Source organism: Carassius auratus, chromosome 6 (assembly GCF_003368295.1).
Source record: "Carassius auratus strain Wakin chromosome 6, ASM336829v1, whole genome shotgun sequence".
NCBI classification, from domain to species: domain Eukaryota; kingdom Metazoa; phylum Chordata; class Actinopteri; order Cypriniformes; family Cyprinidae; genus Carassius; species Carassius auratus.
The window spans coordinates 10,621,490-10,909,847 of record NC_039248.1 but is presented as its reverse complement, the minus strand read 5'-3'; the positions used below and the strand labels follow the sequence as shown (position 1 = coordinate 10,909,847).

At 37.4% G+C, this 288,358-nt stretch overlaps 3 protein-coding genes across 21 annotated transcripts; 2 read left to right on the top strand and 1 right to left on the bottom strand.

Annotated features, from left to right (window-relative positions):
• Positions 1-4,402: 4,402 nt before the first annotated feature.
• LOC113096288 (RING1 and YY1-binding protein B-like) lies at positions 4,403-31,030 on the top strand. Its single transcript, XM_026261654.1, has 5 exons — positions 4,403-4,765; positions 5,400-5,525; positions 23,171-23,437; positions 23,521-23,616; positions 27,841-31,030. The coding sequence occupies exons 1-5, from the start codon at positions 4,740-4,742 to the stop codon at positions 28,088-28,090; spliced, it is 765 nt and encodes a 254-aa protein (XP_026117439.1). The 5' UTR covers positions 4,403-4,739; the 3' UTR covers positions 28,091-31,030.
• A 45,365-nt stretch (positions 31,031-76,395) lies between these two features.
• LOC113096281 (probable G-protein coupled receptor 173) lies at positions 76,396-80,585 on the bottom strand. The gene has a single exon (XM_026261645.1). The coding sequence runs from the start codon at positions 78,746-78,748 to the stop codon at positions 77,633-77,635; it is 1,116 nt and encodes a 371-aa protein (XP_026117430.1). The 5' UTR covers positions 78,749-80,585; the 3' UTR covers positions 76,396-77,632.
• A 5,727-nt stretch (positions 80,586-86,312) lies between these two features.
• LOC113096129 (forkhead box protein P1-B) lies at positions 86,313-262,142 on the top strand. 19 transcript variants are annotated; one of them, XM_026261586.1, is made up of 23 exons: positions 86,315-86,579; positions 92,490-92,542; positions 102,369-102,472; positions 114,806-114,840; positions 121,147-121,186; positions 144,379-144,443; positions 149,758-149,909; positions 165,645-165,811; positions 200,143-200,238; positions 223,065-223,202; positions 224,019-224,111; positions 228,136-228,277; positions 234,727-234,919; positions 239,673-239,780; positions 244,692-244,779; positions 246,155-246,238; positions 249,404-249,608; positions 250,254-250,330; positions 251,058-251,159; positions 253,887-254,056; positions 254,649-254,718; positions 255,254-255,420; positions 259,153-259,297. In XM_026261586.1, the coding sequence occupies exons 8-23, from the start codon at positions 165,656-165,658 to the stop codon at positions 259,295-259,297; spliced, it is 2,034 nt and encodes a 677-aa protein (XP_026117371.1). In that variant the 5' UTR covers positions 86,315-86,579; positions 92,490-92,542; positions 102,369-102,472; positions 114,806-114,840; positions 121,147-121,186; positions 144,379-144,443; positions 149,758-149,909; positions 165,645-165,655. The 19 variants fall into 19 exon arrangements, with proteins under 19 accessions (XP_026117395.1, XP_026117371.1, XP_026117386.1 ...); XM_026261610.1 differs by lacking the exon at positions 149,758-149,909 and having other exon boundaries at positions 86,313-86,579; positions 224,022-224,111; XM_026261601.1 differs by lacking the exon at positions 114,806-114,840.
• Positions 262,143-288,358: the final 26,216 nt, after the last annotated feature.

Genomic DNA, 288,358 nt, shown 5'->3' with positions numbered 1-288,358 from the left:
GTTGGCCTAAATGTCAGTCAGACAGTTTAATGTCTAGCTCTGTGAGACTCAGGTCTCCTTGACCACATCGGGTGATTTATAGTCTTCTGGGTAAACTGCTCTTGTCAGAAGTACCACATAAAAGCATTACAAAGTCTCTAAACCCCTGATTCCTTCTTCTAAAGGTGACCTATGCTCAAAGAGCTTGATTTGAGTTTTTTCCTGATCAAAAATGTGCCACAATTCTTGGTCTGTCATGCCTGATTGTTTTCAAGTGACTTTGGTTTTGAAAACCATTTAGGAAGGCCTTTAACGGTGAAGAGTGACAATTTGAAAGATAAACAAGTGCTCTCCTTTTCATAGAGAGAAACGGCATCTGAAAGTGAGAGCGGCGGAGCTGGCAGCTGAAGCAAAGCGTCTCGTTTTCTTGTTTAAAGTTACAGTGCGCCTCTGAGTTAACAAACCATGGGATTGAGCCTTCCCACCATGCTGCTTGCGTGCATATGCATACTCCCCTGCACGTACACTTAGCTCGCAGGCCTTTGTTCTGTAACCTTTTGTGAAGCTTGCCCTGAATTCAGCAAAGCTCTACGCTGTAGAGTGAGACTAAAGGAGTCTCTCTCTCTCACTCTTATTCTCTCCCCCTTTGCCCCCCCAACGCTCAGTCTGGCTCTCTTTGTCATCATTTTTTCAGTCTCTTCACCTGACTTTAGCAGTCTGTCTCTTTCCTTCGTTCTCTAACAAATAATATACTCACACTCAGTGTGTTTGCCAGCATTTGGTAGGATAATCTACCTTCCTCAAGATTTGGCTGCGCTTCTCCTTATCACTATGGGCTCATCAGGGCTTTAGCAGCTCTTGGATCTCTACCAGAGTGAGAGAACCACTTTCCAAACAGGAACTCTTATGGAGACATTCCTTGTGTGGAAAAGGAAATCATGTCCTCCTTTCCCCCCTCATTCTCCCAGAGCACATATGCACACACATACGAAAAAATGTCTCGCTATTTAATCTCTTGAGAATTTCTTTGAGTGTGTATATCAAAACATATGTGCACTTTAAAAACAGTCCATAAAAATATGTTTTATCTGCATTTCGACTTATGCATTGCATTTTGCTGTGTAAACGCAATGTCCATAAACTGTTTTACTGTTTTGTTTTGGATTTTATTTCAGTGCATATTACTGCACTATATGATAAACAAGTTAGGTCAAAAGTAATCTAAAAGTAATCAGAAAGTAGTCTGATTATAATATGCAATGGATTACATTGCTATCTACAGTTTTTGGCATGTAATTTGAAATCAGTATTGGACAACAATTTGTAAGTATGCTGTAAAAATCAGTTTTTCAAAGTTGTAAACAAAACAAAAATGATTTGTAGTATGCCATACAGGAAAATTCTATCTTATTTTAATTCAGAGTTTTATTTTACTTATTACTTTGTAATTATTATTGAGATTTAATAACAATTTCTGAGTCAAAATTCCTACAATATATAAAAACTGAAAAAAATAAATAAAAAGATTTTGCTTCACTAAACTCTTGCCACAAAAGTCATGGGTGATAATGTGGGATCCTAAAGGAATGTGTATTTCAAGTACGCCTATCGATGAAGCCCTTCGTTTGGTAGCGTGCCAAATGAGAGCTCAGGCCAGATTTTGTTTTCAATCAGTCAGTGCTCTAGAAAAAAAAAAAACTTAAAATTCCCAGTGTCAGTGCCAGATATGCATATATATGGTCAACCACATTTGTCTCAAGAGAGAACAGGGATTGTAAGTAGCTCAAATGTGTCACCGAACATTGTGTTTACTGATCAGTGGAAATGAATTTGAAGTCCAGCACAAGCGTATGCACACACAATGAGTTTAGCCAACAAGAAGCAGCCCTAGGGGAGGCAGCCAGATGTGTTCTATCTGTAAGGTTAAAGGTCAAGTAGAACAAATTATATAAACGCATTCCCAGTAGCAAGAAAACGATCCAAAGGGCTGCAGATATGCTTCTGATTCTTTCTTCTGGCTTCAACAACATTAAATACTGAAATAACAGGCCGATCTTTTCTTCTTTATCATGTCTCCTTAGCTTATACCAAAAGAAAAAAGAAAAAGCAATGCAAAGTGTTAAGTGAAACGGGCTTGAGAATGGCAGCAAAGGTCAGAGTTGTGCATCAGAGGTAACTGTCAAATTGCTGGTTCGAAACTAATCCGGAAACATTAACCAAACACAAACAAAATGATAGAAATCCAGAGGTCACCCCGATTTTGTCCTTGAGCCAGGCATATAGTGCGCTTTTATTTTTAGGATACACTGGCCCCCTCTGATTAAATTGATTCATAATGTGTTTTATTTACCCTGGAAACAAACATTTTAAATTAATTTAAATGTCCTAGTAAAAGCAAGCAGGTCAAATAAAAATGGCTTTTATGCTATGCAGCACTTTTCAAAGCCCTGTTTTTATAGGAAACGTTTTTTCTTTTTTTTTTCTTTTTTGTGATTATGGCATCAATATATGAATACTTGAAAATTCACTAATAAGCATTTATTTATTTATTATATGCCCAAATAAGATTAGAAAGTTGAATAATCTTTAGTTCTCACTTTTCTTTCTTTGTTAAAACTTCCTCTTTGTTAAAACTCATGTATCCAAACACTGTGGGCTTTGAGAATGCATCATCAAATAAAGGTTGACCGGCCACACTGAGAACAGAAAGAAACCATGTTCTCAGTTTCGGTCGATTCCATCTGTTTGCTAGATTCTCAGTTCTGATTGCTGTGTTCATCTGAGTCATCTTTACTCCCACATCACAGCTCATCATTCGTGAGACAGCACGTAAAAGCTAAAATCTGTGACATCAATCTGGTACCAAAGGTGACAGCCAAATGTACTGTTCTTATTTTAATCACAGGATTGCTCATCTAAATTAAGGACCTGACAGGTTCTTACAACTTTTTTCCAAGTTCTTTGCATTCAGTTATGAAGACAGAGCGTCAACTTGGTTTGTAAGCTCAGGTAATCAGTGCTGTGCAATATTTCATATTCGTCTAATGGGACTAAAAACACTTTGACAGCATCTGTGTTGTATTTTGTATTTACAATTGTGTGATTCTTGTATAATTTTCATGTCCATACTTCACTGGCCTTTGAAGTTCTTGGATTTTCCGAACCTTAGATGTTTGTTTTCTTAACAGTCCTGGATTTTGTAAGGAACCATCTGCAAAGAGTTCCAGATCAAACATCCAATCAACATCAGCCGGTAATAAACTTACGAGTCTGTCAAGAAGTTGCAACAGAGACCCAGCAGCACATGGAGAGAAAAGGGGGCACAAAGGGGCTGGAACCCCGGAGAGCAGCTAATGATTCACATTTCATATCCCCCCATACAGGGGCCCTCGTGTCTGCCATGAGGGGCCTCTTCGAGGGTTTGTTTTCACTGTGAAATCCAAAATAAATGGAAGCCGCAGATGAGGACTGGACACTTGAGAAATTGAAATCATGAAGTCCATGAGAAAAACACTAAAAACACTCATATCATTGTCTCTTGCTCGTTATGTGTGTTCCCTTCATGATCTCTTTGGGTGTGCGTGTTTCACACCCAGAGAAACAGGTGAGGTAAATTGTGTTTATACTCAGGACGTCTTGTATCCTCCGTACGACCACCGTTTATTTTGGCACAATTTAGATTCTGGTCATGCTTGTCAAAGTAGATAAAAAGCCATGATTTACAAAATGTCAGTATGCTTATGTCAGTGACAACAAAACTCCATTGGCTCTCATTCATTAACAAGTGCAGCATTTTAAGCTGTCACACTAAATTTAAAATATTTTTTCTAAATCCATCTTATGAATAACTGATCCATACATGTTTCTTTTTTTATGTTTTTGAGACTATCATTTTTTTAATCAAAATGTCATAAATTGGTGACATATAACAATTTCCCCCCCACATAATTAGTTTCATATGTCACGATTACTGGAAAAACTGTTGTCATTTCCATTAACTCGTGACTTTACTAAAGAGCCAAATATGAAAATATTACTTTCTGATCATTTAGATAGCCTACGAAAAACAGCTTTTCATAAGAAATTAGATAATTAAGTTTCTTCATACCAGTTGTAAGACACTCAAAAATAAAAAAATAAAATCTGTGCTACCAAATTTCTTGCACTGAGATGCTTCAAGACTGGTAGGTCATCATTTGATCCCTCCATTTCCATTTTATGTTTTTTTTTTTATATGGTTAAATGATTACATTGTCTGAGATGGTACACCATAAGACAAAGTAAACGCCTTGGGTCATTTCAGTATTGAGGTGTCCCAAGTTGAACTTGACATTTCTTCCCAAACAGCCCAATCCAACGCACACTCCCCGGTGCTGCCACTGATATATAGCAGAGTCATTCAGTCATCGAGTCAGTCTTTCACTACTGCTTTCTTTCACCTCGACAGGCACACAGTCTAATTACGTTTGGCAATCGGGGAGAAGTGTAGTACTATTTCTCTATCCGTGCTGATTATTTCTGAGCTGGCGAGACTTTTAAACCGACGACAGCGGTGATTGGGCAGCGCAGTCACGGGATCCGCAGTCTCTTCGCCCTGCCTAGAGTCAGTCAGTCAGTCAGGAGAAGGCGAGTCTGCCTGCAAGCGCTTCTCTCAGTGTGGATCCACCAGACGCAGACATACACGCTCACACGGACCTTCACACACAATTATTGTTAATTGCTGAACCCTTTTCGTTCTTTCGAGAGTCCGTTTTTCCACCATGGGCGACAAAAAGAGCCCGACCAGGTAAGAAAGCGTCAACAGTCGGTAGTTTTCGAGGCGATTTTAGTGTCCGCGCGGCTGTGTTATTCGCTCGGTGGATACCCCGATGCTTTTCTCGAAGAGCGTTTCTCCTTTCTCTCAGAAACAAACGCAGCTATGGCGGCTTTCTCTTCTTCACAGATAACTCTAAACACGACTCGGTGCCTCTCAGACAAAGAGATTTTCTTCCTACGGGATACGCCTGGCCTCTTCGGACGCGGTTTTTAATCGAAGTTCGCCGTTAAATGGACGGTTTTTGACATTCAATTTCACGCCGTTCACCGACGCGATATCTTTAGCTCGCTGGCTAACGCTAGCAGCCATGCCTGCGGACACCAATCTAGACCCTTTAAGTGTGTTATAGATGTGTTAAGCCCGGTGACTAGGAGCTACGGAGAATAACCGTGGCTAGTTAACTTAGCTGGTTAGCGTGTATTTCCAGTATTTTCCGGTTCTAATAAACCGTCCTCGCACGTCATGGCTCGGATTTTCTGTCACTTTTCTTTGCCACTTCGGTTACGTTAAACGCATTCGACACAGTGTATGACAAGATGTAGAATGTTAGGGGCCAAACGTGGGAGCTGACCTTAATAATTTGGACTTCTTTTTGTTGTTTAAGGCCAAAAAGACAAGCCAAACCGACAGCGGACGACGGATTTTGGGACTGTAGTGTGTGCACTTTCAGAAACAGTGCCGAAGCCTTCAAATGCAGCATCTGTGATGTACGGAAGGGCACGTCTACCAGGTATGGGCATTTACGCTGGACCTCTGCAGCATTGCGATCCTGATCTCATCATTAATGTAGCTGATTTCGATGCTTTACTTGTTGATTTGCTCTTTAAGATTCATAGAAACGCCAGTCCTCTCATGCAAGTTAATTGTCATTTATTCAGTATGATGACTGGCACTAGATTGAGTTTGGCAGCCAGCCTGTGCAGTCATTGCAGTGGCAGGCAAACTTTCTTTGTCTTGCATTAGCTCGAACACAATTTATTGCTTTGGATTTGCGTGCAAATGCTTTGACTGCAGCTCCGTGGTCTTGCATGCTTGCTGCAGTGTTTGCATGTGTGGCTCCAGTCAGATTTGCCATTGAACGTTGTGGCTGGCATTTGTTGGGTTTGATCCAGACATGGGGACTTGTGACTTGGTGACTTGGACTCGAGTCGACTCGAGTCGCTATTTTTAGGACTTGAGACTTGACTCGGACTTGGAAGTTAAAGACTCGGGACTTGACTTGACTTGAGACACGATGACTTGAATGACTTGAGTGTTAATCACATCATGTTTTCAGTTTGAATATAAAATATATAAATTATTTTTTTAAATAAAGTTGATTACTCAGCTGGAGCGCAGGCTGAGAATAGCGTCGTGACTGGATCAGGACACTATCATCAGTCATGCCCTCTCTACCTTACACACACCACGCCCACTTAAATCAGATATCACATCACATCAACATGTCAGCCTGAGAGGTACCGAGGGTCATCGCTTTTGTCTTCAATAGTTCGCGCCTAAAAACGCGTGGAAAACGCTAGTCGCGCCGCTTTCTCCTTCTTTCCACAGCACTCGGACAGAAGTGCTCCTGGGGCGTCTGTCGTTGCTAAGCATCCATGACACGCTCTCTCTCAATGAATTTTCAGCAAAGTATAAATGGATTTGCAGCACTAAAAATCGCTCGCAGTAGCTCTGCTACTAAATTCGTTTCAAAATGGCAATCCATATACAGCTATGAACAGCTGTTCCTTCATCTTAGCTGAGCTTTCAACGTTGATACGGGAAAGGATGAAGCTGATTGGTTAGTTATTGTCATATGACCTGCGGTGCGCTTGCGGCATTCTGAAAAGTTTAGATTGTTTTTAACTCGATGCGGTGCGACGCGCGCGCGTTGCTTCCATTATGAGCGCGCATACCGCGCGCCTACATTGGAAATAACGAACTTGCGCGCGCAAAAGACGTGATGTGAACGGCCCCTAATGATCCGCTAGCAGGCCGTCAAAAAAACGCATTGAAAGGGCTGGGCTAAGGGGGCATAAGCCCCGAACATTTTGTTACCTTGTCTTTCTCATAGAGCAAAACAATTAATCAGAAAAACTAATGTAGCTGCCGCGATTACCCAATCATGAGAAGTGCACATATATATATATACAGTACAGAATAGAAATATGACGTATTTTAAGTTTTTTGTTATGTACTGTTTTTTGTTATGTACAGTACAGACCAAAAGTTTGGACACACCTTCTCATTCAAAGAGTTTTCTTTATTTTCATGACTATTGACTATTGTAGAGTCACACTGAAAGCATCAAGGGCTATTTGAGCAAGAAGGAGAGTGATGGGGTGCTGCGCCAGATGACCTGGCCTCCACAGTCACCGGACCTGAACCCAATCGAGATGGTTTAGGGGTGATCTGGACCACAGACAGAAGGCAAAAGGGCCAACAAGTGCTAAGCATCTCTCGGTGAACTCCTTCAAGACTGTTGGAAGACCATTTCAGGTGACTACCTCTTGAAGCTCATCAAGAGAATGCCAAGAGTGTGCAAAGCAGTAATCAAAGCAAAAAGTGGCTACTTTAAAGAACCTAGAATATGACATATTTTCAGTTGTTTCACACTTTTTTGTTATGTATATAATTCCATATATAATTCCACATGTGTTAATTCATAGTTTTGATGCCTTCAGTGTGAATCTACAATTTTCATAGTCATGAAAATAAAGAAAACTCTTTGAATGAGAAGGTGTGTCCAAACTTTTGGTCTGTACTGTACATAACAAAAAAGTATGAAACAACTGAAAATACGTCATATTTATATTCTATACTCTGAGAGAGAGAGAGAGAGAGTGTGTGTTTGTGTGTGTGTGTGAGAGAGAGAGAGAGAGAGAGAGAGAGGAGAAATGTAACAGTTTAATGTTGTATGTAAACTGTGTTTGAGAGAGAGAGAGAGAGAGAGAGAGAGAGAGGTGTTCAGAGAGGAGTCTGTTGGATGTTTAGTTTTATGGACTCAATGTTAAAAATGTAAAACATTTCAAACACTGTTGGCAGAAGTGAAAAATAAATAATTTTAGGAAGTTACAATTTTGTTTGATTCCATGATGTATTTTACTGAACATGAGTATTTACAATGCAAATCCAAATTATTTTAATTTACTGACAGTTACTTATATCTTGTCTTTTAACTTTATTAAGATCAGATTCTGCAGGTAAAATAACAATATTAAGGTGACTTGACTTGGACTTGACTTGACATAGCTTGTGACTTGACTTGACTTGACTTGCCCAAGAAAAAAATACTTGGGACTTACTTGAGACTTGAAGGTTAAGACTTGAGACTTACTTGAGACTTGCACATGTGTGACTTGGTCCCATCTCTGGTTTGATCAAAAGTGTTTGATGTCTGGGTGTGTTTATATGCTGTCAAGCTATTATAGAGATGTTTGCTGTTTAAGATCCAGAGCAGGAAATACATTTACTTGGGTTTTTCTTGTCTTTTTAATGTGGTTTAAAGGTCAATCAGGTGTCAGAAATTCTTGTTCTGTCTTCAGGATGTGACGCTTGTGTTGTAACAGGTTTGTAAGTGAAACAGTTTCTGCTTGATTTAAGAATAAGCGTAACCTGCTACTCATTTGTAATAACAGTTTAGCTAAGAGCAAAGAATCAGACGTTAATGTTGTCTTTCTGGTTTGTCTAATTGAGTGACTGCTTTAATATCTGTGCCGTTCGGTTGGAAGCTGTCACTAACAGGTCTAGGTGTGCTCATGAAGGTCATTTAATCAAGTGCTTCTCATTCTTTAAACTGGAAGACTGAACGTTTTGGAAGTTACCCTTATTTGACGCCTAGTTCAGGATGTCTGGTTGGTTTATGATAGCAGCATGGATGCATCCTTGCGCTACCCAAGATATACCTAAAAAATGTACTACTGTTAAACAGTTTAACCATGTGGATCAACTTTATTTCTATCTAAAGCACACAATACCTGGCTCACAGTTGTCTGCCATTTTTTTTTACAAATATATTTTTATTTATTTATTTTTGCTGTTCATCAGAGTGCCTCCTGGCTGGACACTTTACTATTTCATGACGGAACTTTAACATCCATAGAAGCTTTCCATAGCAGGTTTTTATTTTTATATATTTATACAATGTTCATCACATTCTTAACATCACTGTTCACCAAAAGGTTTTTTGGGAACCCTAAATCTAATCTTTAATTTCATTTCTGTGAAAACTCCCTTTTTTTTATGAGTGACTGTGTTTTGCATGCTGTATCGCGGGGGAAGTATGTTGAAAATATTTTAAGTACGGTAAATGGGGAGACATCCAAAATGTGCAGTGCTGGGGTACTCCAAAACCAGGATTGAGAACCGTTGATTAAATCAACAAATGAATGTTCAGTTTGCCTGAAATGCCATCGTGGTCATATTCCTGTAAGCGAATGTAGCTTTCTACCCTCAGTTACGTTTGTTCTACGTCTGTCTGTGATGCGCTGTGTTTGTTATGATGTGTGAACCCGCCAACACTTCTCATCAGCTGACTGATGTGGTGTCTTCAGCAATGAGTAATATGCAGCCGCACGCAGTAATCCCCGTGCTCTAACCTTTTCATTTGCTCTTTTACACCCAGTGCTTTCCTGACATTTGGGGGAAAGAGGAGGTGTTGGGAGAAGTCAGACACTCCAAAACAGCGTATTTGTCAATAGCGATTAGTTCGTTAATTCCCTTTCGAAACCGAGCACAGCTCATGGATCTGTTTGCAGAAAGCAGGCATGTACATTTGTGGTAATGACAGGAAATTATGCCATGCATGTTGGAAACCCCTTGTCTCACTTTTGCTGGCAGAAGCCCAGCTCCTATCAGTCTGCTAAATAGAAATCGCACAGTATTGCTGATGAGAGCCGCTCTGTCTGTTTGATCTGTGCTGTCAAGCTTTGATGGATGCGATTGTTTGCTGATGTAAGAAGCCTGGCTCCCTTTGTAATGAGGACTAATTAGCCATCTTGTCCACGTTTGATGTATTCCAGTGGTGCACGGAAGGGAGCATGGGGCGCTTGCAGAGAAACGATGCGCTCTTTTACAAGTGTGTAGCCGTTTATGCTCCCATCTCAGCACCTTTTATCTCTGTTCCTCCCTCAATGAATGGGTCTTTGTGGTGTTGATAACGCATTCCACTCACCAATTATTTTATCTTTGTTGGTCTTTGGAGTTCAAAGAATGCAGAGACCCCCTGTGCAAGGATGCTTGTAGATTAGCAGCGCATGTTTTTTTGTCATGTAAAGAAGGGGTGTTTAAAGCACCAAGATTGTTGCGGAGCATTATCTGATTCCTGAGCACTTTGGATTCGAGCTGATTGATTTTTTTTAATACAGCGTGAACTTGGCTGATGTGGACTTAGGATGTTTATTAAAGGCAAATTTTAGGGAAAATGTTAACTGAGCATAACAGAGTCTCTTTTGCCCAACTGACTCCCTAACGGACCTCATAAAGGTTTGGATGTCCACTTGCGTACTGGGCAATTTGACGCTCGACAGCGTGCAAATTAAGTGTTGAATGAATTATATGCATGGCTTTCATGCTCGTGTATTCGCAACTTGCAGGATTGTATGAGTTGGATGACATCTTTGCTGGAGGGCATGTCTCTGTTTTTCCCATACAGCAGCTGCACACTTCATGGACTCATTCACTTTGTGTTTCCATGGCAGTAGAGGTTATCTAGGGTCATGCTACTGTCAACCTTGCAGAAATTTGTACTGCATCACTGTGGGCTTGTTGCATGATATGCAAGTAGTTGTTTGGTCTGTATGTTATTGGTGAAGTTGCACTTTTTGGATTTAAGCTAATCAGAATAAAAAAAATCACTCTCAAGCCCAAAGGAAAGCCTAGAACCATCTCCTTTCCTCTTAGCCCATCAAAATCAAATGCCTTCAAGCAGCATTCCTTGTAGATCATGTTTTAATATTACATTGGAATCCTGAGAACAGAAGTGAAGAATGTGACACCTTGCTTCAGTATCAGGTTCTGTGGTCGTTGTGTTCCAAGATGCATATCAGTCACCCACAGGTTTGAGGGCAGAATCCATTAGGAGATTTCTTAAGTTGATTGATGTGCCGGATCGGGGGAAGTGTCATTTGGCCTTCGCGGTTACCTTGATCTTCAATTCTGGGGTACTTTTTACTTCCCCTGAAGCTCCTTGCCAGGTCCCAGCCAAAGTTTTTCCTCCTTTACACAAGTGTCCAAGTAATTTTTTTCCCCTTCTTTTTTTCAAATTAAGCTAATCAAATGCAAAACCACAAGAAATATTTTACCAAATTTTGTGAAGTGAATCTGATTTTGAATGTCAATTTGAGTCCTTTTAAAGCTCACACATGACAAGAATGATTAGACTGTTAACATTAGCAAATCTGAATAATTAATTTTTTTTACAACATTTATTAATGTAGGCTAAGTGATACTTTTGGTCATTATTAATTCATGTTAATGTTAATTTATACAACTAATGTATTAGCATATGGAGAAATTAACATTAACCGAGACTACTAAAGGCTGTGAAAGTGTTGTTCATTGTTCATGAAACCTAATGCATTTACTTAATGTTCTTAAATTTTTTCTAGGCTTGATTGTGTTTATGGGGTGCACTCTAACGTGTGTGTTAATGCTTTGTTAAAAAAATAAAATAAATTCCCCATAATTTACCTTTATTTCAACCCGCTCTGTTCCTTCTCCTTAACATGCTGATTATTTCCTGCTTTTATGAAGCCTCTTCCTAAGAAATAGACGACTGGCTACGATTGGTTAGCTACTCCTGTGTGTTGTGATTGGCTAAACCACCTCTAGTGTGTGTCTAAACATCCCGCCCCTCACCTCAGGGGCATGTGCTCTAGTTGTATTGTAAACAATGGTGTTGTCTATTTTGCTTATCAACGTGAGTCTGATTGAGAAGCAGAGGAAATCAGTGAAGAGGATCATGTAGAACCTGTGCAAGCACAGCTCTTAATGGTATGTTTCTTTGTATGTTGTTGTCTCATACTTTTAGATATGCTGTTATTTGTAAATGCTACTGCTTCTGTTAGCTTTTAATATACGGTTTTATCTTGATTAAAGCTCTAATACAGCACGGCAACCACATGCGTGGTTTAATGCTTCTCATAGTTATGTGAAAATAGGTGTATAAATGTAACGGTTTATTCTTGGAGCTTAGCTGCTGAGCTGGTGATCTGAATGAGAGAGTGAGAGAGATGCAGAGCGACGCGAGAAAGAGAACTGCTGCTTTAGAACATTGATTTTGAATCCATTAGAATCGTTAGAAAACAGAACCGCGATTGATATATGAATAGATTTTTACATCCACCCCTAGTTTTCTTCCTTTTCTCTAAAGCAATGCAGCATGGCCTCACCCCCTTTGTTGCATGGTGTTGCAACCATGCCTTAAAAAAGTTCATTGATAAAGCTTACACAAGACAAAATGTTACATATATAGATGGTGTGCAGTGTGCAACCTCACAGAATTGGTTCTTCCAGTGCTTCTACAGCAGCAAGCATACATACTTTTATATTTAAACTTTTTTTTGCATTACATGCTCAGTAGTTGTTCAGTCTCATACATATTTACAGAAAACATTCTGATATGTTATTTAATTTACACTGAATGAGAGTTGTAGAGTTGCCACTTATTGTATTTCTGTTGATTGGCCAGACTAGATCTTTTATTATGGATTTTTACAGAATCCTTGCATTAAATTTGCAGAGAGATACTTTGTTGAAACGTTTGAGTCATCGAAACTGAATAAAAATTGAGTTGTTTTCAATATTCCATGTTCAATGAGTTTCAGTGTTGACAGTCTCTCTCGTGTGTCATGAAGGTAGGTACATAGAGCAAGCAAGTGGAATAATAAGTATGTCACAGCGCACAAATTCAAAGATCTGTTCAGCTGATGTTTTTTTTTTCTGATTTAATGGGAAATTGATGTTTTAAGTGCCTCGTTCCACTAGGAATAACATAATATTGTCTTGACACTATTGATTTGTGAAATCAACAAGGATGGCTTAGATTCGGTGTGTGTAATTGATGAAGCTGAGATTTACAATCCAGTAATTTTCTTCGCCATTGTTTGAGTGCAGATTGTTGAGGATAATGAAATTACATAATCAGGTGGTGCCAACACTGTGTCAAATTCTCCCATATATCTACAAACACACTGTGATGCACTCTTGCTTATCCACAGTTATCAGCATTTAGACCTGCTTTAAACCACATGCGTAAGCTTTTAATCTATACCAGTGTGTTAATTGAGGGTGTAAAACTTCTCAATGAGATTGTAGACATTTAAGCAAATCAGCACAATAGTCCTCTTTCACTGAAAATAAGAACAATATCTGGAATACACAGATGGGATTTTAGTCTTATAGAGTTCAGATAGAGGTGAAGAGTAGTGATCACACATTTTCTGGCAATTTTGTCACTTGGGATTGGAAGAATCTACCAACAGGTACTAAACATGTTGTTTTAAAATGTTGTAGTCTGGAATTAATTTAGATATTGAATTTCTGCAGTTCTATGTACATCTCATTTGTTGTCATTAAGTTTTAAGTTGTGTTGTATTAAGTGAGATCCAAAAGTCTGAGACTACCAGTTAAAATGCATCTATTTTTAATAGGTCTATCTAGGTAATAAAATATGATCTATTTCGATTTTAATCGATTCTCATTTTTCTGAAACAATATTGATTCTTATATCCCAAGAATCGATTAGTCTAGGCGGTTTTCAGTATATTACAATAAGCATTGTGCTTTTACTTTTAATCTGAAACAAAGTCGCAAATTTCAAATTCTGTCAATTGTATTGCAATATTCAAACAATCAATGCCGTTTTGGTGCCGTTTAATGTGGAGTGACAGAATGCTGTAGCGCCTTAGTTCAACAGATGTGAACTAATCATCTTCTCCACATTATTACCAGTTTCAGCACAAAATAAACATTATTAAACATCCGAAGGTAAGTCTAAATTGTAAACAACTTTTTGAATAGAAATATTACCAAATGTTAGAATTAGACGCTTTGACAGGATGCCGGTGATAACAGTAAAGAGAAGTTGCATGTTGGCTCATGTGATTAAGCACTCACATGTAACTTCCTCTGTGAAGGACCATAAATTTAGCGCTAGGCATCAATCACACAGTGCTTTTGTTTTGACATGCAGATACACTAGGGCTGGACGATTAATCGAAAAGTAATCGGAACCGAAATTAAGAACCTCTAACCGACGTAATTGTCCCATGTCGGTTATTTCCTGTTAGTACTTCCCCCTTAAAAGTGTGTGTAGCCACAGGATTCTGCCAGTCAGTGGCATAAAAGCAAAACACGGAGGAGAACGATGCTTCAACACATAGTGTTGAATATGGTGTGTGAGCCTTGAGTCTTTACTAAACTTTGTCAGTTGTATTTGTTTTATGGTTTGGACATTTCAAGCGATTAGACGATTTGATGTGTATTATTATATTGAGCTACCATGTTCGTGCACAAGACGTGGAAAACCTGAACTGAGTAGCTGGTTACTCGCGCGCTGTATATTATAGTAATGTAACTGACTCTCATGTAGCCTGTGTTTTTACAGCATTAGTTAGGATAATTTTTCCCTTGATTATTTGACGTATAGGCCTATTATCAGCCTAATGATCTACAATCTACAATATTGTCAAATAAAATGTTATTATATTCTTTACAGTGGGATCCAAAAGTCATAAGAGAATATATTTTTACAATTATTTTATGCTTTCTGCATAATAATTTGAGTGGAAAGTTGATTAAATTTTTTTTCTTATTATTTGGGTGTTTTTGATGACAGCAGCACTTCACAAACTTTCACTGAACCTGATGATCGAATTCTCATTTGTTTTACATATTACTTGATTTATACTTTTAAATGGGTTTGAAGATTCCCAGCATTTCAGTGTATTTAGACTTTTTCGATCACACTGAACTCCTCCCTGCCCTGGAGATAGGTTAACGCTTAGTATTGAGTTTGAACCGTGTGTGTGTGTGTGTCTGTCTGGGTGGGCTGAAATTGGCTGAAAGTGATTTAGCAACAGAGAAATTGCTGGCCGTGTGATTCTGAAGGGAGGCAGATGACAAGGCACCAGGGAGGAGATAAAAAAAGAGACCAAAAGAATAGAGAGAGTGAATGAATGCAAGAGCGCGAGCGAGCAAGTGTGCGTGTTGTACGTGTGTGCGCTGTGAGGAGGGGGTTGTGGGCCACTGCATGCTGAGTTTGATGGACGGCTCTGTTGGGATGTGCTCACTCAGCCAAGAGCCTCTCAGAGGGAAGGCAGAATGGAGCACATCATTACCCAGCGCAGGGAAGCACTGGGCTCACCCTCCTTCAACTCTCGCCGTCCTCCTCCTCCTCACCCGCCGCATGTCATTCAGTCAGTGGAGCAGAGGAGGCTGCCGTTCGCCTGACTCATGAATATATCACATAACCACAGTCAGTGACGTTCGGTGACCACACTTACTCCGCTAACTGAGTAGGAACTGAAGCCGTTTCGATTGAGGGACTCTGCCTCGCTGTAGTCTGCAGCATCCAGCGCTGATGAAGATGGTAAGGCAGACAATGAAAGACGATGTGACTGACAGCTAGTCTCGATATGAGCTGGAGTTTTTGCCGGAGGAAATATAAAGCCATTACTATCTGCAGCTCTGCTTGTATATAGATGTTAGCGCTAAGAGGATTAGTCATCTTACTTTATTGCTTGCTGATGTGTTTTTCTATGACATATTGAAATTCTTCAGAGCAGTAAGTGCATGGATTCGCAGATAACGTATGAAGGTGATGGGCAAGGGAAACATCTTTTCAGTGAACTCTTCATGTGAATGTTTTATTTTACACAAGCAGGCCTATTGGAAAACGCAAGCAATATACCAAATCAAGCAACATCAACAAATGCTGCTAGAACCACTTTTTAAATGAATTGTAAACGCTTATAGAGTACACTTTAATATTTTATTCAAATTAATTCAGAAAGGTCTTTAAATTACACTATTTATAATCTCTCTCTAATGCAGTCACTTTTTTAAGTGTGACTTCAGTGTTCAAATTCTTTGTAGGCCCACAGCCTCCAGAAAGCTAAGTGTGGGAATAAATCTGTATTGAAACCTTTTTTTTTTCTCAGTGCAAACACTACACCTGGTTTGCTGTCTGAGTGATGAGGGGAATAGAGCGGGTTCCTTTGGTGAAAGGTCAGACAACACGGGAAGCCTTCTCTTGGATGGATCAAAAAGAGAAAGGGATGTTAAGAAAAAAATAAAAAAAATCGCTTCCTCTTTGCTAATTATAGACAGGCCCATACAGAGTTTGTGCTTGATTTCCAAGTCCAAAATATATTATTTATTTTTTATTTTTTTGATACTTGAGGAACAAATCCATTGTTTGTGTTGTTACTTGCAAACATATATTTTATGAATTTGAATCTTTTTGTCCAATTTATTTGCTACTTAAAAAAAAAAGCAGAACAAAAAGTCAGGAAAGAAATTATTTATTATTCTACACTGTCAGCTGAAGTACTGCGTTTTCACATTGCAGCTCACATCCATGACTAGAGAGCAGTTATATCACAGTTAGATTTTTCCCCACAGCTGAGATCTCCCCAGAGAGCAATTTCCTCCGGGAAGCGAGAGGGCCGAGTCCCTCCAGGGGAGATGAATGTTTAATGTCCTCCACCCAGTCGAGAGCAACAGCACAAGAACCCAGGACCTGTTCTCTAGGTGCTCTCTTCGCTAACTTCCTTCTGTACAGCAGGCACAAAGCCACTAATCTTCGTAGAATGGCTTATGGGAGCCCGGTCTCATAGCTTGTTCAACACGCACACTCATGGCAGCTTCATCATCCCCCACCAGTCAAACGCTTAATGCTGCTACACCAGAGGATCAAGGCGCTCCGCGTACTGCCACTGCACATAACTGTCGTGTTTGCCGTGATGTAAGAGGCGAGCGATGTTAAATCTAGTGGAGAATCTCACGAATGCTGTCAGGAAATGTCTAAAAAAATATAAAAATCTAGCGTATTTTTAGGACAAATTTGAGTGCTTTGCATTGCTTTTTTTTATGTTCAGAGTCCTCCATCTGAGCTTAATTAAATCTGTAGGCTCAGTAGAAAGTCTGGATTCAGTTTAACTAGCCTTGTCCTTTAAATGACAACAGATTGCTTTTTAGATTGCAGTCTGCCTATAAAGGTGCAGCCTTGTAGTCCAGTACCATGCATAAGTAGCAGATATGTATCCCATTGACCTGATTGTCCTCTCTCCAGGCCACTTTGTGTCCCCAAAGCATGCAAGAGTCAATGACCATGATTGCCTGTTTATGCTGCACTTGAAATGGAGAGCTGTGTTAATTGAGCTCTTTTTTTTTTTTTTAAATCTTCTCTTCACTGAAGCATTATCGCATTCTGTCTTTGCCTCTACAAGCAGTCTGTTTCATTTAACGGTGCCGTAATTTACTGCACCGCTAACATTTGTGTAACTGAAGCCTAGACTGGAGTCTTGCGGAAATGCCAACTGCTCCAGGAATTAAAGAGCCTCCATGTGCGGTGTCATTAATTACAGCGCATCAGTTTAAAGTGACACATGTAACTGTGGGGGTCTTTTCAGACCAAGGCTTGTTTTCAGGCATTCTTACGTTTAGAAAATGACTAGTTGTTTATATATATATATATATATGTATATGAGTTTAGTTTAATTCGTATAATGTAATGGAAAAATAATATGATTACATCAGAATAACTTTCTTTAATATACAGCAGAAAAAGTGCAATAGCCGATTGCAACAAAGCCCTTTAAGCTAAGAAAAGCCTTTGTTATAACCATTAGTTTTTAGCCTAAGGGGTGGGTTGCAGCTGAGCTCAGATCTTTGCATTGTGACTTTTAGATCTTGAAGTTTGTGAAGGGTTTCTTATTTTTAATGATCCATGCATTTTCAATTGGTTTAATCTGAGGTTTTCCTTTTGCTCATGTTGGTTTCTGTCCAGCAAGGACTTGAGAGCACTAGGACTATGTTTGGAATGGAATACTAGCGTCATACTTGCTGTTTACAGCACAGTAAAAGTTAGTATGCTGGAACACATTGCATATTTAATTCATCAAGTGGCATTCATTTAGCTTTTGGAAGTAAATATGAATATTTCACATTTTTTATCAATTATTTCATAAATTACTAGATTTAGAGCCAGATTAAATGAATGTTGTAGAGTAAATCATGATTTATGTTTCTTCCAGTTTATTGATGAAACCATAATTGGAAGGACAATTCAAGTGCTTTGCATTGCATTGTGGGATACAGTGTTCTATATTGTACTGCAGATTTTGTCAAATGTAGGTCAACTGGATGTTCTATGCATAAAGGAAATGTAATATGCACAGTAAGTATACTATGTACTGCAGAAGCATAACTTAATTTGATGCAACTGAAATAAGCCTGTGAGGAAGAGAGATACAGTCCATTGAGTAGTTTGGAATATTTGTCTTCATGTCATTTTTCCAGCAAGCGTTTTCTATGTTTTCTAAACGATGGACACTGAAGCATACAAGAGTGCATTGTCCCTTACAGCCTCATTTTAATTTAAGCCAAATTAAATGTGGCATATGCCCTGATTAATCCATAGTAAGAGTAGTATGGTTTTCCAAAACAACCACAATGACCTCTCTCATCCAGCTTCATTCAGGTTTCCCTCGACTTGGCAACGTCTATTCGCTAATGTGAGTTTGGTCAGTGTCCATCTCAAACTGCATGCCCGTTCCACTTCTCCCACTGGAGTGATGCCACCTGTGTTCATACATGAGTCCTAGTCAACAGGGAGAGTTTATGATGAGGCGGTCATGTGTCAGTCATTAAATAATGCATTGTGTGGTTTTTATTGTGCTCTGGGAGTGTTGACAGCAGTCCTGACATGCCAGTGAGCTCTTGTGGCTGAGTTACAGCTGGCACTGATTCATAGCTCAAATGTACGGCCTGTTTCTGTCTTGCTGTACTGCCCCTGATACAAATCACACCGCGTGGCAAGAGATCCTCTGAGGGGAGGTTAATCAAATAAATCACAGGCCTGTCCGGCGCTAGACTCCTGGGCTAACCTCAAGTTGGAAGGGATTTCTGGATCCCCCTCAAGAGAGGTGAAATGAGCCAAGTACCTGTTAAGTGGAGGATTGTGCACTTTTGACTTTTCCCTGGTCTGGATTAGAGCAAATTCCCCAGTGTTCAGGGTACTACAGGTGATGGACTGAACGAGGCATCTGTCCTTGGCTTTCAGTACTTGTGTGTGATGATTGTTCTCATAAACCTTAGTCAGGGTAACGCCATATTTATTTTTGACAGGAATGAAAATGAGACTGTGAAGGATCGAAGTACATTGCATACAGTGGATTGTACTGTTGTTTAACAACATACCGACAGTTCAGCTGACGAAACGTATTTCTATAAAATTTTCAAGAGACAAAAGCTCCATAAAACAGCTTTAAAAGTCTTGAATATTACACTATTTAGAACCTTTTATACAGTAAATGCTATTGTAAAGATTGTAGGTCGCAAACTCATTTTCATTTGCGTTAAATTTAATTCTGGTATCTATCCTGATTAGGATCTATACAGTTGTTGTTAACTAGCTAATAAATACTTAAAACCTGTAACAATGTTGCCAAAATACTTTGCCATTATAATCCATACATACTGGCAGATGTCCCTGACATCCATCAGATGCCTAATTACTAAATAGTAAGACTAGAAGATTACTTTTTAAGTTGTGCAAAATAGCTATTTTAAATATAATAAAACTTATATACTTTATTATATTAACTAAATATTTATATATTTGTGTTGCCAGAAGTACAGACCATGTTGCCATTCAGTACTGAAATTAAAACAATTTCAATTTTCAAAAATCTGCTGAACACTGCTCATGATAGCGGGAAATGGACTGTCATAAAATTTCAGTACCGGGTGGTATCGCAGTTGGTACTTTTAACAATACTATTGCATATCACTCTTTTTACCTTTTAATGAAGGCAATAAGCCATAAGAAGCTGTGCATTACAGTAATTTTTATCATGGTAAAGACTTTTTTAAACACTAAAGCCATGGAAAAATCACTTTAATGCATGACCTCTCACGAATTAATCCTCTAGTACCTCACATGGCATGGTGTTTCTTTTTCTTCCTCTGGACTTGAAATGTTACCTGTATAACATTAACTTTTGTATATTTTCACTTTTTCAATTGTTTAGTTTTCTTCCGTTATTCTGCAGTGTGTTAGTTCCTGATCTTTGTTTTTCTTGCCTTGACCAGCACAGACCCAATGCACACTATTCCCACATGCTTTAAATGATGCGCTCCAGTATCCTTTGCCAGCGGGCTCTGAAGCTCATCTAGATTCCTCGCAGAGGTTGTATTGATTGGAGTTGTGCTGGCCTCTTGAACATGATTCCCTATTATGAGGAATTGATTGGCTTCTCATTGGCGGGTCTCTGTGAGAAAGCGTCTGTATCCTGTCAGTCTCAGGGAGTGAAAGAACCATTGCTATCTAAATGCCACAGGTTTTCTTAAAATCTCAGATAGACAGCTGTTTTATTTTATCTAATGGTTTGAAGGACATCAACAGGATCATACAATACTTCAATATTGTATTCTGACTTGTTTATTATTCTATGACCACTTACACTTCTAAGCAGGCACAGCATGACATGATTCTAGTGACAACCTGTTTGACAAAGTCTGTGCAGACTCCTTTTCCTGTTGTTGCTTTCCAAAATTTGACTGAAGTCTTAAGTGGTAAAGTCCATACAACAGCACAAAGCATTGGCTGAGCATGTTTGTGCACTTACGTAGAGTGTGTATCTGACCTTAATTTTTCCATTCATAAGTTTTAGAAATCTAACCACAAAGTAAACAGCTAAACATTCACAACTGTGATTGATCTAAAATATTGAGGTGAAGAGGATTTCCAAGTCTAAATGTTTAGACAAAGCAAAAAACACTCATGAGCTTCGGCTCATCCCCCATGCTCAGTCGAAATCCTCTGTTACCCCCAGCTGCTGCCAGATGTTGGCCATTATGCTTGAGGAACGTGAGCTGGCTCAGGCTGCATGGTGCTCTGCCTCAGATCTCAGACACAGCCCCTAGGCTTTTAATTAACTCAACACCGTGCAGAGGAGAGAGAGTCTGCAGCGTGCAGCCGCTGCCTGTCTTTCCACCATTGCAGAATGTGTGTGTGTGTGTGTGTGTATGAGTATAGAAGAAAGAAAGGTTTCCCCAGCTACATAGATGCTGTGCATTAGTAAAGAATAGTGGTTACCATGGATCACAAAACTCACTGATCAAGTCATATTGTGGGTCTTGATCATTTTTTCTGGTCAGCAAGTTAAAAACATATATAGGTGTTACTTTCTAGTGTAACTGCTTTAAATTTATTACTTAAAGCACACTTTAAGTGCTTCTTAACTGCACAATGCATGAAAACTAGTAGGCTAACTAAGAAAGTTCAAACAAAATTAAAGGCAAGTGGACAGACAGTGTAAAAAAAAAGTACATCAAATTACCACTATAGATAAACGAAGTAAAAAATTAAATAATGTCTCAGACACAGACAGCAGCAGGTATTTATATGCTGCTGTCCCTTTAAGACCTTATGCATGAATCCAATATAATGATACACATCCAAATTCGTTCTGAGCTACTATTGTTCACTTATTACATAACCGTCTGCGTTTATAAGAATGATTGCCGAGACGAGTATTTTGGCAAATTTTTAAGTGTGTAAACACAAACATGTTTATCTGAAATGCACCTCTGTGTGCATAGAAATTAAATGTGTAATGTGTCAATTGGCAAGATAGAACGAATGCAAATAATAAACTATAACTATGATGTTATTTTGCAATAAATCTGCAAATCACATGTATGCCGAACAGTGGGTCTAGGTCCGGACAGATCAGCTTTCTTTTATCCTTGGTTTCAGGTTTGCATTTTTTGTGATCACTGTTCTCACACAGGAAAAAAAAATGGGTGAAACAATTTACGCTCATAAATTGTTAGCAAAAGAATTACAAAGAAAGGGCAAGTAACACATTCAATTAAATATGATATTTTGAAGTAGAAAGCCTGAAATAGTATTTTCTTCTAAAACTTTTGCTTTTTTTTACAACTTAAATACGATGTGTGTTATGAAAACAGCAAGTTTGAACTTAAAAAAGGCACAAAGGAGATCTGAGAGTAAGAAAATACCTTATAAATATGTGATTTCAGCACATAGCTTTTAGTTGGGACTTTTCCTCACGTAAAACCATTATATTGTTTCATAATACTTGAAATTAAGCCGTATTTGTTTGGACAGCCCTTGATTGTAAAGAGCTAATATACTGTATGTAAAAAATAATAAATGTTGTTATCATTTTTGAGGAAGCTTTTCCCTCTTTGTGCAAGTATTGATGCAGGGGACTACCAGATTAAAAACCGCTTTCTATCCAGTTTGTGGCAAATGAGGCCAAACCTTCTAGCTAATCTGATTAGTCCTTATGACAATGACATGCTGCAAATGTCCCACCCTATGATCCTCACAGTCATTTATTAAAGGAGTAGAGTATAATGAGATTACACATTCAGCAGACCCACACAGCTGGCGATGGGCCGTCATCACATTCAGGAGACCAGTGAAAGGGTTTTAGTCACTGAAATGCCTGCAGAGGGCTTTATCTGGCTAGGTATGTCTTAATGTCTTCACCACAATCCACAGAATCTGTGCTTGAAAATGGTTTTGTGTAAACACTGGCTGAGGTGGATTACTGCGGACGGCTATGGGAAGCAGACGTGTTTTGGTAGTGTACATTATTATCCATTGAGCAGTGCTTGATATAACAGTTATGCATACTTAAAATTTGATTTTTTTTAACCAAGTAAGTTGGTCTGACAGTTTTTGCTAGTTTTTGCTACATGAATGGTAGCATCAGTGAACCTGATGGTAGTTTTTCAAAAATGAAAATGCATGTTGTGCAAGCTGTAGATGTCTAACCTTTTCCAGTTGTTTAGTAATTATACATCTTTTCTAGATGAATACTTTTGCTCTCATACTTTTGACAATAGATAATTTGAAGTGACGTAGCTATATTTTTAAAAAAGTGTGTATTTTAATTTGAATATCCTGGTTGACTGCATTTCACCATAGAGTTCTGCTGAAGCTGTATTTTACCGTAAATGCAATGGTTTGTTAAACCTGAAACGTTCATTAAAAAGCATACATTACATTACTTCAGGCTTTAGATATTAAACTTGTACATATCTATAACCTCCAGGCTCAGCAGTTAAGTGAAGAGTTTTCAGCAGAGCTAGTGACACTCTAATACTCCTTATCAACTCTGTTCGGCCCCACAGGAAACCCCGGATAAACTCCCAGCTGGTGGCACAGCAGGTGGCCCAGCAGTACGCCATTCCTCCTCCCCCAAAGAAAGAGAAGAAGGAAAAGCCTGAGAGGCCTGAGAAAGATCGAACTGAGGGGGAGCGTCCCGACACAAATCCTCATGACACCGAAGACACGGACAAGGACAAGAGTGAGAAGGAGCAGCCTGACAAAGAGAAGAAGGACCGAGAGAAGGAAATAACCCCAGCCATCATCAAGAAACCCAACAGCAAAAAGAGCAAGTATGTTAGTCACCAATAAGAATGTGAGAAACTTGTGACTTTCTGCTTTATGGAGCGACTAACCAGAAAATGTCTCTTAACAGACCCAAGTTAGACAGCCATCAAAGCCCACCCAGTGAACGAAACAGCATTCAATCTGGCAAATCCACAACCAAGACCAAGAACTCCCACATCTCCAGGTATCTCACCATTATCTTTGCATTTCATCTATTTTTTTTTTTCTTCTAAGTGTTGACAGGATCATATAGCATCAAAGCATGGGTGGAATGAAGCAACAGCAGCTCACTGCATTTTGTAATGACACATGAAAGAACAAGTGAGCCAAAGAAAAATTGAGTGAAAAGGAAAAAACAAAAGAATATTAATTTACCATACCAGCCTTTTTAAAGCATTTTTTAAATCATAAGAAATATGATTCCACAGATTATTGGCTAATGCTGTAAAAAGGCTGGTATGATTAATGAATATTTTCTGTTTTCTTTTTCCTTTTTTACTCTGTTTTTTTTTTTCTTTTGCTCACTTGTTCTTTCACTCTCCCCTCTCTCTCTTCTTAATACCTACATATCTCACAATCCACCTAAATTCCATTACTATTTACACATTCCTGCTGTCTACTAATAGTATATAAATTTAGTTGAAGACATATATACAGTATTGTTCAAAATAATAGCAGTACAATGTGACTAACCAGAATAATCAAGGTTTTTCGTATATTTTTTTATTGCTACGTGGCAAACAAGTTACCAGTAGGTTCAGTAGATTGTCAGAAAACAAATGAGACCCAGCATTCATGATATGCACGCTCTTAAGGCTGTGCAATTGGGCAATTAGTTGAATTAGTTGAAAGGGGTGTGTTCAAAAAAATAGCAGTGTGGCATTCAATCACTGAGGTCATCAATTTTGTGAAGAAACAGGTGTGAATCAGGTGGCCCCTATTTAAGGATGAAGCCAACACTTGTTGAACATGCATTTGAAAGCTGAGGAAAATGGGTCGTTCAAGACATTGTTCAGAAGAACAGCGTACTTTGATTAAAAAGTTGATTAGAGAGGGGAAAACCTATAAAGAGGTGCAAAAAATGATAGGCTGTTCAGCTAAAATTATCTCCAATGCCTTAAAATGGAGAGCAAAACCAGAGAGACGTGGAAGAAAACGGAAGACAACCATCAAAATGGATAGAAGAATAACCAGAATGGCAAAGGCTCAGCCAATGATCACCTCCATGATGATCAAAGACAGTCTGGAGTTACCTGTAAGTACTGTGACAGTTAGAAGACGTCTGTGTGAAGCTAATCTATTTTCAAGAATCCCCCGCAAAGTCCCTCTGTTAAAAAAAAGGCATGTGCAGAAGAGGTTACAATTTGCCAAAGAACACATCAACTGGCCTAAAGAGAAATGGAGGAACATTTTGTGGACTGATGAGAGTAAAATTGTTCTTTTTGGGTCCAAGGGCCACAGGCAGTTTGTGAGACGACCCCCAAACTCTGAATTCAAGCCACAGTACACAGTGAAGACAGTGAAGCATGGAGGTGCAAGCATCATGATATGGGCATGTTTCTCCTACTATGGTGTTGGGCCTATTTATCGCATACCAGGGATCATGGATCAGTTTGCATATGTTAAAATACTTGAAGAGGTCATGTTGCCCTATGCTGAAGAGGACATGCCCTTGATATGGTTGTTTCAACAAGACAATGACCCAAAACACACTAGTAAACGGGCAAAGTCTTGGTTCCAAACCAACAAAATTAATGTTATGGAGTGGCCAGCCCAATCTCCAGACCTTAATCCAATTGAGAACTTGTGGGGTGATATCAAAAATGCTGTTTCTGAAGCAAAACCAAGAAATGTGAATGAATTGTGGAATGTTGTCAAAGAATCATGGAGTGGAATAACAGCTGAGAGGTGCCACAAGTTGGTTGACTCCATGCCACACAGATGTCAAGCAGTTTTAAAAAACTGTGGTCATACAACTAAATATTAGTTTAGTGATTCACAGGATTGCTAAATCCCAGAAAAAAAAAATGTTTGTACAAAATAGTTTTGAGTTTGTACAGTCAAAGGTAGACACTGCTATTTTTTTTTAACACACCCCTTTCAACTAATTGCCCAATTGCACAGCCTTAAGAGCGTGCATATCATGAATGCTGGGTCTTGTTTGTTTTCTGACAATCTACTGAACCTACTGGTAACTTGTTTGCCACGTAGCAATAAAAAATATACTAAAAACCTTGATTATTCTGGTTAGTCACATTGTACTGCTATTATTTTGAACAATACTGTGTATATATATATATATATATATATATATATATATATATATATATATATATATATATATATATATATATATATATATATATATATATATAATTAATAATAACAACCTTTTAATTAATAACCTTAATTTGATCATAAGTGACAGTAAAGGCATGTATTTTACAAAAAAAATTTGAATCTTTTGAATTTTCTGTTCATCAAAGAATACTGACAAAATATTAAGCGGCATAACTGTTTTAATTATTGATAATAATATTAATACATGTTCACTGAGCACCAAATCAACATATTAGAATGATTTCTGAAGGATCATGTGATGAAATTTACCAATCCAAAACTCTTGAATGGTGGTGTGTTAATATTGACCTGTTGGACTTTTCATTGTTCATTCCGGCTCCCCTGCTCAACAGGGCTCCAGAATCCAATTGAATGATCGCATTTTGCCCAAGTTTGCCAGTATGGATTTTGTAAGAGAAAATCAGTGAGTGTTTGTTTCTGTGGTTTAGTTTGTCATTTTGAGGGTGCTGATCAGATGCTAGTTCCCAGCTCTCATACTCTGAAAACACTTATTTTAGCACTAGTCACTTTCACACAGTGCCATAAAGATGCTTAATGCTGTCATTTAAAAGCCAAAATAATGGTAGTGTAATAATAATAACTGCAGTTGAAGGTCTGGCTTGAGAATGTGTTGTAAGTCACACTGACAGTGAACAAAGCTGGCAGACAGCAGTGACGAACGTCACTGCAGAAAGTGCTCTGATTCACAAATGCCTCTCTCTCTGTCTGTGTCTGTCTCTTTCTCTCTGAATGAGCGAGTCGTGGGCTGATCTCAATTGAGCAGCTCCGTTTTACTCCCACTCACGCCCTGTTGGCCGCCGTCCCACCATTCTGTTTCTGTCTGATTCTGCCAGCAGAGCTCATTGTGTCACATTGTCTTGGAGGCATACTAACAACTGAGGCTAATGCCAATCAATGAGATTTAGCTTTGTGCTTTTGCCATGCACACAACCCTGGAAACAGGTCTCAATTTTTAGTGGGCTTTTTGTGTAAATGTAAGTTTTGGTGATGTTAAGCTTTTGAAATGTGTGCTGTTGAGTATTAAAGGGTTAGTTCACCCAAAAATGAAAATTCTGTCATTAATTAACCAATCCCCCCCCCCCCCCCCATGTCATTTCAAATCCGTAAGACCTTTGTATATCTTCGGAAAGCAAATTAAGATAGTTTATCCCTTTAGATCTATACCTTTAATCTGTCTGATCTCTGTTAGTCTTTGCATGCTTTTTTGGTTTCTGATGTTTAGGAAATGTGAACCTGACCATATTTTCTCAAAATCATCTTTTCATCTCAAATTTCTGAATACCAAGCAGTGTTTAGGGAATGTTATTCCTAAGTGTTGGCACTAATAGTTAACTGATTTTGTTTTTACTTACTGTTGGTTAGTTACTTAAGTCTTTTGTGTTAAAGGCTGTGTGGGTGTGGTTAAGTGTTTGACCTAAACATGGTTTGCATGCAACGCCCATATCCCTGTCCTTTTCTGCATTTAAATCCAAATCATGCAAATACTGTGGAAGGTGAAATGCAGGACTTGCCCCCATTGTCTAACCATTGAAACAACATTGTTTGTAATGGATGGGCCCAGAGAGAATCTGTAGTGGGGGGTTTTCCCCGCCATTTTTTTCACTGGTTAATGTATTCTTATAAAATAATTTATTTGATTTCTAATACTTTTTTTTAATTAATTAACTTTTACATTTTTTTAAATATACATGTCATTTTTACAAATATTCAAATACTTGCCCTGTTAAAAATTTATTAAAAATATTTTTTATATATTTTTTTATATTTTGTGATTGCAATACTGAGATTTCAGCATGTTACTTAAGTCTTTTATTAATTAGGAAACATTCTAATATGTTGATTTGATATATATTGTGATTATCATTTGTAAACAGTTGTGCTGCTTAATACTTTTATGGAACCCATGATAAAGGGAATTTTGCATGTATTTTGTATCTTCATTTGAAAAATTTAAGTCATGAATCTACAGTTATGTCACTTCACTATCTTTACATCCAAAAAGTGATCGATTGCGTTTTTTGACACACTGTCCTCCTCCAATCTGCAGGCCCAAGCTGAAGAACATTGACAGGAGCACAGCTCAACAGCTGGCCATCACAGTAGGGAACGTCACCGTGATCATAACAGACTTTAAGGAGAAGACCCGCACCTCCTCCACCTCGTCCTCCACAGTGACCTCGAGCACTGGCTCTGAAAAGCAACACCAGAGCTCTGGCTCCGAGAGCATGGACAAAGGCTCATCCCGTGCATCGACACCAAAGGGAGACCTCTCGGTCGGGCATGATGAGTCATTCTGAACACCACGGACGCTGTCGAGACAGCAGGGATGTACTTTGCCTCCATTTCCCCTCACCTTGCCCTGAGCCAACTCATATTCATTTCTGTCACTGAAAGAGGAACATACTGTCCTCTTACCCACACACACTCAACATACCTACACATACATCTGTGTAAATGGTGCAACCATGGTGGACCGTGGATTTGGTCCGCTGGACAAACTGTCCCTAATTTCCCTTCCTGGAGACATCCCACTCTTGTATGTATTGTTTTATATTTGTATGTGGATGTGCAGCTGAATCAACATTTTTGTTTTGTTTAAAAAATATATATATATATGTAAATGTCCGCTGTGCACAGTAACCACCGACATTTTAACTATTCCGGACCATTAATGCTCTTATTTATGTTGCGTCTATCTACTTTTAGAGAATTATTTTTTTTGGTCAAAAGTTTCTTCAGATAAAGTAGCTCAAGCCGATGGCTCCCCTTTAGTGTTGAAACGAGTTTTCCGGAGATTCCTGAGAAACTTCTCACAATGGTGCTAGCTACACTGTGAAATGGTTTCAGTCCTCAGAATGACGTTCACACCATAGAAACGGATCCCCCTGCTCCTGAAGACAGGCTGGTGTCAGGCTGCTTTCTTCTGTTGCTTTGTTTTGGGATTTTTTTCCATTTTGCGAGACTAATCTGAATTTGTGCACTGGGGGGGGGTCCCAAGATCTGGTTTCGTCAACATACTAAACAGACAATGTTTTACACCCGTTATGGAGAAGACAGCTGAGATTCACAAACTGCAAGAAGACATTGCAAGCATGATGTGTGAGCTTTGGATTAGATCATTTTAAGATGAACTGAGCTTTCTTAACGCTCACTTGGCTTAACGTCTGGTTTTGCAATTGTATTCAGAACATTTAGTTTGACAGCTTTTGTTGTCCTTCATGGTCTACATATGATGTATTGTAAAAACACTAAAAGGGTTTGATGTCTCAAAGGTCCGTAGGCCTTTAAAGTTGAAGAACTGCTTCTGCGTTTTCTAGTTATTTTTGATCGAAAGAAACCGATTTTAATCTTAGGGTTTTACTCCACCTTGTTTTAATCTGAAAACAGACTTGTGACATTTTCCCATTATTTTCAAAAACCTAGATGATGGTGAGCAGTGCAGTATTTACTAAAACAGTCCCAGCGCTAGGAATAAGAGACATTGTGCTGAACATGAACTGTCGCTGAATGCATGGGAACTCAAGCAAGCATTCAGCACTAACATTTTTCAATTAGTTTACTTCAGTGTCACGAAAAATTGACGCGAGCATGATTTCCCACAATATTCCTGCTCCCCATTAACTCGAGATGTCTAGCTGGCGGTCCCACAATTCTCAAAGTCAGCATATCTTCCCTTTGAACTGTATTAAACCTGTACAAAGTATGTGTATATGATATGAGTTTTATTTATTGAAGGACCAAAGGAATTTGATATTGATGACATGCTAGGCAAATGAATAATTCAAAATGTAATTACCATATGTGTGATATAACATTTTAATAAAGTCTAATATAATCCATTTCAAATGTGTAATTCTTGTCCTCTTGATATATGCAGAAGATTTGTATAAATGTAAATTCATAGACATTCAATCTGTAAAGGCAACACTGACTTTTGTCACTGTACTACGTGTTCATTCTGGAATGGCTACAGTGAACTCCCATCGAGCTGTGTTTCCATCTGCAAATACTTTGTATGTTTTGAAATGAATAGATAAATGGACATTTTGATCCACTGGCAACTTTGATGCTTTGAATTGGTTACTGCTTTTGTTAACAACCTTTGATTTCCACTTCGTTAGCAGGAGTAGACAGACTAAAGCATCATGTATAAATGAAGACTTCACTGGGTTGTTTGCAAGGGGGACCATGTCTTGACTAAATATATATATTTGTGAGGTTAACCAACCAAACCGGTATTGATTGTTGGATATAAAGCATTTAAGTTGTTTTGATATTAATTTTGTTTTCTGACCCAGTGCAATTCAAGATAGACACTAACTATTCTTAAAATCTGTTTTTCACAAGTATGCAAAGTAATAACCAGAAAAGGGGTTGTTTGTAAATCACAAATCAGTGGGGGGTTTTATTATTCTGCATTATTCAGATTGAGATTTTACTACATTTTAACCCCAAAAGTCATCGAATTTGCAATGTATAGCTTAACAGAGCATTTCGTGAAATGTATGAAAATAGCCATTTTTCCACTTGCCTTATCCGCTGTCAAAAACAGTTACCTGAATTTTGTAAAACTGTAAAAACAAAAAAAGAACAAACAATGAATTGTATCTTCTAAGTTATTTAAATTTGAGAAGAAAAACAATTGCTGAATTTAAAGTGTGCTTATGTATAACAAAAAATGGTGCAGCCAATGTAATAGGCTATGAATGGCAATGGAGTCTTTCCTTCTTTTTACGCGCAAGCAGTTCTGTTCTTGTGTACGACCAGTAACCTTAATTTACTGTGTAAAGATGGTTACTTTTTTTTTTTTAGCTTTGTTTGTCAGAAACCCAAATATAGAATGCTTGTTTATGCTATAGCGTTAACCTTGTGAAATGACAGTGTACCTGTATAGTCCTGGCTCCCTTGATTTTGTAAGTGTCTAGTAAAAATGCTTTTACAGTTTCCTTTTGCATAATAAGGTTTAATTTTGTTAGAAGGAATCTTCTTTTTTTTTCTGTTTCGTTTTCTTGCTAATTGCTGTTATTGGTAAATTTTGTGTGGAGCGCATTCATTTGTAAATGTACATTTTACTTGCCTTTCTTGATTTTTCTTTTATTGATCACTGCTCCTTGTCTATAGCTTATACAATGCTAACATTCAACAGACTTCTGGCATGTGCACGACTTTGCTTTTAGATGCTTCTTCGTCATTTCCCTCGCTTCCGTAAAAATGTCTATTGATGCATTTTGCTTGTGTTTTTTTTCCACAAATAAAATGTTCAATTTATCAGTGTTGTTGTGTATCTTGGTCTTTTTCATACAACTCAACTTCAGCACACACAGACAAATGATCTGATAAATACAGTCACCCTAAAATGCATTTACAAACTTGAGATTAATTTTAACCAATTGATCTCAAGGTCTTTAGACAAAAAAATGTCCATTGGCCATTAACATAAATCTTTAGAAATGTTTTCACTGCATACTACTTTTTAAAATAAATGCTGTTTGTTTTGATATTTTATCTAATGCATTGAGAATCATACATGTTAAGTGCAGTTTAAGCACAGCACATTCTGTTTACCAGCAATCTCAAAACATCATTTTATGTTATGCTATTTGCATACGCTTTAATATGGATGTCAAAATGGCATGTGACACTGGTCTTGAGGTCTGCGTTGAAGCCCTGACACTTGAAAGGGGTTTAATGCTGGTCTTTGGCTCTTCCCATCTGATAATAAGCCTGAATAAGCTTGTAAAAGTGGTCAAGGTTGACTTTGCGTGTGATTACTCACGGTCTCAAAACCACTTGTCTCCATCATCACCCGAAATCTGCCATAATCCTTCAGCTGCATTCACTAAGCCTGTCTGTTGCAGCACTCATCCAGTCTCCAGTGTCCTGTAGCTTCTTTCATTAAACTGCAGAACCAATTGTAGTTTTAACTCCTCTCCCTGGGCTATCCTGTGACAGGCTCTGGATCGTCCCGCTGTGTCTGTCCCGACTGATGCGTTTCCAGACAAGCCCAAGGCTTCTCCAGAGAGCCAGTCGGAGAGTGGGGGCATCATCTCTACCGTTACCCACCTTGTTCCCACTCCAGATGGGTCTCTTCCACAGCATTCCCTCCCTCCAGACCACAGAGTGAGGAATTCCATATGTCTGGGGAGGGAAGAACATCTGCAGATAAGGGAAGAGCGTTTTATATGAAGGAAAGCAATAAGCCCACTGTGGTAAAAGGTTATGTTTAACAGAGATTCAGTGGAAAGAAATCGAAAATGTGTTTAATAGGAAAATATTTTTTTGTCTGTTTTTATTTTTTTTATTTTTTTATCTGTGGATGGGTAAAAGATACTTAGTTAATAAAAAGCGTGTTTAGGCATGTGCAAATGTTTTCTTGCAACTTTATCTTTAGTTTGTATGTTGTTTGCATGCTATTTGATGTATGGGTGAAAGAATACTAATAGAATATAATAATGTTGTCTCATGATTGTTTTAAATGAAATTAAATTTATGCATTTAGCCAACGCTTTAACCAAAGCGACTTACAGTGCATTCAGGCAATCAATTTTTACCTATCATGTGTTCCCGTGGAATCGAACCCCCAACCTTGATGCTTGACAACACAATGCTCTACCACTTGAGCTACAGGAACACTGTTTTAGCAATGTCCTTCATAATAATTAGGTAAATCTGGCCTTTTTTTTTTTTTTGCACTTTTAATTTGCAGTCATCCCAATAAATGAGATTCACACACAGCGACCCAACTTGAATATAGTAATATCAACCTAAAATGTAATGATGATGCAAGAAATCAGAATGCATGCATCTCACATTACTCAATGTTTATTAGATTACCCTAACTGGCTCTTATTACAAAATTACCATACAAGTAGATTCATGCTGTTACAGAGCGTGACTGTTGTCTTTCTGTAACCCCTGACATCTATGATATGTATTTGGATAGGTAACCTATGACCAAGAATATTCGATTGTTTACATCCACAGAAATGCACTCACAGATCTTACCATAACAGCATAACTCCTCTGGCTTCCGCATGTCAGTCTTCCAGCAGAATCAATAGGAAAAATCATTTACTCTGATGAGTGCGAGTCAATATAGCATTGATCTCCATTTTGTGGGAAGGAATTGTTGTCTGCTTAGAATCTGAGCCTCTCTTTTTTCAGTCCGGCGTGACTTGCATGGTTTGATGAATGTAAGACGATAGTGTTTTCGAAGGTTTGAAAGGATAGAGAAGCAGTGGAGATTCAGACAGCTGCGGTGGTGTGTTTACATCAGTTTTTTGTTGCTAAGAAGCTTTTTTTTCTCTTGTCATCCAGCCCCCATCCTCTACTAACATCCCTTGAAGTTTGTTATGAATCTGACACAGATCTCATAGTATGCCTGGGTGTTTCTTACATTTTAAAGTAACTAGTATTTAATGTACTTGTGATGCCCAGTTAGGAATACAGATAGACAGGTTTTGACCAGATTGTACATGCCTATGATGCCGTCTACACAGGTGACTCACTATTGACTAGGTTTGAATGCACAAAATCTTGTCCAAAATGCAGCCTAGATAGGAGTGTCTCTAGCTTTTAACTAGGTTTGAATGCTTTGAATGAATGTTTTTGATGCCCAAAAATGTTGCCTAGTTAGGTGCCCAAAATGCTATTTTCTGTAAATAACTAGTTTGATTGTGCCTATCAATAAAGGTTCTAAAAATAAAGGTTCTTTTTGTATCCAGTGGTTCCATGAACAAACTTTCCATTGCACAAAAGTTTCCTCATGTTGGAAATAAATGTTCTCTAGATTATTTGAAAACCCTATTTTGGAACCTTCATTTTTAAGAGTCTACTAGGTTTTGACTAGTTTGAGCATGTCTAGGATGTCAAAAAAATGCAGTGTATGTAGGTGACTCAGTATTGACTAGGTTTGAAATTGAATCCCAAAATTGTACACTGGTATTGGCATCTCACTAGAATTCACTAAGTGGAATGTGTCTGATGCCATTCTAGATAGACAGCTCTCTTTTTTTTTTTACTAGGTTCAAAGGTGCCTATGATGCCCCCTAAATGCTGGCTTTACAGTAACTAGGTTTTGATATGGTTGAAATGTTACAATGATACTCAGAAAAAGTGTTTTGATCGTGTCTATAATGGACAAATATGCTCTCCAGGCAGGTGCCTCTCTAGGTTCACAAACCTGTGGTGCCCAAAAACGCAGTCTAGGTCTACCATTAGGTTTCGCCATGAATACAACATGACTCCAAAAAATGCTCTTGGGGTCTTTGAGACGTCAGCAACAGATAATACCAGGCCACAACCAAAAACAACAAATTTAACATCAATTCTTCGGCGGAAGCATAGTACGTGTTTACATTAACAGCAGAGAAGTCAACACTGTGCGCTTAGATAATGTGAGCCATTGTTATCATGCCGAGCAGTCAAGTGTGCTCTCTATGAACTTTGTTTGCCTCTAACTGGGTGCTTCAATGAGCTGTGATGGAAAATGATGACTAGAAAATGTGCGCGAGTGAAAAAAGGGCCCATGGAGAGTCAAAATTTGCATGACCGCAGTCATTATGTTTGAACAAGATAGTGACAAACAAGGGAATTCTCTGACAGAAAGAGGAAACATAGCATGAATTAAAACGCATAGTTAGGAGTTGCTCAAGTACCAGCCTGAATACTGAACTAAAACCCCATTTTTAATTATTGATAACCCGGGTGCCTTTGTGTCGTGTGAGATAGACATATCTGCCGGTCTTGAGTAATAATTCGACTGCTGGTCATATCTTCATTTGTCTCACTTTGCTACAGCTCCTGTGGGCTTGTCTTTGTGTCTGCTTCAAAAGAAGACATTCTGCCTGGCTATTACGACTCTGGAGGCTTGCAAACTGAACAGCTATCTTTAAAGCATTCCGAGTGACATCATCCACATAGGTAGTGATAAGGTTGTGAATATTAAAGGATTCCTGCCTGTCACAAGATGTGTAAATGAAGATTTAGAGACGAGTCCTATGCATTTTTTACCTTGGTTTCCTTCATTATGCCAGTATTTTTTAATATTCCAAACTCTCTCTGTGCCTCATTTGCCAGTGTATGCAGAGTTTGAAAGATTAATGAGAGGTTTATATTAGTCTGAGATGAAAAAAAAAAGGGAAATCAAAGGAAACAATCTTGTTCTAAAACAACCCCAGAAACATCCACTCCGGTCAATTAGTGTATGTATGTGACTGTAGTGTACTGAAGTCCGATCTGACCTAAGCAATGTGAACTCCTCACATGACTGGCTCGCGGAATTGTTGCTAATTCTCTTAATTTTGCAATAAGTGACTTTGCATCGGAACCCTCTCTTTATCATGTTTAATGCAAGCGCTTTATCATTTCAAGTAATTACCACTCAGCAAATGCTTTCACATTGCCAGCCAGTGCAATGTGTAATCATTCCTGACCCACTCGGTGATCTGCTCCTATTAAGTATCTGAACTGCATAATGTGAGGGCCTGGCCGCTAAATAATTAATGAGAATAAATTGCACCAAATGCAACCTCCATTTATCTGAGAGCTAATAACTTAGCTTTTAACTGCCTGGCTCTAATGTCATGGCTGGGCAGCTAGTGTTGCGTATAAGTCCAAAGCAAACACACTACATATTAGTTTCTCTCTTCATTAATTGTGCAAATATGAATTCAACAATAAGAGTATTAAGAGCCAATGAAAATGTATAACAGTTTATGAAGCTGAATTAGACTATTTCAGATGGGCATTTTATTGCACCTCAAAAATGAGCAGGAGGTATATATGAAGTTTTCATATTTGTTACTGTAACCACGTTTTCTTCTGTTTTTCTTTTTAAAACACATTAATAATGTGAAAGTAACTTGATAGAGTTGCATCAATCATCAACAGAGTTAATGCATTATATTATGTGTTATGCAATTTATTACTTCTTTTGCATAGTTTCTGTGTTCTGCTTTATTTAGTCATTCATTTATCATTAATTTCAATTTAAGAAGTCACCAGGCACCCATATAGCACCATTTCCTAGAATGAGCCAGAAACCTTTTTGTTCTTGCGATGGAGGATTTACTCCTCATTTATGAACAGTTTCTCTCTGCATCATTAACATTGTGCTCTGCTGTATAAAGCAGTGCAGGGGCTGAATCAGGGCTGTTCTGGCATTAAACAACCAATATTCTCACTATATCACCGACTATAGGAAGAGGCAGAGCAGCCTGGCAGCCCACTCTGTATGAGTTTCCATGTGAGTCATATCCAAACTTCTCCGAACCTCAGCCAAGAAGGTCTTTTGAGTTAGGAAAGGAGATGGAGAAAGAGAGAAAGGATGAGGTAAAGCAGCATAAACTCATGCACTCCTTCCTCAGGGAGATGGGGGTTGTTTGTGTAGCGGTTTGCTCCTGTGAGGGTGGCCTGGGCTTTGAGGACTGATTCTGTCATCTTCAAACGTTTTCAACAAGCCAAGAAGAAAATGTTATCTTTTTTGAGCCTTGTTATGTGATGAAAAAGAAGATAAGAAAAGCTGATGCATAATGCAGATTAACATGCAGCATCACAGTGACTAACTGTGAATAAGAATAAAAATATACAAATCTTAGGAAATGTTGTTTCTGAATCCATATAGAAGGTTGAGTTCACAAACATTGTCATGCCAGGACACTGCAAGTTTCCATAAAACCTTTAACATCCATGAAAACTTTTCATTTCACAAAATGTTCTTTATAGAGGAAAATGGTTCTTTAGATTATTAAAATGTTGTTTACATAAAAAAAGGAAAGTTTGGTGAAAAGTTCTTTGGGAAGACTTTCTTTTTGGAAGAATGGTATATTTTTATGTTCCACATCATTTTCTTTCATTTGGTAGACCTGCTTTTAAATTTCTTTGCCTGACTCATAAGGTTAAAAGTATTTTGGTTATAAAATGGATTAAGCTTAATACACTAGCATACTGATGGCAAACTGACACTTCCTAACATCTAAAAAACTATACCATTGTACATTTTTAAGCACACATTGCAAATTTTCAGGTGAGGGTCCCTTATTTCCTCTGGTCTCTTTTGTAATTTTTATAAATTTTCTTCAACAATGCACTTGAACTTTTTCTCACTGACAATATCTGCAAGCTCTCAGGAATATTCTTATAAGCAAATGTGATGTGATTTCGCCCTATGCTTACCACATTATTCTTCGGCCAGCTCTGACCTTTGATGGGAATGGATCTTATCATCTCCAGGCGCCACCTCTTTTGGGAGCCTTTAGGATTTCACAAGCATACCAATCATCTGCTGTCCAAGGGAGGGAAGCTTAAGGAGACAGTTATGCTTACAATATTGGTGGAGAGTTATTGCTCCACTTTGTATTTCAGCTCTCTGAGTCACATTTCTTTCATATCACAGTTTTATATTTGGTTCTTTATTCTCATGGGTTGGAGAGTCGCTCTTGATAGAACCCACTTTTATCCTCTTCAAATAACAAATGAAACACTTATTTGAAGATGTTGGCTATATTTGCTTTTTACTTGATTAAATATGTTGATTACTACAGATGGTCATTTCAGTTCACCCCTCAGATTATAAAAAGTTTATGTTAGAATTCTTTGCATTGCAAGATATCACAAGCAATGTGTGAACATTGCATTAATAATTGTCCCTGTTATGCTCCTCTGAAATGAAAGGGGCATTTACAGGGTTGGTGTGAAATTATATACAGAATAGCACACTCATTTCGAGCTCTGTTGAGGTCCGTCGGGCCTCTCAATCATTTGCATGAGGATTTGCAGGAACTGTTGGCATGGAAGATGGCTGTCTGAAATATCAGAACCTTCAAGAGCAATGCGTTATGCCAAGCTGCCAGCTGGCATGCCTACTGTAGAAGCAACGTAAAAGGTTCACTACCATCGAAGGATAAAATGTGAATGCTAATGTTTTGGAACAATATTTCATTTCATTTGATGTGAGAGCGAGCTTAAATTTCATTTACAGGCCTATGCTGATCACAGATGTGCAAATCAGTACAACATCACTCTTTCTTAATTTTTACCGAACGTAAAAAAGAAAATGTATTTTAAAGAAAAAATTCCTGGCTTGGATTGTGAAAGTCTGTTAGTGTTTCTCTGACTGGTGGTACTCCAGGTTAGAATTGTGTTTTCACTCTGGAGTTGCTTGAATTTTTCACATTTTTCACTTCACTTATTGTTTTTTTTTTCTCTCACCATCTATTTCAATATCCAAGAGAATGGTATTATTCCATAACAGAGCTGATGGAAGGCAGACAGAGAAATGACCCACCTCAGGCAGTTTTTTCTTTCTCACTCTCTCTCCCTCTGCTGATCATGATGCATAAGTCCACGTTGTAGAAAAAAAATCATCCCCATTCCCCTCCCCAAAACAGCATTAAGTGAATGAGATGTCTGTTGGCTTTCAGATATAAATTGGCAGGGCTTCTGGCATATATTTCATCAGTGGTCCAGCCTTGCCTCCATCCCAGGGAATTAATGGCGGGGATTTTCATGAATGTGAAAGCAGCACAGCTTGGTAACCTCACACAATAGCTGAAGATGCATGAGCACACTTTGTGAGTCTGTAGATGCTACTGCTGAGCAGGGAGGTGTAATCTTCTGGAAATATGTGTGTGTGGTCCTAGTATTCCCTGTTATGGTGATCAAATGTCCGCACAAGTATAGCAATACCAATAAATTTTGACCTTATGGGTTCCCCATGAGGAAAACTGCTTATAAATATAAATAACTTTTTGAAAATGTAAAAATGCAGAAAGTTTTGTGTGAGGTTGGTTTAGGGTTAGGGTTAGGGTTAGGGGATAGAAAACATGTCAATGGAATTTCCCCATAAAACATGGAAACCTAACCTTTGTGTGTGTGTGTGGTATCCTTAAATGTGAGGGCAATAGTGTGAGATGTTCCCATTATAAACAAAATTGTTTCATATTTAAACATGCTTACCAAATTGCCATAACCTAATTAAGCTAGTGGTATCTTTTAGATATAATAATCAGAATGTTTGTCATGTAAATATCTTACAGTATTAATTACTTGTTTATACCTGCTCATTTTCAAGTGGAAGTATTTGAGACACACAAAAAGGCAAGCTATTAAACAAACACATTTTCAGAGATTCTTTTTTGATAAACATTAAAATTAAAATAAATCAATATACAAATAGATGAAAGTCCTGACCTACATTTTGCAGTTTCTTACTCTCTATTGCCAAGGAGAATTAGAGAATTAATGAAATTATTTTGCTGCATTATTATAAATAAATTGAAATAAATGGCAGGGGTATGTACACTCCTGCAATTTATTTAAATTTATTTGTGGTTAATTACAGTATTTCCACCAGAGAATAGCACATGCAGAATGCTGTCTACAGGGATACAGGACATTTCAAAAAGCTGTGATTTTTTAAAATGTATTTATGATTTTCAACTTAAAATGATATGCATGAAAATTATACTACAGAAAACCATACTTTTATTTAGTAAGGATGCATTAAATTGTCATAATGCTACAAAATATTTCTTTTTCAGATAAATGCTGTTCTTCTGAACTTTCATAAAATAAAAACCTGAAACACAGCTGTTGTCAACATAATAATAAAATGTTTTTTTGAGCAGCAGATGAGACTATTAGAGTGATTTCTGAAGGATCACGTGACTGGGGTAATGATCCTAAAAATTCAGCTTTAAAAAATCACAGGAATAAATTAGACCTACATTTAAAAATAGTATATTAAAATAGCAGTTATTTTAAATAATAATAAAAAAAATATTACTATTAATATTACTGCTTTTGCTGTATTTTGGATCAAATAAATTCAGGCTTGGTGAGCAGAAGATGATTCTTAAAAAAAAAAAAAAAAAGGCATTAAAAACCTTATACTGTTCAAAATCTTTTGACTGGAACAAGTATATCATCGCCAGGGCTCCGTGAGTGTTAGCCAATCCCAAAACTGAAAAGCGATTCGTTTTGTGAAGAGCTAGTCTACCTGTAAGCAGTCATGAAGGAGTGTTTGGGAAACCTGCTTGGAAACGATTTAGTGGCACAGTACAGTCTTGTAGGTGCAGAGACCAACACGTCTTGATGGCCTTGCTGCTTAGGACTGACAAAAACAGGTATTAACCGTCTTTATTAACGAGTAACCAAGTCAATCCCTTCTCTGACGCGTAATTCCTGATATCGAAAGTTAAGATTTTAATTCAAAGGACTAATGATAATTTTAAACCGTTTAGGACTCTCCCTTCTCGTCCAGTTTGATAGTAGATGCAGCGTAGCACGAACAAGGTAAAACTGTATCAATACTCGTACTTTAGGTTATTAGAATTAGCAAATAGGCCTAACGTTATGCATTTTATAGCTCATGTTACTTCCCAGATGTTTGCAAATTTAGTGAAGACTAGAACAACAACAAGTGTGTTTTAGTGTGAGATCTTTGTGTTTCGATACTGTTGTTTATCATTTGATATTTCATAATTTTTATTTTTTTTTATTTTTTTTTTTTATTCCAATTAAGCGGCTGAGAGACAACAATATTTGAAAGGACCTTTACAGACGACGTAGCTTTTTTTCAGTGGTATTACTCTGCCATCTAGTGGTCACAATCCGTCAGTTTGATGTCTGTTTTTGTCTTATTCCTTGTGGTCTTGCGGTCAGGTTTGGCATACATTGTAGGGTTGGACTAAACGTCCCTATAAAAATAGTAAGACCTGAATTAAACTTTTTTTGTGGCTTATGGTACCCACCGGCAAATCAGCTTAATATAAAGACGGAGTCACTGCAGGTTAGAACGAAGTTTTTTCATGCACCTGTCCATTTTTCGATTTTTGGGCTTTTTGGCTTTTCATAAAATGTTTTTTCAGACTAATGGAAAGACAACATCCAAAAGAAAGTATTATAGTATATAAAATATTTATTTTATAGCACTTTATCTATTTGTGTCAATAGATTTAAATTACAATACATATTTTTAAAGGACGTTTTCTCAAAATGGGTTTCTTCAGCACTGAGCCATAAATCTCCACTTCAGTAGCACATACAAACTTGTGTGGTGTTTATAAGTTTTTTTTTTAAGTCTATAAGTATTTTCTGAATTATGGAGTGACAAAAAGAGATTCCCTCTGTAAAACAGTTGACTCTAATATGTCAATGACTCTAATATGTCATATGGAATACGAAGAGGATATCTTGTTAAAAAAAATTAAACAAGACTTTTGAAATGGACTTGTACTAGACATTTATGCAAATTAGCGCTTAGTTCACTAAATAATGCCTCATTTGCATATTTAAACATAACATTTTAGAAAACTTTTAATAATTTTTTTTTCCCCAATTAATCAACTTAGTAAGTAAGGTGATAGTTATTAGTTTTTTTTTTTTTTTTTTTTTTTTTTTTGACCCCATTCACCTGCAGTGTCTCGCCTTATTAAAGAAAAGGCGGAAATGTAAAAAGGTATGAGAGGTTAGATTTCTGAGTAGGTTAGGAGATAGATAGATAGATAGATAGATAGATAGATAGATAGATAGATAGATAGATAGATAGATAGATAGATAGATAGATAGATAGATAGGACACATCCTTAGCTCAGTATAAAAACAATAGATGTTACTGTGAAGTCCCCACCATTATAGATGAAAAAATGAGTCTGCAGCAACAATCTTGATACATCAACTCATTGATTTTGTCATTCGTTGAAGCATAGTGTATGGTGACTGGATTGCTTGACACTTAGCGGTAGCATGCCAATTTGTGACACTTAGAGCTCAATTTCATTCATTTTCATCCTCATCATCATATCTAACAGTCTAGCTACTGTATTAATGATATCGCAGACTGCTTTTCTGTCACTTCTCGCCCAGCCTCAGTACAGACAGTTTCATAAGCCATAAAGGCCAGTGTTGTCTATCCTCACTGGAGCTTACATTTACATTTATATTAATTTTTTAGACCGACTCCATCATGCTAAGGAGATTTAAAAGACTTTGAGGCTTAGCTGGAAAGATGTTGCACTCAAGAGATCGTTAGGAGCATGGCAGCTGTTTAGCCACATGTTAATTAACATCTCATGCATGCATTTGAGTGTCAGTTATATGCACATAGATGGCAATCAGTGATTTTGGCAGTGCTCTGAATTTGCTCTAATTGTGGCAAGTCTGTAGGTGGCGGCACTGTTTTAAAGACATGGAGTCTATGTAAACTTTTTTTTTTTCTCCTTCTATACAAAGTGACTACTCCCATGTCAACTGTAGTTACAGTATACCTACTATCAGGGCCATCGCAAGTGGGGTGAAAGGTGGTGGCGATTATAGGGGCCCACGGATGAGTGGGGGCCCCCAGCGATCTCAACCGTCTGGCTGAGGCTAGCCTAAAAAGATGATCAGGACAGTTGACATGCCACTGCTGCGTTTCGTCACGAAAGCTTATCATTTGCATATGTTTTTAAGCCTGGCCACTTTCCAATTTAAACATTCAAAAGAGTTTAAATCATTCAAGCACAAGACGCGGAAAAGCTGAACTGGTTTCCTGCGCGCTGTGTTCGGTGCGCACGCATCTCACAGTCTCAGAGCCGCTTCTCACAGACACTGAACCGAGCTCTCCTTTGCGAAGTTCTCCTCGAATTTCTCAAGCAGAGAAAGGCATCTCAAAACACTTGAACACAGAATTTGCCTCATTTTGCTCTTGTGCCGACAAATACATACAAAATATGTCAAAATACCCGTCTTGGAAAGTATGTTCGAAAGAACTGTTGGTTATGTCTTAAGTGAAAGTAAACAGTTGAGAAAAAAATCGGATGTGTATTATATTGTATGCGATCATTGTCTCTTAAAGTGACCGCACCTTATTTAGCTTCTGACTGCTGTAATATTAATCCAAGAAAATTAAATTAAGAAAATCACTCACTGCTCTTGACTGAATTACTCCGTAGTTTTAACAAGAATGAGTGCACAGTCAAACCAAAAATTATTCAGACACTTTATATTATATATAAAAAAAAAAAGTTTTATTAGGTGCAGGACGGTAAGTGAGTATAGCAAAATAAAGCAAACTGTGGCATAATATACCCCAAAAAACTGCATACAGTGGACAACTAGTGAAATTGATATAAAAACAAAGGGACCAAAAATTACTTTGACACTTTGACTTCATGGTTTGCTTATTTGTTTTTTTCTTTAATTGCTAATGCAACCTTTTCACACCACAGACTGAAAATAATTAAGCATTGCTTGGTAATTGTTCAACAAATTATTGATAGTTGTGTAAATATTGCCATACTAACAGTTGTCTGAAGTTTGGTTCGATTGTTATCCATTACATATCTTTCTATCAAAGTTATCTTACATTATCAAGATGTATTTGTTCTGACAGTTCAACTCTGATTTCTTATCATATTTTATTACCATTTTATAAACTAGAGCAAATAAAATGTGATAATGTAAGAAATGTTGAAGGTGTCTGAATACATTTTGGTTTGACAGTTAATTACATTTTTACAGTGAAGACTTTGCAGTGCTATTTTATATTTAATTATTTGTTTTCTGTACCTGTACACCTACAAACATGAAGCAACTTAAACATTGTGCAATTAGCACAAATAAATAAATAGAATGAACATATAAATTAAACAATTTCAAACAGGGCCCACTTTATAGCCCTGTGAAATCACCATAAAGGTAACATAGAAATAGTTTATTAAGCCTTAATTTTTTATTATTATTATTATTATTATTATTATTATTATTATTATTATTTTTGTCACCATTCAAAACTTTGTAGTTCGTAAGAATTTAAAGTTTTTTATATATATTTTTTTTATTTTAATTCTCACCAAGGTTGCATTTATTTGCTCAAAAATACAGCAAAACAATAATGTTGTTAAATAGTATTACAAATTCAAAATAACTGTTTTAAATTTTAATGTATTTTAAAATATAATTTATTCTTGTGATGGCAAAGCTGAATTTTCAGCAGCTTTTACTTCAGTTTCCAGTGTCACACAATCCTTCAGAAATCATTCTAATAATATGCAGAAACATTTCTTATCATCATTTAGTGAAAACATTGAAACTTTGTGCTCTTTAATATTTTTGTGATACATGTTTTGTCAGCATTCTTTAATGAATAGAAAGTAATAATAAAAAAACACACAAAAAAGAACAAAACAATGGTATTTATTTGAAATATAAATATTTGTAGGAATATACATTTAATGCATCCTTGCTGAATAAATGCATTAAACTTACTTAGCCCAAACTTTTAAAGGGAAACGTATGAGTCAGCGAGTATTTGTGATGAGATGAAAGATGTGATAATCAAATGTTTCCTGTAAGGTCTTTTGTTCTGAGACTTTTAAATTGATGGACATGGAAGTCAGCAAGACTGCGTTTGCTACATCATACTGCGGGTGCCTTGCCAGGATATTTCATTAAAACAGAACTGTATTTATAGGCTATCCGTCTGAATAATTTATCTGAAAGTTGAAAAGGCTCAGGCCGAGAGCTAGCTAGGGCCGCGCAAAGCCTGTGAACAGCAGGCCTGTAGACGAAGTTATTAGAGCAGAAGCTGTCTTCAAAGGGGAAGCACAAAGCAACATATTTTACAGTGGGGAAAATTCCAGAGAGGCTTGTGTCTCATTCATTTTATCCTCTGATTACTTTCAGTAAGAGTTTTCGGTGCTTCAAGTTCGCCCCATGCATATTTCTCAGATGATATTGGTTATTTATGTTACGAGCAATCATTCAGTGTTATGTGCGCTGGACGTTTTCACCATGCATAATTCAGCAAGAAAAAGATTTGAAATTGAAAGCTGTGTTTTCCTGTTCAAAACTTGCCGGAATGATCCTAGCGTGTTCCTAGATGGGCCAAAGTCATAAGAGGCCACCCCAATCTCTAGATATAGATATAATGAAATGGTTTATTACAAAATGGAATTGATGGAGATAAATTGCGTTATCTAATTGTCTGCAAACATTCTCCAAAACATTTTCCATTCTCGCATATTATATCGCCATCAAACATTGGTGCAGATGGTAATCAAGCCTGTGCAATGGGTCTCCACTGTGTTTGACTGTGATAAGCACCATGCAATTGAAATATCATGAAATGTCACATAAATATTCAGCCTGCTCCTCTGCTGAGCTACGCCTGAGCTGGACAACAACAGCTGTGCTCTTACAACTTCATTCGGATCCAACCGCATCACCATAATTATGTAAATATGGTAATTGGGCATCTGTTGCCTGGAGTCATCTCACGCTCTGACAGCTTCTCACATGTCCTTTCTCTATCTCTGTGGTATTTCTCTTGGGTCTGCGATATGCCCGATGAACTCAACATATGGCTCCGAGATGAAAGAATACAGAGACGCTTCGTATATGATCATGATTCATATATGAAGCTGTTGCTTGAAGCGAATGTGAATCATCTGGTGGGTGATTCGGTTCATTTAGAGTTGAAGTGTTTGTGTTCTGACATGTATGGACTGGATGAGTAAAAGTCTAGTGACGGTTTTAAAGCTGGTCTAATTAGTAGATTGAATTTTTCTCTGTACCGTGTTTGAGTATGGTTTGTTTTGTAAGGCGAAGCAGGAAGGTTGATATCAGGTGAGCTTTCGAGGGGAATATCCTCCTGTGGTTCTTTGCGATAAATCTTTAAATCCCTTTTAAGCTAGTCAGAGTCCCATCTCTCCCTTTGAAAAGCTTCTCATCTCTCTCTTATGGGAGATCCATCAGCCTCCAGGCAAACTGGCTGTCTGATCTCCCTATCTGTTGGTCTAGTAGTGCATCTAAGTCAGTAAAAGCCACACCGCATGTTCTTTACATATTTGAAATAGTCATTAAGTTATTTTTTATAAAGAATTTTAAGCCTGTGAAAAGGGTAAGTACAAATCTGAACAACTAATTCAAATTGGGCAGCAGATAAAATCTTTATTATTGAGCTCTATACTGTAAAAAAAGACAACATATGCTCATCTACATTATTTGTAACAGAATATATTCTCGCCGCTCTTGTTAGAAGCTGGTGCTTGATCTGCTGTGATGTCACGGTCATTCAAGTGAAAACCTTTCATTAACGCCTCACGAGGAGGAATTCTCCACTCAATTAAGTGCGTGCGCCAGCAGCTTCAGTTAGACGTCATGCGGACGTGTGTGGTTAATGAGCGGGCCCCACTGCCCACATGCAGGTGTGGGCAATAGTGATAGAGCAGCTTAAGGATCAAAGATTCATCCGTGCCGAAAAGAAGGACAGGCTGCCTTTGAAATGTGCAACATGGTTCCTTTGGAATGTGTCCTCAAAGAGAGCAATTTTGTAGCTTTTATTGTTCTAAATTAAATGGGAAACCAGGGCTAGCTTTTGACGCAATATATATTTTTCAGTTTATTTTTGGAAGTCAATTTCTGTATCCATTCTTTATAAGAAAAAAAGATTAATTTAAGACATTCACAGGAATATGTTATCACACTGAATGAAGTAAGATGTAAAAAAGTGAGTCTGATGTTTATTGAACTTACTGAAACAACATATTTTTTTATTTAAAAATAAAATAAAAACTTCTTTGAAATTATATTTTAGTGCTTCTGCGTACACTCCCAGAAGTTTTTCCCCAAGAAACATATCTTGCATAAGCATTGAAATATAGTTTTTCCATCCATCTCCTATTTTTCCATCACCAGTTTAATGTGTCCAAAAGTTTTGCAAAGCTTTTTGGGGAATGCAAAACATTTGCAAATTAATGCAAAGCCAATCACACTGTACTGTTTTTGTGAATACCAACATTAATTATAGTAAAAGCCACATTCCAACATATCTGTGTATAATACGCTGTTTTAGGGCTTTTTGAATTTTTTTAAGTATTACGGTAAAACAGCAAATGGCAAAAAAGACAAGACATTTTTGTTAGGGAAGCTACTTTGAGCTCTACTTTTTTGAAACGGTCATTAGCAACACTTCTGATAAAAATTAATTTAAATTAACCAAGTGAACAGATTTATGGTGAATCAGTATGTGTTGTGTTCCTTGCTTTAGAAACAAACTGGTGTGATTGCTCTTTTATTATCGACTGAATAAGTGCAAACTCTGCTCTGGGCATTGGTGCACACCAATCAAGCTGCCAATACCCCTGAAAAGGAGAACTGAACTAACTAAGCGTAAACACACCCTTATTGTTACCCAGTGTAGTGAATTGATTTCACTTATTTGCCCAAGAGCTTTTCCAACCATAAACTTGGCGATTAAACTTGACATAACAAGCACTGCTTGAAAAAATAAAATATTTGTGTAACTGAGCTTTTGACTTTAAACCCTGAAGTTGCAGAGATTTATCCCTTGTGCCCTGAACTCTTTTATAACAATTAATTAAAATTCTTTCAAATGCCTCGCTTAAAGAGCTACTGTTATTGTGAGTTTTAAAATATTTGAATTGACGAAAAAGTAGACTGGAAGGCCTGTAAACATCATTAGTATTTGCTTTTAAATAAAAGATAATAGCATCGACATTTGGACATTTGGGAATCGTATGGCTCTTCTATCACATGTCTCCAACAAAGCAGCGTGAGCAGCACATCACAAAATATCACAACATATAATATTCATATCCCCCAACTACACAGCTATTCAAGTCCATCTGAGGACTTCTGTTTGTCATCAAACACGCCTGCCAACCTTGTTACAATACATAAAAACAGCACGACTGTGCTGTTCAAGCACCTCTAACCCACAAGTGCTATGATTCAGCTCAAGATGTGCACATTTGAACTCTGATGAAGAGAGATGTTGGACAAGTTTTAAAGATGCTCGATAAACAGCAATAACTGATGCCACTCACAAAATATTAGCATGCTCTGGAAGCATACAGTTGTAAATTTAGGTTGAGTGTGGCTGTTTCATGAGAATATAAGGCTTGAAGAACTGAGAATAGTGCTGACAATTCACTTAAGCAAAGAGCACTGATAAAATATTTATATGTGTGTTTTTGGTTCCGGAGGCAATGGGAAATTTAACAGTAAAAACTCAACTCTGCCTGAGAAAGTAAAAGATAAATTACAAAACTGGATATGGCTTGTCTTGCAACTAAATATTAGTCACAATGTTTAAATATGTGCAAATAAATTAAAGGTGACTGTGAAAATTTGTTAAAATTGAAGAATTTAAATGTAAACTACTATTCATTATTTTTCAAGGATTCATGAAGCTAATAAAAATTGCAAGGTAAAGACTTGTTAATAAAAAGAAAAAGTAATATATGTACTGTAGTCACACATGACATCAACAATACCAAACGAGGGACAACAGAACAGGCTAGAACAAAAGTAAGGGTGCTAATGAGGGGCAGACAGGTGAGGAGGTGAAGGTCTGGAATTCATGGCAACTTTCATTGGCCTAGGCCCGTCTACATGTCAAACAACCATTCACAGTTCATTTTGTTCATCCTCATGTTTTGGGGCTTGGAAATGTCGCCACAATGACACCAGTGTGTAAAACTCTCATATTTTAACGATTCTATGCCGCAAATTTTCAATATTTCTCATGCTTTTGAAAATCCAGCGTTTAGTTGATCCTGATAAGCGATTGTCGTCACAGTTGTAAACACAATGGCTTCCTTCTTTCGTGAGGGGGTTTGTTGTCATGGCATTTTTGCTTCCAGGCAGAACATTGAAGAACACATCACACATGTCTACCGGAAATCCTGTATAATTCAACCAATCTACCAACAATTTCGAAAATATACAGAGCCCCTTTCACACTCTCATTCCGGCAAATACACAGGTAAAGTGTTCCGGCAATTGTTCCCGGGTTTGCTAGATTTTGCACTTTCACACTGCCAGTGATTACCCGGGATATGTGCGTGCTTTCACACACAACGCATAAAGATCCCGTAACAACACGCGACATCAGGGCGTGACGTGTTATGTAAGAGTCGAAAATGTTATACTTTCACTGAAGCAAGCAAACGATCTCTGCGTCAGCGCGGAAAGTGAGGAACAAACTGATCTCTGCTTCATTACAGTTTGCACATTTTTTTTTGTCGTAAACATTGATCTTCCTTCAAAACAGCCAGTAAAAGGGTCACGTGATAACGCGCGTCATCACTTCGGCACGGCATTAGATCTGGCACACAACGCTCGTCCCGGGTTGAACCCGGCAAAGTTACTAGGTCCCGACCCGGGTTCAAAGCCGGAATCAATCCCGGGACGTCTTTGCTTTCACACAGAAGGCACCCGGCAATGTTCCGGTAATATGCCTGGTCCGACGTGCAGTGTGAAAGGGGCTCAGGTGAATTGACTAGGGAGGGAGGAGCCATGGTGGATGAAGGGCTAACGGCTCCAGAGGGTGGCAGAGAAGGTGGTGCTGGAGCCTGAGGCGGAGACGGAGAACTGAAGAGCCAGGGTGATGCTGAGGACCCGGAAAGGCTGTGGTGGAATTGGAGCTAAAGAGGACCAATGTGGATCTGGAGGGATGGAGGGATGAGGTGTAGCTGGAGCTGTGGAGTCCCGTGCCGGTGAATGATTAACGACAGATCAAGGCGGAGCCAGAGAGACTAGGGAGTGCGGGACTCAGAAACTGGAGGCAGAGACGAGGGATCCTCCAGACAAGAAGCCGACGGAGACTGGAGGACCCGCAGCGATCCCACCACACAGATGGTGGGCTGAAAGGAGACAGTGGTGTAGATGGTGAGGACTGGTGCAGAGGTGGTGGGAGAGGGAGGCTAGGCGGGAGTTCAGGATGATCAGAGAGCTTAGGAACAGTGTGTGCTGCCCACACACACCATAAGGCCACTCCCAAGACTGTAAGTGCCAAGGACAAGGGAACAACATATAGTTCAGGGCAGATTTACAGTTTTTATGATGGTGGGAGAAGAATGGGCATGTCCACATGTTAATCTGAATTGGAATAAATAAAGTCTTCAGGGTCCAGTGTCTACTCACCCTCAGCGGTGGTGCAGTGGGCGTAGCTTTATTCCAAGCCCTCGCACTCCCGTACTTCTTCCACTGGCTCGCCCTCAGTAGCCAGCTCTCGCACCTGGTCTGACGATTCAGGCTCTGGCTCTGGGGTGATCCTAAGTTCTGTCGCTCCATTTTGTGATGGCTCGACGGTTGCGGCAGTCTCTGGCTCTTGCTCCATGCAGCAGGGTGATTTTGGGCTGGGCTCTGGGTCAATTGGCGTTCTAGATTGGGGCCGGACACTCTCTAGACAAAGGATGATAACCTTCCTCCAGTTCAGTCCCGTGGTATCTGGAAGGTTGACGGGGCAGTGGGTGTTTGCCCCGATCCTGAACAGGGACTTGCGATGACTCTTGTCATCGATGGTGGTGATGATGGCGAATCAGCCGAAGTCCCTTGTGAGCCAGATCGGTGAATCTTGTTGCGAATCTTGCGGCGAGCTCCGTAAAAAAAAAAAAAAAAAAACCAAGCCACATTCAAAACATGCCGCGCACTTTCAATTTCTTGTTCCGGTATGCTACGGTGAGATAAACCCATGAAGAAAATGAAGATAAATACAAATAGTAAATCCACACAAGGACAGAATGAAGGACAGAACAGGCAGGAGACACACATAGGGACATAGTCACACATGACATCAACAATACCAGATGAGGGACAACAGAATATTGTCATATATATGTTTATAAATGCTTCAAATAAATGCTCATTAACTTCCTATTCATTAAAAAATCCTGCGGGAAAAAAAGTAACAGAAAATGGTATGGTAAACAAAAATATATTATGCAGAAATAATGTTAATGTTTTTAACATTAATAATAAAAATTAATCTGTCTTTACTTTCATTTTATTGTGCACCAAATCAGCATTTTAGAATAATTTCTGACAGATCATGTGAAACACTAGAGTAATGGCTACTGATAATTCAGCTTTGATATTACACACATAAATTACATTTTAATATTAAAAAAGAAAACGGATGTTTGACTTTCCAAAAAAAAAAAATTATATATATATATATATATATATATATATATATATATATATATATATATATATATATATATATATATATATAAAGCAATGGTACTTTCAAAGGTATGCTTCTCACACAAAGCTATTGTAGCTTTAGATTTAAAATATAGTATACACAAGACATATTAACTACTTTTATTATTTATTTATTTATTTTTGCAGCTTTACAACCGTGGTCACTATAGGCATTCACTGTATGTAAAAGAGCAACTTGAACATTCTGCCTAACATCTCTTTTTGAATTCCACGGAAGAAACAAAAGTCATACATGTTTGGAGCAACATGAAGGTGAGTAAAAGCAGGAGGTAAAGTAAAAAATTCAGAGTAAGGGGGTGGGGGTGCAATTTTTTTATGGTTTGCTGGATCATTGTTTGTACACAAATATGATTACTCAAAAACCCTTACAACAGCAAAAGTGTGCTACAGCTCAGCTTGCTCTCATCATTCATTCAAAAACATGCTGCATGTGTTTAACTGATATAAATGCTTTAGGCACCACTAACATTAAACACTGGACTGATACCAGCTCCTCTCTCCCAAATGATGTAGGCTATTTAAACATTAAAATGCAGAGAGCACATCTGACCAAGGCTCTCTTGTGTGAGGAGCATTTCACACAGGACACATTCTTGCGTTTAAAAGCAGCTTTGGCACAGTGGAGAGGAATCGAGCCGAACACAAAGATCCCAAAGCACGCTTTTAAAAGTTAAACTTATTTTTACTTAACAGAGACTTTAAAACTCTGCACTAATGCTGGAAGACTCTAAAAGCAGTGTCACTGCAGTCAAAGCTGTTAATCTAGTGCATGTTTACATAGATAATAATGTGATAGACACAATTGTGCACTCTGTGGGAATGGCCTCTAACAATAATTTATTTGCAGATATCTAAAAACGTGTTTCAAATACCAAGTATTTGTAGCCTGTCACATTGTAAACCGTATTAACATTCTTATAAAAAATATATGGTTCTTTTTTCATTTATATATACTGTTTAAATATTGGAGGTTTTCTATTCTGATACTTAATCATTTATATTTCAATATATTAAAGTGGCAGTTTTTTCTTTACGTCTTTGCAGTTTATTTTCCATGTGATTTCGGTCTACTGTATTTACCTAGTCATAAAAGAGCACTTTCTGCAGTATAAAAGGAGTAGTTTTGGTAGATGTGCACTCTGTCCCCTCAGGCTGTCAGCTGGGTCTCTATTTTTAGCGAAACGCCTTTGCAATTTAGTTGAACAGTGTGCATTAATGTACTCCGTGTTTCTATGGACTTTGGGCACGCGTGCTCCATGAGTTTGACTTTAGGCCTCACATGTGTACACATGTGTTTTCACCTCTATATTTAAAGAACATGTCCATTAGGACCGCTCTTCCTACTACTTTCACATATTCTCTGCTGTCCTGACTTTACACAACAGAAAATCCTGCTGGACTTCATAAATCTTCCAGAAAGAATACAAAGGCATTTAATAATAGCTACACATTTTTCCTTCCATTTTTTCTCTCCTGCTTTTTTCCTATTGCTAAGTCACTGAAAGACTCTCTCTCTCTCAATCTCTCACTCTAACTCTCTCTCTCTATCTCTCTCTCTCTCCCTTTCTCTTTCTCACTTCCACTTTATTTAACAGCATTAATAACTGAGCGTCCTTGGGAGGTTAATTAGAGGGAACTTCTGCTGGCATCCATATTTCAACAGATGCATGTGTAATTATCTTTTTAATTAGTACCCCATTACAAATCATCAGCCTTCACCTTGTGTTTAAAGACTTCTTTGTGGCTAGTGTAATGTCTTAATTAAGTGTTGCATATAAGAAGCGGATGAGATAAATGTGTTTACTTCATTCACATTGCATTGTTTAAGATAGACTGCTGTTTAGGTCACATTTTGGTTGTTTATTTCATAATTAGGTGGTCCGAAGGACTATCAATTCATCAAGAAAAATTAATAATGCCTCTCGATGTGGATATAAATGGCATTGTAAGTAAACCCACAATATAGCATAAGTCAGTGCAGTAAATCCTTAAAGAGCCATTTATGCTGGCATTTTTAGAGTAAAGGACAGATTGAAGATATTTCTCCAGAAGCCCACAAAGGCTACATTGACAAATGAGATGAAGCCCAATAGGGTGACATTGACTAAGAACCAGGAAGTAAGGTTATCAGCTACAGAACAGGAAAGCTATCAGAGGTAATAAAGAAGTCGAGCCTCTGGCAGGTGAAATATCACTAAGGGACAAGGATGAAAAACTAGTCTTTCTAGGAGGTTGATGTGTGTGTGTGTGTGTGTGTGTGTGTGCATGTGCGTCCCTGTGAGTATGTGTAAATGTGTTTGAGATCGAGTGTGGGGCACCGTTCTTTCTTTTACCTGAGGTGCTTGGCCATCGAGGAGAATAGATTGTGTTATGCTTCATTGCCTGGCTCAAGCAAACATCCATCATTACTGCCCCATACAGGCACCCACAGGATTCCCTGGTAATATAGGTTACGCACACTGTGGCTGTGACAAATCAGGCCATATATTTCCCACACCTATCATACTGTATGTTCATCACCCAGATAGCTATAATAGCCATTGATTCAACATAGAGTCAGTCAGTGTCTGGTGATAAAACAACCTTAAAGGGACAGTTAACCCAAAAATGAAAACTCTGACAAGGTCACTTGCGCAAATCATTTAAAGAGATAGTTTACCCAATAGTTAAAATAAACCGACTTAGTAACCAAACCGTTTTAGTGACCAATCACTTTCATTGTATGGACCAAAATCACAGAGAAATTTCTCAAAATATCTTCTTTTGTGTTCCACAGAAAAAATAAAGTAATAAAGATTTGGAATGAAAAAAGGGTGAATAATTATGACAGAATTTTCAATTTTGGGTGAACTATCCCTTTAAATGCTATACCTTTCATAGATGTAAGATGGAAATGTTAAGTGAATACTCTTGAAACGGATGCATTTGGATGCAGCGACAGTTCCATGAGTTCTTCTAAACTGTCTCTCTTTCTGGCTTGGAAGCCTGGGATGTGTCATGGAAGGACAAAGATTTGTTCGCAAAAAATCTCAGCTCACGTTGCACTGATTTAACTTCTCTCTCTTTCTCCCTTCCTTCCGATTTCTCTCCCTCTTTCTCTCCCTCAGTATGGTGTTATTCTGCATCAGCTGTCAGGAGTTGGAGAGAGAGTGCTTCATTTTGCCTCACTCAAAAGAAGTAGAAAAGGAAGTGCAGTTTTACCTTCCAGCTCCAAAAAAAAAAATACTGTGTAAATATCAGAGTTTCTGCTTCAGCAGCATTTTCTAAATTAGAGAAAAGCGCAGAGACCTCTCCAAAACACTAAGGTAATTTAATAATGTAACATGGAATACATTATTCTTTCACATTACTGCATCTCCGTTAAGTAATTGTCGTTATAAATCATGGCATTGTGAAATATGGCATATGCAAAATAGCTGAATCTCTTTATTTAGCCTTAAATTAGGGCTTGTGTGGTTCATTTTTTTTCACTCTCTGTGAGAATGATCTTAAAAGCATGAAGTAGGTTACCAGATGTTATTGAGATTCAAATGAATGCAGATGCCCTGGAGCATAATATATGTTTAACCCAGTAAACATCATAAAAGGTCAGACTGCCTTTCTTGGATTTCAGGCTTATGTTGCAGTTGTAATATTATGAGAATGATTTAAAAAAAAAAAGGTTTTACTCACAGCAAGAGCTGGAGATGTTAGGTTTACTGTACATATATGATTAATATTTTCTAATTAATTATGTATTTTTCACACTGCCGCTACAATGTTAACACACTGATTAATCAAAAAACAACAAATAATTGGAAAAAATTTTACTTAACTTAATTTTTGCCATTTTTACAGTGTTTTTAAAAAAAGAAGAGCAAATATTTTATGAAGGAGTTCCTGGAAGTTGGTATTTCTGTGGCTGTTCAAACAATAATTATGAACATTCCTGACATTTAAAAATGCAAGACTTCCCAGAATTTCCCAGACATTTTAGAAAGAGTTCCCAGAATTCTTTTTCAAGTTGTTAAACTACTATTAGATGCTTTGTTTCCAGAGCTTCAGTGAATTTGAAGGTATTCATATTCTCTTCAAAGACATTGATGTGGCCAGTTTGACCAGTGTCACTCGTAGGGAATCAGTGTGTATATGTGTATATCTGTATGTTTAGAGGGCAGTAATGTCATAGTGCCTCCAGCTAACCTCTTTAATGAGGGAAGCTCCTTATTACTGCCGCATGCTGTGCATCTGCCAACAGGGCTTGTGTCAGGGGTAAACAGGCTACAGAGGAAGGGGAAGGCACATCAAAGTGAGAAATGCAGGAGGGAAAGGGAGAAAATGGATAAATCAGTTGAGTTTGATGGCAGCTTTCCATTGGAAGGATTACGAATGGTGCTGCGTGTTAGCAGCAGAGGCAGAGAGGTTTGTTGTCCCTTATAAGCCTCAGTGTTTTCCCCATTGAGCATGATGTAATGCCTTTTTCCCTCTGGCCTCAAACTATCAGTGCAGTGTTTTCTTTGATTAAGGGATTATATCAAATAAATAACATTTTTGTTGACCTTTTGAAATGAAAGAGTTGTTTTAGTTCTAAAAACACTACTGTAAGTCTCTGATCTTAAAATTTAAAAAGATTGTCTATTGAAACCAAATGTCAAATTGTCTTGTTTGAAGTATGTTAACACAAGACTGCCCACATTAAATTGACCAGATGTTGTGATAAACGCAGGACAGTACCACTTTTTTTTAAAGCCATGTCATTTATGAGGTAGTTATAGTATGAAAATCGCATACTTGGAAAAAAATGTCTTTCATTTGTTTTATTGGTAATGAAAATTTCTACATAAACTAATGCATTTTTAACTAGGCAGATGTAAGAATAAGTAGTATGTATTGTCACGGGAGGAGCACAAGACAGACACAGTGGGCGTGGCGTCAGGCCTCGGAGAGGCTTTTATTAACAGAAATCATAAAACAAAGGGAATAAAAGTGGCCAAAGGGGGAAAGTGTCCAAAATAACAGGGAATCTGGTGTCCTCGTCGTGCTGCGGGATTTGTGTAGGTCGGGCAGTGTTCATCGAGGAAGGGTCCAGGTAAGGGGCGGAGTCCGGCGGCCGCACGCGCTCCCCTCCTTGGTCCGGGGCGCGAGGGGCGGCGGCTTCATCTAGCGGCCACATCTCTCTCGTCGGCCGCGGCGCTGGTAGGGGATGGACGGCCCGGCATCCTGGCCCGTCGGCCGTGTATACGGGTGCGGTTCCCATCCGGATCGCGGGTCCGGCAGCTCACGTCTTGGTGGCGCGGGAGTCCCTCAACGCACCCTTCCTGGACCCACGAGGACACCAGTGTGCATGCACGGGGAAGAGACCGGTCTCCTGAGGAGAGGCGCGTTGGGCTTTTAAACAGCGGCGGTAATGAGGCTCCACTTCCTTCAGGTGTGCCCCATCACACGCCGCCAGCCCTGACTCGTCCAGCGCCCCTCCTCTCACACACCCACTCCAGTCGGGAGCCTGGTGAAGGGCGGTGATTTAGGACGGGGTGCCGGTGACAATCAGGGAGGAGGCAGCTGACTCGTCACATTCCCCCTCCCAAGCGACATCCCCGTCCCCAGGGCGCCACCCACACGGGAGTGCTACCATCCTCAACCAGGCTCCAAACGGTCGGAGTGGGCGGGGCTTCCTCTCCGGGCGGTCCTCCCTCTCGCAGCGCACCAGAACAGGGACAGAGAAACCGGGTTTTAGTGACAGCCTCAACCAACCACCGGGCAAAATGACAATGGAAAAGTCACTTACCCCTTGTGTGGCTGGGAGGCTGTCCCCAGTTTTCCTCCGTCCCAGTCTGGGTTCTCACGAACGTTTGCAAGCGAGAGGGAGTGACGTCACCAGACGTTTCCCAACTGCGCTGTCTAGGCTCCGCCTGCCCGCATTCTCCACCAGTGTCACGGGAGGAGCACAAGACAGACACAGTGGGCGTGGCGTCAGGCCTCGGAGAGGCTTTTATTAACAGAAATCATAAAACAAAGGGAATAAAAGTGGCCAAAGGGGGAAAGTGTCCAAAATAACAGGGAATCTGGTGTCCTCGTCGTGCTGCGGGATTTGTGTAGGTCGGGCAGTGTTCATCGAGGAAGGGTGCAGGTAAGGGGCGGAGTCCGGCGGCCGCACGCGCTCCCCTCCTTGGTCCAGGGCGCGAGGGGCGGCGGCTTCATCTAGCGGCCACATCTCTCTCGTCGGCCGCGGCGCTGGTAGGGGATGGACGGCCCGGCATCCTGGCCCGTCGGCCGTGTATACGGGTGCGGTTCCCTTCCGGATCGCGGGTCCGGCAGCTCACGTCTTGGTGGCGCGGGAGTCCCTCAACGCACCCTTCCTGGACCCACGAGGACACCAGTGTGCATGCACGGGGAAGAGACCGGTCTCCTGAGGAGAGGCGCGTTGGGCTTTTAAACAGCGGCGGTAATGAGGCTCCACTTCCTTCAGGTGTGCCCCATCACACGCCGCCAGCCCTGACTCGTCCAGCGCCCCTCCTCTCACACACCCACTCCAGTCGGGAGCCTGGTGAAGGGCGGCGATTTAGGACGGGGTGCCGGTGACAATCAGGGAGGAGGCAGCTGACTCGTCACAGTATACATTAAAATAAATGTATTATGAACAAATATGAATTACCAGTGATCAACTGTATAATTATAAATTAACATTAAGGTGATAATTAATATACAGCACAAACGTTTTTGGTGGTAAGAATTTTTTTTTGTACTTATAAGTAAAATAATATAAATATTATACTCACCAAGTGTACATTTATTTGAAAAAACAAACAAACAGAATTGTCAAAAATGCAGCAAATAAATGTAATATTTAAAACTTTTCAGCAGTAACATAATTTTCATACGTTGATTTGGTGTTTTATTATTATTATTATTATTATTATTATTATTATTATTATCATCATCATCATCATCATCAAAGTTGAAAACAGATGCTCTCCTTAATATTTTTGTGAAAGCCTTGATAAATAAAAACCACCATTAATTTGAAAATAGAAATAGAAAATACAAATACATTTTGTTTCACTTTTGAATAATTTTAATGGGTGATAGATAGATAGATAGATAGATAGATAGATAGATAGATAGATAGATAGATAGATAGATAGATAGATAGATAGATAGATAGATAGATTTGTATTAAATAAATAGATATCTTGTTGACCTCAAGCTTGTGATATACTGTGGTACTATGTTTTAAAAGTACTTTAGTATACAGTTGTGTATATTAACTAAATTTGTATTGAACCTTATCTTACCAGATGCTTTTACAGTAAAGATTAAAACTAATTCCAAGGATGATAAATAAACATGATGTGATCATACTGCTGTTTGAAATGTTTTTCATACAATATTGATATATATATATATATATATATATATATAGCATACAGTATATATACTGTGCAGGATGCTGTAAGTGTCATGTTCCATTTCATTAATATTCCATTAGATCTCAGCATCTGCTCTCTAAACACATTTGCAATGCATCCTGTGAATCTACCATAAAGTTACATTATACCTGAACATCATAAATACCTCCAGGATTCAGGAGGAGCTGGTCAGTGTGAAGGTGCAGGAACAGAAGTAAATGTAATCATTAGTGACTCTTCCCTGGCTCAGGCTGTCACATGATCACCACCATGTGACTGCCGCGGGTTCTGCTGGCCCTCCTTGTCGGCCCAATTTACCATCATGCCAGCGCACTCTTGGCCCGTGACAGCAGTGTGTGTATAAATACATGTTTCAGTGCCAGGGTTCTGTTTACAGGAGGTTAAAAGATAGAAAACCTTCGCCCTCGGGGACTGCGGGAGTCAATATGTTTTGATCCCACCATAATAGAATGAGCAGATAAACATAAAAAAAATAGTTTAATAAAATAGGTTCTAAAATAAAAACCTTAACCATCTATATTAGAATTTCAGACCAGAATGTCATGAGGACTTAATACTAAACAGCTGCCAGTTACCAGCCCTAATCTTTATTAACTATTGCACACATGAAATGCAAATAATATATTTTTGATACTTGGGTCATTTTGCCACAGAAACTATGCTTAAGGTTATAACTTTATTTATTACATTAAGCCATTGCAAAGAACAAATCAAATTTTTGGTAGCTCTTTAAATTCCCTGAGCCTCTGATTTTCAGATTATTTCAATCAGTTTTTGGGGACAGATGCTTCAAGGTCTTTCTGTTTATGAAAACTGATGGATTCCTGACCTTGTGGGGGTGTTGAAGACATTAGCATCGCATTGACTATCTTGGCAGCATAAGGATAAACGTTAAACATCTCAAGGCCATTTTATTTCTCTATGAGAGACTCGCATGTTTGTTCAAGGACTTTTTCAATTTTAAAAGACCGCCACAAAACGGCCTGACATTATTTCTACTAGGATAGTACAAGTTGCTTCACTTTTATAAGCTTGGTCTTATAACATTAAGAGCATCATCATGACATTTGACCTCCAGGTTCAAGTAATTTGCACACCACAATTTCTTTTCTTAAACTTAGATTAAATTACAGAGTATAATTTAGTTATCAAGATATAGATCTACGTAAAAGATTCTGTTGCAGGGCACTTGACTAACTTCAGCATCTAGTTTTCAGTTTTTGACCATGATTAATGAGAAAAAGTGTGGCATTAGGCATTAGGTGCATGGCGTACATTACTGTTCACTAAAACTCTGATGTTGCAGCTCTTTTGGAGACCTTCATGATCTCTTGTACATATTGTTCCTCTGTTATTGACAGCAGGAGCCAAAGCTGTCAGGATCTCAGCCAAGAGAACATAAGCTGCTACCCTAGCAGAACCAACCGTAATATCCATGGGGGATCCTTCATATTTATGGACCTTTAAGGTTAAGAATTTGGTCTTTTAAGGACCGTGGCATGTCAATGCAGGGTATGGTCTAAATTGCATTATTTCCCAACCTGAAAATGATATTGGTTTATTATCAGTCTCATAAAGGATATTCAACATAAAACCAAAATAGTATTTTAAGTTTAGGGGGTGAATTAGATTTCAAAGAAATATCTGCTCTGCAATGCACTGTAACATACATGCACAGAAAAGACTGGTATTGTGCACATTGTGCTTATTGAGTAATGAGAAGCAAATTTTCTCCAGTCTCCATTGGGTATTCCACAACCCTTCGGTTAATTTCTCTTTAGAACAAATCTTGCTGACACTGGGTTTGTTGCCCAACTTACACAAGAGTTAGAAGAAATATGCTTTACGATGCTTTATATATATGTGTGTGTGTACTTGCATATTAATGTAATAAATAATAATAATAATAATAATAATAAATAACGATTCCTCTTGTTGTATTCTTACCTAAAAATCTGCTTTGTTTTGGAGTGTTTATGCTTGTAAACAGTGCTTGATCTGTACATATTTCTCACCTGATTCTGATGAGACTACTTTTTCACTGTAGCCTTTTTTTGCAGTTCGCTTGAATAGTCCTGCAGTCTATAAATCAATTTTAAAATGATAAATGTTTAATGTAGTCTCTCAATTAATAGTTGTTGTTTTTGGCCTGAAATGATATATTTGGCCTGACTGCAAATTGTCAAATGAAAATGACAAAATGAAATGCATGCAATATAATCACAAATACTAGACATAAATAATAGTTTGTGCGAGAATCAAAAATTAGTTAGAATATCCATAGCATTTTACAGTGGTTTTAATCAGACCAATACTAATTGCACTAATGTCTTCTGCCAAAGCACGGTCCCAGTCCCACAGCTGTGGCAAAATCCAGTTCATTGGTTATGGCCTGATTGAAACTTCAGCCTAAATTAATCAAGTAGATTGAAGTTGCAGTCCAAACAAAGCAAAAACAATCAATGACACTCTAAAATAAATGGGCGATGAAACATTCTTAAATGAGAAGAGTCTCAGAGGCAAGCTAAAATGTAATTAAAGTCGAACATTAATTTAGGTTATTGGAATTTTAACTGAATTACAAGACAAGTAATTTACTGAACCTCAGAACCATTTATAGAAAGAAGAAACTGCACAAAATATGATGCAGGGATCCAACCGTAGAACTTGATACGAGGGAAATAATTAGACTAGGCTGCTTTTTTCATGAAGAATAGGCTGGGATAGAGTAAACTTCCATTTTAATTAAATTGTGCTCATGTTCATATTTTATCAATATTTGAATGTACAGTAGTAGAGTGTTTTAACATTTTATTGTTTTATTTATAATATTAATTTGAATATTAATTTCCTGCTTTTGGAGGCCAAGCATACTATGCCTATTGACTTCCTATAGGTAGTTTTATACATTGACAATTCACTGACATATGTATATTTTTAATCTAAAATTATTTGCTTATGACATATAATCCATTTTATTTGCAGTGCAGAATATTTAGTTTGACATGCAAAAACTTTTAGGCATAAAAAAACATACAAGGACATCAGAGGGCAAAGTCTGCCATCCACATTTAAAACACCAAGGAGTGGGTGGAATAATTGGTGTTGGATGTAAACACATCCCTGCTGGTCTTTATTGTATCAACCATTTCTGTATTCATGAGGTTTTACAATGTAATGGGGCACTCGGTAATCTGTTATGACACCACAAGACACTTCTGCACTTTCTCTGCATGCCGAACACCCACACAAAACCATTCTGATAGCATGGGGAACACAGCACGAAATAATTGATATGCTCTGCATGCGTATTTTTTTCACCCTCAGTTTGACACCTGCTGAGGGTAGCAAACCAGAACGTGATGGCATAAAATCCAAATGCATCCAGACAAAGATGTTTCTGTCAGAGAACATGAGGTAGGATAAGGTTACTGATTTCACCAGAGTTCCTATTTTAGTTTTAGATAAACAAAATAGTTTAAATATTTAATAAAGCTGTGTTCTTGAGTCAGTCGGTGTTCTTGAAGTCAACTTGATGTTGTGTTATGTCCCTTTTGTTCTACTTCTGTGTTTGTGTGTGTCTTCTGTCCAGGAAGAAGCTGATTGGTTCCTGCAGTCTAATTGGTGCCACGCCCTGCTGGTCAGCTGACTTCTGTCTGCCTGTAAGAGACTCCGTCATCACTTCCTGCATCAGTGTGATGGGAAGTAGGATCATTTTACTGACTCGGACCTTTGAGTCTCGTTCAGCAAAATGAACTAATCTTTTTTCGAGTCATTTAGTTCATTTTTATCAAAATATAATTAAAATGTTAATTGTTAGTTCCCTAACATGTCTACTTGTACTAACGCAAACGTTGATCACGCTACAAACAATACAAAACTATAATGCTATAAGAAACAGAAAAGATAAATTAATTGTCTACCTGGGTCTTCAGTCTACACTGTTAGAAAAAGAGGTACAATACAGGTTCATTTTTGTTCCCTAAGGTACAAACTTTGCATATGTACCCTTAAAGGGTTAGTTCGCCCAAAAATGAAAATTATGTCATTAATAACTCACTCTTATGCAGTTCCAAACATGTAAGGCCTCCTAAATCTAAAATATCTTAAACTGTGTTCCGAAGATAAAAGGAGGTCTTACATGTTTGGAACAGCATAAGGGCGAGTTATTAATGACATAATTTTCATATTTGTGCGAACTAACCCTTTAAAAGTACAAAAATGTATCTTCAAGGATTTGTTCACCTCACCTCTTATCTGACAAGTCTTCGGGTTTGAGTGGTTCTTTCATCACGTGACAGCCCCATAAGCTTTACCCAATGCAGTCTGAGCTGGAAAGAGAATTGATTAGTTAATCTTTTTAGTTAGTTTTTTTTTCGAGTCGTTCTTTCATCATGTGACAGACTCATATGCTTTGGCCATAGACATTCATATACATAGACACCCCTTTAAAATACTGTTAATTAGTTTTTCCAAAACTCCTCTGTGTCCTCATAATCTTTCATGTTGTGCCTTCACCCTACATGGAGCATAACAATTGTAAGAAAGAAAATGTATGCAACCTAAATTAAATGTTTATTCACATCTATCCATCCATATGTTGTTCTATTGTTCCATTTATGTGTATGTTGTTTTATATCTATATCTGTCCATCCATCTATCTGCATATTGTTCTGTTGTTCCATCCATAAATTGTCCTATCATTCTATCCATCCATCTATCCATCTGCATATTGTTCTGTTGTTCCATCCATCCATCCATCTATCCATCCATCCATCCAGCTGAATATTGTTCTATAGTTCCATCCATCTGTATATTAGCCTATCATTCCAGTCATCCATCCATACAGCCATCCATCCATCCATCTGTATATTGTTCTGTTGTTCTATCATCCATCCGTCCACCCATTCATCCATTATTATCCTTCCATCTATTTTAAATTGTTCTGTTGTTCCATCCATCCATCCGTAGATTGTCCTATCATTCTATCATAGTTCTGTTGTTCCATCTATTCATTCATCCATTCATCCATCAGCAGTAATTATTTATTGTTCCATCCATCTGTATATTGTCCTATCATTCTAGTCATCCATATATCCATGAATCATCCATCTGTACATTCTTCTGTTGTTCTATCATCCATCCATCCATCCTTATATTGCCCTATCATTCTATCCATTAATCCGTCGATCAGGCCATTAACTTTTGGAACTTACCCGTCTGATTATTTCAACGAGAAATGAATGATCAATAAATCTGAACGTAATGTTACTCATCAGATATCCTCTTACAAAATGGATGAGTCAGAAAAACTCTCTTTCTCGTTAGAGACCTTGGCAAATCTGTTTAACATTATGTTTCTGTTTAGCATTAAACATTTATGCTCCCCACTAATTCTTTGTAAGTCCTTCATAGGCTACAAAAGAGCTGCTATGTAATCATCTCTACTGCAGTTTGCTTAAATCCCGTCTCTAAACCATCTGCTCTGCTTACTCAAGCATAGTAAAGGATTATGGCACTGGATTATGGGGGTCTTGTTAAAAACCATGATACTACAGAGAAAGCTTAGATAAACATGTATAGCTGAATTTTTACGATGCAAGGCTGCAGTTCTGGACCTCTGCTCATATGGTCCTCTTTAACCATTCACATCACTCTTGGTCTGAAGTCAAAAAATGTCAGCATTAATAACTCCGAGATGGTGCAGAAGAGAAGCAGTGTAGGGGAAGAAGGCCAAACACCTGACACACAGAGAGAAATGGAGAGAGAGAGGCACTAATGGGATATTAATAAGCCCTTTATGAGGCTGAAACTACATTACTGGGCTGGCAACAAAGTCCTCTATTGTTATGAAAGCAGAGCTGAGGTGTTTAAAATGACTTTTGAAAAATAATCTTTGAACTAAATTGTGCAAACCACAAAGAAGCAGAATGATGTGCTTGAACATTTACGAATTCCATTGCGCTTGTTGTAGAACAAATTGCTCCTATCATTACTTGCCAGGTCAAATGTAGTGGGTCAGTGGCCATGGGCAAGTCAGGTATGAAGCATATATTTAGAGTTTGCTTTACTCTTCAGGCAGATCGATGTACAATCTAATGTATGGACACATAACTGGCAAGGCTCCACAATGAAATGAAGGGGTCCATTAACACATTCCATGTACAGAGGCCCTAAATGCTGTTTGGACAATTAAGACAATGTCTTATGTTCTTATATCCGATGATTATTTTAAACAGATTAGATTACATGACAGTTTTATCAGACCTTTTATTTTTTCTACTTTTCAAATGCATGTGTATAGATTTGTTTTTTTTCTACCAATGTCCCAGATCCAGACTTAAAATCTTTAAATAGTAAAAACCTCATAAACATCATAAAAATTAATTATTGCAATTAAACTATGCTAATTTAAACAAAGAGTGAAATACAGCATATTTATTGACAAAATAAATGTAGTATTATTCATTATTAATATAGTTTATTTACTCATTTAACTAGAAGACAGCAGTGAAATATGAGACGTGATGTGCAAAAAAAGAAAGAAAATCAAGGTAAAAATCATAAATGAACAACATATTGTGCATCATTTTAAATGGAAATTTTGTCAAATTACACAAAAAGTGTTCTCTTATTTAACTGTGTGTATTTAAAATTTGTAAAATACTAACTGTAGCCTTGACAAAAATCTAATTAATTTATTATTCATTTAAGCATTATTTCCTCCACGGTAATTTTCATCACAAAATTCTGTCAAACTTATACATACATAATTTGAGATGTTGTGTAAAAGGACACTGTGGTGAGAGTTTTCATGATTTTCAGAATATATTCCAAAATTAGAGATTGTTCTATTGAATCATCTTGTGAGAGTGGGAAAAGTGATGTTTTAAGAGAGTTTTTAAAGTGAAAGTGACATGACATTCAGCAAAGTATGGTGACCCATACTCAGAATTTGTGCTCTGCATTTAACCCATCCAAAGTGCACACACACAGAGCAGTGAACACACACACACACTGTGAACACACACCCGGAGCAGTGGGCAGCCATTTATGCTGCGGCGTCCGGGGAGCAGTTGGGGGTTCGGTGCCTTGCTCAAGGGCACCTAAGTCATGGTATTGAAGGTGGAGAGAGAAATGTACATGCAGTCCCCCCAACTACAATTCCTGCCAGCCCGAGACTCAAACTCACAACCTTTCGATTGCCAATCCGATTCTCTAACCATTTGGCCACGACTTGCCCTTTTGAAAGCCCATAGGGTCAAAAGTGTTCGTAGCGGAGCATAAATGTATAAATACAATTTTGCATTAGATAACACAATATTTAAAAAATAAATAAATAAAATAAAATGTTATTAGAAGACACAATGTAACAGAAGGGTTTTTTCTGTATCATGATGAAAAGAATGTAATGTATATTACCACATCCCAACACTGCACATTTTGTATGTCTCCATATAGCTGACACACCCACTTCAGCTCTTGCAGTCTCCACTAATGAGCTGATGAGTTAAATCAGGTGTGATAGATTCGGGGGACATACAAAATATGGAAAGCAGGGGGTACTCCAGGACAGGTTTGAGAACCACTGGTCTACAGCAATAATTCCAGTTGGTTTGATATTTCATTTTTCTGTTACAGAGACTTTCATACATGGGTGCCCAAATACTTTTTTAACACCTGAATACCTAAAACAAATCAAGGTGTAACATTCTTAAAGTGAAGTGAAAGAAATGTGTATTTTTATCTGTTGTTTGCAGCACCCTCTGAGTTTCTTACCCAAATTCTGCCAATTAAAAACTGTAGTTTATGTATTTGGGCAGCTCTGCATCACAATGTTTACAGGCAGCTCATTCACATTCCTTGCTGTGCGTAATGGATTTTTTCAATTTCTTCTTCACCTTGAACCACCATTGTTAATGCTCAAGGACATTTGCATCTGACGTTGCCATCCCTGGCCTGGTGAACCAACACCATTCATAGTTTCCCTTCTTCAGTTTTTTTTTTCCCTCACCATTTTTTTTGCATTTCATTAGAGCAAATACTGTATAAATAAAAAAGATACCGGGAGTGAATTTTTTTTAAAATCATTTTGTGTGGTACACATCAGTTTTGACTGATTCGTGATTTGGGTCCAAACAGATTTGGAATCTTTGGGAAATTTTGTAGGTTGTGCAAGTCAAATTATTATATTTTAACGTAACAATAATTAGCAAATTATGTGCACAAGGACTTTGCAATTAATCAAGATTTTCTAATTGCATATTATTGTTTTAAATGCATATAATATATTCATTTAAATGGCAATGAACCAGGACAATAGAAAATATATTATTAGGTATAAGGGAATGTTATAATTTGGAATTGAGGTGCGGGTGTGGGTTCAACTGCATTGCCTTGAATTTCTTTGTTCCTCTCTTTCGTACTCCATCTCTTTCACGTATGAAGACGTGACTCACTGATAACTCTGAATGAAGGACAGTGCTTATAAATCATCCGTCCCTCATCAGAACAACTGACAAGCTGCCTCTCTTCACATTTTGGAGAACACAATATATATACACTCACATATTACGTGAAAGCCCTTTGTACCTGTGGGACATTGGCATCTGAAGAAAAACTATACTTTAGTTTTAAGTCTGTTTTTGGTGTGTCTGAGCAGAAGGCAGTTTGTAGTACTTGGAACTCCCTCTTCAGGGGAGAGAAACCTGTGGCACTAGCATTTGAAGACCATGACATCCAACATTTCTGTTTTTCTCTGCCTGGTGCTGGTGTCTTGTGGTTCGACTGCAGTCATCACTGGGGTGAGTAACCCTTACAACTTCAAGAGCCAGTCTAGTGAAGTGGATTGTATACATAACAATACATTATTATTATTTTTATTATTATTATTATTATTATTATTGACGGTGTTTTATTTTATTGAATTATTGAAATTCTTTTCAGTTATTTACTGCATCTGTCTTTGTGGCATTTGTGTAAGTTTTCTATAGACCTTTTTTCCCACTTATGGCATTATGTTGAAAAAATTACAGTGTATTTATCAGCAATTTGCAATTTTATCTGCTCATGTGTTTACATACTCTTTGCAGAATATGCTAGATGTTAACAATTGTAAAAAAAAAAAAAAAAAGGGCATGCATAAAATTATCCATGTTATTTTTTTTATTTAGCATTCTCCTGAATAAGCGGTTTCACATAACAACAATCATATTAATAATACATCACTCTCAACGTCACAACAGTGACCGACGAATTGGGATCTCGCTTAAAGAGACCAATCTACTTCACGTGTAAACGAAATGAGCCAATGCATCATTATATCAGATCCATGCATCAGGTCTTAAAGGCTGAGGGGGCCATACTGCTGTTGTCATTAATGATCATCAAACAACATAAATATATGTATTTAATTCATACAGTGAACACTCTGTAGTGTTATTTTCCCTAATTATTACATTTCTGTATTTGATACTACCAAACCTTATTTTTTTGTAACATATTCTGTTTATTCTATTTATCTATGCTTGTTATTTGTTCTTATTTTTACTGGCTGTTCTCTTGCCTCTTTAACCATGTTTAAACTTAGTTAATTTAGTAGTATTTGCTGTGGTATCAAAGAAGTACTTTGCTAAGTAATAAATGGAAAGCAAGTTAAATTTAATTATTTTTATTTTCTTGCTGATCCAAAATATTATCCGATCCATGGATCAAAAACTATATTGTGATCTGAACTATGAGAGTTGTGATCCATTTAACCACTAGTACAGAGCAGTTTTAGCAAGCCCACATTAAACTGGCGCCTACTTGTGCCTCTGCCCATTTGAGGTGAGAAAACAGGAGGATACCAGCTCCACTCGAAGGCTATATAATCTAGCGAACGTGTTGGGGGTCTCCGAGCCCGCAGCTCTACAAATATCTGTCAGCAAGGTGCCACGAGCCAGCACCCAGGAGGATGAAACACTTCTAGTGAAGTGAGCTCGCAACAAGAGCAGGGAGGGCACACTCTGTGCCTGATAAGCCAGGTTGATGGCATCCACAATCCAGTGGGCCATCCTCTGCTTAGAGATGGCCTTCCCCTTCTGCTAGTCTCTGTAACAGACACAGGTCTGAGGTCCTAAAGCTTTGTGTTCGATCTGTGTACCATCTCAAGGCTCAGACACGGACAAGGCAAGGCTATGGCTTGGTCTGCCTCCTTTTCTGGGGCAGCACTTGCAGGTTCACTAGCCAATTCCTGAAGGTGGTAATAGGAACCTTGGGCACATAGCTGGGCTGGGGCCTCAGGATTACCTGGGAGTCAGCCGAAACCAAACTCTAGGCATGAATTGTCAACTGAAAATGCATGCAGGTCCCCTACCCTCTTGATGGACGCCAATGCAGGCTGGAGCAGAGTTTTTATTGAAAGAAACATAAGCTCGACTGACTGCAAAGGCTCAAATGGGCATTACTGTAGTGCTTTGAGCACTAGAATCAGGTCCCTAACAGGGTATAGAGGGGGTCGGGGAGGATTTCGCTTTCTCGCCCCCCTTAAGAACCCTGATGACCAGGTCATGCTTCCCTACCAACTTGCCTTCCATTGGGGTCATGGTTAGCAGCAATCGCAGCAACATAGACTTTAAAGGTGGAGAGAGACAGCCTTTTCTCCAACCCTTGCAGCAAAAAGGAAAGTACGACCCTGATCAGGCATATCCAGGGGTCTTCCTAGTGAGAAAAACACTGCACACTGAACAAGATGCTACTATTTCTCATAGATGGTGCTCTCACCGAAGTGATGGTGTCAACTACCTCCTGGGGTAGGTCACCTAGAGCCTCCACGTCCCATCAACGGACCAGACGTGAAGTTTCCAGAAGTCTGGATGGAGGTGCCACAGGGTGCACTGTCTCTGAGTCAGTAGATCCTTCCTCAGAGGAATCTTCCAAGGAGGGGCTGTCAAGAGGATGATTAGTTCCGGGAACCAGGTCCGAGTGGACCTATAAGGCACCGTGAGCATGACCTGCTCCTCATCCTTCCTGATCTTGCACAGTGTCTGTGCGAGATGGCTCCCTGGGGGAAACACATACTTGTGAAGGCCCCGCAGCGAGCTGTGTGCCATTGTGTCCATGCCGAGTGTTCCATCAGTCAGAAAGTAAAACAACTGGCAGTGACAAGTCTATGAAGATGCAAACAGGTCTACCTGTGTGGCTCTGAAATGTCTCTAAATCAGCTGGACTGTCTGGGGATATAGTCTCCATTCTACTGGGAGCATAGCTCATGACAGATCATCGGCCATACAGTTGTGCAGACCCGGAATCTGAATGACACAATGTGACCTCACAACCTTCCGATTCCAAAGGAGGTGGAGGCTGGTGAGTTGTGACATGCAATGGGAATGCAGACCACCTTGTCGTTCGATGTACACAACGGTCGCCGTGTTGTCCGTTCAGACCAGCTTGTGCTTGCCTCGTAAGCAGTGTTGCCACAGTTACTTTGAAAAAGTAACTTAGTTACTTTACAGATTACTTGATTTAAAAAGTAACTTAGTTACTTTACAGATTACTTGATTTTAAAAGTAACTAAGTTACTTTACAAGTTACCTTATTAGTTACATTCAGCAGCTGCCGACAACATAAAAATAACAACCGGTTTTGCCAACGCTGACTTTATTGGAAGTGTATTTTTAACAGTAACATCCACAATCTATCTCCTGACAAAGTTGAACTTAAAAATTATTTTCTGAAAAAATACATGTTTTTACAAAAAATAAAGGCAGTCTTTCTTGACTTAACATAAATACTATTAAAATATTAAATATTAAAATATTAGATTTCTCTCTATCACTGAATACTCCTCCTTCATGTAAGAAAAAAAAAGCTGTTCTGTGAGGCAGCGCGGCATTGACAGTGGTAGGGATCTTGTTTATTATGGCATGAAATGAGGGCGAGTCAACCGTATTTAATGGCATTTCCTCCACAACAAACTGCCCGACTAACTTCTTCAACTGTCCCCCACTTACTGATTTTGCACCGAAGTCCAGCTTTTGTTGTTTAGGTGGTCGGGTACCTCCTGCTCCCTGCTTCTCATCACCTGGTGTGACTTTGACTGTGCAGTGCTGCGACTCCAAATGTTTTTTTCAAATTCGACATAGTTTTTTTGTAGCTAGATAACACTTTATCGCCGCCAGCACAGAGTGTACAACGGACCTTAATGTTGTCATCTTTAGCTGACACAAACTCAAAATAGCGACTATCTCCATCTAGAAAACGCACATCTCTCGCCTCCCTCCATTGTTTACGTTTGTGTCGCTGCGTGGCACGTACACATGACGTGAACTTCATGCATGCTGAAAACGTGACTTGTCGCATACGTGACTTCACTCCCCGAGATGCAAGAAGAAATAAATATTTTTATTAAGGAAAATGACAAAAATAGTAACGCACAGTGACTTGGTTAAGTAACTTTAATCTGATTACTGGTTTGGAAATAGTAATGCGTTAGATTACTCGTTACTGAAAAAAGTGGTCAGATTAGAATAACGCGTTACTAAGTAATGCGTTACCGGCATCACTGCTCATAAGTGCTCTTTGAGACGGTTCAAGACCAGTTCTGAAGTAGTCTCATATGAAGCAGCTCTAGTGGTGTAACTGCTGCTGCAGCTACCATATGCCCCAGGAGCTGAACTCTGAAACTGTTTCAGTGGGACCTCTGTCCTACCCTTGATTGAATTCAAGCAGTTCAGCACTGGCCGTGCACGTTCCTTTGTGAGGCGTGCTGTCTGTGCCACTGAATCCAACTCCAAACCAAGAAAATAGATCCTCTGCATCGGGTAGAGTTTGCTCTTTTCTCAGTTGACCCGAAGACCCAACTGGCTAAAGTGCCGGAGCACCAGGTCTCTGTGCACACACAACTGAACCTGAGACTGTGCTAGTATAAGCCAATCATCAAGAAAGTTGAGGATGTGAACACCCTGCTATCTGAGGGGAACAAGAGTCTACTCCACATCTTTTGTGAAGACACGGGGAGACAGGGCAGGACCTTGTACTGATATGCACGTCCTTCGAACGTGAACTGCAGAAATGGTCTGTGGCGCGGAAGAATCGACACATGAAAGTACGCATCCTTCAGGTCGATAGCTGCAAACCAATCTCGGGGACAGAACTGAAGATGCGTGTCTGGGTCAATATCTAGAATGGTATCTGGTAAAGGGCCCAGTTCAAGACACCCAGATCCAAGATTGGTTGTAACCCACAACCTTTCTTGGGTACAGTGAAGTAAAGGCTGTAAAACCCGTCCCCATATCGGCTGGAGGGACCGGCTCTATCACATCCATCGCTAGTAGGACTGCGATCTCAGCACACAAGATGGGAGCATCGGTCACTTTCACTGCCGTGAAGTGGATGCAACTGAACTTGGGGCGACACCGGGTGAACTGAATTGCATAGTCGTGGCTAATGGCAAGCAAGTGTACGCGAGACCACCACCGTACCAGCAGTGGGGCAGCAAGGTGGAATCCAAGGACCCAACTCGGGCAGCTTGTGGGCGGACCGAAGAGAGGTCTGAGTGTGTGGTGCAACACTTAACTGGTTCCACAGTTTGGCAGAGGGTGGATGAGTAGGGCCTTTGTTGATGCTCTCTGACCACCCTCTGCTGCCTGCTGACACTGAAGGAGGATGAGGGGGATCTGGTGTCCACCTGCCTACGCCCAGATACACATCTGCAGCACAATTGAACGCTCTACCAGGGGGATCGCGGTATACCCCCTAACTGCACCTCCATCAAGGGTGGTGAGGGAGGAGGAACCAGTTTCCACCAGTAAATGTGCTGTCCGTGACATGGTGAGCTCCCAATGCACCCCCAAGAAGAAAGGCACCGAGGTGGGGTGCTGAGAACCAGCGCGAGCTACCCCGAGAAGCCAGTTGTCCAACCTTGAGGGCTTGGGACACGGTGGAGGTTTCCACTCGAGCCGTGCCCTCTTGGTGGACCGGGAAAGCATAGCCGACATCTCCTGATCTGATTCAGGCATTGCCACCATCCTGGTGGGTGGCCATAGAGCAGCCTGAAGTGCCGGAATGACCACAGCTGAAGCACCGTCCGGCAACACAAGAAGCTTGATAGAGTGTGCTAGACTTGTCACACATGAAGCAGAACGTGGATGTCGCTCGGCTCCGAAGCAGAAGTGACCGACTAAAAGGAAAATCGTGTTATTTTAATTCTCTTAATTTTTTCTCTTAAGTTTGGTTATTGTTTTTAATCTATGAGAATAGTTAAGCCATTCATTGCTGTCAAGCCTCAACAAAAGTTTTAACGTGTTAATTGCATGGCAGATTAATTTATAAAATGCACAAAACAATCTTTTTTAAATCTTGAATGCTTCAATAAACCTGTCTTAATTTAAATTTTTCCAAAAATATGTTGGCCATTATAGGGAAAGGTCACCAAGAAATGAAAATTCTTTCAAATTTACTTGCCCTCATGTGATTCAAATCTGGATGCATTTTCTGCAGAGCACAAAAGCAGATACTTTGGTAATTAAGTAGTTATGATTCCATTGATTTTCATTGTATTTTTATCCAAATTCAAAATACCTTCTTTTATGTTCCATTGAAGAAAAAAAAATCAAAGGTTTGGGACAACATGAGGTGAGTAAATGATGACAGATTTTTTCATTTTTGACAATTTTTCCCTTTAACTAATACATTACCATTAAGGGTGTAATTGATATATTAGGCACACTGTTAATTCTGAATTATTACACAACAAATCAAAGCTCTGTGTTTTTTATTTTTTAAAATGACACGTCTACAGATTTTAGCACACACAAATAATGTGATGGAATAAAATGACAAGTGTAATGTTTTAAAGATTCAAGCATGCATAGATTTGTTCTTTAACATGGTAACGCTCTCTCAGAGCATTTCTTAGGGTCAGCAGAGATGCTGTGCTGTTTGACATGAATGTGTTGGGATGCTCAAATGCATTTCCTTCACACCTGACAGGACAGTAAAGCCTACAGCACTGACAAAATATGTGAGTGCTGTCAGAACACCCCAGGCCTAATGGAGACGGAGGCATGGTGTTTTCAAACACATCGAGTCCGTCATCCTACATGGTCTGTCAGGGCAAATCAGTAGTCTGGATCTACAAGAGAAAATCCTATGCCACTTTTGGGGTCCAACTCGATATACATAGCTTTCAAAAATGCTTCAGGGTGGTTGTGTGATGCTATTTTATTGCATGAGGTGGATGCACTGAACATTTCATCACCGATGTTTTCTCACTAGAGGTGAATGTGGACGTTGATGTATTTATAATGAGAAAGAGCCCTAAGATGTGTGTGTGTGTGTGTGTGTGTGTGTGTGTGCAGGCATGTGAGAAGGACTCTCAGTGTGGAGGTGGCATGTGTTGTGCAGTCAGCCTGTGGATCCGGAGCCTGCGAATGTGCATCCCAATGGGTCATGTGGGCGAAGAATGTCATCCAATGAGCCACAAGGTTTATTTTCTCACTTACCTCCTCGTATTCATTCTGATTTTTTCGTGTCTTCTTGTTTTTTAATCTTTCATTTCTACTTAGGTGCCGTTCTTTGGCAAGAGACTTCATCATACATGCCCTTGTCTGCCTAACCTCGCCTGCATTGCCATAGCTGATGCCAAGTCCAAATGCCTCCCACCATTTCCATTCCAGGATCAGTACCTCTGATGAAGATATTTGCCTGTGTGTACCTTGCAAAATGTCTGTATAAAGTGTATAGATGTAAAAGTGTTTTCTTGACTGTTTTTCAGATTTATTTTATTTATTTAATCTCTATGGACAATATCAAATAAATGATAAGTTATATATGGGAATGAGGTCATAAAATGTTAACGCTAAATGCAAAATGTCAGAATATGACCAAAATGAATATTAAAATTATTCTTAAGCTTGTTTAAAATATTATACACTAAAGTAGGTACTGTAAGTATATTAGCCATTACCAAAAAATGTTTATTATTATTGTTTTTTTTTGCAGTGTTGAGTAATACAGGAAAAGCATTTTATCAATGTTTTTATTTTATTTTATTTCCTGACTGTCTTGAATTCTGCTACTTTACTGTATTTTTAAAGGGAAAAATGAGAATGAAGAGATGTAGGCCTCGGAAGATTTGATTTAGAGGTGGTAATAGCTATTTGAACCTGAAATGCTACTTAAAGTATACAAGCATGGTCAGCGTGTTGTGGTTGTTATCAGAGCGGTGTGTGACAACTATTTGACAGTTCATTAGTCAAGAACTATAGCACAATCATTCCTTGATCAAACTCACCTACCTGTGATATTCTAATGATCTAGAAGACATTGATTAGAATGCTCAGGTATGTTTGATTAGATTTAGAGCTCTCTTTGCATCTCTTTGATTTGAGATTTGAGGATCCCTGATTTAAAGTCATAGTTCACCCCCCAAAAATTTAAATTATTTCATTTATAACTCACCCTTGTGTCCTCCATTCATCTTTGGAACACAAGTTAAGATATTTTTGATAAAAAAGATACCAAGATCAAGATAGCTTTAATAATTATGATTTCATGCCAAAACATGGAATTTAATTTCACTCAAGAATATGCTTTTAAAAGCTATGTTATAATTTAGAAGCAGTTTTAGCTCTGCTGTTTACTTGGGGTTCTGAAATCCTGCTGCAGAGCAGGATTAGCAATGATTCTGTGGTATATTGGTATGAAACATATGCAAAAATATGCATGTAAAAAAAAAAAGAAATAGCCTGATATATAAAAGGCTACTTTATTTTGTTGGTGCGCTTGAATGTATTAAATACAAATAAATATCTACTGTATTATTTATTTCCTGCTATCACAAAGAAGCCTAAAAAAAGCTTTTTTATAAAAAAAAAATGTGTATTCAACTGGTCCAATATCCAAAAAGGCACTGGCATATAGATTATTGTGTGGGTCTATGTAGAGGACAGGTCAAAGTACACTGACAGAACTATTCTTAAAATCTTACTACAGTATTCTTTTCACACTTCACTATGTCACAGTGAAGAAACTGTCCTGGGAAAAGGGCCACTATCACTTTATTTAACCTCCATTGCAGTACCGAAGAACATTGAGAATGCTGGAGCTGGAACACTGTGCAGAGAGCTATTTTGTCACTGTTAAATAAAAGACGTGTTTCTAGAGCAATTATACAAATTCTTCTAAAAGGTTTAAATAGGCTTTCTCTTTTGAAAAAACATCTGAGTCTGTGAAAATACAAGTAATCTATCTATAGTATTGCTTTGTGCAGTAAAAAATAAGTAATCTCTGAATCATAAGAAAATATGCACAGATCATCCACGGTTTAAATCTTTCTAAACAGATACATTGGGTTTTTATGTGAGAAGACAACAGGGGATTTGATTATTTCAAATGAGGTAGTGTTATTATGGATTATGGACTTGATTCTGGCTGAAAGCAACAGTTTAAAGTTAAAACAACTTAATGTTAATAGATGGACAGCTATTTTATGGATTATGTATTATGTTTTTATCAGCTGTTTGAACCATGGGACCCATTCACTTCAATGGTGAGCAAACAATGTACTTTCATGCTTAATTTCTCCAAATCTGTTTCAATGAAGAAACAAACTCATCTGCATTTCATCTGGGAGTGAGTACATTTTCAGCAAATATTTTATTTTTCGGTGAATTCTTCCTTTAAATATATATATTTTAAATATCTTACAATTCTTTATTAGCATTTAAGGAACTAAAACCCAAGATTGGAGGATTTAGATAATTTTTGATAATTTCAGAACTGTAAACAGAAAAGTTTTGGTTGATTGCTAGACTAAAGGTGATGATGCACAGGGCAAATTTTTTGAGCAATGTTGCTTGTGCAATTTCCCATTGAGAATGGGCAACACATTTCTGTCTGGATACTTCAGATTGGGCGTGGGCCCTGTTTCACCTTTTTTCTCCCCTGTTGCTCAAAAAGTTGCCTTAATGATACAAAATGATGATACAAAAAGTATCATCACCTTAAATATTATGACACCATGTCACCTTCAGCTATGGTGGCTACTGTCTTTTCTCTTGTCAGGGTTAACCAGAAATATTTTCTATCTTTAGGTTTGTCCTGTTTTTACATAGAAAGCAGCTAAACAGTATGTCCTGTCCACATTTATTGAAGACAAATAATTTTATTCCACATCTCTAGTGGCCTGCATTCATTCTGTCAGTGCAACGCACCAGATCACATTAATGTAGTGCTGGAGTTGTGCTGAAAAAAGGGCTCTGTGTTATATAATTGTCTGTAGGAAGGGTGGGGGGATGGAAAAGCAGCCAAAAGCCAAAAATTCCTCCCTGGATGAGTGTGTCTGAAACATCACATTATGTCTCATGCCCCCCCACAACATCTAACAGCAAGTAATGAGATGGAGGCTTAACAAAATATGCACAAAAGCCTGATGTTTTACATCAGTTTAGTCTGACACGACAACAAAATCCCCTATTTTAATGCCTTGTTGGCCTTTTGCTAACATTTGTCCTAACATTTGATTTTTGTATTGCTGTAGCACACCAACAGTGAATTCATAATCATTTATTTTAATTTAACAAATCATAGTCTTCTCAACACTGACCCATCAAATTTGCTTGTGTCCATTGAAAACTGATTTCCATTAACAATTTAAAGGGACTGTGAGAGGGACTTGGTTTATTCACATTTAGCCCATGTGATAGTAAAAAAAGCCACTTGCCATTTAATTCACACAAAAAGTCATAGCAAATATATTACATATCAGTTACAAAGAGGCTCCAGAATATAAATAAATCATCTTTTTACATTATTAACATTGATATGTGGATTGCATAAATGTGGATATGGATCTTCTGATATGCAACATTGGAACAGGTCTGAGATTTCACCTCTGAATGAAGGAAAATATCACATGCTACAGTGGCTCCAAAAAGTCAGGACACAGAAAAATAAAAAAATCAGGATACAGAAATAAAAATGAACACTATTGCATTAGATATCAAAATATGAAGTGGCATTCGTTTAAAATGTAATTGATTTACAAATCTTTTAATATATACACAAATAAAAGATTTATTAGGGAAAAACAATTTTGACATGAGAAAGTTTTGAACAAATTAATAGATGCTAAATGATAGAACAGTTGTCAATTTTTTATGTAATGTGTGTGTGTGTGTGTGTGTGTGTGTGTGTGTGTGTGTGTTATTTTTTTATTTCAATTAAATTGGCATTTTCTGAATATGGTTGCTTGTTACAGCAGCACTTTTTGTGAAATATGTTGTTTAGTAAACCGAATTATAAATGGCTTTATTTTGAAGCAGACAAATATAAGATACGTTTGAACACTCCCAGGTCTTTTCTTTACTTTTTAGGGCCACTGTATGCTATGACAAGCAGGCAGAGCAGGTGAAAACAAGTGAGCAAAACACTTCAAATCACGCAGTAGGGCTCCATGGGTGTTTGTGTAGTCAGGCAACACGGCAAACAGGCTCTGAACCTCATCCTCAGCTCCTTATTGAATATGAAACATATGATAGGATTGGCCCCCGCCTGGGCGAACGTCAGCCACACGGCCGCGGTCAGGTACACCTGAGGAAGAGTGTTTCCCTTCACAAACACCCGGATGTAGCACGAGACGATGTATGGCGCCCAGAACAGCAGAAACGCCAGCGTGATCATGTAATACATCTTCCCTATCCGTTTCTCCATCTTGAACTCGTCCAGCACGAGCAGCCTCCGGCTGGCGTTGTGTGACGCCTGTCTGATGCCCACTAACGTCGGCGGCGTCGGACCGCGTCCAAACCCCGCGATCCAGTTGGCAGCGGCCTGGCCCGTCGCGCCCGGTCCGTGGAAGGTCCAGTTTTGGCTGATAGCCGGAACCAGCTGCGCGGGCTTCATTTTGCGGTGGTCGTAAACAAAGCACAGCATTTTGACATACACGACATGCGTCGTGGCCACAATCACGACCAGCATGAGCATGAAGCCTAGCGTGTCGTTGGCTTTCACGTATCTGTGCTCGAATATGCATTGCTCTTCCTCGCGGATAAATTTGTAGGTCCCGACGTCGAAGACCGGGGGAAACGCCATGGCGACCGAGAGCGTCCACACCATACATATGACCGCGACGCATGTCCAAAGCGTCATGCGTTTGGAGTAGAACCGGTGGTGCGCGATGGCCATGTAGCGCGTTACGCTGACGCAGAAAAGGAGGAAGGCAATATGGAAGCAGAACAAGACGGCCATGAACGCGATGATCTTGCAGCTGATGATGCCGTAGCTCCATACGGAGCCGCTGTTGATGGAGATCATCACGAACGGGAAGCACACGGCCGAGCGGATGATGTCTGCCAAGCACAGGTCGAGAAGAAAGTAATACGGAGCCTTGTGGAGAGAGCTGTCTTTCAGCACCAGCACCGAGAGCACAGTATTTCCGAGCAGGCTGATGCAGGTGATGAGACCCAAAGACGCCAGTTTGACCGCAGACGCAGTGATGGCATAATTCTGGAGCGAGGGGTTGCTTCCCCCTGGATCACTTGTGTTCGCCATCTGTGCAAGCGCAACCCAGCCTGGGCTTTGTAATCCGACATTAAGCAGTCCTGGTCCCCCAGTTTGATGTACAAAATATCAGCCTTTAATAATTAGTTGAGTCTTTTATATAACGATACCTCGAGCCTTTTTGAGATCCAAGACATCGTGATCGCGCGTCGTTTTGACCATAACGGCTTCGTACGGTTGGTTCTTCATGCTTCAAACCAGATGCTGGGTAATCCATTATTTGTCGAAGAAGAACGACGTGTATTACACACTAATAAACACGTATCTGTCTCCATTGATCCGATCGCGTATAGGCCGAAAACAACCCAAGACGCTTAATCTAAACATATATTTTTTTATAAATACCAGCCTATATAGGAACGCATCCAGTCAGTCTATTGAGGAGAACGCGTCGGAGCACGTAGCCGTCTTGTCTAGTGCATTCTTGTTTTGGGGGGGGGGGGGTGAAGGGGGAGTATAATGGGAACCTCCGGTGACAGCAACGGTGGGTCCGTCTAAAGGAAAGCGGTGCGATTCTGACACCGAGTCTGCACTGGAAACGAACGATGACGCCTCGCGACGCGTCGCAACGCGGCTTGAGGCTGTCTACACTGAAGCTGCCCGTCATCTTAAAACGTTTGCTAACGCAGACCAATCAGCTGTAAACGCGATGACTTTAGCAACGCTTAATGGGTGAATATCTATATCTACAACTGCATATGTATATGAATAAGCTATATGTAGCTCATAAAAAAAGCCATTTGAGAAGGTTTGTGGTTTTAATATTTCGACCGCCATATATATATATATATGGAGACTTAAATTACACGTGGTAGCTTAGAGCTTTTCTCAGAACTAACTTCACTTTTAAAATTACGTTTAACAAACTGGTTCCAAAATAAAATTTTAGTGGATGTACACCTATTAGTGTATTTACATCGACATTTACTACATAGTCCGTGGTGGCCGTCCATGAGTTCCGCTCTGGTGTGTCATTTAAGGTAAGCGAAGCGCTGTCCGTGGTGCTGAAGTGACTAATCATGACTGATAGCATGACTGATGTCAATCTATGTTGATCTGATAAAATCACCCAGCCTGAGAAACAGCATTGAAAGAAAGTAACACGGTTATATGAGGCTTTGTATTGTAACACATATCAACTGCAGTGTGCGTGCCTGAATCAATGGTACTTTCATTTCCTGTCGATAAGCAGCACCAGTCAATTTTGTGATGAATAGCGTCCTCTAGTGTTCAGTTATGGTCATGTAATTAAGCAAAATACCAACTACTTGTGTATTTGCTGATAGTGTACAAACACTGTAGTGGCATAAAGGCATATTAGATTAACTATATCTAATGCATAGCAATCCTGTTACTATAAAGTGACACAAAATATTAAATAATTGACAATAAAGATATGTATTTAATGAGAATGACAATATTTAGACACTTTCTGTATTTAGACACTTCATACTGTAATGCATGTAAAAGTAGGCTAAATGAAAGATACATTCTGGGGTAATCAGACATGAAAAAAGGGGGAAATAACCTTGGATTCAAACAAAACATAAATCCTGGCCTTGGAAGAGTAAAGGCAAAAAAAAAAAAAAAAAAAAAAGCATAAATAAATACAAAAACACACACCAATGACCAGATGACCAAGGAAAGATAATTATATGATCAATACAAAAGTGAAACATAACTATTTAAATTCTGTATGCAAGCAGTTGAACGAGAGCCCCTTATTCCTGACCAAAAATGGTAAATGGAGTGACATAAATGTGAAAGGCCAAGTTTTTCTTTGAATAGCTGGTCCTTCAACACAGGTTTGGACTCTTATGAAGCAATTCAACAGGTATCTCACAAGAAATTCTTAATAAACGATGGTTAAACTTGTTTTGTCTGTGTGCTTATTTGAAACAGTTTAAAACCATTATAAAGTATATAGATTGTGTAGCACTACATTTAGCAGAATAAATCAAACAGTTGGTGGTTCCATTCAGTGGAATGTTAATTATGAATTAAATGTGCAGTGCATTTTTATGTTATGCATTCATTTAAATTCACCATTCTTTAAAAAAATCTAACAAAACAAATACATAAACAAATGTTGGAAAGTTAGATCTGAGAAAATCTTGCTCGCAGATGCCTCTTGGTTTAAAGTGTTATCTAATGCAATAAAAAGATATTCATACAATAATTGTGTCTAAAGTGTGCTTTTAGGCCACTGTGATAACAGATTTATAATGTGCTTTATTTTTATGAATGTGTTTATTAATTACAAATATTGAATTAATTTATATTGCAGCAACGATAACCTAATACACTATGCTTTCTGATTCACATAACTTTTTATGTAGTATGTATGTATGCATTTTGCATTGAATTAAAACTTTGTAATTTTAATTTAGGTCAAATTAGTTCACTGTAAACTCTTTGCATTAGCACTTATATTTTGTTTGAGATTTAAAAGACTCCCAAGAACAATGTAATAGCTCAAAAACATACATAAGGTACATTTTCAGTGGATTCTTTATGGCATTTCCTAGTCTGTGTAAAACGTATTATAAATAAATAAATAACTTTATAAAATGACTGAATGATTGCATATTATAAAAGTTGCATAAACCATGAAAAAATGCTGAAAAGTTTTGACCAGAAATAGCTTATATGCTATCTACCTATTTAGATTAGTTCAAAGCAACATTATAGATAGATAGATAGATAGATAGATAGATAGATAGATAGATAGATAGATAGATAGATAGATAGATAGTCACTGCTGCTTTCACAGGTTTGCTTTTTGTATTGATATTTGGCTCCACCTGGTGGTTAATGTCGGAAAGAGCGTAACCGCTATTTAAGGTAGTTCACATAAATATCATATGTATATTTACTCACCCACTCACTCACTCAAAAATAAATAAATAAACAGGTAGATGACTGGCTACAGTATAACTACACACTTTCCCTTACATATGCATATACATCATAAACTAAAATGTTGGTTGTTTCTGGTGTTCTCTTCAGTGTTACATGATAATTATCATATTGAGGTATGGTATTAAATAACTATTCTTTTAAATGGCAAAATGTTTATACGTTAATACTTTCCATTAATTTTTTTAGAGTAGATTAGGTGTATTGTTGGTTCTGTTTGTTGTTATATTGCGTTGTAATTAGTATGCTAACAGGGATGCCCTTTTGTACACTGCATTCTTATTAGGTATAGATAATTTAAAAATTCATCTTATTTTTTTAAAGGTCAGTAGTGAAAATATATGAAATTGTTCTACCTGGGTCATAACAGAATGAGATAGAGAGCTCTTTGTTTTTTATACAATAGGCAAATATCAGCTATTGTTCCTTTGTGTCTCAATTGTGATTTGAGCTGCAGGGACGGATATCGCTTACCAGCCTTAAAAAGAACAGAGTTGTCTCGTTTCATTTGCTTAATTACCTAATTAACACAACTCTAATTACTCCCTTTTTGAGCATGAGTGCATATTGAGAAGATGTTACATAACGAATAGTAATCCTCAATTAATTTTTTTGAGTGCCACTTTATCACAACAAGACCAAATCCATAGAGCATCAGTCAAGCCACATCTACGTGATGTTAACACAATCCACATTTTATTTGACAAACAAACCACATGTCAGTCTTGTGCAAATGGCTCAGATTTTCCTGGAGAAGGAATTTGTATTAAAGTTCTTCAGCCAATTACTGATGAATGTAAGGTTTTTTTTTTTTCTTCTTCTTCTTTTTACATTGGGGAGGTTTTGACCTCAAAGGAAATATTATATAATCTAATATTATCATCTTAAAAAGACCAAATTCACAAAGAAAATGTCTGAATGTGAAAATGTTTAAAACCTGACATTAAAATGACACAGATGATAAAAGTGTTATACAGTATAGTATCACAATAAATATTTAATGTAAATTATTAATGACAGACTGTACTTATATACAGGTCATAATTTTTTTATAAACAAAATACTGATGTTATTGACCAAAATTACCAAGATTGTTTGGATGTTAAATGTTGCTTTTACGTAGTTCAGTAGATGTCCATCTCTTTGTTAAAAGTATTCTTGGTTAACGGCAGTGGACACAAAGTAGAAAAATAAGTCAAAATTGGAGTATATCTCCATGAAGGGTGTGTCTGTGATTGATGTATCCGTCTCATGCCTGCAGGCGTGTAGTTTTTCCGGATAAGAATATAGGCCAGTGACGCCCCTTGACATTAGATTTCATACTGTTAGCAATATATCCAGGGACAAAAGCATTGCAATGCCCCTCCTTGTGCCCTGCAAATGTCAAAACAGTGTTTATGGAGGTACAAGGATGTTTTTTTTTTTTTTTTTTTTTTTTTTGAAGATCTCTAAGATGATCAAAAATGTTATTGCAACAATTAATTAAACAAATAAAGATTCTATAACATATCTGGGAATGACTAGTGTAAATTCAGCAGGGCCAGCTTGGCTGCACATATGTGCATATTTTGTTATTTTAAGTCTATGTTAACATTACTGTATTCTAGTTGGCATGTCAGGTGGTTGAAGTGTTTTATGCATTTATTTGGTCTGGTCTATAATGCACTGGATGATTAAATTTTTTTTACCTTTTTTATTCTTTTATACAAATATTTTGATAATTAAAATATTTTTAAACTTGTAATAAGCTTAAATAAACTGTTGTTACTTTCACTATAACTATTAATATTTGCTGTTAATAATGTTAATCGTCTGGTTGACTACGTCTTGTATGCATTTTTCTGAAAAATCCTGTCATATGTACACAAACTGACAGTCACCACTTAGAAGCATCTACTAAACATTGTAGAAACGTAATTTTCTGTAAAGTTGTTTTGTAATGATTTGTATCGTAAAAAGCGCTATGCAAATGAACTTGAATTGAACTTGAATTTTATTTGTTTATCTTTAGCAACAATTTTTAGTCGACTTTTTTTAATGCGTAGAATTTATTTCATGACTTTTTTTTTAATCAGCTCCACATGTCTGCAGGAGACACAATAGTCCAGAGGGTGGCGCTCTATATCCGTGAAACACATCTACTTGGGCCCATAAAGATGCACCGTCTTTTACTGTTACTTCGGTGTATTGTCCCTTACTGTCCCTTCCTCCAAAATCTGAGATTAATACTTTTCACACCCAGCAGTAATCATCTTATTGACCCGAACAAAAATTATGCTCTTTTTTCTTTTCTTTTCTTATTATTGTTTAGTCTTTTTTATAATCTAATTATATTTGCAGTTAGAGTTAGAGTACAGTACAGTTCACTACATACAGATTTAACTGAAAATTACCTTTTGGCTTTTGGGATTCTTCTTGAAATATATTGTGACTAGCTGATATGACATATTTTTGGGAAGCTGGTTGGAACATGCTGTTTTAAACAGCATTCTTAAAAATATAATTGCTGCTTTTATGACCTATTTTTTAACTGAGACATTTATCACATCAGTTAATTTAATGAGAAACAGCTCATTTAGATCTATCTATCTATCTATCTATCTATCTATCTATCTATCTATCTATCTATCTATCTATCTATCTATCTATCTATCTATCTATCTATCTATCTATCTATCTGTTTGTCTCTCTGCCTATGAGAAATGTTTTTAAATATATATATTTATATTTATAAACATACACACAAACAAACACACACACACACACACACACACACACACACACACACACACACACACACACACACACACACACACACACACACACACACACACACACACACACAGGTATGTGTGGTTTATAGGGACTCTCCATAGGCGTAATGGGTTTTATTCTGTACAAACTGTATTTTCTATTGCCCTACCCCAACCCTACACCTAAACCTAACCCTCACAGGAAACTTTGTGCATTTTTTGATTTTCAAAATAACTAATTCTGTATGATTTATAAGCGTTTTGAATTACGGGGACACTAATATGTATATATATATATATATATATATATATATATATATATATATATATATATATATATATATATATATATATATATATATATATACATATATATATATATGAACAAAATATTTTTCTTAAATATATACATGCATGTGTGTGTATTTTTATATACATAATAAATACACTCATATATTGTGTAAACAAAAACGTTTATTTTGGATGCAATTAATTGTGAATAATCACGATTAATTGTTTGACAGCACTAGTTTCTAGCAACAGTAATTAAGTACACTACTAGTTCAATTACTTTTTCTTTACGCCCCACAGAAGTTGTAACTGTGTATCTTCCACATAAAATTCTTCTAGACTGTTGCTAACAACATATTTATGCCTCATCATTTGAGCAAAATCCACATTGGTTCCCAGTGAGTAGTTATTACAAACACTCAATAGTGATCAATAGTGACATTCAAGTCATCAATTGTCATGCTTGTAGCTTGAAGCTAATTGTAATTTCTCCGTTACCCATATATGATTATTTTTCATTATGTATTTTATCAAATCACATAAGTTTGTCAGAAACTGTTTAATTTTCCAAAAAATTTTTTAATTATAGTAATATAATGTACTAGATGATGATGAGAGGGATGTGGGTGGGATGTAATGCTAGAGTAAAGTAAAGCCGCATTTACACAATAATCAGATCATCTTTTTTTCCTGACAAAATCAATATAATGCAATATTTCTATCTGCTGAATGTAAGCTTTTCCATATTCCAAGCTTGCCTGCTGCACTGGGGACATCACATGCATGTGCGAGTTGTGAAAATTATGAAAATAAAGCTAGAAATGATTTGATTGTTGGATTTTAAATCAGCAGTCTTGAGGCATCAAAAGTAACTAACTGTGGGCTAATATAATTACTGAAATCTCATTAGCAATTAGTTACACAACTAGTTACTGTAAAAAATAATATTATTATAGTAACTAAGTTACTAGTAACTAATTACTGCCCAACACTGACACACACACACACACACACACAAGCACACATTACCATATATTATACATAATACAAGATTTTACATTTAATGTTAAAACTTGATATTTATTTATGTCAACTACACTTATTTATTTGGCCAGAGAAAGTTAAGTGAATATGGAAGTACACTATAGTATTAAGTGAGTTTAGTTAAGACTAAATCTAGTTATAGATAGAGTTATAGATAGGCAGTGAGTGGTTACTGGACTCTCGACTTCTATCAGAATTTTCACTCTAACTGCACTTCCTTTCTTATGGGATGTTCTTTTCCTTAACTGTCACTGCCACCTTGTCTTGCTACATTGGACATTTTTTGGAAAAAATAAATAAATAAATTCTGTACTAAGCCTTCATTAGTTGCAATTACCATACTAGCAAAGAAATTATTCATAATTACGTCGTCTGGCAAAAAGAGAATCTCCTATCTCTAAGCCAACTTATGTATCCGTGACTTTTTGACACTTTTGTTTTGCAGCGCAAAGATCTGCATGAATGTTGTTTACCCAGCAGGTGGATGTGACGTCACGGGCGTAGAACACTAAAAAATAACAACATCCAAATCCGCGATTCTCTCTCTTTTTTTGTGTGCAAGGGGCAATAAAGTGAAATTTCATCCGAAGCAGCTCCGTGGAGAAAGGCGGCGTAAACCGGGCTCGAAACGGCGGCGTTGCTGCTCCCAGTACAGTGTTTGCAGCTGAAGTTAGTACCGGTGGCGGAGTGATATATTTGTTGGTTATTTACAGTACGTTTTATAGCACGCGTTCGTGGTATACAAGATCGCGTGAAGAGTTGAATTTGTTATCGCTCACAAATTTCCGCGTTTATCTCGTCTCTGTCAAACCCCGGTAAGTTCATTCTCTTCCAGCATTCTGTAACATTTTAGGGCATATGGACAGTTTTTCTTTGTTATCTAAGGTTAATTGTTGCCTTGTTGTTTTTAACGGCGTAATAAGCAAATTAACAAACAGTATTATTGCTCGCGCGTCTAATAACTGCTGTCTGGGGGATTAATTCTATTTTCAGTCTTCAAGTACTTTTTCATAAGTTAGCTCTGTGGCTAGCAAGTTGTTACACTGTTCATGTTTGTTTGTGGAAACAACATTGTATCGCTACATGTGTGTGACAGTTCTAGTGTGACGTGATGCGTAAAAACGATGTATTGAAATCTCTGTGCGTTCGATATCGATGGCGTAAAAGTTTGCAAGCCGAGATTTCTTTCGGTGATACAGTATTGTATAGGGGACTTTTCCCCACGTGTTCCCTCAACCACAAAAAACTTCTACTGGTGCATCTCTTCACAATTAACGTGTACGAAAACCCGTTCCGAATATCGCAACAATTTTTCAGTGCATTTAAAAAAAAAGTTCAGTGCAGTCTATCATCCGGTTGGGCTATGGAGTTGAGAACAGAAGCTTTCAGAATTAAGCTTTACTTCAGCAAGAACAGGCTGTGTTTCAAAACCTAGTGAGCTGCCTAACTAGACAGCATTTTTGAGCATCATGTGGATATCGAACGTTCGAACGCGCCTGTCAATTCTATAAATGCTGTCACATCTGAGGGTTTGAGACACAGCCCAAGTGTAGTTCGAGTGAAATTGCTTTTTCAACATGATTCTGTTGTAACAAGTGTCAAGAGTTAAATTGACCTTAACTGCTTGTACTTTCGGAGTTTGGTACACGTAACAAGTGGACACATACATTTACTACAAATACAATAATAAAAGTCGAGAAAAGTTAGCTTACAAAAAGTGGAAAAAAAGGAACTCTTAAACTGCATGCAGTTCTTGTGCACTTAATCAGAATAAAAGTAGCACTGTTCTTTTTCTCTTAAAATGTCAGTTGAAGTTTTACAGTATACATTTATTTATAAAATAATAGATTATAGTCCTCTTAACAATGCCATGTTTGGTCCCACTATTGTTCATCTCTCTTTTGAAATATATATTTGGTTGTTTTTTAACATTTACAAATTAAACAGAAAAAATATACCATATATAGAATATACATAATTTTTTTTTAGATACATTACAATGTTGTACTTCATGTCCTTTATATTTAATCAAAATTTGTATACACACACAAAATGGATCCGTGTTTTTTTTTTTTTTTTTTTTTTTTGGAAAATGGCTAGGTACAAGAAATGTTGCTTTTTCCGTGTGTGTGTGTGTGTGAGTGTTTATTAGTATTATGGGTGTAATAAAAAGAGTACAAGCTGAAATTACTAATCAATAATTGTAATATTTACCATTAACATTATTATTTTTTTCTTATTGATTCACATAAGTGTAACTTTTTTTAAAAAATCACACTTTAAAATGAGAGCAGCAGCAGTTTTAACACCCAGTGTTGGTGCGGCTCAGTTCTTTGGATTAGTCATTGTCTGAGGGAAGGAGAAGACAAAAAAAAAAAAAAAAAAAAAAGAATGCTTTTTTTGGGGGGTAGGAGAAGTAAAGTAAACAGCCTCCAACAAGTGAACCTTGACAACCCAGATTAAGGAAAACATTGGAGATCAAACAGTGCTGCTGCTGGGCCGTTGTCATGAGCTGCCTGAGAGGGAGAGACAAAGAGAAGGAGGGAGGGAGAGAGAAAGAGACTGTTTGAACAGGCACTGGAGTTTGTGTGCTCATTTATGCAGAAATGGACCTCTGCAAATGCAGACTGACCCAGGATTAAAAGCACTGGCTGAACTTTTCTTTGCAACTTTTTGGCCTTGGCGTTCAGTAGCAGGAGAGCCTGGGTTATTTCTCACGTTACTTCACTACTGTGCTCACCAACTACCTGTATGTAGTGAGAAATCAACTCTTGCGCCTCCATTTTGTATTTTTTCAAATAAAGTTTCCAAAAATAGATTTGGGCAAAATATAACTTCGTCAGGCTATTACAGGAAAAGCGTGCAAATTTTGCATTCTAGAAGTGGTATTTTCAGATTTACTCGCAATCGTGCAAAAGAGCTTGATGACTCAGATGTGTGCGGTGGTTATAGCACAGAAAGGTTATAAACATGTTAATTTGCTGAGGTAAAGTTCACTTAAATGAACTGTAATCTGAGAATCGTAGAGGTTATAGACAGCCTGCCGAATAATGCATGAAGTTGTGATGTCTGGAACATAACGTGGGAGAGAGGTTGCTGCGTCCCGTTTCTTGCTGTGTGTTCGGGCAGCTGTTGTCCCTCTTTACTGAGTGGCTTTCATGATGGGTTTCCTGGCTTGAAAGGAAGGCCCCTGGCCAGACGCTGGTTGGCTCAGGTTGAGGATGCAGCCAGCTTCTTGTTTCTATGGCAACACTGGACGCTGTCAGTTTGCGGCAGTACATTGCTTAGAGTTAATTATAGCTTGTTGTTTGTCACACCAACCCAAGTACTTTAGCATTTGCGTACTTGAAGGCAGTTGAAAATTATACAAGTTGACTGGAAATTGACACTTTTTCTTTTTAAATATCTCTCACCCAGATAATTTAAACAGAATGTTGTTTTTCTCATTTTTTGCTACAAATGTGTAGATGGATGTAAACTGAAATGAAATTGATAAGGAACATGCCATTTTAGTATTATACAGTACAAGTTATAAGTTTGGACACATCGATTTGTGATTTATTTATACACTACTAGTCAAAAGTTCAGGCACATCTATTTATGAATTATTTAATTAATTATTTATTTATGCACTACTAGTCAAAGTTTTGGCCACCTGTTTAGGAATTATTTATTTATTTTTACACTTCCAATCAAAAGTTTTTACGTATTTATTTATTTATTTATTTATCTATATATCTATGACATTTTAGAATAAAAGTGAAATCTTACTATTTAACTATTAAAAACACTAATGGAAGTATTGGATTGTACAGTGTCCAAAAATGTTAACTTATATTTAAGAATCTTCAAAGTTACTACTCTTTGTTTTTCCTCCACTGCCTGCTAATTTATAAAAAATGCACATACTTTTTTTGTGTAACATAATTTCAGTCATTTAACTGTGAGCCTTTAGATCAAATATTTTTAAGATCATGAGAAATTAAAATTAATTCAAGTGTGTTTGACTGGTGGTGTATGTCTATTCAAAACAGTGTACTAAAATTAAATGTAAAGAGTTTGAATCAATGTCAAGACTTTCTGTACAGTAAGAGTTCACGGATTTGTTACCATTGAAATTGTTGATTTATAGCCAGTCATCTTGGATGTCATCTTTTTATTGGATTGTAAATTCAAATGGATTGGATTAGATGCTGGATTAAATGTTGAAATGGTGTGATTCTCACAAGTCCCTTTATGCCAGCTGTGAAGTTGACAGCTGAGCTGGGATCAGCTCGTTGGATCAGTTTCTCACTGATCTAGCCCCGAAGAGCTGAAGAGCAGCAGCCAATGCCTGGATTCCTGAATTCTACAGCAAATCCTTAAGCAATAGTACTTTCCAGAAATTTGAATCACTGCATTTGTAGACCTTTATGTCATGTATAATGTGCAAAGATTCTTCCCAGCCTTTTTTTATCTTTGTAAAAAATGGCATTGGTATTGTTCATTCAGTTAAAAAGAAATGAACAGAAAAACATGCAAGAACTCCATGCAGTAGTTTTCTTTTCTTTTGTGATTTCTCGTGTGCTGCAGTATGCAAAAGGTAGGGCTCAATCATATCATTTATTTTCTGCTGGACCAGTTGATCCAGTAACTCAAACTTTGACCTAAATCAATCAATTAATAATAATAATAATAATAATAATAATAAAATTTATACCATTTTTAATTTTTTTACTTTTATTTTTTTTTACTTATATTGATATCTGGAAATATTATAATAGTCCATTAAATAAAATGTATTCATATTTTCCATGTTTAAAATATTTTGTACTATTTTATGTGATATTTTTAAGACTGTCACTGAAGATTTTGATAAAACTACTTCAGTTTGATAACATCACCTTGGCATTTAAATTATGAACTCAGCTGGCTATGGGGACCTTCACACTAGTGTTTTTCTCAGAGTCAGTTCAGAATTTAGTCATTGTAACCTCTTTGGTACTCAGTCTTGTCCTTCTGAAATTAAAGCAGTGTTGCTAGTTAGTGTTGCTGAAACTATTGCTGGCTGCTTAAAATTTAGCTTAGACATTTTCATTTCTAACATATTACCGTTCATATAGTATATTTGACCAAATAAATGCAACATAGGTGAGCATAAGAAACTTTTTTTTTTTTTTACTTTTTATTTATTTATTCTTCAACACTTAACATTAGAGTAACAAGTTTTGAACAAGTTCTGAGTTGAACATATTCATTAAGAAGGATTGTTTATAGTGGAGAAACGTGTACAAATAAGGATAGAGTAGTTGCCGATATTGTTGACTGGTAATTAATGTGCATTTTGTCCCAGCCTTTGAGTCGTTTTGTCTCTGCTTATTTGTTTGTGAAAGGGACATCGTTTAAGTGCCCTCTGAGGGAATAGAGTTTTTCCTCCCTCTCAATAGCAGCATGCTCTCAATTAGAGTATGTTTAATCAGGAAACCAGCTCGAGTACTAATTACCTTATCTTAGCATGCATGTTAATTAGTTTTGCGAGAAGGTTTCTTTTTTCCAATTGAATGTTCAAATGAATTCAAAGGCGAAAAAACGATGGAACTTTTCTTTGATCTTCTGTTTACATCTGTATGTGTGTTTATACCAAAATGTGGCCTATTTGCCAGTTTGAACTTCGAAGCAATTTGGGTGGTCTTAATTGACGTGTTGTTGCTTGTTTACTTGATATATGTAAGGTCTTATCGGATGGATCATTATGAAAGCACGGTAATTATCTTAAAACGCTCAACTCAGTAGCAAACCTGCCTCATTCACATGAAAGCTCACACGTACAGCCTTTTTTGCTTGCCTGTTTGATAAAGCAACTGAAAGTGAATCGGTTTGAGTCATTGTCACCTCACTTCAAGAAGCTGTTTAAAAGATGCTCCTCGCAAGCTCTTGGACGCAGCCCAGTCTGAGCTTGATGCACTCTCAAGGCTGGGAAACGTAGAGTTTTGTGCTTCTGAAGAGCTGTTATATCCAGGAGTTGCTATACAGGTGGTTTTGCTCTTTGTGCGCCAGTTTACACAAGCAAATTGAAATGTTTATTGAAATGCCATGACAACATTATTTTAGGTCCAGAAAGTTCCTGACAAAAATCCAAGCTCTGTACTTAGTCAAACAGGTGGTGATATCCAAGCTCTGTAACAATAAAGCACCATTTGTTGGGTCTTTGTTTTTCCTAGTGCAGAGAAAAGCTTTGTGAGTGTTGAGAAAGGCCTGAGAAGTGTACTTGGGGATTACTGGATATTTCTCTAAAAGCATTTTGATGTTATGAATAAACTTAAAGTAGGATCTTCTGAGGTGTGGATTGATCAACTTGCCATTGCCGAGTGAATTTCTAAGTTTGAAAATGAGAGAATCAATCTTTTGATTTAATATTATAGAGCGGTGAGATGGGAATTTTGAGTGCATTTCTGTGTACTTGATATGCAGTTGTTTACATTGATTGAATGGATACTTTCTGGAGGGTTTATCGCTTGCAGTTTATTGGTATAATACACTTTTGTGTTTTCTTTGATGTATTGCAACGGGTACCGCAAATTAAACTTTGATTCATGAAAAATAGATACACATTTAAATGAAAATGTCATGAAACCAGTTGCATGAAAGCTATTTATTTGTTCTTAATTTATAGTAAAGTAACAAAATGTTTGTCTCCATAACACCTGCCACACTGACTGTTGACATATGTATATTTGTGATTTCAGGCACTTCAACAAGACTAGAGTGATTCATGCTTACAGGTTTACCTCCTGATACAGTAAGGAACTTCATACATTTACCTTTTGCACCCTCTTTTTTCATTGAAAAGGGATCACAATGCTAATTGTTTTTGGTTGGTTTTTTTTTTGGTAACGACTGATATATCAGCCCATACTAGATGATAATCTTTGATACTTTTCTATAACATACAAGACTTGTATTGTTATTATATGGGCAGTCGGTTACAGCACTCTTTAGTTACCCATATCTGTCATTAAAAACTCATTTTCTTACACTCAATCAGCATTACTTTTAAAAGTTAAATGTGGAGGAAGCAGCAAAAATGGAGGAGAATTTCAACAGTCAAATACAAATGCAACCAAGTGAATTCAGAAGCATCTAAAGAGTCAACATCTAAGTTATAAAGCGTAAGAATTACTGTTCCATTCTGTTCATTGTTTATTCTGGGTGAAGTTTGGTACTCCAATCACAATTTCTGAACCGCTTTCTTGGATAAACATGAGTTAGTTGTCATAATTGTAATGGGACCATTCTGGAAGGAGTCTTTAGTTAAAATAGACTGATGGTTGTAAATATGCTTACAGTGATGCGTTTTCGCTTGCTTAAACATCAGAGGCTTGTCCTTTATCAGTGCGTTTGACAGTCTTGCCGTGTGTCGCCTGCATCGCACAATTTGGATGACAGTGGTAACTGGCAGTCGAATAACCAAATTATTTAGTCATGGGTTTTAAATGGGCACGACGGCAAATGGATGTCAAGTAAATGATGCAATTTATTCCCCCTTTCCTCCTCCTCGCCAGGCGGGCTGCCACGGGACTTCTGCCAGCCTTAAATAAGTGTTACCCAGATGGCACTCACATGACGCCCACTTGGTTACAGAATTGTTCCGTGGGAATAACTCGGCTTGCCACAACAAGCAATAGGTCAAATGAGCAGCGAGTGCCTGTTGCTTGACCTGTTTTGCATATGCAAATCTGCTAATGTTGTGTCATTTCGGTAAATTCCAGGGGAAGGGAGGCTCTCGGGGCTTCCTAAATGAATTGGAAAGGAGCCCAGTTAATGAGGGCGGAGGGGAGAGAGGTAAAAAAGAGGAGATGCTCTCTTCCTCCACTCACTTCCTTTTGTGAGTACACCACTTCCAAGTGCCTCTGCTCGTGGTAAAGGGAAATGTCTGTAGTTGGTCTTTCGTGGTAATGGGATAGTCCAGCAGGTACTAGGATAAGTGGTTTTTCACCCCTCTCTCTCGCTCTATGGTCTTTTAGGAAGTGTTGAAGACAGCTGTGATGTTTTCTATGTCTTTTCACTCCCTCAAGATCTCTGCATCTTTTGATATATATTTATTCCGCTCTCTTTTTCTTTCCCTCTCTTTCTGTCCATCCTTTTCTCACTTTCACCTTTCAACCCAACCTCTTTTATTTTCTGCCACACTTCATGGCATGTAAGTGGTCCGCACTATGGCTGTGCAGCTTGTGAGATGGTATGAAATGAACTTCGTGAAATCTTTCATAATGGCCTTGGCTTTTCAATGTATATCTTTGCAGACATTGGTCACACTTGCCATTCTACATAACGTTTTGACATCCTTGTTGACAAAGTTGAAACAGTTCAGGAATATTATTGGCAATGTCAGAAAAGTGTTGTATATTATCAAAACTTTTGCTCAGTGACTTCATAAGCGATCTCTTATGATTCTTGAAATTTGTTTCAACAGCAAAATTGTGGCAAAACTCTTACAAGCGTGCGCCCTGGCTTAAGTGAACTGTGTCCTCTGCATTTCCGTAACGTGCTACAGCTGCAATCGATGCTGCCCAGGGCTGACAGCAGGAGCAGGACAATGTGGAGATGATTTTCTGCTGCCAAGACTTAAGTAAACAATCCAACAATCCATAGCCCTCCCAACCTTCCCAATTCAAGCTCAGCTTACAACAATCCAAAGACCTTGTTTTAATTTTGCATGCTTTTTACTAAACATATGCTCACCCCATAAGAAGCGGCAAGTCACAGTTTTTTTTTTTTTTTTTTTTTGGCAATCTGTTACATTTTGTAATGTTATAGCATAACAAACAGAACATTTTTGGTTGCTTTTTTGGTTGCCAAAATTATGTACAATTCATAATGGAATCGAGAAATTCGTCTGTTTCGTCTGTCTGATTTGAATGCTTATTAACTTAAAAGGAATTTGGAATTACAATTTTTACAAAGATAGATTAGTTTATATATTTCAACATATTTAATAATTGGACCATGATGGAGTAATGCTTCATTTTGCACAATGCATTGCATGTGTTGATATTCGTTAAATTTTAAGTAAATTACTTTTTCATTTAAGTAAATTGAATTTCATTCAAATTCCAACTCATGAAGTGAAAGAGAGACAACTTTTCAATTCTTAATTTTCTATCTTGTTTTTAATAGGCTACTTTATCAAAAGTGTGTTTTCTCAAAAAACTAAGAGAGTATGCGGGTGGAGATATTTTTGTTGGTTAAGATGTCTTCTTGTCATTGGTGTTATATTAAAAATCGATTAGAAATGGAAGAATAATAAAGCTGACTCTGAATTTGTCTAGAATATTTTAAAAATATTTGGTAAGCGTAAAAGTCGAGGGAGGTTTGAATCGGAGTCCTCTGTACTGGAAGATGCCAGTGTGTAAAATCAAGCCAGATATGTTTTTTTTATTTATATATATATATTTTTAAACAGGCAGTAAAAATGATTGTTTAGCACCTTACAAATAACAGGTATAATTGGATGTGCATATAACCTCAATCATCAAAATGTAAATGCTACGGATTCTCCTTTGGAATTTAATTATATCGCAGCTTGTAATCGACTATAAACCCAAACAAAACAATCAAAATACATATTAACAGGCTCAGCGTGATGAGGAAACAATCTTCTAAACTGAGATAAACCATCTCACGGATTCCTCCAGCAACCCCCTCACCTTGTATTTGCTCTTGTGTGATCTCTTTGAAAGCATCAAAAGATGCAAGCACTCTCTAATGTTTCTCTTCCTCATGCCCAGAGAATAACCCCTCGATCACACTGCCAACATTCTTTTTTTAAAAGCGCAAAGAAAGATGAATTTGGGCCATAAAGGCGCGTATCACAAGGGCTTTTTATCCTAAATGGTCCTTAGAATTGTTATCTATAGGGATGGTGCATTCCCAGCACTGTCGTGTTCAATCAAGTGTCCACTTAGCTGCGGCCAGGAGTAATTGTCCCCAAGTGGGCCACACACTGACCTGTTAATGTCTGTGTTGACCCTCTAACCTTGTCAGCACGTCTAAGAGAAGAGCTCTAAATCATCTCGATCTCCTCCAGCTCTTCTCGTGCTGCCAGGTCAAATGGGAGAATGCCGCAAGCAGACCACTCCCTTAAATTGTCCCTTCTTGGGTAGGTCATTGTCTTCAGGATGAGGTCCAGCTTCAGGATTCACTCTTCTTTATTGCTGCACAATCATGGTGGTGGCACATGTGTTCAATGCTGGGGAGTGCAATAGCAGCTGAAACACATACAAACAGCACAGTAAGGAATTGTATAACAATGTGCAGCAAAGCAGCACATTATAGAGAGTATAACATATTATAAAGAGTATTTACTGTGAGCAGAAGACTTATAATTTCATTATTAGTGTGACTGGCACTTGCTTGTGCAAAACTTGCCGTGACATTGGTAGTTTTTGTGGTTGAATGCAATAGCATTGCTGTGTGGTTGCTAAGGTGTGGCTAATGTTTACGCACTGATATTTAATATTTAAGGGTTAGGGGTTTTGAAAAACCACTGGCACCACTAATAAACATTCTCCTGTGGTTCTTTTCAAAACATGAGTAATTGTCTTTTTAATCACAAAATATTGTTCACCTTATAGGCCAGAGGATTTATAAGATGAGGAGATGGTCCAATATATATATATATATATATTTTTTTTTTAAATAATTTAAAAATAATATTGTGCATTATCGGAGTATAAGAAGCACCGCTTACACCATTATTTTTAGATTATATTTTATTTTAGATTATTATTAGATTTAAATTTCGAAGTGTGCATACAATAGACACTTCACTATCCCATGAGAACACGGTAGAGGACGCATTTGACGCTGGTAGGTCTTTTTAAGTGAGTCTTTGAATTGTTCATTCAAATGAGTCATTGAATAATTCAAGCAAATTAATTCAGAAATGCTGATTTATTCAGAAATCAAACTCAACCACTGTGTGTTTGTTCAGAGAAGCACAACATTATTTTGCCGTGACTTTATTTGAAACTCATTTGTTGGCAGAAAATAAGTAACAGGGCAGGCAGGAATGTACCTAAAATGAAAGTTTCTATGTATTCTCTTTTTGTTTACTGCGTAAAAGCAATATTATATGTGCAATCATGCTGAGACTCAGGACACAGCATATTGGTTGGCATTCTAAGATAAAATAATTCCTCTTTTGCAGGTTTATGCAAATATATGCAGAGGAATAAGCAATTTCTAGGTTAATTTCCTAGAAGTTTAACATTTCTGTGACTTTGCTGATTCCTGATTGGCCTAGCATAGCAACAGCATCAGCCAGTTTGGGTTGGGACTATATGTTGTTGTAATGGCAGCCGAGGAGGATTATTTTGAAAGATTTATGTGAAAATAGTAATTTATTTGATATGTTGCTGAATGATCTGAATTAGAATGGAGAGGTTTTTGTTATTGTGTTGTGTGAAATATAAGGTTGCTGGTATAAATTGCTCTGAATTATCTTTTTTTTTTTTTTAGATTAGGTGTTTCATTGTGATGGATGGTAGACCACATCTTTGATATAAAGCAGAAACAATACCATGAGTTATAGTGTTTTTTATCACAGTGTGATTTTTCACTAGTCTTTTCACGGTTATGTGAAACTTGACACACAAATAAGTGGCAATTATCTAACTACTCTAAAGTGGCTTGTAACTTGTTTCTGTCTGAGACTGACAGGGACGGCAATTTGAGTGAAATGTGTGGATTAAAACCACATGTTGGAGATGCCGAGGGGTGTTGTATTGAGCAGCTGGTATGCCACCAAAATGAAATAGCTGAGTCAAACCTGTGTGAGTTCTTGCATGCCCCGAGGAAGACATTATTGCTTTAAGGTTTCTCGTTCATACACTGAAAATACATTTATCAACATTTGTCCTTTGTGTTCCTTTTAAAATCCCTTTGGAATTTTACAGTTGCTTCTTTGCTTATTGTCTGTATACTGTCAGGATTGGACCTGTTGTCATGTGTGTCAGTTCCTGTTTTTCCTTATTTGGTCTGTTTCCTGTCCTTGATTAGTTTGATTATAATTGATTCCCTGCACCTGTCTGTTCCTTGTTATCCTGCCTTTTTAAGCCCATGTCCTTTCTGTTCAGTTTTGATGGGTCTACAAGTTACGTACGTGTGTCTTCCTTCTGTTCTCCCTGTTGGCTTTACCCCTGTGTTGGATTAATAAAGACTCTTTTGATTATTCTCGGCTCTCTGTTCCTCCTGGCAGCGTAGTGTGGCAAAAGACTGGACTGAAACAGTGTAAATTGCATGTTTGTTTTCCATGTTTTTTCCTCAGTCCTTTTTCTTTCTGCTGTGTTGTATGGTTCCCCTCCTTCTCCCAGAATACCTCCTCCTCATGCTGGAGCAGGGGGAGAATTTGCTCAGGGCACACACCAGAAGTACTGCACCATAGCATGTATCACCAACTACACGGACAACATGTACAGAGCACCATCGTCTGAGGACGGTCCCCGAGTGAATTTCTTGGCCTTTGTGGAGTGGACACTGGCGTTCCCCACCTGTTCCCAGAGGCCAGCCCACCATGTCCCCATGGTACGTCGCATAAGCCCGAGCCTGCTGATGATGGAGAGCCTGAGCCCAACCCGTCAGACCAGGTGTGAGAGCCTGCTACAGTGCTCACTGAAAGGGAGAGCCGCGGACGGTGTGAGTGAGGAGTGGAGCTCCGCCCCCTGCATCACGGCTGAGGGTGAGCATACTTTGGTACACCAAAAGGGCCAAAATGAGGAGGAGGAGGATCTTATCGATTGGGAATCGGAACTGGAAGTTGTATTGCCCCCTCTCCTCTCTCCATCGTTTACGCTTGTCCTGTCCAGCCCTCCTTCATCCTTGGTTTCCTCATCCAGCCCTGACTTCCGATTCTCCGGTGCCAGCTCCTAGAATGTGTCCTCCAGTACCAGCTCCTAGAATGTGCCCTCCAGTGGCTGCTCCTGACTCCTCCTCCACTGTCATCTAGCAGCCCCTCTGCTCGCACTCTGTCCATCATCTGTGTGGTGCAAGCCATCTGCTCCAGCTTTGCCTTGCACTGCCATCCTCCAGAATTGCCTTGGTTGGAGTCTCTCTCACCTCTGCCTCCAGCCTCTGAGGCCCGGACTCCACCTCGGCTCATAGCTCCTTTTGCCTCCACCGTCAACCATCGATCCATCAGCTCCACCAGGGTCCCTTGTTCCTCCTGCTCTGCCTTGGTCGGGCATTGAACCATCACCGCCTCTGGACTCTTCTCCACTGGATGCTCCTATTTGTTCTGTCCCACCAGCTCCGTTAAGCTCCTTCCTCCCGCCAGCTCCACCTTGGTCCTCAGTCACTCTGTGGATCTCCGCCACGGTTGCCAGAGCCCTCAGCCCCACCCTGGCCCCCTGGATCCTCTGCATCCCCCTAGCTTGTTGACTCACCATCTCTGTCACCTGCTCCGCTGCCCTTGGTCGGCCTCCTGGAGTCTACCTTGGGCCGTCATTATAGCTGTGGCCTGGGTGAAATGTCACGATTGGACCTGTTGTCATGTTTTCCTGTTCTTGTTATTCCTTATTTGGTCTTTTTCCTGTACTTGTTTAGTTTGATTATAATTGATTCCCTGCATCTGTCTGTTCCTCTTTACCCTACCTTATAAGCCCACATCCTTTCTGTTCAGTTTACAAGTCTACAAGTTACATACATGTGTCTTCCTTCTGTTCTCCATGTTGGATTTACCCCTGTGATGGATTAATAAAGACTCTTAGATTATTCTAGATTATTAGATTATTCTCTGCTCCATGTTCCTTCCAGCAGTATAGTGTGACCCCTTAGTTTTAGAATTTTATGTTACAGAAACTAAATGCTTTAAAAAAATTCCTGCACTCTATACCCTATAATGACGAACCAAAATCCAGATTTGTGAGAACTGCAAATTTATAAATGTTTTTATTGTATAGGAGACTAGAAGTTCCCTGCATGATTTTAGATCTGATTTTCACTCACCGGCAGGTTTTGCGCAATCACAGACAAATACCTGAAATCGGAGGCGAATCGGTGCTCATTTACGCAAGTGACAATGCATTGTGAATTATCAAAGACTTGATCTGAGAGAATTGCCGACACATTACGGACACCCGAGAAATATTTGGCATGCTAAATATCTGGACCTATTCAAAATTCTGTTGTGTGAAATGAGTTTTCAAACTGGCATAAGATGAAAGAAACAGCTGAGACAAACTGGATACTTGCTTGAAATGTAAGTTAGGAATCTATTAAATGTCATTTGTTGCTACAGTAGGAAGGAAAATACATTGTAAAATTATATACAATAAGAGTTTAGAACTATACAGTTAATGTATATTTACACTGGTTGACTAGTCATTCAGAAATTCGATTAGTGAGTGAGACTAATTTATATAGGTTTTTTAAATGTTCTTGACAGCCATACACATTCAGATGGATGTCTTTAGTTGTGTTTTGCAGCATCTTCCTGCCACAAGATCACATTTGTTTTTCTTTTATTCTCCTTCCTGTTGGTAAAGATGACATTTTAAAGGTTAATGTAAATGTGGCTGTTTCTTATTCTTATTTTGTCACTTTCTCTTTTTCAAAGAAGATCAGATCATCCATCTCTATCATGGAGTAGTTTCCACCTCTCTTTCACTTTCATGTGCCCTAGCTGCTCTTTAAATACTACAGTAATTCTCTCACTCTCTCTCTTTCTCTCTGCCTCTTTTTACCTGTAGCTATTTCCTCTCGCCCCTTTTATACTTCCTATTTTTGGAGTTCAGTGATGTGAGAGTCATAAATACCAGCGAGGGTGCAGAGGGGTCTTTTGGGATTGTGTATTTTTTGCAGCAATGACAAGAACGCGGGCAGCTAATCAGAGCGGCTCTTATCTGAAGCTGCTCAGCGCCGACGTGGAACAGAGGAATGCTAAGGGGGTTAGCGCTAGCTGAATTCCACACTGAGGAATTACATGGAGATGAGCTGTAATGCAAGGGTTGATTTTATTGGGTCTGTTGGGGATATACTGTGAATATTTGGCCTCTAGGAGGGGACAGGTCTGAGCTTGTATGTACTTGACAGATTTGGAATATTGAATTTGTACCATTTTGTTCTGATGTGAGAGATATAGCTAAATATTTTTGAAACTTAATATATATTGAACATTTGAATATTTATGTGGTAGTTTGTAAAAAGCATATTTTTTAACCATCAGACATTGTTGTAAAGTTGATTAAAAATGTTTAAGGTTTGGAATAAAATACAGAAAATGTGTATAAACGTAATCAGGGTGAGCTGTTTTTCAGTGAATGAGAAGAGGTAAATATTTGTAAATAATTTATATACAAATGATCAAAATAACTATTTTTATATTATTATTTATATAATTTTTGCATTTAATATAATTAAAAATATATATTATAATTTTTATTTATGCACTAATATAAAATGCAGACCAAAACAGATATAAATAATAAATAAACAGTAATATTAATAAACAAATATATAAAATAGCATCATTAATAAACACCATGTATTTTACTAAACATTTTATAAGCATTTGAAATCTTATCCAGGGACATCTGTAAACATTTTTGGAATGAGTCAATGAACTGATTTATAAAAATGAACAGAAGAAATAATTAGCAGAAATTACCCGACTGGCTACTCATGTTTAAGCACTATTAAGATATCTCTCATTGTGACACACACAAGTAGCCGGTATGCTGCCATCGTTTGAAAAGTTAATAGGCAAATAAAAAGTAAATTAATATCTTTGCAATATTCATGATGTTGGTTCAGTTTTTAAACTGGCATTAAAATACTTCCAATACATTGTAAATATTCAGTCTATCGGCCAACCTTCTGTTGAATAATATGGAGCTAAGCGATTTACCATCGTACTATTAAAACTCCATCCAGACCTGTGGCGGGTCAGTGAATGATAGACACTCCTCACTGTCTTTATCACTTTCTGTTTCTGTCTTCATCTCACCTTCTTTAACCTTCCGGATTCTTTTAGCTCCTCCTTTTTCTGTCACTCTCTCTTTTTGTCTCCCTTTCACCTTAATGAGAACACACTCAAGTAAATGCTGACCTCTGTAATAAGCATTTTACTACGCAAATCACCACCACCGATGCTGATTGATCACAGTCACATGTCACAGACTTACGGGATCTGACTAAATGTTCCAGAGAATTCTGTCACAAGTAGTGTGTGGCCGCAGCATTTCCTTAGATGAGTCGTCCCTCGAGTCACTACCATTCATCAGAACAGCAATGCAGATTTGTGCTGATTATTATCTGATGCTCTGTGTAAATATCACATGTGTCAGAAATGCTTGCTGTTGAAAATCTGAAAATGTGTTAAGATGCATTTAGGTCAGTTCTGGAATTAATTTGTCACCAAATTAAGCATTTGTGGTCGGATTTCATCACGTTTTTGCCTTTTTCCTTTCTCATTTGAGTCATCATCCAGGTTTATGTGGGTTGAGTGAATTTAAGGGACTTCCCCCACCTTTAGAGAACGGTATCAATTCCTGTTTGGTATCAATTTTGCTGATGTTAATATGCACTTGTCTCTCTCTCTTGTCTTTTTTACTCATTTTGTATTTCAGATTGAGGTGGCTCCACCGTATCCAGTAGCTCCGCCCCTTTGTTCCCTTTTCTGAATTCTGATTGGAACAATGGAACGTCAATCCTGTCCAAACAAGTGACTGTGGTATGTTGTCTTCAGAATTTTTCCTTGAAACCACACAAATGTACGCTTTCTACTGTGCTACTTTTGCATAGTAGTAAAAATGGTCTACAGTATGTATTGTACGTACATGTATTTGACTACAATTTTTTTTTTTTTTATCTCTCAGAGGTTGGTCTTTCCTACCTCTGACGATTGGATTATTTTGTCGTGTATTTCATTGATGTATGAACTTTGTCTTGGAACTTTCTCATAAAATTCCCTAGCAGAAATGTGATAGAAATAAAGCTGGTGTTTACACGTAGTAATGTGTTTTGGTAGAATTTGTTAAGAAATGTCCTGAATTCATACTGAGACCTTGTTGAGATGTTTTCTGAAACTGTAGACGTCAACAGAGTCTCTGTTTGATCTCCTTAAATGATTATCTGTGAAACAAATCATATCCAGCAAATCCGAGTGCAGTTTGAGGCATTGCTGAGCTCTATTCCTGAAACTCTAGAGGCTATTTAGGGTCTTTTTTTCTCTGGAGATTTTTAGTCTCCATTTGCACAGCCTTTAACCTTGTGAGAATTTACTATCTGCCCACTTTGAAACATTGAGCTCTTTTATACTTCAGACATGCTAGATAATTTTTTTTTTTTAAGAAATGTCAGAGAAGACAGAAGCAAGACCTCTGTTTATCTGACCCTTTTTCAATTGTTTTTCTCCTAGACGGCAAAGAGATCTGCTTTTTCTTGTCTACGAGAACACTCATCCTGAAACCCCAAACTTGCTAAAGATCTTTTTTATCTGGGTTGGGTTTGTTCTCTTTACCCAATGGTTGATACTTCTGCCCATTTGCCTTTGACCCATTTTTAGTGTCACTGTCCCTTCACACTTATGTATAGCAGACATTGACTAGTCTTCCTGTCATCACTTTGCAGCTTTGCGTGAGCGTGCTTGTATATTTGCAACTGGCAGAACACTTTTCTGTGCCATAGATCTGGCACAGTGCCAGTCCACGCCTTTCCCCCCGATCAGAAGCAAACGTGACATTTGTGCCGAGGTAATGGAATCCTTGCGCAATTAAATCCCCGACTGGGAAGTGAAGCTGCTCTTTCCATCCCTCCATCCCTCTGCTTTCCTTTCATCCGCAGGAGGGAAGGCCATGATGATGAGACCATCTCAGCACGTTGCCCCTTTATTCTGCTCTCCGTGCCACTTTTTGTTTTTAACTTCTCCACATAAACATCTCTCCGCCTGGCAATTAATTACCACAAATGCCAATTAACCCCCTCCTTTTAAAAAATAATATTGTAGGAGAATTAAATATCAATTATAAAAATTATGTTGGAAGGCGGCAACATTAAATTGCTTTAATGAGTTGTGCTGAAGGTGACAGTTGTTATTTTGTAGCCCGTCATGGCAGGGGACCTTCTGCCTGCTCTGATACAATGTGAAGTGGAGGATGAATCATTGTTCTGTGCTACTGCCAGCCAAAGAGAAGCACTTAGGGGTCTCTTTTTCTCTCTATATATATTCTCTCTTCCTTATTTGACTTGCACAACTGCTGATGGTGCGTTTGCCCACCGGTTGTGCTCCAGGACCATTCTTCCATACATTATCATATTTAAAGAAATAGTTCATGCAAAAATGAAAATTTGGTCATAATTTACTCGTCTTTATGTCATTCCAAAGCAGTTTGGTTTTGTTTCTTCATTGTACTAGTTTTTTTCCATGCAAATAGTTCACATGGGGGCTGACACTTTCGAGTTTCAAAAAGGTTGCAAAGAAAGGTGAAAGTATCAAAAACATGGTCCTTATGACTCAAGCACTTTAATTCAAGCCTTTTGAATTCATACGATTGGTTTATGTGAGGAACAGGCCAAAATATACGTCATTAAAAAAACTTCCTGTGCAGTGAGTGTTCATCTAATTGCGTTGAGTTTGAGAACTGAACGAGCAAAGTCTTTCAGACCAGTTCTGAGAACTAGATAAACCGATTCTGATTCAAAAGACTGAATCCTTCACAAAAGGAGGAGATTTTATGGTCTCCCAGAGTATAAAATGGCTGAAAAAGTATCTCATAGACTTTCATTGTGACTTGGTGGTGGGCTCTTTTGACTTGGACCATATTTTATCAGAAATTGTGTGTTCAGAAGCTTTACTCTTACATACATTCAACATTTATTTATTCATTTAGCAGACACTTTTAGCCAAAGTGACTTAAAAAAGAGGAATACAACAAATTATCAAAAAGAGGCGATAAACAAAAGAAGTGACAGTAAATGCCGCTAGGGTCACTCAAGTCTTTTTACAGTGTGACGTTTTATATGTGTTATTGCACCCTTTGTATCTCTGAAAGGTCACTTAACAAAATTATATGCATATCTGTGTGTATGTGGGGAGGCATAAATAACAGCTCACAAAATAGAGAGGTCACCCAACGTTTTTTTTTCTCTCTTGAGTTGAACGTTAATTTGAAGCAACAATAAAACGGATGTAACCATTTCCTAATCAACTTTTGTGGGTAATAAACTTTGGTCTGCATACCCCTGCACTGGAGTTGGACTAGTCTAAGACATCTCCATCTATTCTCACCTTCAGTGATTAACATCTCACTTTGCTGACGATGATGTTCCTTGTTCAGCTGATTGTAAGGTGATAGAGAAAATGTTAAATTGGACCTTGATGCTCATCTGAAGCCAATTTTAACATATAGGAAGAAGAAATCGCAAATGAGATCTCTATAACATCTCTCTTTTTTTTTTTTTTTTTTTATTGCAATGGAAATGGAAAGGGTCGTTTGACTCCTGATTGTCAGGCTTTTCTCTGAATAAACACCCCAGAAGTCTCACATGTTCAGTTTCTATTCTATAGCATTGGCTTTTAACCTTTTGAACATAATATTTTTAGGCACCCCGAATCAGACAATATATTTCTTCTCATATTTCATTCTGCAATTATGACAATAATGCTTGTTTTCAAACTTTTTATTAACATAAAATTTATTTTGTGAGTTTTTCCAATAAAAATAATATTTATTGAGAGTGAAATATGTATAAAATTGAAAATATATATATATTTTTACATCCATTTATTAAATTTTTTATGTTTTAAGCATTTAGGTGTGAAGTCATTTATACATTTGAGGCCCTGTCCCCTGTTTGAGAACCGCTGTTCTAGAGTTTCCAAATAGTGTCTCAAACTTTTGCCCGGATTTATTAACATACCAACATTTGCAATTAAAAATCCATCTCATAAAACCCTCCCTAAACTAAGTATCTGCTCCTTTCTATTAACATTCATGTTTTAGCTTTCTACATTTACTGCATGATGACAAATTGTGTCTATTTTCCTTCTAAGAGGAAAATTTGAAACTTTGAAGTTGAACTTTGATTGAAGCAAACTCCTGAGCTAAAAAAGATCAACCCTTGAGCAATAAAATTATCCTCTGGGACTGGTTTGACAGATAGATGAAGCAAATTATTGTAATTATACCACTGCCTATCAGTCAGCTGGGCAGAAAAATGCTGTTTAGTGAATTGAGAGTAGATTGAATCATGTTTTGGCCATTTGCTTATTTGTGGCAGTGCAATTAACAACAGCCTAGCAGATTTGCACATAGGTCGAGACCACCCCAACAGGCATGGAAATTCAAGTACTGTGTGATGTTTTCCTTTTTCCAAGCATCTGCTCAATGACTGCCATCCACAGGGCCTGACACACACGCATGCATTTAGAATGGGCCTGCAGCCCTCTGACCGGGAGACTGAAACTCAACACTCATTTAGCAGTGGCTCAACATACGGCCCACTTCACAACTTCACACAGCACACACACAAACGCTTAAAAGTTCATTAGATCAGTATCCTGTCTAAATTGCCTCTGTGTAACACACACCACAGGCTAATGCAGGGGGTCTCAATGCTGGATATGTCCACCTTTCTCAGGGCTGCTTTTGTGCGCCCTTGTTTTTACAGCAAGTTTGTTTCCCATTCTGTCATATTACACTTTATCATTTAATTTCACTTTTCATTTTAGTAAGACTTCAGATGATTGATAAACAAATCTGCTTATGCTCATTTTTAAATATGTGTCATTTCTTAGAAAAGGTCAGCGCTGAGTCATTTAATTATCCTTCGCATTTTCATAGATTAACAATAATTTCATGGAAAATGACATTGCTCAGAAGGTAGTCTTGAATATCTCAGGAGACTTAAAACATTGAGAACTTAATTTAACTTTGTTGGCATCTTTTCCATGAAAAATATTTAACATCCATGGAACTTCTCCATTCTATTTTTTTTTTAACAGGAAAAGGATTTGATCATTAAATGTTCTTCACACTAAACAAAAAAAAAAAAATGGTTCTGCTTACTATTTGCTGAAAGGATTTGGGGAACCAATACCAGTTCTTCTATGGCATCACTGTGAAAACCCCCTTAAGGTTTGAGCATCTTTATTCGCTCTCATTTTAACCTCACAAATGAGAAATCATTTGTGACTTTTCTTTTCTTTGGGTGTGTTTAGAGCAGGTCTGTATTATAACGCAATACAGACCTACTTTAGTGGAGTTTATTCAGTCTTATTCACTGTCCCTTTTCCGTTTTCACAAAAGCTTTCAGTTACACCTAGCTTCCTAACTTCCTGTTTCGCTGGGTGTCTGGCCGGCGGTGGGCTGATGTCGTAACTGCGATCAGGAAAGGAACACAAGTCCAGGATGGAGTCCCAGGCAGCTGGCCCAGTGTGTGTGTAGGAAACAGCAGAGCAACTTGCAGCGAGCAGCAAATTACAGTCCGTATCTCCTATCTCTCTCCTCTCTTTTCACTTTCCTGTTTGGACTCTAAGGTGATTGGAGGCACAGGCTGTGACATTTGACGGAAGGAGAGAGAGAGAGAGAGAGAGAGAGAGAGAGAGCAAATAAAAGAGAAAGTATTTATTTACAGTGTGATGATGCTAGTTAAGGATGCGGTTTCACACAGGATGTGCCCCCCTGCTTCGATCTGATAGGGGGCAGGCTGGAGCTCGAGGTGGTGGCCTGTATTGTGGAGCCGGTCTGGATTTTGGGCTGGACCCACTAGCACACCCTCAACGCTGTTTCCTGTCTAGGCGCAGAGAGATGAGAGCAGGTCAGCACAGGTCACTGGGAAAGAGAGCGGAGGGGAAGGACAGTCGAGGGTGTGTGATTGTGGGAGGTGTGTAATTGTCTGAGATATGTAGAAAGGTCATGTGTTGTGTTTTTTGAGGCCCTTTACCTCTGTCATCACCGCAGTGAACCAAATGCAGTCCCACAAGCAGAATCAAACATCCTACCGCTGCTGTATAGCGTTGAATCAGCGATTAACATATACCGCCCATAGTCATTTGAGGTGTTTGTAATTTACAAACTATAAAATATATCAAAAGGCTGATGTAAATCAAATAGGCCTTTTTTTTCCCCCTAAAAGCTTCTTCATTTCATATTTCTGTTTAGGACACAAATTTTAACATTATTTTACATGTCAGATATATGTGTTTGTTCTTAAAAATGTGAATAGTGAGTGTAACTGTTAAAAGTGTGTGTGTGTGTGTGTGTGTGTATATATATATATATATATATATATATATATATATATATGTATGTATGTATATATATATATATATGTATGTATATATATATATATATATATGTATGTATGTATGTATGTATGTATGTATATATATATATATATATATGTATATGTATATATATGTATATGTATATGTATATATATGTATATGTATATATATGTATGTGTGTGTATATGTATGTGTATGTGTGACTTTGACATTAACATCCTCCATCTAATAATATAAGGTTAATGGCCTTAATGAGGCCTAAAAACGCAATGAGACATTGGATCTACTTTTTATTCACGGATCGCTTGTCTAAATAGGGGAAGTGGCGCACTGACCGTTTAGCCTTGCGCTAATGACGAATGCTGAGAAGTTTGAGCTGAGAGAGCAGACTATGGGTAATGATGAAAGCTTTAGTATGGAGATATGCTACTTTGATTCAAGGTGTTATGATTTGTCCTTGTTAAACAACATTCTGTTTGCTTGCAGTGGATGATGTTCTGTGTTTGATGTAACCACTAATTTGACATTTACATCTACAGAATAGTGTTTTTCATAGTTATGAAATTTAAAAATGTATGGTTAGTAACATTTTATGATTTTAAAAAGTCTCTTATGCAAAAACTTTGAATTTGTTTGACTAAAATAAAAAAATAAAAAAATATAATTACAGTTTGACAATAATTGTTTCATATTTTTATGTTTTAAATAATTACTTTTGGGAGGTCCTTTGATGTATAGAAAATGTAAAAGAACAGCATTTATTTGAAATATAAATATTTGTAAGATTATAAATGTCTATACTGTCTTTTTAAAAAACTATTTTAGGTGTCCTTGCTAAATAAAAACATCAGTTTCTTGAAAAAAATATCACTGACCCTGAACTTTAGTGTATGTGCATATATTACAAAAAAAAATACTTTGTTGCAAATGTGTATCCTTAAATACTAATCTGCATCTTAACTATACAATGAATCCAGTCAGTATGGTTTAAGTTTAAACAAGTTCAGTTACTCTATCAGATTTTGATTCAGAAATGCTCTGACTGGTTTAGTGAGTTCATAAAGTGAAGGATTTGTCAAACTGATTCAACCAGTAACTTTGTAAGTATTTCTGAATGATACATGTAGAGAAGCGGTTTGCTCGTGAATCGGTAAACACTGGTCATACTGTATTCACAGTTTGTGTAATTTTTTTTTTTTGCCTATATATTTATAACGATCTGTTTTATACTATTATATATATATATGAATTAATAATTTTATTCAGCAAGGATGCATAAAATTGATCAAAAGTGAAGTTAAGACTTTTATATTGTTATAAAAATATATTTCAAACTGTTTTACAAGTTTTATTTAATTATTCTTTTTTAGAGACTTCTTTAAAAAAAAAAAAAAAAAAAATCATACCCAAATTTTAAAAGGTGTTGTAATTTTATTTAATAAAATATAAGTGCTTTATGTAATTAAAATATTATTTTATCTAATTTTAAGGTATCATTACATCAGGTATCATTACATGTTCATTTTTGACATTTAATTTTGAAAGGTTCACTAGGAAGTTCACTAGGTTCACTAGGCTCAAACGTACAGTGCCCCAATGTGTGAGAACAAGCGGACTAACCTCTATGCTATGGCTCCACTAGAGCTTCATGTAGCTGACGTGTTCATGCCTGTCCCCTGGAGAGCAGGAACAGGAATCTGTCCATTAAAGCAGTCTCTGAAAACACTAGTGTACACTAGGCCAGGGGGGACAGGAGCAGTAAATCTGTGAAAGTGGATCTAGACCTGACAAACATGTGCAGAGCTGAGAAATACAAACAAACAACAGGCCTGTTTGTCTCCCTGTTGGGTTACAGAAATACACACTAACGTACACCCACCCACACACACAAAACACTACAGCTTATGCTTCCTGAGTAGAGTCGTAGCAGTCTTGTGGCTCTTTAGTTTCTTCTTTTGTAAACACAATTCACGCCTCTGTGTTTTTGAGTCCATTATCTAACAGACAAGTCAGTCAATACAGTCTTGCGGTCGCACCATTCTGCATTGATGTATGTATTTATGTGCTATATGCAGAAAAGAGCTTCTCTTTTGTGAACATGGTGTAAACAGGCATGTCAATAAACCCATAAGCCGTATCAAGCTACAGTAGCTATTAAAAAAGGCTTATATCTGCTGTGGATTTTTTTTTCTCCCTCTTTTTTAAAAATAATGTTAACGTGGCATTGTAAAAGAGATGGATGATCTATGTGGCAGATTGATCAGCGGGTAGAGACCCCATTATCTCTTTCCGTGTTAATTACAGTGTGCTCAGCTTGTGTGTCAAAAGACGGATAACTGACGAAGGTAAAAGACCTTATTTATGCTTTTGTACTCAGCTGGCGGCAGCTTTCCCCTCTCTTTCTTTTTTTTCGCCTTCTCAGCGCTGAATATTTATCGTCCAGTAATATTACTCTGTCAAAGATGATCATCTCTGCGGAGATATTATTCACTATCGTCACCTTCACAGGCATCCATTTGGACCTGCTCCTTCTCAAGTTACAGACTCTTCCTCTACACGCGGAGTGGCTGAGCAAATTTGCGCAGAGATTTTTGGTCGTCCCCCGGGATGCCAGAAAGGTAATTCGGGTTGGGTAAATCAATATGTGGACAGCCCAGTCATACCACAACGCAGAGACATGGCACCAATCTCAGAATGCCCTGACATTTTGTGGCTTTTAGTGGGGTCACATTTTGCTAACGGAATAACAAAAGAAGAAAAAAGCAGGGAAAAATTTCAGTCGCAAGCATCCAGATGAAGTCGATGCTCATCTGAATAGTTTTAAACTAAAATATCATTTTGAACTAGTTCTGAATTGAATCATCATCCGTTCATATATATTTGGGCCATTGTTATGAAAAAAAAAGCAGAATGTGTAAATTTTTGCGATGAATAAAATAAATCAATTTAGCCAACGTCATTCTGCTCAGGTTTGCCCACTTTAAAAAATTTGTAATGTCTACAGAAAAAAGACTAAAATATGACCGTAAAGTTACCTTACTGTATGTGGGGTGAAAAACTATTAATGGTTTAACATTTAATGTACCTAAATTTAAGCTTTATAAAAGTGAAAAAAATTATTTACTATATGATTTATGGTAAAAAAAAAAAAAAAATCTTACCAGGACATTCCAAGAGGTAAAATAGGTTTTAGTTTCTGTCGTTTTTCTTATTAATGATGTACATTGATCGTTTTTATTTAAAATTTTATCTGATTTAGTTAACGTTTATTGCATTTTGTAGTGTTGTGTTACCCTGATGGTGTTTTGTCTTTGTGTGTATGACTCAATCTAAATAAGGCCTATATAAGCTTCCAGAAGAGGTAAGTTCTTGTGCGTTATTCAGGTTCGGTTGAGCTGCTGCTTCTGTCCACTGATCAATGTTAACATCTGAGTAAAAGCCTAAATTAAATCTGAAAAATTGAACTAAACCGTTTGATTCATATGGATTAGTTTTCCGATCTCTTTATGAAGATTTTGAATTGTCAAAGTGGTAGTTACAAAGACAGTCAATGGAAGGAAATCTGACTGCACCCTGTCATCAAAAATATCTTAATTTGTGTTCCGAAGATGAACAAAGGTCTTATGGGTGCGGATCGACATGAGGGAGAGCAATTGATGACAGAATTTTCATATTGGGGTGAACTAACCCTTTAATACAGTTACTTTTACATACAGTATGGTTATTTACGGGTGTGACAACCGCATTCTGTAACCGAACTCACACCTGTACATTTTCAGGACTAACAACCACATTCTCGGAAAGCAAGTGCTGTGTGAATGGAACACGACTGGACAACTCTGTCACATCATACAGTGCGAGAGAGCTGTTCTGCGGTGTCTTTTTTTTATTTTATTTTTTTTATTACATTTTATTTTTATTAGAATTTTGTATACAAGTAACAAAAGAAAAACAGACAGGAAAAAATATACAGAATATAAACCACAAGCAAAACAGAACACAGACACCAAAAAAAAAAAAAAAAAAAAAAACCGCATATTTAAAAACAACTAATTAAGTACACTGCTGCACCACTGACATTAGAATCTCAACACAAATACTAAACGGAGATGGTAAAGGTGGTTGGCACTCTATGAACTCCCTTGCTGGTCCAACTCAGTGTTATATTTGTCAAGGTGAGCCAAAAATGGCTCCCAAATATCTGAAAATTTATTAAGATTGCTGTTCTGCGGTGTCTAAAGTGTGCTGCATGTTTTAATTTGTGGTTTCGGTAACTTACAGTGACGGAGAAGTGAGCTGTATCATCAGAAAGTTTTCGATTCAGATTCAGTTTTTCTCCAACGGAGCCGCTCCTGTCAGTTTTGTGTTCTGAGTGTGACTCAGATGCACCGCTCTCCACCCAAATAAAAGCTGCTGTCATTTAATGAAGGTTTGGTGGATGAACTCGTGGCTCAGCTGGACTCTTGTTGTGTCTGTAAGTGATAAGACTTTTTTCGGTTTTATGGACGTCGCCATCTTTGATATTACTTCAGTCACTGTTGCCATGGTTACTGGTAAAGAAAATGTGCTTGACTCCTGTTGCGTGTTCATACAGACAGTATTCCAAATACAACTATAAGTTGCTGTGTGAACGGAACATTTCAAAACTCACACCTGTGTGTAAATGACAGTGTGAATGTATTGCCATTTTTATGGATGGGCCACATGCAGCGAACTCTGATTCATCATGTGGCTTTCTGTGTTACCACCTATTATTATAGTGGTTATTAGTCAGTTTTACAGTAAAAAGCAGATTTTAGTAGTTCAGATGGATTATTTTAACAATCATATAGTTTTATACAGCCACCAATATGTCATTCTGTAATACTAGGAACATTGTATTTTTAATGTAGAATTCTGCCAGTTTTAGCAGGTAATTTAACAGGATGTTGTTTTGCTCTTTGAAATTAACCCAGGTACATCAAAACAAAGCTTAGTCTAAAAATAATGCTAAAAATAACAATTAAAAAACATCCGTGGAGGATTTTATGTAGCTAGCGTTTAATTTGCTGACTAGATAGCATTTAATGTTTAATGCGCTAATGTTTTTAGATTTTATTTCTCAAGTACATTAGATACAGTATGTTAGATGTCAACAAGCAAAAAACGAGATGTGTGATGTTGAGATTTGACAAAATCACCTTACACTACTTACACTAGGGTAGACCTTACACCGAGATCATGCAGCGTGTTTATTGTTTGCGCTGTGTGCCGAAGGGCCCCTTCTTCTGAAACACACAGCAGTGAAACCCCCATGAAGGGACTTTTCAACTGTGTTACAGATCTTTTTTTTCCTTTTTTCTTTCTTCTTATCACTGAGCGTGTGGTGTGAGAGGTAACATCACAGCAGTCTTTCCTGTGGTTTCATCTGTCAGACCTGATCCTCAGGCCTGTGTTTTTACCTCGCACCAGAAACAACACACTGTTATGAACCCTCACATACACGCGCATTCTCTCGCTCTCCCTTTCAAAACCATTTATTCTTTTCATCACTTCCTGTCTGTTGACCAGACTGAAACAGCTTTCTGAAAGGCTGTCTGGAGTCAAGCTTGAGAAACTGAATTGGGTAAACAACAAAAAAATGTAGATTCATTTGGTTTTCTTTGTGCAAACAGGTTGTTCTGCCCAGGATTGTTTGCAATTTAATATTGTGCAAGGTGAATGTTATGTTATTGTTTTGTCATTCCTGCGTTGATAACGTTATCTCTCATCGCTACACCAAGTCTGAATGAGAGATATTATGTGTGTTTTGCAAAGGAATTTTTTTTTTTTTTTTTGTGTGTATCTGTGTGTGCGAGTGCATTGAGTGTTATAATGGCTATCATGTCAGGAGTCAGACGTTACGGTAAGATGTCAGAGCATCACCTGGTGGACTAGCACAGAAAATAGGCTCTCGTGCAAATAGCAGACACCCACATACAGTATAACTATGAGAAATCCTTTCACGCCACATATTGACACATCTCTGAATTGATTCCAGCTCAGTTTGTCTCCTTAATTATTATTATTTTATTTTTTTTATTTACAGCTGATTTTAGTTGTATCACATAAAAGCTTGTTTTTGCCCTAGAGGAAAAAATGACTTTTTATGTCATTGTGACTTTGTATCTCATAAAAAAATAATAATAATGCAACTTTTTAGATTCTTAATATATTTTATTTCTGTCAAATGTATCTTATAATGTGTAAAAAAAATTCAACTTTATTTTACCATTACCTTCTTTACTTGTGAACTTTAAAGCAAAACAATGATTATTTCCAAACAGATTGGCAGACCACTCCCCCTCATCTTCTATTGGTCAGCCAAATGGGTAGTCCTGCTCCCAAATCCAAGCTATTGTTTGAAAGCAAAGTTGACTTAACTCAGTGTTTTGAAATGGCTATGAGTGAATGTGTTTAAAATTTTAGAAAAAACTTCTACTTAACTTTCTAGTATACAATAAAGACTCTTGTCTGTGTTGTAAAACTATATTTAGATATATGTACATTGTTTTAAATTAATGTTGTTGTGTATTTACAAATTTTATTAATAATTACACATCAAGTTTAACTATAATCAGTTTTTTTTTAAATAGCAACCCCATATATACATCTCCAACATTAAAGGGATAGTTCACTCAAATATATATATATATATATATATATATATATATATATATATATATAAACATTAATATTGATTGGACAAAAAATATCACTTGAAACACTTCTCAAAATTTCTTCTTTTATGTTCCACAGAAGACAAAGTCGCTCGGGTCTGGAATGACACGAGGGTGAGTAAAAGATGACAGAATTTTTATATTTGGATGAACTTTCTCTTTAATAGGAGCATTCTAATATCTTCTCAATCTGTATTTTTGCAAACTAATCACTCTTCATAAGTGTCTCTCTAATAATATTGAGGTAGTTCAAGCTTAGAAAGAGAGTATGTGACAGAGAGTAGGTTTGGTGGGGCCAAGAAGGGTCGTGATCTTAACAGATGTCACCTCACATGTCACCTCACCATCTACACGGTTGCCACAAACCACCATCCAAGTGTACTCAAGCGCAGCACACTATAAAAACACTCACAGTCACCTCTTATCAGATTACCATGCCTTATGATTGGCCTTCCATTGGCCTCTTTATTTAATAGAAGGTTCCTTTCTTCTTTGAGATGCCATAGAGTGTTACATCACTGCGCTTGAGCCCTGTTATCTATGTTGAGGCCTGTTCTTGTAATGGGCTTTATTGATCTAAACAACATCAGGCTGGCCGTGATGTTATTAAGGTGAAGATAACTTCACTGTAACTTCCACTCAAACAATGTATTAGTGTTTTATTGGGTTTAAATAACTTTGGCTTTTAGACGCTAATGTAGCCGGTTAGTCACCCTGCTCTTTTATGGCTGCAGGATCTTAATAAAGCTTTCCTCTTTACATCCTGCTGTGTGTGAGTGTGTTTGTGTGTGAGAGAGGACAGGAGATGCCAAGTGCTTGCTGGGAAGTTTCTGCATCTTTAGTAAACAGCAGGAACTCTAAATAATCGGAGTAATAATATGTTGGCGGTATCCGTATTAAGCAACGCATTATCTAGCAGTGGTTCATTCCGACCCGGACCTTTAAACTCGATCCACAATGCTGCCTTTTTTCTTTGTCAAATTAACATATGTGGTAAGAATTATTTGTGGGTTTAGAGTCATTTGTTAACTGCATTTTGCAGTGAACTGTTAAAATGGATGTTCGGATGTGTTTTTTTTGTCTTCCAAGGGCACACTGAATCCAATATTTATGAAATAATGATCTCATTCATCTACAGGCATATTTTCTGTGGGAAATTTAATTTGCAGCTATTTAAAGCCATGCGTTTGGTAATGAATTATTTTGTCATCCTGCCTCTGATGAGATTCATCTTTAATAACTGTAACAATTATTTTATTAAAAAAGAGGAGCCATGCATTATGGCTATCTCAGCAAGGTCTAGAGCGTGCAAGGATTCTCATTAGGAGGGTATTATTACCCCTGCTGGGCTTTCATTCACACTACCCAACTTAAATTACATTATGTGTCAACAATGTTTGCATTAAATTTAAGCAGTCATATTTACCAATTTTTCCCTCTCTCTCGCTCCCTACTACTGACACATTTAGATGTATTAAAAAGATAAAACACAGTTCTAGATCTGATAGGATGGCTTATTGAACGTTTACCTCAGTGCTGACTTTTAATAACGCAATGAAATTGAATTTGTATGCCAGTTGTTTTTTATTAAAATGTTTTTGAAAGCTATAGCCGGCCATATTGTTGTCTGAGAAGTTGAAAACTGTCTTTAAAACAACTTTTGTGTTACACAGAATGAAGAAAGTTGTGAAAGTTTGTAGGTTTGTAGATTTTGTCTAGCAGCAAATGAGCTAAATATCAAATAAACATTAGACCAATGCAGCATCACCTTCTTTTTTAAGAAGGGGCTTTTTGATGGAAAATTATCTAAAGGTGCATCATGACAAAAATCACAGCTGTACTAAAAAAAGAAATATGTTTTGCATATTAAAGGCATGACCAGCAATACTCTATGACAAATGTTGCAATTTCTGTTCATCAGCCTCTCAAGGAAGTTAGAACGTTCCAATCGGAAACAAATACTGTGTAATACCTATTTTAATGCTTCCCCAGTTTTTTTGCTGATGCCTATAAAAAGTTCCACAGCACATGGAACCATCTGCCAACATGGAAACCAAATGTTGTAGCCTCTGTTCCGCATTTTACCTCGACGCACTGTACACAAACAAAATGTTTATGGCTCACTGAGCTGAACCTATCCTGGCCCAAGACAGAAGCGAAATTGCTGAATGTGAGGTAATCGTTATTTCAGTTTGACCACTTCCTTAAACTCCTGCTATTACTCATAGTGATACTTTTCCAAAGAAAACCTCTGACTCTCCTGTAGGCATAACGGTTTGGTCGATTTATGTAAATCAAATATTTAGCTGGACTTTAGAAGTAAAGTGGAGACTATGATTATCTGTACCTGGAAATTGCAGTGTCTGGGAGAGGGCACTGTGATGGAGTGGCAGAGCAGTTTGTCTTTAATGTCAGCCATTCTTCAGTGTCTTGTTTAGTTCTTTTGCAACATTGAGAGACTTGAATATTAAAGAACGGTGTTTGCCTGAGTTTTACAATGTTTGAGCTTTTGATTATGAGAGCACCAAGATGCTTCAACAGTGTCTTTGCTTTATTTACTGTATATTCCAAATTCTGTCATGAAACTCTAGAGGGCGCAGGCTGATGGGTCTTTAATGCAAACTGATGATATTCACAGAGTTTAACTACTTGGCACATGCTGACCGATTCATGTTCAATACATAGCCAATGCTTACTGCTTAACATAAGTGGCTGGCTAGCATTCACTAAAGCAGTTTGCGGCATGCTTTCAGAGTTCCTCTGAAACCCTCCACCTTCCCCAGCTCCACCTGTTTAGTTCTGCTATGGGTTATTATATATGCTATTTGTGCTGCAGCAGTATGTCTTAAATACTCACAGCACCGTATCATTGTATGATTCAGCACTAGCAAGCTGTTGTACTTGCCTTGCAGCAGTAGGAATAATCTAAGACAGCAGCAGATCTATTCCACCAAGACCAAATACATTAACATTGTCATATCCATCACCATGCAAAAATCTTTAGAGAATTGCAATGATGGAACTATTGTAATGAATTAAATCATTTCTTAAAAATGGTTTATTAGTAAAATGTATAATACTTTATTCTTTATTTTAAAAGGGATAATGCACATGAATTAAGATAAGCACTCAAAGTTTGTTATATAAATGTGCCAGATTTAGCCATACAGGCTGTTTTTCATCTGAAGTCCCTGACAGGTTGATGGTAAAGCCCACGAGTACATAAACAACAAACATTCCAGCAAACATTGCCACAAACATAAAATACTTTACCTATAAAACCCAGAAGCAAGAAATAAACCACTACTTCAAAACACATGTTTGATTATCCAATAACCAACCTTTTTATAGATTTAAAAAGAAATGAGCAAAAATGTAATATTATTTTTACTTCTATAGGTATAGTATTCCAGGCATTAAACATTTTGAATCTACTTGACTGTAATTTATGGTAGAGCCTATAATTTAATGTTCTGCAGAAGACAATTGTGAATAAAATCACAATTTTATTTTATTTATTTTTTTTTTTTTAGCAAAAACATAAATATTAAGATTATTGAATACTAGCAAAAGGCTTTCAGCTACATAATCTAATACCCAATTTTTTTTTCAATGTCATTTATTTTACCCCATTGGAAAAGTGTCTTGTTTTAAGCATAAACCATTTATATTTTAACAGAAAATCAAAACAAAAATACTGATTAAAAAAAATAGTGTTGTCACATGTCATGTATCTACACTTTTATTAACTCTCGACACAGGTTGTCAAATGATCTTCATTATCATCACTCCATCAGAGTGACGTAATCTGCTAGATGTAGCCACCTCTTCCAGCATATTACTTGGATTTTTAACCCTTGTTTTCCTTCAAGGACAAACAGTGTACGTGATGGCAGATCTCTTTGCGAAAGTCCCTGAGCTCTCCTGAAGAAGCAGATCCCTTTTCAGTGCCAGCTGTTCTTCCAGATAAACTCTGCTGTGTGCTCGCAGATTCTCTTAATATGATTCCGCAGGGTTGGGCTCAGGAGAATAGACGCAAAACAAGCGTGCCAGGAGAAAGAGCGTTGAATTTTTAATCAGCAGGCCCTCGTAGTGCACCAGCACTTTTTTAGTAGGCAGCCGGCTCATTCATGAGCAGATGTTCAGCGCAGGTCCAAGCTGCAGTTAGCATGAACTCTGCTGCCCTCTCAGCCGTTGGCTGCAAGGACGTTGGCAGTGACCCCGGCATCTGAGAATTCATTCCCGGCAAAAAGCACCGAGCGCCGCTTCGCCCAGACCCTTTTTTTAGCCACGTTGCCCAGCCCAGGAGCTGGCCAGAAATGGAGGAGGGCTTTTCATTTGACAGGCCATCAGTCTTCGCTCTGACACTGATGAAAGACTCGCCCGGGTCAACTCAGGGGACCGGCCCCAAAAATTCCTGAAGACAATTTTGCTCAAGTTTATCATTAATTTTTATGACGTCCTCTGTATGAAAATAAGCCACCTGGCACGAAAACCAAAACAGAATCTTGGAAAACAAAAGCGACCTTTTTTGCGTCATTTGGTTGAAGGTACCCTTGAAATGGGGAATTGCTATATCAGATTAACGTAGGTGGTTTAAGAGAACACGCTGGTCAGGTTGGTCGCTATGCTCGAGCCCAGCTGCTGCTGTGGTTAGCCAGGTGGTTCGGTTAGCGTGGTGACCTCAATACACCTCAAGAGACTCGAATAACAACCAATACAGATGAAGCATTATCGTGTTTCATTTACATAACACCGTTATGTTGCAGTACGTCCATGTAGCCCTTTCCCATCAAACGACAAATATGCCAAACTGGCATATGTTCTGCACGGAAAGTGTGAAATGTTATTCTTTTTCGTTGCGGTGCATGTGAGGCTGTAATTGAAGGATGATGAGGTTTTAAGTTCTTTTTTTTTTTTCTCCCTTCAAGCACTTGTTTCTTCAGCACGTCTCCTACTTCACACTATCTAATTGGCCGTTTTCAGGTTGGGTTTATGAGAGCAAAACTAATTAGTGTTTCTAAATTCAGAGAGCAAGAAAGAAGGAGAAAAAAAAAAGGAAAACATGGTTGAATGGATTGTTCTGGTTTCCTCTCTGGTGTCAGGCTCATAACAATGAAATAAAGAGTCTAATCACTTTCAAACTGCTTGTTTTTTTTTTTTTTTAAACCAGCACTGAATGTCACTTTCTCTCCTGGCATTTTGTTTGGCACCATCACAGGCCCGGGAATAAAGCGAGTGCTTGCCCTCTTTACAAACTTTTTCCTTTGTAATTCGTGGGAAGGTTTTGCAGGGCAAAAACAATGCACGTGTTGTTAGGTGGGGTTGTTTCTTCTTTTGATTTGGAACGTCCTGGTGAAAGACGGGTGGAGGGTGGAGAGTTTACAGTAGCGTTGACTTTTCGCCTGTTACCTTTATTCAGAGCTCCAGCTGCAGCGCGCCCTCAGGAAGGCCACCACGGGAGCACACACACACACACACGCCATCCCCCGTGTGAAAGCAAGCACTGTTTGAGTTGGCATGCATAACTTTTGCTGCCTATGCAAGAAAGACACCAGCGGCGGCCACGCTAGCCAGACGGGCTGTCGTTCTTCTAATCAGGATGTACCTTTTCCACCTCTCTCAGGAAACACATTTCTGCCTCTCCCTCCCCTCAGCGGCAAAAAAGCGTGGGTTGGACGGGAGGGAGAAAGTCGGTGAAGATGAGTGACAGGATCAGAGTCCGGAGGGGATTGGGCTAATCTGAGTTTAGTAGCACTCCCTCAACACCTCACCCTCCCTACCTCCACTGGGCCTTCATTTATATTGAATAAAAAAGTTTATAGGTCAGTTTAACAATGTGCCGTAAAACTCGCACTATTTTTATTTTTCCACCTCTCCGCCGGAGGGATTCGCATGGAGAGGGCCAGTAATTAAGAAGCTGTGAATCCAGGGTTAGGGAGGAAGAGTGTTTAAATGCAATTAGAGCATCTGCTCGAATCAATTTGAACCCAATTACAGTTTTCTTGAATGTGCTATTATTTGTTTAATCAAGGGAATTTTGCCCTTTTAAGATGCTAAAAATGTATTGTGAGATTATTTAAACGCGGAGAGACAATAAACTCGGCGGAAGCGGGTAATGAACAATTGTTTCAAAGTGACCTCTCTCGTTGTGCCCTCCCTCGTTACCTTGTTCTTCTCTGAAAGGAAAACTCCATTTGATTTGTCTGGAGATAAAGCTATCACAATATCGGCTGGATAATTAGCCCAAAATCCGCATCAGTTTTTTTTTGGGAACTGGATGTGGAACAGCAGTCTCTGATGATTCGAAGTTTCAGTAGATTTCCTCATTTCTCACTGATGTTTTTTCTTGTCTGTCCTTCTCTCCTTTCTGTCTTCCTTCTCTTCCACCAATCTTTCTACCTGCTGTCTGTCCTGCAGGAAGGAGAGTGCAGTGGTCCAGCCCTGTGGATGCTGAAGGGTATGCCTCGTTTTTAACAGTGTATGTGTGTGCCTAGCCACACTTTTGAATGAATTTCATTGCAACAGATAACGAAATATTAAACCAAGTGGAATTTGCAAGCAAATGATGCTAGGCCTTCTCAAAACTGCACTTTGTAATTACGTTTAACCAACTGGTCCCAAAACCATTTTTAGTAGATATGTGAAGTCAGTTCAGCTCTAGTTACCTTCTTTGTTATCCGTTCACGTCAGTTCATAAAAATGCAAATTTAGGAGATGTGTGGTAGTTTACTCTTTTTAGTCTTAACAGTAATTCTATAAAGCCCAACAAACATTTTTATTTATTTATTTATTTGAAATAAATGTTACTTGGTTTAACATTGAATACATACCTAATGCAGTTTTTATTCATTCATTCATTTATATTTTATTTTAATGCAGTTTTTTTTTTTGTATGTTTACTTATATATATATATTTTAATTACCACAAATTTTACATGGCTTGATATTTATTTTGAATAGATTCTATGTTGAATATTTATTTATTTATTTTTAGAATAAATTCCACATGGTTTACTTTTTTATGCAGTATAAATGTTTAGTTTAATAATGAATGAACGAATTTGGTTTAACACTTGGTTTAATATTTTATTTGTGTGTAATGCAGTAACATTCCTATATTTGTGTAGAAGTGTGAATTGATTGACCCATTCAGACACTTTCAAAACACATCTGTTAGAATTTGCTCACAGTTTAGATGGCTTGATCAGCACGTACACAAGGTCCGTTCCAGATATTCTGAATTCTAAGATTTTACACAGTTTGACTAATATACCTCCAAAGTCCTTTTTGATCCATATCTCTTGTGGCCTTCACTTCCTATGTGATGTGTAAACACAACAAACAAACCATGAGACTGCCCACATGTCACAGTGCCAGTCTGTGTTCAAATTCTGTTGTTTACAGTAAACATTAATATATATTCATGACCTTGAGTTATATAAGCATCCTTTTGCGGCATATGCCATGCCATATTAGTGCTTATTATCATATTGTCTCTAAAACAGGTGCTCAACAAACATTAACCTATATATATAAAGATATATATATATATATATATATATATATATATATATATATATATATATATATATATGGAGTGTTTCTAAATGTCTCAACTCTGTCATCAGTGTTTGATTTTAATTATGTATTTTATAAAAAGAATTGCATTGTGAGATTAATGGAGCTTTGCAATGTCTGTATTCCTACCAGCCTGGCCAGGCGACGTTTTAGAGAAGTGCCTCTAACAGTTACGCCCGCTTGCAAAACTGTGTACGTTACAGATTGATAGTAAATGGAAAACATGAATGTAAATTGTGTCATTTGATAATGTAAATGGAGAGCCTAGCTATTTTCCCCCACCCCCATAAAGAAATCAGCCCTATTTACATAGTCAGTTGTGCTTATGAGACTTATGGAAATCAATCTCTTGTCATTTTCCAACTACACAATTTCACGTTAGTTCAGAGATCACATATTTGAAAGTCAATATTGTGACATTGGCTCAGCTCCATGTTGGCAACATGAATTAAACATAACAAACAAAACAACACACTCTTCTGACAAACTTTTAGATGAGCTTTAATGCATTAATAAAATGCATGATTATTTCCTCTTGAATATTGATTTTTCAGCGGGTTTTACGGAAATGTTGCACTTATGAAAGTCCAAACTTTTGGCGATCCGAGTTGAAAAGCACTCCAAATACGTTTAAGTGCAGGTTATTATTTAGTTATTCAGATTTATGACCATAACAGAAAGTAAAAGCAGGTGGATTCGAGTCTCTCCATTAAAGTGTACTTTCCAGGGTCCGGTTTTAAAGTGGCCAGCAAGGTGGCTGTGACAAGAGTTATTGAGGAGGGTCTTCGCTTAAACGTCTTGCACATGGTTTACCACTTTCTTTAAAAGCACTTTTAGGACTCATAATTGCTACTTAAATGTTGCAGATGGGTTATGACTAATGAGAGGACTACATTTATGAATCTGCATGAGTACATGAAAGCTCTCCTTGCTGTTGAATTTAACCTTTTCAATATTGACTAATTATTTAGGTTGGAAAAGATCTTAAGACACACCGCAGTACTTTAATACATTCCATTAGTTACATTAGTCGACACCTTTCAGAGCTTTCTACCTCATTTTTTAAATATCTTGATTGTGAAGCCTTTGACTGAGGCTTTGCACTCTTGTGCAGAGTATGACATTTAATAATTGAACCGTGCAGGTCGGTTGGCTGTTTAACAAGACCTTTGAGCTTCGTTTACACCGTTGCTGAATGTGGCACAAATCTTTTTTTGTTTCCTTAGTGATATGTGAACATTGTAATATTAAACTAATACCTGATTTTTATTTGTATTTTTTTGGACAGAACTACGATGTTAGGTGTGATGCCTGTTGCCTGATTAGTTTTTGTGTTTTAGCTTTTCGTCCACGCTTGTTGGCTTTGAGGTCATATATATACATATATACAGTACAGACCAAAAGTTTGGACACACCTTCTCATTCAAAGAGTTTTCTTTATTTTCATGACTATGAAAATTGTAGATTCACGCTGAAGGCATCAAAACTATGAATTAACACATGTGGAATTATATATGGAATTATATACATAACAAAAAAGTGTGAAACAACTGAAAATATGTCATATTGTAGGTTCTTCAAAGTAGCCACCTTCTGCTTTGATTACTGCTTTGCACACTCTTGGCTTCTCTTGATGAGCTTCAAGAGGTAGTCACCTGAAATGGTCTTCCAACAGTCTTGAAGGAGTTCCCCGAGAGATGCTTAGCACTTGTTGACCCTTTTGCCTTCTGTCTGCGATCCAGCTCACCCCTAAACTATCTCGATTGGGTTCAGGTCTGGTGACTGTGGAGGCCAGGTCATCTGGCGCAGCCCCCCATCACTCTCCTTCTTGGTCAAATAGCCCTCGATGCCTTCAGTGTGACTCTACAATTTTCATAGTCATGGAAATAAAGAAAACTCTTTGAATGAGAAGGTGTGTCCAAACTTTTGGTCTGTACTGTATATATGTATGTATGTATGTATATTCAGATGTATGAGTGTATGAGTTCAGAATGCAAAAGATGACATTTTCATCTAAAATTAGGATTTTTATCAGGCTCCTATATTTATGTTCAGTTATTTCACTTTAATAGCCTGGAAAAGGACCTGCACATTGTCATTAAAGTAAAATGACTCAATGACTAGGAATGACTAGGAGCTTGATAAAAATCCTAATTTTAGATGAAAATTTCAGATGGCACTCAGAGGCTTTTGCATCTGAACTCTTCATATGTATACATATATATATACTCCTAAAAGCAGACAATACAGTCTTTTAAAATCTATTGGCCGTAAAAAAAAAAAAAAAGGTTTGCTTCGTTATGTTCCACCCCAACTTCCTGTGTAAATAGGAAATACCTCAGCACAGGAAAGAAAACTTTGCTCGGCAAGCTATTTCTTTAAAAGATCATGTGAACAACCTTACAAAAAAGAAACTGAGCAGATAATTGGACTTGCACACTGTGGTTTGTGTTACCAACATAACTTTGGTTTCACATATACAGAGTATTATTTTTCAGTTTTTGTTGTAGTCATTTACACTACCGTCCAAAAGTTTGGAGTAGGTAAGGTTTTTTTTTTTTTTTTTATGTTTTTTGAAATATTGCTCAACAAGGCTGCATTTATTTGATCAAAAATACAGTAAAACAGCAATATTGTGCAATATTACAATTCAGAATAACTGTTTTCTTTTAATATATTTTTAAGTTGTAATTATGTGACTTTACTCCAGTCTTCAGTGTCACATGATCCTTCTGAAATCAGTTTAATATGCTGATTTGGTGTTAAAGAAACATTTCTTATTGTTATTATCAATGTTGAAAAATTTGTGCTGCTTAATATTTTTGTGGAAACCGCAATATTTTTTTTTTTTCAGGATTTTTTTTTGAAAGTGCAAAGATTTATTTGAAATGGAAATGTTTTGTAGCATTCTAAATGTATTTACTGTCACTTTTAATCAGTTGACTGTATCCTTAAAGGTGTCCTATTATGATTTTTCACTTTTTCAACTTTAGTCAGTCTGCGATGTTGCTGTTTGAGCATAAAAAAAGATCTGTAAAGTTACAAAGCTCAAAGTCCACTTCAAAACGAGAAATGACTTTTCAAAAACTACAATGAATGACTCGTTTGGACTACAACGCATATTTTCCGGGATTTTTGACATCACAAATACTGATGAATGGGACGAGACCTGGTTGAGCTGCACTAGAGAAGTCAACGAGTGTTATCCCTGTGTCGGAGACATGCTAGGTTTCCCAAGGCAGATGAACTTAGAGTGGTTACAATCATCCGGGTTTATATCGTGCTCAAATTGATTTGATTTACACTGAAGCTCACAGCTCACTATGAAGCTCATTATGGTAAGGGACATGACATTTCCCGACCAGGCACCAAGTGCTGCCAATCACAACACACATTGGCCTGGCTAACCAATCACAGCACATTTTGTGTTTCAGAAGGAGGGCCTTCATTTGATACAGGAAGTATTCGAGCCGTTCATGCCAGACTAGGGAAAGAGGTGTTTTTCGAGCAAACTAGTATGAGAGCCTGTTCTAGTACATCCCCAAAACAAAATCAAGACTTTGTAAAAGAGCATAATAGGACCCCTTTAATGAAAAAAATCTTACTGACCTTTTAAACTTTTGAACGGTGAATATGTTTGCTATATGAATGTGTGTGTTTAAGGGAGCTGTGTAATTAAGTAATTCTAACTGGAATTACTTTTTTTGTATGTCTTATAGTGTATTGTTTTTTAAAAACATTTTGGTTTAACACACTGCCTTTTAATTAACAATTAATAATTTAATTTAATTATAAGGCGTATTGCCTTATCTTTTAATAATTTTGTGCTTTAAAACTCCAGATCCAGTCTGTTTTATGCACACACACACATTGGCAATGTCATATTGTTCAGAATGGTGACATAAGGGTCAATCCCATCTGTCCTCCCCCTCTCTCCCTCTGCTCGGTGGTGTTATACGCTCCTGCTTCACACAGATCTGCCAAAGCGACTCACCCCAGCCTGTTTGTGCCCTGTCTCTGTTTGTAAATACACAGACGGAGGACACGGGTGCCGCTCGGGGTCATGGCTGCCTCGCGGACGCTCCAAACCCAATGTGACAAGCAACAGATGAGTCACAGCACCCCGAATCTAAAGAAGCCGACAGTTTCTCTCTCTGTCTCGCACTCTCTCCCCTTGGGTCACATGAAGATTAGTGACACCTTCGCTGGCATCCTATAGGCCTCTGCCGAACCCTGCCATATCATCCTGCCTCAGTGCCATTACCCTCCCCCTTCCCTTTCTTCTGTTTATCTTTTTCTTTTCTCGCCCCGTCATATTCAGTGCTGTGTTCTCTTTTAAAGGTCTGGCTCCTTCTCTCCATGCCAGCTAAACACAAGGCATGTTTCTTTGGATCAGTTTATATAAATGGTGATGGCTTTTCTTTGAATATTTGTATATTATTTTATTTATATTTGAATTATAAAAAAATGAGCAATACATGCACACAGTACATACACAGATACAAAAATATAAATATAAAATTGTAATTAGAGTTCTACTTAATTATATATATGAAATTAACCTTGTCTGTGTGTATAATTAAAACATTTGAAGAATTTCTAAAGATGCTTTTTTTGTCACTTTAAATACACAGTATGGTAGAACATGAGAAATAAATCTTTCTTTCTTTATTATGGCACATTTGAAGAGCCGTATCTTTTCACTGCTTGTTCCTAAAAAATACGTTCATCATGTTCACACACTTATACTTGACATTTTTGTAAGATATTCAGACATATTTTTTCTTTAGAGAGATAGACAGCACCGAGTCAGCATCTCCCTCTCAAAGTCAAAAGATCAAAGCATCTCTCATCTTGTCCTTCTCAAAAGCTGAAAATCCAGCTTGTCTTTTTTTTTTTTTCAGCCACACAAAGTAACAAACGCTAGCCGGTGTGCTCGGCCCCATGATTACCATCCTTCCACCGTAATCTGTCCATCTTTTTAAGCAAATAGCATGACCTTGCATAACCGAGGAGAACAACCTAGTTCTCTGACCCGATGAGGGTGTTTAAATGCTAAGCTGGATGGGATGATGAGCCCGGAAACTATTTGCCAACTTTAAACGGTAGTTTGACCCTGCAGTGATGACCCACGTGTTAGATTTCTTTCCCATGTGCTCTTGCAAGCAACCTGTGATTTTAAGTTCATGTGTGTCTCTAGGCTGGTTTTTGACTACAGTCGCTCAGAGCTGTGCAGTTATGTTATATGTAAATGTAATATTATCAACACATCCAATTTGGTTAAATGCTGTAGTGTAGGCGGCTGTTTTGATCTTTGTACCCACAACACTTAATTCAGACTTTGGGCACTTATTGCGGTAGTTCGGTGACTCTGTGTTTCTAAAAAATAATGCTGCAGTGATAGGAATGTGAGTGTTTAGTATGTATCTGATTGATCTTTGTCAGGCAGGAAAAAAAAAGACAAACCGCTATCATGTAGTTTGTGTGTGTGTGTACCTGTTTCAGACTCGTATGAAAATTGCTGCCATATATCAAGATCTAAAGTGAAGCATTTCAATATTCAAATACAGATCCAAAACAATTTGCAGGCATTACTTTGCATAGAGTGTTATTTGTTGACTCGGAGAGTGTTGGAACAAAGAGCGAACGCTGGCCGATGGGAAGCAGAAAAAGATACAGCCTTTTTTCAGAATAGCGGGAGATAAAGGTGTGGAAGCGTTGAGTCTACAAGTACATAAACATACTGGTAAGTTATTTAAAGAAAAAAATACATTGACTTGTGCTTTGATAGTTTATTTTTTTAAATAACATTTTATTTTTATTGCTGGGCATTAATTAATCGCATCCAAAATAAACGTTTTTGTGTAGATAATATGTTTGTGTGTACTGTGTATATGTATAATGTATATATAAATACACACACATGCTTGTATACATTTAAGAAAAATTTTATGTTTAGATATAAAATATATTTATATATAATATAAATGATATGATTATAAATATATACATGTAAATATTTTGAAAATATATACTGTGTGTGTGTGTCTTTATGTATAAATAATAAATATACACAGCACACACACATGTATTATATAAACAAAAACTTTTATTATGGATGCAATTAATCACGATTAATCATTGCCCAGCACTAGTTATTTAAAAAGAAAAAAAGTTTTGTGGGATTTCGCTTCTGTTGCATGTCTTCCTCAAAACATAAAGACATTTTGAGGACTGTTTCCATGCACATTATGGTATAAATGTTCAGTTTCTCACACTAATAATACAGCTCATTGATCATACTCTGTAGGCAACTTTTGTGATGCTCATGGTGCTTTTGCATTCTTTTCAAAGCTCGAATGTCCTTGCACTGTAATTGCATTGACAAGTCTGACCAGCACAGACTTCCGAATATCTCCTATCCTGTTCTGTAGAAAAAAAGAACTACATACAGGTTTGCAGCGACATGAGGGTGACTAAATGAAGGTGGAATTATCATTTTTGAGTGAACAAACCTGTTTGAGAGTTCTCATGTTGAGTCCACGCCGTTGCCGAGCTGAAAATGGCCCTTAAAACATCATAATTTCTCTCCACATTTCAACACAAAAGACTCTATTGTGACCATGCTGTGCAGATGTTTATTTAAAGTCTCCTCTCTCACACAGTAACGTACATTTCACCCAAAGAAAACACACCACCCCCCTTCTAGCTGTGTATGTGAGAGTGTGTGTCCATGAGTGGGAGGCAAGGAGAGGGAGAGAAAGAGTGGAATAAATTAAGAAACAAGTGGTGATTTAGTGGGAGAGATAGAGACAAGACCGAATGTGGCGGGGATGGGACAGATAGACAAGCGGGAGAAATAGATGGGGTTAAGAGGCGCGAGATGGAGAGACTGGAAAAAAATAGACCGCCTGAATGTTTGACAGGGTTAAACACAGTGAAAGATTACCAGAGAAATCTAAGACATCTGTAGCGAGTATCAGCAAGAGCATTAATTAGGAGGAATCAGCGGTTTTTAATTCTTTTCTATGTGCTCGGCAGTAATGAAAGAGATGAATAATTGAAGGGAAGAAGCAGCCTTAGAACACTGTTTAAATGTAGCTAATGTCACTTGATTTATTCATTTATCGTATCAACATAATTTCAATAAAATACTTGTTTACATTTTTTTTTTTTTTGTTCTGCAGATGGAATCTCTTACGAGGAAAAAAGCAAAACATTTCATTGCGACACCTCAATGCCACAACGTGGTACACTGCTAATATATATTCACATACTTATATATTTATGCATGTATATGAATTAGGTAGTATAAGAATTAGAAAGAAAAAGCAGAAATTACAGACAGTTTATTGCCTTGTTTTAGTCTGATCATTTTGTGAGAATAGCTTCATGGTTTGAGATTGATACATAGTCATAGCACATCATTCACTCAGAATGAGTTATGAATTGAAGATTAGTATATAGATTTAGGGGTTTAGAATATCCCTAGCCCACACTATGAGCAATAATCATAGTGATTTAGCCTGTTAAAGACAGTAGAAGGAGATGAATCTACCCTAAAGACAGTGTCCAGTGGGGAGGAGACTGTTATTCAAATTAGGGTCTCATTTATTCATGTAATCCATGATAAACCTCAATAGAGGTGCAGCATGTCAGAGTGTGTCAACAAATTGCATTTGATGGTGCTGATCATGTGACCTTAGTGTAACCAGTTTTACTATAGTTTCCATGGGGGTTCAATTATGATTCATGATTTAAGCATGCTGTTATTGTTTTGTTAACCTAATAAACTAATAGCGAGGTACGAGGCTGCTTTAAAAATCCCCTATAAGCTCCACTGATCATTCCTTTTGTTGAATAATTGATTTTTACTCGCATTTTAAGTAAAATTAATATCTGATCAAATTAATATTAACACTGCCTGAAATATTTATGATGAGTGATAAAACTATGAACTATCTGCAAGATGATAAATGGCAAGAAAATTCCAAATTAAGATAGAGCCATTAGTCTGTTTTTCATTTCGAGTTTAAGAAATAAATGAGAGAATTATTTTTTCAGCTACATGCAAATTAGACAAATTGTGCTTGTTGGACAGAATAAGGACTAAATGTTTTCTTAAGTCCACAATAAGGACTAAAGTTTGTAAGGAGACTGCAACTCAAGGGGAGATTAATAATGTTTTCATAAGTGTGTGTTTTTAGCAGTTTATAGCAACTAGGTGTTTCCAATAGAGTATGATGCGACCAAATTAGACTTTTGCAGCATGTTCACAGTTTTGAGAGGTTATGTTCAAATGTAAACGTTTTATAATGCTGGCTTCCCCATCTCCAACCTGTGATTTATGTTTTTGAAATGACTGCAGGCACGAATCATTAGAAAGCTTAATTTATACATAATGACAACCAAAAGAGTTAATGTGCATTCAACAGTATTTCTTTACATCTCAATGTTAGATGTTGTTCTGTATGTCACCCATATGATGCATAGTGGGGTATATGGAAATAAATGAAACCGATAATGTCCTGGGGAAGCGTATTCAAAGCAAGCAGTCAGCCTAAAGCAATGCACAGTTAACATTGAGTTGTTATGAGCAGGGATGCAACGATATCAAAATCCCATGATATGATAATATCTCAATATGAAGTTCACAATACAAAAACCCATGGTCTCAGTCTAAATCACATTCACACTGGTGTTTTAGAAAGCCAAATTAATTAGAATTGAATAATAATAATGATAACAACTAGGGGTCGACCGATTATCAGCGCCGATATTAAGCATTTTTATTGTTATCGTCATCGGCCATTATCAAAACCGATTTGCCGATAAAACCATTTTATTTTGAAATGCGCAATCTGGCACTGATCTAGCCACCTCAGTCAGATCGCACCGCTCTGTGGCCTAGACTAAGCCCCGCCCATCGTCCGTCTGATTTGTTGGGAGTCACGAGCCTGGCCAATCAATACGGCTGGCACGGCTGGAAAATGTTCCGCTCTCACACCGAAAGCACAGGAGCTGCTTTAGTGATCATCATCACACATCAATAAGTTCTCTCTAAAATCTCTCGAAGGTAAGAATGCAGTAAACGTTTCTGAAGTTTTAATAAATCACTACACTGGAGTTGCAAAACACCTAAAATAATCGATTTATGATGACAAGCCCCTTTCAGTTATTATACTGTGAATTCCCGGTCAATGTCCGTCATTGCATTGATATGCTTTAATGGATCATCACATCAGTGCTGAGATAGTGAAACTAAAACCTACTTCTCTCACCATTCGGCCAACTTAACGTTATATTGTGAATAGATTATCAACACGAATTAATTCACTCACGTCTGCCGCGTTTTTTTTTTTTTGTGTGTGTGTTGTTCACATAGCTTCACTGAACAGCGTCCGTTCCGCTAGGGCTCTTAGTCAAAAAAATTGCGCATATTTGGAGAAATATTGCTTTATTCTAACATGATTGCAAAATAATTTATCATACAGATTCAGAATTACCATTATGCAATTTTGAAGAGCTGAAAGGGCATCAAGCGCGAGCTCTGACGCCCTGACGCGACGCGAGCTCCCTATTCCTGATTTAGTTATCTCCGCGGCCGCACTCTCTCATTTGACTAATAACCCTATGCTAATAACGTAAATTGTCAATCTCACATTGCACGTTTCTGGATGACACTGTCCTGTATACTTCCTAGTTTGTATCGCCGTGATAAACAGTCAAACAAACATTTAACACATCAAAAAAACAAAACAAAAAAAAACACTATTACAATATGGGTTGTGTGTAGGGCTGCACGATATTGGGAAAAAATGACATTGTGATATTTTATTTTTCTGTGATATATATTGCAATATTTTTTCTTACAAACAAAAATGGGGTGAGCACACTTACATTCTCATTTTAAATGATTTAAACATCGACACCATCGTGCCAATTGATTAAAATGCGCGAGGGAGAGAGAACAAGACAGCGCTCGTGTTTGAAGACGGATCGCTCTCTCTCTGTATCTCTCACGCGCGCTCTCTATCTGTCTCACTCACGCGCACGCTCTCTCTGTCTCTCTCGCGCACGCTCTCTCTCTGTCTCTCTCGCGCGCGCTCTCTCTCTGCCCTGTTAAACTTGCATGTGTTTTTCAGTCCTGTCAATGATAAACTTTCACTCTATGATGGTTAAGCTGTGCAATTAATCCGCAAATCGCATTCGGATTAACTAAAAAAGCACACACACACGTGTGTGTATGCTTTTTTTAGTTAATCCATTGATGTGCATTAGACTATTAATTGAGTAGTCACCTCTATTATTTTAGACCATGTTTTAGTCATCAGAAAATAATTATGAGAGGTTAAGCTATTGCACATTTCTAACATGTAAATTATTGAAGCCAATACTTCACTTTCCCTAAACTGTTTAGCTGTAGTAAAATATCCGTAGGCTTAATCATGAAACATACTGTGGTCCCACTTTTATTAATATTAATGTTGTTATTATGAACAGTTCTCAGAATTAAAGATGTGTTAAAATAATTTAAAGAGAGTCTTTGTCAGAGGCTTTTTTATTCTTAATTTTTACACTAGACACATATCGGTTCAAAATATCGGTTATCGGTCTCCTTGATCTGTAATAATCGGTATCGGCATCGGCCCTGAAAAAATGCATATCGGTCGATCCCTAATAACAACAATAACAATTTTATATTATTGCTGTTCCTATTACAGTAATAGCCACATATTTGAAAACAGTTGCACTAAAATAAATGAAAATGAATATTTCATAGGTACAGTATTATTGTTTTGAACTACAGTAGGGAAATTACAATACTTTTTTCATAATTTCCACACTTGGAAGAGATATTTTGATTTGGACTGCATTTAAAAGTTTTAAACTTAAGCCCTATTTTGACGAAATCGGCATTAGAGCTTTTATTTTGAAGGACAACTCCTGCTTCATTGAAAACAGTCTCACTACAAATTTCATCAAATGTTGTAATCATCTGCCATGAAAATAAAGCATAATTAGTGCTGTTGCATTCCCAAATGTGCTCTAAACTCACAGCGCATTCGATAACGAGTTAATTGTTTTTAGTTCATTTGACTCAGACTATGTCAAAGCATAATGGCCCAAAACACAACTTTAAAGACCTTTTATGCTAGAACAAGACATTTAAATGTATTTTAAAAACTACACTACATGAGACCTTTCGTTTTATATCATCATGTGACCACAATAATATTGCGATACTACGATATTTATAAAACCGTTATATCGCCAGTTATGAGATCTAGTTAGGCAGCGTGTGATACAGGATGTTCAGCTGTTTGAAGTTTTTGCCTTTGCTTTTCACATTTACTATGTGAACCATAACCAAATCAGAATTCAGTGGGATTTTCAATTGTTGTACACTGTTAAAAATGATATGGTTGATTAGTCATTGCGACGTATGCTTTTCCGTTACTTTAACCTATTTCAACTTCATTTTTATGCTATGAGAGACAAGATTTAAAAAAATTTGAATCCATTTTGATTATGCGCAAAAACTGAAGACTGAACCTTAATTTTTAATTTGACTTTTTTGACAGTGTACGATGTAAATTCAGCTTCCTGTTTCTGTGACTGTTTTGGACACTATTTATGCATTTATGGTGCGGAAACCCTCATTGTGGATATTTTTACATAACAATGTCTTGTCAGAATTAAATATTCATAGTTATCTGAAAACAATCCATGGTTCGGACTGAAATGATAGCTGCTGTAATAAATATAGTCACTTGTAATGATAGTTCTGAATTTTAATGCCGGTTTATGAACATAATAAAGGCAACATGAAAGACTTGCCATTCAATATCAGATAGCCAGGGAGAAGCAAATGATTTCAAATATTTGATATTTAAATTATTTTCAAATGAACAGAGAAGTGAGCAGAGAGAAGGGCGAGGAGTTTCCCCCAGTGGTCCTTCGGGGGCTTTGTTTCTGTGGCGTTGCTCATTAGCGAAGCGAGTCCATAGAACCGGCACACACACACCAAACAGAGACCCTGAGTGTAGCATTGACATATGCACGCTCGCTCACTCTTTGAGGGAAGGCTGACCGAGAAGCTGTCCTGATTAAAATGACAATAGTCTAATTAACTCGACCTCTGTGTCAGTGCACAAAACAGTCGCTTGGCCTGCCAATTTCCTTTTTTCGCACTATTTCTTTGTCTTCTCCGTTCTAGAAGTGAGAGATTTTTCTCTCTCCGTCATGGCGTGGTGCTCCAAACCGTTTCCGAGTTGTGCTAATGGCAATTATTTTCATAAGCTAATTAAATCCAGGGCCTGCTCTGTGTTTCTAGCTGCAAATCCTTGAGGGACTTATCTTAAGGCTAGCGCTGCAAGCACCTTTGAGTAGCAGCCTGTTAGTAATTGAGAAAAAGGGATATACTTAAAAAATGTTTGCGATTTATCTAAATCCAAATCTCAAATTTGAATTTGAGAAATAGCTAGTTTTAGGCAGAACCAGGGCGACTTAGCGGCTAACCTCCCTCACCCTGTTTTTCCTCCAGCCCGTTCCAAAGTCAGCGAAAGAGAGAGAGATAAAGAGGGAAAGAGATGCCAGACGAAAGGAAAGGAAACCATTTCGCTGACAAGTAGAAGAACACTAAGCCAGATAACGTCGAATCTTTAAAGCTCTTAAACAGACACCATTCTGAAAGTTGTATTTTCCTCTTGCCCCCGCAATCTGTTGCCATTATTCGATTGGTTAATCTCATCTGAGGGCGGAGAAGAAAAAACAAGTGGAAAAAAAAGAGAGAGAAGAAAAGAACCGCTTAGATGAGTGGAGTGGAAAGTGCTTTCAGTTCTATTATCCTTCTTTTGGTGATTGCGGCCCATAGGGAGATAATTACGCTTTAGTCTTGAGTTAATGAAACGAAAACTTTCTTTCTTTTCTCTCGACTGAAAAGGAACGGTTGATCTTTTGTGCCACTATCTGAAGACATCTCCCACCCTTGACAGGGGCACATTGAGGATGCGTTTTGTTTTAGGGTGAAAAGGCCCCCCCTCTCCCCGTACGCACACACTTGGGCTGTCAGTTGAGCAGCGATATGACACATCCTTCAGCATATTGAGTTGCCAGTTCCTCTCGCTTCAGATGCTCTTCCCTGTAGCTCCACTGCTAATAAAATACACCCAGAGAAACAAAACAGAGAAATGCTCTCAATATAACACATGGCCTTTACTCAAAGCAAAAGCTCAAAGCAAAAGCAACTAACTTTTTGAAGCAATACAATAATTATACAATAATACAATAATTTCGAGTGAACAAAATACCTCCTATATTGTGAGCAGTTTGGTTTGTGTAATGAGCAAATTACAATTAGTGTAATTCCAGTAACTATGCTTTCAAACTGGAGCCTGTGGCTTACTAGTTAGTACATGCTGTTTATATTTAGCCTGGTTGCTTATGGAGTCCCAATTCTGTTTCTAAATAATAATAATAATAATTATTATTATTATTATTATTTTATAGGTATAATAGCAAACATATAAAATTATTATTAATGTTGGTTATTATGAATTGTTAATGTAGTTTTTTTATATAATAAGATTTTGTTTTTGTGTGAAGCTGAATGTGTCTAGTGCTACTACTACTATTAAAACTAAATATTTGTACACTAATAATAAAATAAATTATTATTGTTGTTGTTATTATTAGTAGTAGTTGTTTTGAAGCTAGGTGTCTGCTGCATATTATATTATATTATATTATATTATATTATATTATATTATATTATATTATATTATATTATATTATATTATATTAATATTTAAACATGTAGCATAATAATTCATTATGTGTATTATTTTTATAAATTTTAATTTTTAGGTGAAACAATACTTTGTTTCTTGTGCCAACAATAGTAATAACAATAATGTGTTGTTTTTGCACTTGACAATTATATCTTGAAGTCATCATCTCATCATGATGTTTGTTAGGTGGTTTTGTTTATTGGTGTTAGTGTTTATTGGTGCTTACAGTATGTGAGAAATGCAGGTTTTAATTCTGATCTTGACCTGATTCCATTCTTGGCCTCTGTTGTTGTCTCTGAACCAAAAAAAAAAAAAAGGTTGTGATGAAAGTTTATGTTTGTGCACTGTCCCTGTAGAAGTCCACATCTGGTGTGTGGTGCTTTAGGACCGGGTTATTCTGACCCCTCCTCCTTTTCCTCCTCTCTCACATTTCATCATCTGTTCTGCAGCTCTCCACTTCTCACTCACTCATTCTTTGGCCTTGCTGGATCCATCTGCTGTTATTATTTGCCTCTGATAATTGGCTTGAACAATGGAATGCCTGTGTGTCCCCCTCGCCTTTGAAACAAGACACCCTGTTTATTTTCTGGAGGTTCTGTCTGTGCTCCCTCTTTCTTTTCCTTTCTCACTCACCTCATCCGTCAATCCTCATCCCTTCCCCTTTTTCTCTCCCCATCTTTCTCCATCTCTCTCTTTCTAAGTTTCTCACTCTCTCCTCCTTTTTTAAGTGAGTTGTTAAAGTCATACATGTTAGTGCGTTTCTGTATGAGTGTCATGCTTGGGATTCTTTGCAGGAATGGGTCGTGATAGCTCAGTTTACCATCGATCATGTGACTTTACATCTCTCTACAGCCACTTTAAGGTCGAAAGAGAGTGAGAGAGATAGGGAGAGTTGCAAGAAATAAAGCACCATATTATTGGACTGCACTGTCCTTTTTACCTCCACCTACATCCTGTTTTTCAAGTTGTTTTCATTCCTAAGTTTTATTAAAGGGGTGGTTCACTGTTTTTGTTTTTTTCTAGACTTGATCATGTTTATGGGGTGCAGTTTAACATGTCTTAATGCTCACGCTTCTCTGAGAAATGTGCTGATCATTTCCTGCTTTTATGAAGCCCCTCCCTCAGAAATAGGCGATGGGATCTGATTGGTTAGCTAGCCCAGTGTGTTGTGATTGGCTAATCAGACTCTAGTGCATGTCTAAAAGTTCCTCCCCTCACCTCAGCGTTATGTGTTCTGGTTTTATTGTAAACAACAGTTTCGTTAATATCGCTTATCAGTTTGAGCCTGATTGAGAAGCACAGAATATTATTGAAAAGGATCACGCAGAAACTGTGCATGAACAGCTTTTATGTTAGGCCTATGTTTTTTGTTTGTTGTTGTCACATACTTTTAGATACGCTTTTAATTGTAGATTCTACTGCTTCTGATAGCTCTTAATATACAGTTTTATTCTCATTAAAGCTTTGAAGGGGTCATATGATGCGATTAAAATGTTTGCTTTTCTTTGGAGTGTTACAAGCTCTTGGTGCATAAAGAAGATCTGTAAAGGCACAAATCCAAAGAGATATTATTTATAAAAGTAAAGACACTGCCATGCCCCCCTAAAACGTCTCATTCAAACACGCCCCCACACGTTTACATCACTATGTGGAAATATCTGCGTAATGCCGCCCAAATGTTCACACAAAGAAAGAAGGCGTGGTTTCAGTAACTGCAGTTAGTGTTGAAGCAGCCATGTCCGAGAGATGCCGTGTGTATCTTGACGAAAGCTAAAGCACTTTATTTCGCCTTCTGAAAGTAGGCCAAATAAACATTTTATGCACACATTTTATGGATGACCGTTTCGTGAACCTAGGAGAGGAGGTAATTCTGACTTTGCTATGACAATATGGTGCTTCTGAGTCAGCTACTGTAAGTATGTTTTGTTATTAGTTTAAGTATTTGCTATTGAAATGCAGAGTTTTGCGTGTTGCGTGTGTGTGTGTGCGCACGTGTGTGTGTGTGTGTGTGTGTGTGTGTGTGTGAGAGAGAGAGAGAGACGTCACAAAGTGCAGTCAACTGTCTTAACCGTCCTTGACTTGTGTACTGCAAACACATACAAGCTTCATCACTGTGTCTGTCACGCAACTCTGTTCCCCTTTCAGGCATGAACTGATGGTAAAACTAAAGACAATATTTTGAAAGATGAATCTCGCTATTATGGAAAGAAGCGTTACATTTCCGACGGGTGCTTGTGGTGATCAGCCTATCACAATGAACTGGGTCAGTTTCCAATCAGAGCAGACTGCTCTTGTTGATGATGTGTAAAGTTAAATGTGCCTAGATAGCATAAACCAAAACAGCCAAAACAAATGAGTATACTTTAATAATATAATATTAAATTATTGTACATGTTGCACTTACTCATTTCTAGTTTATCTCCAGAGTAGTCCGTTTCTCCTCAGCCGTTGTTTGATTCAAGTATTTCAGGGACAGAACAAGACAGGTATGCGTTTCCCAGCAAGCAGTGGTGCGATCGGTGCCAGCCCTTCATTTGCTGAGTGTTTGTGTTTATGCAAACGGAGGCCCTCTTCCTGCATATTCAATCTTCAACTCAGGCTTTTGTTGTGTTTAGACCGCATACCTCCAGCCCCCGAGACGAGAGTGCGTGTGTGTGTGAGCCAGAGAGCGCGAACGGGGCAAGACTGCTGGTTGCATACTGTTCGCACCTCACTTACAACTTTATATAGACGCAGCTGGTGAAGAGAGGACTTTCGTTAAACTGCAGATCAAAGTGTGGGACGCAGAATTTATTTGGAGTTGGCTTGTGGAGCTCTGGGTTATGTTCATGGGTAAGTGTTCACAGACTTTAAGCGATGCATTTACTCTCCCTCTTGCTTGCTGGGCTAAAAATACTGTCTAAACGCTTACGTTTCTGACTGTGCACTTCGGACCCCCTCGCTCTCACTATCTCACTCTCTTTCTGAGGAAACCACACGGTGTCTGCCTCCACTCACTCCTGTCCAATTAGATCTTTGCCTCAAAAGGAGAAGTGAATCTGTATTGAGATATTTTGCACTTTCCTCAGTCACTGCGCTTACTCTCACTCTGTCTCAGTACAAGGAAATGGAATTTGTGGGTTATTGATATTAATAGTTGTGCACAGGATCTGTGGTCAAAGGAGAGAAGTGAACACATGAGAAAAAAAGAGAGAGCCAGAGAAAAAGAAGCCGATTGGTGAGGAGAATGAGGAAACGTGATGTCAGAGGAGACGTTAAAGCATGGTTTAGATCATGCAAAGAAATTAACCATAATTATTAATGATATGTTAAAAAAGAAGTATGTATAATAGTTAGGAAATCTTTAAATGACTTTATTTAGCTCTTCTGCGTCTATCTCTCTATCTATCAGCCACTCTTCTGTCTTCAGTGTCACATGATACTTCCAAAATCATTCTCATATGCCAATTTGCTGAAACATTTTTTATTATTATTGATGTTGAAAGCTGGTTAATGTTTTGTCAGAACAGTGCTATATTATTTTCAGTAATTTTTTTTAATAATTGGAAAAGTTCATAAGAACAGCATTTATTTAAAAAAAAAAATTGAAATACTAGTTTCTCTCAATATTTGAATGGTAACCTATTTGAATGGCCATTTCTTCTGAAATATTTGTAAATGTATAATGCACATTTTATAGTAATAATAATAATTATTATTATTATTATTTTGTAGGTTTTATTTTATTTTTTATTTTTGTTTACAATTTTGTCTTATTATTTTTTTCTTATTTGCTGTGTGTACTGTAAAATTTAACAGCCATATTCTCTAGATATCGGTATTGGCAGCAGCCATAAAAAATGGTCAATGTATAATGCACATGTATAATTTTCTGTTTTTGAGTAGTTTTTGAGTTAATATCTAAATATCATGAAATCATATTTGCTATAATTACATTATATTACATTGCTAACCATAGTCTCAAGATATCTATATTGGTGTTGGACATTAATAAAACTATACTATTTCACTGCTCGTAAAGATAGCATTGCATAACTGGGTTAAACTCCTCTGTTTCAGGGTAAAACGAGTGTTAACCCTCATATCCTTAGTCCTTAGCTGTGTAAATGTCATGTCAGAGAGTAAGAGAAATCACTCTACAGTAGTTCCATACTCTCATGGCACTGGTTTGTACAAAAAAAAAAAAGTGTAATCCAATTACAGAAAAAAGGAAAAGAAAGAAGAGGGGGAGGTGAGTTCAGAAAAGAAAACAAGTGCAGCTTTTTATTTGTCTTTTGCATGATTTCATTAGAACATGTTTTGAAAGTCTGTCTGGACCGTTTCTGGTATCCAGAGTAAAAGAATGTTCTATTCAGCCTGCACTCTTGCCTGTTAACATTTAAATAGTGTAAAGAAATGCACTGCCTTATTTGTTTTGGGATAGGAACAAAATACCGCTGCCTTGGTATTAAGACTGTAAAAGCTATGTGTGTGTGTTGTGTGTGTGTGTGTTTACTCTGTGTACTTTGTTGTTAGCTCAGCAAAACGTGAGGGCAGGTCTGAAAAAAAAAATATCTAGATCAGACAGCCTGACATTCAGCAGACTATGTACCGACTCGCTTGGCCTCCAGAAGCTCAAGTGACCCACGTACAAGCCTAGATAAATTAGGTTTCGCATCTGTTTGCATGTCGGAAACCGCCGTTGTTTACACGAACATGGACGTGCAAAACAATGGGCGAAGCCTGCTTGTAAGCGAATTACAAAAATGACTTTCAGGGTTTTTGGGAATAGTTGAAATGAATCAGGCTCTGGTGAGAGAGTGAGTAGGAGAGAAAGAGAGAGAGACCTCAGTTCAGTCACCTTTTTGTCAGGCCTTTGTAAACAGCTGCATTTGTCTCAAAGTGAGTCATGCAATTTTCCTGTATTTCAGAGCACAGACAGTGACTTGGAAAATCATGTGCACACACCCTAAAAACAAACACAAATGGACTCGATATAGATATCACAGCCTGTCCTCTGCTCGGTCTCTCATTCACGGTCTCTCTTTTTCAGTTTTCTCCTTTTCTGATTGTCCTCTTTTGGTTTAGCATTTAAGGTTTGAAAGTTTAATAGAAATTTATTCGAAAAAAAAACAGACATTTTAAAGAATGTTCACTCTGTTCTTTTCCCTTTTTTGACAGCAGGTCCATACGACTTGCTTGCAATATTCCAAGGGCCAGATTTACTATCAGCTTGCACCAGCGCAAACTCTCCTTTGGCGTGAAAAACTACTGTCAGGATTTACGAAATACACGAAGTGGAAAATTGGCGTTGAAAGGCATAGACACATTTATTTTTGCAACTCACCTTATTAAATATGCATTTGCAGGAGTTTCCTTTTCGATCTGTAAATTTATGAGAGGAGAATATTTAAATGAATAACGCAACGCAATTCACTAAGGTTTATTTACTAAAATACAAAAATTATGTTCGTTTTTGTTTTACAAAGGAACAAAAGGAAACTAATAGTTTTACACAACACCATTCTACAATATTTTTCTGCAGTGCTTGTCAGAGGACACTGGATAGATTTGCTTCCTTGACCAATAGGGGAGAAGAGGAGCTGGTCACAGCCTATGAGCTGCACTCAATCCCTGCATAAATTAATATGCTAATGAAGCATATTCGTAAGCATAAATGTTCATTTATGACCCCACTGCAGAAGAAGCCACAGATATGCTATTTAAGCATTCGCAAACCGATTAATGGAATGGCTTTGCTTGGTGGTAAATATTCATGTGCTCTTGTGTTTTTGGTGAAGTGAGGAAAGAGATGGTCCATTAGACGGACTGAAGAGGCGTTCATAATGACAACCAGGGCCTTTTCCGTTAGGATTGGCTTGGTTTTAGCCAGGAATTGGTTGGAGTGTGTGATTCGACAGCCTGTATGATGTAAATGTGGTCAAATAAGAACAACATTTTGTAGAAGTCCTCTTCAGGTCTGGTTTTATTAATGAGATTGTTGATATTCGTGTGCATGATATCATTTTTAGCCATCATTGTCATGTATGACCAAAGTTTTTACCAGATTCTAGGTAAAACACAATTAGCTTAATATTTTATTAAAATCTAGGTTATTTATCAAAACTTTCTTGTACCATAAGTTTTTCTTTTTTTTCTTTTAAGAAATTAATACTTTTGAGACATTCTTACTGTTTTAGAAATAATTCTTGTTTTGTTGTAATGGCTGCTAAAAATTTATAAAAATATTTATTAAACTATATTAAGAGTATAAATATAATGTCAATAATAATGTCACTTAATGTTACTAAAAGTAGTATAAATGATCTGTAATGAAAACAGAAGCAATTATAAAAAAGTGCCAAAATATTTAATTATGTGTATTTAGGATATATCAACAACATAATCAGGTCCAAAGGTCCAAAATTGTCTGTAGTAGAAGAAACACCTTTACACAAGAACTTGAAGTTGTTGTTTTTCCCCTGTTCTGTCTGTTTCTTCACTATTATCTTCAGACAGTATTTAGCCCATGTGCTCATTTAGTTGTCTCTCTTGCCGTGTTTCCTTCATAACACTCCCATGAAGTCGATCATCTCAGCAAGTTCCCCGAGCACCAGAATGCTGGTTCTTTTCCTTCTCCAGCTGGGTCTAACAGTATGAGCGTATTTATTCACTCCCCAGGCCTCCACCACCCCGCTGCACAAAACACCAGCCTTACCTCCAACTTCATGCATTCAGTCTGCACTGTTATCGATTTAGCAACACATTACGGTGCTAAAAACTGAAAGGTAACTGCTGCTGTGCCCCCTCCCCCCCCCTTCTTCTGTTCTCAATGCAAAACGTTCTCGTCATTAGGATGAGAGAACATTTGTCTAAATGAGCGTTAGGCATTTCAGTAAACTCATTTAGCACCTGAGACCTTAGCAGGTGATTTGAATAAATGATGTTTAGCTTTTTAAGCTGAAAAATTCATCACCTGTCACCAAGAGCCATTGATTCATAACAGCAGGGATGACGTGTTAATTGAAGTCTAATGAATTAGAATGAGACAAAAATGGAATCAGCACAAGATACGTGCAAAAGGCACATGGTTCTTGTGGCGGCTTGTGTTTTTAGTCACTGAAAATGCTGACCACCCACCTTAACAAGGGCATCGAACAGATAATTGATGCAGGAACATGGACCTGCTGTACCAATGTGTTTTATCTGTGCTCACTTTACCTGAGATAAACAGAATCACTCTGCTCAAACGGCCAGCCACTGTTTTGACTGCCAAATGTAAACTGCATATTTTTTCACGTTCGGCTAAGCTTTCATGCTTTTATTCAAATGCCCAAGGGATGCAGGCCTATAGTATCTTTCTCAATAGTCTAGCATGAGAATATGCTCTTAGAGTATATTGAGACTGTAAATGTGAGCTTGTTTGCCTCACTGGCTTTTAGGAGGAAGTACTTTATAAAAAAGCATTGTGGCAGATAATACTATGACACTTTGATATTGAAATTCGTGCATAATGATTTTTATGTTGTATTTCATGATACTTCCAATAATCCCATGGTAATATATATTGGTAGTAGTGTGACACCATGCCCCCCAAAAATCATACTTTTTCAAAAGATTTCTATTTAAAATAAATGCTGTTTTTTTTATGTTTTTCTTATTCATAAAATAATTCAGAAAAAAAAAATGTATCATGGTTTTCCAATAAAATATTAAGCAGCACAACTGTTTTCAATGTTGATAATAATAATAAATGTTTCTTCAGCACCAAATCCGCATATTAAAATGATTTCTGAGGACCATGTTTCCCTGAAGACTGGAGTAATGATGACAATTTCTTGAAGAAATACATTATAATTTCAAATGTATTAAAAATAGAAAATGGACGTACAAAAAAAACAACACCTTTCTTTTTAATTAAATAAATGCAACATTTTGTTCATAAGAGACTTCTTTTAAAAAGTAAACTCTACTGTAAAACATTTGCTAAAGTTAAAGTTTAACCCTGAAAATGAAATGGATTAATAAGGGCGATGAATCACACATTTCCATACTGTAGTTAACAGTTAAAAGATAAAAGTGTGTTTTTCTGTTCTCTCAAGTTCTGTTTAGTAGATGATGTGCTTATTCGGTATGTCCACGATTGAGTCCTCATTAGTTTGTCTGCACCATCAAAATAGCTTAACAAAAATAGCTTACTTTTAATGTAATTTTGTACGCGCAGAGAAGACTGATGGTTTGTGACAGCTGCAGTAATTTTACATCTACAGCTTTTCCTCTGTGCTTGTTGTCTCTGCAGGGCAGGGAGGTTAAACGCAGCGCTGGAACTGAAGACGGCCGCAAATAAGCAAATCCTTAGAGAAGGTAAACAAATGATTAGTTATTAGACTCCAGTGGAGCTGTGTATGAGAGTGGATGCACATGTGCCTGTGTGTTTGTTAACTACAGAGGGCAGGTCTTGTGCTATAATTCTATATCTAGTTTAATGAATCACTTGATTTTTTTTTTTTTTTTTTTTGCAGCTCTTGTGTTTGTATGCTTTTCTCAAGGTTAAGAGAAAATGAGAGGTCGTTTATTTTTGTCAAAGTTTATCGCTAAACAGGACGGCTTATTTGCCTAACTGCACAGGTCTTTTATTCCCTTTGTTTCTCATGTTTCTTGTTTTTGAGAAACGATTTGGTTTTTATCAGTCCCTGTTGAGTTGCTGAGAAATCAACATATTTAAAACAGTCAGTGTTATTAAGAAGACTTTTGGAATTATCCGGATACTATGATGAGGATAATTTAGAGAATAGTGGCACCAAACAATTTGTGAAATGATTCTTGGCTTCCAAACAGGTTTCCCAACCTGTCTACTCCAGAATGGAACAGCCCTATAGCAGCTGACATGGAGACCGGAGCAAACCATAGAACTGAATTAGGGGTGTTCATGTACAGTATTAAGGCACAGAGTGTGAGAGGGATTGAGTTTGTGTGTCTGTTCTGTCTCTAACATAGTGGACAAGGAAGGGACTTCCCAACCTTTCCCATGAGCTCATGCTCACAGACACATTCACACACACCCAAATACACAAACCTAGTTCACTAAGTCTGTTTGTTTTCTCTCGCTGTTTTTCTTACCATATACACCTTCTTAAAAAGCTACCCCTGCCGTCTTTCTGCATCATTAGTCTGTTGACCTCACTCGTTTGTCATTACAAACACCGTAAAAACTATATAGCAACCAGTATCTTTGTCCTTTGTCTTCTTTTTCAGTAAAAGTAATTGGGAGATTGTGATAAGAATGATGCTATGGAATACATTCAACTGATTTTGGATTTTGATACATTTACAAACTTTTTAAACTTTTGATTTATCATACACTTTGTTCTAATGCAAAAAGACTTACTAATATATTTAATTCAGTCCACTTCTCGGCAGAAATACACGTGTTTATTTCTGTATGGATGACTGTTACAGTCCTATCCCCACTCAACCACACTTCTTAAAGTAAGTTTATATCCACTTAAACTCTGAGTACATTTTCAGAGAGCTAAACAGCAGGGGAAAATATTATATTTGCATGCTGTGTGGCGCCTGCCAAGGGCTAAATTGGAATGCCTCTGAAGATCATACACTTGATTATTTACTTTATTTGCCTCATCCTCTCATTTTACGGCAACCACAAAGATGGAAATTCTGAAGTAACACCAAATGAAAAGTTGTATATTGATGCATTTTAGGGCGCAGGGGTGGATTAGGGTCCATGTAATAGCTCTTCCGAGTACATTTTATTGCTTACTACAAAAAAAAAAAAAAGTAATTCTGTGTATCAGCATCAGGTTGAAAATTGCTTTGTATTAGCATTAGCATTTGGTAAGCTCCTAATTCCCCTGTTTCTACAGCTGAGTGTGTTTCTATGCATTTACAAGTGCTTCCGATTCGTAGGAGTTCACTTAAATCTCTTTTTCTGCCAAAGCTATGAACATAATAAACAAGCCAGCATGGCTAAAGCGCCACACGGGAGAGATTGCTAACGAGAAAGTTAAATGCTTACGCTAGTCACACAGTTGTTTATGCGCGTGTGTGCGTAACTCCAGAGAGGTTTATAACTCTGCTGTAATAAAAATAATTTTTAGAGCAGTCACATCTGAAACGAAAGAATCAGCTCCAGCTTCTCTCTCTTTTTTTTAATCATGAAAGTGTCAGCATTTTTCTATATTGTGAAAGTGTGTAATGATCATACCATATAAATACAGTATGGACGCTTACAATAATGACATTGTCATGGTGCTTATTATTTTGGTAATGTTACTGTTAAACAACTGTTGGCTAAATTATGCCAAAATTATGACGTATGATTGGAAACAGTTAAAAAGGACAAAACCTCAGAAGTGGAACATGTCCAAAATATTTTTCCTTCTAGGTTATTTTTATGTTAGATAATATTTTATCCAACATGTCTGTGTGCAGCTAACATAATGCATACTTCTTTGTTTGGACAGTAGCTGATTTCACAATGGCATACTGTATATCAAAGATATTGCTTTGGCTTTTGATTCATGCAAAGGTCTTAATTTTGGACAACTTTTATGGTGCTCGAAGCTAAAAATGTCTGATTCCAAATTCATTGATATTTAGTGAACTGAAAATCTTAAAAAGGAAAAAGTGCTAGGATATTTTATCAAATATATCTAACAGATTTATGTCTCTACTGACTTAATAAAAGTTAGATGCTGTTTATTTAGTAGAAAGTGTGGAATGAGGCTCTTCTCTAAATGCTTATAAGAAAATGACAATTACAAATCCATTATATTTGTCTTGGTATTGATAACTGAATGAATTCTGTTCTCTTAGAGGAGGAAAGGCTTTGATATAGTTGGTCTGCCACTGCGTCGGAGCGAGTCTTCGTGACAGAATCTTTGTACTGAATGGAAGTGATGGCAGTCAGGCAGGCAGAAGTCTCGGCTTCTGTCAGAGGAGTTGTCTTCAGAGAGATGAAAGGGAAATCTGTCCAAAAAAAACGCTCTGCGAGAAGTGTGTGCGAGAGTGTTTGTCACATATATCACAAAGCTCAGTTTGTCTTCTTTTCATCTGAAGACATATTCTGTATGTTCTTTCTTTTTTCGCATCACTTTTCAACTCCTTCATCCAACAGAAAAAAGATGACCGTATTTTAAATGGGTCAAATTGAACAATAGAATGATTATAGACGGTGCTTCCAACATCAAATGAATGCATTTGCTTCTTTTTTTTTCTTAAGGAAGGTTGTGTTTTTTTTCCTCTTTAGTCATTTTGTTTTCTTTGTACTAGCAATGCAAATACACCACATGGTTGAACTCTTTTTGGTAAGACGAAAGTGAAATCATTAGCACATTGTTGAAAATAAGTAGGTAAGCCATACAATATGGGCTTAGTCTTAGCTTGCCTTCCTTAAAAATACACCTTACAATGATCAGATTATGTTCATAAATCATCATAAGCTCCAAGCATTCACTGAAATATAAAGTATATGCCCTTAATGACTCACATAGGTTGATGTTGATTGTTCTCTATCCAACATTTGTTATATTCATGGTCAATATCATTTTGGCAGTGCCTTGCCTTGGTATTTATTTTGAGGAAGCAAAATCCCTTTTAGGGATGAAGCACCTGGGCCTGGCTGCTTAATGGAATAGCTTTAACATTAAGTAAATAAACAGCTTGAATTTGAAAGGTATGAGTGTGTGTGTTTGTGTCTGTGTGTGTGTGTGTGTGTGTGTGAGTGATTGAGAGAGACAAAGAGAGAGGGGGAGTGTATTTGTGCTGTGGGTAGGAAAGGAGATACGCCTACACTGGTTAGCAGAAGTTTTGTTGTGGCTTTTAAACTCCGTAATAAGAGTTTGACTTTGGACTTTGTTAAAGGTGGAGTGTGTCATTTCTGCGCCGCTTTTGGCACCAAATGGAATTACACAAAAATATTGTGTATGCAATAAATTTAATGCACTATGTTCCTTTGTATGGAAAGGTAACAGATTTTTATATATATATATATATATAAACATTGATTTGTTTGATGATTTATTCAAAGGTTTTACTTAAGTACTAATTTAATGGTGCTTTACGCTTTAATCAAACTGAGTCTTAATTTCTGAACTGATTCAAAATTAATTAATTAATTTGGCTCAAAATAAACTGAAAATTGTAAAAAGGTAACCCGTTCATTACAGTAGTGATGCTATAATATTAAACTACTCAGCATAAATAAGTATACAATATAATATACTAGAGTTTTTAATGAAATATTCAAATAATTATAAATATATCTTGTTGAGAATGTATTGAGATATTGAGATTGTATAAGGATTTTGATTGTATAGGTCTGGATCAGTTTGCATCCTTGGATCAAAAAAAGAAAAAAAAAAAAGAAAGAAAAACCCTGCATTAAATGATGCATTATCTAATCTTTTGGGCTAAAATATTGTATAATATGGAAATAACGTCAATTAATGTTATTACATGGACAAAATAGAATGCACTTTACTTATTTATTTATTTTTTTTATTTTCTCACATTAGATTGAAAGCTAATTCAACATATCAAACAAATAAAGTGAACAGGCACGTTAAAGCAGATCTGTTTTACTGTGTGTTTTGCACCAGGTCGTGGACCGGTCGCTTTAGTGGTTATTCATAAACACAGTCCTCCCAAGCTCGGGGGAGGGAGGGGAAAAAAGAAAGAAGATGTGGAAAAAAGAAAAAGAAGCAAAGAGCTTAAGTCCAGGACTGAAAACAGGAATGACAAACACCATTAGCTGAAAAATGTCCATCTCATTGCAACTATGTTATTGTTTACTTTAGCATACACGGCCTAATATGGTTTCATCTCTGTTAAAACAGTGCAGAAGGAAGGCCAGGGGCCTGGTCCAGGGTACAGGCCTTTAAACTGACACTTAGACTGCCTTGCCTCTCATTATTACATTATTCAACCTTACCCACATCTTGGCGTGTGTTTGCTAATGATATTTAGGCTTTTTGCCTTGCTGGGTTCTACAGCCGCTCATATTTCATCCTTCCTTATGAAATGCCTAATATATATACAGTCTAAATTATATTTATATATTTTTTTGCATTTATTTTTATTTTAGTGTTATTATTTAAATTATTCATTAGTCATTATCAATGTTATGGGCAGGTTGACCAGATACTTTAATTTACTTACTTTACTTTTTTTATGTATGTATGTATTTAGTTATTTATTTGCATTATGGAATTTGAGAAGAAATTGTATTAACTGTAATTAAAATATGATTATAAATGTCTTACTAAACTATTGCCTTGTTTATTAAAAATTATTATTCATACTCCGATATTTTTGTCAAATAAAAAAAATATATATATATTTGTTGTATTATAGTTTTATTTTATTTTGCCGTTAGAATTAGGAAGAAATTAGCTTAATTGTCATGACATCATGAACATAAAATTTGGTTTAAAAAAAGTTTTATCTGAAAATTTCTTTAATATCTTTAGTTTTTTGGGGGGAAGCTTAAGGTGCTTTTTAAATTGAGTTTTGTACATTTTACTTTTGTCTTTTTCAACTAAATGCATTTTATAGTACTTCTCTCTTGCGTCTTGTATCTCTCTTTCTCTTTCAGTCTTTGACTCTTTTGTTTGTTGTAGTTGCCTGTTCACTGGTTGCCTGTGTTTGTCTTGTTTAGGTATATATCAGCAGGGGATAAGGGTTGGTGTGTTTCAGAACAGATTAGTGCAGTCACAGGTTGTGTCCCTCCTCTCTCCGCTGCACCCTCATACACGAGACTCCTCGAGCGCTAGCCGACCAATCAAGCTCTTTTATTTTCTTCTCTGATTGGTGAGTATCTTTAGGACTTCATTATGCTCGTGTCTGTAACGCATGTAAGAATCCTTGCGATTTAATGCAGGTTTTCAGAACACATGGCTTATATCGTTAGGTGAAGGAGCCTTCATCAAAGGGACGATGAAGAACGCTAATGCCAAGAGAAATGACAGGACATGGATATGGCTTACAGCAGAGGAAAGGGCCCTTAAAGGGTAGATCTCTCTTCGCCCTCTTCCTTGTAGGTTAAGGATGTGGCCGGCCTCACCTCAATCCTAAAATCCTCATGCTTATGATATTTGCTCAGCGCTATCTGCAGCTGTAGATGAATGGGATTCTGGGACATTGAGGAATGTTGAAGGTCAGCCACTGTAACCTTAGATCTGGATCAGGCAGACACTTCAGTGCAGACTACACCTTATCTATGGGTATATTGTCATAACATGGCTTTAAATCGAGATTAGAATTTTGTGGTGTTATTCCCTGCATTTTACTTACTTTTTTTTAATTACTTTTTTGTCGTTCTTTTTTTTTTTGCAAGTTTGACATGTTGACATTTCTTTATATGGGTGCATCTTCTGGAACAAAGTTATATGAATGTACTTTATAACGAAAAGTAATATTATTTTAAAATAATAAAAACAAATAGCATGTACAATATATTTGATACTATATAAAACATTATAAAAACATGCAAATATTTGAAAATGTATTTTAATGGGAGTTTAATACATTTAAACATTAATAATTGGCTTAGTATCCATCCATACATTAAATAAATAAATAATTACATAAATGAATAAATGAATCTGAAAGACATAAATAGAGAAAAATACAGACTTATGGAGAGATGGATACATTTTTATTTTATCCATCTCTCCATAAGTCTGTGTTTTTTCTCTATCTCTGTCTTTCACATTCATTTATTCATTTGTGTAATTATTTATTTATGAGAACTGGTAAAGAAAGGTGTTTAATTGCCATGAAAATATAAATATAAATTTGTAAGTCATCCAAAAACAGATATGATTTTCTTTAAGAAAATTATAATATATTGTGACATTATAAATTAATATAACTATTTTTTCTTTTTCTTTTTTAGGATTTTATGTTTTTTTTTGTTTGTTTAATTATTTATTTATTTATTTTTTTTGTGACAGTTTTCACTTAAGGATGAGATTTACTCAAACAGCTGCCTTTCTCATGTTCCACAAATGAGTAGTGAAATCAGTGACTATACTTTGCTGTGAAGTGTTTTGCTACTTTCAGGCTAAAATAAATTGCATTGATTAGGTTCGGTTGTGTGGGTAATACCATATGAACAGGGACGCATAGATTGAGTTTTGGTTCTTTATTCCAAACACTGTCTGGCTCAGTCCTTCCTAATAAGTGCAAAGACAGATAAACTATTGTCACCTCGTGGAATGGAGGCGGATAGGACATAAGTAATCCGTATTGATTTTGACATTACAATGTTGTAAGTGATAACTACGTTAACAGCCGCTATAAAACCAAAGCCCTAATTAGGCTGTATTTCACACGAACCATTAGGTAGGCTTTTTAATTCAACGGTGATACCAAAGTGATCAATTTTCCTTGCATTTTGTTCTTTAGAAAAAGCAATGCATAAAGCCAGCTTTGTCTTTCATGCAAAAGGGAACAGCATTGTTTTTAACCTTCTCTTTATGAACTTTGTGTGGCTGTTGTTTGCAGACTTCAAGGTCGAATTCGTAGAACGGCAGCATGCGTTTTGTAAACATGTTTACGTGCAGACATTTGTAAATACAGTAAATGTGCACGGGCTCAGAGAAGCCATACCGGTTTACTCAGTGTTGTTTTTTTTCTGATAGATAGTTTTAGCTCTTCATGTGTGCATTAGTTTGTTTGTGCAAATGTCTGTGTGGCCAGAGGCTCGTGCACCTGCAAAAAACTATAGTTTCACAACCCCATAATGATGCTTCTGCTCACAATGAGCATCTGTTTTGTAATCGTGGGCCACAAGTGATCAAAAAAAGAAGAAAAGAAATAAATAAAAAGGGCAATGAAAGCAAAAAAGAGAAGAATGCTTAAAGAGCCATGGTATTAAATATGAATTAATGGAATGAAGCCTATGCACGGCTGCAACAGCGAGAAGAAAAGAAAAAAAAAACATTAATAAAATTTATGTTACTGGTGCGTAGGTACATTTGGACTTAGTATCCTTTAATTAGAAGTGAGATATTAGCATTTCATAGGGATTTACACAGGGAAGATGCTTCTGCAGACAGGAGCACTTTCATTCCGCTCTGTTCTGCATGTAATGAGCGGTGTCATTAGTTGATGGAGAGGATTCTGCCCCGACTCTACCTTGAAAGGCACGTCATTTACATACTTCTTAGCAATACGTCCTATAATGGATTCCTCAATGAATAAAATAAAATCGCACTTCTTTAAATTTTCAAGAGTAATGTTCACAGGCTCCGATTCGTTTGTTGGTTTGTTTCGGCGAAGTCAATCGAGACCAAGTCCTGGGGGGTTGGTGAGGAGAGATTGACTTATGTCTGAGAGTTAAGACCTCAGATTTTGCTCCAGGAATGGAGAAGTGCGTCATAAATTCGGAATGAGATCAATAATGTGGCGACATGAAAGTCTTAAAGCTTCGGATCAAAAAAAAAAGGGGGAATGCATGACACAAACTGTGTTTTTGTGATCTGTTGAGTCCGAGTTTGAGGGTTTTTTGTGGGATGAATTTGGGTTGCAGTGCTGTAATTTCTGGTGCAGTTGCTTTCGGTAAATGGCAGTATTTAAATATGTCATCATTCATGATAATTCGGCTGGAAAGTGGAGGTGTTTTCCTTCCCCTTTCAAATGTAAGTTTATAAGCCCTCAGATGTCATCCCTCACCCATCTCTCTCACATATTTCTTTCACTCCCCCTCTCCCACCCATCGGATCAGCGGTGAACTGATTTAGTATTTTATTGATGAGCTTGAAAGTGGCAAGTGTAGGAAATGGTACCTTTGATCAGAGCGTCTCAGGGAAATGGAACCTGAGGGTGTGAAGTCCGCCAGGTAAGAAACATCCAGCCTCTGTCAGGTTTGAGCGAGACAAAAGCCCTCCCCTCAGCTTCCCGCCACTCGAAAACACATATTTGTTTTGGCTGTTTTCATTCCGATTTACATGAGCACCGATTACAGCTTTTCATTAGCGAAATTGGGTATTTGTTTTAAACTTTAACCAATCACTTTGATATGCTAATTACGCTGTAATTTAATTTGAGTTCCATAATGATGATGCCGTTATTATGGACATAAATGATGCAGTTAAGCAGAGAGTAATCTCATTTGCATACTGTACATGCCAGTAAATTAAGGCCTTTCCTGCTTGGCTTCAACTTTAATTTTCCACTTCTTTTCACACAGCCTCTCTCCCAGCCCTCCATCTAATAACAGGCCTTTGCGTGTTTGATGTGGAGAGCCGCTGTTACGCTCTGAGTCTAGTCACAATATGTAATACATAAAGGGGGCTCGTTAGCACACTGAGTGTGCCTCTAAGATGCTGCCATTAATAGGAAGAGGTGGGTCTCACTTCAGGCTTTTTTTCGCAGATACTAGTATATTTTTTTTTCTGCCTTGTGTTTTTTTTCTCCTGGACGTCTTTTTGTATTTCTACTTTGTCTCAGCTCAGAAAAGAAAAAAAAAAAAAAGACATTAAAGAACTGAAGCACAATGTCGGTTAGCCGTTCCGTGGCGGGCACTGTTGTTTTGATCATGGAGAAGACTGATTGGTTTAAAGGGCAATTTGTGCGCAGGTGCATGATTCATGGTCACGGGACGAGCAGGGTGCACGTGTTTATTAAATCCCTTTTTACCCTATCACGCTTATGTTGACGGCTCCTTAATGCACTCGCAGTAAATCCTACAGTGCCACCGTCTTAATTCTCGTAATTGATTTTCTGTTATTTATGTATGATTTATGTATTTATGTATTTTCCTATCTACATATTATCTTCAAATATATATATATATATATATATATATATATATATATATATATATATATATATATATATATATATATATATTTGAAGATAATATGTAGATAGGAAAATTGCGTGAGCATTAGAATTGAAGGTAGAAAATTTGTACAAAGACTTATTGGGAAGTAATAAATAAAATACTTTTCCTCTCAAAAAAATATTTTCTGAATGTGATTTCTTTTTGTAATTTTAGAATGATTGCCAAAAAAAGTCCGTCTCTCTCCCTTTCACTGGGTGGAGGGGATATTTTATGGACTTAATGCTGACAATACAATTGCCCTTCAGCGCGAATGCTTTTCCATTTTGTACCATAAAGAATATTATTTTCCTGCCAGCCAATTTTCTCTGTTAGTCCCTAATTGGCTCCATAAATCTGGTGGCGTGGAGGGTGAGGAATGTTTCGGTGTCGCAGAGTGTAATCCTCACCCTTATTTACCAATTCATTAAGATTCATTGATGCAGGATAGGGTGAGAGGAAATGACAGCATAAATCAGGGTTCCAACATAATGACCCTAATCAGCTGGGAATTGCAGAAAATGGCATGATGAACTATGTCCTTGCGTTAGTGCCCACTGTGCGTTGTCATTGCGCTTGCTTTATGGGTGGGACGCATCTCCCTGACATGGACTGTATTTAACACAAAAAAAGAGCTGTTAAAAAGCCGATTCCATTAAAGCGCTCGTCGGTTTCACGCAAGGTCTTCTGCCGTTTACCCCCAGCATGCCCTTTACCTTTGGTTTATCTGCTTAATGGAAGACCTGGGACTCAACCCTTTCTTTTTAACCCTTTCAGTATTTAAAAATGGTTATGCCTCTTAAGCACAAACCTGGTGGCTGACATCAGCATGACAGAACGGATGCCGTATGTTCGCTCATTTTGCAACACACATTTTGTAGTAAACATTCAGAAAGATATTTCGCTTTTGAGCATAACTACAATTTGGCACCGGCACCTCACAGCTGTGCAATATCCCTTTCTCGATATTGGCTAAGTATGCAGCATGGAAACTGTACCAAGTGATGTTGTGGTTGATTGCGGTGAGGAATCTTTGTTGTATAAAACTATAGAGAGGCCATGTGATTTCTAAATGTTGCAAAGTAGTCTTTCGGGGTTCCCCTATGGTTTTTGCTTTTGTTCACAGACATGAGCTGCGAAGTCTAATGTTTTTGTGCAGAAATTAGGTTTGGTGCATGCAAGCTCGGAAAATCGCGGAGATCTACAGCATGTTTATGCCTGATAAAGCCAAACAAATGTCGATCAGCGTGACCTATTGTGTGTAATCAACGCTGTAAGCATTTAAAAAAGTTTGTTTATAGAGGGATTGTGTTAACATTTTCTTGTCATGTATTGACAAATCAGAAGGCAATTATGGTTGTTATTAGAGCTTTTGATAATAATTTCTCATGTAAAGACTTCATAAACAGCAACACAGACCTGATCTTTTATTTGTACAATCACAGTTGATAATTCATTTTTTGATTTATTTTGCTTTCCTTATTCCTTATTTCCAACTTCAGGCACTTTTATGCCCTAAAGGTTTTTATTAGAAGGTCACTTTAAAACTATCTTAGAAACTTTTATCTATGCCTTATCGTTGTTATTTTTTTTTATTTAATTTATTTCTGCTTTCTAAATGCTTTTTATTTAAAATAAATTCTGTTCACTGTCCCAGTCCAAAGTTAATTTTGTAATTTTGTCAAATTATGCACTATAATTTGCATTATAAATTGTGAAAATATTAATTATTTTTTAAGATTTATATAATGCTAACTATCATCATTTCCGGCACAGAATGCTGGTAAATTCAACACAAAATTTGAAATGTGATTGGAAGTCTGGGGAAATGTGGTAGAATTTTTTTTTTTTTTTTAAGAAAAGCATTAGATTTTTAATTTTTAATTTAGATCTTACTTTGTGAATTTTTACATAGATTGTAAAGTCTTTTCATATTAAATTTATTTTTTTCTTTACTTTTAAGTATTTTAAATACTGATATTTTAGTGCCTTTTTTTTAAAAATTGATGCTTTTCAATCACATATATTTGTATTTGTATATTTACAGTCATTTTTAACGAGCAGTATGATGTTGTTATGCTATTGGGCCTGTAAAAACTGTGCATCGAGTATCCAGGTTGCTCTGCTTGGCTGTAGTTATGTTGTTGCCTTTTTCCATTAATGCCAATTGACACTATGGCAGTGCAACTGGGTAATTTACCCCCAAGATAATGTTTCTAATAATACAGGCCCTCTCATGGTTTAGACTGGAAATATTAATTAGACAAAGTTCACCGAGGCTAAACTCCCCGTCCCACAAATACGCATTTGACACATTTCCTCTGCGCAAAAGTCTGCGTTTTCTCCACCCACGGGAGCACTCCTTGCGCGAATTTCGAGTAACAATGATTAAAAATATATGACACACTTTTAAATAATATTAAAACAATATGCACTTTGGCCAGTCCCAGAGGATGCGGGAGATTGAATGCCTTGTTTTCTTTGCTGGGTGCGTGCTGGTGTTTGACAGTTCTAATTTGTCCGTTGTGCTGTGGGGCCTTTTGAGTGAAGGCCTCCTTCCCCACAGCTCGGTGCCTCACGTTGAGACCCGGCTCACGGTTACCGACTCTTTGCTGCCATGCTTGTGCGCTAATCATCTCAAGCTGTCTGTGAACGAATCCTTCAATGTCGCTTGAAGGAGAGTCGCTCAGGAGGTTGCCGTAAACGACTCATGACTGTAGTTCCACATCCCAAAATTGGCATTTCAATCCTGGTAGCGGCTGCATTAAAACTCATTAGACTTTTTCTTATTTACTTTGGTCTCTCTTGGCTGTTTCGCTAAAAATACCATGGCCTGCCTTACTTTTGTGCTTTCCATCATAGTCTTTGCACAGCAGGGCTTTAAATGCCGCACAGACTTTGTTGTAAATTCATACAGAGGAGGCAAACCGTTTTGTGTACCTTTTGAAATTATACATCTATTTAGCCTCTCCGCTGGAGTTGTCTTCCAGTTGACGGCATCCTGATTGTTCATTTCTTGTTCATTTCTCTAGCTTGTAGTGTGATAATGGGTTCATATTTATTTGAATCATTGTGCACAACATTACAGTGTGCCGGCATCGGTTAGCGGTGATGGTCTGGTGATATGTTTCAATCTGGATTTCACGCATAAGGATTTTATTACGTTCCTCTCGATGTGTAATAAATATGTGTTTAGACCCCTGTATCACTTGGTTTTGTAGCTCTTCAGAGCAGTAGTAAATCGATTTGGAGAGTTAAATGAAATGAATGTGAGAATGGTTGGACTGAGAAGACAGAAAGTTGAAAAATTAAAAAGTACGTTTTCAATACTTAAGTTTCAGGACTTCACACACAAAAGAAATTCTACTTATCTGCTGACTTTAATGATGCTTGATGAGTTAATAATGAAGTATACAGAGAGAAGTCTTGGGGGCTGTACAGTTTTTTAAATGTTTCTGAAAGAAGCTAAACAAGTCTGCATTCACATACAGAGTAAAAACATTAATATTCTGAAATATTATTGCAATTTAAAACAACTGTTTTCTATTTTGATCTGTGTTTTAAAATGTAGATTTTTCCTGTGATTACAAACATTTTTGGCAGCCATTACTTACTAGGCTAATTTGATGCTCAATAAATATTTCCTCTTATTATTAATGTTGTAAACATAATATTTTTGTGTTCAAAAAAAAAAAAAAAAAAAAAAAAACACTTAACTGACAACAAACATTTATATATAATGTTCTATATTAGATATTATGGTAGATATTATGAAGAATGTCCAAGCTTCTCTTATTAATGAAATAGATTTATGCAGTCAGATCCCCAAAAAGGACAAAAAGCACCATGAAAGTGGTCCGTACAACTATTTTCCAATTCTTATGAAAGCATAGATTTGCAATAACATGGGGGTGAGTAAACGATAACACCTTTTTTAGGTGAACTATCCCTTTAAGAGAATAGTTGTTTACGTATACACCACCTATCAAATACTTGTTTTTGTTTTTTTACTGCCTTAGTCAATACCATTGTGAATGTTTACTGTACAATCAAACTTGACGCTTTGTCATTGTAAATAGACAAGAACCCACAGCCATAATTGATATTTTCCAAGGACTAGTTACTGAGTAATTGACTGTAGTAATGTTTAACAGGTTTTACAAGTTCCTTGCTCTTTTCATCGAGGCAATAAGGATGATGTTGCTTGTCTGTTTGTTTTCCGCAGACCGAGCCGGACATATAGGAGAGATCCGTGAGATCCGGCCTGTTGAGCGACACCCCCTTCCCAATCTATTTCGCATTCACTTTGGCCATTAGTAGCTGTAGCCCAGCCATCCTAATGCTTCTTTAAATATCAGGAGAACGACTGTTTGTTTGTCTTGAGATTCTCCTCCAACTGTTTATTCAAGACAGGCTGCATTTGCATTGACCTTGCTATCCATACATGCTTGCCCGCCGCCTTCCATTCTTTTCGTCCCATCGCTCGCTGTCTTTCTCTGAAGTGTGTTTACATTTCGGCTTGCCCTCTGTGTAACCTATGGGATCTGTTGATCATTCCACCTGGTTAATGTTAAATTGCTCTTTGCGAGAAGATGTGTTTGTTCATAAACAGAAAGAAAAGGCCCGTTTCCCCCTTGTTTACCGTAGTCATGGCAGCAATCAGTTATTAAACAAATAGCAAGCTTTGTTTGTATGTGCTGTCGGACCAGCATTAGCCCTACAAGGTCTGGAAGCAAACTCAAGAAAAGACAACAGAAAAGACAAAACCCGTCTGTCCAAACGTGCTGGGGTTTTGTTCTCAGAATGTCGACTGAGTAGTGTTGAGATATGTTTCTGGCCCGGAGAGGCCTGTCGAGATTAAAAGGACTGTTTGGTCTCACAGTGAGATCTCCTTTTGGCAGAATGTCATTGCTGCTGTCATTTCCTCTTTGAGAGGGCGACGAGCAACTCTTGTACATGAGGGCGAGTTACTAGCCCTGATTGTGCCGACATGTGTGCATGATGCAAAGTTGCACCTTGAGGCGGAAGATCCACACCGAAGGTAAGATGTTGCATGATATCTGGCTTAGATATGTAACAGACAGACTTTTGAGGAGGATAAGCATCCAGATTTGATCTCTGTCAGTTTGAGTGAACTTGCATTGCACTTTAGGGTTTATTTATTCAGTTTTTCTGTAAATTGTACATGCTTATTTTCCTTTTTTTTACATTTTGTTTGCCTTTGCTGTCATCTAATGCTCTAATGCATAAAGGGGTCATACGATGTGATTTCCCCAGTCCAGCCCCCGGTCATCACATGTGGTTGCCTCAAGCCCGCCAGCCACTCCTTCGTCGGATCCGCCGGCCGTGCTGTTCTCAAGCCCGCCGTGTGTGACGATGTGTGTTTCGTTGTGAAAGTGAAACTACTTTGTTTTGCCTTTCCAAAAGAGGAGACAGCTAGGAATCAGTGGTTAAGTTGTATTTACAACACTGTTTCCAGAACATTTCAACACAAATATTCAGATGTGTGCAATGAATTTTATGGAGGACTGTTTCCTGAACCTGCAGAGTAGCCTACAATGGGTCTGTGCTCAAATGCGGTTCTATAAAATGGGACAGTTCCAACTTTGCAAGGACAGTCTGTCACTTCTGACTCATGGCCTGTAAGTACGTTTTTTTTTATATTTAAAGAATTTGTCACTGGTGATTCAAATGCGTTTTTTATCTTAAACCACAGAAACACATTGCATTACACCAAAAACACAAATGGAGCTCAGCGATAGTTCTAGCAGGCCATGTTAGTCAAGCTCGCATCAGCTGACACTCAGCTGATCCAAGTCTACCTATAGGATCACGACCCCAATCATAGTTCCCTTCATAAGGTCCCTTCAGAGCTATTTCTCCCTCAGGAACTAATAACCCAGCTCCATCCCCAGCTCCTCCTCTTGTCCAGTCAGGACTTGGCAGTGAATATATCATTGCCCACTGAATCATGTCGTTAAAATAATCAAGTAGAACATTAGTGGTATCTGCTACATTTATCATTGATGTTGGTTCTGTTTTGTTACCCAGAGGGGATTCTGCTGTCCCTGCTCCTTTACATGCTAGGCTGCATGGATGGGCGGGGAATTTTTGCCCAGAACAGAACCATTCCCTTTTTTTTTTGTTCTTTTTTTTTTTTATTAAAAGTTACACTAAATTTAAGTATTGTAGAATTTTAATCTTGGTCATTATAATATCAGTTCTTGAGCATAGCGTGAAAATAATTAGAAGTATCGACCAGAATTTTTATATTAGTACATTCATATGATGTGTATTAATTTACATTTGGGTTTATGTCTAAGATTTATAATAACTATCTTTTTTTGATATTGATATTTTTTTATATTTTATATTATAATGTTGTGATGCCTAAATACACTTTTATTATATAAAATATTATATATTTATTTTTATTTTATTTTATCTGTCTGTCTATCTGTCTGTCTGTCTATCTGTCTATCTACCTGTCTGTCTGTCTGTAACATGTGAAGAATTATTAGCCTATTTGTATAGGCCAGAATTTATAGTTCATTAAATCTCGGTGCTTTAATATGATCTAAATAATTTTACAGTTTGGACTATGTCCAAGTTCCTAATAAGAATAAAGAATAACTAAAATTAAGAAGTATTTAAATTGGTGATGTGTCAATACTGTATAGTTTTGCAAAAATGTATAAAAAACAATTGGTGATTGAATTTCATACAAAACTAACTATATTGCCATATATACTTTTACTGTAATATAAAAATGTCTCGTAATGTACAGTGATGGGTCATAAGGTAATTTTGCTCACACCACCATCCCTAGCCAAAATACAGCTGTCTGCATTACTCATCAGGAATCCTTGGGGGAAAAGGAAAACCTCAAAATGCTCTCACACCTTTTCAGTCGTACAGATCATTGTGTTGTCTAGACAAGCAACAAGGCTGAACCTAAACAACAGTGTGATCGCGGGTTTTTGTCGTCCTTATTGTGACTACTTATCTGGAGCATAAGAATGTTGTGCTTTTGTTGGGCGCTTGTGTAAACAGGGGTGGTGTGAGAGCACAGGCTTGTAAGAGCAGGTGGGCTTTCAGAACTTACCGGAATGACAGCATCTTTTTAACGCTGATGGAGTCTGCTTTCCGGCCTGGTGCACGGCACACACAAACACACTCCCTCCATAAACACAGTCAAATCCAGAGAAACAATGAATAAGGGAGAAGGCCCTTGATTTTCTGTATTTGCTCGTGTTTTTATGTAGGCCAAGTGGGGTGTGTGTGCTCGCAATATCAGATGAACCGAGGAAAAGATCAACATACACATATTCTGACCTTGTTGTATTATCCGTTGTTTGTTCCAAACACTTGTTGTGTTTAGCAAGCAAGTGTTTTGTGCGGAAAAGGCGCAGACATCTGATGATAGAGGTTTGTTTGGTAGGTGCCTGGCGGCGGGGGCTTAATCTCAGGGAATTTCCATTATATTGAAGTTTTTTTCCTTAAGTCTTTGTTTTCTTATTATTTAAAGCCATGATAAACACTGTAAACAAATCTGTTTCTCATGAACCCTTGCTGGTGTTATATGCGTTTGTCTGTTATTCATGTTACTATTGCATCCAAAATGCGACAACAGAAAATTTACAGCTGCACCTTTGTTATCATAGTGAGGAGAAATCCAAAGCTGGAATCATAATGATAAGACACTAAAACAATAGCTTAATTCATAAAGCCGTTGACATTATTAATGCCCTTCCACCAGGATATTTTTTTCTTCCATCTGTTTGATATTTGTGATGGATAACAGGCATTTTCTTTCATCCTTTTTTTGGTCGCGATATTGCAGCTTTTGAATTATTCCATGGCGAAATTTAATGAGAAAGTAGATTTATGGGTTTCATTTGTTTGTCAATTCTGAAATTAATTGGGTGTTAATTTCAGCTGGCCCTCTTCAGACGTGGATGCAGGCGCGTGCATTACTTTGTATTCGTTGCAGCTTCATGTCTTTATTGTGGGTCACTAGTTTTGCATACATTAAAATAGCCCCCCGGCACATTCTCATGATTACTTTTAGAGATGCCACGCATTCGCAAATTTATGCCCTTCCTTTATAATTATGAAAATTTAGTACGGAATGACAGTGCATGCATAATAGCCATTATCACCCTCTTTTATGGAACACAATGAAAAAAGGAGAGAACAAATGAGACTGTAAAACCTAAAAGAGACAGAAAGAGAGAGAAGCTTGCTAAACAAGACACAGCTTGTTTGTGGGAGTACCAGGGACTTGGTTCATTTGTCTCTAATTGAAAGGATGATTTTGAGTATGGCGTAGTTTAGTATACAAACAGGTTATGTAGTGTAGTTTTTGGAGAATACAAATATGGCATGAAAGAAGTTCAGGGTTCCCACTTTCATGTAAAACCTGGAAATATAAACTTTTTTAAATTGTGAATTTCAGGATTTTTAATATAAAAATTACCTCTTTTTATTTAATGTCTTATGGGTAACTGCTACTGAATTTATATTTATTTGTCAAAGGAAAAAAACATACAGAAGTAAAGTTGTTGATGTAGTTCAGATTTAACCCTCTGAAGTCGATTAACCCATACACATGTTATGAGGCATTTTCTCCTGATAACCCCGAAAAGAACTTAAATTACACTTTCAGTTGTGATCATACAGATAAGAGCAATACATTAATCGAATCTGTAAAGGGTCTACTTTTTTGTATACAGACATAATAAAAACAAAACTTTGTACATTTATAAAATAAAGATAACAAACAAAGGTGTGCTGTTTGTTTTTTTTTTTCTGCGCTGATCTTCATTTACAAACGCGTCATTAAAATGAACTGTAACTCAGTGAATACTCAACAAAGAGACATGAGAGATATATCTTTAGAAAGCTTGACATGTCTACTTTTAAACCAAACAAGTGCTGCCGAAAACAGATATTCTGTGTTAAAGTAATCCGTATGAAAACAATGCGATGTCCGTTTTTCACTTCTCCCTTCATTATCTTCTAATGTGACCACGCCCCCGCACTTAACGCTCTATTCAGATTCTAATGTTTCACTGAAGCAAGCGGCTTGAATACACCCACACAACTGAAGACAACGCAGCGAGACTGCTCTTCAAGTTTTTATTTTATTTTACTGTTTGCTTCACGTGAGAGGAATAAGACAAAATTCACCCCAAAAGGTTGTGATGTGGTTTAGGATTTGAGATTTGGATTTCCTCAGAAAAAAGAATGAAGCACTTTATTCAGCAGAGATCATAAACATGAGTAAGTCTCTTTTTATTTATTTATATACTTGTACTAGAATCACAAAACGTGTAAACATTTTATTAGTTAGAATTTTTTCCAAAAGTTTTTCCAAACTATAATTCCTGACTAAATGTATAATCAAGTGAAATATTATGAATTTTCATTAACAATATACAATACTTTAACATTTAAACGCTTGATGTAAATAATATAAATGTTAACTGTAACAAATGTAACAATGCTGTTCTTTCAATTTATCCCCCCTAAAAAACCTAAAAAAATATTCTCAGCTCTTTTCAACACAAATAATAATAAGAATGATGATAATAATAATAATAACAATAAATGTTTTTTTTTTTGTTATTGTTGTTGTAGAAAATAAGATTGTTAAAAGGATTTATGAAGTATTGTGTGACTGGAGTAACGATGCAAAAAATTCAGTTTGAAAGTCAGCTTTGATTGTTCCTAATAAACTGTTTAACTGCACTTACAAGTGGATATTAAATTGTTGTGGGATAATTTAATATATTTTAAATAAACTACAAACATAAAATTATATACATTTATTTTGTCCTCACATTCTTTCTTGTAACTCTTCCCTCTCAGTGACACAGCTGACTGAAAGGCTCATTATTAAGCTCATTATGCGGGCCGTTGTCTTCTCAGGTGTAAATCACAATGATAATCATGATAGTTGATGCCTACTCACATATGACTTTTACCAACAAAAAGTGTCTTAGAAAATTTTAATCAATATATTGTTTTCTGTGATTGAGTAAACAAGATGATTTTCACAATTTAGAAAGAAAAATTCTAGGCTACAATCTCCAGTTCTCAGTAGTCCCGGGAACCAATGTTCTGTATGTGTTTTATGGCGTTTTTCACTACGCATAACATTTTTTTTTCTCAAAAACACAATCATGTACATACATTCTGCTCAAATATTATTATAGCCCAGTTTGTGCTGATTACAGTGAGATTAAACTTTAGCCATTTAGATATTTATAAGAAACTGAAAAAAGCACAAATGTCAGGGCATGACAAAACTTCTTCAGGCCCCAAAAATACCCCTAGACTCCAGATGTTTAAAGTGCAGTTCAGTATTGCTAATTAATCACCGTCTAAAAAAATTATTTAACAAAAAAAAAGAAGAAAATAAAGTAAAATAAATAATTATATTTTATTTATTTTTTTAATTTTATTAAAATATTATTAATTTTTTATTATATTTGTATATATATGTGTGTGTGTGTGTGTGTGTGTGTGTGTGTATATATATATATATATATATATATATATATATATATATATATTAACACATATACAAATATTTTTTTATATGTAATTAGTGAATACATGTTTTACTTATAATGTTTTATTATATATATTTATTTTCTGTCTAGTATCTGGCATGTGTTGTTTACAGTACATCTGCTTTATCAAAAACCGACAATAGAAGAGATGCAGCCCGCCAGTGGTCCAGATGGGTCAAGGCCCAAAGTGTTCATCTGCATCTGCAATCGCCTCTCCCCTGCAAACCTGGCTGAACAATTATCACACGCCTTATTACTGTCTGAGAGGGGGCAGCATTATAAATCTGAATTCTTTTCAATTTTCACCTGCCTATGTGATTAGCACCCACTGCTTTAAGGGCATTCATTCTGCCTCATATCAATAATTAATAAGCCAAGTTAATTTACTTCTGCCCGACTTGGTCAGCTTCATTAAGATGGTCTGAAATGGGGCTACAAGGCACTCCACGCCAATGAGTACCGCTATGAATGCAAAATATATAAATCTAAGTGTCTGTCTCGGGACGACGTGAATAGATCAGCGTGTTGAAGGAGAAAACGAGACTTTTGAGAGTATAACGCAGTTAGTTGGAAAGCGTTTGGAAGAACAAAAAGCCTTTTTGTGTGTCTGAATATGCATCATTAAAGTGAAATGTATTATTGGAAATACTTTGGAAGTACATCGGAATATTTTCAGGTTTGTTTATTTGTGTGCGGGCCCAGGACCGTGGCGTTAGCTCAACATGCAGGATGCAAACGTTTGCCGAGAAGTTTTGAATTGGCCGATTTGTAATGCGACCAACTCCCCTGCCCTGTTTCCCATTAAAAAGCCATTGGGCTGAGGTTCTTCTGGGAGCAATGCAAGTAAATATATCCATTTCAGTTGAACAAGTTTTGTTTGTGAGCGAGTGTGATTTCTTGGGCCTCTCTGCTGAGACGTGACCGAGGTTGGGTTCCCATCCCATTTGCTATTTGTTTCTTCATTCTCTCAGGCACAGCATAAAGAAGAAAGACAAACGGAAAAAGGCAAATAGCTTCTCTTAAGCCTGTGATGTGATGAAAGATGAATTTGAAATTGAGCAGGACAAAAGGAAACTGACTTTTGCGTGCAATTGTTTTAAATATGTTTTTTGACACTTGTTTGTGTTCCTGCTGCAGGTTTTTAAGTCATGATGCAAGAGTCGGGGACAGAGGCGACAAACGGAACGGCCAATCAGAACGGCGCCCCACCTAGTGTGGAGGGACACAGAGAAGTTCGATCCAAGAGCGCCACTCCTTCCTCTGACATCACAGCGTCTGACCTCGTCAAATTCCAGCAGCAGCAGGTCTTTTTTTTTTTTTTGACTCAATCATTCCATCATTCATCTGTTCTTTCTTTTTTCTTTCTTTCTTTCCTCTCCTTTTCTCCTCTTCCTTTTTATTCATTCCTTACATCTTTTGCTCATTTGCTCATTATTTTGTTCCTCTCTTCCTTCTTTAATTTCTTCCTTTATAATTTCTTAATTCAGTTCTTCCATCCTTTTCGTTTGTTCTTCCCTACCCATGTTTCTACCTTTCTTTATTTCTTTTTTTCTTTCCTTCATTGTTGCACCTGTCTGTTATTAACGCATGTCAACAGCATCCTTCTCTGCCCTCTTTAAGTGCTTGTAAATATTTAATCATTGCACCCCCTTCAACCAGAGTACATAAACACATTATTATGATTATTTATGTATATTGAGAGCGGTTTGAATTTTTAAACGCACTAAGTGCTCTTTCTGTGATTGTGTTTTTGGTTGCCAATGTGTTTATCCTGGCAACTCCACAGCATCTGCATTCAGGTGAAATATTTATCAGGCGTGTTGCAGTGGACAAATGCATAGGTGCAATGGAATTTATGGACAGTCGTGTATGTGCTGCATCCCTCCGGACGCCACAGATTTCACCTGTCGCATTGTAAACACCCCTAACACTCAGGTCGAGATTTCAGAGAGCTTCCTTTCAAAGCGTTGGAGCGTGGAGTGTTGCAGCTGTTTTTATTATATACCAAGAGCAACCAAAGCCTCCTCACTCACACTGAAATAAACAGTGTCTGTCTGTCTGAGTGTTGCGTTTGCCCACACGACAGCGTGTTGAGCGGGCCAGCATTGAAAAGATCAGCCAGTCATATGTTATCTGCACCCCACGGCATGATGGGAGATGTTGTCAAGGGTTGTTTGTTGGGGATGGGGAGCCTCTGAAGTAGCTGTCTGTCGAAGTAACATGGCTGTCGTGGAACTGAGGAGCACAATGCCTTGGTTTTAACGGCAGTCGGGACAGTTCTGTTTGAAAAACGGGTTGAAAAAAGAGAGTGACCCAAAACGGATTTGTTTTGGTCTTATTTCATAGAAGGGATATTGATTTTGTATTGTGTTTAATTTAGGAAGATGTTGGTTGTGAATTAAGATGATTATTTTGGATTTCGTATAGGAGTAAAACCCATTTGACGTCTTGATTTTCCCTTCAGTCTCCTTGAAATCAATCTGTAACTAGAGTATATCGCCGTCAATCAATAATCTGAAGCATCTGTGATTGGCTCTCGCTTTCGCCTTCCTCTGAATTGCTTCAGTCTGTCGTGTGCTTCTCGGACTTGGCGTGATGTTGTCAGTTCGAAAATCACAGGCATACTGAATTCATTACCGCAGTCGTCACACAAAACCACGGATAAGATTTCAATAACTGCAGGCCACAGTTGAGTAAACAGTTGCACTGAAACTTAATTCCTGTTGACTTTGCCTTCATTCTGTGCCAGGGGCTCAATCTGATTCACTCAGCTGAGACATCAGGGTTATGACTCTGACGAATGCAAGGAAATGGAGAGAGAAAGAAGGGAGAGTAGATAGAGAGAGGCTGAATGCCAGAGCGGTTGACCGAATCAGGGATGTGCACTTGACACTCTAACAAAAAAAAAGAGGAGTATTTAACATTACTTCATAGTTTTATTATGACTGGGGTGAGTGAAGGAACCAATCTTTTGCTTTTTTCATGCTTGTTTATGGTGACTAACAGAAACAGCTTTTTCAGAATAGTGCTAAAACTACCATTAAAAGCTATTTTTTTCTGGGTGGAGCATAGTCAACGGATGTCCATTTTCCACAAGTAAATATGATTTTTAGTATAACAAAAAAAAAAAAAAAAATTCTCAAAATGGTATTGTAAAAAAAAAACACACCCTTTTTACCTAGTCAAAAACAGCTCTGTTCAAAATGACCCGTTTCGTTGCATGTGCCTTTAAATGCTAATGAGCTCAGCTCACACTCCCCTTCTCTTCCGTGGGGTGATAAGCCATTCTGTTAACTTTAGGCAAATTTTTTTTGTGGAACTTGCTAACTAGCATATTATTATGAAAGGCAATTTGCAAAGAATAATAAAAAAAATTACACTCTCTTCTTCTGGAGATGAAACTGGATTATGAATGATTTGCGCGAATATAAACGCATTAAGTTTGATCGGGAGGTGAGACACATTTCAGTTCAAACAACATGTAAAAGTGAATTTTGCATCCGATGACCCCTTTAAAGGGATAGCTCACCAAAAAAAAAGAAAAAAGAAAATAAACATAAAAAGAAATATATATCATAATGTAAGTGTACCCTGTAGTTAGATATTTTAGGAGGTTACAACTGTTTTTGTCCATATGATGTAAGTCTGTGAGGTCCAACAACAATCTACCCCACTGACTATTATTGTATGGATTGAAAAAAAATGCTCTGTAGAACTGTAGAAGAAAGTAATTTCAAATAAGGTTATGAATGGCACAAGGGTGAGTGAAAAATTACAGAATTTTTATTTTTGGGTGAACTGTCCCTTTAAGTTTCCTTATGGCAACTTTGAACAGAGCCAATATTCTAGTCCAAATGTCTTAGTTTATAGATTCAACTTAGCTTTTTCATCAGTTTTGATCATTACAAACCAGCTTTGTTGTTTTTGTTTTTCCAAGAACAAGGATTCAGTTATGTGATAACTGACAGATTTTTACAACAGATCGGTCTCTTTGCTTGTGTTGTGCACATAGTACATAAAGCATGACCTTTCCAAACCTCCAAAAGCCCAGTTTCTTCTCTGACAAGCTGTGCGGTTTTATTATCTCTCAATTTATAAACCTCTTCAAATCCTTAAATGCGTGAAAAACAACAAACCTGGAGGCTGACATATCATCTATCCTGATTAGTCGACATAACTGTGAAAGACAGTGCTCATTAATAAAGACGAGGGATAAAATAATTGTAATCTGTTTGATCATCTCGACCTTGACAGGGGAATTTATCTTCTCGAACTAGTCAGATTTGGGGGGAAGTAGACCATAAGCTTCATTTAAACATCTCCATTAGGAAGGCAAATCCCCAGTGCTATTACCTTATATAAAAGAGATGTGTCCCTAAATGGGAGCTCTCTAGATAGAATAGAGCCTTTGGATTCAAATAAAGCCACCTCAAACGTCTTTCATCCTTTTACTAAAGAATTTAGGTCCTCTCTTTAAATGTTTTATGCATATAATTCACCAAAATTAAAGGGACAGACCACCCCTGTCAGCATTTATGCAAAAGATTTCCATTATGGCACAAGCGCCATCTCCAATGAGAAATGAATCTCTCTGTGGTCTGTGGTCGACGAGATTAAGGAAAAAACGTGTGCGAACATCCTTATGATGTAGTTGGGATGCAATTCCAAGATAAAGCAGTGGAGAAGAGGTTTAGGTTAAATATTATAAGAAACTGTAAAAACTAAGGTTGTTCATTTAATAAAAATGAAAAATAATAATCGATTGATAGTCCTAATAAAAACACATCTTCATAATAGAATTTAATATATGTAAAAAGTTGGTTAAGATGTGTTTTTTTTTTTTTGTAAAGTGTCACACGAATGATAATATATATGTGTTATGTTTGTGTACTTTTTTTTTTTTTTTTTTTTTTGCATGTCAGCCATCGCTCATTGCAGCAGCGAGTGCACCCACAGGAATTTCCCCATTCACAATACAAACATCCTTCCACGGCCACATGACCAACACAGCGATCTGATATGGCTCGTCTCTCATGTGCTCCCCGAGAAATATGACACATTTGTGGCCCAAACCTGGAATCGTGCTGGCCTATATCTGATCTCGCACAATGTACGGTACTCTCAGTGCAACTTAAACGAGAATGCCATCAGCCCCTGCGACTGCGTTCCGTCACAGGCTGTTATTCTTCTAAGAGCGCTCAGAGTCTTGTCTTGCACTCAGCGAGGCAGAAAGAGAAGTTGTGGTTTTCAGCAACATCTTTTGATGAGGAAGTGAAGATGATCTTGAGAGATAAAGATTTAAAGTAAATAAAGCCAGCCTGCTTTTATGCAAGAGCAAAACATTTTTTGGTGTTTTCAGCTTTTTTTTTTTTTTGTCGCTGCTTCTTTAACAGGAAGCCAACCTGTGTGAAGCACACAGAAATAGCTGTAGAACGAGGATGTTGTCGTCAGTTTCTGATCCAGCTCAGTTTCTAGGATCATCCATCTGGGAGCCTTCTGATACCCCTTTATGCATTAGTCTGGACTGAGCTGTTGAAAATAGTTGCACATGTCATTTCTGATCTTGCATGCAGTGATAACATCAGAAATAAAAGTTGAACTTTTTTATTATTATTTATTGTGCATCCTGTTTATGGACTGCTAAAGGGTTTGATTGAGAGTGAAGAGGGTGTGTAGCTCTTTTGATCAAGGAAAAATCTGATGAGACATATTTGAGTTTGACTTTGGTGTCTTGACAAATTATAGCACAGCTTAAGTCATTGCTGAGATTATTGGGCTCTTTTTCTTTTCTTTTCAAAAGCTTTGATATGCTCAACATTTATCTTATTGCTGCCTTGAAGAACCAATTGAGTTGTATTGTTTGCAGTTTTTCTTCATCTTGCACATTCTTCATTCTCATTTCTGTGCATCTAATCCTAAATATGGCAAGGTTCCTGATGAGTTATGAGTGATTAAGTAGGTGCATATTTAATCTCTTGCATGTTTAAGCAAGCAGCCCTTGACTCAGACTTACAGAGCGACTGCCAGGAATCTTGCTCAGCTGATGTTGCCCTTAAATTTTAAATATTAATGCCCTGTCTCATAGCAGTCTTTTTTTAATCACATTTGAGAGCACCCTTACTCAAAGGCATACCACCGTCATCTCAAAACCACAGAAAAGACAGACAACCAGACAGAAAAGCTACAGCATGAGTAAGTGCTGTTCTTTGATGGAAGGGCAAACTCATCTCAGTTTGTTCAGACAGTACTTGCTGTTTTTTTTTTTTTTTTTTTTTTTTACAAATCAAAAGATAAGTCTAAACAAATAGCAATTAAAAAAAAAAATTCTATACTTCTGTTTTCCTCTAACCCCTGAGGAGGCTTAGGAGCCGATGAGGTAATGTCTTCAGTCTGAGTAAGCACAGGTACTTGCATTATGCAGCGTGTTGCAAACCCTGGAGCCCACCTGAGCAAGAGTGGCAGAAAGCATGTATTGCGATGAAAATGCATAAACATGCTCATGTACGCACACCTACAATTGACGCCACCTCACTCACAGGCAGTGTTGTGCATCATTCAGAAATGAATTGAGAATGCCTATCAAACACCATTTCAAGGCAAATGTGGTACAGTATTGTATTTCAAAATTACATTTAAGGAAGTAGAAGTAAAAATTAATGATATGCAAAAAAAGTGATATAGCTGATCTTTAAAAAAATGCAATATGCATAAATATAGAAATGTATAAGTAAATATAATTTAAATTTTCAAATGTTATTTTATATATTAAAAATATATAATAATGTATGAAAATAATGAAAACCTGAAAATAATCTGGTGTGTGTGTGTGTGTGTGTGTGTGTACAGCATATGTATGTATGTTAGAGTATATATATGTGTGTGTGTGTGTGTAATTTTATACACTTTAATATGCCATAATTTAATGTTTTAATTGGTTGTTATATATATATATATATATATATATATATATATATATATATATATATATATATATATAACCTATTAAATAGTATTTAATAGAAAATATATAAACTGATATATATTATAAAATATTATATATTTTATATATAAAATATGAGAAGGATTATTTAAAAAAATCTGAAAATAATATTGTATTATATGGTGTATTAATGTGTATTTTATTAATATATATATATATATATATATATATATATATATATATATATATATATATATATATATATGTATATATATATATATATATATATATATATATATGTATATATATATATATATGTATATATATATATATATATATATATATATATATATATATATATATATATATGTATATATATATATATATATATATATATATGTATATATATATATATATATATGTATATATATATATATATATATATATATATATATATATATATATATATATATATATATATATGTATATGTATATATATATATATATATATATGTGTGTGTGTGTGTGTGTGTATGTATGTATAATTTGCTATATAAAATAACATTGTAGATATTAACATTAAATAACATTAACAATAGCATCCCAGTTTAACATCCTGTGAGCCTCAGATTCTAAATAATGAATAAAAAATTAAAATAAAATTCTTAAATTCTGAATTTTTGCAACCCTGCTCAGAGGTAAAGACAAGAGAGAGTGAAGAAAACCCACATTTGTGCTCTTTTTCACTCTCTTTTCGCTTTAAGGTATCTGCTTGTAAACTGTTAATATTGTCAGATTGCACTAGAGAAAGGCAGAGCCTCCAACTTATTGCAAATCCTGAGCAGGAGATTGGTGTTATGACACCGCATATTGCCCCAAATTGCTTTATTGGTAAAACGCTAGTGCTTCCTTCAATTTTGATAATTTTATGGAATCCCTCGTTGAACGGTTTAATTATGTTATCACCCAACTGGCAACATCTGTCTTTATCCTGGAACAGGTGACAGTTTTATTACGGGACGAATCTCTCGGCTGGATCTGCCGATTGATGGCCGATCTGATTCATAATCATACAGATGGAGATTGAAATTGTACATTAATGTGCTTGTACGTAGAAGAGAGGAGAAATAATTATTTGCATGGAGAGAGAAAAAAAAAACAGAAACATGCTATGCGTGATTCTCCAAAGCCTGCTACAATTGAAGCATATTGCTTTTCGGGATCGTAACTAATTGTTGCAGGCAATATATCCCTCTGGCAGTGCCCTTCTCACCCCCCGATACCCCTGATGCTTTACTCCGCTCATTTACAGGAGTGATGTTTAGAACAGGCTGTCTGGAATCTGCAGGTAGTAGTTGTGTCGTCCCAATGGCATCTCTGATCTCCACAGTGATCACACACAGTTCACCCATGATAAAATGCACCTACAAGTAGTTTGCATCGTGTTTACAGGGTTTGATTGACAGCGAGGTGATGAGAGGGGCTTCTCTGCGCTTGCATGCAATAGTCAGATCGACCGAACCGCTGTGGAGAGCCTCTACGTTAGAGTGTGTGCTGGAAACTGTTTTACTAATGGATATCAGGTCAAATGGTCAGCAATGGAGACAAGTAGTGGAGTGAGAGAATGTGTGTATGCATTTGAAGAGGCTGCCAAAGTGAGCCCAAATGTGTGTGTCCATATGCGTGAGTGGGTGGGTTTTGCATCACTGCGTGTGTATAAAAAAGGAGCATCCTATTGTTCCACTTCCCATATACCCTTGCTTAAAAATGGGGGTCAATTCGTATGTATGCATACATGTGTGTTTGCTATGCTGGTACCATTAGTGAGTATGAAGCACTTCTTATTGTCTGCTGAGACCGGATGGGCTTTGATGCCAGCGTGTGTGTGTGTGTGTGTGTGTGCCTTAAAGAGGGGAACTCTACACTCTGAGCAGGTGTTCCCAGCAGCTGTCGGACTGTGGCTGCACTGGGAAATGCATCCGTGTTGTTTTAGTATTAGATGGCTTATTTGGAGTCCCGAAAGCAGCGAGGGAGGATTTCTTCTTAACGCGCCACTTGAGTTTTCTCATGAAAGAATAACCTCTGTCTCTCTGTAATCCTTCACGCTTTTCAAACAATCAAACATCGCTGTGGCGTGCTCGCCTTTAAAGAAATGCATGACGATGTCATTTCATACTTTTGAAATGTATTAATGCACATATACCCGTTTTCACACGATCTTGTGTCGTCATAGAATTGGAATTTTTACATACAGAGCCTAAAATTAACAATCGCCCAGTGGAGAATGGGAGTAAAAATTAGCATTGGCGAGTATATGAAAGAGTGTTACTCTCCTGTTGTCTGCTAACTGTTTTTATTCATTCTAACAATGCCTTGGGAATATGGTATGGTTTTACGCAATTAGCAAATCGTATAGACTGCGTTGAAATTTTATAATTATGTAATCTGATGCGCTGCCTGTTTTAGAGTGAAGAACAGCACTGAGATCTTTTCACATGAGCCACTCATGATAAGTGTATTTAGTATCTCAAAGAAAATTGTACCAAACATCTTATCAAGTTTGTAATCACCATGGTTGATAAATCAGTCATCAACAAAAGAGAATTTTATATGAGAACTTTCTAAATGAAATAATAAATTGTTATTATTATATAAACTAAAATTACAATGAAATACTTTACAGTTAAATAAATAAAATACATAAATATTGCAATTAAATGTGCTTCTCCAATTTGTTCTGCCAGTTGTTTTAGGAAATAATGCACATACTGTTTGATGGCTGGTAGGTTTTTCACAAGTCACCGCTATTGGCAGGTGTGGCAAAATGTTAATTTTGTTTACATACAAGCAAATGAAAGGATTATAAAGTGGAGGACGTTTCTTTTTTTTTTTGTTTCGGCTAATATGACCCAATTTTTTTTTTAGAGATAAAGTTAAAGATGCCACAGTATCATGGGGATATGTTTTAACGTGGGGGCTTGTGCAATTTTAATGAGTGTTTCTCTTTAAAAACTTCACAGAATTAATATGTATCAAGAAAAGTTTTTTTTTTTTTTTTTTTTTTTTTTTAATACAGAAGACCAAAAACTTCTGGGTAATTAATATTCATAGTCTGTGCTTGTTAACACCCCCAATGCAAATGCAGTGGAGATCCAATTAACATAGAATGGTCCCTGAGGAGTCGGGATGATAAGGGTTAAACGAGCTATTGAAATTGAAACCAGGCCTTTCGGCCCGTTTTTAAAACACTTATTTGTTTCAATAAAACGGTAATCCGTGTAGCTGCTCGTTTCTCAGATTAAGGCATCTCAGTCTGGCTCTGGAGGCTTGGAATGAAGGTACCGATGTGTGTGCGCTTGTGGTGCCCACCCGTCACTAATGCAGAAGTGCTGTAGCTGAGGTAGCTTTTATTTCTTATTCATAATCTGCTGGCGCTAGGCGGATAATAGACGTCAGTGTTCATTCAGAGAGCGGCGCGTCAGCCAGACCGCGGCTGACAGAGCAAAGTGCTGGGGTTCTGCATGTCTCTAGCTAGCTACCGGCCCTTCCCGTATCATTCCCCAGGGTGGGGATGAGAAACGCACCTGCTAAAGCACTACAAGAGTCTTGAACACTTAACAATGCCTATAAACCTGATTGTCCTGTGATTTGATGATGATGTGCTGCAGCTGTTTGTTTTGTTTATCTCTGACATGCACATATTGCCTCACAGAATCAAATCTTCATCAGTGGGTTATTACAGTAGAGAGCGTTTAAAACGTGGCAGGGACATTATAAAGACGTTTATGGCACACATAAAGATGTTCGAATGCCTTCTTAGTAATTATAAGCATCACAGGAGAGACTTTTGGCACTTGGGAGGTAAAGAAATTACCTTTGACATACAGAAGTTAAAATGTATTGGGTTAGTGATTTTATTTTATATTCATATTAATTTATATTTATTTCTCTGGTCTTCATTGTCTCAGGATCCTTCAGAAATCATTATAATATGCTGATTTGATTACCTATGTTGAAAACAGTTATTCTGCCTAATATTTTGTATTGTTGTTATTGTTAAAAGGCAAAATTCTTGTTACTTTTTATCCGTTTAATGCATCCTTGCTGAATTAAAGTAGTAATTTCTTTACACGAAAACAACAAAAAACGTAATAACCCCTAACTTTTAAATCGTAGTTTGTGTATTTATATGGTGACCATCCAATACCATAGTTTAAATATTGTTATTATTATTAGCCTTTATTTAACCAGGCAAGTCAAGGGTGGATTTTTATTTACAACAACAACCTGACAGCAATTTCTGGAATCTCCTGGAGGACATTCAGACATACAAACTGTATCATTATAAACATACAATATGTCGCAACATAACATGAAAAAAGTTTCGCTCTATAGAAAGCCTGCACATTTTAAATGTGCAAAAAAATGGTCAAGCTAAATTTGTTGGAAACTAATAGCCATGGACCCAAAGCCACAGACCTCAAATTTAGATTTCATGGGGTTTTTAAGTATCAAATATCGCACGACCCCGAGTAAAAAGATTACAGGAAATAAAAAAGCTCAAATCTCATTCTGTTAGTCCAGAATGAACAAGTCTGACCCATCTTCCTCCAGCAAACCCAGTTATGTTCATCACAGCCCTCTCGTGCCATCACTCCTGCCAGTAATAACCACTTCCTAGGTGTGCGGCAGTGATGTGGCCTCTATTCCGAAGAGAAATGGTGCTGGCCGCTGACTGCTTGTGTACCATTTGGAGAATGATATTCCCTGTCAGTGCCGTGATGTCTTCCCATAAATATCAGTGATGGCACCTTGCGTTCTAGGAATGACGCCCACCATAAATAGTTCCCCTTTGCACACCATACACATAAATCCTTCATCCTACCCCCCTTTTTTTCCGTATGAAAGGAAGGAGGGAAGGAAAAGGTGATGTATTATTTACATGGACAATAAAGAAACAAATGTTTTGCAGCATGGAAGAACGCAGCGAGCAATTCCCTTCGCAGTGGAGGGGCGCGCGACCGTGAGACGCTCTGAGCAGCAGTGAGCTGTTGTTATTTGCTTGTTTACAACCTCTGACATGATGTAATGGGACTGGCCGTGAAAGCACTAGCTAGCAAATGGCACAGAAAATAAGACCAGGCCTTTAAGTCTGCACACACTCGCTGTCTATCTCTCTCTTCTCTCTCGTTTTCTAGTTTTTTTTCCCCTTGTTCTTACCCACTGTACTCTCAGATATGCTGTGCTTTGACTACAGAGATGTGAACCCTGAATATAAGTCACTGTTTTTTGCATTAGGATCTCCCCGAGGTAAGCAGAGAGGCAAAGAGGAAAATATCTTGTCCAGCCGTGAAATGCAAAAGTGAAATCTAGCAGAAAGAAATATTTATGAGCATTTTCTGCTTGATTAGATGTGGCCGTTATGAGCCGGGAAAGACAGAGATGCCGGACAAAGGGCCGTGTGCGGCTTCTGAACAGATGTGTAGAGAGAACACAAGAGCAAGGGTGTGATTGTTTGAATGGGAAAAGGGTTTGAGTGATTGTACTGTAAATAGGAATTGGAGATTGAGGCATAATTCAGTAGTCCTTATTTTTAGACTATAAACCACTACGCCATTACTATTCCCAGCATTCCCTGAAAGTAGGTCTGTATATACTGTTTATATGTCAAGATTTTGAGAAGACTGTCTATATCTTGTTTTTAGATTGATCTGTTTGGGTTTTAGAGAGCAAAAGAGTTGCCAAAATCACAACACAATAAATCAAAACAAATTAACATGTATATATTGATTGATATATAAAATGTTTAAAATGAAGTATTTAATTATTTATGTATTAATAATTATTAATATATATATATATATATATATATATATATATATATATATATATATATATATATATATATATATATTTATATATTTGTAAATCCTTTTGTAAAATTCTAAGTATTATAATTTTACCTGTTTATTTTGAACCCCCTAGTGGGGTTTTGTTTTGTGACTTTTGTCTTAGTTTGGTAGCATTTATTTTTGGTTGCTATTGTTTTTAGCTGTTGCTTGCATACTTTGCACAGAAAGCAAGACTGTGTACGCAAAATGCAAATATTGTCTTCCTGTTGTGTGTGTGTTTAACCCTGTGGATGTGTGCATGTGATTCTGTTTGTGTGAATCTACGCCGGTCGTGTGTGTTACGGGGGGGTTGCCAAGGGTTTGTGGGTAATTTCCCTAATGTCTTCTCCTATCAACAGAACATCCTGTAATAGAAAACGTCTTAGTGAAATGCTCATATTATATTTGACTGTAATTTATCTTCATAAATGCTTATTGTTATGGTATGATAAACATTTCTCTTATCATTAGATCTTACAGCACAATAATTCAACTAGCATGCGTGATTATGAACAGCAGCGCTAGTAAATAATCTCTTAATTGCAATATTAATGCAGTCGTTTTGTGCACAAGCAGTCTGTTTGGCTCTCCGGATGGCATATTTGATCCGAAAGCAAGCATGTGACATTTTTTAAGGATCAGAGCATGTGTAAAATTATGAGAGTATGATTAATTTTTCAATTTCTCTCTGCGGATATCTAATAATTGTGCCCACAGATAGCCAAAGGCTGCTATTAAACATTAAAATGCAGAAAAAAAGAGAGAAGAAAGAAACCACAAACAAAAAGAAGAAAAGATAGAACTTCTGTAGGGCAACAGATAAAATAATGCAAACTAGTCAAGGTTTGTTCAAATTGTTCACACTTTGTACTACTGTAGGCCTTTTTTTAAATGATTTTTTAAGCAAAATAATAATAATAATAATAATAATAATTTTGTTCACTGTTAAAGGACTAAATTACCTCAGTAATTATTTACTCATCCTTATATCTTTCTCCGTAGAACATTAAGGAGAATATATGAAAAATATTCACACTGCTGCTCTTTTCCAGACAATGAAACTGAAAAGGAAAAGAAAGCTGTTGACCTCCGAAAATTGCATCTGTAACTGGTTTGATTTACTCAAAGTGAGTGCTTTAAGAGCAAACTGTAGTTTGCGTGCCTATACATTATGTGTGGATGTTTGATTTTATTTGAAATGATAAAAAGATTCTTTCTCTCCGTCTGTCTTTCGTCATCATTCTCCTGGCCTCCATCTTTTCTAAATCCTCAACCCCCCTCCTGCTTAGCCGTCTTTATCACTTTGCTCTTTCCTCTTAATATCATCCTCATCTCAGATTGCCATGGCACAGGGGAGATGCGCTTGTTGATCAAATTTGGCTCGCGTAATGCTCGGCGATCCGCTTGGCTGAATGCTGAGGACCAGCACCACAGTGGTGCGGTGATTGATTGATTCAGCCTGTCACAGGACAAGATAACAGCATCAGTAAACACTGATGGAGTAGATCGCTCTACTCCTCCACAGTAGACCATCGTGGACAACACATGTTTGAATGTACCCTAGCCCCCTCAGGGAGATGGGGTTATATTAAGGGAGAGCTATGTGGATGTGTATTTCAATCAAATGATATTGATTTTGAGTATCACAGTTTTAAAGGAAAACTCCTGTCATCATTTACTCACAACGTGTCCTTATAAACCTTTACAAAGAACAATAAGTACCAAGTTCAGGGCTCTGTTTCCACAACGAGATCAGTGATACACAAGACCTGATATCGTTTGGTATCGGTGTTAAACATGTTGAATAACAACTTAATATGTGTGTTTTCTCGCCATGTGGTTCTATATGACTTTGAATATAGTGCACAAGTTATATAAAGTTTTTTTATTATTATTATTATTGCCCTTTTTGGAGATGGACAGCCTTTGGTCCCACTCTGCTAAGGTTTGGGGTCATTAGTTTTGAGTCATTTTTTTTAATTTTATTCAGCAAGTATCCATTAAACTGACCAAAAGTCAGATGTTACAAAATAATTCCGTTTCAATTTATATATTTATTGTTTATTTAAAAAATCCTATGAAAAAAAGGTTCCACTAAATTTACAAAAATATTTAGCAGCACAGTTGTTTTCAATATTGATAATCAGAAATGTTTCTTGAGCATCAAATCAGCATATTAGAATGATTTCCGAATGATTGTGTGACACTGAAGACTGAAGAAGTATGATGCTGTCAATTCACCTTTGTCATCACATAAATTACATTTTTAAATTTAAATTTTTACTGTTTATATTCAAATAAATGCAGCCTTTATGAGCATCAGTCTTCTTTCAAAAAAAAAAAAAAAAAATATATATATATATATATATATATATATATATATATATATATATATATATATATAAAGTCTTAGCAACACTAAAACTTTTGAATTGTAGTGTGTACTTTTGTTTAACCCTTTGAAGTCGATTAACGCATATGCGTTTTGAGTCATTTTCTCCTGATAACCCCGAAAAGAACTTAAATTTCCCTTTCAGTTTTAATCGTACAGATAAGAGCAATACATCAATCAAATCTGTAAAGGGTCTACTTGTTTTTTGGATACAGACATAATAACAACAAAACTTTGTGCACTTATAAAATAAAGATAACAAACAAGTTGTGCTGTCTGCAGCCTTTGTCTGTGCTGATCTTCTTTTACAAACATGTCATTAAAATGAACTGTAACTCCGTGAATACTCAACGAAAAGACATGAGAGAGATATCTATAGAAAAATTAAAATATAAAAAAAATTAAAAGAAAAAAAAAAGAAATAAAGTTTAGAGTTTTCTGAAGATCTAGGTTGGATAGGTAAGATAGGTCCCACAGAAGGCTGAATGTCATACAAATGTAAAAAAAATAACAATGACAACTTCATTTTTGGATAAACTGCATTGTCTCAATAATATAAGGAATTTCTTCTTAAGACAAGCTTCTTCAAGGTGGTCTTGTTGACAGGTCTTAATCTTGATAGCACTACTTTAGTTAATGTTAATCAAATGCTCTTTTGCTGGTTTTCTCCCTCATTAATCAGCTGCTGATAAAGCCATGTTAGGATTTGCCAAAAAAAAAAAAAATTAACTATGTACGATAAATTAGTTCTTTATCTTCTTAATAAAATCAAAGTGGACATGTGGAATGATTGAGGCTATTTATAGCCCATTGGGGAGATAGACAGACTCTTGAGACGAGAGAGAAGTCAAAGGGAAAAGTTCTGGACAGGGAGGCTGGAATTGAAAATGATGTCCAAGGGAAATATCATCTCTTTTTTTTTCTTTCTTGCTGTGTCTTGCTCTCCCTCTTTCTTTATAATTCACACCCACGCTCACCAAAAAAAAAAAGAAAATTTAGTAATTTACTTGCCCTTATGTCATTTCAGACCTATACAGCTTATGTCTTCTGCTGAAGAAGGAAAGTAAGCTGCAGACAGTTGTAGGCTAAACCTTTGTATTGTAGATGAACACTTTCTTTCTTTTGAAGTTTTAGTTCAGGACAGTAAAATGTGAGTATATGAAGGCCTCCATATATCCCACAATCCTCAGATCTTAAGTACACCTCAACATTCCATCTCTCCTATCTTAAATCTATAAAGTGCGGGAAGACAGCGAGTTTCCACAGAGTTGTGTTTGTGTGTCATCTGTTTTTAGCCATCTTACTGAAGCCAGAAACACACACGTACGACACCACATATTTCAAACTGGTGTTGAAGTCAGGAGACACACACGATCCTGCAATCAAAATGATTATTCTTACAGCCCAATGTTTGTAAGTGTTTATGTGACACTAAGCATTGGGTCTCACTGCCATCATGTGTTAAACAAGCACTTGTCTATCTGTCAAGCTCCATAAAATTATCATTATTTGAAGAAAAACTTTTTTACACTGCAAACAATTTTTGTATTCATAGTCGTAACAGTTTTTACTGTTGTAGTATACTAAATACTGTTACTAAATACTAATAATTGTTAGTATTTTTATTATAATTTTTTTCATTTTTAAAATTTATGTTTATGTTTTTTTTTGTTTTTTTTTGTATAATATTATTTTAGAGAGCCAACCACTGACCAAGAAAATTGAGGAAGGGATGATGTGAGGCAGATTCTAATTTGTATTGGCTTCATTAGCACCATCGTAGTGCACTTTTTTTTTTTAAGCCACAGTTTTTCAACATTTCTAATGCACATTTATATATTTTATTTCATGTTCAACTTCAAATATATGTTTCTTTTGTAAATTAATACATATAATTTTCTCTTTCATTGTTTCCTTGAATCTTCTCACTTTCTAAAAGAGCTTCTCTGGTCTGTTAATGAACACACCTTTTGTTGAGGCGAAAACCCAGAGAACTTCATATTTCACACACCAGCAATGAAACCACATCGCGCTTTTCACCGCCAACGAAATGATGCACAATATAAGAGCTCGCCGTAATAAAGTCAATTAATTGGCGCCTGTGGCTATAACGTGGACATTGTGTATAGATGGAGATATTTAATTTAGGCCAACAGTCCCTGTGTTTGTTCCATTGGGATCGGGCGACAGTGGTGCGTCCCGAATGAATCAAGCAGTAAATGAGGAGCAGAAAAATAGGTAATTATGTTAATCTCACAAATGAATGAGATGCTGACCTCTCGCATTAATTGATTTTATGCGCCTGAATCGTATTTATCTCTCTTTTGATATATTTTTCCATTAACATCTCTGATGTAATTAAAGAGGTTTTATTTTGAAGGAAATTAGCCCTGGATGCCGGCGACCATTAAAGGAAGAGAGTCACTTTTATGCCACGTTAACGAGACAACGGCGTGTTGCCGGCGTTTTAGCCGCGCTACGCTTGCCCGCACAAAGACCTTAAAGCTTAAATAGCTGCTATTCTTTAACCTTAATCACTGAGTTGACTTGCCAGATACTCTGCCTGACCGCGTATGCACATCCTGTCGTGAGCACCTCTTGTGTGCTCACGCCCTTTCCAGGTTCTCATTTTTGCACCTAATCAGCAAAAAATTAAACTCGTTGTGGGCTTTGCTCCGTATTAAATGGGTGATTATTGGTAATAAATACTTTTTTTAATACTCGCTTATTACATAGGCAGTTCTCTTGCTCAGTTAATGAGTGTAATTCGATTTGCTTGAGAGATTACAGTCCTCTCAGAATTAATGCGGCAATCCCGTCCCCTGGATTTAAAGACATCTCGGATTCTTCACAGGTCGTGTGCTTCTGCGAAGTTCCTCTCTCACATAGCAGCTAATGGAGTTGAACAGCAGGGTGTCACTTCACTATATAGCCCATGTGCCCTTGGTTCCTGCCGAGCTTGTTGTTTAGGGGCTCCGCTGTTGTTTAAGTTTTAAATGGGGTTTACCAAGCTGATTCAAGTGATAGAAGGTTTTAGGGAGATCTGTGAGCTGAGCGAGTGTGTAGACCAAAAGAGGGTGTGCAGCTCGGTGTAAATCGCACACAATCAAACCACAAACGTTCAATTCCTCAGAGAGGTGGCACAAATTTCTTTCTTGATCTGACAGTTTCATATTTTTATCACACGTCTGCTGTAACGTTTTCAGTCCTCTGCATAACTCGCCTTTTAGCTCCAAAGGTGTGATCGTCTAGTACTGAGACAGTTTAAATGTCGAAAGTTTCTTCACATAAGCATGGCCGAGACACTTCCAGTAATGCCATTGAAAACATGCCGATTAAGCCATTGATGGGAATAATCTGTCTCTCAGAAGTATTGACTTTTCAGGTGTGACGACTCTAGAGATTCTCAAGAGCTCAACATTGTCTCTGTGCTTGGATTTTCTTGATACTATAGCCTGAATTGCTAGTAAAAGATGTATGCTACTGTTTAAAAGTCTGGCCTCACTATTTTTAATTTTGCTTTTATTCAGCAATGATGAAATACATTTGTTTAAAATTGACAGTAAATACTCTTAACACTGTACAAAAATGTTTTTTTCTATTTCAACTAAACGTTGTTTTGCACTTTATTCATCAAGTATCATGAGAAAAAATATTGTTTTCAGCATAAGTAATAAGAAATGTTTCTTGAACACTAAATCAGCATGTTAGAATGATTTCTGAAGAACAGAACGCTGAAGACTGATGGCTTTACCAATACAGGAATAAATAACATTTGAAAAATGTATTTAAATAGAACATAGTTACAGGTATCTTAAATTGTAATAATATTTCACAATATTGCAGTTTTACTGTATTTTTCAACAAATAACTGTAGCCTTGGTGAACATAAAGACTTATTTCAAAACCATTAAAAATCTTACAGACCCAAAATCTTTAAATATTGTAAATGAAATATAAATGTTTCTCATCAAATTGCTTAAAGACAAAATTGACTTAGCCATGCATATTCATGTTAATTTCATAATTTTTCTCTGTTTTTTATTTGTCCACAAAAACTTTTAAAGAAACATCTGAGACAAAATTGATACTTGAACAAAACATAACAGTGAACTCCATTTACACTCTTGAAAAAAGTACCTTTCAGAATATTATACAAAATAAATTTCCTTTCCATCTGAAAAAATAAATCTCTTTATTGTAATTTCTTTCTTTTTAGACAATTCATCCGTCCATCCCAATGCAGTAGATGCCCTCAGCATCTCTTTTTATGACAAAAGCAATCATTCTTTCTCTTCCCTTCTCTCCCTCTCTCTCTCTGGGATAACATTACCCAAGTTGGAATGACTTGAGCCCAGTCTGTAATTCCCATGAAGCTGCCCGGTCTCTCAGCAACTCAATCCCAGACCGTGGCCAATCACACTGTGATATATCAAGAGCTTTCTCTCCAGGCTCACTGCCTAATGACACCAGGAGCTGACCCTTTGTGTCTTCCTCAACCAACAGCAGCAACACACACACATTGATTTAGCTGACTTCAGGTGAGAAGAGTCTATGAAAATTATACAACAGAGAATTCGCAGAGGGGCTTGTGAATTATTGTGCCTCTGTGGATCTTTGTCAGTTACAGAAATCAGACGTTAGGACAGATAAGTCATGTGAACTGTGTGCTTAGGTGTTTGTTCTTGACTTTAAGTTGGACATCCAGTGGGAAATGAGGGAAAGTTAACCATTTGCATTTGTTTTTCTGAATTGTGCATCAACTTCTGTCTGTTAGGAATTAACTGGATTAGGAAAAGTAATCTGTAAAATTATAATTGACAATAGCTGAAAAATGAAAGGAGTGATGTGTTAGATTTTCATGAAAGACTACAAAGATAAATATTAGTGTTCAGCTAGTCGTTCACAAGAAGGTTTGATTTTTAACTTCCTGTGCACTTCGAGCTGGTTTGAAATCTGGCCAATTTGCATATGCTCGTGCCCATTCTTGTCAACAGTCAGCCTATCTGACCTCAAATTAGTCAGTGCATTAGCTTGCAGAATCCTTTTATTAGAGAGATTTGCAGATTTTTCTAACAGCAACCTGTGACTTTCACATGACTTGACTTGATACTGTAATGACAGTGAGAAAGTCCGTCCGTGATATAAAGCCCCACACCCAGTTTTGATTCAAAATCATGACAAAAATCAAGGTTCGAAAATCGAATACTAATTTGAGTCAACCATCGCTGTGTTTGCAAGGCTCTCTCGCACCCCCTTATTTTTTCGTTTCTCACCATACAATCTGATGCAACATCTTGAGCATAAATGCAATAACAGAAAAGAATAAGTTCCTATATTCCACATTCCCTCTCAATCCCCAGCGCTGTTGGCATGTTCTGACTTTTTTCCATGTTGACAAATGGATTACCTGAGAAAGCAGTGGCAGGTTTACCTGAGCAGTATATCCTCAAGGAGAAAAGTGAAGTCAGAAGGCATTGTGTATGTGTTTGTGATGGAAATCTAACCTCAGGTTGCTTCTTAAGTTCCCTCACGTCACTCACCTTAGCCTTCCCGACAGGGTTGTTATAGTTAAGAACATATAATAATAATAATAATAGATCTATTAAAATAAACTAATAAAATATACACAAACATACAACAAACTTTCTAATAATTAAAGTAACCTTAAATGAAATTGGAAAATATACGAATAAAAACTGATTCAAAATATTACATTTAAAAAATTATAAAAGTATCCTAATTATAATACAATTTCCCAGCATCCCCTCACAACCGACATCCCCAGGATTCCCACGTAGGCATGTTAGTGAGTGTTAAATAAATGAATACATTTTTTTTTTTATATTTAAGACTAGAATTTCTTTCTAGAGTTTTCATTTCATTCTCCCCTTAATTATTTAACTAGATCTTTGGGATTCTTTTTTTGAATGAATCAGATTGTTTTAGAATATATAGTCTGCGACTGGAAATGTTAATGAAAAGACCAGACTCTATTCAATCTGTTGTTCCATCTCCCATGATTTCTGGAAGTTTTCTTTCCTCTGGAAATTTTCTAAAGATGTAATTTTGATGTTTAGTCTCATTTTCATTCATTCCGAATGAAATAAGCCATTGAGCTGCGGTGCTTGTGCAGGCGCTGCACGTTTGAATCTGGCTTATATCATTTTTCTGTTCTGCCCATCATTTCCTGCCCTCTCTTTAAGTCTCAGTCCACACAGACACCTCCTCACTAAGGCGTTGGCATCATCATTTCTTGCTTTCAGCCAGTAACGCTGATTACTCTAGTACCGTACTGCACTCTTAACGGCACATATTTCTATGTGGCAGGTTCCCCACGCCTCTCATTTCTTTCTCATTTTTTTTTTCTACTTGTGGTTAATTCGTCTATTCTTATGAGTCATTTAGTTCTTTAATTACCGTTAGCAGCAGATGCACAATGGAGTATTAATGTGAGTGGGTTTTATAGCCACTCCATCACCACGAGCCTGTGAAGTCTAAAGGCATAATTGACGTGGAAGAGCTCTGAGACGGGAAGACAATATTTTGCAGATGGCTTTTCTTGTATGCTAGAAGGATGTTTATGCGTTTACATCAGACTAAAGGGGCAATAAACACAATCGTAATTCAGTAACTGTCTTGATGGACAGATTCTGGCATCGAGTGCTGAATTGAGGTGTGTATTAAATGACAAATAGAATTGAAGTTAAATGATAGGCAACTTGTGTGTGTATGGGTTAGCGATGGATCGGTATGGTCAAATAGTCACTCAGTATCTAATTGGTTAGTGAGGCCAATGAGTAAATTATGCAGTTTTTTTTAGCTTACAGTTTGGAGATGTACCATGTCATGGTGCCAAATCAGTTATTGGCTGATAATAGTTTTATTTATTTATTTTATCTTAAAATCATTAGTAATTTTAATAGTAAAAGATTGTAAAATCGACTAGTCTGTTTTGAAAATGTCATTTCGGACATCCCTGCTTTTGTATATGTGTCTTCGTTTAAGCCAGAGAGAAAACAAGCTGGCGTTCACGCACAGATCTCAGCATACATCACCTTGTGTGTGTTTGTGTATGTCTCTGTATGTCCGGCTTTATGAATGGAGCCCCTCTCTTGCCATCTGTTGTTAAGCTGCTCCTGAGGCGGAGCTTCGAAATCCAAACAAACTGCAAACTGAGGCTGTCAGAGCCGTGTAGCCGAGACGACCCCAGACCCGGGGTCACACATCCGTACCAGGCACACAGCGCCCTATTTACTCTCCCTATACCTCCTTCATCATCTCTCTCTCTTTTTTTCTCTCCGTTGCTCTCATCCATCCATCAACAGTCATGCACCCCCACCTCCCGCCATCCACATGGAAACAAACGCACAAACACACACATGCAAACACTCACCCTTCATACCTTCATGCACCCTCTCACTCGTTTTTCATTGTACTTTCCAGACGAAACGTTTGTCAACTGCAAACATTACCAGTCAATGAGGAAAACTGGTTGCACCAGCTTTTTGATTAAAGTTAAAGACAATGCTTGTCTACTGCAATCATTCACCGAGTCTTACATGGTTTGAGCACAGCAATTTGAAATGTTTAGTGTTGTCATTAATATTAATAGATTGGTAGAAAAGTGCAGCCATGGGAGGGAGTAGTAATGGTTTGAAGTGGGAATATAACATTGATTTATTTATGTATTCTACATGAATTAGTTTAGAAATCTAAACAGCGAGTGTGTTTCCAAGAGGCCATGATTGTACGAGCGCCTGTTTTCCATGTGAAGAGGCTTTTTGGAAATTGCATCAATTAGATACTTAACAGGAAGCTGACCGGCCCTCTTTTGCATTGCAGATAAATGTCCAATCTAGAAAACGAACAAAAGGAGGCAGAATTAGCCAGAGAAAGAGAATCTCAATGAATACAAACAGTCCTGATCTTCAGTTCATACATTCTCATGCCAGTGAAGGAGCATTCCTGACTTTTAATTAGGTGACACTGACAGTGAATGGAGAATAACACTGTTATCCTTTTTAATGTATTTCAGTTAGAAAATTTATGGAATAGTTCACCCACATTGTTAACCACAATATGTCATTAAAAGATGCACATTTTATTTTGTCAATTGCATTTCATTACAAATTACATTGTTTTATTTTATTCTATTTTCTAGTTCTTTACTTTCTGTATTTTTTCTATTTTCTAGTTCTTTACTTTCTATATTATGTTAGTCTAAGGCCAATCATTGCATTGCATTTACAACACTATACAAAAATCAGTCACCATTCGAAGAAAATAATACTTTTAATTATAATTAAAATAATATTGAGCAAGGATTCATTAAATTGTTGTAAAAGTTACAGTAAAGACAAAAGATTTTGTTTTCAAATAAATGCCATATTCTTGAACGTTCCATTCATAAAAGAATCATGGAATAATCTTATCTTATGTAATAATAATATTTTCACAATATTACTGTTGATACTATATTTTAGATTAAATAAATGCAGCCCTGGTGAGTAAAAGAGTCTTTCACAAACATTTGACATTTGGATGACATCCTGTAAATATGAGTGAACAAATAAAATGTATATTTTGGGTGTTCTGTTTCTTTAAAGATCACTCTCACAGTCTACTTTGTAGTTTTGATCTAGAAGGAGACAGAGATGGATTGAGACTGAATAAAAATAAGCAATTAAGAAAGTAGGAGTGGTGTAGCCAGATATATTTTCTCTTAAACTTTCTCATAAAACCTTGACAACTTTTAAACCTTCCCAGGAAGCCCTTAGGACCATCCTGCCAAAAAAGTCGATCTAATAACTGTGACATTTAAGAAAAAGCCCTCCAGCTCTGTGGAGAACAAGAAGATGTGTTTAGTCCACGACAGTGCTATGCACTAACCTATTAGCAGTCTTTTCTGTGGGTCATGTTTGAGGAGCCCGATCTCCAGACCTCTTAACACTGTGTAAACAACCCTTTCTACTTCACAATGGCCGCTGGGAGACAGTTTCACCTGTACGCACATCTCCCGCCAATTAAAGGCTAGATTAATCTGAGCCATTTCACATTCAAGGTCTTCCCTGCCACGGGAAGGGCACAGTGGTGAATGGGAAGACAGATAGGGAGCTTTAGAAGACCCTACGCAAATAAGCACCGTCTCATTTCTCATAGTCAGGCCTCCCTTCAGATACACACAAAACCAGACCCTCAGAGGTTAACACAAGCTATTGTCTTTACATCTGTCCTGCATTTACTGTCTCATCAAATTTTTCATTTCACTGGACTACACTATATTTTTCCCCTGCTCACCAGCATTAAACAGGTAATTTTTCTTTTGAGGTCTTCGTTATTTTGCTCATCTCTGGGGCTGACAAGCACTTCTAACAGCTCTAAAGTAAGGCAATGAAGGAAAGTTAGATTCTGTCTCACTCATACAGTACACTGTGCTTTTAAATTTGCCGTTTCTTCTGGTATTGCCAGGCCAAGATGTAATATGCAGGTATTTTTTGCATTTGTGGTGCTGATTTTATACAAACCTGGATTGGAAAGAAGCTATATTTTTATTAAACACATTGATGTCTTCTGCCAACATTTCTATTTAGCAGATCATGTTGCCACTGTATGATGCAAGCTGTAACAATGGAACCTGCCATTAAAAAGGCTGTTTCAGCTACACTAAAACAATTATAAAACCTAAAGCAATTTTTTTTAACACCATAAATGTGAAAATATATATATATATTAATGTATTTATTTTTGGATTTGTTTGTATTATTATTTGATTTAACAAACAGATATGACAAACGGTTACTTTTTAGTAACTGTTTTTTAGTTTTAGTTTTATTGTAAAACCAATTTGACAGATGTTCAAAGCTAGCAAAGGTATTTTTTTTTTCCTTTTTTTGGACTGTGCAGTTAGCATTTCTAAAACAAGACTTTTTTTCAATAGTTGTTTATTGAATAAAATTGTATTACATTTTAAGCACATTCATTGATATTTCAGCTGAAAATGAGTTTTTTGCAATATAGCCCTTGTGACAACTTCCCCAACTAGTACCAGCCTCTCCTATTTACACTGTCACTGACACAATACAAGATCTTCCTCTATCCCTTTCCATTTCTTTCAGGGTAAAGGGAATCCACAAATTGGGCTTTGTGTTTCAAGTGAAGCCAGGCTTACACAGCGGGAACCCCCAAAGCCTGTACATAATCCACATGTGCAAGTGGCAAATAAAGACGCAGACGTCCTCAATCGGTATCACTGGAATGTGACCCTTCAACACAAGTGCTGGCTTAGATACTATATGCTACACTCGATTGCATCCCGTAAACAGATGAACCTGCAGAGCGAAGCTTTGAGTGTAGGGGACAACAACCAGGAAAAATTAGTGTTGTCATTGTCAGCGATTTCGCAAAGGGCCTTTTTGGGTCCTCAAGGGTTGTTTTCTGATCACAAACACCTGGAGGGGTTATCGCGTGTGTTTGTGTGTGCGTTGGTGGAGCCATGGCATCAAGTAATCCTAACGAGGAATTTTAATGAAGGACTCTCAAGACATCAGATGTCCGGTGCTCAATGAGTCGCATGAGTCACTTTCAAGCAGCGTTACTGCTTTAGAATTAAAAGGACTAGACAGCCACCGCTGACCTTTTCTTTTGCATTAAATGATTTTAATGAACGTGTTTTCTTTCGTTTTCCCCCATCCTATCCGCTATCATCAATATGTATTTTGGCTGATTAGCATCAAGCGTTGCCCATAGCAAGGCACGTTTGTGCTCCTTCAGCAGCTCAGTCATCTGTTAGCATTATCCGTCTTTGAACCGTTCTTGTATCGGATCAGTTCCACCTAATACGTCTCTTGATTCTCTATTGTAGCGCCCAGACAGCATGTTGTTCTCCTCGCTTTAAACGCGCCTTCAGATGCCTGGCCTGTCATCGTTTGGCAGTTTATCGTGCTTGTGTCTGGAGCTGCTTTTAGCCTAGCACGTCTATCAAACCCCCGCTACCTTTGAATGCCAGATCAAAAGAAGATGAATTCCAGGCAAAGAGATGGAAAGGGGGAGTGCAAGGGGGCTGTTTGTGCATGTGTGTGCGTAGGGACGGGCGCTTTGTAAACATCAGAGTGACAGCTCACAATGGGTCGCTTTAGCGCGACGCTAACCCTCCGCCAGTTGCTAGCTTGTTAAACAACAAATAATTCCTTCGCCCGGGGCCCGCGCTCACCTCGGAAACGGTGCCAAGTTCATCCTCTCGCTTCTCATTAGTTTTGATCCTGACAAAGTCTTTGAATCATCCCTGCGTTGCTCTTTTGTCTTAATTGCTTTTTTTCCGACATATTCGATGAAGACGTATCTTTTAGCTATCTGCATTAACAACAAGAAATGTGTTATTATTAAGCTGCGCTTGTGAAGTCTTATTTGATATAGAAGATGTTCACCTGAAAGCGTTCTCGACAGGAAGCCGTCTTGCGGTTAGCGTAGCCTAATGTTGGTTTTTTTTAGACCTCCGTATCTCCTGATTGATCATCTGGTTTGTTTGTTGACAGCCTTTCTGACGCAATTAACAACTGAAAGCAGCTCTTTGTACTTTGTGTCCTCATCTTGAAGTGTCTCAATATCACATCCTGTTGACTCAAATATCCTTGTTCCAGCACTGGCTCAAAGCAAACCAAGTATTTTTATGTCGTAAAAGTTTCTGTGTAAACAAAGTGCATGCAGCGTCAAAGTGCTCATGCAGTAATCTTTATTGTACGGTTGAGGGAGCGTGTTTGACGTTCTGTCTGGCATAACCACCAGACCCGAGAGTAAGAGGGTGAGTCGTAGCAAAGTATTACAGGTTCTAAAAGAAGTTTGACTCAATTCTTTACTTTTTATCTTTGGTCACATGGGACTCTGCAAAATGGTGAGAAAGAGCACCTGAGAGGAAACGCATAAATTAGTAAAATATACACATGGTTTCTTGGCAAGACATTTTTTTAAAGAATCGATGAAAAGAGATAAAACAGAGAAAAAGCCAAAGATTCAAATCTGGTTTGCATTATAGCTTGAAAACATTTAACAAAATAAGAATTTAAGCATTTTATAGGCACTTTATATGTGAAAAGCATTTAAATAAGTGAATTTGTTTTCTTGTAAAAATATGTAATTATACATAAATATATAAACAATTTAAAGCACTTTACAGCATTTTTAGGACTTTTATATCAGTATGTGTGCAATGCCAAGCTAAAGGGGCATACTATTGATGTAATTAAAAGTGCAAATGTGTATATGTAGTTAAATGCATGTAGTACATTTAGAATAATAAGCAATCGATTAAATATTAATCAAAAATTATTTTAAACTATAAACCATTTATATTTTTATTTTAACAGCATTGTAACATTTTTTAAAATAGAAAATTATACAAATCCAAGTATTTTGAAAAAAATTATGTTTTTCGTTTTGAACTTTTCGAAAGAATTTCCACTAGTAAAACAAAAACAACAACAACATGAGTGCAAAATATCACTTGATATATCCACCTGTACCTCTCTTTTAACTTCATGCAATGAATGGGTTTTCTCATATTTCAGCCAGTCACCCAAAATGAAGAGTTTTGGTCCATTTATGGCACTCATTCATGGAAGACTTTAGTGTCATATTCTCATGCATATTTAATTAGACTCCTATAAATAGGTATTTATTTTTCTGCTGTGTGAGGGCGCCTGGCCGGTCAGTGTGGGAGGGGGAGAGCGCGGCACTGGTGGTTTTGGGTGAGAGAGTGACTTAGGGACTGTCCCTTTCAAATAAGTCTCCGTCATATTTAGCGGGCCTCAGGTCTGCGTGGAAATATCACTCATTTATTTATTTGATGAAGAGTTTTGATAGGTTGGGAAGTGTTTTTTTGTTCCATTGTGATATTACTGGAATTTAAATCACAAAGAACTTGAAGGGCAGAGGAGCGGCTGGTATGTTATGCATTGTTTGCGACTTCGCTTGTGTGATTTAATCTGAGATATCATATTTTAGTTTTTTTATAACTTTTTCTCTATTGCTACAATTAATCTACAGTTTTACGGTATGTTTTTTTGCTGCTGCATTCCTTATGAAACGCCCCCTTTGCATGAGAAATTAGTAAAAGTGTTGTGTCACATATAGTTTTTAAAAGCCTCATTCTTCAATAGCAGCATCTTTGCAAAGCCTGTGTTCATTGCGACAGGAAAACAAAAATAATTTGATATGTGGTGCATAAAACTGATCAGAGACCTTATTTAAAGCTTCATTAGAATATGGTCATGCAGAATAAGACATTAACGTGTTTTCTAAGTACTAATAGACAGCCCATATGCTAGTAATATTCATTCAAATAAGCAGCTAGTTAATATTGAGAATTGGTCCCTAAGCTAAAGTGGTGTGAATGAAAAATTATATTCTCTGAAAATGCCATAATATTTCACAGTGTTCACTGTTAAGTATTCACTATAAAACGTAAATCGACCTGATTTAAGGATATTCAGTAAATCTTTACTATAAGGTCCAATTAATTAACAATTAAGATATTTGCTACAGTATTTATTAATATTTTTATGTTAATTAGTAAAAACTGTTTATTGTTCATATAATAATATGCATAATAATAACTGATGTAACTTTTGACTTGAATAATGTATTAGTAAATGTTGAAATTAATATTTAATGCTAATTTCAGAATCAGAATCAGAATGAGCTTTATTGCCAGGTATGGCAATATACGATGAATACGATGAATTTGTTTTTATGATAGAAGCTCCGCAGTACAACAGAATGACAGTGACAGGACAAAAAAAAAAAACATAATAAAATAATAAATTACAAAAAAATACAAATAAGTAGGTAAGGAATGACAATATAGAAATTGACAATTTTATGGCAGGTATATTACAAAAAGTGGTTATGTATGTACAGGTATATTATGTGCAAAATTTAAGTGTACACTAAGTGTGTGTGAGATAAATAAGAGTATGTGTATATAAATATAAATAGTGTAGTGTAGTGTGTTTCACAGTTGTTATAAATTGTTCATTAGATGGATTGCCTGAGGGAACAAACTGTTCCTGTGTCTGGTCATTCTGGTGTGCAGTGCTCTGTAGCGTCGACCAGATGGCAACAGTTCAAAGAGGGATTTTGCTGGATATGAGGGGTCCAGAGTGATTTTACTGGCCCTTTTGCTCACTCTGGATAAGTACAGTTCTTTAATAGAAGGGATGGTTGTACTGATGATTCGCCCAGCAGTTCAGACTACCTTCTGTAGTCTTCTGAGGTCAGATTTTGAAGCTGAGCTGAACCAGACAGTTACTGAAGTTCAGTTACACTACACTACATTACACCGAGATAATCCTGCAAAAATTATTTTCATCAATCAGTATTTGTCTCGTTTCCAAGTACAAACAAAAAAAAGTATCTGAACATCCAGTAACACTTTACAATAAGGTAAACATTTGTTAACATTAGTGTTACATGCAGGAACTTGCTGCTGCCAGTACTTACTCTGATAAGGTGCTGTGAGTATTTAAGACATCCCGCTGCTGCACAAATAACATATATAATAACCAAGCAGAAACCTTCCAGTCTCACTCGTGAAACCAACAAGGAAGTGACTGCAATTCATGGAATGAGTGTGGCTCCTCAAATTTTACCCAAATTTCTGTCATGAAACTCAGATGGCGCAGGCTGATGGGTCCTTAATTTAAACTGTTACAAGCTGATTGGTTCATGTTGCATACAAAGCCAATGAGCTTGTTGCTTTACATTTAAATATCTTGTTAACATTCACTTGAGCATTTTGCAGCATACTTTCAAAGTAACTCCCTAGCTCCTTTCCCTAGCTCCACCTGTATAGATCTGCTATGGCTATGGGTTATTATCATAGGCTGTATAAAACATGTATGTAGAAACGGTCTTTCCGAAGACTGTTTTTGAAGCCTAAAGTATGCGGAGCAAAACACAATATGTTATTTGTGCAGCAGCGGGATGTCTTAAATACTCACAGCACCTTATCAGGGTATGTACTGGCAGCAGCAAGTTCCTGCATGTAACACTAATGTTAACAAATGTTTACCTTATTGTAAAGTGTTACCGGATCTTCAGATACTTTTTTTTTGTTTTTGTACTTGGAAACGAGACAAATACTGATTGATGAAAATAATTTTTGCAGGATATCTCAAAACATCAATAACGTTTGGGGTGCATATATGTTATATAAGTTTTAAAGTGCAGTAATGTAGTGTAGTGTAATGTGTGTTTGTTTATAATGATGGTCAGTGTCAGACGCCACTGAAGTGGCCCCTCTGTTGCCTGTTATTATATTCCTGCCTCATGATGTCATCCCACAGCTTCAGTGCATGAGAAGGTCACACACACACACACACACATGCACACAAACAGCTGGCTTCTCTTGCCCAGCGCTTCAGTTCTCATCTCCACAGCTTCTTTATTGAGCTCTTGGAGAGCAGGACCAGATAGTAACCCTTTACTCTCTAACACAGGGCCATCCTATATCTCAAAACCACCTCCTTTTCCTCTCATTTTACATGAAATGATGTAAAATTCATCACATTCAGTGCCAGCCCACATATTTTGCACACTTTCTCGAACACTTTATAACATCAGGTTACTAATAACAAGTCACTAATATCAGATAATAGAGTCTGAACTCCACCCAATGGTTTTAGATGTTTCTGCGACTGTTTGTTGAATTGTGGGAGTTTTTGGTGTGATGAGGGTGGAAAGAATGAAGCGGGTTATTTACTCAGATGGTTCTCTGGTGTAGGTGTGAGTCTGCCCCTGCTGTTCTATGGGAACACGCTGCTTGCTTTTCTTGGTATTGGTGCCTTTTTTTGCTCAACTGGAGAACTTTTTTTTTTCTTTTTTTTCAGAACTGCTTTTGCTTTTGTTTGCTCTGGATGGCATGTCTGATTATTTATGGTAGGGGGGAAGGGAGTAGTCCAGCCAGAAAACATGTGACTGCACTGTATTTTGTTTTCCACTCAGAGGGCCATGTCCTTTGACAGATATTTTGAAGGCTAATAAACTTTTTATTTGCTTTTTGAATTGGGGAGGGAGGGGGAGAGAGACAAACAGTTAAACGTAGCGAGAAAGAAAGAAAGTGAGAGAGGTTGCTTTCCACATACCACACCACCATATTACTATTTCTGTAAAGTATGAAAACGCACTGTATTATGAAAATATTTCCTGTGGATAGTATAGCCAGATGATCTTATAGTTGTCAAAACATACAGTATGCAACAGAGTATACTGTGTTGGTTACTGTATCCCACAATGCAATGCACTTTCCATGACCTCCTCTTTCCAATGTGATAAATAAACCAGAAGCAATATCAGCCACAATTTAAGATCTCTTTTTGACTTGTGTTGGATTAAAACTATTTTGATTATATTATTAAATATTAAAGGATATTACAGTATAACATAAAATTATATATTAATTAGGGGTGGGACGATTCGCTGACAAAAATCAAACTGTTCGGTTCGGCACGTGCTGGGACCGCGGTTCAACCTAAATCTGCATCTGTAATATGGTTTGCTATAAATAGCACATAAAACCAACAGGGATCAGCTAATATATGTTTTTGTTGATGGATGTGCATTCTGGCTTCACAGATATTACAATAACAGCGATGAGAGAAAAAAAACCTTGGACAACCTATTCACTCTTGTTCAATGGGAATGCCGTATGGTGGAATATGAGCAGTCATTTATTCCGTCATCACCCGGGTGGTGATAGCGCGCGCTCACAGATGAGACTTGAACAGCACACATTAATATGTGTTTAAACTAAACTGATTTAAGCTCTGCCAGTTTAAACATTTAAGAGCCAAAGAACACGCACAACTATTAAGCTCTCTCTGAAGTATTGTGTTTAAATGGACAAATTCACACAAAACTATGTCAAAATGGCTGTCTTGGTAAGTGTCCTATAGCAGACGTAGCCGGCTGAACGTAGGCCTACTGGATCAGTGCATTCTCTTAAAGTGACAGTCTTTATATTAATCGAACAGCAAAAACAAAAAATCACTCACTGCTCTTGATTGAAAAGCTTGTGTAACTTTAATAAAGAATCATCTTTAATTTATACAGTCCATGCAATGTTTTTTTTACATTTGATTACTTTATTCAATTACTGTACCTAAAAACTAATGCTAGACCAGGGCTCCTCAAATCTTGCCCTGGTTGTCCAATGCACTGCAGAGTTTAGCTCCAACCCTGATCAAAGTCACCTGCCTGTGATTTTCTAATGATTCCTAAGACATTGATTGGCATTGATTAGCATGCTCAGGTGTGTTTGATTAGGGTTAGAGCTAAACTCTGCAGGAAAGTGGATCTCGAGGTCCAGATTTGAGGATCCCTGAGCTAGACCTTCCAGAAAAGAAAAAAAAATGAAAATCACTGTTTTAATTTTTGTATCTTTACTCTGTTGTATTTATTTGTGCTGTTGCTTGTAGTTAGATAGAATATTCTTATTATAATTTTTTTTCAAAGCATAGTTTTTCTATAAACATAGCACAACTATACCGAAACAGTGACTCTAAAACTGTGAAACAAACCAAACCATGAAAAAGTTTAACCATTTTATATATATATTTTTTTTTCAGTGCTGAGAACTAAACCCTAAATTTGCAGAATACAGTAGTATGTAGTATGTTATTATTCTATTCTGCACTCTAAAAAATGTACTGTAGAATTTACAGGATTTTACTGGCAAAAAAGTTGCCAATAAAATCCTGTAAAAATGATGTTAATTGCTGTAAAATGGATTACAGGACATTACTGCAAAGCAAATAACAGTTAATTGCTGTATGTGAAATACAGTAGTTTGTAGTATTTTTACAGTAACATTGAATTTTACAAGTAGTTTATTTTACAGCAATATTTTGTAAATTCACTAAACTACAGTATTTACCTGGCAAAAAAGTTGCCAATAAAGTCCTGCAAATATATTTTACAGCATTTTTTTTTATTATTTCATTAAATTACAGTATTTAACTGGCAACAAAAGTTGCCAATACAATCATGTAAATACCCCTAAATACAATATGATGTTGTAATAATTTAACAATGAAACTGCTTTAAAGAATAATTTTAACAGTAAACTATAAAATACTGATATAAATGCATTATCATGAGCTCTATCTTAATTCATTTACAAATTAATTAAAACCAAGTCAATGATGATGCAAATAATATTCATATTCAGAGTAGAACATTAACTTTCTATAAAAATGAAGGTCAATCAACAGAACTTGTTTAATTATTTTTTTTTTAAAGTAAAAAAAAAAAAAAGGTTTTAAAGAAAAGTATTCAAATAAAATGCTGGAACATTAAATCACAAATTCTGTTGTTTGAGCTTATGTTCTATTAAATTAAGAATATTCCTACAAAAGACAATTTAATAAATACATACTGAAAGTCCATCAACTTTCTGAGATGAGCACACACATGAGGGTTGTCCCTCTTCTCTGAGACTTTTCCACTTGTTTTGCCTCTGTGTCCGTCTTGTATCCAGGGAGTGTAGTGATTCCAAGAAAACATCTGCACATAAAAACAAGCAAAAGTATCAGGATAAAACTAAGTATTGAATGAAACTACCTCAATAAAATAAATGTCAAAATGTCACTTATACAATACAATCAGCATTTACCAGTACTTAAAAGGTTACTCCATCGCAAAATGAAAATCTTACCCTCATGTCGTTCCGAACCCGTAAAAGCTTTGTTCGTCTTCGGAACACAATTTAAGATATTCTGAATGCAACTGGGAAGATTGTGACTGTCCCATAGACTCTCAAGTAAATACCACTGTCAAGGCCCAGAAAAGTATGAAAGACATCATCAGAATAGTCCGTCAGTGGTTCAACTGTAACGTTATGAAGCGACGACAATATTTTTTGTATGCAAAGAAAACAAAAATAAGGATTTATTCAACAATTTGCCTCCTCTGCGTCAGTGTAGTGCCATTTTTGGAGAGTATCTGTTGGACACACACTACATAGCCTGTTCTGTGTCAGCTGGGTCACATGGACATGCTTTCTATGTTTATTTACGCTTTGATTTGAACGAAAACAGCATATCCGTGTGGTGCGGCTGACATAATAAAAAATAACGACTTTGTTGAATAAAGTTGTTCTTTTTGTTTTCTTTTCATAAAAAAATATTTTTGTAGCTTCGTGAAATTACAGTTGAACCACTGATGGCAGATGGATTATTCTGACAATTCTTTTCATACTTTTCTGGGCTTAGACAGTGTTAATTGTTTGGCAGTCAGTGGGACAGACGCAAGCCTCCCGCTTCTCAACTGAAATATCTAAAATTGTGTTCCGAAGATGAACATAGCTTTTACGGGTTTGGAACGACATTAATCACTGTTAACAGTTAACAGTGATGAATGACTACATTTCATTTTGAATAAGTAACTTCTGGAATATTAACATTAGTTACTATGACAATCGTTCGCATTAGGTAAACACTACTTTTAAATGCTCTCAATAAGAACATTTTAGTTCCAAAAATCGAACATTTGGCGTAACTATGCTATGATAGCAATTCCCAGTTTACTGCACAGAAGTTACCAACGCCATTAAATGTCAGGATAGGAGGCTATTGTGACATGAAATCGCTTATAGATTAACTTAAATAAATATAAAAGGTTATATTTCTTAAGTATAATTAAGTGAACTTACCAGGAATTATGAATAAAGCTTCTTATCTTCAATCGTTCTCGGGCTGCTCCAGTCGGCTGGGTTTCTGAATTTGAATAATGCACGCGCAATCCCATAATGCCACACTACAGTAAGTTAGTGTAGGAAACACCTGCTTCTTGTAAATGAATTACAGTTGACGTGGAAATATACTGTTAACAACTGTAAAACCTTATTTGACCCATAATGCATTGTGAGTTACAGCTGCATCTTGTAAAATGTTTATACAGTAAAATTCTGTAAAATTTTGCTGTAGAAACTACAGCAATTTTTTACAAGTGTGAACATATGCAGAAAGATTAAACAACAGCTTATGTCCTCCTTTTCCCTGTAACTGTAAACTATAAAAAAAAAAAAAAACATTTTGTTAACTGTTTGTGGTAACTGTTTTTGATAACCGCTTCCTATCAGCTTTTTTTTTTTCAGCTACTTGTTTGTTTTGGAAATAATCATAGCATGTGACCAAATTAAACTGTGCATTTGTTTAAAATAAGCAGGGAGGAAAAACGGTATCTTATCCAGCTGTAACAACATGGCATCACTTAGATCACATCTTTGATGCCAAAAAGCAGTAGATCCGTTCTCAAGGGAGTGTCAGTCCCCAACACAGAAACATAACACTACTGAAACTGTTGTTCATGAACTTTTGTTTTCTCACATTGTTTTTGTCTGTCTTTTTTCTCACCCAGGCCTTACAGGTTGCACGACAGATCCTTCTCCAACAGCAACAGCAAAGCAGTGCCCGCAAGTCCCCAAAAAACAATGACAAGCAACCTGCACCACAGGTATGTGTGCACATGTAAAGCTCAGATGCTCCTCGAGTTGTGTTGCTTGTATATTGCTCAGGAGCCTGTATGGCGTTTGCAGAATGTTTTAGCAACTGTCTCAGAAATACAACAGAATAAAATGAGAAAACATGTTGACATAATATATTGACCTGTAAAACAAACTTAAACTGTAATGCTCAGATGATTTGATTTGGGGGGAAATATTGGAGTTCATTTTGAAATCATTGATGTCTTGAATAATCAGAGCACAGTTGGAGACATTCAAGTTGAAATTAAATGGAAATAGTGACTGATGTTTTCTTCTATGTTGTCATATCTGAGTATAACGGATTATGGTAAAAGAAAAAAAATGAAGGGTGGGTACTTGATTCTATACATCGATTGTTGATTGGATTTTCAGATTTGGATGCTGCACTCAAAAGTGGAAGGTCTTTTATTAAACATTACAAGGTCCACATTTTTTTATTGAAACGCATGCATGGCTAAATTGTTCAAAACTAGATGCATTTAGAAAACAGAATTCAATTTTTTCCATTTCGTACCAACTTTAAGATCTTTACAGTTGCAAATATCTCCATTTGCTTCTCATTTAATCTGGGAGAAACAACTATAAGAGATATTAAAGAGATCAATTTTTTTTTCTTACCTGTAGAACATTACTGGTACTGACATATATTTGTGTGTGTGTGAGTGTGTGTTTATGTGGGTGATCAGACATTATTTGTTTACATTTATACAGACGGTTGGTGGTACAACATGTACCTGTCAAAGCTTGACAAACAGGAAATTAAGGCAGACATGGGCTGAAGAGTTGTCAGCACATTAATGTAGTGCTCTTTCATCACTCACAGTAATCTAACAAACCACACTCAATGAAATCCTGTCAGTTTTAGCACATTATGAGCACATGGATATCTAATGTGTGTGCAAGTGTGAAGAGCAAACAACATTAGCTTATTGAATAGAGGTACAGTAAGTATGACGTCCTCTCTCTCTCTCCCCCTCTCTCTCTGATCTCACATTAATTCTGTCAGCTGCAGTTAAAGGGGGCGCCCGGGAGCAGCCCTGGCTCCTGTCTTAGCCTCCGGGCTTTCTATTTGCCTACCATTTGTGATGCAAAGCAAATCCGGCCCTTTTCATATCCCCATCCGTGCCCCTTTAAAAGAGAGCAGCTAGCTGTGTCTGACGCAATATTTACGTTTATTTACTCGCTCAGATCCTTATCTCTGTTTGAGCAAGGTGGATGTTGTTTGTTTCATGGCGGAATCGCAGGAGACCAAAGGAGCGTATTTGTTAATTAACACACATCCCTGCATTGAGTGAGCGAGTTTGTGCGTGTAATGGCTATATTTTTAGTGGCACTTGCTAATGAATAGACATAAGTGATACCTCAAATTGTACGGCATGTTGAGTTGTTAGTTTTCCAAGCATTTAGACAATTTTAATTCTGGTTGATGATAAAAGAAGTGACCTGAATATCATATAATAAACTGAATAAACACCACATAGCTAAATTAAAACACCCTTGCAATCACATAGTAACACCCTAGTAACATGACACAAGTTTTGCACAAGCTAGTACCACTCAGATTTTCTTCATCAAATGTAAATTCCTTTTTAGGAGGTGGTAGAGCTGTATGATTAATCGAAAGCCAAGTGTGTGCAACTGTGTAACTGAATACTCAATATTTAGAGTCAAGTATTTATTCAGAAATTATATTTGTGTAGTTTCTTTTATTTAGTAATAATAATAAACAATACAATTATTAATACAATTAATGTATTATTATTTTATAGTCACATTTATATAAAATCACAGCAACTTGACTAAATTGTTCAATCCTACGAACAAGAACAGCAAACATGAAGCTTTTTTTTTTTTTATCTCACAATCATAATTTTATTTCAGAAAAAGTGCAGTTCCATCCCCCCCCCCCCCAAATTGTACGGCCATACGATGTATCAGTAACATGTCATGTAGTAAAAAATAACTTGGGTTGTGTAGATATCACTGGAAATAAGCCACAAGGGGCCCTATTTTAATGATCTAAATGCAAAGTGTAAAGCGCACGGTGCATGTGCACTCAGGGCGTGTCCAAATCCACTTTTGCTATTTTAACGATGGAAAAAAGGTCCATGCACCGGAGCACATTTCTGGAATGGGTTGTCCCTATTCTCTTAATGTGTAATGGGTGTAACGTTCAATAAACCAATCAGAGTGTCATCTCCCGTTCCCTTTAAGAGCGAAGCGAAGAAACCGACCTGCTTGCGCGTGAAATTAAAGTGTGCCAGCAGATCATCTACGGGACGAGCTGGAATCCTGGGAAGAAAAACTGGGATGAAGTAGAATTTCATTCATCATTATAAGTAATAGGCTGAATTGCAAATAGGTAGCCTAATTCTAATACATGCAATGACTATCCATCATAACATTTTTATATTAAAGTAGCCTACACAATAATATTCTTTTACACTGTAATCCTTTTGTTTTTAATATTTGGCATGTTTGTGTGATGCGCGTCCCTGTGTGTAATAAGCAAAGTCAACGCACACTGTGGACCGGCCCAGAGGCGCCAAAAAATTGCGCCATTGACTTTAGACCAGGTTTGAGTTGGTCTATGGCCCAGTCTATTTTCAGCTCCTTAAAATAGCAATGCTCAGGCGCACCTCTTTTTTAGACCAGCACGCACATGGGCGCACAAATGGGCGCAAATGCATTTGCTAATTAAATGATGTGGCGCTGGATGGGAAAATGTGAACACCGCCGGACTGAAACTACCAAAAACACACTCGAGCTGCGCCTTCCGTCGCATTGCGCTGGGTGTATGATAGGTCCCAAGGGAATTAATGTGGCTTGTGACCTTTAGGTTCTGTGTGAATTTGTTGGCATTGAGATAAAGCCGAAAGGATCAAGCTTTTACAGCTTCACTCATCAGGCTGAGGGGTCAGTGGCAAGCAGATTCCACCATCTAGACTGTTAGTACGTGGAGGAGGAGCAGACCAGCTTCAGCACACAAAGATAAAATTCAAATTCAAATTTATTAATGTATACAGAGACCATGGCCAACCTGTCACTCACACCAGTGAAAAGAAAGCATGTGTGTTTTTGTCTTTCACCCTCATGCTCTCTTCCATCTTTCTATGACTGTGTTCAGAATGGAATCCTGGCATACTGTATACTGCCTACTGTTTTTTTTTTTTTTTTTTTTTTTTTTTTAAGTTTATCAGTATGCAGACATGAACATTTCAAATATGTTACCTATAGTATGCTTTTAAATCAGTTATTTTACTTTTCTTTTTTGTAATCTGAGGTGGGAACAGCCACTCCACTAGGCCAGTCACAATTAAAAAATAACATTAATAACAAAATAACATTTAGCACTTTGTTTCATCCTGGTGCATTAGTGCTTTATGAAGTTGAGCATTGTGGGATATAGTACCCCAGTGTATTATGCTTTGTTTTATAGGCTACTGACCAATTTGTCACATGTAGTCTAGGACTGTAACTTTTTTTTTTTTTTTTTTTTTGCAGAATTTACAGTAAAAATACACATTCGAATGCAGAAACGTTGCATTCAAAAATTAGATGTGTGTCAGGCAGCCTTATCAGTAGCGCACGAAATGTGACAAAGATGTAAGTGTTGCATTTTAATGCTTTTCTTAGCCTATCCAGTTGAAGCCACTAGATGCTGCACAGCTATGTTGTCTATTCCAAATATTGCAGAAAAAGAGAACAATCAATGCAGGGATGATGTCGTTGACATCAAAACCGGAACCAAGCCGTTCACACAGAACACATATTTATCACATTTTCTAGAGGGACATCCGTCACCGCTGCACCCGATGTTATAAAATGTTATAAAATGTATGTATGTTCAACTTTTAAAAAACATGTCTCGAGACTTTATGGTGGGATTCCCCATCCCACTGCATCTCACATTTTTAAATGAAGAAAGTACTCTTTGTGTTCGGTTTTCGGTCCTTTGCATGCAGAGGATGCATTTTGTTTCTTATTGTTTAAGCAACTTTATTAATTATATATGGTGTATAAACATTAGTTTAAACATTATGCAGTTTTTTCAAAGATAGTCGTGTTATTTTATTAGTAATTGAAGAAACGTGCATAATATTTTGTTCGATGTGCCCTCTTGTTGCCTCGGGAGAGAAGGCAAAAGCTTTTTTTCCCCTAACAGAAATTATGCCTCTAAATTAGAATATAATTTGAATATTGATAATATTTAAGTAAAAAATTCGAATTTAGTTTTTCGGCCATTTTGATAGCCCTAATGTAGTCGCTAATTCCTTGCATGTAGAAAATCCTCTTACTGTGCAAACTATATACAGTATGTAGTGTGGTAGTATCTAATTCTGAACTTTGTCTTTCCTTCATTCTATCCACAAACTTTTAGCTTATTATATTATCCAAGCACCCAATAGCTCTTTGCTGTCTTGTATGATTTATCTATCATTAGATGCTGATCTCTATTAGGTGTTATTGCTCTATTGAGGCGCCAAAAGCCAACTTCAATTTGCCTTACTTACTCTAGAGCGTATTAATTTGATTTGTTACTGTTTTATCACCAATTCAGCATTTCGGTCTCTGTCCACCTAAGTGTTTGCACATTATTACATTTTTGGGCTGTTTAAAGTTAACACAAGGTATGGTAGTGAATTCATAGGAAATTTTACCAATCAGTGGCTCATAGAATGCTGGACAATTAACAGACAAAATGTCTGATATGGCTTCATTAGTTATAATAGAAGATTTTCTTTTTTCATTATTATTATTATTATTAAAATGGGGGGGGGGGGGTCTTTATTAATATGACACACAACATAGAACACCATAAACATCTGCTGTAGTGACAGAGGCTAAACACACTCGGCTGGTCAAAAAACCACGAGTAAATCACCGACAAAATGACACGTGTAATTAAAAGAGTCCATGCCACTTTACCACTTTACACCTACAGCAGAGAACGAGAGAGAGAGAGAGTCAACAAGAGAAAGAGAGAGGAAGATCGAGAGAGTGCAACTCCCTCCTTGCTAATTACGGTTATCACTGAAATGGTAGGTCTTGAGTCATTAGTTCCATGTGCATTTAATTAGAGGCAGTCTGAAATTGGATTTAACTTATTACTTTTTCATGGATCGCTTTCTTGTCATCACTTCAAATTGGATTGCAGCCCCAGGTAACTAATTATGCCCGCCACAGGATCAGGAGTGGAGAAATAGGTAATTAGGAACAACACTTGCGGACATTCCTTGATAGTCCACCCTCGCCGTGGAATGAGGGAAAATAAAGAAGATTGAAAAAAAAAAAAAAAGAGTGAGGATTATTTGCGGCAATGCTGTGAAAGCAGGCGTGGTTTACTGTGCATTACCGCAAGGGATGATGGTTAGGGAGCTGGCACCTATGGAGGATTACTTTGACGTGCAGAAGGGATGACAGTGTTATTTTGACATGATTTTGGCCCGTTGGCGTAATGCCCCTACTAGACACGCACGTTATGTTTTAGTTGATCATCGCACAGTGTAAATGTCATGTCTATCCTCATGCATTCGTGAACTTTTGCCGTTAAAGGCTGCTTGAGCATAAACATTTGCCATTCACGCTTGAGTTGTCAAGAAGATATAGCAAAACAAAAGTGGTGTCAATAGGCAGTCTGAAAAGAGAGCTTGTTTGTTTCCTTAGACAGTGTTGATGCTTGTTGAGATCAGCTGGTCTGTTCGCTTATTTTTGGTGGAAACAAACCGGTGTCTTCCAAACATGTGCAAATCATCTGGAGGAGTTTGTTTCTGTACCAAAAAACAGCTGCTTCTTCAACTTCTTTGCGTAGGTGCTTGTTGTGAAGTTAAAACAAAAACATGGTTTGAAATAATGCATTTCTGTTTATTTATTTTTACCCACTTTTGGCAAGTTATTGTTTGACCTTGATCACAGGATTCTGCTCACACACCAAGGATGCTTTCACACTAGCACTTTTGGTGCGCACCTGGGTTCGATTGATGTTAGAGTCCGGTTCATTTGAATGATGTGAACGCTGTCTTCCGAACTCAGGTGTGCACCTGCTAACTATACCCAAGTCCACTTAAAAAGGGTGGTCTGTGGTACGGTTCATGTGAACTCCGGTACAGTTCGCTGCTGATGTTATTGCAATCATACCAATTCGCGAAAGGGAACTGCTATTGCATTATTGCATTGCACACTTTCTTGATGAGTGTGACTGACGCGCTGCAAACAGAGAGCTTTATATCTCGTTTCTGTTTGCCTTCAGCGTTCTTTAGATCATTTGCAGTACATTTGTAAGACAGGCATAAGTGTTATGTACCAAAGCTTTGTAAACAAAATGAATGGTTCAAAACCGTAAATATATAAAAGTACATAGAGCAAGTATGCATTTGCCGCCTTCTCCTGCGCCACCATTACTAAGCAACGGGGTAAACAGCTGCTGGCTTGATGACGCAAACGAACCAAGGTTCTGACCCAAATAAACTAATATGAACACAGTCCAGCGTGGGCAGGGGGAGTGGGGAACAACCAAACTCAGCTTCGGAACAGGCAAGCGAACCAAGTGTTAAAGCACCCTAAAACACCAGCAACTAAAGAAGTGTTTTATGACTTCCCTTGTTAATGTCCTCTGTGGTGAGTGAGACTCATTCTCCCAGTCTTCAATAGTCAGAAATGTCCGTTTTTTCCGTGTTTTGATGATGTCACAGGAAGTAATCAGTGGAGCTGTTTTGAACAATCTGTCTCGTTCTGTTTCTCATTGCTTTTCTTTCATGATCATATGCAGTCACAGGGAGGGCAAGTGGAGGTCAAGCGATAATGTCCTCTCACTTTAACAAACGATGAAGGGCCCTCACCCCCTCCTTCCCCTCCACACTCACACACACAGACAGACTGCAATTCCTCGTCTTCATAGAGTGCTACATGACACAGTGCAGAAGTCAGGCCTTGGCTCTCCTTCACTAATACCCTCTTTCTTCTATGCAGTTTTTTTTCTCTTTGTCTTTTTTTTTTTACTGCCCTTTTTTTGGTGGAGACCCATGGCATTGTCCTGACACATGTATACCACAGTGCAGCAATCTGTAACTCATTAGCGGTGCGGTGTGCTGGGGTTCACTGGAGCTCGGCCAGAGCTTCCAGCCTCTCTTATAGACAAACCCACCGTAGCACACCGTAGAGCCCACCTCAGCCGCGAGCAACCCAATGTGACCTGCGGACTCTCTGTCATCCACTTCTCTGTTCTGGAGGTGACAATGAGGCTGTTTGCAGGCACGTTTGGTGGCCAGTCCGAACCGGAAATCCTGCAACTCTGATATTGTCATTGTGGAAACACAATGGTTTCCATTTAAGAATTTTTGAAAAATGCTCACCAAGGCTGCATTTATTTGATCAATGATATTATAAAGACAGTACTATTGTCTAATATTATTACCATTTAAAATAACTGTTTTCTGTTTGGATCTATTTTTAAATGTAATTTATTACTTTGACGCAAAGCTGAATTTCCAGCATCATTACTCCAGTCTCCAGTGTCCGATGATCCTTCAGAAATCATTCTAATATGGTGATTTGCTGCTCAAGACACATTTCTTCTTATCACAATGAAAAAGTTTGTGCTAGTTGTGATTGTTTTTTCAAGAAAATAAAAATTGAAATAGAATTTTCTCACTGTCACATTTGATCAGATGCAAGTTTGTTTTTGTTTTTTTATTAAAATGTATATAATTGTATACAAATTCTGCAACCTAAGCAGGAATACTTTGACATGCAGAAGGGTTGACAATGTTATTTTTTTGTATTAATATATTTTTATACACATTCTATCTTCATTCAATCATTTGCCTTTTTCTTCCAAGAAATTGAAATTGTTTAAATAATGCATAAATAAATGCAGATTGAAGCTTTCAAACTTAAAAAAAGATACAAAAGCACCATAAAGACAAACAGACAACAATTTTTAATAAATGCTCACTGATCATTTTTGACCAGATCATTTGGGAACCTGATTAGTATGATTCATGAACAAATTATTCAGATGAGTTTGTGAACTTGATATAGTTTATATGACTTAACTTAACTTCCTAATTAAAAGAAATCAACTTTCATTGATGCAAAAAAAAAAAAAAAAATTACAGGCTTTTTTTTTTATATATATATTTATTATTATTATTATTATTATTATTAATTCACAGATTGGATTTTGCTACTTCTCTTTAGAAAAACTTGTGGACACGCTAATTAGAACTAGGGCAGATGTCAAGATTTTAGTCAATAACAATTTAAATTTCATTCTGTTCTTCACACAAAAATATTATATGGCTTCAGAAGTCATATGGACTGGTGTTTATACTTTTTTTGTCATTTGACAGCCCCAGTTCATAATAACTTTCACTATGTAGAAAATAACAGGCAAAATATCCTTCAAAAATGTACTTTTTGTGTCTCACAGAAAAAAAAGCCAAATAGGTTTGGTGGCATGAGGGTGATTAAATGATGACAGAATCATCTTTTGTTTAAAGGGGGGGTGAAATGCTCGTTTTCACTCAATATCCTGTTAATCTTGAGTACCTATAGAGTAGTACTGCATCCTTCATAACTCCAAAAAGTCTTTAGTTTTATTATATTCATAAGAGAAAGATAGTCTGTACCGATTTTTCCCGGAAAAACACGAGCGCCTGGAGGCGTGACGTGTGGGCGGAGCTAAAGAATCATGAGCGCGAATAGGCTTTTGTGTTGAGAGTGTTTGGAAGCTGTGACATTACCGTGAAGAAAAAACATCATCCAAAACAAACCATGGCTAACAGTCAGATTCAGCGTATATTTATGATCCAGAATCAGATCCAGAGGCTGAAATTTAACAAGAGCAGCATCAGCAACGACGTCTCTATGTGGTATGTACTGAAACTGTATATTTTGCTTAGCGGTTTTGGAAAATGACTAAGTTCCACTTTGTCATCTTTTTTTTTTTTTTTTTTAAGCTGTACATGTGGAAAGTGAAGTTTGATGACAACATCGCATGTTGTTTACTTGACGTGCTTATGCGCCGATAGCTAAGTTAACAACACAGAGATATTTGAAGCAGTTTTACTCACCGCCTGTGGTTCCAACATACGATCGTGACCCTTTTTCGTTGGGCCTGCATTATCCTTAAGAAATAAACGATGTGCAATCCGAAATGCAGGGAACAAACAAAAACACTTGCACAACTTTGTTGATGCTCTGTAAAAATAAACTCCATCCACTGGTCCCTTAATGCTGTTTCTCTTTTGGTAATCTGTGCAGGGTTGTCTTGCCCTGGCAACCAAAAACACACTTCTTTTGTGACTTTTCGTGACGCTCTCGCTCTGATCAGGCTGTGCTCAGCCTCTCAGTGCTCTGCTATACTGGAGCGCGCGCTCTTCCGGCAGAAGTGCCTCAGGACCCATATAAGGAAATTCCGCTCCATCTAACGTCACACAGAGCCATACTCGAAAAAAACTTTCCGAAACTTGTGACAAACCGGAAGGAGTATTTTTGGAACAGAAATACTCCTTCAAATGTACAACTTAATTTTTGAAACTTTGTCCATGTTTAGCATGGGAATCCAACTCTTTAACAGTGTAAAAAACTCAGTATGCATGAAATAGCATTTCATCCCCCCTTTAAGTTCCTTTAAATATATGATCATATGTTCATAATTGCTTTAACAGTTTTTTAGGGAAAACCATAAGCATATTTCTCATTCCTCCATCTGCAGCTGTATCCACGTATCATTCCTGTTCTCTTCAGCCGTTTGTTTTTTCAAGTCATATTGTAAGAATGCATTATGTGTAATGTGTAGATGAGAAACAGGCTTGGATGATGCTGTCACGATGAGGTCATCACGCTTTTTTCCAGACTGTCTGGCCCAGCCAGTAACGGCCAACATCAAATTGCTGTTGCATCAACTCCAAGCACCAACCCTTAAAGCTACAGTGCCATTTTCGAGACCTTTTCACTTCAGTCATGTTTCGTCCCCCCGCCCCCCCAAGCTGCCTGCCACCCCCTTCTTCTTGTCTCCTCCCTCTCTCCTCTCATCCCTCAATTCTTTCCATCTTTTCATCCGTTTTCCAAAACGGTATACAGATGTGTGGTCCATGATGCTAGGACTGTGGGGATTGATCTTTATGGATTGATCTATATAGATCGTATTTGAGACTCCAAAACACTACCTGCTAGATAAGAAGCTTTGGGAAGTCTCTTGTGTGAAGTCACATCTGACGGCCTGTGGGTTCACTAAAGAATATACAGTTGTCAGCGGTTAGCATGAGATGCTTGGGACAGGGGAATATGGGCTACTGTGATCAGTGTGTGTAAGTTTAACTGCTTTGAGTAGTTCAGCTCCTCCTCTCTCACTCACTTGGTGTTGGTTTATATTTATTACAGATGTTAAAAATACCCTGATGTGGCCTAGTGTGGCTTTGTGTGTAATAGTCGACTGAGTTGAGTAAAAGCAAAGATTTTCACTTGCATTGATGCAGTTGTTTCATGGTTATTTCTTTTATGAATATATTATATTACTATGGATTCCTGACCTTAAAATTTGATTTGTGGTCTGCTGTTTAAGATTCGTTTTTATTTTTAATTCATTTTCAATTTATATATATATATATATATATATATATATATATATATTTATATGACAAATAGCTTTGGTTTTAGATTTAATTTGATTACATTGCATAAGTTGAGATCTACAAGAAATATTTTAACTGCTACTATTTAAAAGGAATACTGCTGTAAAAAAGCACCTTATTTGTTTTAAGTGTTTGCAAACAAAATGTTATTTCACTTCTGTTCATATAGCAGTACTTTTAAATGAAAAAAGTGCACACACTACTTTTGAAGCCATTATTGAATTTTGTGTGATTAATCGCAGGAAAATCATGAAAGAATTTGTTTACAAAATATATGTGTGTGTACTATGTATATTTATTATGTATATATAAATACGCACAGAGACATATGCATGTACATATTTAAGAAAAGTGTTACATTTATATATGAAATATATTTATACGTGATATATATGCTATATGTGTGTGCATTTATATATACATAATACATATTGTACAACAGAACTGTTTTCAACATTGATTAAATATTTCTTGACCACCAACTTAGCAAATTAGTATGATTTCAGAAAGATCATGTAACACTGAAGACTGGAGCAATGGCTGCTACAGTATTCAGCTTTACCTTGACTGGAATTAATGAGCCCCGCACATGACACGCAGGAAAAAATAGATGGCTAAATCGTGTGCACGATTTACTAATTCGCAATAGTAATCGTGTGCACGTTTTAGTAAATTGAGGGAACGAATTAGTTAATCATGCGCGCAATTTATTTCTTTTTTCTTGCATGGCATGTGCGGGGCTCCGTACTGGAATAAATTGCATTTTAAAATATATTAAAATAGAAAAAAAGTTATTTTATGTTGTAATAATATTTCACAACATCACCTCCTTCACTATATTTTTGAGAAAACATTTTTGAGTACATATATTTATAGTATATACTTGTGTTGTATTAATTCATGTTGCATTAATTCACATATATTGATATACATACAATGCACAATACAACATTAAAGATGAAAAAAAGTATTAAGACAGTTTTAAATGCTCAAATATGGTCTTTTTATGTTTTTTTATCGTTTTGATGATGCCTCCAAAAATAGTGTCTGACTCAAAAAGCACACACTCTGAATCAATCACAATAGCACGTAAAGAAAACAACATTCCCCCACCCACTTCATTTATGTCGAACATCACCAACAGAAAAGCTCATGTTTTGACTGAAGGCAAAGCCACAGCGAAGCACAGACAGCAAAGGCACACTTTTCGCTACCGTATCAGTGCACGATTAATCAAACAAGATCTGCTTGATATTTAGCAGTCTAGTGCTTTTGCTAAATGTGCGTATAGTTTGCGGTGTCTGAAGAGATTGCCTGTTCCCTTAAATACTTACGCCAAATATCATCACCGCACATCATACTGTACTGAAACTGCTGGTGTCATGATAGTCAGAGGTCAGAGATGACTGTTTGGTCTTTGCTCATTCATTAATAGAAGTGACATTCAAGATGTGTGCGCGCGTGTGATTTGTGTTTTAAAAAGAAGGTTGTTGCCCACAGCACCAGCTGTTTTCTGTTAACATCACACCTGTTCTGCTAAAACCTGTTTCAGTAAACAACAGATTACATTTAGTCACAGGACAGCGTTACAAATGAGCTTATTTCGACCTGCGCGAAGGTCTAAAAGAGCAAAGATATCTCCGTCATAGTAGTAGTACTAGAACCCGTCACGTCTGTAGTGGTTTTGCGATGACTCTTCACAAGAGGATTCATATGACTGCGCGGTTTAAATGCTAAACTCAAGCAGGTTACCAGCAAACGCTTATCTGGGATCAGTTTCCCCTTGGCCCTGTGTCATCCTGACAGTCATACAGGGAACCGCGGAGCTGATCTGAGATGGAGCGCGTTATTGTTTGTGTGTCAGTCTCGCGAAGGAGTCAACCTGTGCTTTCCAATTATCTGTAACAAGACATAAATGAATAGTGTTGGTTCTGTGACTCACAAAGTGATGGAGTGAATAAACAGCAAGATCTATTAGACGGCTTGGATAGAAAGAGTATGGGTAATTATGGCGTACAGGCCCGAACACAGCACAGATAGATGTGGAAAGAGCGAGAGAGAGACAAGAGGAGGAGGCTTGAACTGTATGTCTGCTAAATTTATCATGAGCCCTTTGGGAGCAGTGAAATGAGAACAGTGGCCTATTACTGCTAAGAAGGTGTTTTATTGAGAATACGCCGACATTCTGCCCAGGGGAGACCGCATAGGAGAGGGGGTATGGCCAAATGTGTGCGTGTGTGTGTGTGTGTGTGTGTGTGTGTTAGTTCATATGAGCGGCTGTATGTGTTATGTGTGCATACTTGCACGGCTGCTTGTCTTTTTGCCCTTGCTTGAAAAGGCTTACGCGTGTGTGCACACTTCTGAGAGTGTTTGTCAGGGAACCAATAAAATATTGAATTATTCACTAAGGTATAGACCTTTAATTCTTAGGTTCTTTAAGTCAGTTAACAATACGGCTCATGTGATGGTCTACAGAAATTGTTTATACCCTCTCATGCAATTACATTTCAATGTTTTTGGACACATGCCACATAAATTGCATTTGAATATAATAACTATTTAATGTTGTTGTTTATGTCAAGGTACAGTGCCATGGTATTACTTTGTGATACCACCAGTTTACTCCTTTATAAAGGTATTACTTCTTTAAAAATTTAATTGATAATTTTTTTTAGCAATAAACAAATCTGAAGTTACGTGTGTGTGTCATTTATTTATTATTTAGAATTATTTAGTTGGTTGAGTTTTTAAAACTATGTGTGTGTATATATATGTGTGTGTGTGTGTTTGTGTGTTTACAAAATTATGTATTTTGTAAAAATCCATTTTATTTTTAATGAAATCAGTTATGCCTTTGATTTCTGAAATATTCATAATGTTTAATGTTTTAATTATCTTAGTAATCTTAGTAATTTAATGATATATATATATATATATAACTTCTTAATTATGATATTTCTAACTAATTATAACCTTTCTAAAATATAAATTTTTCTTGCTTGCAAAGAAATGACTTTTTTTGTTTTTTAATAAAACTCTAAAAATGTAAATTAGCCTTCAATTTCAAGTTGACTTCAACCAGTCAACTATTGAAGTAAGTTAAGCCTTTGTCTCTGGGTTTTGAATGTGTAATATAAGGTTAGCCAGTAGGGGGCGAAGCAACTTTTCTGTGTTTTCCCCCTTTTTTATTAAAAAAAAAAAAAAAAGTGTGAGAAGGTGGTGATGTTTTAATCACTTGCTAGCGCTGAGCACTTATGTTCTAACCGTTCACAGCAGAAGTAGGGCTGCGGTGTGTGTGTTATTTTATGTTCGAAATTAGTGGATTTGGATTAAGATTGAATTGCACCCACACACAGAGTCAGTCTGTGAATGGAAACAGCAACCTTTTCCATAGTTGTTTGTGTCTGGTCAAGAAGTTTAAAAGGTACTCTTTTAATGACTGTGACATTTCTTATAAAATATAATGTAAAAAGATTTTATTTTTTATATATATATATATTATAGAATTTACATAACTGCCATTGTTTTAAATAAAAACAAAACATTAAATCCTCCCTTTTCTAATTAAAGTGAATGGCCAAGCTTGTGTTCCCATAAACAATTCCCGTTTATAAGAACAATAACAACTTGCGGAATCTCTTTGTTTTTCTCCCACTCCTTCTCTCTGTCAGATAGTGTTTGCTTATCTGTTGTTTAATTAAAGGGTTTCTTTTCTTCACTCTTCCATTGTTTCACCAGCACGGACAAAACCTTTACCGGGGTCAAAGGGTTAACAGCCATCAACTGTGCTGCTTTTTTCTTTTTGTTTTGTTTAGGTCCTTTTTGTTCTCTCTCTCTCTCTCTCTCTCTCTCCTTTTTTTATAGGGTCCCACACAAAGGCATTGCTTCACCTGCCCCCCTCCCACCCCAAACACACACACACATGGCCTGCGGCGGCCCCTGCCGCTGCTTGTGTCCCCATTTGAATTGATTATGTTTAGAGGGCTGCTTGTGATTGGTGGAGAAAAGGCGTGGTTGATTGGATAGTTTTGTATCTTGTCAGCTAGGGAGCAACCTCGTGCGTGCAATCTGTCCATATCCCCGGGAAAAAGGCTTGAGACGCGGCAGCACACGCACACGCTCGCTGTAAACGCCTCTCTCTCTCCCTCTCTCTCTCTCTCTGCCTCTCGCTCGCTCTCCCTCTCTGCTCCGCGACTCGTGTCTTCTCATCTTCCGCGATCCTCCAAACGGCCCGGCTTCTCTCTGTTTACCCTGCCAGCCAAATGGAGTTTGTCAGGTTTGTCAATATGATTGATTCTGTAATTTTTCTGTGAAAGAGCTGTTTCTGTTGCCGTAGAAAAGTTTTGCAATGCAGTACGTCCAGAGGAAAAGGAAGAGAGCTTGATTTCTCCGCATGCTGTTTGTATTAGTTTCTATCATGCTGGTTGGTTAGGAGACATGTAAACACTGTGATGTGATTACAAGTTGATGTTTGAAGCTTCTCTTGTCAGTTGCAGTTTACAAGCACAGGATTTTTAATTTGAGGCTTTTGTTAAATGCTTTCTTGTGTTGTATGTATGTATGTTTTTAGTTGAAGACAATTGCAGTTATGCAGATACTTTTTTTGTCTAAAACTTTTTTGTAGAAAGGTTTCTAGATTGCACATGCTGTCAGCATGCTATCACAGTGTTGGATTTGATGATATTTTAAGTTAAATTGGTTAGGTTTGTATTTAATTCTTTTGAAAATTAATAGCGCACGTGTGTGTGTGTGTGTGTTGGGGAAGGTTTGTTCACCTTCACGGTTGCCCACATTTAAAAAGGGGCAGGGACACACTGCGATTTGACACTTGTGTCATGGGCCCTCATTTGTGTGTGTGTGTGTGTGTGTGTGTGTGTGTGTGTGCAAGAGTGTGACTGTTCACATGCCAGGAGTGTGATTGCTGAAACTAAGGCAAAGTTTTGACACTCTCCTGTAGTTTTTGTGGGCCGCTTGCTCATTTTAAATATATGCATGTTGTAAAATAATCAGTTGATATTTTAAATGATGCATTTAAAAACAAATGATTTGAATGCTGATATGCAGTATTTAGCATGACAGTTTCTGGTTGCCGTCATTATTTAGTTTGTGGAGTTTGAGACTCGAGGTCGGTGGGGGTTTCGATACGAGGATGGCAGGAGAGGTAACGACTGGACGTGTGGAAAGTAAAGGCTAAACAGGGAGCCTCGCGGAGGGTAATGCCGCACAGCTGTGACCACCGGGCTCCTTCGTTTAGAAGGCGTGAGAGAAGGGTGAGAGCTGATTGGGCTGACAGTTTGTAATCAGACTTGATTTATTGTTCATTAGTAGTGCATTAGGGCCCGCTCTGGCTGGGGCCGTACTGCATTTATGTTGTGCCCTGACAGGCCGTGAGTCTGCCAACACCTGTCATATTAGCGGCGACGACAATGTTGGTGTGTGAGAGAATATTCACGTGTGTGTGTGTGTGTGTTTACGTGAGACGGGAGAACAAGCAAACTGTGTGTATGTTTAATAGATATTTCCCATAGGAAAGAGTTGGGGGGGGGGGTTGTGGTCAGTCGTTCATGCGGCTGACCTCTTTCACAGACGTCTTGCTCTACATTATGTGGTAAGAATGGAGAATACTTTAGTGATGATGACACACGGCATTACCAGCTGTTCTTTTCTGTTGTCTTTATCCTTCGTTCTCCCACAGAGGAGAAAGATAAAGAAAGGAAACTTTTGCTTGTGTTTTTCCCAAAATGCATTTCTTCTTTCTTTTCTTGTACTAAGTTTCCTGCAAGCACACCAGGTGAGCATCCTCTTTGGAAGAAGCAGCGTAGTGACAAATTGCTCAGAAAGACAATTTTATGGTATACAGCAAAAAAAAAAAGGTTGCGGATGCCTCTTCGACTCGCATCTGCAACTTTATATTTTGAAAACTAATTTTAGCGTGGAACAGTATAAATTTAGAGATTATATAGTTTTTTTTATAAACGTTTAGATTTTATTTAACATATTACAACGCTCATTTGTGTTTTCTTTTAGAAAATTAGCTCACACGCTAACAGTATCTCTAACCCAATATTAATTGACCCTGGCGACAAACACCACAACATGGCTGATCAAATCACGAAGTGCAATTTACCGAAGCCTTCATTTGATGTCATGGAACACGGATTAGCGTCGTTGTCGTTTGGCGTTGTGCAAAATGGGACCTCTCCCATGCTAGGATGTGACGACCATTGTCTCGAGTAAATTCTCAATTTGAGGAGGATTTGTGTGACTGTGATCTTAATTAAATCTCCACCGACTCCAATAACGCGTCTGAAGGCATGCGCGACGTTGCGTAACCTCGCTGAGCTGGTAAACCATAAATCATATCAGCGGGATGAGTAGAGCAAGAGAGAGAGAGGGAGGGAGCGGGAGGGAGGAAAGGGCGTTAGGGTGTAGTGGAAAAGTGTAAAGTGGTGAAAGGCAGTTTGTCGACATCATTGTTTTTAGTGGCACATCTCAGGCTGGGTTGAGCGGGAGACCTTTAGCGGTCCCGCTTTGTGACAGTATTTTAGTGTGTGTGAGGAGAGACCCATCAAGGGTCACCAGGGGTTGCGTTGTGGTCAGAAATGATTATTACTGCCAGTTACGAGATGATTCCGGTGGGAAGATCTCTGAGCCTTGATTTTTGGATAAGGAATCATTGTGGTTGCTAGATAGTTTTGATCATAAAGTGTGATTGTTAACATGCTGTTGATGAAGAATAGCTATTTGATAGGTAAAGTTTGATGGAAATGGAAATATTAATAATGTAGATTCGTTTTTAGTTAAACAGAAACGTGTTTTCTTTGTGGCAGAACAATAATAAATATTTAATTTAAAATAAATAATAAATTAATAATAATACATTTTTATGATAAATTGCTAATGATATTCCTCACTTGTAAGTTCCTGCTAATTGTTAATGCACATCCTTTGCTCTTTATTTACATAAAAAGCTGTCGTTGTCAGAAAATGAAAACGGGAGAAATAACTATGAAATTGCCCAAAGTGCCCGTTTAATTGTGACCGCAATCACTTAAGTGCACATCACAATTTCCAAACTTATAAGAAGGCACTTTTCAGGACTTAAAGGCAGAAGATGTCAAGGGTCAGGATATTCAATAGAAAATATAAATTCAGCATGCTGGTTTTCATGAATGTATATTTTTTCTTTGCATCCTAATGTGCAGAGAGATGAGAAACATGTTTATTTTTTGTGCTCGAATCCAAGGCAAACACTCATGGAGGCAAGACACATGCCCGTGGCACATCCACAGTGCACCCACCCACAGTTAGTGCGTGAGATCAAGTGAATAGCCCTTGAGCAACAGCTCAGAGGGTTCCGGGGCTGATGGTCCACCCCTTCGGGACACCCACCTGCAGTGGGGTTGAGTTAGTGTGGGAAAGGAAAAGCTGAACCTCATGCTCTCCTTCGCCCCTGCTTGTTTGTTTTACAGCAGATCGGGCCAGCTCTGCTGAGAACTTGTTTGTTTGTGGTTTAGAAGTTAATTAAAGCTCAATCTGGATTTTTGTTTTTACAGTTGCCTTGAATGGGCCGCTTTCCCCCCACAGAATCTGCTCGGTAAATGGGCAGAAAATGTGACTATGATTATCCTGTTTATGTGAACTGTAAACGGGCTGCGAGAGAGCCAGAGCGAGGAAGAGGGAGTGGAATTATTTGCAGTTCAGAAGCGGCTGGGGAGATGGATATATCTACGCCTCTGCCCCAGAGTGTTCTTGCTTCATAATAAAAACCATAATAATAATAATTTGTACGTGCATGTTTTCATAAATATGAGACAAGAATATCTCCATTTAGTCCATTATGAATGTAATATTTATTTCTTAAACTTTGCTTTTAGAACTTTCTACTTAGATTTTCTGTCCATTTAATTAGCCGTTTTTTTTTTTTTTACTTCTTTTGCAATTTTGAACTAAACTGAATTTCTTGAAATGAAAATTGCACATTCAAATAAATAATTACACCACGCATGAAATATAAAAATCCCTTTTTTTTTTTGCGGCACGCTGTGCCAAATGAGCGCACGGACAATGCTATTCCCTATATCTCTGGACAAGGTAAACCAAGAGGCTTCAAACAGACCAAACCTCCTCTGATTTCTCAAGGGCTTGTTATTTTGTACTTCTCAATTCTATTTGATGTCCTGACAAAACAAGATGACACCGGGGAGCTGGCATTAAAATTTGATTTTCTTTTTTTCCTGCCCTCTTTCTTGCTTTCTTTCTTTGCAACCTGTTTCCGTGCGGCCAGTTCAATGTGTGAGGCGCTCTGATTGAAGTTGCCCCCCTTCACTCTTCATCTTAATTGCCTATCTCTCTTTCTCTCGTTCTCTCCGTGCATGACATTTTGCTCTCTCAGGAAGAATGCGTTCTTCATTAAGTCAGTATCAGTGTTTCTGAGGTTCGTCAGATGTGTGTCAGATGTTTCCTCATTAGAGCCGTATTTTTGGATGCGGTTTCCTTCTCATAGTCATACTGAAGATGAACTGGATGGTGAATTTGAGTACCAGGCTCAAATGAGCTAGATCCGCAGCTGCGTCCAGTACGCTCGATCTCCCAGCTGGCATCATTCTGGTGTTGTACATATTCAGATTGAACACCTTCGAGTTAAATCAAATTTAATGATCAGTTTTTATTCCCATAAATTTTACAGCTTTATGTGGACTTAAAGAAGCAAAGTTATTAACAGATGTATATTTTGCGTAAATATTTAAATTTTTGTATTATTGTTTTATCTTATAACATTTTGTTTACTTTTTGTTGCATTTACTTATTTTACCCTTTTATGTTTTTTTTTTTGTTTTACATTTACTTTGTTACGTTTATCTATTTATTGTTAGTTTGTTATTGTTTACTTCTTTTAGGTTTACATAAAAAAACATTTATGCTTGCCTTTTTAATGTGTGAGTTTTTGTTTATTTTTATTTTAATTTTTTTCATTTAACGATTTCTTAAAAGTTTTGGTATTTTATATTTTAAAAAATTTAGTGTCAGACTTGCTTATAAATTTTTGCATGTGTTGGCATGTAAATGTTGAGTGTACAGCATGTGTGTGTGTGTGTGTGTGGGTAGGGCTGTTGGACAGCAGGCCTGCGCTAGCACATTGCCTACAGTCACATAGCAGCTGTTTGAGTATGTTATAGTTTCTGTGTGTGTGTGTGTGTGTGTGTGTGTGTGTGTGTGTGTGCTAATGTGCTACACTCACACCTGGCCTACACCTCTCATTACCGTCAGCTTTCTCCAGTTTGCCCCCTTTCTTCCTCTCTTAACAATTCTTTCTTTTTCCGAGCAAACGAGTCCCATGTTATTTAAAACTGTCCAAATGACAGCTGAAATATGCATTCATAAAATTCCTTGTATCTCGTTTAACCAGATATCTGCTGTATCTCATAGCGCTTTCATCATGAGACTACTTGAAATATGTATTTGTACTTTCCTCACCTCTTATCAAGCGATATGGTCGTTTACCGCAATTCATAATAATAATTTCATTTCGCACATTTCCACAATTACGGCCAGAGGAGAAGAGCGAACAGCTCTGAGCAGTAAGAAGCGGTATCCCTCACTCCTCTTAAGTGCTGCTGATATAGTGGCCAGGATGATATTTTTCAGCTGAAGTGCTTCTCTTCTGCGGCGGGCCTGTCTTAAAGAGATTCCAGCTCATTCACCAGCGGATTAAATGCTAGTAGTTACAATGATCAATAGGTTAAGAGGAGGCCCATCCCTCTCTCCACTAATGACCTCAGTGGTAATGGGCAGTAAAATGTGAGCTGTAATAGCCTTTCCGCTAGGGCTGAGGTTTGGTAGAAGTGGACACACACACACACATACACACATGCACACATGCACACATTCATGCAGTAAATGAGGGTGTGAAGCTGGTGTCAGTGTGTCTGTAAGGTGTGGATATAAAGGGTTTAATTGGAACAGGCTGGAGTTGTGATTTGTTATGGCCTGAGAAGTTAGTAAATTGTAGTTGTTATTTCTTTTACAAAGCATTTACATTTATGTCAAATTAAATATTATAAAGTTTTAATTTAGTAGTTGGAACTGTTAAAAAATCTATTTAAAAATGTTTCTTGGTTTTAAGAAAAAAAATGTAGCAAAATGTTTAGTATGTTAGTAAATATGTATGGTAATTTCAAAAAAGTTTTTTTATAGATAGTAGTAGAAATATGAATGCATAAATGCAAAGTTTAATGCAAATTGAAATGTTTGTGTTTATGTATAAAGTTGTCTTAATTAGGAAATTTGTATAAATAGGAAAAAGTTCAAAACCATAATTCAAAAGTGAAGTTAACTCAAAACCACAAATCTCTCAAACATGTATGAAAATGTTACAAATAGATAATCTTTGTTTAAATATTACTTTGAAAATCTTCATCTAAATCATTTCAAATTTCATAGATTTGAGTAAAAAGATCAGCTACTCTTTTTAAACATTACATTTCAAGAACTATGTAGGCATTAATTAATTATAATAACAACATAATAACACAACAAAATTACTTAATCTTGAATTATAAGAACTATTTTAAAATCTAAATAAAAACTATAATAGTATCTCAATTATAAAGTTACACAGCAAATTCTAAATTGATCAAATTAGCAAGTATTTCGTTGCCAAATGTACACTCATGTCTGGCGTCTGTGTTTTAGCTTGTATTGTCTCACCACCCACCCGTCTGCCCGTCTGACCTTCAGAATAGTTCATCAAAATTAGTGGCACTGAGAAAAAAGGACATGAGTGCATAATGACTGTGAAATGAAGAAATCAAAGGGTGCAGTCTATGCAAATGGTGCGCTAAGCCATGTGAAAAATGGGCCGCATATTAAGACGTGACACCCGTGTGTTTGGGGTGTGTGCTTGTGCTTTACTTTGATCCGAGCACCACATATCCATTTTGGTTATGAGTTTATAACACATTTAACCCCATCTTTGTAATACTGAGTATATTTAGGAAAATGTTCTGTTTTTTTTTTTTTTTTTACTTAGGGTGGTCTGAAATAGGTGGAGACCGTGCAGAGGTCAGAAAGAACAGACTCAATTACGTTCATCGAGACGGGACAAATTCAAACCCATGTCAGCGGTTCTGAATCAGATGCAATTGGGGTAACCTTGGTGAAGGGAGACTGTCGCCCAAATGTCTGGCCAATCAGGAGCAGATGTGAGACATACTTCTGCGATCTCACACATGCTCGCTAAAACACGCTGGGGATATGTTAACAGTTGCAAATGCCCGCCGCTATCAAGTTCAGCACAGACGTGGTTTGTCACCCAATGTCACAAAGGAGATTTTAATGGCACGGAGTATCATAGAGAAAAGCTGACACTGAGACACATGCGTGTACTGTATTCACGCAGCCTCTCTTCTAATTAAAGACCCCTGTCAACAACGTGAGGACCCTCTCAATGTCATCACGTCATTTTCCCTTCCGGCCATAATATGCTCACCCTTTTTATTCCGCTTGAGCTTGTTTGTGTGCCCTTTAATGTGTGTTTTGATATTGTTTTTTTTTTTAGAGAGGGACCTTTTTTTCCATACACCTGAATTATATTTGACGACGTAACGAACAATGCGCATCCTGCATTGACACGGTTAGATTCGTGTTAATTGATATTCAGCGATTTGAAGTTTATGTACACAACGAAACGCTATACCAGGAGAGTTGTGACCCATTTTAGTAAAGCATCGCAGGGACAAGATGCTTCACGCTGATGAAGAGGGTGGAATACAATCATGAAAAAAAATGAAAATACAAAACGCATTCACGCAGTCACAAGCAAAACACGGACAAGCACTCCAGAATAATGACCAGTGGCCTTGTCAGTGGAGTGGGACGTTTGATGATGTGGTGGTTGTTGGAGTGTGTTTGTGTATGGGTTTTCTCTTTGTATCTGTCAGTCTCCCATCAGTCAGTGCAGCTTTGGCTTCTCATATCACTGCTTCTGAAAGCTCCTCAGGTGGTTTTAGAGAAACAGATCTTGATCTCTTGTTGGCACATTCTTCTGGTGACAGGCTACTGATAGGACATGTGATATGTTATCTTTAGTGTATTGTATTGTGCTTATCCAGATGTCATTGTATTCATGTGTCTGTCCTCTTCCTGTGTTTGTGTAGGTCCCAGTTTCTGTTGCTATGATGACACCACAGGTCATAACTCCTCAGCAGATGCAGCAAATCCTCCAACACCAAGTTCTGAGCCCCCAGCAGCTCCAGCTGTTACTGCAGCAACAACAAGCACTGATGTTACAGCAGGTACTGGCTCTCATTCTGTTTCTCCTTCTGTTTGAATGTCTCAGATATTACTCAGGCTTTGGCAAAAAATAGATTGTACATTTATAGTGCTTTCAAATGATTAATCGCATCCAAAATAAAAGTTTTTGTTTGCATAATATATGTATGTGTACTGTGTACATTAAGTATATACATTCACATACATGTGTATATTTCAGAAAAATTTTATGTTTATATATATATATATATATATATATATATATATATATATATATATATATATGAATATAAATATAGACATAAAAAAAACATGTACATATTTTTTCATATATATTGTATGTGTGTGTATTTATATATAGTGTCTTGAAAAAAATGTCTTGATGGCCATCAAATGGGATCTTTCAGACGTATTAATGAAGCAATTCTATGGTAAATCTGTGACACATGACTCAAAGAATTCCACACATTCGGAATATGCTTGATGTGGATGTTCTCTGACTGTAGGTTCTTCCTGATTCTCAGGGAATCTGTGAACTATTTTCTGAGTGGTTTTGAAGAATGAGTGAGGGATGCAACTTGCAAAACTCCTTCCTCATGCACATGTTTTCTGATTCCAAGAAATAAGTAGTATTATGCAACAAATATTGAATATGAAAGATTTTAGGTAATGTGTTGTACTGTAGCAAAATATCTTGTAAAATAAATAATTAAATAATTGTAAGGATCTAAGTAAAATCTGTTTTGTAACATTATACTTGAACTTTAGGGGAATAAAATAAAACACAACAGAAAAACCGAGGAGGCTTCTTTAATTTATGACTCTGTGTGACTTTGCAGCAGCAACTCCAGGAGTTCTACAAGAAACAGCAAGAACAACTCCACCTTCAGCTCATCCAGCAGCAGCATGGCAGCAAACAGCAGAGTAAAGAGGTATGCTGACTGGATTACTTTACATGTACACTCAGCCCTGGTGTTCATTACCTGCCCCCAGTGTATCCAGCAGCTGTTTCCCACCAGCAGAAGTACAAAAGCAAAACCATTCCAGCGCCACCGTGTCATCTTATTTTGAGCTTTGACTAATAGGAAGAACCTTTTCCTGCTCTTCTATTTCTACATATCTATTTCTACATGTATAAAAATATAACCAGCAGTTAACGCAATTTTTTTGTGCTAACCAGAAATAAAATGTATTTGATGTGACGTTGCCTTTCCAATATAATAGAGAAAAAAAATCTCACTGACCCAAACTTGTGTGAAGAGGAGTATGTTTTGACAGACTGTTGAACATTCTGTGTTGTTAATTGACCAAAAAAAAAAAAACTTGGTTAGAGCACATTTTTTAGAGTTAACCCAGAATTTCTGCATTTTCAGTATGTATTTGGTGGAACAATCTGTGCTGTTTTGTCACCATAAAATGTATTAAATCAATCTAAAAGTGCAATCTTATTTGCCAAAATATTCCATAAACAAACATTTGCGATTCTACAAGAAATCTGTGCACAGAATCCATATAGATCCTTTCGTGAGCGCTCTGTGTATTTATATGTGTGTACACAATATGACCAGAGTGAAGGGTATGTGCGGTTTCCCCATTGACAGCAATATGGCACAGTTGTAGTATGTCTGAAGTGTTCTACCTCTTTGTCTTTTTCTGTCTTCCTTCGTTTCAAGGCTGTATCACCAGCTGTGTTTCTGGCTGCTCTAATGACAGCAGGATAAGGCAATGCTCTGGACAAAAGAAGCGATTATTGCGCGGTCAAAAGCAGTTCAAAGACAATCAGAGTTTCACTTTTTAACTTCCCCACAGAGAGCTTCATTCTGTAACCAGAGAGATAGAGAGCGCATAAATGAAGGCAAATGTTGTAAAATACACACACACACACACACACGTTCCCACATGCTTACTTCAAAGTCCCCCAGCTCGCTAATTAATGAACTGGGGGCTTCAGTTTGGACAAGTTGTGGTGCGTTGCCTCCATAAATCAATGCGACAGGACTGTTTCTCTTGCCTCTGACAGAAGCTGTCACTCTTACTCTCTATCTATCTCTCTTTCCCTCTCTCTGGTGTCAGAAGGACAGACGAGGGGAAGGGGACTCTAGAAGGGGAGGGGGGTTGAAAGAGGGAAGGTGGAATCGTCAAAAGGAGAAACAATTGATCAGCTGAATGGAACGTGACGAACAGGAAGAAAAACACCATTTTAAAGAGTATTATGTATGATCACAGGAATTTGATGCAGCCCTCGAGAGGCTCTCTTCCGTCTATGCGTGTTTTTCTCTCGCACGCTCCCTCTCTCCCCCTCCTTCGGCTTTCTCTCACACAGCCTTCAAAAGATGGAATACGAATTGTTGCAGCGACTCCCCCCACGGGGGTCAGACAATAACCCCCCGCTGCTGCTTTGTGCCTCTTTTATTTAAAAGACAACAAAATTTCTTAGGTTTTCAAAGATTTTTAACTTTGGATTGGAGGCGAGGCAATAAAAGGGCCTGCCAGCGTCAGTCTGGATCATGTTGTCATCTGCTCTGTTCTCGCCTCTCTCGCGTGCCACTCCGAGTTAACCTCCCGTTCGCAAGCCGGGCCGGCATTAGGTTGACTCGTGCTCGTGTGCCGAGGAAGATCTTGAGTGGCCCAGGCTCTCCTGCAGGGTGATTTACAGATGGAAATGAACACACTTTATAATACGGTTCAATTTATTAACATGGAATAGCTATCATGATCTAATACTTTATACTTTATATGTTTATAATTACATTTTTAAATGTAATTTTTTTTTAAATTATAACAAGTTTTATAAAAGAACATTAGACTAATAAATGCTATAAAATAATAATACGATACTTAATGCATTATTGTAAATGAATTTAACCTTATTGTAAAGAGGTTAGCACCCAATTTTTTTACAATTTAAGTCCGCGTGAAACAGAAGTTTGTGTTCAGTCATGTTTTCCTCCTTATTGTGACATATTTGAGAGAAATGTTTTCCTCAAATGAGAAAAAAATGTTGGACGGAACTTTTTTGTCCTTTAGGAATTGATTGGATTGTTCAGTGAGGGAATTTATTTTAATTTTAAACAAGAATTTCATGGATAAATCACGTGTAATACAAACTGCAATATTCCATAAACAATAAGAATTGTCAGTTTTGTTTTCACAGTGACTTTAAACAGTTAATCCGTATATTTTATTCATACATATTTAAATATGCTTAATTTACTTTTTTTATATAAAAAGTCTTTCAGAATTTTTTTATTTTCTCAGAATTACCTTTTTGCTGATGTAAGCCATTTGTTCACAATTCAATTAAATCCTCTCAGTTTTTTTATTTTGTGTTGTGTTTTAAACCTTATAAAGGTTACAGCAAAACCATCAACTTTTTGCTTTTAATTGTCCTGATGGTGAAAGAAAACACAATGGTACTGTGATCAGGACATGACCTGGAACCGAACCTTGCTTCTCAGTGGGAGCTCCACAGCTTGCATATGTTGCACTACCACCGCGCCAACCATTGACATTAAAGCCTCGTGATCAGGGTTTGAGCCGAGAGAGAGAGAGAAAAAGAAACAGACCCGTGACAGGCAGATGAGGATGGGTGGACCATGAATGAGAGAGGAAAAAAGAGAGCGAGCACTTTATCAGGCTGTTTCAGATCTGTTCTGGGTCTAAAGGTTGACCTGTCCATGCCTGTGCTGCGGGACCTTTTTTGTGTGCCTTCTGTTCGGAGAAGTAAACACAAAGTGAAGCATCCTGTGTTTGGAAAGAGGGTGCGGCACAGCTTGGCAAAGCCACGTTTATTCTTTAATGTACCAACAAACACACGCATACACACAAACACGTGACCCTCGGGGTCCTGTTTTTCACCTCTGGCCATCAGAAACCTTCAGAGGAACGTCCCATGATTATAGCGGATGTTTAGCCATTGTCGTAATGCACTGAAGAGGTCATAAACAACAGTGCTAGTGTTGAAAGGGGTCAACGGGAGGGTTCAGTAGCCCCATATCTTCATCACATCGCCCATTTGTTTTGACTGAGAGGCGATTGGGGATGTTAGCTAATTTCCTTCCATTTATCGTTCTGACGACGCAGCAGTTCGTTCGCCCATTCCTCCCTCTCCTTCTGTCTTTCAACACCCTCTTCTCCCTATTTCCCCTCCACTTTTACTAGCCTTCCCCTTTCTTCCTCTCAAAATTTCCCCAGTCCTTTGCCACTTTCCTTTTTCATGAAACTCCATTCCATCTGTCCAGATGCGAGTAAGTGATATATTGCCATCTGTCTCCAAAAGAAGACACTTAACCCAAACTCCATCGTGATATGATATACACTGCGATACATGTCATAGTCAGTTTAATAAAGTGTTAAACATTCTATCTAGATAAAATCACATAAACTTATGTCAAATGCAATAAATGCATAAAAATAATCCTGTTTATTTTGTGTACGTTTGCACATTTCACATTATAAAGAAAAAAATCATCAATCTATGTTTAGTTTTCTCTGACTCAGAAATTATTTTATGCAGTATGAGAAAATGAATCACTCTATATATATATATATCAGCTCTCCGTTACTTCACAGCCCTGATTTATCCAAAGGAGACAATCGGTTGGCTCCCCTGGCTCTGCACTTACACGCTGCTGAATATTACAGAGCTCCTTTCAGTCACAGGTGTTTGTGGAGTTATGAATGGCCATAATTAAAATCCTGTGGCTCTTATTAGGAATGATTAACAACATTTCATTATTTGTCATGAGCCTCCCCGACTCCTTGTTAATTAAGATGGGACTGCAATGTGGGAATGTACCTGTCCACATCTCTTTGTGTGCGTGCATGCGTGTTTGTGTGTGTGTGCGTTTATCAGTCCTGAGTGAATAAGCATGTTTGTGCACGTGTTGACATAATTGTTTGTGAGTGTGGGGATGATATGTAGACCTCTCATCCTCTCGCCGTCTCCCTCGGCAGGTGTCTGTGCAGCAGTTGGCGTTCCAGCAGCAGCTGCTTCAGGTTCAGCAGCTCCAGCAGCAGCATCTCCTGAGCCTGCAGAGACAAGGGCTGCTGTCCATTCAGCCCAACCAGACTCTGCCCCTGCACTCCCTCACTCAGGGTAAGCACAGACACTTCCATCGCCCCTTAGGAGGATTTTCACACCAAGAGCAAGCAACAGAAATTGCAGACAAAATTCATATGAAAAGTTCAATAACATTAATCACATGATTACAACATGGATTTTCTCCTGCCTCCGAGAAAACATCACTTCTGTTCACACGCTGCTTGCCTGCTATGGATTTTTATGTTTCCCATTATGTTTCTAATTTGTTTGTTTGTTAAATCTGGGTTAAAAATTTGGTTTTTTATATTTATTTATATAATTATATTTATAGATATATAAATGTATGGACTATTTTTTATGAGTATCTTCATTATGTTTTGCTAAATTTCAGGGCAAATTAATGCACTCCACATGACCAGGTCTATAGGAATACATTTTTGTTTTTGAATGACCAAAAAACTTCTTCGAGGACAACATATTTTTTTAGTGCAGGAAAATGTGTGGACCAAGTGAACATAAATTTCCATCAGCCTCCAAAAAATATCACATCTTATTACACTGCTTGCCTGATATGGCTTTTTTGGTTATTTGTTTGTTTGTTTCCCATAGTCAGAATATGTTTTAAAAAAATTGGAATAGGCCTTTATATTCTTTGTAAATGATAGTTTTTGTTGTTATTCTTTCTTTTCCACTCTTCCATCACATATGCATACAGTATATCTTTGTTTTATCTCTTTTGTCTTATGTTGGCTCCCCTTCAGCCCCTAAACATACTAGCACCATTGTTTTCTAACCTCAACCCGCTAAACTGGTGGAAGATTAATCACTTCACAAGCAGTCCATGAGTCAAAAGGTGTTTTTCCAGGAGGTGTATTGCTTTATTTTCCTTGTCATATTTACTTAAGGAGCAGCAAGAGAATGACAAAGACTGCATTCATACCGGTTTTGTTTTGAGTTTTGTTTTCTTTCTTTCGAAAGCTGACTGTACCCTCTCTGGCTAAGACAAACAAGTCCATAACAAGATAAGGCCATATGAAGGCTGGGGAGGGGGTGCTTGGGTAACACGCAAATACAAACTGTGTTTGTTCAGTCTTGTTATTGTTTGTTCAGGGCATAGTCAGAAAGCTGAGCCACTCAACATACCCACGTTGCCCTGGGGCTGGGCGAGGCGATGCTTTACAATGAGAAGCCACAGGCTAGTGTCAAACAGGAGGCCATCTTGGCAAAAAAAAACAATTTTATTACTCTAACAAGTGATTGAATGACTACTCAGAGCAGTCGTTACACAAGGAACATTGCATGAAAGGCCCAATCAGTGGAAAGTAATGAAAAACAGGACAGGACACATGCTGATTTTCTACTGCAGAACACAAGATATTGTATGCATATATAATAAGTGTGCTTGGCAGTGAAGGGTGGATTATTTCCTAGTTTAGAACCTGTTTGTCTAGTATTGGTCCAAGAGAGTGGATACACCTGATTGGGTAACCATAATAGTTTTAGAAATCCTTGAATTTTGTTGGTACCGAATACAATACAATACAATACAATACAAAAAAGTATACAAAATCAGCCACTCTGATTAGATTTTTTTTTAATTCATCAATAGAATCAAATACAGTATGTTTCTTCAAGTGCACTTGTTTAAGCAACACTGTTCCTTGTCAGATGTCAACCTGAGATGTTTTACAGGTCGAATGGGACAGTAAAACTGGGGCCAAATTTGGCTTGCATGGGGGGTAATTTCAAACCCTGATTAAAACACTTGTCAGTGTGTGTGTGTGTGTGTGTGTGTGTGTTTGTGTGTATGTGTCCTACACATTTTCTGCTTCACTGTTAAAAGTTATTGATGGCCTTTTTTTCTTTCACACTCCACTGCATTCTTTCATGCTCCAGCAGCCCAGTTTTACATTCGCAAGATGTAATCTACAAAATTCAGTAGTTAGCTAAGTAGCATTGGTGCGATAACTTATGTTACCTCCTTATGTGTGTGTGGCGATTATGTGCTTGGGCAAGCTACTAAGGAAGATTACCCGGCCAGTGACATGGGCTGAAATTGGCTTATTTATTAGACCCTCTATCTTTGATGTTTGAATAAAATCTTTTTACATCAAAGCTTTACATTTAGTGTCCAGGCACATCCAGTTATTTTCTACTAGATTTAAAAGACTGTTTACAAGTATGCAAGCTAGCATTCTGGCACAACGCAGACATCTGAGACTTCAATCAAAACCATGTGTTTTAGTCCGTTGTATTCGAGGTTGGATCACTTTTTGGACTTTTTGACTTAATGTTTTGGAGAGGGTCAACTGAAGTCTGCTATGAATTATAACAATGTGTTGGAGGAGATAAAATCATAAACTGGGTCTAGTAAAAAAAAAAAGTGGATTTAGCAGTTTGAGTAATAGTGTGAGAAAACCTACAAAACAGATAAATATTCAAGAAATGCAGACAGATGAGTTGTATTTTGTAGAGTTAAACCATTTCTCTCGTGCCACGTACACAATGCATTAGGAGTACAATATTTTTACACTTACACAGTTTTTGGGAGTAACAACCATATGGAGTATGGAGTGAATCCCCTAAATAGTCATTCTGAGTGTGAATGCAGTACAGGAGTAACTGTGGATCCTCTGATAGCTGGAACAAGAAATCTTCTTTTTGGGCTTTTTGAGTCTTTATATTGACTTGTTGAAGAATCTTTTATTTTTAATTTAATAAAAAGTAAAAATAAATAGCATTTTTGGTTTTTTTTATCATTATTGTTTACTTTTTCAGCATTTTGCTAAAATTAGGTGGGAAAATGAACATTATACTTGATAAAACTATATATATCTGTTTTCTGTTTTTGGGTCGGGGGGCTGGGAGTGAATCACATTCGTGAAGAACTCAATTTTATGTTAACACAATTGAATTAAGCAGAAGAGGCCTAGTCTTCTGCTTTGACTTTGAAGTCGGATGTGTGTTTGTCCCTCATCTTCCACACTATTAGTCCACTCTCATCCAAATCTGTGTCGTCCTACACACATGTTGTGAATCCTTCTAGTTCTGGAGTTCATTCGCATCCCTAGCCGCACATTAGTTAAGTTGTCTAGTCAAGTGCCACAGGACACCGACAAGACAAATTTGCAACTAATATGAAAGCAGTGAATGTGACCAGGCATGAAGCGTGATGTGCACGGACCCATCAGGGGACTCCGGACCCTCGTCCAGCCTCACTGGCAGTGATTGATCGACTGGCAGTGCGACACTGTTTAATAGCTTCTGTAGCATTAGGGAGGAACATATTTTAGGCCTTAGGGCTGCATATCAAAGGCCCCAGTGATCATAGCCCCTTTAACTGGAGGGAGAGAATATCTCTGCCTCACAGAACAATAAACTAATAGTAGTGTCAGTTTGCCCCCAGTGGCGTAGCGGCGGGCTCGTTGAGAAACACGTGGCTGCCGCTTTCCGTGGCCCCAGCGCGCGACAGCATTTTTTATCGGGCTGCTGATGGGCCACAACTAATGTGGTTGTGAACCTTAAATCAACTTTCCGCTTGCTCGAACACGGTCACCAGGGTACCGGGGTACAAGGACAGGAAAAGGTTGAAGCGAGAGTTCGGGGCCTCTGTCTGGGTGTCGCCGCTACCTGCTGCGGTAAAAATTGAGTTGCTTCGCCGGCGATCAGTCAAACGTCTCAATGACATCCATTTTTTAAAAGCGCAAGTGTGTATCTTTGGCTTTTAATGAGAGGAGATGCGTGGCTGAAAAATGACTTTAGGGCTGTTAAAGCGATCTGGAGTTTGCAAGACGGATTTAAGGACAAAGAACTGTTTTAATGCCGTGTGCTATCTGTGGAACGTCACATCCATCATCCACTACTAAATAGCGATAATGCCGTGACGTTTGCCAGATCGGTTGAGAGGTCAGGCAAAGATATATGCAGACGATTTTGAGAGATACATCTGTGGGAAAGAGAGAGACGGGGAATGGAAACCAAGACTTAGAGTGAGATACAGACCTGCAGAGGAAAAAGGTTTATGGGGGGTGTCAGACACAACAAGACAGCTTCGTCCCACTCCGTTAGCCCTCTCATCAGCTCCCCCTCCTCTCTCCGGCTTGGATTCGTTTCAGTAAACAGTGGTGTCGGGGTCACCTGGACTTGTGGGTAATTGAGGGAGAGAGGGCCGCCCTGTCAAGCACGTCGGCTAAAAATACATCGCACACTGTCACCGCGCTCCAAGTGGGGGGAAAATGATTGTTCCTCTCTATGTCCAAACCCAAAAACAATCACCAGTGCCATGACCTTCTTGAATCCACACGGACAAGTTTTCCCTCCCTTGCAATGACAACAGCAAAGACAAAAAGCAAGCGAGTCAACATCTTCAGAGACCGCTGTCAGAGTTTCACGAGGACGTTAAAACACTGCAAGATGACAGAAAAAAGCCCAAGGAAGCGAAAGATGCCACGTGGCACGTGGGAAGGTTATTGATTCGTCCTGCAATAATTTCCGCTGGCTCTTTTATATGCAAACGAACGCGTGTGAATTTATGGCAGTCCTACCAGACTCATTTCACAGTTTTTAGTCTCTCTCGCTCTATCTCTTTGTCTCTCTCTCTGGAGTCTTAGCCGCCTCATTAGCTTACTGCTCTCCATTACTGGCATAATTAAAATCTTTAGTAGCTTATCAAATTAAAAATATTTTCTGCTGATCGTATTGAGATCTTCACCTCGCCTTTATTTGGCCACAACAGGAATAAATTAAGACTAAGCGATTCTTGCACAAATGTATTACGCCGGAGTGCTTGAAAGAGGCCACTTCTAGTATCTGTAAAGAGAATTATTATGAAGGAGAGAGAATGAGAGAGCGAGAGGGGGAGGGGAAAACAAGGAGACAAATGAAGATAACCAAGACAAAAATTGCTTTCACTCATTTCGAAAATCTATTTAATTGCAATGTTAAGCGATTGATCCCCCACCACCCAAAACAGCCCCTTCCCATTTAATTTCAAAGAACATATAAAGAACTTTATAAAGTCACACAGTGTGTGCGTTCCATTCAGAGTTCCATTCTTAATCCCCGTCTCTATCTTTTTTAGATTTTGTCTAAATGCATACATTTGTATATGTCTTTATAGTATAGAGTACGGTTTAAAAGTTTGAGGTCACTTTTTCTTTTTCTTTTTTTTTTCTTTTTTTTAATAATACTTTTTTTTCAGCAAGGGCACAATTAATCAAAAGGGACAGTAAAGACATTTTGCATGTTACAAAAGATCTGTTTCAAATATGTTATTTTGTTTTGAACTTATAAGTCACCAGAGAATGCTGAAAAAAAGAGTATTACAGTTTCCACAAAAATATATAGCAGCACAACTGTTTTCAGAATGTTTCTTGAGCACCAAATCAGCAAATTAGAGTGATTTCTAATGAATCATGTGACACTGAAGACTGGAGTAATGATGCTGAAAATACAGCTTTGCCATTGCAGGAATAAATGACAATTTAATATACATGTATATTAAAATAGAAAAAAGTTCGGCTTTAGTTGTAACAGTTTTCCCAATTTTATATATATATATATATATATATATATATATATATATATATATATATATAATAATTTTATTATTTATAAAAAAATGTATTCTGTATCAAATAAATGCAGCCCAGGTGAGCATAAGAGACTTCTTTCAAAAACATAAAAAAATATATATATTATCTTTAAATTCAGCATCATGCCATAATATTTAAACACTTCTAAATATCGTGGCCGCTCAAGTGGATTACTTTAATAGCCCTTTCTTTCTTTCCTTCTTATAGTTCTCATCCTGGTAGTGCTGAGTTGTAGAGTCAGCTACATGAAACACTTTGCGTATATGGGTGTGATGTAAGTGTTTGTGCGTCTGTCACAGCATTGAGGCAACATCTTGTCTTCAAGCAATTTTTCTTCCCACTTATCTTCTCTCTTTTTTCAAAGGACGCATGAGCCGCAGTGTGCTTGACTTGTTAAATGAGGTTTAAGTCGTCTGTGTCAATTGGAGGCGGTGCAAAACTTTAAGCATTTTGCACATTAACATGCTTTCGAGAGTATTACCCTGGGGGCTTGTTCGTTCTTTCACTTTCTCCCTCTCTCTCTCTCTCTCTCACGGAGAGGGATGTTTTCGTGGTCTTGTTTTGTGTGTGTGTGAGAAAGAGCTGGCTGAGTTCCTTGTCAGAGGAATAATTGTGATTATTCAGATTTCATGCCTTGTCTCTATGTTAATTATTTACTTCAAGCATGAAATGTGTGTGAATGCCAGGAAATTTTTGTACACAAACACGCTTCGCGTAGCACGTAAGGGAAAAAGAGCAAGCGAGAGAAAGAGAATGGCAGAGCGAGAGGGCAGGCGCCTCGTATCAGCCTGTAGTGGAATAATTAATGCCCCCTTTTGTTTACTGAGCCCTTGTTTTTTATTTAATTATGCCATGAGTAGAACCAGATTAGCTGTTAATTGATTTAATTATCCAATTTGTTTGTGGCAGGCATGATTCCAGCCGAACTGCAGCAGCTGTGGAAGGAGGTGACAAACAGCCATGTGAAGGAGGAGAACAGCGTGCCCAATAACGGTCACCGGGGTCTGGACCTGTCGTCCCCTTCCCCCGTTCCCCTCAAAAACCACAACCAGCATGGATCCACCAACGGCCAGTACGTCAGCCACTCGCTCAAGAGAGAGGGGTAAGACTGCTCAGACATCAGGCACAGTTTGAGACACTGCTGAAATCTAGAGGATACACGTGTGAGATTATTTTTATTCAGTTGTATCTAATTCTTGGCATCACTGAGGCACCATTGCCCCTGTTGAAGGTGGAAATCCCTTCAAGGGAAGCCAATTTGATGGACAGGTACCCACAGGGCATTTCCTGCATATGAATATTAATTTATCGCTGCTAAGTACCTTGGCATTTTCGTTAAAGACCAGGCCGGTCTGCTTAGTCCTGTTCATCAGGGATTTCCAGTTACACACCTGGGAGAATGGCACTGTTAGAACGGTTAGATTACTGTAATGGAAATAAAATCTCTTCTTTAGTTTTTAATTATTATGGCAACTGGCCTATTTTATAGGAATTATGCTCCAAAGTATGTGCATTTTATTTTTCTAATAATTACTTTCATTTATTTATTTATGGAGGCAGGAATGTGAAGTTTATTTTAAAATGATTCAATTTTTTTATGGTATCCTAAACAAAACTTGAAAGATAGATTTGTCATTACAACAGTTTTTCTCTGAATTCTGAATGAATGTACATACGGTGCAGGTGATTCAGTAGAGTTATACGTACTAGTTGCACTACACTAACACACAACACTTGCTAAATACTGTAAAGCCTCTTCAGAGCTCTGACATAAAGATTTATTTGTAGGAAGCATTGCATCGCTCCGTCTTTAAGGAAGAGATTAATTTGGTTTATAACACATTTGCTTGTTTTCATGTGTTCAGGCCTGATCTTTGAACCGCTGGTGAGAAGCCTCCAGGCACTATGAGCTCATTTATTTGTCTCTCTCTCTCTCTCTTCACATCTGACTTAGATTTGGCTGATCAAAACCAACATGTCATTATGAAAGCAATGCGAATGAAAGCACATTTAGTGCTGCAAAACAAGCCCTTGTTGAAGGTAAAGGGAGAGTTCACATACATGTGTAGCTGCTTTTTTCTACCAGTGTAGAGCACTTCTTTCTTCCTTTCGTTTGTGCCACACAAACAGGCCATAAGACCCTTGATTGTTAGTTTTGACGTTAACATTTTGCAGTGCACCCTGCAAAGAATTATGCATACAGTTTAACATTCCCTTAATTGCTGCATAGTTGTGTGATTCTTCATTTAGAAGCACAATTTTTTTCTGATAGAAAGGAACTTGAGGGGAAGATGGGGAAATATGTAATTCAAGAGTAAAACGTTCTACTCTTTACAACTAGAATGATCGTTTGTTGTTTGCAATCACACTCGAGAAAAAAAAAAAAGTTCCCTTAATTAAATATTCACCCTATTATGCTGTCTAGGTAGGCAGCTCACTGGTTTATTAAACCGAGCCACTTACTCATATGCAAACTTATTTTATTTCTCTAGTTCTTTTTCTCCCACTCCCCTGAAAGTAACAGTCTATCATCTCGTTTCCTCAAAGTGCATAAACAACCAGTACTCAATCACAACACCACAATTCTTCTGTGCCATAGCAGGCTTGAAACACTCAAAAAGACATGTTTGAAAACTCACTGCTTCACTCCCTGCGTCTCATTCTGTGTCAGAGATTATAGAAGATGTCAACAGCAGTTTAGCACCCATGCAATGAAGAAGGCGTTTTGTAGAGCGAGTATCTCAGATCTGTCAGAAAAAGGGAGCAGGTGATCACCCCTCTCTCTTCCATCCGTTAGCTGTGGAATTAGTGCTGGAAATGCATCCAAATCATTACTGTTCCAATGCAAAAGCACATTAGAAAGACAGTGCTAATAACTTAGCGCTTTGATGGTTTTCTGTGTAGCATTAATATCCGTGTAGTTTTATTAGCAAACACGTGCTCCATCACTACACCCTACGGGGCCTCCAAGAAAACATAACACATTTCTACCATTTTTAATCTGCAGGAGCTCTGTTTCTTGGAATCCAAGGTTATGGGTAGAAGAAATGAAATGTGGACTTATCCCTTACACGCAAACGTTAATGAACTTTTAATTGATGTGGTTTTCCCAAGTCCCTCTTGTCGTGAAACAGGCGGACGGTTGTGCACTGATGGACCTGCTCTGCCCTAGCTCTCTAAGATTGGTTTACCGCCGGGGTCTTAAGCACCGCGCAGGCCGTTTCATGTGTCATATAAAATCTGGCCAGTCGCTGCGACGCCTGCAACTAAAACCTTAAGTGCATCCAGCGGCATCATTCACTGTCTTTTCACTTCCGTCTTAAAGGAAGGAGAGAGAAACTCAATCACTTCGTACATGTTTAGACACGATACTCCCCTGCTTTTAGCAGCCTCCATCGGCTCCCACTGGTGCCTGCACAGAGACAACCACCTCATGCACACCCAAATATGATAAAAGCATTCGACGTGTCAGTCCACCCGACCCAGCGCTGCTCAGATAAGGGACAAAAAACACTCATGAACCTGTGTGAACCTTTCTGAGGTGATTGGAAATGAGGCGTCCGCTATCTGACCAAAGCCCAGTGGGCTTTTATTTTATTTTCATTTATTTATTTCAGCATCTGGGACGGGTTTAAAAAAATATAACGTTGACTTCCATTTCGGCAGTTTTCAGTTCTCTTAAATGAAAGGGAAAGAGTGTCACCCTGCTTGAGTCGCCCCACTTCCTTCTCCTCCCAGAATCCTCTAGGAATGCTACACTCCGGGGAATTAAACCCAGACAATTTGTTTTAAAGAGATAAATAATCAGATTTGCCCCCCTAAACGAGCCCCTTAACCTCGCTTTTAATTGATCTTCAACTCTGCAAATGATAATTAAAACATGTGGTGGGGGTTGGGAGGGGACATTTGCTTGTGCGTACTGTAGAGGATTGAGTCGGGGGTCTGGGGATTTGCCAGTAGACTTAGAGAAGGAGTGTGTCTTTGATTTCTCCCCACATGAAGACGTGAGGCAGAGTAATAGTGTTGTGACAAAGTGCTCAGTTCCTGTCTGAGCTCTCCAGACATCAGACCTCTCTCCTCTTCGTTAGGTCGGCAACGATGATACTTAGGTGCTCGGTGCATCATAATACGATCCTAAACCATAATGTAATGAAAGATGATAGGACAGAGCCACACTGCCGCACAGGAAAGCATTTAGGCTATTGCTGTAAGAGCCGATGAAGGATATAAACGCACATGTGGTGTTTTTGATGCGCTAGGACTTTTTTATTATTATTATTCATTTATTACCCCTTTTTTACTTTTAACCTTGAATGCAAAGCAGATGGCACCTTTGCTTGTTAAACGACTATTTAAGTTTAAATACAAGTCAATCTTATTTTTAAATAAAGAACCAGAGAAGTTACCACGCTTACACACTTTAACATAGAGACAAGATCACGGACAAGCTTTTGACTCTTTGTTTTTGTTGTTTTTTGTACGGAATGAATGAGGTCAGTATAGAAGAAATCCAGTCTTCCTCGGAGTTGTCGTTTAAAACCGTTTAGTCATCCATTGTTCAAAATGAGCTTTGTTTCCTGAATCACAAGCCCTTAAGCTTTTCACAGCTCAACTCTTATTTATATAGCTTTAGCCAATGTCATATTGGAATTAAAACAAGACGTGGCATGGCATGTTTCTTCTTTAAAAAGGAAATAGATTCATAGATTCAACATATGAAGTTTTATTTCAAATGAAAACCGTTGCCTTAATATGTTCATGCATATGTTTATTTTTCTCCTAGATTTTTCCTAGATTATTTTGAAAATTGAAATTGGCATGGTTTGTCTTGCTCTGACAAAATCAATTATTTCTGTTTATTTTGGTCTTGCATTGATACTAAAGTACTATTTTACACCTTTTTTGTTGAAGGTGTCTAATAAAACTTATATTTTTAGGCATGTATTTTATTTTTGATTGTTGATAAATATTATATTATTATATTAATTTCATAAATGTAATCTGTTTTTCTTGTGTTTCTAAATCCTGATAATTGAAGCTACTGAGAGTTTGCTGTTTGAATAGGCTTAACCTTTGTGTCACATTAATTCAGCTAGATTTTACATTTGAACAAATGGAGGTAAATTCCCTTCTGCGGATAAACCACACTGTTGAAATTGAGAGAAAAAAAGGAGGTGGATCTTCGCTGCTAAGCTTTATTGTGCCTGCAGTGTAGTTCATATGAGAGCGTGCAGCACTGAGCTGTTGACGACCCTGTGCAGGCGGATAAATTGATAACAGGTGGGGTGTGTTTACTGTTTGCGCTTGGCGGGAGCAGGCCAGATGGATTTGGGAGCTTCCTGTTGTGGGAAACACTTGTTGCTCCAGGTGGACTGCAGGGGCCACGGTTCAGTGGTCAGGGTTAAAGGACGTGCTGTCTCTCCAAGCCTCGTGCTGCCCTGATCAAAGCATTCCTCTGTGCGCATCAGAGGAGACCCATAATTGGCTATTGATTGGCCAGCACCAGGCAGCTCATGCACTGTGATAGGCTGACAACTCCAACTTTGCTGAAAGCAGAGATCACATGGTTGCAATGATCACACACTTCCTGTAGGAGTCAGTGGTCATATCAGTGCTGTGTCAATAAAACAACAAGCTGCAGTGTTTTTTTTTTTTTTTTTTTTTGTGATGAAGGGGAAGGTTTCTTTATTAGTTGTCATATTTTAGTGGATAAGCCATTAATATTACATCAAGCAGTATTATAGAGATTAATTACTCTTTAGCCTCTTTCATAAAAGTCCAGTGATGCATGAATATGTTGTGTATCAAATACTTGCAGCCTTGATATCACACTAATCTGTCTTTTCTTCTTATAGATCAACGTTGGATGATCATTCTCCTCACAGTCACCCTCTCTACGGTCACGGCGTCTGCAAATGGCCAGGGTGTGAAGCTGTGTTTGAAGACTTTCAGTCATTCCTGAAGTAAGAATCTCACCCACACCCACACCTGGAATTTATTTGTTTATATGTTTTTTGGAATCGGATATGGAACTGTAATTTGGAACCAACTGAATTTCTTCTTTTTTTTTTCTCACATAGGATTCTACTATAGGATTCTATTACTAAAACTAAAACTAAATCTCATAGAACATACAGTTCCCCTGCTAGACTATTAAAATTACCAGCAGGATAAAGCTCCCAGTTGGGACCAAGAACCAAAACAAATCAAAACACCCTTTAGGAATTGGAGAATATCCAGTTGGATTTTATTTAATTCTTAAAGGATTCCTATGCATTATTAAGGATCCTAATCTTTTCATTTCAAATTAGAATATTTTTGTGTGGGTTATGTTGGAATTCTGTGAAAAAATTCAAAACAAAATTCCAAAAAGGAATCCTATGCACATTTCTTACTAAATGTTTCACTAACATTTTGTATGCTCTTTAAAAAAAAATAACCTAGTGTTCCGTTACAGTATTCTTTCATTCCCTTTCCCTCTCTCTGTGTGGGCTGGGTTCTCTTTGCCTGCTCTGTGGTGTGGTTTTCTTCAGGGTTCTGTGCTGCCTGCGATAACTGCAGTCCCCATGGTGATTACTGACACTTTGTCCCAAAACAAACACGTGGGGATGTTTATCTACGGTGGCCCACATTCTGATAGTACAGCGGGTTTGCCCTTGTCTGCCTTTTTACAGACAATAAGAAGAGCTCTTCTAGTTCTTTCCCTCTCTCTCTCTGTCTCAGAGTCTCTCCCTGCTTGTAGAAACGTCCGAGTTTTTTTTATTTATGTGACATAGTCGAGATCTGTAGCAGACCAAATTGGTTCTGCATCACCTTCACAAGCACCACACGGGTTTTTAAAGCACTCTGCACACTGACTGTTGCATTGGTTTTATCTGGAACCAGTGCCTGTTCACCTGCCCACTTTGTATAAACTTAACTGAATCAAACCTGACCCGGCCATGCTGTTAAAGTCTAGTCTATTCTGGCCAACACACTGCTCCACACTCCCTAAATAACACTTAGACCCAAGATCAGGCTAAAGGTTCACAGCTTACACAGCGTTCATCCTGATCCCTGCTCCGAGGAAGACCTGGTCTCACTTCTCTCCTCTATGTGTGTGTTTGTGATGAGATGATGAAAACATTTACCTTGGGGCAGCAGATCAGTGAGTGTGTGTCAGGCTGGATTAGTCCCACTCTAAACAAGATATGACACTGTTCCATTATCCCGAGTTCAAACTAAAACAAGCCCGACTCTAAGACCCACAAGCCGAGACCAAAAAGGAGAAAACGTGTGGTAAGCAGAACCACAGCTGCACTCCGACCACAGTCTTGTGTGTGTGTGTGTTTCTCTCAGGGTTGTAGCTCATGGGTTTCTCTTGCCAGTTTATTTAAAGCCATTTTAAAACCAGAGCAGACTGTGTAAACACTTTTGCAGATAATAACATTATCTGTCTCCAATCTGTGTTTACCTGTGGAGAAAATATAAAGAAGTGTATTCGCTCTGTCCGCCGAGAGCTTAGAAAGAGCATTTGCTGCCCTGGAGTTTCTAGACTGCGGATCTGTTACGGTATGTTTTTGGATTGCGGTTCACATCCTTGCCTTTTTTCTGTTGGCCAAAACCATGATTCATCATTTGCTTATTGAAATAAGAGAAATTAGCATTTCAGAGCTGAAAACAAGCTCGAGAGCGAGAGAGAAGTGCTTTCTTTAAGTACACTCTGCAATGTTTACACAAGTGTTTTTATCATGGCAACATCTTGTTTACTTTTCTTGTCTGCCCTAAACTGCTTGGAACAAGTTGAGAAAACATTTGGAGACTCTGTACAAAGACGCTTTTGGAAAAAGCGAGGCTGGGTGAGAGTTCAGCTGGCAGGCTGAAGGTGTTAACCGTCCATGCGCTAAACATTCCCACATGTACATCCTCCACCCGACGGGCCCAAAGAACCATAAACTGAAATCAGGGAGTAAATTAGCTGGATGATAAGAGTTTTCTGGGTAGCTAAAGACGGGCGCCTGGGGCGACGTGGCGAGGAACAGTGAGAGATGCGCACTAACGTCACATGGATCTCCGCAGGCCGAGCCAAAGGCAACAACCGATGACGTGCGGCGGTGTTGTTTTAAACCATACGGATATTTATTATGTCTTCAAAGGAAAACATCTCATACCTAGTCATGCTGGTTGATACCAATTCCAATAAATAATAAAGGAAGCGGTGATAAACTGATGTGTGTTTTTTCAGTGGGACAGGAAGGTTTATAGAACAGATCTGGACACTTTTACAAGAGGTCAAGGGCATCCATGACCTGGGGTAATTGAAAGGTCAAACTCCGTAGTTCTGCCATTTAGTTGCACTAAATGCATCCTGTAGCATCCTGTGTGTGAGTTTTGGTATTTCTCTTTTACTAAAATGCACTTTGCTCATTGTGATTTGCATACAGTTTCTACAGTATTAGTCTTAAAACTGGTTTCTGCATACGGTTACCTTCACAAACAAGTGTGTTGTATTTCCCATCCTGGAAAGTGTGTTTACCCATCAAGGATGAGCAGTATGAGTAAATAAAATCAGTAGATAAGCATAATTCTTTTACGTAATGTGAGAAGATAAGGAAAAACAGACGGATGTTTAGTTACTGAAACAGCTGCGCGTGTTTGGGAATAAACAATAGTTCGTCCAGCCGTCCCTATAATAGAAAGACCTTTCAGGGCGTCAGCGTCAGAGCATCATTAAAACCTGGGCTAAAGGACAGCTAGCTTCAGTGATATGTAAAATGCTGACTGTTTAAGTAATGTCTATTTAACTTGTTTTATTGTGGCCATTTACATTAGGGGCTGTCATTCTGCCAGAAAGCTTTTAAACAGCCTTCGCTTGAAGTCCAGAAAGTGACACATGCCAGCGCTCATAGTCTCTCCCGACATCAATTCTGCCATTCTCCGGAGCTCCTCTTGTCCAGACACTCTTCCAAGAGGCTGCATTAAGGGCCATTTGAATATTTCATTTCCTATTAATTATGCACTGTGACTCTACATGTCATTAGAAGGAATGGAGGAGAGGACAGGGAAAAAAGAGAAACGTCCACTGTAACAAAGGATGAAAAGAGGTAGCGGGGGCTAGCAGGGTGCCGCGAACTACGAATTCCAAAGCATGTCACGTCCAGCCGCGTTCATTGAAAATGCGAGACGCCCTGTACCTATTTTATCTCTCCACAAATGAAAACTGGGTGGTTGTTTTGAAATGTTTACATGATCACTCTTCAACCTCCCCTGACTTCAAAAGCGGCTTGTTTTTAGTTGATTAATGTTGGAAGCCAGAACAGACGCAATATAGTTTTAAACAAGTTGTGGATTTAGCGTGGCCATGTTAAAACATTCGTCGTCCCTAATCCTTGTGTTATTTTTACGAAACGATCAATTCTGAATGTCTGTAAAGGTGTATTCACGCTGTGTCAACATTCAAAAAGACACGTGGTATTTATGTGCTCATTCTAAAGGAAAACAGAGTCCATTTTGACGCATGTTTAGATCATTTCCCTTTCAAGGTTGAGTGCTCCACTTCCGAAGTCAAAATCGCTCTCCGTCACGAGTGTTGTCGAGTGTTTTCCCCACACATATTTTCAGCCGTGCTCGTATGTTGTCTTTTATTCTTAATAATGGCGCCGCTGCCATCATGTCACGCCACCTCACCGAATTTATTAGGCCATCAACATCAGTTCTGGCTCCCCTTGTCTCGGCCCCTGCTCAGGTCCGGGCATGACACTTTGATTTGCGGCGGAGGACAGTAAACGTGGGAAGACGAGCACGTGGAAAACTCTACTGTTCCATTCCACCAGCCTCTGCCTGGTGACAGTGACCTACATGGTCAGCGAAGATGCGATATAATTTATGATATATATAATATATTGGATCCATTAGCGGGCATAATGAAGTAGTGAAATGAAAGGGTATTTGTGAAATCAGTTCAAACATCCTGCACGGATTATGATTAAATGATTAATGAAATGCCCCTGCATAAGCATTTTCAAACCATAATTCATGCGAGGGCTGATAAAAATCCTCCAATCATATTTCCTTCACTCGTGAGTCTTATCTTCACCATTTTATATAAATCACCGCAAAAAAAGGAGAGGTAAAAAAAAAGGAAAGCTTGGCCCGCTTTGCCGAGGCCAGCTACTTATTTAGATTAGTTATAAACGTGCGGGGGAGAAAAAAAAGGTCTTGGTGGTATAAAATAATCATGCATAATTATATTCATAATTCAAGTTTATGACAGATTCCATCGCTTTTCTCCTTGTTGTCCTTTGCCTTTTTCCTCCTGGCTTCATTTGAGTTCTCTTAATCTAGATGACATAATTAACTGCAGAAGCCACCGAAAATAAGAGGAATCCATTTAAATGAAAAAAATTGGGAGGGTTTGCAGAGTGCACGTCTGCCGATTTACAATATCGTTTTTTTTTTTTCACCTGAGTTTGGCGAGGCGCTTTTCTTGTCTGCTCAACTTGGTTTCTGTAGGTTTGCGTAGAAACGGGCAGTTGATGAATTATGCATGAGGCGTGTAAAGAGCGCTTCTATTTCCGTAATGCAGAGATCTTGTTAGAACACTCTTCATTTGTGTTTGGGGAATTTGATATTTGTGGATGTGTGGACATGGCTTTATTTACTTTTTTCTCATTTTAGTATGTGCATATCTCGGGCCATTTTCACTTTTCCAATATGGAGAAATAAATGACTGCCCTGCAGAATGTGCAGATAATGTAATTCAATATTTTACCATGAAAGTTTTATCAAATGTTTAATAGATGGCTGTAAAATATGGTACTAAAATGAAGGCTGCTCTCTCTCTCTCTCTCTCTCTCTCTCTCTCTCTCTCTCTCTCTCTCTCTCTCTCTCTTTAGACATCTGAATAATGAACATGCCTTGGATGACAGGAGCACGGCGCAGTGCAGGGTACAGATGCAAGTAGTTCAACAGCTGGAACTGCAGGTAACATCTCATTTCTCCTCGTTCATCTCCTTTTCTTCCTTTTTCAAAAGTTTTCTGCTTCTCTCTCGCTCTCTCTAACTCTATTCATCTCTCTCTCTCTCTCTCTCCATCTTGCTCATTTGCTCTCAAGTAGCAGCTCAGAGATAGAGGAGGGAGGGATAAAAATGAAATTATTTTGTACATTTGTGAGTAACCAGTCATTAAAAATGTGTTATGTTCGCATGACAGCCAGGCAAAGATATATGGAGTGCCCTGGGGCTAACTCCACAAGATAATTGCATTTCCAATTTTACTGGGTTTTAAAGTCGTTTATGACTTTTAACTATTTGGCACCACAATAAAACACTTTGTGAAAAAATCCAGGCATACCAACAATGGTGGGTGAGCAAACCAGTCATTTCAGTGAATTGATTGACTCATTTTGTTTATTGTATTGTATTGCTTGTTAATACACATTAATTGTGACATATACTCAGGGAATGGCATCACAGAGATCGGGATGTATGGGAAATAAATGGGAAGTTTTAGGAGGAGAGGGGAGATGGATACTCTTTTAGATTCAGGCAGAGAGCATTAGAAAGTGCAGGAGTTATTGTGCAGTGGTTAAAACATTGAACTATGGTGCTCATGCAGGCTCTTTGAGGTCAAATCCAGCTCAAAATGTTTGATCTATATTTTCATCTCCTAATATGTGCAGCACCTTTATTCATGCTAGAAAAATTCACCCCAGGCGTCAAAGTGCAATGATCATTCTCTGTCTGCATGCTAATCTGTCCATACATTAGCCATTTATGCGCTATTGTACAAATAAAATTAGTCTTTTATGTCATTGTGTCAATAAAGTATTAACATTTTTCTTCAATACTACACCAAAACAAAGAGTAAGGGCTGCACATATAGATTCAGAAGTAGCAGCTAATCGGAGGAGAACTGGCCTGCATTGCCCCCAAAATGATCATACTCCTAAGTAGAACTTAGAGATCATTGTTGCCAATGCTATTTAGGCTTACAGTGTTTGGGGGCAATGCAGTCTAGATCAGAGTGTGTGGAGGCTAGAGAGGTCCTCTAATGTTTTTTGTGGATTCACTTTGGCTGAAGTAACCATGACCGAAGGCTTGAGCTTGTGTGTTCATTTTCAGTGGCTAATAAACCCTTAGGGTTGTGTCTCTGTACCAAGTGTAAAGGTCACAATTTAAGTACATGTACTGTATGCCAAGAATAATCATATGTTTGTCAGATGTCCTTCACAATGGCTTATTTGGTTTGCTGATAACTGTGAGAATGTTACACTAAAAAACAGTTAATTAAAAATGTAGGAATCTTTTCTCATTTTAATTATAACTTGTATGCCTTTTTTCTGTTTTTCTCATTAAAGTTAGCAAAAGACAAAGAGCGTCTTCAAGCAATGATGACTCATCTTCATGTCAAGTCTACAGAGCCCAAACCCGCCCCACAGCCAGTGAGTATAGCACTCTTGACATCTCAGCAATCTTGACCCATGTCCCAATTTGCAGTGAGATTAAATTTAGTGCACACCAACTGATAGTATGTTGAAAATAGTATGCCAAATGTGCTTCGATGATATACTGTATTTTCTCTGGAGGTTTTTTAGAGTGTGCATCTGTGCATGCTTTGGTGTTATGCTGGTCACAGTTGTTTGTCTTTTAATCAAACATGTTTGTCAAGCAATGTAAAAAAAAAACAGTTTTTACATAAAGTTTTAAATTAAAATGCAAATGTTAGTCGTTAGTTCTAATACTTGCATACTTAACACACTATATGGAAATATATGGAATTGGTGCAAGGTTTTTTTTTTTCACATGCAAAATGTTGCACCTCTTTTCTCACATTTCTATTTAAGAATTTCCAGCATTGTTGGAACATGTTTTAGGTTGTATCTGTTCATGAAGTTAAAAACATATCCCTCAGAAATTTGTACTATAATTCATGGAGAACAAGTGTTCACAATCCATAAAAAATTGTTTAACTTGATCATTGATCGGTCACATTCTCTCCTCTCTGCTAGTCATTTATTTACTGCTCATGGGCCCTGTGATGCTCAGGAGCCCAGAGACGGTGTCCTGGGGCGACGGGTGACAATAGTTCAGTCAATGGAGCTTTGCCTCTGTCACATGCTGATTTTTTGGATTAGCATTTGTACAGCGGTATCTGACATGGTGATGCAAGTGTATGAAAATTGGTCTCAGATACTGATAGTGGTGTTATCCTGCTACCTCTCCCCACGGGACCTGAGGGGAAGCAGCTTGTAATGGAGAGGAGGACCCTTACAAAGAAATACACTTTATGAGGTGTACTGTGTACTGTATGCTTTATTATAAGAAGCCTTTATTTAATTTTACAATGATAACTTTGAAATAATTCAAATATGTAGCGCAGACCTCTTAGTTTTAAATCTTAGTTGAAATGTGTTTACAGATTCCATTTGGTGACGTTTTACTCAACAGCACAGTTGTACTAAAAGCCTTGACATTTATTTTGCAAATCTGGTAATTTACTTGACTAATGTTAGAATGTGTGTTTTGTTTTAAATTCACGTTTTTACTCATAAACAAATTAGATGTTTTTGCGGCATGATATTCTGCTCATTAATCTTGCCCCAGTAACATTCATATTTATCAACAGCTCATTTTAAGAGAGATTTCGCCTCAGGGCACAGTTGTTTATGTGTTTGTGCGTGCACATGTGCGTCCACGAGTTTATGATCGAAGGTGCCACTAAGCGTTCTCATCAGCAATCTGACCTTTTCATTGTCCATAATTAAACTGCAGATTTTTTTTCTTGTTGTTGTTTGATACGTTTTTTTTTTTTTTTTAGCAGCTTGTCTTCTGTTTTCCATAGTTGCTTGGCAAGTCAAAGCCAGTATAATTAGATCACCAATTACCATTTAATTATTTTCCATCTGAAGTCTCATTTTGCGGATGTACTGGAGAGCACCCAAATGGTACAGGAAAACAAAAGGAAGGCCGTTACTCGCCTGTCTGGCATATTGTAGAGGCTACTCGCTGTTTGCGGATGAGGAATATGGATAACAAAGCTTGCTGGTGTGCACAGTGGTTGAATAAGTCCATACTATACGAAACCTCTGGCCCAAACCAAATCTCTTACATTTACATTTAATCATTTAGCAGACGCTTTTATCCAAAGCGACTTACAAATGAGAACAATAGAACTCTTGCCTTACGCCCACCTATTTTTGCAAGTTATTTTCTTTAGCATGAAAAGCACTATATGGTGTATTTTAGCACAACTGGATTTGTTTATTGACCAATCAGCATCTAGGACCAGAACTATCAGTTTTAAAATAAACATTTATCACACTGAGAGAAACCAATTAGCCACAAAAAAAGGGAAAAGATTGGCAAGAAGACAAAGACATGTCAAGGATGAAGCTGCTGTCAGCCCTCAAATTTCTTTATTATGTACCTGTCTATCAAACGGAGCATCTGTATGGTAATGACCGTTAATAGGGAGTGTGGTAATTGCGTGGTCTACGACGTATTTGCGTGGCGGGGGGTTAGATGTTAAACACTGTCTGTTGGTTTTCACTCGCCTCGTCACCGTCCGCACTGTCAGCGGCGCCATTATAAAACAAAATTAGACATCTGATACCTCCAAAGCAATTGACAGCCTTGACATTTCATTAATTTGCTCACCCAATCTGTGGCCGATTGTGGTGCACGACAAAAAAACCCCACCTCTGCATGCCCTCTTGTAGTTTTTTTCTTTGCCCCTCTCTGTTTGTCCTTGCATTCGTCGCACAGCCTCCCTCGTCGTGGACCGCAGTCGAAGTCATGTTTAATTTGGTCACAAGGCCTCCTTTGGCAAATTAGCAATTAGAACAATTTGGTGAGGGGAAATATGTGTATGTGTCATTAGCTTTTTTTCTCATCTCCTACAAATTAATAGCAGGAGCATCGGGTCAGGCTCGCATTTTCCACCCCAATTGAAGAGGAAATGTGACACTGACGACTCAACGTAGCCGTTGGAAGCGAGATTGCACCTTAACTAACCCGCTGGTTAATTAGTTTACCTTATAGCCATTATTACTAGCCCCCCACCTTGTGCCACTTGATAAGGGAGGAAGAAAGTGTTTCTCTGGAAACTATTTCTCCAGAAGAACCATCTTATGCCAAACCATCAGGCTGATGAGGGTCATTCAGATGTGACGTTTAATCGTAGTATCACCCTTGTAAGTAGCCACTAATTAGGGTCCTTACAATACAATTTGAGGCTGTAATTAGTGTAGATTGACCTCTCTCTGTCTGCGGCTTATTAGGAGCCTCTTAGGGCTCAGTGAGAAACTCATTCCATCAGCCAGCAAGACTGCTACTGCCGCCCGAGAGCAAAGAGAGAGAGCAAAGCATTCTGGGAGCACGCCAGCAGACCAAACAAAGAGGCGACCAGGGGGATGTACGCTATTTGCTCACAGAATGATGGACGCGGAAAGCGAAAGCATGGTGTTTACAAATATTTACAAACCAACATGCCACCAATGCTCCTCTGCGGTTCAAAGATTGATTGGATGGTGTGTTAACAATTAGCATCCGCAGGCATCAACCGTGACTAACAATGATGTGCCCTGTTTTCTTTCTGTTCTTTTCAGCTGAACCTGGTTTCTAACATCACCCTGTCCAAGACGGCTCCCGAGGCCTCGCCGCCCCTCAGCTTACCCCAGACGCCCACCACTCCGACGGCCCCCCTCACGCCACTCTCACAAACCCACTCTGTTATCACCCCCACCAGCCTGCACAGTGTCGGTCCCATGCGCAGACGCTACTCGGACAAGTACAACATGCCCATATCTCCAGGTATGCATACAAAATACAATGCATGAAACATTGGGATCAGTGGGGGAATCACAAAAATATGTGCAGGTCACATTTCACTCCTATATATATATATATATATATATATATATATATATATATATATATATATATATATATATATATATTTATAAATATATATAAATGTTTTCAAATACTTTTTTAAAATTCTTAATTAAAATAATTTATTGAATTTAACAGCTATTTAAAATTTATGCTTTGCCTAAAGAAAAAAAGAAATAAATTTTAGGACCATGATGCTATTGCTTTATTTTCATGGCAAGTAAACACTTTTTTTTTTTCACAAATTCTCAGTACTGTAATATATGGATGTGTTCTTATTTTTTCTTATTATTTTATTCTGTTTTTGTAATACTCATTATTCTCAGTGTTGGTTTTCACTAGATTTTCTATTACTGTATTATACTACTGTCATTCAATTATTTGTAAAAAAGGGAAAAAAAGAACACATTGTAAATAAATGCATAAATATCAGTACAACAAATATTGGCCATGATGTATGATTACTTAAGAATTTTAAATAGCATATAATTTAATGTAATGTAATATAAAGTGTGACCAGGTTTAGCTCAATTCTTAATAAGTGTCTCTTGTATTTGTGAACAGATATTGTCCAGAACAAAGAGTTCTACATGAATGCTGAAGTACGACCTCCTTTCACATATGCTTCGCTAATACGACAGGTAAGAACACAGCCGCATTTGCATCACATGTTTAACACAGCTACTGCATTGTAATTGAACATCTACACTTTAGATTTTATTAATGTATAACAGTATGTTTGCAGAATAAATATTCAATGTCAACACACACTTCTTTAAAGTCAAACCCTTAAACCCCCCTCCACCACAGCTGTTAAATTTCAAATGCAATTTAACAGCAGAGCTCAAGATTAGCCATCTGCAAATGAGCGTGAGAGCACTTGCTGTACATAGGGGGCAAAAAAAGCCCATATATAACAATTGCTTTTGATTAAGTATTACAGCCAATGTGATTATTACGGAATTCATTTCACACAACAGTAGGAACGGGGCGTCTTTGAGATGCCCAGTCAATTATCAGGCCTGAACCGGTAATCTGTGATCACACGGGCATTAATCTGGGCCTGGGATAATTGCCGCTTTATAATCTGGCTATATAATTTTTTTTTTCTTGTTCTGGTTGTTTAGCGGAAAAGGATGTACTCAAATTGGCACATTTGCATAAGGAAGCGTTCAGTAAACAAAGCAGCTCCTATTTGAGAACGGAAAAGCGTGAAGCTGTTTTACATGCACCCTCAGATCAACTTTAACTTGACATACCATGTGCATCTCACTTTGTTTTTGCTCCAGGTTTGAACGGAAATGGAACTGCTTTTTGCTTATCAGCATTTGTGTGTGTGTGTGTGTGTGTGTGTGTGTATTTTTCCAGGCAATACTAGAGTCGCCAGAAAAACAGCTAACACTAAACGAGATCTACAACTGGTTCACGCGAATGTTTGCATATTTCAGACGCAATGCAGCAACATGGAAGGTGATCTCACATTTCCTGTTTTCTATTTCCTGCTTTCACTAATATATAATGAGTTTGACTGAATAAGAAAAACATGGAATGAAGTAGAAACAAAAACTTTATTGTTGAAGATGTATGGAGGAACCATTGGGTTCACAATAACTCCTGGCAATAGAAAACAACCGCCAGAATTCAGTGCACACATCTCTTATTGAACCACACACACACTTCCCAGCTCATGACAAACATTTATGAATAGATGAAATACAGTGGGATCAAAAAGTATGACTACATTATAGATCTAGGATTTGAAATCTAGTTTAAACCTAGACATAAAGTTTTAGAAATTTAAAAAGAAAAAAAAACAAGATACATGAGAGAAAAAAGAAACCTTTCCTTGCCTTGCCTAGATGGTTTCAAAGTTTAATGTTTTATTTTTGTATTTTTAATGCTGCAATTAAAAAAGTAATGAATAATGCAAATCACTAGTGTCCTCAGAGTTTTAGACGTCACTTTATATTTTAGTTCTTTAAACAAACTTCTACTGACAGAACATATTTCTGTTCCCAGATATTAAGATATCATGACATAATGAACTTTATTTTTTTTCTGAATTATTCCAAACATTATCAGAGATACAAACAGAAACCATGTAATTGATTTTATTACTCCCAGTGAGATTAAGTCAACAAGTTCAGATTACCCAGAGAAAGTAGGCATTTTTCCCCCCAGCTATGATTTATTTCACTTAATGGTCCTTAGAAGATTCTGGAAGAGACCCTCTCTTCATTTGGATTTATTTTGAAAGTGTTTTTTTTTTTCTTTCTTTTTTTTTTTTTTTGGTTTTCTCTGGAAGAATTTCAACCTCTTCAAGGGGAAATCTGGTCATTTGAGTAGGATGTTTTCCCCTGGCAGAGTTTGTTGAGCATTGGCATTTAACTCAAGCGTTTACAGTTTCCGTTTTTGAAGTGAGGCAGAAAATGATGAACTATCTGTGACTTTTACCAGAGCTGAATGATAAAGCGCTAGAGTGACAACACCCACACAGGCCTCCATCAATCAATGAGGGTTTATTTACTAAATATCACCCGCATGTTGTACAAATGGCCTGATGAAAGGGTCATTTATAAGAACGCAACGAGCAGAGCATGTTAGAATTACATCCCTTCCCCTCATTGTTCAGCTACAGTGCTAAAGTCATAACTGCCAAAGAGTAATGTTTATCAGGCTGTTTGTGCAGTCTGGAATTTTGTTGGTAGTCCAAGGTGTTGCTACAACTGGCTCTTGATCAGTGCATTTCTTTGTACTGTGTAGGGAGTTTGGGAAAATAGCAACTAATCTGCAAAACATTTAAGGGAAAATAAAAAGATACATTTCATATGTTTTCTTATACAATTCTGTATTTGATCAAAATACAGAAAAAACTGTAATTGTGAAATATGATTACACTTCAAAAACAACTGTTTTCTATTTAAATGTAAATTATTACAGTGATGGAAAAACCGCTTCAGTCTTCATTGTCACATGATCTATCAGAGATCATTCTAATATGCTGATTTGGTGCTCAAGAAACACTATTAATATCGATGTTGAAAACTGTTGTGCCACTTAGTATTTCTGTGGAAACTTGAACACATTTTGAGGAATAGAAAGTTCAAAAGAACAGCAATTATTTGAAATAGAAATCGTTTGTAAAATTACAAATGTCTTTACTGTCACTTTTAATTAATTTTTAATGCATCACTGGTGATTAAAAGTATGAATTTCTTAAAAAAACTAAATCTTATTGATCTGAAAACTGGTCTGAAAACAAGTTTTAATATGTTGCTTTTCAGGTTAAATGATCTTGTTTAGAAGATGTCTAGATCATTTCATTAGAAAAATGTGATTCCAAGCATGGATTTTTTTGGGGGGTGTCTTAAAGTAATTATTTACTCAAAAATTTTTATTCTGTCATCATTAACACAACAGTATGTTGTTCCAAACCTATATGACATTATTCTTTATAGAACACAAGATGAGAGAGGTTTGATGCTCTTTCAAGCTTCGAATGAACACCGTAAAAGTCTAAAGTTGTATAATAGGTTTGTGTGGCAAACAGACCCATATTTAAGTCATAATTTCCTTCCTTTCTTTCCTTTCAATCAGATTTCAAACTCCGCATCAGGATTATTACAATTTGTTTGATAATCAGTGTCATTGAGAGCCAAAACATGTAAAATCATGAGTAAATGATGACAGAATTGTAATTTATTTTAAATAGAAATGTATACAACTTAACAATACAAGAGAATGTGGGTTCTATAAAAATAAGTGTCTCATAGCCCTTCTTTTTCTCTCACACTAACTGCAGAACGCAGTGCGGCATAACCTTAGTCTTCACAAGTGTTTTGTGCGGGTAGAGAACGTTAAAGGGGCGGTATGGACCGTCGACGAGCTAGAGTTCCAAAAGAGAAGGCCACAAAAGATCAGCGGGTAGGTGTTCCAGCGCCACCCGCCCAGCGTGGCTGACCAAACCCGTGTCTGGTGGTGTTGATGGATGGGCTTCATGTCATTGTCTCTGTGCTGTGCCGCACACTGATCCCCCTGCTAGCTTTAGTTATGTAGTGGCTATGTGCACGGTAACCCCTAGTCGCTTGTGCTTATCCATTCATTCATTTCATATCCTCTTCTCTATCACTGTCTGTCTGTCTGTCTGTCTTGCTACATCCGCATCTGGCTGCTTGCTGCCCCTCTCCCCCATCCCAGGGTGCTGTGCGCACCAATCTCTCCCTGCATAAATGCTTTGTAAGAGTTGAGGATGACTTTGGGTCCTTTTGGACTGTAGACGACGAAGAGTTTAAACGCGGCCGCCACATACAACGAGGTCGCCCCAGGAAGCATGCGGCCGGCGAAAGCTGTGATGAGCTGCTTGTACAGTAAGCACCGCCCCTCTGCCCCGCCCCCTTCCTGCATGCTCCGCCTCTGTGTGCTCGCTCATCCTACATGTAACCTTTCATATATTATGCTTTCTGCTTTTCATAATATATGAATTGGCTCGTGTGAGTGTCATGTGATTGTATAATAATATGTGATATGTTAAAATAAAAGACAAATTCATATAAACTCTGTTCTAAAACTTAGCTAGCTTCCTTGTTATCTGTGGTCTACATAGGATACTACCCTCATTCACAGCTTGTCATTAACCCTCACTAAGAATGTTAGGAATTGAAAAAAAAAAAAGCTGAAAACAAGCACAATCTAACAATCTTAGAAGACCGCATTATTATTTGGGAACAGTCTTTAGATTGGAAGTAAAGTAGACAAGTAGGCAGCTAGGTTTGGGACAGAGCTCTAGTGTTAAACAGCTTTTGATAGTTTAGTGCCATCTATTGATTTTGCTATTGGGTTTTATTGGTAATCAGATTGTACTCTAAATAACTGACTGCAGTGTAAATTCACTGTTCAGCAGACAGACAGTATGACTCGTTTCTGTACTGCACTGAATGTGTGTTTGTGTTGCCTCTACAGAAGTCCAGCTCTAGTAAAGAACATCCATACCACTTTGGGATATGGTCCCGCTCTTTCTGCAGCCTTCCAGGTAAAATCACTATATTGCAGCATCCAGTCTTTATCCATATTATTAATATGGTTTTATTTATTCATCTATTCAGTTGCTGCCCATATCCATTCATCATTATCTGTACACTATATTATTATCTGTGCACAGTTGATGAAAAATACCAATAAAACTTGCTAGAAAATACTAGTAATTTACAGTAGCTGGTTCGTAAGGTGACAGTCTTGTGTGACACAACTTCATTTTCCATGATGCCCTTGTAGCGTCATGGTAATGCAAAAATAAAAATAAGTAATCACCAAGTACACACATAGTTCATCTTCCTGTCTTTTTTATGTGAATCTGTCTAAAAATTATTACATTTTGGCTAAATTCACTTGAACACACATCATGTCATCATTATGACTTTAAAAACGCCTAAATAGTCCAAAAAGGAATTGAAGTGTGCAAATGAATAAAATGGTTATTTATTTTGGACGAGCTGAAGGCCACTGAACGCTCCTAATGTTTTGTAGGAATTGGTCTCACCGAGTTGATGTCCTCCATTCTGTTTTAGGCTTCAATGGCAGAGAACAACATACCTCTATACACTACCGCTTCCATCGGAAGTCCCACTCTTAACTCGCTTGCCAGCGCCATCCGAGAGGAAATGAATGGGGCCATGGACCACGGGAACAGCAACGGTAGTGACAGCAGCCCTGGACGCTCGCCCCTGCCAGCTATGTGAGTGGCTCACGTCCCACCTTCGTAATGTGTGTGTGACTGAGATAAGACACGAGGTAAAGGGAGATGTCCTGGAATCATTAGGCTCAAGCGCATGCAGGGCGACACTCGTATGGCTTAGGTGGTGGAAATTTTCACCAGGTCACTAGGAGTTGAAAATAAGTCTCGGAACGCACAGTAGGGTTCGATGTACATTATAGTAGATGTTTAGCCAACTGTGAAATTATATAGAAAACTGCAGTTTACAGAGGAAGTAGGAATTGTGAATGCAGTCTTAGAAGGAAACCCCACCTTTGGCGGTTTCTACGTTAGGGGAGCTCGTAAAGCAAATAGTGTCTTTCAGTGTTATTTCAAGAAGTTGTTTCTAAACTAACTTTTATTATGGGTCAATAGTGTGCGGCATATTATGCCGAGTTCCTCTAATTATTGCCTCCATTTTGTTTCAATATTTACAAAAGTGGTGAATAGAAGATGACAGAACTGGCCTCCTTTTTCCAGCCAGACAGGACTCGCAGCACGTCTGAAAACTGCAAGCCGTCAAGAGTAAAACAACGAAGGGAGGGGTGGGGGGTCGTAATTAAGCCTCGACAAAACCGCTCCAAGATTTCCATGTAGCTGAGCTGCGGTCGGGGCTGGAAACCACAGCTCCCCATACACTTGTTGTATGGGAGGGACCGCCGTGTTGTTTGAAGCTTAAAATAATACGCTGCAGACAACATGGTTTCCAGATGTCGGAGGACAGAATGGTGATTTGTTGCTCAGCGAGATTTATTGCAGTTTCTGTGAAATATCAGCAAATCGTCTCTTTTAAAAAAGCAGTGTGGTAATGAACTCGTGAAGATGTGGGTGAGAGAAATGCTAATGGCAGGTAACATAGCTGCAGGCCTGCCCCATCTGCAGGATACAGAGAGACAGGACGGGTGTGCTTGCTCTGAGGCGTCTGCTTCTCACCTCTCAAGGCATTTGCCAACTTAACGCACTCAAAAGCAAAGATGTTGCCCCAAACGTACAAAGTGTGAGAATATACGAGCATACATAAAACATTAACGTAAAACGCACTGAGCTTTATTAAGTTAGCCAGATTTATGGATCATGTTATCAAGGGCATCGCGTTTCAATCTCAGTCATTTCAATCTTTTTCACCAATAAAATAATTTTGTCACTTATAGATGAGGCAAGGGAAGCTTATTATTTTCAGATGTTCAAGCAGAAATTAGATGGGCAGGTTATGTATTTAACCTTTCAATGCAACAGTTCAGGAGTTATTTATAATTGTAATTAAAATATCAAATAAGCATGTATGGCCATGATATGGCCAAAGAAAAATGCATATATCAGAATATTCTTCTTAACATAATTTGTTTTAAATTATCTGAAAAAATGAAATACTTGGTGCTGTGGTAATACACGTATTTTACCATGGCATTTCCATTTCTATGAAGTATGTTTGATTACAATGTAAAAGCTATGAAGCATTAGTATTTTAAACAGTTATTACTGTGGTATTATCATCTCATGCTGTCAATTTACCTTAGTACCATAGCAGTATTTGTTGGGAAGCATTAACCTTTTTTTTCTTTTTTTTCAGCGAAACATTTTTTGAGTTATTTTGAACTGTAATTTAATGTTAACTATTAAAATGATTACATAGTATTGCTGGCCTAAGTATATAATTATTTCGGTCTTAACATGCTACGAGGTAAACCAGGCCTGTAATTATGAGGTAAACACCCAAGTACATTGTTAATGTAAGCACCATATACTAGCTTTATCGTTTTTGAATTCTACATTCTCTTATTCGTCAGTCACAATTAATAACATCTAACAAATGAGCTTCCATAGCATCTGCACCTGTATCTATTGTTGCAGATGCCTGCAATCAGACGCTTCAGTCCTAATTACAATGAAGGCTAAAGCAGAGTGCAGCTCAGTTGCATATTAATAACAATTTCATGTTTGCCCTCCAGCTAGAGATTGAGAACCGGAGGCCATGGGATACATGGAGACGCTTTGATCTAAAACCGATAGAATGGCGAGAGTTTTCTTATTATTCATGCACAAAATATGATAACTCATTAGAACGGCTGCTTTCCTAAAAATCATGGAGAGAGAAAAGGTTGTTTGGGGTGGGGTAGATATTGTGAGTAATTACATTTGGCAAACATGTCTTTGCGAAAACCTATAGTTTGCCATGTGAGACTAATTAACTTAAAGGCTCTGCCGCAGCTGCTTCTAATGTTTATCCCTTTATTCCTTTCGGTTTTGGTCGTCTTCCCCGGTAGAGTCAGCGCTCGCTCATTGGCGCTGTATTCCTACAGTGTTTCTGTAATGAGAAATTTGGCAGATCTCATCTCTGTGGACAATCCTGTGCCCAGACTGTGGGCCGGGGTTTATGTTTTGCCTTGTTTACAACTGACAGCGTTATTATTCTTGTAAGGGCTCTGTTTCTTATCACAGCCGTTTGTGTTGGGCCCAGTCGTCAGTGCCTCCCCCTTCCCCTCTCGTCTCGCACGCCTCCCTTCCACTGCTTTTCTTCCCCTTATTGACACTTTGGTTAGAAGTTGCATTAATTTTGCGTGTATTTTAAGCGTAAGCCGTGCTGTCTGGTCACCATGTTGTGCGGCTGTTTTTTTTTTTTGCACACTTGAAGTTGATTAATGAAGGAACCTTGCGCAGGGTCGTCCTCTAGAGACCGCCTCACAGGTTGTGCATGTTAACGAGCGAGAAGAGGAGCGCGCGGAGCGGCACTGATCCAACGCCACCGGGAAGCTGACAGGCCGTCCGCTCGCTCGCTGCAGTCCATTCTCTCGTCGTCGACATGTCGCATGTTGTTAATCTCCCTCATTTATCAATTCAAAGTGAAAACCCTGTTGTCAGGCCAGCTGTGGAAAATAAAGCCGGCAGGTATCCTGGTGCTGGGAGAACTGAAAGAGAAGTTAGTTATCAGGAGCGCTGCTGTGCCGTCTCTGTTAGTCTGTCATTATAGAAACAGCTGGTCGTTACACTGGCCCTTTTTATTTTCTGATATTTAACCAGTAGATGGTAGTGGCTGCACTGATACAATTATAATGTACATATTGATATGTTCAAATTTTTTTTTCATATATTGTCACAATATTGTCCAGATGCAGAGCCCTGCCTTTGACTTGGGGATAAAAATATACTTATGCCCAAAAAACTAACAATTCGTTCCCACAAATTAAGAATTTGTCCTCTTGTTTTATTAATCAGTTCCCTCGTTTTAGTTTAATCGTGGCCACAAATTAAACATTTGTTACCACAATTTATTAATTTGTTCTCTCATGTTAGTAAATCGTGGCCATGTTGTACTAATTCGTTCCCTCATTTTGATTTTAATTAAAAAAAGGGAACAAATTAGTACAAGGTGGCCATGATTTAATAAAATGAATGAACAGTTCAATAAGTTTTGTATATTTTTTAACCATATATCATGTGCGGGGCTCCATATATATAGGTATTGTAGATCCATGTATTCATTTTTTTTTATTGTTTAAATTTTTTTTTACATATTTTATAGATGTCGCCCAAAACTGAAAAAATAATACTTCAAAGCATCAGCTTAAACAGTCTTAATTAAATGAAAGAAAAAGAAAACTTAATCAAAAATATTTTCATTAAGATTTTTTTTTTATCATCTTATATTTAAGTAAATTATTAGTTTTTGTTTTGTGTGAAAAAAAAATGACCATTCCAATTCTGATTCATTCCCAGGCATCATATCAACGTAAAAGAGGAGCCACTGGACCCCGAGGAGCACGAAGGTCCCCTTTCCCTTGTGACCACAGCCAATCACAGTCCAGACTTTGACCACAACAGAGATTACGAGGACGACCACGTTCACGAGGACATGCTGTAAGCCTGGTTTCTCCCAGGTCCTCTGCCTGAAGAGGCCATACTAACTGCGGTCACCTGCGAGACCACTCCAGACATAGCAAGCCCAAGACTGGATTCACAATCCTCTTGTTGACAGCTATTAAAATGTTCCAATTTACTCTTAGTGCCATTAAATGCGAAACTAAATACGAGATAAAAAAATCTATTCCATTTGGAAGTATTTTTGATTTGTTTCTACCTTTCGGTTTAAAGACGAGATGCATACATTTCTACTCATCTCCTGAAGAAGAGACGTTTGGTACTGGGGCCTGCTTCTACTTCCTTTTGGCAAAAGTGTCACTGAGACCAGAGCGGACATGAACACACACAGCTGAGAAAGACTCATTGCCCTCTGAGTCGAATAAACACTGATCACGAACTCTCACACACACAAATCATTAGCGCTTCGATGAGCGTGCCACTCACAGTGTGCGTGTACGTATGTGACTTTAATTCATAGTCTCTGCCTTCAGATCTTCTCAAGAGGACGGTTCACCCAAAAATGAAAACTCTGTCATCATTTACTCACCCTTATGTCCGATCCCCATTCATGAAACACAAAATGATTCAATTTGAAGAGTGTACTCGGTTCCTTTGAAAGCGAACGCTCTCTTTGAGAGTTTATGAGTCTGCGATGAGCAAATCTTTACTGAATCGGTTGAAAACAAAGCTGACTGATTTTCAAGTTCAACTCACCGACTCACAGCTCAAACAAACGGAAGGATTTCAGTGAATGGTGGTTTAGATTTGTTTGTTTTTTTACCCAAATTTATCTACAACTTCAGAATACTTGGAATATAGGAAAACAACTCCACTCTGCATTAATTGTAAATGCATGAAAAAGAGCAGCTGGTGCACTCTTTAAAATGTGTTTTTAAGGATAAAAAGAAAGTCAAGAAAAACATGCTTATGACTAAATGACAGAATTTTCCTTTTAAGTGCACTATTCCTTTAAATTCGCTGTCATCGCAGCTGGAGGATATCTGTCTGGTGTTTTGAGGGTTCCTGGGCAAATAATTTAAACGTGGTGTCCTCTCATTACTCTGTGCTGTTAGCTATATATCCTTTTTGCTGGGTTTGTTTGTTTTGGTAACTGATCAGACCTCATGAATTATGACGTGGAGTTATGGTATGCTTAGCACTGGATGAATGTTAAGGCTTCTCATGCTCTCTTTTTTCCCCTCTTTCTTTCCTTTTGAAATTGAAACAGAATGTCGCATTACCGTGTAGTATTTTTCTGTCATTTGTTCCTAGCGTTTTGGATCGCCACTTTGCAGTCACATTGCCCTTGCGTGCCGACACACACACACACACACACACAATCTCACTCTCTCTCTCTCTCTCTTTCTTTTCCCGCTCATGAAGTCCATCTGCAAATGCACTACTCGTAATGAAGGCTCCCTCTCCACGCACCAATGAAGTTTAATTTTCACGTGGAATGAATGACAGAGAAATCAACGCAGGTTAACGTTTATCGCTCTGAAATTATACTTTCAAAAATCCCCTTTTGTGGTGATGCATGTTAGCGTCAACCAAATCGCTGATCGAAACCGTCATCTGTATTGCAAAATGAAATGTCAAAAAATTTTGAAATAAGCACCAGGGAGAGGATTGTTAGACAAAAGCTAATCGTGATTCCTGAACGTTATTGTCGGCATGTATGAAACTTTTTTTTTGTTTGTTTGTTTGCCTTTTTATTCAATTCTGTCATTTCAAAGACTGTCTGGATGACTTTAAATTGCATTCCCTCTAGTTTCAATATCAGTTTCACCACATCAATGACCGGCTCAGCCTCTGTTATTAGACATGATATTAATTCTATAAGGGATAAACGTTAAATGGGTTATGAACTGAGGCTGACGGCACAGCCATGACCACTGAGCATTACGGCGCTGGGACAGCCCACTCTGACCATTCGCTTCTTGCCACATCGTAATTGTTTCAACGCAGGCCATTTGAACCCGGAAAGCAACTCCGAATTGGAAGCTGCTGTCGCCGGCTTAGCTTAGATTAAAATTTTGGGAACATACTTTAGATTAGGCTTCTACAAATCGATTGCGTTTTGTTTTTCAAATGACTGCAACCAACCACTTTCTGTGTTCTTATTTATTACTTCCATTTTTATTGTCAGATTGTTTTTACTTAAGTTGATGTTTATGTCTCTTATCTGTGACTACCAAAGATACAAGATACTACAAGTCGAGATATTCTATGTTCCATGCAATAGGCCAAATATCCTTATAGTGTTCCCCGCACTGGCCGGACACAAAAATGATGAAATGTCTGAAACTGTGTCGGGCTTATTATGGTGTAAAAAAAAAAAAAAAAAAAAAGGCCAAAGGGGTTGTTCGATGGGCAGCTGTATTTCTTTGCCTGTGACCAAGATAGTAGACGAGAGGCAGAGATCGAGACCAACACAAGACCAAATCAAAGCAATGTTGTCTCTGGGCCAATGAAAAGGAAAAAGGGAGTGTTCTATCAGGAAATGATGGCTATAAAGGAGAAGGATATGGATGAAAGAGTTTAGGACTGTGTTCACTGTCGTCACAGGAAATTTAAATCCAGGAGGGGGAAAACATTTGCATAACACAATGTGAACTGAACTTTAAACTGGACCACACAATGATGAGAGTTTCATTTGTTCTCATACTTTAGAATATTTTTTTTTTTTGCCATTTTATTCTTTTAAAAGATTGTATGCCACTTACCTTGTAAATTCGAAACGGGATTCCCGATGTCCTTTTGTTAACCTTGGCAATGCTCTATGATTGTGTTTTAGTGTCTGTCAACTTATTACTTTTTTATATTAAAAAACACTCCTGTCAACCAATAAGCTGGGTACAAGGTACTTTAATGGCAGTTACTACTATTTGTAAATTTATCCAAGCATTTCCTATTGATGAAAAGGGTTCACTGAAATGAATGGAGCATCCGGGCAGCTGCAGCGGGACAGATTCGGGGCTCATCTGAGGGCTGTTTCTGATTGTTATTCTGGAGCAGGTAGATGAGACCATTCACCGCATGTGTAGCTCGGCATTACTGAAGAAATCCAGCATGAGAAACTGTTAGTATGCATACCTCAGTTCAAACCTCTAGGGAATGAGTAACTAAGAAAAAGATGTAACATTTCACTTAGTTGCACTTAGTCGTATGTCTTGCATGTTTAGTCTAAAACTGTAGCGAACTATTTTAAGAAAAATATTTTTAAAAAATATATAAAAATCAGAGCTTGTTTATCATGAGGGTCTCTCTTTTTTTTCTCTCTTTTAAACCAATCCAAACCTCAGGCTTTTTTTAGCGCTATGATCTCTTCTTCGATTTATTTTGCTTCTCACATGCGGTAAACTGTTTCCTGTCTCTGCTCTTTTAGCTCATGTTGAAGTAGGTTGTACATACACCACATTATAGCTTGTGTGTCCTATCATTTTCTCCTGATTCTTTTCAAAGAACAAAAAACTAAAAAAAAATACTGTTTGTATCACCATGTTTGCTTTATCACAACTGCTTTGTATTTACTATTAAAAAAGACGGAAAACACAAAGAAATGAGCTCCTGCTGTATGTATTTCAATAGCGAACAGTGCTGCAAATGGAATTGACTTCATAATCCTTGCTTTTTCTGTAGGAAAAAAAAAACGGGGGGAAACTCTCAGACGTCTGGGAGGGAATGGATCCGGGGATAATCCACCGTTTTTGGATTCTACAAACTGTAAAATAGAAAACAGATTTGTCTCTGTTATCATTGACCAAAGAGTTTTGTATGCTCTTTCCTTGCGTTAAGATGTTTTTAATCCTGCTTTTCTGGTCTAGATTAGCTAAAAGGCAGGTGTACGTCGTCTGGAGCACGAGGGAAAATACTGCAAAAATCATTTCTTAATCACGGTTTTAATCACATTTTAAAGCTAAATGTGCATGTTAAATTTTAAGTACATTTCTTTTTACTATTTTTAGACTTAAAGATGCATAGGTTGTTTAAAAAAATACACTAGTTTTTTTTTTTTTTCCACTGTTTTAAGTTACAGTATAGTTTTCTTGTTTCACAGTAAATTTACTGATGAAGAAAAGTTTGCTGTGAGGAAAGTCTATGATTCATGCACACTATCATGACAATATTTTTGTGTACTACTATTTCTCTAACAACAAGAAAACTATGAAGAGCAAATATGTATAGGCATTTTTTTGTAATGCATATTATATTCCAAATAGAATTAACAGAAACCACCATCTTTGCTCATCCTCCAGCAGACAGTTACTGTCTCAGTCATACACTATGAATGACTAGATCATGATCGTGCCTGTAAATCTTCACAATTCGTTCTTCCTGTCTTCTATAATTCCCACTTTTTCTGCTCTAATCTAAAATCTTTACCTTCTCTCTTTGCTGACTATCCTGCTATACCCCGTGTCTAAAACTGACTCGCATGTTCGATACCGAAGCAATAAAAACGCAGTTTGTTTCTGAATTGCATGCATCTTTCATCACCTGTGCTTCTATGGTCACACTATAATAAAGCTACACATAATTGTTTTTCATATATGCACATATGACATGAAAAGATAAGACTCAAATCAGGCAGAACTGAACTGCATTTATCAGTTTCAGCACAACATTATTGAGTGTCTTTCATCAGAATACAGACGCAGATATTTGCGCTGTTTGTAATCAAATGCTTGTCATGAAGTCCATAATGACCGGCACTATCACGGCAGCTCGCACATTAAATTACCTTCTAATTAAAAAGAGACAGTTAAACTGTCCTTTACCAACAGCAATTTAGCTAACTGCATTTGACCAGCTATAAATTGTTACTGCATTAAAATCCCAGAAATATTAGCGATATGGATTTCTTGATGGAAATTAATGCTGATGATGAGGAGTTTGCTTTTTATGAGGGATGCACGGGGTCATGTTAGCCACTAAACAGCAGACAGAGATCAGTCCCGAGCATTTTTAATCTTGTGAAACAAGCAATTACAAATAGTTGCATTGATTTGTTAAAAAGCTTTAGGTGACATAAATTGTTTGCCGCTTAGCTTATTGCTCTGATACATAAATGTCATTGGGAATATTAACATTAAGGATGCTGGAAGACAAGATTTAAAGGAAACGATATAAAATTATGGTTAGAGTTTTTGCTGGTAATATTTTATCCCTTATTTGGAGCTTCTTAATTTTATTGCTGTTGTCTCTCAGATATTACCTGCTCATACCAGCCAGCTAGTTTTCTCCTCTGCTGTCATAATCATGGATTTGTACCAGAGATTTTTCAGTCAACTAAATCTAAAATCATTTAAGAAATCCATATATACATAAATACATATACATAAAACGCAACAAAATACTAAATTGCTAAAAAAAAAAATGTTTTGTTTTGTGAAGAGTCTTATCAGAATTTTCAGAATTCCATATCATAATATTGCCATTTAAAAACCTATAAAGGTATTAGAGAGCTAATTGTTTAAATTCTTAACCTATAATGTTCAAAATGTGAAAAAAAAAAAAAAGGTGGAGTTGGATGGAAATGCAAGAAAAAGAGCAGAAAGGAAATTTATATAATGCAATAAAATGCATATTTTAATGTAAAAAAAAAAACAAAAACTTTCAAATACTCCAATACTTTTCAGGGTCACCGTACGAATGCAAAATAATGTCCTGTAAAAGTTGTTGAGCATTGCACATGCATGTGTCCATTTTATTCAAATGAAATTAGAGGTTAGAGGAAGTACATAGTGCTCCCTGATCACAAATCAGATCTTTCATTCTCATTTTTACTTGTCTATTCAATGCTTGAAAGGAATTCATTTTCAGTCAACCGCTCTCGTAAGTTTATATAAAAAAGCAAAGTTATGCTATTCGGCGTCAGAGTATCTTTGCAAAGCATGAATACCTTTTGATCTTCAAATGAAGAAATGCCAAAAAAAAAAAAAAAAATCCAAACTGTCTCTATCATGTCATTCACACCAGTCTACTTATATTACCAAGTGAGAGTCTAGCCCTTATTACTGAACCCACGGTCTGCGTAGGCTTTTGAAAATGAAATGGACAGATTAGTGCATTATCTTATTTACATATATTGAATTGCAGTAACAAGACTCCGTTCCTACCCCTCGTTTCATTCTAATTAAAGTGTGGCAATGCAACAGCAATCCACACAAGAGCTTTGCTTTAATAGTCAGAGCTGGCAAATTCCCAATCCTGCGACGTGGCAATTAGCAGGGGCGGTAGTGTTTGCTATTCACGGTTTGATGTTTAAAAAAAAAAAAAAGAGAGAAAAGTTTATTAAGATGAGCTGCTTCGGGCACTGGTGGGCAATAGACCTGCTGCAATTAGATTCCAATTATTTGTCAGTTTCTGATATTGTAAACCGCCACTTAAAACATCAGTTAAATTGACACACTGTGCTGCTTGGTTTAGCCTGTAATTAAAACATTTTGTGTTAATTAGATGATGACCACTTCATTCCAGGGCCTCTTGTGTTTGGAGCTTGTGTTATTTTGATTTGCATTGGGCGTGCTGTTTGGATCATGGCTTGTCAGATGCTGGTTAATCAGCCAATGTTTTGTTTCAATTACTGCCAGCTGTTCTACAGGCCTCTCAGGGCTGCATATCAACACAGAACAGTAGGGAAAAAAATCATTAGTTCAAATACGGAGATAGACTTTAGAAAACGTAATTTTAGAAAAATAAATCAATACTAAAATTAGATATGTTCAAAGTATAATGAATAAATAGCAATTCTATTTTTTTGTAATTAATTTTAAGCATTATTTCTGATTGTTGTCATTATTATATTTTATTAATTTTTTTACAAAAAAAAACTTAGAACCCATTATTATAAAATACTCATTCGAACAGCATGATAAGCTTATGATCGCATAATCATACATTTTCCTCATGCTAAAAGGAAGCATTGTTTGGATTAATTTTCACCTATTTTCCATATTCAAGCAGGATCTCTGAATAATTTAGATGATGCAAAACAACATGAATAATTACGAGTCTCACGGCTTTCTGCCACCATGCATTAATGGACGTGACTAAGTTTACTTTTCATTTACATATCATAAGTGCAAAAAGCACATTTGCGCGTGCATTAATCTAAGGTCAATACATATTTAACTACTAAAGTAGGTCTGAATGACTCCGGAGACGTTCGGTGCAGTATTATTTACACACAATGCAACTTAGTGTCTTTATTACCATTGCACTTATATATCAAAGTTATTACGTGAAACTGTGGGTTTTATGTCATAATGTCCCTGTGTTTTACAGATTGCTTATTTCCAGGTTTAAGGTAAATAATTATGGAAAGTCAGTTTAATGTTGAACGCTCAGAGAACTTGAAATCCTGAAAGCAGCAGGCCTACATTTCCCAACTGTCTCATTAATATTTGGCACATTACGGTTTGAGATTAGAGCCTTTACTATACAGGCCTTTACTTCTGTACACACTTTTACAGATACGTATTAAAGCAGCTTCTGATGGGACTCTCAGCCTGTGCAACTCTCCGCATCTCTCATTTCAGCCCAGATTTAATGCTCTTCTTCAGGGGAGGGGATGGAAAATAACTGTCATTAAAATATGTCATGGCAGCTGTTTACCTGCAGTGAACCTTGATTGAAGCAGGTCTGACTTTACACTGATGCCCCTCTAATCTGTATGACTGGCATGTTAATTTCCCCGACGCTGCCATTCAAAAACACAAACATGAAATGTTGGTTTTAGGTCTGGGAGCCCAGCTAGAGTGAATTTCAAGTACTTATTCAAATATTTCATTAAAATGTAAATTTTACATTGGTCCAACGCCTAGCTGTGCACAAGGCATGACTTAAGAAGTTATGAAGTTATAACACCAATCGTGTTTTTTTTCTTCTGCATTTCGAATGCCAATTAACTTGCACTATAAATGTCCTTACCTTGTTTTATCTCTCCTAACCGCATGCCAAAAAAATGCATCAAATGCAACAGGAGTGCAACGGCTCGGCATTGACCAGTATTGGGAAAGAAGAGAGACAGAAGCCAATTAAACATCAAGCTTCGTGCAGACTGGTAGCTAATCAATTCTCTTATCGCCACAAAGTGCAAATGCACTGATGAAAAGGCAAGCACTGAAGAACTGTAAATGACAGAATGTCCCTAAATGCAAATGCATGATCTGGACAGTTTGTCAGCGTGCTTCTTTTAGAGCTTTGCTCTGGTGATCTGTGTAGCATCAATGCATGCATAATGTACGCAGTGTGACTCCATAGACCTCAAATCATTCTCGATATATTAGTCAAGTATTGGGTATTTCAGACACAAAATTGGAGATACAAGAGTGTATCGACAGGAATGATGTGTTCGCAATACATCTTGAGCATTAATGTTCCTATATCCGAGGGGTGGGCATAACTGGAAATGGCAAACTGATTTAATCTGTCACTTCCTGACTCGCGAGCTCTCGTTTTTGTGTTTTCCTGCCGGGAACAAACGCTCAAAGCCGGCGGTTTGCGAATTCTGGCACGTCACGTTCCGTCTACCTTCCACTTTATTTCGATGGCGCAGGCAACACTCGCCTCCCGTTTCTTTATCTACTTCCCTCTCTTTTTTCTTTCATTTTTAACATTCAGGGGGAAGATAAAATGGTTGCAGGTGGTGATGAAAATAAAAGCCATCCATCATTATTTATTAGGCATGAAAAAGATACACAATAATGTAATTTAATCTCTCAGCAGACAATTATTTCCACATATTGATAATGCAAAGCGAAAAGTGCCATGAATCCTAATATGATGTTTGCTTTTATTGGTGTATAATACAAGCAGAACAAATAATGTAATTGTATCAGGAAGAGAATGTAATTATTTGCACATGCTAACATTATAATAGCAATCTGCCTCAGACAATGGTATCATATTATTTTGCTGTGCTTAACTAGTTACAATTTGCATTTACTTATTATGTCTCAGTGGCAATAAAGCCGCCCCCTCTTGTGCTTGAAGTAGAGCGCTGTTATTATTTGAACCCCCGTCTCCAACTTTTGATTGTTTGCAACTTGCTGAGATTTGAGATCATGAAAGTTTAAGTTTACACCCAGGAGGAGTGTCGAGTTTGATAATATCATCTTGCATTGGGCTAATTCTTTTCAGCTAGTCCAATGCAATAGAGCAGAGTTGATGAAAGTTAAAGCATCAGAAACTCACTTTGATCATTTCATAAGACTTGGGCAACTACACTACGCATAGCCTACACTACTACACCAACTAGTAAAAACGATTCCCTTTTACACATATATCGGATGTCTCAACTCACCGATTTTCCTTCTCGAGGAGAAAGCAAGCCTCGCGAAGGCAAAGGCCATCTCATCATAATTCATCGTGACCTAACGTGAAACAAGAATCCTCCCGAAGAGCGGCCTTTAAACAGATTTTCTCGATTATTTGTAATGATTAACCATTAAACATACATTAAAAAAGCATCTTGATGCACGGACTGTCAGGGCACATCAGGCATGCGTCCTTCTCGCCTGTATCTTTAATAAAATGGTGTTCATGCCATATTGAACTAATGACCAGGAGAGTCAATGTAAAATTAGATCAAGCATCCACACTTGTGTCTCCCTGACATTATGAAAATGTTTTATTGATGACTCATTACAGGCCGTCCGGCATGAGGTGAGGGCTTTTTTCCCCTCTCCTCGATCCATCCTAATAGAAGATGCAAAGCCTAATAATGATAATGCCTCCTGAATAATTAATCCCCCCAAAACCCAATCCATCTCGACACGGGACATGTACATATTTTAGCGCCTCATTTGCATATTTAGAACAAACAGCAGCACAAACCCATTAAAGGGCCAGCGCTCACCTCTTGTGTTTGATGCATGGTAATGAAGGGCTTTTGAGTGATTGGCTTTTAAGAATTAAAACGAGAGCGGCCGGATGCCGAAAAAACTCGCCGCCTGCTCCCATACTGCGTGCTGCATGCATCCTCCACCGGAGGCTAGAGCAGTGTTCTGAAGTCATTAGTGATTTGTAAATGATATTTGCTCCCTTGTGACATATCATTTGAAATGCTATTTCTAATAATAACTGATATTAAAAACAACCGTCGCACATTCCACAAATACGAACATCTTGAGGGGGGCGAGCACTTCTTAATGTCAATATGAATTGCGATTCAAAAGCGCATCTAACAAATATTAAAGACTCCCTGAGGTTTCTTCTGAACATTTAACCGTCTTTCGCCACAAAGGCGAGAATTATACCGGGGAGATTACGCTTCCAAATTGGCCGAGGATAAACTCGACTTGGAATGGAAATGGAAGAGCAAATTCATTCTGATATTTTTGCTCTGTGCTTTCATCCATCAAGCTAAAATAATGGCATTGTGGCTGATTCCGGTTGCTGTAGCACAACGAATCAGAGGTGTGGTGATAAAGCAGCCGCGCTCCCTTTGGCATTGTGCGCGGCATTGTCGCCGCCTCAAAACCACTCATTTGAACTGTCACCTCCTTTCTTAATGACTCCTTACAAATCCCACAGCTTCCTGTGGTGCGTTTCCTGTCGACTTCATCACGGGGGTGAAAAGAGAAGGGAAGAGAAAGCGAGAGAGATACAGTAGTTGGCCCAACACCCTACGCCAGCTCAACCGGAAGCTACACCAGCGCCGTGGTCCTGTTACACCGTGATGGGCCGCCACACCAGGTAATGCTGCCAATCGGCACCAGACGAAGCCCGCAGACCTTCTCTGGATACGCCACTGGTCTTTGAAATTAAAGTCGGCTTTAGTAATCCACAGAAATGGCCCCCTCAGACTGCTCTTGCTTGCAGTTTAGTTTCACCCCGGCTGGCGATAAAGCATGACAGAAATACAGAGCGCTATCTGCAAGCGGAGAAGCCTGATAGGTTCTGCCAGCTTATCACACAACAGGCAGCTAACCTTCCTTCCCCTGTGTCTGGCCCCTGAACAGAATTGAGGAGTCAATTTACAAAAGCAGTCATGTTTGGTTGTAAATAAGACTGTGTATTCACCCTTCATAAAAAGGAAGAAAAATGTAAGTGCATGAAGCAGAAAAGTTCCGATTGAACCCCAATTCCACCCTGAAGTCGCAACCTGGTGTAATACAACAGCGTTAGCGGGAATGCATGTAAATCCAGGCCGAGGAAGGGGCTGCAGATTGACACGGATCTAGCCGAGCGGGTTTCATCTGTACCAGGGTGGGATTAACAAGCTTAAAGAGGGCTTAAACACCATCCTCCAAGTTTACCTGTTATATGGCATAACTTCATCAAAGAACGGGTGCGACGCTGCCTTTTAAAACCTTTTTATGTTTGTTCACAGTTGTCAGTCTCGGGAATGAACTCATTTGCGGGGTTAACGCTGGTAATCGCTTCAAAACCAAACCTCAAAGTTCAGGGCGTAAGTATTATTGATGTGAAATGGACTAATATGCGGGACTTTGCGAGTCATATTTTGCCTAAGAAGATCACGGGTTCAGTTACTTCTGCACATCAGGTAAACATCAAAAGTCAGATTTCAGACTGTTGCGTGTCAGAAAGTGTCAACCTCACAAAGTTTTTGAAATTGAATGCTTATTTTCTTCACCTACAACAGCCTGGTTTATATGCTGGTTGGTACCAATAAGCCAATAATGATTTGTTTATTTGTAATGGCATAAAACCAATAATGGCTGATGTTATAAATGTATATAATTGTGTTAAATAAACTTAGAAAAATATAATAAAATAAAATATAATTTAATGTGCTGAAAGTGAACGCATCACAACAATATAAAAGTACTATTTAGAAAAAGATCCAAGAATCATACGGTAGAGTAAAATTAAGTAAATGTTGTATAAAAAAAAAAGAAAAAAAAGAAAGAAAATAAGTGTTCATAATAGAAACAAATATCAAATATAAATCAATATATATTTATGTATCAATGCAAAAATGTTTTATGATGGCAAAAGTCATCTAATTAAAAAAGTGGAAAAAACATTAAATCTCAGATGTCTTTGTACATCATCTAAAGCTTTAAGAATCAAGTACTTAATATTAATCAACATTAGAAAAAGAAATCTAAAAATATTTTGTATTTAAAGTTGAAGAAATACATCATTAATATTAGTTGTCTTTGAACAGGAAATAATTCTTGCCAAATACTTTGTTTCTGCATGTTAGAAAAGTGCAAGTGTGTTCTTTTTTGGCCAGGATGTGGCTCTGGGCACAGGGGCTTTGAGCACTAGCTCCCAGGCTCTGCAACTAGCTCTAAATTTCAGACCCTACAGGCACCATAAAAGAAAGACAACCACAGTTAGCTGAGGTGAAAAAAAAAAAAAAAACTGCAGAGCCAAGCATTTTCAGTCTCTGTTTTGACTGTAAACAAAAATAACCACCAAATAAAATGGTGCCAACTCAAACAAAATGATTTTGAGTTTGTTTTCTCCTAGGAGGTTTAAGAGATTTCTGGGCGCTATTTCAACGTGGGCTCGCCTAGCATTTTAGTATCTCTCAGGAACCAAGTGCCATTTTAAAAAGCACCGTATTTTGTTTTGTTTGGGTTTTGTATTTTCCTCCTAAACAATGATAACATTTTTCTGAACCGGAGTCGCTGCCAATGAAATTAATGGGAAGGTTGTCAAGTGCATACAGGAAGTGAGCTTTTTAAATAAACACATTGTTTCCAAACTAATCCACACCCTTATTGTTTACTGTTGGAGAGCACAGTCTGGGTGTGTTGTACAGACAGCTTGACACTGGCCTCCCCAATTAATCCTCCCTGACAAGGCCATTCTGATTTAGAGGGAGGAAAAAAAAAGAGAAAGAGGGAACAGGGTGGGGGAGTCAATAGGCAAGTTTTCTCTTCAGATAGAGTCGGGATCAATGGAACACCTAATGACTCTGTCATCGGTAGGACACACTCAGAGGAGCCTCAGAAGGTCTTATTTACAGTAACTCTGGAGAAATGTATGTAAGACAATGGCCTTTAAAATAGGTTAGTAAAAAAAAATTTATTCAATTAACAAATATGAATATAAGTTTTATATATATATATATATATATATATATATATATATATATATATATATATATATATATATATATATATATATATATATACACACACTTTAAAAGGTGTATAAAGTTAAAATTAAACCATTAAAGTGTCTAACATTAAAGTTATTAAAGGAAATGTAAGCTAAAAAAATATTTAGAAAATGATACCTGGTGGCGATGTGGTGTTATGCAATTAAAGAGCTATTTCTACACAATTTCATGCATACAAATAGTATTGTAGGTATAAATCATATCAATATCTGATTAATATAAAGTTTATTAAATAAGTTTTAGGCTAGAAAACTACTGATCATTTAAAAAAATAAAAAATAATAATAATAAGTTCCTAACAGTTAAATACAGTGCAAAAAGTGTGATTAAAGAGCTATATCTACACAATTGTATGCACTAAAATAGTTTTCTTAACACGTTCATTTAGTTACCATTCAGTAATTAAGAATAATCCATGCCAAATGCAATTTTAACATTTAAAAGCATGTCAGATAAAAATGAAATTAATTTATTATCAGTTATGAAAGTCTAAGTCTAATCAAACCATTTTATCTTCAAGTAATTTTATACATAGGTAATCTGTAAAAAAAATAAAAATAAATGAGAATGTTTAACCATCAGTAAACCAACTGAAGAATCAATGATAATATGCAGTACTTTTTCTAAGTGTATTTGTCCGTTAGGTCATACACATAAATCAGGAACACTATGACACAGATTAAGTAGGCTGCAGGCAAGTTTATTAAATAGTTTGGCCAAATTGCTCATCCTTTCAGCTGCCATTAAGGTCTGTTAAACTCATTTCATCATGTTTAATTTCATCCTCCAAGATCAGCGCAGAAAGAAGGCGTTAGAGTGAAATGAGAAAAGGCTCAGTGTGAGTTAGCGAGTGCTATCGTTTCTCGCCGTCTGCTGTAGGAAACTACAGTCACTTCGGAAAGCTTTGTTTCCACGCGCTCCAGAGTTGGCCACTCTAAAACAAGCCCGAAACCCATGAAACCTGACCTCCAGCACATGAATCACAATGACCTCATCCTCCACTTCTCCTGCTTATTGCCTTTTAATGACTCCTGATTCATATTACCTTGGTATCATGGTCGACGTCTTTTCCTTCACCCTCATTCGTTTATTTGTTATTCTGATTTGGGCCAGCTACGCTTAGCTTGAAGTCCTGTCTGGTCCTACCATATGTGCACAAATAGATGGCAACAAGAAATGAATGAAAACAAATAAAAGGAAAATATACTCATCACACGTCACCACAAACTGCTCTCCGAGGCCTTCTGTTTTCCAGCCCAGGCTCCACACGTGGCCCGGGTGAATATTCAAGAGACATTTATAGGAAATAAATTAAGAGACCAATGCAAACCATATGGCGGCGGGGGGTGGGGTGTTTGTGAAAGATCCTGCATCAAAGCTCGCTCCGCGGATCACACCATATTAGCTCTGTTTTTCCAGTCCGGCAGAATCGGGAGAGGGAACCACAGCCGTGCTGGCGATAGGAAACATATGAGTGTGGACAGCAGACGGGGAACCAGAACACAGGGTTGAGGGCAAGCCGTCCAAACACATCGGTAGAAACCATTACAGTGTGTGGGGGACATATGGTGCCACGGCATTGCCATTCATGCATTTGTACAGTATGTGTTTGTAACATATGCTTTTTGTAAGTATATTTGCAGGGTAATATAATTTGACCTTTATAGGAACCTGTCAAATTATTTGCTGTGATTTACCTGCTTTTTTGAAAAACAGAAAAAAAGACATAACATTCTTAGATGCAAAGTTCTCTTTCCCAAAATATACTGTATATCTGTATGTGTATATGTTTATTTGGGGGGGGGGGTGTAAATCAATACTTTTATTTGGTAAGGATGCATTACATTGAACAAAATAGACAGTAAAGCCATACAAATAAAAAGCTGTTCTTTGGAACATTCTGTTCATCAAAGAATCCAAAAATGTGTCACAGTTTCCACAGAAATATTAAGCACCTAATCCAAAAATCAGCATACTAGAATGGCTTCTGAAGGATCATATGACACAGTCATTTATTTGTTTTGATTGTATTTTTTACAAATAAATGCAGCCTTGGTGAGCAAAAGATATTTCCTTCAAAAACTCAGTATTTCATTATTTAAAACTACATACTAGTTATTTACTTGTACAAATCGCATATAGTAAACCCTTTTAAATAATAATAAAAAATCATGTTGTTAAAGTAATATTTTATAGTTAAAATTAATAGATTAAAAATGTCAGTTAGTAAGTTTAATTATCAAACCCGCATGTCGACCATATTTTTTTTTAATTTGCAGTCATGTTGAGTTAGAAAGAATATATTGTCAGCAATGATTATCAAACAAGTGAGCTCATGTAGTGCTGTTTATTTGTGATTGTTTAGTGAATGCTCCAGCGAGTTACATGTTGTTACAGGATCACCCTCAAAGTCACCGTTCATCAGACACAACAGTTGCTTCTTTCCCGTTGTATGAGTGTATGTGTTCGTTCTTCAGTGTCCCATCATTGTTCTTTCTGTCAGTTGCAGGGGTCACCGTGAGGACGGCTGCTGTACTGCAGTCTATTTAGCCAAATTCTGTTTGTATACACTTGAATCTCCTTGTTTGTGTGTGCAAGATCTGTTTGCCTATTGTTTTCTTGAAGGATTTAGCTCCTACTTCATGTTTACTCCTTCGAACAAAATATCTTCCAGATTCCAGTCCGATCATATTCGCAGCTGAGGTGTGGACTGACATGACTGACATGACAATCCCACAACCAATCAGAACAGGTTGGCACTGTCAGCATATCTCGCTGCAATTCAGCCGCAAACCCCGATTGCACGCACTGTTTACACTCAGCAGCCCTGTCAATCACAAGAAACGGCAGTGACATGTTAATGAAAGGTGCATATGGGCTTATAGCATTCATATTCAACACAAAGACAGGGCAGAGAGCCAAGGGGAATTAACAGTGGCTACGCTTCAGTCTAGAACCCAATAACTCACAGCCCTTAAGCAGGACTCCTCAGAACACACAAATGCAACACTTTTGAAGTTCAAAGAATTCTTAGAAGAAGGTGTAAACCCTCTAAAAAGGGGAGAACTGTTTCTAACCTGTTGATTTTGGAAGCAGTCTAGGAATAAAACCAGTAATACAAACAGACTCGCTCGTCCTCATCCACGATAAATCAACAACAAAGCACAGCTCGATCCTGTGAGGGCTATTTTAAACATAGCAAAAAAAAAAAAAAAAAAAAAAAAAAAAAAATATATATATATATATATATATATATATATATATATATATATATATATATATATATATATATATATATGAACCCCCTCAGACTTATCTCACAAGTTGTTGAGTCCAGATTTCTGAGTAAGTCCTTCATTAATGCTGTATATGTTAATTCATAGCAGCGGTAGCATGGGGAAGCCTGCTGAGAGCCAGTGGGCTAGTTTACCTCAGGACCTAAAGAAAATCACTTCCAGGAATAGATGGAGGGAAAGAGGTTTTCATCAAAGCTCGTGGCCTAAGGCGATAATTAACTGCTGTTTAGTTTGAAATGTGGAAGAATCTGCAGAGATGGTGACATTTATTTATTAGGGGTGCTTGCTAAGGCAAGCATCACTATTACTATTGCTCATACTTAATGAACAAAACCCTTAACCTTATGTATGAAACTTTGCATTGAATGACATCTCAAATCGTGCAGTTTGTTCAGGAAAGAAGCGCCATATTCGCTTTCAGACTTTTGTATTGCAGAGTTATAAAAATCCCATATACTTTCACTGAAGAAGGGACAGGTTTACAGGAAATAGAACATCATAAAGGTGTTGGCTTGAACGCAATATAAAAAATATTTTTCAAAGTTGTAAATAAAGCAAAGATTATTGGAATACAAAACAATACTATTTCAGTTTTTCAAGTATTATTTTTCATGTTTAATTCAGTGTGCTGTTTGTAATTGTTTTTTTAAATTTACCAGAGTAAAAACTGTTTCTACACAAAAAAAAAAAAATGCTATTACATGTTCAAATAATACATTGAATTAAAAATTACATTTTAATCTTTGTTTTATAAAAAAATTTAAAACTATTTATGCAACACCTTTGAAACTGCATTTTACTTCAGAAAATGTATTTAAAGATCAGATAAAATTGAAAGAGACAAGAATGTGAAAGTTGGCAGCTTATTAAAGGAATAGTTTCCCATTTCAACAAATGTTGTCAACAAAGGTTTTGTCCGGGAAGCTTAAATCTTGTACAAAATTATACCAGGTAACAGGGAAACAAATAATAGCACATTTTCAGTCCCACAAATTCTTGTATTTCTTATTCCGAAGCACTTTCTACTGTACGATCCAGATTAAACAAAGGCAAAATACTGGTGCCAACCTTCACGATTTAAGGCTGTTCCTAAAGCCTTCAAACTTCAGCTAAAAAAGTCCTCTTGGCTTTTGCATGCAGCGTGCAGCCCATGCCAGGCAGGTATAGAGACGTGCTCTCGTTTCTTTCTCCTCTACTGAACTGCAAACTCTGTTCTCCTTCATTCTTCCTGCCTTTTCCCCTTCTCGTTCCCCGTGTGCCACCCGCACATCTGGAGCGGGCGTCCCGCTTCACCAGTCTCCAGGAGTCACCTGATTTATTGATATTTAAAATGTTCTGATGGTTTTATGTGCTTTGAATGGATTCGGGATAAAAAGGCTTAGTCAGAAACCTGCATGAAAAACATCTATGGTAGTAAAAGAGCCTTCAGCACTGTATAGAATGCGTTTCAAGAACGGTTTGATATATATAATGCTAATTTAATAGAACACGATTTGAGCTGAAATATGCACACATGCTAAGACAGATAACATCGGCTTTCATCTTTCAGCCATACTGACCTATTCGAACAAAGCCAGCTTTAATGCAGTCAAAGCATTGTTTGTACAAGCAGATAGAGATAGAGAACTTTTACCCACACACTCTCCATTAAGCTTGTCGCTCTCATTGGTAATTTGTATATGCTGGCCATCAGTCTTGTCTCTAATATGTGTTTGAGATAGTGCTCCATGAAACGAATAATATCCCCTTTGTTGCCACTTCCAGATTTATCAAATCCCGCCCTGACATTTTTCTTGACTTATTATGTTTGAATAACCCTCGTTTGCAACATTTTCGTAAGCTCCTTACAGATGAGGTAATTGTGTTTTTGCTTCAGAGAATATGGGCTGTGCAAAAAAAAAAAAGGCAGAGATGGCTTTCAGCACATGTGAAGTTCTGAAAGATATCCATAACTCCTAAAGACTCTTAATTTGAACCAGGTATTTGTGCTGGGTGGGGAGGAAAGCACTGTTTATAAATTGTCTAGCACGGTAAGTCCGTGTGACGGGGTCCATAAGGGAATAAATTTGTTTCTGGTTTACAACTGCGAAGGCTGATGGCAGTAGCAGACTCGAAGTCATTTTTTGGGCTAGCCGCAGACTTTCCCTCAACATGCACAAGTGTTTTTTTGTTGATAAACACTACTTTTTGTAGACCGAAAGAGTGGCGTAAAAAAGTTCAAGTAGGAATTGATGAATGTGGACGTTTTATGACAACCTGCCAAGCATTTAAACAGTCCACCAAAGCCAGTGACGCATAGTAAGGTCGAACGTAGAGAAGAATTTGACGCTCTGTGCCAATAAAAATAGCCCTGCTCCATGCGTGTCTGTACATGTCAGTCACAAGCCTGAATGAAAATAAGGTCCTATATTAAATATTTGACAGAAATCAAAGAACACAAAGCAACATCTGCTGTTAAAATTGTTATGAGTCCAATCACATGACATGTTTGCTTAATCTACGATTGCAAAGGTCTCATTATGGATACAGCGGCCTGTATTTGCAATCCAAAAGCTCAGCCTTGTTAGGCTCGCCACTGACTCATTACTGCAGACGACCAACAACTCTGACAGGCAAGCGTTTCCGGAGTACTGCTATCTAGTATGCACAACATTTAATGAAATACACTTTATAAACAAATCAAATGGGGGAAAAAGCGTCAACCAAATGACAAGTAACTTCGGACTGACCTTTAAAAAGATTGTTTGAAACCGAGCCAATGCTGTAGGCTCTTGAATGGGTTGTTGACAGCTCCGAAAGGCCTTGCAAATGAAAGGTCTTGTTATCTTTAGTGGTAGTAAACCTATTATGAAAAATCTGCAAGCACTGAGCCTAAAAAATAAAAAGCAGCAATTGTGGTCAATCATTTGTTTAACAAAACATGTAGGAAAATATATGCTATTAAAGCAAGGGGAGAATTTTGATTTGCATTACAAATGCAAATAAGAAAGTGTTCAAATTTCTCTCAGACAAATAATAATGCAGGAAACCGATATGTGACGGGGCCAAGCCAACCCTGTGAATGTAAAACAACAGATCATTGATTTTAACTTGCTAGAATATAAAACTGCACATTAAAGGTGAGAAAACTTACCTATTATTCATCCAATATGTAAATGTCACTAAAGCACTCTGATGTTACTAAAGAAAACATATGCATTAAACATATTTTGCAATATACCAAATGCATTCATATTTTATATGCCTTTAATCAATAATTTTGTGTGAAGAAAAATCTTGACTTAAAGATGTTCTCAGGTTAAAAAGGAATTTCATTACTACAATTTCAGTGATGTCAATCATTATACTATATGACCTCAACATGTTAATTATTCAGTGTCAGAGGTTTGATGTACACTATATATAGAAGAAAAGTGACCTTGTCTATTAGCTCAAAAACTTCTGAAGGAAAGATATGAATATATCGCTACAATTAATGAAAGACAGGGAAACGAAGTCAAATAGAATTCTATTAAAGTAAATAGAATCTATTTTAATTCATTTTAATTAATTTAGTTTCATGGGATTCAATGGTGGCTGCCTACAGGGCCAAGTAAAAAGAGCCTAGTCTAAAATATTGTTATATATATATATATATATATATATATATATATATATATATATATATATATATATATATATATATATATATATATATATATAGCCCTTCTTATTTCCAAAATGAAAGTTATTACTCAGTAACTGTCTATGAATAATATGAGTAAAAGATAATCTAACAAAATATTGTAAATATATATATATATATATATATATATATATATATATATATATATATATATATATAGTATATATATTATGAAAATTTATCTGCAGTCAAATATTAATAAACAATGACTAAAAACAATGATTTACTGCCCCTTAAAAAAATCAATCAATATAAAAATAAAAGGAAATAAAAGGAAGACAATAAAATCTTTTCACGTATTCGGTTAAACAATTTACATTCATGTACCTTGGGAAGGCCTAGTTGTTGCACGGTGTGGCCTCAAACAACGAAATAATTCTGTGTGCTGTTGTTGCATTCTTCACATCAAAAGCACTTTTAATAAGGCCATTATAAATACATCAGAAAAATCTACTCTGATATTCAGCAAACAAGTCAATCCCGGATGCCCACCATTCACTGCTCTTTTACAGGGGTATTGCGTCTCTTCATCCAAGACTGAGGGAGATATAATGAAGGCCAGCATACTAGATTTCAGGTTCCCACTGTGTTCAAAGATGCCGGTCATATCAAAAATACTTTATAATGGAAATAAAGGTAATCTTTCCATCCCTTTGAAACAGAACTCAGCCATTCTTCTCCTTTTGGGTGAAAGCAAAGAAAACAGGAGATTTAGGGCTGGAAGGAGGGGATCAAACAGAAGTACGAAGCTCGAGGAGAGGTATGGTCCTCTTACAGGTCAGAGCAATTGGCTGAAGAGGTGTTTGACATTGAAATGATTGCACGGTGTGTGCTTTTTGTGCGTGAGTGTGTTTTGATCAATGCCTGTGCTTCATCCAAGCATGGTGTTTTGTGGAAATACTGTTAACACAAGAGTCTTCTTCTACACGTTTGCTCTCAATGTCAGAAGCTCAAGCGTTGACTGCTGACAAACCCATAAGAGGGCCTTTTGATTCCAGACCTGGAGTGATGCACTTATCTCCTTTACCCAGCCAGAGCCTCTCTGAAGTCACACAACACACCTTATATTCTCATGATTTATTAAGCACCTGTGGTGGGCTGTACATAGACCTTGCCTACGGAGATCAAGTCTGCTCTGTGTATCCTTTTCTTCCTTTTTATCCACTTTCCTAATCTGTCTTTGTGTAGCTTAGCACGTGTTTTTAACATTAGGCCATGGGGAGCATCTAGCTCCATGCAGTTTCATTACAATGCAATATTTATAGGAGGATGGTGGACGCCGTGGAGCAGTGCACTCTAAAAGCATCTTCATACAGCAAAGCCTCCTGGGAAATAGACGTGTGACTTATCTATGACTCTAAGCAACCATTTATTAAAGTAATGAATGAAGAAAGAATGAACAAGAAAAGGAATAAAATTTCCATCATATTTTATACAAAGTTTGGAATCATTTATACTTTTTATTGTTTTTGAAAAACTGTTATGTTAATGTTTTTATCACTTGATAAAAAAAAATAAAAAATACAGTAATATTTTGAAATAATTTCACACCTAAATAAAACCTTTGAATATATTCTATTTGAATATATTTTTGAATGTTTTTTTATCAAAGTAGCAATCGGTATTTGCTGTATTTTTATATAGGATTTTTGTATAATTTTTATTTTATTTTATTTTGATCAATAGAAAAACAAGCATTTATTTGAAATATAAATATTTTGTAAAACTATTAATATGTTTACTGTCACTTTTGATCAATTTAATGCATTTTTGCTGACAATAAATAAATAAATGAATAAATAAATAAATAAATAAAAAATTTATAAACAATACAAAAAAAATTATAATACTTTTTAGGCAGCAAAGGGTTGCTGAAATTCAGTTTAACCAATGAATTACACCATAAAATATATAAAAATAAAAAAGCTATTTTAAATTCTGATAATATTACTGCTTTTACTGTATTTTAGATCATATTGATGCAGCCTTGGTGAAAATAAGATTTTAATTTTTGAAAGAAAAAAAACTATATAGTTATTATGGCTGTCAATCAAGTAAATTCAATTGAATCAATTACAAAATAATAATAATATAGAATTATAATAAATGAAAGTACAGTTATTTGAATAATTCTATATTATACAATTATTATTATTCTAATATTTAGTTAAATGTATTTAAATAAGATTAATAGTCCTCATACTGACTATTAAATAAACAAATTTGAATTATATTACATAATTTACCAAATAATAAAAGAATTATATATGCTAAGAAAAGATTTAATACAAACTTAATTTTTTTAGATCACAGATCATTTAGATTATGGCAGAAAGTGATGTCGGATAACCATGCTTAGATAACTATTTCATGCAGTCTAAAAAATAAGGGTTAAATCCCTCTTGTGTTGCCTGCAGTGTCTCCAGGACAAACACTTAGTATGCTTTGAACTCCAAGACATCATTGGAGAGTGTGTTTAAACAGCAATTCAATTTCAACGTAGCACCCTTTAGTACATTTGAGAAAGCAAACTAATAAAGTCTTAGAGACGCTTGTCGCTGGACACTTGGTGTTACACAATATCTCAAAGGCAAATTTGAATATGTAATAATGTGTTTGTGGTGGGTTATTGTGATTCCAGGCCCCTGCGGGGTGATATGGGTTTATTGACTTCCTGTGATGTTTTCTTCTTGGCCCTGGGTTAATTGAGCAGGTTTGCTGTGCAGGAGAGCAGGTGTGCTTGGGAGACTTAGAATTAAAGCGAATCTGCATTCATCTGATCACAGTCTACACAACATCTGCAATGCACTGATGACGTTTATGTATTTTCCTATTACAGAAATAAAAAAATGGCTGAACTCAGATGAGGGGCTGGCTGTTGATCTGTGAAGAGAGAAACATTTTTTCTTTTATCCCCATAAAAACGCCAAAATCTGAAAAACAGGATATTCCAAAAGCAGAATAGTGCCAACAAACATCGAAAGATGTCCGAAACATGACTTATATATTATAAAAACACATCCAGGCCAAAAGAGCAAGGAAGAACAAAGGGTTCAGGACAGGTTACCTTATAGGTTGTTTACAAAAATAAAACAGCTCCAGCCTAGTGAGAGTATTGATTTTCCTGCCAAAACATAATCTTGTTTTGCCATTGTAATTCTGATGTTGACATCAGAACACGCTGCTTTTCACCCAAACGCTGCCAAGTAATGGTGTTTACCCCCGATTGGCTGATAGTCACCCTGACAACTTACACCACAATTAGAAAAGCATAATCCCACCTTCAAACATGTGCGCGGTTAATCACCTCAGCAGAGAGGACGAGCAAGAAAAAGAAAAAAAAGGGTTGAGTTTACGGCCACAGTTCAAAACTACATGATTTTTTTTTCCAGTAACATAAAATGATCCAATGCAGCTGTCGGAACTAGCCCACGTGACGCTAAAATACATGTCTGGTGTGGAGCTAAATATTTGAGAATTGCTGTAAGGGAAAAGATCAAATCTTGCCATAACTCTCAACAGAGAGATAAATATGATTCTGCCTATCTTCGTTTAACAATCTGTGTATTTTTTAGCCATTCTTTCTGCAAGCTATGCCAGTAATTGACGGCATCTTTATGAGAGAGTTATGTAATCATGAATTCATTAAGAAGAAAAAAAATAATGATTTAGGAGTCAAACACCGCTACTGTAATGTTTACTTGTGTAACAGTTTTGTTTGGAACTATTTTCATTTGCAGAATAAAAACAGGGCTGTTCACACAAGGTCAATAACTATAATGATAACAAAACTAATAATTATGAATTATTAAAAATTAGAAGGACATTTCAGAATCCACCATCAACATGTGGATGCTAATGTAGTTACATTACAATTATAGTTTTCTTTATAGTTATCATTCTTGGTGTGAAGTGGCCTTAACTAAGGTATATTCAGTATATACATTGTTTATTCAATTATTGTATAAAAGCAATATCACACTTGCAAATGTGCATTTTTCATGTTTGGCTTACATCTAATATCAGGTAAAAAAATAAAAAAAAATAATAATAATTAATTAATACGCTGTCAAATAAGAACATAACATTCTGCAGATAATAATTTGTTCCAAAGTAGAACAACAATATAGCTGGTACAAAAGCCAATTATGTTATTTCTGTAAACAACATGTTTTTGACACTTTCTCATGCTTCAATATTAAACATGAGATGATACAGCTGGCTTTATATTTTTGGAAATGCTCCCTCAGAAGGAGCATCATATTTGCAGTATTTGAGATCAAACTGTTTAAAAACCTCTGCTCTACACCTATATTTTAAGAGGACCTGGTATACAGATTGCTTTTCTGCACACAAATCTGTAAAACCACCTTCAGACTAACCAAACGAACCAAACTCTGCAGACAAACAGACTTGGGTGAGCACCAAAAAACCCCAGTGTGAAAGCACCATTAGACATGTTTCGGATGAGAGGTCTTGCAGAGTAAATAAATAATTGGTGACTCTGCCAAAGAAGCGTTCCATAAACTGCTGTCAGTTTCTCTGACAGCGTGCTGGCTTGATCACTCAAACACATTTCTAGCCTTAGCACAGGCTTTCCTCATGACAAAACAACAGGAAAGGAAAAAGAAAAGCCGAGCCCCCATTCCCCAAAAGCCCACCACAGATGCCATTTACTCTCCCCCTCTGCCCGTGTTAACAGAAAAACTTCATTTGGCATGTATTGTTAAAATTTTTATTAATGGCAATTTGTGTCACTCTGACAGGCCTCTTCTGGAGAAAACATCCAGGCCTTGTACAAATCTATCACTCAAGTTGTCAGAAAAATTTGTTCTCATGCAATATGGATAGGTTGTGTGCTGGCCGAGATCGAGCGAGAGAAAGCAAGAGAGAGACGGGATCTGTGTTCAGAGACTTCTCCATAAAAGAGGTCACGCTGCTCGTATCGGGAAACCTCAATCACAAACAAATGTTTTATTTAGAGTACTTAAGTGTTGTTTACTTGCCGCTTGCTCTCTCTTTATCTCCCTTGCTTTCTTTCGATCTCTTCGCATCCGTCTCTCATCCCATGGTGCCTTTCAGTATGTTTTTAACTAGCGGAGACATCAAAAAAATGGTGATAAACTCATGTTTACAAAGACCTCATCTATATCCTTGAGGAGAGGAGGGATAAAAGCCACCTAAAGTCAATCCTCACACTCAAATAAAGCAAATATCCTGATATTTCTATTAAATATCCTTTAGTATATAGCTTAATCCATTACACTGAAATGCTTTCTTACTTCAGATTAGTATTCCTGAATTTGTAAGAAAAACAAATATTAACAGATTTTTACTAGAGGAAGAGATAACCAGATAATTCTGGATAATATTAACCAAATATTTTTTATATATATAATTTGGAATACATACATACATACATACATATATGTACTCTATTAACCAGAGTATGACATTTAAAACTAATAGCATTTTAATAGAATATTTTATTGAACATATAGACAAATATATATATATATATATATTTTTTTTTTTTTTTTTTTTTTTTTTGAGTATGATATTTGATACATCAGCCTTTGGCTCATATATGCTCGAGGAGGGAAAATGCCTGAATTGTATTTATTTTATTATACCATATGCGGTTTGTCACAGTTGCTAATATTTATATGACTGAAAAGTAAGACGCAATTCTGATAGCTTGTAATGTACATCAATGACATTTCTATAGCGGACTGACATAAAATACATATAAATATCAGTTGTCACTCTATATCTACCAATATGTCTGAGTAAGATGATATATAAATGCTTACATTTATGAAATCTCTGTCTTTTTATTGTGGTGGGTTGGGGTTTAGGGCAAAACATATAATGAAATACGATGATGACTGGGAGATATACATACAGTATACAAATAAACATTCCTCAAAATTTGATGTATCATATTTTAAAATCTTATGTTTATTTTATAAAATCAGTAAAGATTTAACAGCATAGATATTTGTTTTAAGTGATCAACCTATCAGACAAAAGAATGTGTGTAGTCAATTGTGTACAGCAGGTTTTTCAGCAAAGTTTGGATCATGTTGATAATTAAGAGGCCTTAGAATTTTGTATATCAAATACAGTAGCCTATAGGCTTTATAGGGATAATGCTTCATCTGCTGTAGAGCAAGGGATTCTGGGTAATATTAGCCAACCACTTCGAAATTCCACCAAAATATACCACATAGGCATCTTTTTATATGTTTTTTTTTTTTTTTTTTTTTTTTTTTTTTTTTTAAAGGTACATGATTTGGAAATCCAGAGCCTGACTATTTATATTGAGACTAGAAAACCATATTACAGAAAAGATAAATAAACAGATATTAGCTTATTATAAAGATGCACTGTGCACTTAATTTAGCTCTTTTTACTTTCTCCCTTTTTATATAATTTTTCACTCCAAGTGGTTGACCAGCAGTGACAAGAGTGACAACATGAATACCCACTAAACAAAGGAGACACTTGTATAAGAAAATACAATGACAAACAATGGATTGTAATTATATGACATCAAGCACAAGCTTATGGGCCGAGAAGCCGAAATAGAAGCACAGAGACTCTCCTCCTCAGAAGAGGTCATTAATCATGGAAATGTGGCCGTGGTTATGCTCTCCTCTCATGGAGTGACATATCGCTGTTCTTCCTGCTTTCTTTAATTGTGGCCACTCTCCCTGCTGGGCCAATTGGCTGCAGGGCTGATGGACAGGGGAGGCAGGGCTCTGGCGGTCAGCCCAAGCGTTGTTTCTTTCTTTCTCTGACCATAAACAGCATCCCCAACTACCAACACACATGCATAGTGTAGCAGTAACACTCTCAGATAAAGGTCTAAGTCCTACTTTTAACGCTGTTATTTTCTCCATCTTTTATGTTACCCTGAGTGTTCAGCAATTTGAGCCAATGATGAACAAGCTCTTTCACACACAAAGAAAAAAGCACCATGAGAGTATGATTTTAACTCCAGCACTATATTACCAATCTTCTGAAGTCATTTGACTGCATGATGTAGTGAACTGGACAAACAGTTGATATTCACAAGTTCTATCTGAAATAATAATAATAATCTAAAACATTATTGGTTTATGCATGTCTTTTGACATCGACAAATCAAAGTGTCTAATAACATCATACTTGCAGCTGTAGCTGAGGGAATTTTTCAGTAAATAATGCTTCAGAAAATGGAAATATGCTGCAATATTATATAATAATAATAAAAAGACAGATAGATAGATAGATAGATAGATAGATAGATAGATAGATAGATAGATAGATAGATAGATAGATAGATAGATAGATAGTGGCTTTGATTGTAATAATAATAATAATAATATAATAATAAAAAAATAATATAAATAGATAAACCAGCCTTCTAGATGATTTATACTGATATATGTGTGTGTACTGGTGACATGGACAGTCTACAGTATATACACTGTAACACATGTGAGAGTTCATAATCAATAACTTTGTCAATACAGTGTGTCTAAGTGCGGAATTATATGAGAGAGATATAGCAGGAGGGAAAGAGAGACACATATCATTCGATCAGGACGTTCTGAGAGTTATTTACAAGCACATCCCACTGTTGGGATCATTTTAACAGTGACTGAAGTCCGTCTCCCAAAGCAGTGGGGGCATCTTTATCCTTAGGGCAAAAAACATCATTTACATTATTATTGTTTGAATTCTCTTTTTTCCTTACCGTTCTCCCTCCTTCTCTCCGTTAATTCAAAGGAACCGTATTTATATGCCTATCCTATTGAGTGTATAATTTCTATAGAGCTTGCATATGCAAATAAGAAGGGGTTTCAAAAAGCAGAAAACACATAGCCTACGTGCAATTATGTAAATTGTATTTTGTTATTCATGCAGTTATTCGCTTGCATATTCGGTCATGCATTCATTTGTGGTATTAATGCCTAGTAGAGCTGTAACAGAGGGCTGTAGGGCTCTCTCCACAGGATCATACACTGAGACAATAGACTGATGCACTCACACTGCACAGAGAGCTGATAACCTGACGGGCTGCTTTTGACTAAGAGAAAGAAGAAAATGTTGTCTTAAAAGTCACACAGGCTCACAACAGAGGAGGAAACAACAGAAAGGCACGGTTTTCTTTCTCTTATTGGAAAAATATGGAAGTGTCCACATCTGGCATTAAACAGTGTTATTCTCAAAAAATGTAAACCGTTTTTGGAGGAGGCACCTGCTGGTCCTCATATAACAGTGAAAAAAAAATGTCTGAGCTGGAAGTTTTGTTTTATTATTATTATCATTATTCTTATTTGCCTGAAAAAAAAACATTGAACTTTCTTTAAAAAAAATAAATATAAAAATAAATCTCTAAAATGCTATAATAGAATACAAATGAGAATGCATTTCTTTTCAACACAAAGCACTTTAACTTCACCGGTTTCCCTTAACATGTTTTAATCCTTCTTTCTGCAGTACGATTCAGTTTTAGTCCTTTCTTCAGTTCACTGTGTTTCTGGATTCCCTGTACGCTCTCCCATCTGAGCGAGCCACAGCATGCTCTATGTTTAGCTAAACTGCGTAACAAATTCAAGAGAATAGCAGCAGTCAAAGACACACCGCAGACTCCCAGCAGAAAAATAATCTTTCATAATTTATGATGCCACATGGGCCCTGACGCCGTAGTCTGCTAAAACCCAAGAACATCTCAGTGAAAGTGTAGTGAATCAAATTTGATGTTTACAAAAACCCTAATTTAATAATTTGTTTATATATTTATGGATAATAAAACAATATAATGTATTATTCACTACTGAAAAAAAAAAATCGAAAAAACATTAAACTGATGTTCAAATATGAAAGCATATAAAACAATATTTTGTCTGTAGAAATAACTTTCTAAATGCTGTCGACAGAGGACTAATGTCGGCATATCATCAATAACGCTGGTGTGCCTTT

Bases quoted from the DNA above. Each gene is read 5' to 3' on its own strand.
- LOC113096281 (XM_026261645.1), bottom strand. From the start codon at position 78,748: ATGGCGAACACAAGTGATCCAGGGGGAAGCAACCCCTCGCTCCAGAAT.
- LOC113096288 (XM_026261654.1), top strand. From the start codon at position 4,740: ATGGGCGACAAAAAGAGCCCGACCAG. The intron at 4,766-5,399 runs GTAAGAAAGCGT...TTGTTGTTTAAG, and splicing joins GACAAAAAGAGCCCGACCAG to GCCAAAAAGACAAGCCAAAC. The intron at 5,526-23,170 runs GTATGGGCATTT...TCGGCCCCACAG, and splicing joins CGGAAGGGCACGTCTACCAG to GAAACCCCGGATAAACTCCC.
- LOC113096129 (XM_026261609.1), top strand. From the start codon at position 165,656: ATGATGCAAGAGTCGGGGACAGAGGCGACAAACGGAACGGCCAATCAG. The intron at 246,239-249,403 runs GTGAGTATAGCA...TGTTCTTTTCAG, and splicing joins CCAAACCCGCCCCACAGCCA to CTGAACCTGGTTTCTAACAT. The intron at 254,719-255,253 runs GTAAAATCACTA...ATTCTGTTTTAG, and splicing joins CTCTTTCTGCAGCCTTCCAG to GCTTCAATGGCAGAGAACAA.